At 61.3% G+C, this 211,933-nt stretch overlaps 4 protein-coding genes and 2 long non-coding RNA genes across 14 annotated transcripts; 2 read left to right on the plus strand and 4 right to left on the minus strand.

Annotated features, from left to right (window-relative positions):
* Positions 1-989: 989 nt before the first annotated feature.
* On the minus strand, positions 990-61,311 carry SKI (SKI proto-oncogene). 2 transcript variants are annotated; one of them, XM_074377664.1, is made up of 7 exons: positions 60,138-61,311; positions 6,847-6,969; positions 6,642-6,757; positions 6,017-6,279; positions 5,565-5,866; positions 4,576-4,806; positions 990-3,996 (listed from the first exon to the last, which is right to left on the minus strand). In XM_074377664.1, exons 1-7 carry the CDS (start codon positions 61,119-61,121, stop codon positions 3,808-3,810), a joined length of 2,208 nt encoding a protein of 735 aa, XP_074233765.1. In that variant the 5' UTR covers positions 61,122-61,311; the 3' UTR covers positions 990-3,807. The 2 variants fall into 2 exon arrangements, with proteins under 2 accessions (XP_074233765.1, XP_074233766.1); XM_074377665.1 differs by having other exon boundaries at positions 60,153-61,286.
* A 4,672-nt stretch (positions 61,312-65,983) lies between these two features.
* LOC123617572 (uncharacterized) lies at positions 65,984-73,797 on the minus strand. The gene is made up of 2 exons (XR_012511502.1): positions 71,915-73,797; positions 65,984-71,602 (listed from the first exon to the last, which is right to left on the minus strand). It is a non-coding gene; the product is annotated as an uncharacterized LOC123617572 (long non-coding RNA).
* A 9,794-nt stretch (positions 73,798-83,591) lies between these two features.
* FAAP20 (FA core complex associated protein 20) lies at positions 83,592-91,636 on the plus strand. 4 transcript variants are annotated; one of them, XM_074377668.1, is made up of 5 exons: positions 83,592-83,858; positions 84,567-84,702; positions 84,796-85,043; positions 86,784-86,912; positions 89,317-91,636. In XM_074377668.1, exons 1-5 carry the CDS (start codon positions 83,731-83,733, stop codon positions 89,387-89,389), a joined length of 714 nt encoding a protein of 237 aa, XP_074233769.1. In that variant the 5' UTR covers positions 83,592-83,730; the 3' UTR covers positions 89,390-91,636. The 4 variants fall into 4 exon arrangements, with proteins under 4 accessions (XP_074233769.1, XP_074233771.1, XP_074233770.1 ...); XM_074377669.1 differs by lacking the exon at positions 83,592-83,858 and adding an exon at positions 84,210-84,338; XM_074377670.1 differs by lacking the exon at positions 86,784-86,912 and having other exon boundaries at positions 83,629-83,858.
* Positions 91,637-92,012: 376 nt separating this feature from the next.
* PRKCZ (protein kinase C zeta) lies at positions 92,013-185,400 on the minus strand. 2 transcript variants are annotated; one of them, XM_074377666.1, is made up of 18 exons: positions 185,118-185,400; positions 181,691-181,812; positions 180,698-180,787; positions 179,282-179,332; positions 124,443-124,528; positions 118,378-118,509; positions 117,242-117,320; positions 116,397-116,449; positions 113,932-114,120; positions 111,000-111,097; positions 102,552-102,638; positions 100,895-101,030; positions 100,641-100,728; positions 99,547-99,666; positions 98,755-98,834; positions 98,237-98,326; positions 92,596-92,711; positions 92,013-92,463 (listed from the first exon to the last, which is right to left on the minus strand). In XM_074377666.1, the coding sequence occupies exons 1-18, from the start codon at positions 185,186-185,188 to the stop codon at positions 92,376-92,378; spliced, it is 1,776 nt and encodes a 591-aa protein (XP_074233767.1). In that variant the 5' UTR covers positions 185,189-185,400; the 3' UTR covers positions 92,013-92,375. The 2 variants fall into 2 exon arrangements, with proteins under 2 accessions (XP_074233767.1, XP_074233768.1); XM_074377667.1 differs by lacking the exon at positions 180,698-180,787.
* Positions 94,643-97,344, plus strand: LOC105071047 (uncharacterized). Of its 2 annotated transcripts, XR_835474.3 has the most exons (3): positions 94,643-95,371; positions 95,948-96,558; positions 96,868-97,344. It is a non-coding gene; the product is annotated as an uncharacterized LOC105071047 (long non-coding RNA). The 2 variants fall into 2 exon arrangements; XR_012511504.1 differs by having other exon boundaries at positions 94,643-96,558.
* Positions 185,401-199,039: 13,639 nt separating the features above from the next.
* Positions 199,040-209,713, minus strand: GABRD (gamma-aminobutyric acid type A receptor subunit delta). Of its 3 annotated transcripts, XM_074377674.1 has the most exons (9): positions 209,487-209,708; positions 203,584-203,696; positions 203,224-203,291; positions 202,914-203,134; positions 201,768-201,850; positions 201,186-201,323; positions 200,481-200,636; positions 200,064-200,275; positions 199,040-199,767 (listed from the first exon to the last, which is right to left on the minus strand). In XM_074377674.1, the coding sequence occupies exons 1-9, from the start codon at positions 209,552-209,554 to the stop codon at positions 199,477-199,479; spliced, it is 1,350 nt and encodes a 449-aa protein (XP_074233775.1). In that variant the 5' UTR covers positions 209,555-209,708; the 3' UTR covers positions 199,040-199,476. The 3 variants fall into 3 exon arrangements, with proteins under 3 accessions (XP_074233775.1, XP_074233774.1, XP_074233773.1); XM_074377673.1 differs by having other exon boundaries at positions 200,481-201,323; positions 203,233-203,291; positions 209,487-209,713; XM_074377672.1 differs by having other exon boundaries at positions 200,481-201,323; positions 209,487-209,711.
* Positions 209,714-211,933: the final 2,220 nt, after the last annotated feature.

Raw genomic sequence — 211,933 nt, forward strand, 5'->3', positions numbered from 1 at the left:
TGGGCCTGGGGCACGGCAGGAAGCGGTGGGGGTCCGGGGCTGCAGTTTAGGGCCCAGCCTCAAGTTCACACTGCCTGCCTCCCCTCCTCTGCCCCATCCCCCAACCCTAGGAGGGCAGCTAGCGGAGGGACCGGGTTCTGGGGCTTGGGGAGTCCCCATGAAAGACAGGCAGAGGCTGGGGGAGCAGGGCTCTTTCTCCTGGGCCCCACGGTCTCCCCTGCCCCAGCCTGGTGTGGGTAGAACCTAGGCTTCTCCGTCCACACCACAGCCCACCCTGCACCCCTCCCTGGGGCTCCTGGGGATCTATGTGCGGTGGTGGGGTTGGGAGACCTTCTAGGCTCAAGTTTCGAGGGGGCCTTCCAAGACTGGGGGGGAGACAGGGACACAGGGTCCCTCACAGGCCGGGTACACCTGGGCTCCCATCTGCCTCACAGATGACCTGGGAAGGGTCAGAGCCTGGGTTGGAAGGCCAGAAGTGGGTGGTGGCAGGAAGCCCAGAGAAGGGGCAGTCTGGCACTCCTGGGCCCAGCACAGTGGGGTGTGCAGTCTAGGGGAGCCCCTCTGTTTCTCCCTCAGGACACCCCCGGCCCCTCCCCAGTTAAGACGGGCGGTTCTGCAGGGAGCTGGCCACCTGTCCCCGGGAGGAGAGGGCAGGTCTCCAGGCCTCATGGAGGACAGGCGGGAAAGGCCCTTCCAGCCCGTCTCATGCCCCTGATCTGGCCAAGCAGGGCCTCCAGCTAATGTCCACGGTACAAGGAGTTGCCGGTTTGGCCAGACTGACAGGGACAGAGGACAGCCCAGTGGGGACCTGCCAGCTTGTGCTCATGTCCACTGGGGTCGGTGGACACTGAAGGCCCCATGGTCTGACTGGAAGGTGGACAAGGAGTCCAGGAGAGGGGTCCGGGTGGCCAAGCATGCGCTCAGTCCTGTACTGAACATTTTTCTGGGGGAGGGGCGCCAAAGGACTAATGGGTACACAGAGAAATAGATAAATATGCCAAGCTTTTTCTTTGTTTTCTTTTTAAATCAGGCATTTATAAACAAGAAAGCATACATTAATTACATAAAAATAGTTCTCGAGTAGTAGCGTTAAGTCCTCATGACGTCATTAGCAGCAGCGAAGGAGAGACCGGGCGAGATGCAGGCGCTCCTGGCGGGTTCGCAGGTGGAGCTGTGGGTTTTTCCTTAATTGAAAAAAAAGTGTCGTTTGTGACTCCTGACTTAAAGCGAGAACAAGACGGCCCCCCGGGCCCGACGGGTTGGGGGGGGGGGACGGAACCGGTGGGCTCGGTGCCCCGGGGCGTGTTCCTCCTAGGTTAAAAACAGCCCGGAAAACAGGACAGCTACCAGGTAAGAAGGGAGACCTGAAAAGGAACCACCATACACACGCATGACACACGAGTGTAAAAGGAAAGCTATTTACACGCCGGGCTTTATCACACCGGCTGCTTCTGCAGGAAAAGCAGAATGTTCTGAGTTAGCTGCTCCGTGGATGAGTGTTATTGCTGTGGTTTCTTTCCCTTCGTTAAAACCCTTTCAGCGTGGAAACAATGGGCGGTTACACCGAACCGATATGGTTACAACCATTCCGATAACGGGCGTCACGCACAGGGAGGGCCGGCAGCCTGCGAGACAGACCCCTCTCCTCCCTTTTCCTGAAGAGGGCTCCGACTGCAGCTGCACCAGCGGGGGCCTGGGGACCTGCACCCCCCCCCAGACCGGGGCCGGGGCCGGGCAGCGGGCGCCTGGGCCCGGTGGCCGGGGCGTGCAGGTGCCAGGAGGGGGCAGTTCCAGCGGAGGGAGAGCCAGTGCCCACCCTCCACCCCACAACCCCAGCTTAGAAAAATTACCTCCCTCTGGAGCCTAAAAACTCAAAGAGTTAAGCAGCGCAAACCACGTGGCCTCGGGCAGCGGGTCCCGGGGGCCTCCTGGTCTCACCATGATTTGCAGACTTGGCAACAGAGCACAGCCACACAGAAGCACACTGACACACTTAAAGCTTTGCTCCAACTGAATCATTTAGTTTCCCTTGAAGAAATGACTGAAAAAACACAACTCTGGAAAAACAAGGCTAAACACAGCATTCTGCGTGTTGCGGGACGCAGCTGACCCTACATAGGACACGGTAGTAATGCCCGTCGGTGGACGCACGTGTGGCAGAGGGTTAGAGTCCATGCATACAGACTGAGTAAAACTGCAAAGAAAAACAGAAGCAGAAAAATTAAAAAACAACAAAAAACAGAACCAAACGAACGCTGCATACACATGATGTCCCTTTTGCATTGCACTTGAGAAGGGGGTCCAGCAGCACCTGGCCCTACCCAGTAAACCAAGGGCAAAATCCCACAGACGGTGCCGTCACCCAGTCTCTGCTCGACTTGGCGACGGTGTCACCACCTCCCGCAGCCACCGTCCTGCACCAGCCACCTCCGCCTCCCGGCTCCGCTCGCGGCTGCCACGGTGTTGGATCAGCGGCAAGCAAAGAATTCTGGGAAGATCTTTCTGCACAAATAAATACCACAACTTTAGGACGGGCAGCCACCTCGTCTACTGGGAATCACTTTTTAAGCTTGGGCATGAGAAACCTTATACAATTCGCATACAGTTGAGTAAACGAGGTTATTTGGAATAAATGCAAGTTAACTCATTTCAATAGTGGCAGATTCAATTGCTACTGAAGACATACTTGGGGGTAAAAAGACGAGTCAGGGTTTGCTGTACAAGACGCTGGAAGGCACAGAACTACCCCCCGAAGTTCGGTTTTTGCATCTTCATCCTCATGTGATTCCCGTGTTCAACCAAGCACCAGAGGGGTTTCCAAACACTCGAGCACTTAGGATATGGATGCTCTAGAAATCAGTTTGCAATGTTGAAAGTAAAAACCTCAGTTAACTGGGGAATAAAAAGAGAAGGGAAGATTTTTGACAAAGTGCAGTTCTAAATATACGCTTAAATGAATGAACAAACAAAAAGAAAAAATGAAATAATGCTGTGTTTTGTTCCAATGCTGCAGCCTCAGTCCCCAGACAGAAGAGCGATGTTGCGGAACTGAGAGGGTGGCGTGGTCGAGGGCGTGTGTGCCGGCCAGCGTGGACCTGCCTCCCGGCATCCCTTGACGACGGCGCCCCTTGGACGGTGCTTGCAGACACACGTGCTGATGGCGCAGGGCCGGGGCGCGGGCGGCGTAAGGCGGCGGGTTCCAGCTCATCAGGCGTGCGTGACTCTCTCCGTGCCCTTCCTGGTGGCAGCACAGGAGACCTGGGTCCTTGTCGCTGAAAAAATAGACTCTGGAGAAAAACCCTTCGTGTCCTCACGCAGCTGCGGGCACAGATGAGCTGTGATGGCTTTGAGGGGCAGGGCAGCGGCCACCCCGGCTCCCTGGCGGGTCCTCAGGTGGTGTCACGTGTGGGTGGGGCTTTTAAAAGTTAGTCATTAAAAAACATGTTGAATTTTCTGAACATCAAGTCTCCTTATTGGTTTTAAATAGCTTATAACAAAAGTGTAAATGTTAGAATGTTCTGGCAAGCGCAGGGCCAGGCGCAGCCACCAGCTGGCCTCGTCTCCAGCTGCACCTGGGGGCCGGCTTGCTCACTTGAACTTGGCCAGTAGAAAATTTTGCAGTGGATTCCAAAAGTATGTGGTTCCAAACACTTGCTTGGTTATAGGCACAGTAAGACGTTGTGCTATATGGACTGGAGAGAGGGGCAGGCCCCCGCCAGGCACACAGGGCCCCGCCGCTGGCTTGCCGCCTGCCTGCCCGCCCCTCCCTGCGGCGTCCACACCCGCACAGCAGACAGCGGGCTCCAGCTAGGGCTCCAGCTCGGCTGTGCTCTCGCCGCCAGCAGCCTCGGAGCGGGGCCGTGGCCACAGCTGCTCCTGCAGCCCCTTCACCACCTTCTCCAGGTGCTCCCGGGCCTCCCGCTCCCGCAGCAGGTCGGCCCGCAGCTGCTCGCGATCGGCCTCCGCGTGCTGCAGCTTCACCTGCAGGTCCTCGATCTGCAAGGGACGTCCTGCGTTAGCAGTGCCCACCCCACCCGGACGCCGCCCCGGCCCGGCCCTCCCTCCCAGTGCACAGGCTCGCCCACCCACTGCCTGCTGGGAGCCAGGCCAAGCCCAGCAGGGCCTGGGGGGTGTCCTGGGTGGCACCAGGACAGAAGCCCGGGCAGCTCTGCCACCGACCTGCTCGGACTGCCCAAGAGCGCAGTGGCCTCAGCACACCCTCCCGAGGTCCTGGGGGACCTGCTGCCCAGCTTAGGCTCCTAGGCGGCTGTGAGGCCAGAGCAGGGGCTGTCGCACCCACAGCCCCATCTCTCAGACCCTGGCCGGACAGGATGGCCAATCAGGACATGCCAGTCATTTAAAAGTGCGTGAAGTGGGGGTGCAGCCCTCCCCCAGAGCAGGAGGCTGGAGAGCCTCAGGCCACGACACCTCCCGCAGAGGCCGGGTCTGAAGCCCTGCAGCGCCTGAGTCTGCTGTGGCTGGGGTGGGGTGAACAATGAGGTGAGAGGGTTCCTGAGGCGCCAGCAGTGCCCACGCCTGCCCGTTACCCCAGGCCTGCAGCCCAGCCCCGCATACCTGGGCCGAGTACTTGGCCCGCAGGCGGCCGGCCTCGCAGCCCTTGTCGCACACCCGCGCCTGCCGCGCCTGCTCCAGCTCCCGCTTCAGCCGGACCCGCGCCTCGCTGGCCTCCTTCATCTTCTTCTCGTTCTCTGCCCGCAGGCGCTCGATCTCCTTCCTCAGGCTGCGCTTCGCCTCCGTGGCCTCCCGCAGCTTCTCCTTCTTGGCCACACGCAGGAACTCCAGCTCCTGGGGGCGGCGGGACACCGGGCTGAGGCCCCCAGCCCCATGGGGTCCCAACAGAGTGTCCCCTCCCCTCCTGAGGGCCCTGGTGTGCTTGCCGGCACCTACTCGGGCCCGGGGTCTGACGAGGAGGTGGCTGCGCTTGGAAGTGTCCCCTCTGCGCCCCACTGTGCCTGGCCCCAGGGGAAGGGTTCACGCAGGCATCATGCTATCTGAGGGCCCTGGGGGCCCCACGCAACCTGACGGGGACAGCCGCCCTCCTCGGCCTCCGAGCCCTTCTTGGAGACTTGCCCCTGCAAAAATGCTTACAAACGTGTGTGTGGGAAAGTCGCACCTTCAACCAGAAGCAGGGAAATGGGGTGGAGGCTCTGAGCGAGTGCCTGAAACCCATTCGGGAGGACGGTGGCACCCGGGGTGACTGGGGCTGGGCTGTGCTCAGAGCCCACATGTGAAGCTGTCCCAGAGCTGCCAGACGCTGGTGGAAGTGTGAATGCAGCTGAGACCTGGTGGGCCAGGCCGCAAAGCCACCGTGCAGGGGCCCCGCCCTCCCCGAGGCGCTGAGAGCTCCGACAGCAGAGAAAGGCAGCAGGGGAAGCGGAGGACGCAGGCGGCCCCAACCTCGGTCTCCAGCCCCCTCTTCAAAAGCAAGCAGTCGACTGTGGAGTCACCCTGCTCCCGGGGCACGGGGCACGGCGGGGCCCAGGAGGCGGTGCCTGCAGAGCCGCCTGCGCGCTCCCTGCCGCGACACGGCCCCTGGGCCTCACCTGGTGGAGGCTGCGCTTGGCCTGCAGCGCGGCGCTCAGCTTCTCCTCCTGCTTCACCCGCATCTTCACCACCTCATGCAGGAACTTCTCTTTGGCTTCCTTGGTGTCCAGGCCGCCCTCCAGGGCCTGCCGCAGATGCTCCAGCTCTGCCTCCAGCCCGCTGCTTGGGGCGTCAGCAGGGGCCGTGGCATCGGGGGCGGCGGGGGCCGCGGGTGGGGCGTGCACGCCCGGGGAGCTCAGGTCCTTGGCAGAGCTGGATGAGGTAAAGGACGGAGAAGAGAGCGAGGACAGGGAGGAGGTGACTACGGAGACAGACAGAAAAGACACCAGGTTACCAGAGCGGTCTCTGCACACAGCGCCGCCCGAGGAAGGGCCGGGCCGGGACCAGGACCCTCCCTCGAGGACAGGACCCTCCCAACGGGGAGGGGAGCAGAGGAGCATCTGACACTCACACTCCTCCCTGCTCTCCACTTCCACTTCAGCCTCCGAGTCCTTGTCATCCTCCGGGGCGGCCACGGGGGCTGGCGTCCCTGGGGCTCCGGGGGTGTCCATGGTCAGCTTCCGTTTCCGAGGCTGGACGCAGGTGGCAAGAGGCCCGGGGGCCCGGGAGACAACGCAGGCACGTGGCGGGCTGCTTACCTCCTTGTGCTGGGCCGGTGGTGCCAGGGCCACGTTGGGGGCCACACCCGTCTCAAAGCTCTTGTAGGAGTAAAAGCTGCAGGGGACGGCGAGCGTTGATGCCTTGGTGTCCCCCCCGCCCCTGCACCCCCTTCTGACGGCCAGCATGCACCCTTTGTCTCGGGACCTGCTCCTGCAGACGTGTGAGGGAGGAGGACACTCCAGACGGGGGCCCAGAGAAGCCGGAACCGGCACCCAGTGTAGAGGAGGCTCTAGATTCCAATCACATGCAATTCTAATGCACTCTCCTGATGCTGTAAAAAGGACCAGCTGCCCTGACCGGAGAGCCAGGACCTGACAGGTAGCCTCCAGGCCATGCCAAGCACATACAGGCTCAGGGATGATCAAAGCAGGAACCTGCCTCGCCCGTTGGCTCTCATCCTGGGGCCTGGTACTCACCTGTCTCGAATCAGGGCCGGGAGGTGCGGGGAGAGCTCTTTGTCACTCGCAGAGACTGCAGGGGACCAGGGTCGGAAGGCGGAGAGGCGCTGGCGGGGGTGGACGCAGCCCAGGCTCTGTTGGGAGACATGGAGGCAGAGATGTGCGGTCAGAGGCTGAGGGCTGCCCACCTGCCTGCCCGCCCTGCCCGCCGGCCGCGCAGAACCTTGCTGGAGGAGCCGGCCAGAGTCCGCAGCCAGCCAGACGGCTTGTCCTTCTCAGAGGATGTGGGGTGCTGGGAGGGGGTGTCATCTGCTTTCCTTATGGAGGCCGGGGGTTCAGAGGTGACCTGTGAGGACAGGACAGTTCTGCTGGCAGGCTGGGTGGCACCTCCAGGCCTAGGGCAGGGTCTCCGGCCCCCAAACTCAATCCTGTACGAGGTGTGTTCTGTAAGTGACACGGAGGCCCTGCCACAAGCGGGGATAGCCGGAGCTGCTCTGGTGCCGCTCACGGTGGGACTGGTCCCACTGCAGCCCTGCACACGCCACGGGGACTGGTGCCAGGCAGCCAGCAGGAGCTGAGGGCCCTTTGGTTCAGAAGGGACCCTTGCCTCCACCCTCGCGTGTGGGAGGGGCAGCCCAGCAGGCAGGCTCACTGGCTGAGTGTAGGGCCCCCCTGGGGCCGCCCAGAGCTTTCGGGGAGCATCACACAGCACCTCCAGAGTTTCTGGATTTCACCAACTGGAACTAATATCAAAGACTCCCTGTGGGCCTGGGGCGGCTGAACACGCGGCAGTGGAGCAGTCCCTGCCCCACCCGCCCCAAAGAAACACTCCCCAGATGAAACAAGCGCACTAGGCCGGAGAGGAAGCCCCTCGGCCTTCCCAAGTCTCCCTGTCAACGCTGCTGCCCGGCCCCCAGCTCTGGGTCTGCGGGACGCTGCGGTCCGAGCAGACCCCAGGCTGGTGTCAGATTCCCTCCAACCTGCCGGCGCCAGAGTCCCGAGGACAGAGTCCCTGCCTGAGAAAACAGAACAGTGTCTGAAAAACCGATGTTCCCCGCCACGGGCTCGGGGCTGAGCAGACACTACGAGGCCATGGGTGCGCCCGAGAGGCCACAGCACGGGCCACACACCAGCACTCACCGACAGCAAGGGGCCAAGAGGACGACACCCGGTCAGTCCCCAGGCCTGACCTCGGAGCGGGTAGCGGATGTGGCACTCCCTCCGCATCAGGGAACACTTCCTGAACTGGCCCTTGGGGCATGTGCTTCCTGGGGGGTGGGGGGTGGTCAGCCAGGTGCCAGCTCACCAGGACATCACCACAAAACTCAAAGAGGTTTAAGGTTCCACCCAGACTCACAGAGCCAAGGAGCCAGCACGACGCCTCCCCTGACCCCACACAGCCTGGCTCCCTAATTCTGCCCCAAGAAACAGGGAAGACAGACAGTGACCTTGCACCTATGGGACCGGGCGGCAGATGCAAGGACGCACCAGCCTCCATCGCTGCCCAGGGGCAGCCTGCCCACCTTGCCCCGGGAAGACGGTTCGGAGCTGAACCCGCAGGCGGCCGTGGGTGGTCTGCTCAGACCCGCAAACAATCACTCAGGAAAGAAAAGCCCACCTGCTGTTGCTTTTTAGGGGAAGCGAGTCCAAGTCTGCCCGCCTCCCATGGTGAGTGCGTGTGGGGCTGGGCCGGGCGGGGCCGGGACGCCTGCCGGGGTGGGGCTTCCTGTCTGAGCCGAGTTCTCACGGACAGAGAAGCCGCAGCAGCTGAGCAGATTCTGAGAAACCCCAGAGACGCCGAGGGGATGTGTGGGACAGACGACTTGGGCCGCAGAGACCAGGCCACCCCCACGCAGCCTCGAGCCCCTGGCCTCCTGTTCACCCCCACCTCCGGCCCCACGCGAGCCCACTGTCAACCCCAGGATGTGGCCGGCAGAGGCCACTCAGGTGCCAACCGCTCAGACGCCCGTAAGAGGAGAAATCCCCGTGCCTCCCACGAAGCCCAGGGACGGCTGTGACAGTGAGGAGGCAGCACAGGGGCGCGTGGGGGACGGGCCCGCCGCCTCTCCCTCACCTGCAGCCCGGGGAGGTAGGAGCTGCTTCACGCCTGGACCAGTCCCAGCGGCCGCAGGCGGCCAGGGACAGGCTGCGCGCGGTGACAGCCGTGCGTCCCACTCTGCAAGGAGGTGAGGCCCACCTCCTGACCCCGCTGTGCGCCTCGCTGCCAGTCTGCGGGCCCAGGACACGCCCAGGCAGCGGCGCCAGAAGCCGCCAGCACAGTGCCGAGCCGTGGGTTGGCCCCAGGAGACCCCCACCCACAGAGTGCCCCTACCCAGGGACACGCAGAGCCACACGTGTCTGACACCGAGGTGAGGACACATGCGTCTGCCCACAGAGCACACCTCACACGGGGTCTGTGCGTGTCACCCAGGGGCCTGTGCAACCTGCAAAGATCCGGGAGAACAACCTGGGGGTGACTTCACCCCCACGACAGCCACGTCGACCCAGGCCAGCATGTCAGCCAGATCACAGGCACTAGCTGTGGGTGGGGAGGTCAGGAGGTGGCCATCCCCCAAGACCAGCACGGAGGACAGCAGGCAGATGGGGGGCCACTAGGAGCCAGGGCGGCTTCTGGCAACAGCCCCAGGCCCCAGGCTCACAAAGGCCCTACTTACTGCCTGAGTCCCAAGGCACTGCAGGCTGGCCCCGCAAGCAAAGTGGGGGCTCCCCTCTGCCCTGGACGGACCACGGGCACCTGCACCCTGTGCTAAGGCCCAGAGGTGGGGTAGGGTAGGGTAGGGAGGAGGAAGGTTTTGGGTCAAGGATGAAGTTTTCCTTGGATTTGAGTCCCCCAACCCCCAGTGCTGCACTGAGAGCCCCAGGTTCTGGCAGCTTGGACGCTGGCCCCTGACCTGGGCATCTAGGGCCCACAGGAGTGAGGGCCTAGGGGAACACCCCCAGGGCCTGCCCTGCAGCCTCCGACCATTCCTCACGCCCCACCCTGGATATGTTAAAACAGAGAAAACACGCGTGGGGAGAAAAGAAAGGGGAGAGCACGCCCCGGATGCCGGCTGGTGGCGCTGGGCTGAGGCCTGAGCGCACAGCGCGATTTCTTCACGTGCAGAGCTCCAGCTGCTCCACGGGTACTGACACCCCCAGCTGCCGGTTCTGGGGTGACCCTGGCAGTGCAGAGGGCGGCTCCCCCTGGCTGGCCGGGCACGGAGCTGCCCAGCACCGCCCTGGACGGAACAGGAAGGGAGTCTGCAGGGGTGGAAGCAGCCCGAGGGCACGGGGTCAGACCCAGCACCAACGGTGACACCCCAAGGCTGGGGCCCCGTGGGAGGGGCTGCCAGGTGGGAGGAAGTGGTGGCTCTGAGTCAGAGGGGAAGGTCACCTTCCCCACCCAGGTCCACAGTCTTACCCATGGGCCCTGGTGGGAGGCGGGGACCTCAGGCTACGGGCTCTGAAAGCGAGGTGTCAGGACCCTGCCCGTCCCAACTAGGGCCGCAGGTGCTCAGGGAAAAAGCAGCAGCGGCCTCGGTCTGCCCAGGTGGGGTCCGCTCTGCCCTGTGCACGGCCACCTGCGTGTCTCCACTGTGCCTGGAGGGGGATGCCTGTTCAGGGCAGACGTCAGCTTCAGCCCGAGCACGGCCTCACAGGTGGGGTCGCCAGGGGTGGGGCACAGCCCCGCTCACAACTACAAGGTTGTGCGCACACATGATCCGCCAGAGAGGAGCAGCACCCTCACCAGCACCGGACAGGGCTGCTCTGATTTTGTTTTCTTGCTCTGCGGGGCTGACGTCAGCCATCACCCCCAGATCCTCCGGTCTGCACCAGGCGATGTGGCTGGGGGACCAGGTGGGAGGAGCCACCCAGGGAGAGGCCACACGAGCAGCGCCAGTGTCCCTGGAGCTCTGGACCCTGCCCAGCACCGTCAGGTATGAGAGCTGTCCCCACAGAGAGGACACTCTGTGCTGCAGGGCCAGGCCCTGCGGGCAGGACAGGACTGGGATGGGAGTTCTGCCCCCCGGGGACCAGGCACGGGCGCCGTGCTCGGTGAGTAACCCGCCTCCGGCAGCGTGTGCACAGCAGGTGCCCTAAACCGCCCAGCTCCCAGACTCTGGTCTGAGATGGGAGGAAAACGGGGCCTGGAGTGCAGGCTGGGTCCCCCAGGTCTCCGGTTAGCCCGGGTCACCATGAGGAAGCTACAGACACTGGGCCGAAGGCAGGAGGAGGTGAGTGAAGCGACGAACCAGGAGTCACAGGCCTCCAGGCGCCAGGCAGAGAAGACAGTCAGGAAGTCTCTCTGAAGACCCTATTCTGCCCAACATGCAGAAGGCCTTGGATTGAATCCCAGCCAGTTCCCCAGGGGCCAGGAAAAGAAATCTGAAGTCACAGATGGGACGAACAGCGGACTCCTCACCCGTCCCTACCCTCAGCTCACTGGGGGCCTGAGGGACCCGAAAGGGACAGAAGGCTGATGTCCGGCAGGCTGAGTCCGGTCTGCACCCCATGGCCAGATCTACTCCAGCAAGAGGCCCATGGAGGGTGCCACCAGGCACCGGGGTCAGTGCGCTCAGCTGACTGGGCCGTCCACTCCCAATTCCCAACTGAAGCTGAGCACCCTCCAACTCGGTGCTGACCATCCCTGCTCAAACCTCTGGGCACAGGACTGGGGTCCAGGTCTGCAGAGAGACTAAGACACCCTGATCAAGACGCCACACTTACCGAGGGGTCAGAGGTCCCGCATCCTGCAGTGCCCACCGGGGGGCAGCTCCCGGCAGGCAGCCTGGTTCGGCAACAGAGGGGGGAGGTGCAACCGAGAGCTGGCCAGAACACTGCGGTCAACCTTTCCTCCCGTCCAAGAGAGCAAGCAGCTCCTTTGTCCAAGGGACCACCCAGGGACCGTGCAGAGAGCAAGTGCCCCATGGGGCTGGACCACGGAGCGAGGGCTGCACCTCAGAGGCACAGTATCCCTAATTCCACGCGGACACTTCTGGAGCACCGCTGGGAGGGCGCTGGGTTAACACCCTCCAAATAAGCTAGAAGTGGTGGTCTGGTCCCTGAACGGGCCCCAGACACGTGAGCACCCCGACAGAGGCCCACAGCGCCGGCGGGCAGGGCTCTGCAGGGACATGGCACATGGGGTCCCAGGACAAGACCTGGACACCGAGGTGGCTGCAGCTGGGTGGTGGAGACGGTGGGCCGGGGGCCTCGGCACACGCCCAGGGCCACGTGGGGCGACGCTTCTTACTTCTCGCTCATCAGCAAGCAGAGGGCCCCCGTTCAGTGAGCCGTCTACACAGTGACCAGAATTAGCGTGAGCCCATCTCCAAAGGTCTGCACATCACCTGAGACCCTCAGCGGTAACAAGGCACAGCAAAGGAGTCAAAGGACAGAGCGTGGGAAATGCAGGACCCAGCACCTGCAAGTGTCCCGCCTCTGCCCATCGGTAAGGTCTCCACCCCAGGTCGGGTGACACCTCTGCAGCCACGGCCCCGCCACCTCCTCCTCCAGCAACCGAGGAACCTGGAGAAATGCATTTCCTCTTAAATTATGGTTGGTGACAACTGGTTAGAAGGACACCATCAACCTGGCTTCAGGCCCGACATCTGCACGGGGCCGGGTGAACAGCACAGGTGCCCCCTCCGTCAGCTCCTGGAAGGTGGTCAGCCTCTCCCGGGAAGCAGCTTCACTTCTGGACACACACCACCGAGAAGGCAAAGGCTCCACAGATCAGCCCAGGGGCCGCGTCCCAGTCTCACGGGTATGAGCACACACCCTCCGGGTGAGCAGGGGCCCCCGTGTGACGCTCACACAGAGCTGCGTTTGCCCTCCCGATGCACGTGCTCTGCTGCGTCACACACCTGCCTGCACCCCTCCCTTAACCTCTTCCGCAACCCCTCCTGTATCTTCTCCATCACCCCCTCCCACACCTTCTGTCACCAGGTCGCAGCTAACGAGGAGGGAAGCCTCCCAAGGGCACACGGAGAGCCGCGCTGCCGGCTGGGGAGAGCAGCCAGTCTCAGATCTGAGCTGGAGGCAGCTGCTCACCCACACGGCGCCTGCACCACTCTGCCGGCGCGTGCACGGTCAGGCGACAGGGACAGCTGTGTACCAAGGGCACAGGCCGGCTGTGCTCACCCAACACCCAAGGAGCTTCTAATTTCAGGGAAGGTTTCTGGGAAGTGCGGGGTGGACGGGGGAGAGGGACAGCCGCTGTGTCTTGCCCAGGAGGCACAGCCTGGGAGTAAGATCTCGGGCCAGGTCGCAGCACCAACCTCCTCCAGGAAGCCATAAATGACAGCGCGCCCCTGGAGGCCAGCACGGTGGAAGCGGCAGGAGCACCCATACGCCCAGTTCTTAAACAGGAGATAGTGGCCCCGGCCAGGCCCCCGAGGGCCGCGAGCGAGGTGGCCGAGCTCAGTCCGACGCGCGGCTGCAGGGGCTGCTGTTGGAGCAGCACCGCCACGGCTACGTGAGCTTCATTTACGTGTGGTGGAGAACACAAGGCAAAACTCAGCTCTGGCTCCCACATGTCCCGCCTGCGCCGCGACCTGGGGACACCCCGTCACATCTCCCGAAGGGGAAGGCTGTCAGCGCAGCTCCCTACGACCAGCTGCTCCCTCACGCCGACCATCTTGGAGAAAACCGGGCTGCCCACGGCGGTTAAGGTTCGGGTGGTGAAGGCACTAGGAATGGTCCCGCGGCCCGAGCCCCCGCCCCACCAACGCCTGGACGACACCAGAGCACAAGAAACAAAAGATGAAACAGGAAAGGGGGGTTCGTCAAAATCAAAACTTCTGTGCTTCAAAGGACGCCACCAAGAAAGTGAAAAAACAGCCCACAGAATGGAAGAAAAAAGTTGCAAATCATGTCTGATAAGGGACCTGTATCCAGATAAAGAGCTGCCAAGCTGACAAAAAAACCACCAACAAGGCAAAGGATTTGAACAGGCACTTCTCCGAAGACACACCCACGGCCAACAGGCACAAGATGACGTCCCCGTCACTGACCGCCGGGGAAACGCACGTCACATCCGACTACACCCCACGGCGGCTACGAGCAGAAACCAGCAAACAAGTGCTGGTGAGGACGGAGGGGAACTGGGAGCTGTCGTGCCACTAGTGGGAAGGTAACGGGGGCAACTGCCAGGGAAGCAGCCTGACGCTTCCTCAAGAAGTCAAACGCAGAGCTACCACGTGATCTAGCAACCCCAGGCGTCCGTAAACACTGGAAGGGACTGAGAAGGGGACCCCCAGGCCTTGCCCTGTAACTTTCCAAGCTGTCACAACTGCAGGAACCCAGGCCGAGGAGCCGGGAGCACCCGAGACCCCTCACACCCGCGCGCTGAGTCCACAACCACCTCAGCGAAGAGCACGGTTCACAGAGCACGGCGAGGAGCCCCTCTGCCCCATGCGACGGCTGCAGCTGTGTCAAGCGGGACACGGAGTGCTGCTGGGGACGTGGAGAGCCTGGGGCCTGCTGCGCCACTGGTGAGGGCACGGCGCCACAGCAGCACTAACGTAACGGCCACAACATGGAAACGACCCACGTGTCCATCAGCAGGTGAACGGATACGCAAAACGGGATCCGGGCCATCCACACACTGGAGCATCACTTGGCCTGGACAAGGAGTGAGGTGCTGACACTCCGACACGGTGGCACCTTGAACACATGGCACTCGGGGGATGGAGCCAGACGCAGGCCGCCGCGTGGGGTTCCACTGACGTGAAGCATCCAGAACAAGCAAATCCATAGACAGACAGTGATCAGTGGGCGCTGGGCGTGGGGGTGCTGGCAATGTTCTAACATGAGGTTAATGGTGACGGTTGTGCACAGTAAAAACCACTGAGCTGTATATACTCTCTGAAGGGGTGAACTCCATGGTGTGTGATTACATCTCAATAAAGTTGTTATGGTGCCTATTAAAAAAAGGAAATGAATTGTTGGTTGAAAAACCAAAGCACTGAGGTCAATGGTTCCGACACACATTCCTCCCAGCAAAGGACGAAGCCCCGAGGAGCAGCTCCAGGCAGCCATGGGAGCAGCCACGAGAAACACCAGATGCGTGGCAGAGGTCATGGGAGGTGCAGTCCTCACAGCCAGGGGTCCCTCGGGGCCTGGCGTGGGCGTCTTGGCTGTGAGGGGACCGTGGTAAGGACTCTGCAGAGGGTGGGCAGCCCTCAGGGAGGGGGCACAAGCATGACCCAGAGGCCACTATGTGCTAGGTGGGGGACAGGCCCCTGCATCAGGCCTGGGTGGGACAGGCAGCCAGGGTACCTACCGGACGACAATGTGGCCCTAGCCAGGGTCCTGCAGGGGAGGCTGGGGCAGCTCACACGCAGGGGTTCAGGCCAGAGGGGTGTCCTCATGATCCCAGAGGCCCAGCCTGGCCCCCATGGGAGCCCGACCCCCAGCTCTCAAACCTGGTGCCAATTCACACGTTGGGGCAGATGACACCGCTCAGACAGCAGTTCACACAGCAGCGGACAGGGGGTGCTCTCAGGTCATCGGATGGCATCCACCTGCAGGTACCCACCGTACCCACCCCCTGACCCTTGGCACTTGAGGACCCACATACCCCTAGATGACATGGCCACCTCCCAGGCTGGACGCCCGGGGGCAGCGTATTCTGGAGAATCGACTCTGGCGTCATCTGTGGTGGCACCACCATCTCGTGAACCACTCAAGGACCTTACACCCCTGAGAACACGGCTGCGCCCCTCGGACAGAAGCCTCAGAGCCAGCAGGGCCTCGGAAAAGCGGTAAGAGACATTCTTACGAGCCTACAAATCGGCAAAAACGTGTCTGAGTGTCAACGGAGCATTTTTCTAAGTTACAGGTGTCCTCTGAAAACCCCGTTCAGGACTCCTGACGCAGTGCCATCTATTTCTAATTTACAGGCTACAATAAAAATACGTCTTTTTTCAACGGACAGATTTTAGCACGGAATTCCACTCCTAAGTGATATTCCCCAGTTAGAAATTCGCTGCACACTCAGAGCTGAGGCAGGAATAAGCGATTACATTACCCACGGATTCCAGGTGAGGAGTAACACAACACACTTGGAAGCGTTACTGAGATTTCCAAGCCCCCAGGGGCAGGGACCAGGGGGGTTTCGTCCCCAGAGCAAGGACAGGTGAGTGTAATGACCACAGCCCAGCGGGCTCGAGGCGGGGGCTCCAGGAAGGGCACGGGGAAGCCAGCAGCCAGGCCAGGGGGGCTGGGGGGTCTCTCCATGACACCAGGTTGTTCGTTTTGTAACTCTTCTGTCATTTAGCAGGTCAGCAGAAAAAGAGCCCGAACCACAAATAAAGAGATGGTAAGTTCCTGAGGGACAGCACCCTACCCAGGGGGGCTGTCACAACAGCCAACCCCAAGAAGCTGCCAGGCCACGACCTGGGAGCGGGCGCAGCAGCTTCCTCCGCACACTCTTGACCCCAGGGACGGCCCAGCAGCCCCTCACGTGGGGCCGAGCTCAGGAGGAGATGCCCCGGCCGCAGGCCCAGAGGAGGGGCAGAGTGAAAACCCCGGCACAAGACAGTCCCGCCAGCCCAGGGAGGCCCACTGCGCCCCCGTGGGCCCGTGCGGCCAGGGCCAGGGCGAGCACACGTCCTCACCCCGTCAGGAAGCAGGGAGGGCCCCCGATAACGGGTAACCGCAGACCAGCATGGACCCCAGAGATGGACAGGTGGGTGGGAGCCACCACGCAGACGCCCACAGACCCTACACACGAGGGGTGGGTGGCCCTTAGGGTAGGAACCCCAAAACAGGTCCAGCACAAGAGGAGCAAACGCAGAAGGAACCCATGCGTGTGGACGGGCCAGTGGCGCGGACCCTGCCAGCTCCCGGGCACGTCACCCCACCCAGAAATGCCCACTTCGCCAGAATCTCCTGCCACGGGGCAAGCTGGGTGCTGAGTGGGCCAGAGCAGCACCCTGGGGGGTGGGATGCGGGGGTCACCCCAGTTCCTGGAGGTGGGCCCATGGCCACATGCTGGGCCAGCCCTGCCGGGCCCAGAGCTCACTGGTCAGATGCTGCGGGCCCCCCACCCCAAGGCCTGCAGAGAAAGGCAGCCCCTCCCCCAGTGAGGGCAGGGCCTCCGGGGCCACAGCCCCTAACCTGTGCTCTGTGGCAGGGCCCGCGAGAGCCCCCGCCGCCCCCCAGGCCGACCCTGAGGCCCGGGCTCAGCACCCGGCGCCTGAGCCGGCCCAGGGCCTGCGCTGCGGGCCGCTCCTGGGGCCCCGGTCTGGGCACTGCAGGGCTGCTTCTGTAAGCGCCATTACTATTGTCTGCGTGATGGTTCACGCCGCATGTTATGCTTGAGTTAACCTATTTTCTGTTTATTGTGGAACAGAGGAAGCAGGTTAAATCTGCAAGACTACCCCAAACCCCAAAATGAAGCAAAAATAGCAATTTTGAAGATTCGCTTTGATTTTTTTTTAATTTAAGTAGGTCATTTCTGTTACTTCCACACTGTCGATAAGAGTGAGTTAAGACTTTTCTAAGGAAACAACCCTTGCAGGATGCTCGGTGCCACTTGGCACGTTTCCTCCCCAAGGAGTCGGGACACCACACAGGACAGACCCTCCGGGCTCCAGTTGCCAGAAGGAAGCTCCCGGGGTCAGGTGTGCCACCAAGTTCCCAAGCCCACCTGGAAATGCCCACCAGCCCATGTCTCTCAAAACACAAAGAAACCCACGCATGTGGAGAGAGATGCTGGGGAAGGAAGCGGTGGCTGGCCATCCCTCCTGCAGGGACTTCAGGAAAGAGGGGAGAGGGGGCTCACCCCATGGGGGCAGGGCGTCTGGGAAGCAGTTTCCAAGAAGGGATGTCAGGCGTGACCCCGTGGCTCTGGTGCGCCTAGTCCCCACTGTGCCATGGACCTGCCACCAGGCCTATGGCCACCAAGGCCTCCTACACCCGTAGCCCCACACCCCTGCAAAACCTGTTACAATTAGGAAATGAGTGGGAAGTCCCCCGATGGACCAGGCAGGGTGGAACAGAATCTTTCTTTTCCTTTGCAGTCACTGGAAAGTAACCGTTAAAAATATTCTTAAAAAAAAAAAAAAAAAAAAAAAAGAACCAGAACCTCAAGAACAATTAAGCTGTTTTGCAAATCCATGGGCTTTGTTCTGGGGCTTATTTCAATTCTTCAACAATGTTCTTATTTCTTGAGGGGTGGGGAGCAAACGGGGCTTTTCCCAGCACCCTGACTGGCCAGGAGAGGTGCCCACGGGCATGTGGCCAGGGCTCAGCAGAGGTGGCAGGGACACACACCACTCCATCCAGAACGAGGAAGCGCGGCAGCACAGGACGCTGCGGCCGTCCTTCCTGGAAGGCTGACTCAGAGCCGCCTTCATGTGGAGAGTGTTCCCTGCGGCGGCGCGTGGGGGGGCCCCACACCACCGGCCCACGGCCCTCACCCTCACCTGTGAAGGCCGCTCAGGAGGATCAGCCCCCCACCTCCAACAAGCCTCTGCCCCAGGAGCCACCAGGACACGTGGGCGTGGCCTGCAGACGCGTCCCCGCGGGAGCAGCTGGCACTGGGGGAGGGCAGGCCCAGCGTTCCACAGGGGACAGTCCAGGGGACGCCAGCAGCTGTGCAGCCATGCTGGCTGCGCTGGGCCGGGCCTCTCCCCCCAGCACTCGGAGCAGCGGCCCTGAGTTTCTGCTCACCTCACACAGCCACAGACACACCAGACACACAAAACACCAGGTGCCGTGGTGCGCCCACACAGTGGTCTCGGCTCCCCTCTCCTGACCACCCCCACCTGCCCTTCCCCCATCGGGGCAGCAGGGGCGAGCCCCCAGTCCCCTGCTCTCCTCACCACACCCGCGGCCCTGCAGGCCCCACACGGTCACCTGCCCTAACCTGCCCCCTCCTCCGAGCTGCACGCCTCCTAGGTGGGGCCCCAGGCTGCCCTCAGCTGTCTAAATCCACAGCACACCCCCACCGCCCTGCAACCCGACCCTGACAAAGACCTCATCCCTGACTCACGGGACACCTGTCAGGCTGAGACCAGGGGCATATGTGGGTGTGCATATATGTACTCACACGCGGGCACGGAGCATGCAAGCGTGGAGCGTGTGCACGTGTAACAACACACACTCGTGTGTAATCTGTCACCTGCACCGGGTGAACAGCTCAGGGAAGACCGGACAAGGGGGGCCTTGGGGATCAGCGGGGGCACAGTTGAGAGGAGGCCTTTCACAGGCCAGAGCAGGGAGAAGCCTTTCAGCCCCAGACGCAGGCAGGCTGCTGGGGCGGCTCCCGCGTGGCCGTGGGACAGGTACCAGCCGAAGAGACCCCACCCAGCACACATCAGACCAGAGCCCTGCCCCAGACGCGGCCGAGGGCTGGGTCTCAGGGCGCTAGAGGTGGAGGCCGCAGAGACCTCTGGGACCCAGCGGCCTCCCACCTCGTTCCAGCAAACAGCCTTCTTGGTCCACAGAACACCAGGTGTGCAGGAGAAGATGTTACTCTCTGTAGAAGAGACCAGCAGGTGGACAGTGGAGCACCTGGGGGCCCAGGTGAGTGGCCCCAGATTGCACGGAGGGCAGTGGGGGCTGCTGGCATCCCACCCCACAGGACACTGACTGGCGCCATCTCACCCATCCCCCGGCCCCGCGGGAGGAGCAGCTGGGCCTGGGGAGCCGGCGAGCCCGAGCCCGCCGGGTCTCTGGGCGAAGCAAGCCTGCTACCCGTTCCGTGCAATCCCCGCTTCCCAGCCTCCCTCACGGCTGCGCCCTGTGGTGAACCACGGGTAACCACCCTGGTCCGCGGAGGGCGGGCAGCGGGGAAGGGCCGGGAACCTGATGGCCAGGGTCCTTGGGAAGGTGACAGAGGAGCTGCCAGCCCGGCACAATGTGGCACCTCCGTGTGGGCATGAAACAGACACACGGGGCGGGCGGGCTGGTTTTGCGGGGGAGCTCCAAGCACCGAGCACTCCAGGCCGGGAAGAAAGGCCCGGATCCCAGCAGCCATCAGTCCCGAGGGCACTGCCACGGCCCCAGCGGGCCGGCCCTGCAAACCTCAGAGCTGGGCTCATGCGCCTCCCACGGTCAGCTTCCCAGCGCACAGACACACACCCTCCAGAGAAGCAGGTGTGCGGGCCCTGCTCGAGGGCAGCAGAGCCCCCGGGGGAGTGATGGCGCCTCCGGCTCTGCGCATCTGAGGCCCGCGGGAAATGGCAGTGCACCCACCCCCCCAACCCAAATTTCAACGCTGACCGTGCAGGCAAGTCACCAGGCAGGACCAGGAGTGGGGGTGTCCCTGCCCCTTCTGAAACAAGCCCGCACCCCACCTGGCCCCAGCCCCCCCGCTCCCCTGGGAGGCCCTCAGAGGATGGGGCCCACAGCCCACACACCCATCTCACGGAGGGTCCCCCCGCTGCCTGGCTCCAGGCTCTACCTCCTAACATGTCACGTCCGTGGGGAGCAGACGCTCCCAGCACCCACTGTGAGGCGGGCCCAGAGCTTGCCACCACTCCAGGGTTGGGGGGTGGCGGTGCCCGGGACCAGGTTCTCGGAGGCCAAACTGCCACGTCAAGAGATTTCCATCTCTCACCATGTAAGGATTTTTCCTGTCCAAGGCCAATGCTTTCTCTGTCTTTAAAATCTAAATAAAAATACCCCCAATGGTATCTACTTGGAAGAGGGCCTGCAGCCGGTGTCCGCTCAGGTCAGGGAACGTCCTCCAGGCCCTCCGAGCGGCACCCGCACGGTACAGCAAGGCCCCTAACCCAGGACATCAGACCCCGGGGCAGGGGAGGGCGGAGAGGCAGTCTGGGCACTCATGCACTGGGCCTCTACTCCTTTACCTCTCACCCTGAAGGTGAGATGCGCAGGGCTGGCTTCAGGCATGCATCGTTCACTGGCCTTCATCTCCACTGCGGTCATCCGGGACTCTGACAACCCCACCTTCCATCCAGTGTTACTATGCACGTAGAGTGCATCGGGGCGGGCGTGCCCGGAGCCAGGGTGAAGTGAGACCCCAAGGCCAGGGCTTCCCTCTGACAGGGAAAGGGCCATGCGTCCCCCACCCCACATAGCCCAGAAGGAGCTGGAGACAGAGACCTGGAGGGGAGAGACAGGTGCCAGGCTCCCAGTCCTCATGCAGAAGGCGGCGGGTGTTGGGGAGAGGGCCAAGTCAGCTTGTGGCTGCGTCTCCACCGTCCGGGTGGCAACAGAGCACACGTGCACGCGCGGGCACAGGAGAGAGCCATGCAGTCAGTGACCCAGCACCACGCTCAACATGCTCACATCTGCACTGAAAACTGGCACTGCACAGAGAAGGACAAACAGACCCAGGACAGTAATTTACATGTTTAATTTCTCTTCACTTGAAATGGCATTAAGTGTCGACAGCCCCCGCCCCCGTGCGTTGAGGGACCTCAGAGAGAGACCACGGGCAGGCACCTCAGGGGCTTGGGCTCTTCCTCCTGCTTCGGGGCGGGGGGGGCCTCCTCCGCTCACTCGGTCCTCGGACCCGGACCCGGGGCCACCCAGCCCAGGGCCTCGCGGCAGAACCTCAGCTCACACCGGACGAGGGGGCTTGGAAACCGCTTTCTAATCTCTCAAGAAAAATCCCTCCAAAGGAAGAGTCCAAGCGCAGCGAAGAGCTGGCATGGGGAGGGGGGGGCGTCCCTGGAAAGACGGCGGCTGGGTCACACCTCATCGCAAACGCTTCAGGCCGCCCCTGAGCAGAGCTCAGCACACCACGCAGACCCCGCCGGCGCCCGAGAGTGCCTGAGCAGGTCCAGGCACGGAGTGGTAAAGCACACCTCTGTGCTCCCAACTCAAGTCACGGTGGAGGTCACTTCTTACCTCTAAGCACCCAGGACCTAGCTGGAGGTCCCTGAACTCCCCTCCCCACAGGGCCACTGACGGAGCCACAGGACTGCAGGGGGAGCGCTGACCCCGAATGTCGCTGCCCCCTTCTCCAGACGCTGGTCTCCTGGGGCAGAAGGAAGGGGGCTCACACCAGGGAGCTTCCTCAGGGCATCGGGTGGCAGGAGACGCTGGGTTCACCAGAAGGGCTCTCGGCGGGGCCCAAGCAGTGGAACTGGTGCATGGAGAGAGGGGGAGATGGGGACGCAGCCTCGGCGGTTGCCTTCACAGTGGCCGTCATACCCACACCTGCAAACTGCCCCGGGAGAAAGGAGGACCAGTGTCCAGAACGAGCAGGGGGACGACCCTGAGCTGCTGTCACGCGGCAGCCCCAGCCAGACCCTCTCAGCCCAGCTGCGCTCCCCCCGCAGGGGCGGGCCCCAGGCGGCTGCCCCCACCTCCGCAGCTGCCAGAGGCAGCCCCCCCCCCCCCCGGGCCCAGGAGCCCACGTGGAGGAAAGGCGGTGCAGGCGGCTCAGCCACTGCCTCTGCGGAGACAAGGCCCAGCGGGCAGCTGAGGGACCACGCACGGCCACCGCCTCCCAGCCAGGAAGCAGCCGGGCGGCCCCGCCCACGCGGCCAGGTCTGTTTTGCTTCCTCGGCGCCTGCGCCACCCCCCCTCCCCCTCCTGGCAGACGTGGGCTGTTTTCTCTCCATAGAAACCGACACAACACTCAGCGGCTTGGCCAGCCCGAGACAGGGACGGGGCGCTGCCCAGCCGCGGGGCAGCTCAGAGCTCGCGTGATAGCCGCTTCCACTTCCGGCTGTGGCAATGAGGCCGCCGAGGGACCAGCAAAGTCATCGCTGGCGTGCCCCTGGCGTATCCCCAGAGCCCAGGCTGGAAGACGGTTCACGGGTCCCCGAAGGTATGACTGTGGAGACCCAGAACCGGAGCCCAGAATCCACCAGCCTGTCCCCAGCCCTGACCCTTCGACATCTCCGACCGGCATGCAGAAAGGCAGGGCCCCCAGGGTGAGTCCTCGTAAAGGGACAGAACACCACACCACACAGACGGCACCACATCACTTCACGCCTGGACGAGGGTCTCCAGGGGGACCGGGCCCCTCCTGCCCGACACTCATTACTGCTCAGTGGGGTGGGGAGGGGACGTGGGCCCTGGCCAGCCCCAGGGAAGTGGCTGTGGGGCCAGGCTGGGCCCAGGGGGACCCTGAAAGGACCCAGGATGTGTGCTACGGGCCTGAGCAGGGCCCCGACGGAGACCCACACACCCACTCTTCCATCTTGGAGACCAAGCGATAGAGGTTCTGGCATCTCAGAGCCACAGGCGGCGGAGCTCAGTGTCACAGGGTCGCTGACCCCGAGCACGCTCCCCCCCAGGATAACGATGTGACCCTCCCCTAGCTGCCCTGAGACCCTACTGCTACCCCTAGCAAAGCACCCCAGGACAGCCCCCAACCCGGGACCTGACCCCACCCCACCCCAGCCCTGGCCGGTGCCACCAGCCCGGTGTCGTCCCCTCACTACCACCCACCCCACTGGGCCCCTCCTCCCGCTGCATGAAGGCAAGGACCACCTCCCTGCAGGGGGGTGGAGGGCAGGGCCTCTCACACCAGGCGTGGACCTGCTCTGCTCACGGTGGCCTGGGTCACAGCAGAGACCCCCACCCCACTTCGTCTCTGACCCTCACTTACTCCTCAAATAATCAAATTAGGAAGGCTGGCGTCCACTGTTGTATTTCTAACACCCGCACTACAGTCGTCCTCTCAGCTGTCTCCTCCAGTGGGCTCACCTTTTAAAAACGTGCACATGCGAGACCGGGGAGCACAGCCTCCTGGACGTGGAGGCGGCTCTGTGGGCGCGACGCCAGGGAGCACGGGCTGCAGTGAGTCCCCCGGGCGGTCACCACGGGCCAGGCTCCCGCAGGGACAGCGAGGATGCTCAGCCCCTCCCTTGGCGACAGTGACTGCGACAGTGAAAGGGGCCGCAGTCAGCCCACGCAGGAGCGTGTCACGGGTGGAAGAGGGATCACCCCGACCACCAAACGTGTCTCCTGAACAGCGATGAACACAGATGGCTGGGGAGAAGTGCCCCCACTTCACCTGCTTTTTAAGAGACCCCACTTTAAGCAGCTAGAAGACAAACAACTCACTTCCCTCAGAGGAGACCGCCGACTCCAGCCTCGACTTCCCCGCTCGCGGGGTGTCCACGAGGGGCCAGAATGCGGGAGAAAGAGCCCTTCTGTCTGCAGCGCTGGGAGGAGCGGGTTTGCCTTGGCGGGGGGACGACTTTCCGCCGCCCGCGCCCCTCCCCAGCCCTGCACTTCCAGCTGGAGCTGTCCTCGGAGGGAAGGAGGCATTTCCTGCATCCCCCTCCCCCTAATTTCCCGACATTCTTGGCAGGCCAAGAGAGGAGCAGCAAAAACCGAGGATGGGGCCTGGGGCCGGGCGCCCCAGGCGCCAGGGCTGGGAAATGGGGGATGGAGGACACGGTGCCCAAAAAGCCTACAGGGCTCAAAGGGGTTCTTGTCCTGGTCCCCTCCCTCTGGGGGTGTCTGCCAGGCCAATGCCCATAAAGACCCAGCAGGAAGGGGCTGCAGGCCACTGGGGTCAGGGATGCCCAGAGGCTCGGAGGAGACCTGGACCAGCGAAGCTCCCACACCCCACAGGGTTTCAGGACGGCGGCTACGGGAGGCCCTCCTCCCAGACACGAAAGCGACTCTCCAGTCATTGGCCACTAAGCCCCAACTGTGCCCCACTGGCCCTACCCAGCACCTCAGCTGCCCTAGCTCGGCTGGGAGGCCCAGGGTAGCCCCACTCTGCTCACTGATGAACCCTGGGGCCACCAAGATACCAGGCCTATGACAATCACTCCAGAAACACCTGCAGTGTGTGCAGGGCCAAGAGTGACCGGAGCTCCAGGAGGTGGGGTGGCAGCTCCTCCCTAGGGCTGTAAAAATGCCCTCTCCTCCCGAGGACACAAGATCCCAATCTTCCTCTGAAGTCAGCGGGGGACAAGATTTCTACCTGGCTCGGAACTCAGTCGGGAAATTGACTTACAAGCTCGAGCAAGGAGGGACCCAGCTGGCGTAGCAATGCCCCTGGGGCCAAGTCATGAGAACCTGGGTGGTGTCACTCCTTGGACCTTGGGGTCCACACGGCCACGCAGCTCTGGGGGTGCAGCAAAGCCTGAAGGGGTATCTGTGGACGCATCCATCTGTCCCATGCCGCCCAGCTACAGCTGTCATACGACCCGGGTGTCTTGGGGACACCAGGGTTTTCCCTGGGTTCTGGCCTTCCCCAGTCCGAGCTTCCTGGGGGTTAAGGCGATGGCTGCCACGTGGTGACCATCTCCTGCTCCAAGGTCCGCAGCTCCGGGTGATGGGAACACAGCATTCCCAGGCCGCTCTCTGGAGTCCAGCCAGTGCTGGCCATCCAGCGGGCGCCTGAGCCCTAGGGAGGCCAGGATGGTCTCTTTCCCTGGGGGGGTGTTAGGGCATCCGGCTGTAACAAGGAAGCCGGACTCAAATCTCGGGGCCCACCCCCAAGGCCAAGGCTGATCTCGCAGATGCCCTGGGTCTCAGCGGGGCTCCTGCCCACCCCCTGGCAGTAGGCACAGGCAGCAGGTCTGCATGGGACCCCAGTGGGCACCTATGAAAAATCAAAACACCACACCGGTGGCTGACAGCCTGGACCTCTGGGCAGCATGACCATGTACAGCCCCTGCTGTTCAGCCCTAGGGCAGCTCTGTCTCTCCTCACCTTGCCAGGGCCACGCTGAGGCCTCTGTCTTCACAACAGGAAGGACAGGCCCGCTACCCCGAGGAGGGCGGTGCAAAGAGAGGAACTTGAGTGACCACGCAGGGACTTCTCCCTGGGAGTGGTCTTCAAATCAGGTTTAGGAATCTGCACATTGCTGGTCTGGCCCCAGGGCCCATCTCAGCTGCTGGACTGCAGGCCCTGCGGCAAGGACAGAGAAGGCAAGGCTGGGCCAGGCCTGAGCCTGCACACCCTGCTCAGCTTAGAAGATGCCTTGTAAAGAGCTGAGGCCAAAGAACTGCATCCTGTCCTAAGGCTGAAAGCAGGGTGCCAGCCTCTTTGGTGAGTGGGTGAGAAGGCTTTGCCTGAGCAGTCACCTTGGGCCAAGAGGCACGAAGCAAGAGTGATACAGAGATAGGACAGGACAGGAGCTCCAGGCTGCACTCACCAGCAAATGGAAGGGCCAGTGTGCTCGTTATCTGCACAGGCTGCCAAACCCCACCCTGGCTGGGAGCAACCTCAAAGCAGGGGATGTCTTCCAAGGACGGACATGCACCAAAATTCTAAGCTTAGAAAGTTTAAAATAGTCTTTCTTAGGCAACCTACAGAATGGGAAAAGATATTTGCAAAAGATGAGACTGACGAAGGCTTGATCTCCAGAATATATAAACAGCTCCTATAACTTACTAAGAAGAAAAACAAACAACGCAATCCAAAAATGGGCAGAAGAGCTAAACAAGCAGTCCTCCAATGAAAACGTACAAATGACCAACAAGCACATAAAAAAATGCTCAATATCGCTAATTATCAGAGAAATGCAAGTCAAAACTACAGTGAGGTATCACCTTACACCAGTCAGAATGGCCGTCATTCACAAGTCCACACATGACAGATGCTGGAGAGGCTGTGGAGAAAAGGGATTCCTCCTTCACTGTTGGTGGGAATGCAGTCTGGTGCAGCCATTATGGAAAACAGTACGGAGATCTCTTAAAGAACTAAAAATAGACTTACCATTTGATCCAGCAATTCCCCTCCTGGGCATATATCAGAGGGAACTTTAATTGAGAAAGACACCTGCACCCCAGTGTCCACAGCAGCACTATTTACAACAGCCAAGACATGGAAACAGCCTAAATGTCCATGGACAGATGACTGAATAAAGAAGTTGTGGTCTACTTACACAATGGAATACTATTCAGCCATTAACAAAATAAAATAATGCCACTTGCAGCAACATGGATGTACCTGGAGAGTGTCATTCTAAGTGAAGTAAGCCAGAAAAAGAACGAAAAATATCACACGATACCACTTATAAGTGGAATCCAAAAAGAAAAAAAGGCAAAAGAACTTATTTACAAAACAGGAACAGACTCACAGACATAAACAAACTTACGGTTACCACTGGAGGAAGAGGGGAAGGGATAAATTGGGAGCTCGAGATCTGCAGATACTAATATATGTAAAATAGATAAACAAGCTCATACTGTACAACACAGGGAACCATGTTCAGTATCTTGCAGTAACCTATGGTGAGGAATGAGAACGAATGTATGTATGTTCCCATGTGACGGAAGCACTGTGCTGTGCACCAGAAACTGACACAACACTGTAAACTGACTGTACTTCAATAAAAATACATTTTAAAAAACAGTCTCTCTTTTTAATCAAAGCAGTATTCTCCACAGTCAGCCTGAGACCCTTCCCTGCAGTGTGGCGCTTGGTGGTAAGTCTGGGGGCGTAAACACCCCCACCCCCACCCCATCCTCGCAGGGCGAGCAGCCAGAGGCCAAGAGACACAAACACGACGCCCACTCCAAATGCACACGCAGATACAGGGACCCAAGAATCCCTCAAATTTTGGAACAAAAGAGAAATGCCTCAAAGGCCAGGGATCCTGAAAGTGTCAGGACTGGAGCTACGGGAGAGGTCACACCTTTTCCGTGGAGAGCCAGCAGCACTCACAGACGAGCCAAGCACCCCCTTGGGCAGAGCTCGCCAACCAAGTAGGGGCATACCATGCTCTCCACACTTCTCACCATCCGCTGACCCCTGTGGGGTGGGCCTGGAGGACCCTGGGGCTGTGGGTGAGGGCAGGCACTCTGATCTCCCTCTGGGGCTCCAGCCGCCCAGGCAGCTCCTCTTTTAACTCTCTGGCCCTAGCCCCTTTTGGAGACAAACGCTGAGCACCAAGAAAACGATCTGATTGTAGCAGGTGACTGGAGAGAGCGGAGAAGGGGTCCTGGTACACCTGGGGCAGGCGGGGGGGGGGCCTGCCCTACCGCCCCCAGAGGGGAGGACCACCACCCTCCAGGAACCTGCACCATGTGCCCGGGCTGTGGGCACAGCCAGCGAAGGCCTGATCTGCACCAAAGCAGACAGCAGGTCCTGCAGCCAAGATGAAGGCCCCTCCACCCCGAGCGCAAAAGGCAGAGGACAACCCAAGCGTCCTGCAGGCCGGACACGCCTCCCCTCAGGGCCCAATCCCACTTCCAGCCCAGCCACGGGGGCCTGCAGGGGTCCCTGTACAGGCGTCACAGGTGTTGGGAGGAGGCGCGAGGAGGGGCTCTCCCTGGGTGAGCTGCTCTGCTGTCTGCTGGGCCAGGCCCCTCCCCAAGGCCCCTCCTCAGCTTCCAGCAAATATTTAAAGATGCAGAATGTTCCTGGAGAAACCCAAACCCCCAGAGCCGCCTCCTGCCCCAGGACTCCGGGGGGCTGAGACAGAGGGCAGGGCAGCAGGCAAACCCACCCCAGCCGCCTGCCCTGTTGCGCCGAGGTGCGGGGGCTCCTCCTCAGGGGAACCCAGCTGGGGCTCTGGACCTCTGGAAACACAACTCATGGGTGGGGACGTGGTCAGAGCCCGCTACCCAAGGCCAAACGAGCATCCTTCCTGCTGCAATGTGAACTAGGCAGGGCTGGACACCCAAACACTGGAGCCCCTCCTCCACTCCCCCATCACCTCTCCCATGGGGGGCCCCAAGGCAAGCCTGTCCAGCTGAAGCAGCCCCTGGATTCCCCTACACAGCTGCTCCTGCCCCAGGTGGGGCCACGGAACTGTGCTCCGAACAGCAAGGAGGCCACAAACATGGCCACGGGCTGACCAGAGGGCGTAATGACAGGTGGATGCGGGGCAGGGGGTGTCCACACTTCTAGCCTCCCTCCCGCAGTCCCTTCCAGGCCCACTGACTGATCAGTGACCAGCATGGGGCTGATGGTAATGTTCATCTCGCTGGCCCTCACACCATGCAGGCCCTGACCTGAATCCCCCATCAGGAAACACGTCACAGGGATGCACGTGGCCGGGTGTTGCCAGGCCCCCTGCTGTGGGGACATACGGCCACAGCATGGACCCAGAACCTTGGACACCGCGTGAGAGGAGGCCCCGTCTGCCTGATCACGGGCAAAGCACACACAGGCTCTGCTGCTGAGACGCCCTGGAACCCACAGAAGGGACCAGAACCAACGTCTGGGGGAGGTTTCCCCAAATACAGGAGCACTTCCAGCCTTGCTCACAGCAAACACAGAAAATGGAGGACAGAGCTGGGAGCTGGGCAGAGCAGCGGAAGCAAGAGGCTGCCCCTTGCCAGGCTAGGGGCAGCGGGGAGCTGTGCCCACTCAGCCTGTCCAGGCCGCCCACCCTGCCCCTCCTGGTCCTGCAGCTCTGTGCCCCACCCAGGCCACCCCCACCTTGGAGCCCAGCCTGCCTCACGCACTGTGGGCCACCAGGCTGCACACGGCGGGATGCCGTGACGACCCCTTCCAGAGACAAGGGCCCCCTGGGGTCACCCAGGGGCCCACCCAGAGCCAGTCCTCAGGCCGAGCTCAAGGTCCACCCGACACTCTCTTTTGAGGGGCAGGCAAGCAGCCTACTGCACACACCTCCCCGACACCCGACCTGCCTTTGCATGCAGGGCAGCACGTGGCGGACGAGGCGGCCGCTGTCCCAGGGTCGAGGGACCTGCTGGGAGTCCTGGTGCAGAACCAGAGCAGGCACAGCCATGGGGACACCAAGCCTGAAGGGCGGGGTCAGGAGGTCAGCACAGGCACAAACCAGCACAGACTGCTTCCCTGACCAGATCCCAGCCCAGCCTCCTCGCCCCTGGCCACTTCTTGCCACATCCTTTGTCCCTAAATTCGAAGCTCCATCCCACAGCATCTTGCCCAAGACGACAGCCCAGGTGGGCCAAACAGAAAACCACCGGGGTCAAGACTTCAGCCGGCTCGGCCAGCTGCCCCCAGCCCGGGGTGCGTGCAGACCCACCAGAAGTGATGTCCACCCCCGCGGAGACACAGACTCCCGGCCTCACGTCCCCAGCGCACCCGAGTGCAGTATGAGCAGCGGGATGGAAGCCAGTCCTCGCGGATCAAAGCGTGGGGGCCCCTCCAAGCTCAGGGAGCCGCCACAGGGCTGCTGGGCTTTCAGTGAGGGGCCAGCGTGCGAGGGGCCCCCAGCGGCCTGGGAGGAAGGGCCAGGGCGCTCCCCTGCGGAGGGAGAGCCTGGGGCGACGCAACACCAGGCAGCCCGTGCCCGACTCCCAGCACCACAAGGCAGTTCCCGATCTGAGACCCTGGGCTCCGTCCACCTGATCCGCCCCTGGGAAGGGGCACATCGAATGGAGGCGGTAGGCCAGAGCACCTCGGGTCATGTGGGCTCGCTGCAAGCACTGTCAGAGGTCATGGCGTGGCTGAACCATGGTCCTGGGAGCACAAACACCTCCCCTGCTCCAGGGTCCAGAGACGCCAGGCCGGCGCGGGCAGGAGCAGGGGCGGGGAGAGAAACGGGGCTCTTGAGAGGAGATGAAGCGCTGGCGTGGCGGCGGGGAAGCTCGGTCTCCACTAAACACGCAGGCATGTCGAGGAGAACGCCAAGGGCACAGCGCGGCACTTCAGTTTTCCAGGCGATCAGTCACCATGTGAAAACACGGACTTGCCCACTCTGATTTTTTTTTTTTTTTTAAGAAAAGTCCCAAAGGCCTTCCCGTGCCTGGGCCCACAGAAGCCCGCGTCCCTGCACAACCGAACGCGGCCCCCAGAGCCACCTTTCCCGTGGCTTCAGCAGGTGGTGCCGTCCCCACTGCTCTGGTGTCTCTTTGTCCTAAGCCCAGACATACATGTGTGTTTTTTCTCAGTTTAACACCGTTTTTCAGCTACTGAAACATTTCACCTCAGTGGCTTGCAATTCAGATCTTTCAGTGTGTTTTTCATCCCTGAAAGGCCATGTCAAGCCCCAGCCTGGACCGTCTGTGCGGAGGGCGAAGGGTCGTGAGAACACACGACTCGGCATAAAAATCAGGGCAGTGACCTTTCGACCCGGCCTCTCTGCGGGGCCCGGGCCTGCAGGGCCAGGGAGGGCTCAGCCCTGCACCTGCCCCGAGGGCCATGTCCCTGGGAAAAGAAACAAGCAAACGGGAGAGCACATCTTCATCCCAGCCCCTCGCTTTGGGGGCCGGGTCCCCTTTTCAAGAAGCCAGTTTCTGTGAACTTGGATGGGTGGCCGTCCCCCCACATCTGCCATCTGCACAAAGGTCATCAGCATCTCCGACCCAGACAGGAGGAGGGGCACCCCGGGTCCCCCAAGTCCCTGTGGGCCGGGTAGCCACCCAGGAACCCCCAGGGACCAGGGCTTCATCTCAGCCCTGGAGGATCCATGGGGGCGGAGCAGGGTCTGGGTGCTGGTGGGTTCGAAGGGACAAAGGGTCCGGCAGGCAGGAGCAGCTCGGCACAAAGGAGTCCAAGTCAGTGCAGGACAGCCGACGAGTACTAGGGCCTCTGCCTCTGTGCTCAGGGTCCCGCGGCTCCAAGGCCCCGACCTGGCCCTTCACCCAGCAGGCCCCCCGGAAGGACGGCTCCAAAGGCATGAGCGCCATGCAGCCTGCTAGGCCACTGGGCAGGGGCTGCGCACACCCCGACTCCGCCCCATGCAGAGTCTTCACCCACAGCACACCTCTTGGGGGCAGGTGCCCTCCACCTGGCACCGCAGGGAAGGCAGGCATGGAGGGACAGTGGCAGCTGAGGGCTGGCCTGACCGCAGGTGAGGTCATGTCCCAGGGGGCCCCATTCCAGCCACCCACAGTGGACAGAGTGCACCGCAGACTGTGACCGCAGGCCCCAGTCGTCTGACAGGCCTGGCCAGCTCGTGGGACCGTGTCTGTCTGCCCTGAGGCCCAGCCCCGCGGACGGATGGTCAAGCTGAGTCCTGCAAAGAACACCACCCCCAGGACCCATGGCCGAGGACAGGAAGCAGGCTGCTGCCCCGCCTCACCCCCAGTTCCCTCCAGAGACCAGCCTGAACTTTTCACCCTCGGCACAGACACCGGGAGAGGAGGGCACAGAGGTGTCTGCCCGCAGGCGCCGAGGAGGGCGGCCCCTGGGCCCTGACACCGTCTGCAGTTCGCTCCCCCACCATCCCCCCTCCAAAAATGTGTATTGCCCGTTTTACAATCGCCAGATGGCGGCCCAGGGCCTGCTGGCCTCATCACCCACTGTGACCGCCTGACCTCTCACAAACGGGGACAGAGCAGGGACCTGTGGCCACGCCCCCACACCTGGGAGGGGCCAGCGAAGGTCACCAGGGCTGCATCCAGCCCCCGGCCTGGGTGGTGGACAAGCGACTCCCAGACCCACTCACGTGAGCTGGGATGAGGGAGAAAGGGCAGGGTGGGCAGGGCGGCCGGGGCAGGAGGGCCCCTCGCACAGGGCGGCAGTAGGTGCCACTGGCGTCCACCCGACGGCACGTCCACAGTGAGACCACGTCTGCCAGGGCGTGGTCACCAAGGGAGGGGCGTGTGGGGACATCAGGGGTCTGTGCAGAGACCGAGAACACCCATCCAGTACACCCTCCATGGGGCTGCCCCTGCAGCCCCGTGCACACATCACAACAAGAGAGGCAGGAGGAGGCCAGGCTGGCCACCGCCACCCCAGCAGGTCCTCAGCAGCGGCATGAGCCTGTTCTCCGTGGGGGAGAGCCCACGTCGTTACAAGCCAAGACCAGACGTTGCCGGAGCCTCATCCATCCACAGGGGCAAGCCCAAGCCACCTCGCGACGCCAAGACACCAGCCGGGGGCGCGGCCCAGCCGCAGCCGCGGTGCCCTCCTGAGGCTCTGCAGCCGCCGGAGCACCTGCTGCGCAGCCCAGCTTCTGAGTCAACACTCGTGTCTCTGGGAAGCCATCGTCATCCTAACCGGTTCACTTGGGGCACAGGGAGTGCGAGCCTGAACCACACCCTCCCTCCCAGAGCTGAAGCAAGAGCGGCTGGGACACAAGCCCCCGCCCAGCCCCTGGCTCTGTGGCCTCCTCAGGGCTTGCTGGACGCTGCCCAGACACACACGACGGACATCACAGCAGGTCCCGAACGGCCCAGGGTGCCAGGCGCATGCGCTTCCGGATCCCCAACTGCCCGGCCACACTGGGGGCCTGTGCGGCCAGGACGCCTGAGCAGAGCTGGGCAGCCACCGTCACGAAGGGCAGCGGGACGCCAGCACGAGCATCCTGGGGCCTGGCCAGGCCCTCCTCAGCTTTCAGAGAGCAGCTCCGACCTGCTCCCCACTAAGGGCCACTGGGGCCCTGCTCTGCAGCCCTCCCCCAGCTAGTGAGGGAGAACGCCACACACGCCTGGGGAGAGGGCCTTGCTGTAGATCCAGGCCGGGGGACTCGCCCCGCCCCCACAAACCAAATCAAGTACGACTCAGGATGGTCTTGCTGAACGACTCAGGGCCCACGGCACCGGGCAGTGGTCTTCGCCAGCCCCACCTGCCTTCCTCGTCACGGCCAGCACGCGCAGCCTCCTGCCTCGGGGCTCCCTGCGGTCAGCGCGGCACTGTGGGGAGCTGGACGAGGCCCTGCGCCCCTGGACACCACTGCCCGGGTGGCCATGAGCCCCTGAGGGCCCTTTTCAACTTAGGAAGCAATCGGCCCGGCAGCCAGCGCTCCCCACCCCAGGTGCTGCGCTCCACCCCGACTCAGGTGCAGCCGTGGCCGGCCCATCCTAGCCCCCAACAGAAGCCCCTCACCCACACGCCAGCTGGGCCTGTGCAGAGCCTGGACGGAGGAGCGGAGTGGGGGGCGCACACGCAGCCGGGAGGCCGCCCAGAAGGGGCCAGGCACACCTGGGGTGGGTGTTTCCAGGGGTGAGCAACTTCCACTAGGGGGGCAGCAGCAGGGCCTCCCCTGGCGCCCAGACCAGCACAGTAGCCACCACGTCCCTGACCAGAGCCCAGGCCCAGGCCCGCACAGGCTGCTCAGGCCGGCCTGCAGCCTCCTAACACAGCAAGTGCTTGGGGGGCGCCTGCTCACAGGGGCAGCACTTGGATCTGGACGCCCAGGTCCCCCGTGTCCCTGGAGCAGGCTCAGGACAGGGGGGGCTGCGGCGTGCGCCCCCTCCTCAGAACGAGCCCTTCCTGCTGCTTTGGCCACAGCCCAGTGCCTCCTGGACGAGTGAGGACAGTGTTGACCTGCCTGGTCCCCGGCCCCTCCCCCAAGGCATCTTAGGAGAATGGGGCACAGCCCCTCACCTGGCCAACCCCACTGCTGCTGCCCGTGCCTCCAGACCTAGAGGGTTCTGGATGTGGTCCTCGCGTGAGGCTGTGCACAGAGGAACACAGGCCACCGTCCGTGCTCTCTCCATCTGCAACAGCATCACGAGTGCCGCTCCCTCGCTCTGAAAGGGACGGCACCGCCTGGAAACCTCCAAAAACCAAGAGATGCACTCCACCTCTGCTCAAGCTGAAATCTGAGGGCACGGGGTGACACCCTCCCCCAGAGCCAAGTCCCAGCTCTGAGTATGGTCCGTCCTCGCAGGTGCCATGAGCAGCTCGTGGACACCAAGCCTGTCACTGCACTGGCTGGGCGCTGGCTCCACGCAGCTGCTGGTCTGAATAGTCAAAATCACGGCACTTTGTTCGTAATCAATTCCGACTAAAATTGAAAAGGCAGTAATGAAGATGTTAACAAAGATGAATTTAATGCAACCAAAATTATTGCAAAAAGGAAAACATACCTGCTCACAATGGACGTGCCCGTCAGCACAATTCAGTGAGTCTTTAAAACCTTCTACCTCTAGTCTGATTTCCTCATCTTCCTTCCTAAAGTGGAGACTGCCCCCAGGACCTGTCCTTCAAAGTTATTTCTGCTGTGTGTGGAATTCAGACAGAGACTGGAGCAGCTCACACACCCGAAGCGACTCCTGTGCAGGGAAGGCCCCCAGGCTGCAGAGGTCTGCGTCCAGCGGGAAGACACTGACTCTTATTTATCTGTTGTTGTTGTTTTCTTCTGCTTTTTGGCGGGGAGAGGGGATTAGGTTTGTTTATTTTTTAACGGAAGTTCTAGGGACGGAACCCAGGACCTCGTGCATGCTAAACACATGCCCTACCACTGAGCTATACCCTCCCCAATTTTTATTTTTGATCTCACTTTTCTAATGTTATTTATGAAAAGAGAGCCTAACTAGGGAAGCTGGAAGTCAATTTTGGACAGGGCAACAACCACACTGTGGAGAGAGGGCCCACCTGCAGCCCAGGGGACCAACAAGCCCCTGCCTGGAGGAGCCAAAGCCCAGACGAGATCCAGGCGACCAGGGACGCGATGCCCACAACTTGGAGACAATCATGCTGAGAGCCCGGCTGCCCCCACTCACAGCCTTGTTTCCAGGCAGCGGCGCAGGGGCAGGGGGATGCAGGGGGGCCGGGGACCCCTGAGTTGAGGAGACAATGCAGCCGGAGTTCACAGGACGTGGTGTGCAGAGTGCAGGTCAGCACATGCGGGAGGACACCACCAAGAGGGTCAGAGGGAGCAAAGCCCAGGGCTCACATGGCACCGGGAGCAGCCCCTGTTCCAAACAGACAGGCTGGAAAACCTCTGAATCCATGGAGTGCTCACTACTCAGGAAGGCTTTGCCATAGCCCAAGGAATAATTAGCCCGAAAAGGAGCATTCCTCTGGACCCAACTGAAAAAAAATCATAAAAGCAAGACCTGTGAGGATCAAACTGTCTCCACATAAATAACCACACTCCAGGACAAAGCCTCTGAGAAGATGTGCAGGAACACAGACATTCAGCCTCAATACAGGGAAACTTCAAACCGTCTGCAGACAAGGACGCAGGAGAATAGGAACCACACTGCGGAGATTCACGCACCCGTTGAAACTGACCAGAACTGATAGAGACAGAGGAATTCAGAAAGGACACTAAAACTGCTACTGACCCTACACTCCACGCGTTCAGAACGTTAAACAGAGACAGAGAAGATCTGTGAGGCCCCAGGTGAAGCCTGTCCAGGGAGTCAGATGACACTGGACCTGCAGGGAGCCGGAGACGTGGTACCTGACTGTTCCCAGTGCAACACAGAGAATCCAAAGGGGTGAGCAGAGCATCTCTGAGCTGGGGCCTAACGTGGGTTTCCAAAGGAGGGCGGGGAGCAGAAAAAGTCTTCAGAAATAGAGGCCAAAAAGTTTCCAAACCTCACAAAAATGATGCACCCGAAAAGCTCAGTAAACCCCAAACACATGCAATTGAAAGGGAGCTACAGCAAAGTGCATCAAAATCAAGACACTCAAAGTATCAAAGACACCACAAGAAGAGGGGCAGAGGATGACAGCAGGGGTTCAAAGTGTCCAAGGGAAAGCACCGTCAACCTGGAACTCTATACCCACTGCAAGTATCTTTCAAAAACGAAGGGGAAATAAATACGTCTCAGACACAGAAAAACTCATCGCCAGCAGACCCACGCTAACAAGGAATGCTAACCGAAGAACAAAAAAACCAGAAGGAAGTCTGGACCCACACAGAAGAGTGGACAGCACTGGGAATGACTACTACACAGGAAAACACATCAAGTTCTTCCTCATCGTTTAAATACCTTTAAGAAGCCACTGTTTAATCACAAGCGGTAACAATGAACCACAGGGCTTATGACGTGTGTAACAGCGCTGTCCGGCAGCAAGAAGCCAGGAAGGGAAGGCGGGGAGGCGCTGCGGGGGCTTCTGTCACTGCACTTGGGCGGGGTGCTGTGCCATCGCCAGGGGTGGACGGCACAGGTCAGAGGGGATGAGGGTAAGGGCGTGTACAAAAACCCTCTGCAAATCAGTGAAGTGACAAAAACGACCACAGCAGATGAGCCAACAGGGAGATGTGATGGAATCACAAACCATCATTTTATTCATTCAAAACACAGCAGAAATCCCTTAAAAAGGAAGCAAACAGATAAAACAAACAGAAAACAAGGTGATCAGTAGCCTCACGGTAATTGCATTAAGTCTTAACAGTGTGAGCACCCCCCACTCAAAGGCGGAGCTGGTGAGTCTGGGTAAGAGAGCCATTTACAGCCTACAAGAAACCCACTTTAACTGTAAAGATAGTTAAAGAGATGGAAAAAGAGATGCCTACCCACAACAGCAAAAAGCAAGTAAGCAGCCGTATGAGCATCAAAGTGGACGTCAGAACCAAGAACATCACCCAGAGAGGAAGCCAGCTTCACACCTGACAAAAGGGTTAAGTAACTGAAAAACACCCATAGACACTGATGCCCCTAATGACAAAGCTGCAGTGCCTACGAAGCAGCAACCGATGCGACTGCAGAGACAGGTCCACAATTGCAGCCTAAGGCTTCAACTCTCTCCCGCCAGCGACTGAACAGTGCCGGCGCACCGGCTCTGACCCGCAACTTCCAGAGCCCCCGCCCGCAGGCTCTTCCCGGGCGCACAGAGAAGTTCTGAGATAGACTGTTCCCTGGGCTGGAGGCCAGCGCAGCTCCTGCACGGTCACGTGAGCTACCAAGGTGCAATCCAACCACCACAAAGGGACCTCTGCAAAACGCCCAAATATTTGGAAACTTAACACACTTCTAAATAACCCGTGTATCAAAGAGGAAATCAACAGGTAATGAGAAAGCGTTTTGAACTGAATGAAAATTTAAACAACACATCACAGTATGTGCAATACCGCTAAAACAGGACTCAGGAGAAAAACGACGTTTGTACCAGGAAAAAAGAAAGGTCTCAGATAAACGACTCAGCATCCAACTTACGCAATTAGGAAAGGACAAATGTAGCCCAAAGTGAGTCAAAGAAAGGAAAATACAAAGACCAAAACATAGTCAATGAAACAGAGAACAGAAAAATAAGAGGAAGATCAATGAAACCCAAACTGGTTCCCTGAGATCAACAAGACTGGTGACCCTCCAGCCAGACGGGCCGGGAAAAGAGAAAAGGAAGGTGATGGGCGGCAGGAAGGTGAGAGGCAGCTCTGCCACTGACTGCACAGCTACTAAGGGGAAGTAAGAGGGCGCTGTGCACAGCTGCTGACAGTGGGCTGGACGGCGCAGGCGTGGTGGGAGACTGCTCGCAGAGAGCCACCTCAGCCGAGAACCGATGACCTGAAAAGCCCTTGGGTAGTTAAAACCTTTCCCCAAAAACACCTCCAGACCCAGACAGGCCTCCATGGTAAGTGGTACCAAATGTTGTCTAAAGGAATCGTAATTCTTTCCATTTTTAAGGAGGAAATATTTCCCAAATAATTCTATAACTCCAACAACACTCTGATACCAAAACTAGACAAAGATATTACACAAACCAAAAAAACCAAAACAAGACCAAAAAACTGCAGACCAATATATCCTGCATGAATGTTAAATACAAAGATTACTAAAAATTTTATCCAAACTCAACAACATTCTAAAAGGATGAGACACTGTGACCAGGGGAGGTTTACGTTCAGTATCAGGCAATGTAACTCACCACATTAGTAAACTAAAAAGGATACTCACCGAATTAATAATCTCAATAAATGCAGAAGAAGCATTTGACAAAATCCAGCACCCATTCCTGATCAAACCAAACTCGGACAGAACGGGAGAGTCTTCTTCAGTCTAAGAAAGAGCACCTATGAAACCCCAAACAAGGCACCTGACGGCGCGTGCTCGCCCCGAGGTCGGGACTGAGGCCACAGCCCGCACTACGCTGAAGTTCCAGCCAGCCCCCAGGCAAGGCGCAGAAAAGGCGTCCAGATCAGCACGGAAGGAGTGAAACGGCCCTACTTCCCCAACTTTAAACTGATGGAACCTACAGAAGAGAGACCAGAGTGGGCCGCAGGGCTGCAGGTGCCATGTCTACCTACAAAAGTCAATTCTGCCAGCGACTCACAGTCCGCAACTGAAACTCAGGAAACAACGCTCCTGACAGTAACACCAGAAAGAAAATGGAGAGGAAAACTTGGAGATTAACGAATAAACCTGACAAACAGCCTCACAGACTGAAGACTATGGAACTATGAAACATGGCTGAGAAGAATAGGAAACAATGTGAGTAAACAGAGCAGTACACCTTAGCCGTGGGTGCAGAACCCAGCACTGTTAAAATGTCTGTTCTTCCCAAATTGATCTGTCAATCCAATTCGATCCCAACCAAAATTGCAACAAGATTTTTTTCACAGAAATTGACACTGATTCTAAAATTCCTATGGAAATGCAGATGACCTAGAGCAGCTGTGCCAGCTCCAAGAAGGAACAGAGCTGGAGAGCTAGCACTACCTGGCTTCAGGAGCCACACAGCTCTAACAGTCAAAACCAGCACAGCACTGACACCGGTGATTAGACCAACTGAACACGACGGAGCACAGACAACTGGCTTTTGACAAGAAGGCGAAGGTAATGCAGTGAAGAACGCACAGTCTTCACAACAAGCGGAACTGAAACTGGACGTCCCAGTGCAAAAACACGAACCCGGATGCAGACCCTGCAGCATACCCCAAAATCAACTCAAGACAGATCACGGACCCAAACGGAAACTTCAAAGCTGTAAAACTGCTAGAGGAAAACAGAAGAGAGAGAACCTCTGTGGCCCTGGGTTAGGGAAGGTTTCTCAGCTACAACGCCGGAAGCTCTTCAAACGGCACAGTGAAGATAGGAAAGTGACAGACTCGGAGAAGCTTCTGCAGAGCCTAACTGTGAAGAGGAACGCATATCCAGAGACATACAGAAGCCTCAACGCACCAGCAAGACGACTCCACTTAAACGACAGGCAGACACCCGAGCACACTTCTCCACGGGAGACACAGACGGCGAGTAACCACAGGGAAAGATGCCCAGCAGCCCCCGTATGCAGGAGGCGCTGGTGAGGGCCACGCCGCAGCCCCACACCAGTGAGGACGGCCGAGACTCCAGGGAACGACCACACTGCGCGCTGCTGAGGGCGGGGCAGCCGCACGCACCGCCGGGGGCGCGGTGCGGGCACCTGGGACGGTGTAATGTTTCTGAGCAGCCAGACGCACGCGGGGAAGCACGACGCAGCCGGTCCACACCCAGGCACCTACGCACAGGAGTGAAACCGTGTCCCTGCAAAACCTGCCAATGAGTGCTCGCCGCAGCTTTATGGCTGACAGCCAAGACCTGGAAGTGACCCGGGCCGTCTCAACAGGTGTGTGATAAACACTGGGGCAAATCCACACAACAGGCTGCAACCCAGAGTGAAAACAAAAGCCCCAGCTACTGACACAGCAACACAGAAGAGTCTCACAGTGAGTACGCCGCATGGAAGAAGCCAGACCAAAAACCCCCCCAAAACCTCATTTACAGAAAGCTCTCGAGAAGGCAAACCCGTCCACGCTGAAAGAGGCTGGCTGGCGGCCGCGGGGTCCGGGTGCAGAGGGGCAGCGGGGAGGGGCCGCTGCAGGCACAGGGACCCTTTGTGGGGGAGGGACAGTTTCCCCGTCTCGACTGCAGCCACGAACTCGGCCACGTTCTCACACTGTATGTTCTAAGCGTGCGCAGCTGTTACATTCATCGTGCCTTTAAAAGGCTGTCTTTAAAATGACTATACGGCAATGACCCCAACCGCAGCCTTCACAGTCCAGGATCTGTTTGTCCTCCGGCTTTAAACAGTCTCCACAGGGCGACAGCAAACGGAAACCAGCCACTGCAGTTGATCCCAAACATGCCCTCTTCCACCCCAAAAAGATGTCCCAGAACACCGCCGAGGTGCCTGGGAGTCACTTCCTTCTCCAGGGCAGGAGCCTGCAAGCCTCCCTTTAAAGGCCCAACTGTTCCTGTGGCTTTTCGGAGAGTCCTCACCACCACAGGCCCAGTGAACGCAGAGGAGAGTGGCCACCAGCCACCCCCAAAAATAAAGTCCCCGAGGGCGGGGGTGGGGGCGCAGCCCAGTGGTTCTGGAGGGTTGGAGGGGGCGGTGGGCATCACCCGGGAACTCCCTAGAATGCAAATTCCCAGGACCCACCTCAGACCCCAGAATCTGAAACGCCGGGGGTGGGACCCACAAGCCGGGCATTTAGGAGTCCTCAGCCTCCAGTTTCAGAGCCGAGAACGCCAGCAAGAACGGTGGCGTGGTCCAGAACCAGGCGCAAGCAGGCGGCAGCCAGCCCGCAGCAGGAAGCTGCAGCCCACGCCCCCAGGAGGCGACGGGCCTTTGATGAAGCAAGCCCGCCGCCTCCGAGGGCTCACGGGGAAGCTTTCAAAACAGAGAGAAAGGAAACGAGACTCCCGACAAACCTGTCACTAATGGCTCTTGCTGGCTCTTCTCGCTCTCGACAAAGAGTTTTCAACTCATTAAAAAAAAACAATTACAGAATCATCTTGGTTCACCTTCTTTCTTGACTCTGCACTCCTCTCAACAGAATCTGAAACTCAGTCATCTTCGGGGATGATTAAATCTTAGACTAAGGGGTCTGAGTCATCCCCCCAAATATCAATCAGGCCTGTACTCAGCCACAGGCACTGCGTGCAAGGCCTTCGAGGACACCGAGTCCTGTGTGGACACGCACACGCACGCACGCCCGGCATGAAACAAGACACTTGGAGAAAATAAACTCTGGGTATCTGAGGGTGACTTCTGGTTAGAGTCACAAATAACTGGCAATACCACATTTTCCTTTTGAAGCACTCTTTATGCCCTTCCTTCCTGAGTGCCTGAAATGTCAAAACCTTTTGCAAATCCAGAGAAACACATCAAAAAGAGCTAATAGTTAAAATGCATGACGAAGAGAGCCAGTTTCAAGATGGAGGAACAAAAACGCTTCAACCCCATCTCCTCAAAACCCTGCCAGAGCCCTGCTCTCCATGAAGGAAGAACCACGCTAACCCTGAGCAACCAGGGAGGGTGAGGGGCGGGGAGGACGCTGGGCAGCCACTGCAGAGACAGCCCCGGAGAGATGCCAGCCACCCCGGGGGCAGAGAGGAAGCCTCCTGGGAGCACAGTGTGTGAGCCCCGGAGAGGAGCCACGCAGTGGACCCCGGGAGCCCGCTGCACCACCACCACCCAGCACGTCAGGAATCATCACCATGGGGAGAGCCAGCCTGGCGAAGCCCAGGTCCAGAAAGAGACAGGATTTCCAAGGAAACCACTGTTAGTATCCCTGGGGATGGGAGACAAGACACCACATCCACGAGACAAGAACAGGTCTGCACGTCTGCAGAAGAAAAAACAACTGGTTGTGGAGCTGAGCTGTTGACTGACATTAAATGCCGTTTTGCAAAAAAAGAAAAAAACAAGATGTCTTCGAAATTAAACATGAAATCACAAAAAGCCGAAGTCGACAGTTTAAAAAGCAAATGTCAGATGATAAAGTGGAGGAAATCTTCAGAAAGTGACACCAAGAGATGGAGAGAGAGCAGAACATGGCTGTCAAAGGCCAACATCCAGCCAGAGGCCAAGACAGCGATGAACCGATGGCCAGGAAGCACCGCCAAGTGCCCACACCTAGAGCAGGGCCTCCAGGAACCAGGGCACACAGGTGCCCAGCACGGGGCAGACAGGACGCGCCAGGCCTGCTGTGGCCACCTTCCAGACGCTGGGCTCAGAAGGCAAGGTGGGCCAAGTGCCAAGGCCAGCACACCGGGCCCCCCAGGAGGGGACAGCAACACGCAGCGGGGCAGAAAACCACGACTGACCCAGGACCCAGGATGGACAGGAAGCGAGATCGGGACACATACGCCGGCTCAGGGTGAACACGCCCAACAGGAGGGCCGTCATAATCAGCACAAAGGGCGATTTACCCAAACCTGAGATGCAAGGCGGTGAGCAGGCCTGGAGGGGTAGCAGGCACAGGTAATGGGAAGCATGGGGTCCAGAGAAAGACAGGCAACCAGCAGGGAACCCCCGCCCAAAGCCGAGCGGGAAGACAGGCCGGGATGCCAGTCGCCCTTTAGCCACAGACCTCAGGCAAGCGTAAAATGCCAAGAGGACACTGCGTCAGAGCAAGAACAGGCGTCAAAGCCTCCAGCCCCATCAGATGGGGGGTGGCATCAGCGTGCCCGGGGTGCAGGCCCACAACTGCTGTCTCATGACACAGCAGGCCTGGCTGGGCAGCGTGGGGCTGAAAGGCACCTGTGCCCGCCCAGAATGTCCCCGGGTCTGCGTCGCCCATCCCGAGGCAGCGGTGGCAACCAGGAGTGCACGGAGGACAGTCTGGCAGCCAGGGGGCACATTTCGACGTGTCCAGGCGGAGCAGCAAGTAAATCAAAAGGGAAAGCAGCCAAAGACCTCACAGGGCCCCGAGTGTTCAGCCCGGCAGCTCCTGGGACGAGGCCGCTTCACGGAGGGCTACTCCAGGGACAGGGAGGTGACGAGACGGACCTGGGGGGTGGTGCACTCCAGGCGGGTGGGGCCAGTGCCTCCATCAGCACCACCGCGGGTAACAACTCCTCTCTGGGCTAATAGCCCGACGGTGTCTCATCTGAGGGAGGGGACAGGGCCAGTGCGCTGCAGACGGGGACACAGGCCCGCCCAGCCAGCACTCCAGGCAGGTGCATCCAGCTAAACTATGGCCCAATGTACATGGCGGAACTTCCAGACTCTCCAGAATCAACATCTAGAGACAAACAGGCAGCTCCCATGTGTGTCAGGAAGCCTGGGAGAAACAGCCACCCCCAAGCCCAAGAGCCACTTACCGGTGAGAATCTGGGACAGAGAGCACGCAGCACGCTCACCATGGCTCAGCCCCACAGAGGCGCTCAACACTACAGGACTGCAGCCCCGAAGGCTGCCCCCGCTGCCACAGTCCAGGTCCCCCAAGGCCCAGAGACGGTCAGGCTGTCTTTGCTCTTGGCCCCTCTGGCCCTCCTCCGACTGCAAAGTGGGCAGCAAAGGACAGCACCAGTGAGTGCAGTGCCCCTCCGTGGCCGGGGCAAGGGCACACCACTAAGACGGCAGAGCAGTGGGGATGCGTGGGCCTGAGATGGCCCCTCGGTCAGAGGAAGCCCTTGGAGTAACCAACACAGCAGGGGTGCAGCGTGGAGAACTGAGCCCCTTCCTCTCCAGCACTGGGCACTCCATCAGTGGCGTCCATGGACCACCAACACCAAGCCTGGCCCAGGCCTCTGCCAGCAGGTGTCTGCCCCCTACCCCCTGCACTACCGCCTGGCCACCATGAGGCTCCTCCCACAGGGGCAGCGCTCCCTGGGCCACATCCCCCAGCATCCAAGTGATGATCTCTGGGCTCTACACGCACCACACAGACCCTGACACCAGGTGGGCGGGGAAGGGGCAGCACATGGCCATAGCTTGTTCTGCCCACTCACCTGCAACACCCCCGGGTGGGCTTCGGCGGGTGGGCGGGCCGGGGCGCACACAGCACCCACCTGAAAGCACCCCAGTACCGCCGCCACCGCCTCCTCCTCCTCGGACCACTGGGCTGTGGAGCACGTGGCTAGTTTATTAACAAATGCACGCACATTGCGAACACGGCCCCGGGAACAAAGGCGAAGCCCCTGGTGGAGGCTGCAGCCTTGGGGACGAGGCATGTGTGCAGAAGACTTTGAGAGAACCTCGCACACCGTTCCCTCCAAGTGCCTGTCTGAGGACAGACCTGCGCTCACGTCCTTCCCCCTCGCGGAAGGCTGGCCCCCGGGACACACCACCCAAGGGCACGTGACAGACAGGAGGACGGACACTGATTGGGAGCCGCACCCAGGGAGGATGTGGCCCCCGGGCCCGGGGGCTCCCGGCCCGCGCCCCCACGCTGCAGGCTCGGACAGGGGAGGCTGGGCATTACGTGCCTGGCGCCCCACGGAGCAGCTGGAGCAGCTGGAGCCAAACCGGGCCGTGAAATGCTCGATTAGGCAACCCTTGTTTTCTTCCTCAGGCTCCACATTCACAGCCTCCTACTGACAAGCTGGACTCACTGGGAGGCTCTTCTGGAGACACTGCCAGACCCTGGCCTTGACCAAGGAACCCGCCCAGGGACCGTACAGACAGGTGGGGACCCACGGGGCTGTGCATGTCTTCACACTCTGTCTTCTCTTCGGGTACAAATCGCTGGGCTGCCTGGCCTCTGATGAAAGTTCTGGCATCACTCTGTGGTCAGCAGCTCAAACAGATAAAAGCCCTAAGCAGGTGCAAAGCAGGGAACCCTCAGGGACCCTGCATCCCACTTCCAGAAGGCCTGGAAGTGGGGGCAGCCTTCCTGGCTGCCCCGGGACCACCCTGCAAGGCCCAGAGGGCGTTCAGACGACCGGGCCCCCACCCTACAATAGCACCTACTGCTCTCAAAACACTCACCTTTCTCAGAGCAGCTAAAAACGAATCACCCTTTTATACCTCACATGGTTTTCAGAAATCTGAGGTAGAATAAAGGTTTATTTTTGAAATGAAACAAAAAAGGACAGTTTTCAATCCTCTCCATCCCACCTCGAAGTCAAGTGACAAGCACGTGCAGAGAGACACTCTGTCTTCAGCAGCCACCAAGGGTGGCCCCGTCATGACCCAACCCCGTGCTGAGATTGGCTCCCGCTCCCCAGGGGCTCCAGCTTGGGGGCGGACACGTCCACCGCAAGGGGCTGCGCTCAGTTGGCCCCGAGCACCCGGAAAGCAGCTCCCCGAAAGCGAGCGGTCAGGAGTGGATGGGCCGTGCGTGCCATGGGGTGTGGGGGCAGCGAGGGGCTCACAGAAAAGACACCCGGAGGAACCGGGTCCCAGTGCGCAGCCAAAACAGGGACAACTGCGGCATCAAGACAGCGATCAGAACAACCGCAACGCTGCAAGGGGCTGAGCTGAGTTTGGTGACACTGCCCAGCAGGATGGGGGGGAGCAGCGCTCCCGGAGGCGAGAGAGGTGGGCAGACTGACCAAGCCCAGAGGGAGGATGAACCCACCAGGAGGACGTTCAAGGGGCCGGGACGCTGACGGGGTCTAAAGTCTCCCCACAGATTACTTTTTAACCATGGAGGGCAAGGCGGATCCCACCCACGAGCATGATTCAGGATGCTTTCCCCGGGAGAGGTGACCATCCAAGCTGCCTGCACAGGGCTCCAGCCCCAAATGCCACCTCTGTCCCACCAGAAGACACGCCAGGCACAGGCTGGAGGGGGAGTCCACAGGACAGCCCCGCCCTCCAAACAAATATGGTCACGCGGACCAGAGCCAGGCAGGATCCCAGAGGACCAGGGGCCCAGGAACAGACAGCCTGACTACAGGCAGGTCCTGGGAGGAAGCAAACCACTGAAGGAGGACAGAAGGGCGACAGGAGGAGGACTGGGCCCTGGGCAGCCGCTGGACCACAGCCACACACCAAGGGCCACAGGGATGGACACTCATGCCAGTGTGGCAGGAAGCAGCGGCAGCGAGCCTGGTGAGCCCTGCTCTCCAAACTCCCCTGCAGGTCTGAAGACTTCTCAGAGTAAAAAGTCCTAAACCACAAAGAGGCACCAGGTCGACAGATGCTGCAGCAGCCAGGGCACAGGGCCACCTTGCAACCTGGGGACACGGGGACATGTGGGAACACGTGCCAAGAGCCAACACCAGCACTCGGGGATGCTCGCATGTGCAGGACGACGGCCTCCCTCAGTACGTAAGGCACATTGAGTGGTTTTTCTGAAACACGGACCCAAAAGCATCAGAAATTTAACAGCAGCTTGACAGCCAACTGAAAATTCCAAATCTCCTGAACAGTAACAAACGCTGGTAGTGACAACAGGTCTCAAATTCCAGTTCAGCTCTCTGCCACCAGAAACACAGCCCCCGAGGACCTGGACCAACAGAAGCAGGCGGACAGAGAGCCCCACCTGGGGTAGCCAGGACTGCAGGGCCGGGACCCCGACCCCTGTCCTGCGAAGGCTCTTGACCTGGGAAGTCAGCTCCGCGATCCTGCCCCGCTGGCCCTTCCCTCCAGAGCTTGCTGCCCGCCAGCGCCCAGGAACCTCGGGGCAGGGCTCTCCAAGCACTGGCTTGTTTGCACTCTCTGACAACCTCACTTTCCCCAGCAAGAGCCACCCTGGGGTCAGTTTCGCCCCATTCAGAAGGAGACTGCGGTGAGGGTGTGGGCTCATTTACCTAAATCATTGCTTGAAGGGTTATCCACCAACCTAGCTCTGAAACAGAATGCCGGTCTTCCCTTCCACCATGGGGTCGTCTGAAAGCTGAACTTGGCAGAGAAGGGACTCGCCACGCCCATCACCAGGCACGACCTACTGGCAGGGCAGGCCTAAACACAGAGCCCGGAGCCCAGAGCCTCAGCCGGTGCCCCTAGGGCCCCCAGGACAGTGGTGGCTCCCAGCATCCCAGCAGGACCACACGCAGAGGCCCAGGTCAAATGCACCGACACGCCCCACCTCGGACAGCTCCTCACAGAAGGCAGCTGAGCTCTGGGAAATCCACGGGGAGGCCGGCGGGGGGCACACTGACAACAGGTGGCACGGGCCCCAGTCCACTGATGAGCCCACCATGGCACAGGGAGGCTTCGTCGCCTGGCGCATACACGTGTGCCGTCGTCCTGCACCTGCTGGCAAGCATCCGACTGGCCCGGATGGACTCCTGGACGGCTTGTCAGCCCGCTGCCTCCTGTCAGACTTCTGGCCTCGGAAAGAGAGAGTGGGACAGCTGACAGCACGGCCACAGGGCTGAGGCACCCTCATCTCCCCGTTTTACAGACAGGACAAGGCTCCAGAAGTGCCACGGCCTTAGATCCAAAGAGGCAGCCGAGCCAGGATCTAGGCCCAGGGATCAGGTTTAGGAATCCATGCCCCTAGTCACATGGTTACGCTGCCTCACTGAACTTCCAGAAACGTCAACCTAACCAGAAGAACCGAAGAGTCATACTCCCTGCTATTTGCACAGAGAAGATGGGGGAAAGAAAACAGAGGTTAAAATCAGACCCAACCACAGAGATTTTTGATTCATTTGTGGAGGCAGGGATTTCCAACCCTCCTTTTCTACCCCAAACACCAGGAGCCACCCTCACTGCGGCCGGTGGTCACAGGAGGCCCTGCCCGGGTTCCCACTGCCAGGCCTGCCTTCTGACTCCAACCAGGGGGTCATCTCCACCCACCGGGTGGGCACCCAGCAGTATTTGCAAAACTAAACTCAAGGACTGCCCTTTTGAGAGCTACCCCAAGGAGCCACCCTCACACCCCAGACTCTCACCCACATTCAACAGGAGACAAAGCAGGACAAAAGAGCAGGGCGTCACCCTGGCCTGGGATCCACCCAGGGTCCAGCCTGCTCCCGACACAGGAGGCCAACAGCAAAGACAGCAGCTCAGTCAGTGCAGCCCAGGGCCCAGGACAGGGGCAGCGTGGATGCAGCCCATCCTTGCCAAGGCGACCATCCAGGCCCCAAGGGTCACCCCATGACCTCAAGGCCGCCAGGGGCTCCAGGGAAGGCGTGTAGCCCCCTCCTCGAGCCTCACGCCCATGGTCACTTACACATGCTAGCCTCCCCGCGAGGTGCCAGAGCTCGACTGTGTGTGGCCCGCCTGGAGGACCAGTATCTCCTGGGCCACTGGGCTCCACGGCCTCCTGAAACCAGCAGACGCAATGTGAAATCATGGCTGGGAGACGGCCTGGACCGAACAGCCCACAAGAGGGGCACAAGCTGTGCGGACAGGGCCAGCCGCGTGGGAACAGTGCTCAGAGGCGGGGGGAGGGGGTCAAGCAGCCAGCGGCCCTGGGCGCAGGCTCCCCAAGCCAAGCCGGATGGGACTGCAGGGCCACCACACCCGCTCCCAAGCACGGTGTCTCCCTCGTCCCGCCGGCACCTCTGGGCCCCTCTTCTACCCTCGGAGAAGTCAGCACCCGGCCACCGGGCTGCCCTGCCCCAAGCTGTCCCCACACTGCTGGGGGAGGGGGTGTCCCTTTGCTCTGGGTCCCCACGCCATCTACACTTGGTGACAAGATTAAGAGGAAAGGGACACAGGTGTGGTGAGCAGCATCCTTTCAGTGAGTCCCCCATTTCTTGCTAAAAGAACTTTCTCCAGGAACTGGCAGGACACAGACCTGAGAGAGAAGGAAGCTCGGGCCAGGCTCACCAGACCACCCTCAGAGCCTAGAGCCCGCCCCGCCCCTTGGCTGAGGCCAGCCGTCTGTCCAGAGCCCCACATCCAGGGCACAGGCACCCGTGTACCCACAGCTCTCCCACAGGCCTCCGGAGGCGCAGGCCGCTCCGCGCTCCCAGCCCCGGCCCTCTGCAGGCTCTGCCCTGGCCCTGGCCGCCACCTGCGAGGCACACAGCAGGCACCCCAGAGGAAACGACCTGGCCCACACCCAGGCCTGCCTGCTGCACCCCGCCGTCGGTAAGGACCCCCGCCCTGTGCCACTCTGGCCTCTGACGTCCCAGTGTCACACAGGGATGATTAAACCACGGCGAACACAGCAGACAAAGCATCAGTCACCCACCACAACGTGATGCGCACGGGGAACAAGCAGAACTCCCACAGCTGAACAAAACCAAACAGCCGGCACAATTCAAAAGGAAACAAGGACTTGAACAGACCCTCCCCGAAGACGACACACAGGACCCTTACGCACACGAGGTGCTCAGCACCACTGACCACCAGGGAAGCAAACCCGCAGCGCAGTGAGACTCCACTCTGCGCCCGTCGGGGTGGCCACTATCGAAAACCAGAACAGCAAGCGCTGGCGGGGACGCGGGGGCTGGGAGCTGGGGCGCAGCTGCCGTGGATGACGGTGTGGAGGCTCCTCAAGAAACTGACCACAGAATGACCACATGAGCCCCCAACTCTGCTCGAGTGTTTGCACCCAGCAGAACTGGAAGCAGGGCCTGGAAGAGAGCTCTGTGCGCCCACGGTTACAGTAGCATAAGTCACAGGAGCTAAAACACAGATTCAATCCAAGTGTCCACCTACAGAAGGTGGATAAACAAAACGTGGCCTCATCACACAATGGAGTATTATTCAGCCCTAAAAAGGAAGGAGATTCTGAACGGCTACCACGTGGATGAACCTTGAGGACACTGTGCTCAGTGAAATAAGCCATCACAAAAGGACACTGTGTGATCCCACTTCTGTGAGGTCCCTGGAGGAGTCAAAATTCTACAAACAAGTAGGAGGGTGGGGGCCTGGGGCTGGGGGGGTGAGGAGTGAGTGTTGAGTAGGGACAGAGCTTCAGTTTGGGAAGAGAAGGCTCTGGCAACAATGGTGGTGATGGCTGCACAACTGTGAATGTGCTGAATGCCACTGAGCTGTGCCCTTAAAGATGGTTAAGAAATTTTCTGATATGCATATTTCAACACACAAAAAAAGTAAGCAAATTACAGGAAAAAAATATTAAAAGTAACAAAACGGCCAACCCCACTAGAAAAAAATTAAACAATAAGATTTTCCCCTTTCAAATTGACAAGGGTATTCTGAACGGCAGTGAAGGTTGTGGGGAGGCAGGGAAATGGGCAGGTACCTGGCACGTGGTGAGAGAAAACGCTGGAAACAGAAAAACAAAGACCCTTAAAAAGGGGCCTACATCTGGCCGTCAGTCTACTGAGGAAATGACCAGAAACATACACAGATTTAGGAAGAAACAGCCGCCCCACGTGACTGCAGACAAAAAGGAAACACACGGACACATACTGCGCGTCTGAATGATTAAATGAAACAACAAAAAAAGGCATCTCAAACAGGCCACGGAGTGTCCCTCTGACCCACCAGATCTCGGACGAGAAACGCAGTGACACTGAGCTGAGCCACCTGGAGACACAGGCCCTGCCCTCCCTGCAGGGGACAGTCAGCCAGTGCAACCACTTCAGAGAACAGCTCAGAGTGGCGCGACCTGGCCCGGCCTGTGCTCCCAACACACGTGCACACACCTACGGAACACCCCCCCACTCCTGCTGGAGGGCACCCCCAGCGGCCCAGCGCCCACCGACACATGGACGGCACAGCCCAACGCACGCACACAGCACCCGGGCCAGCAGACCGGGCACCCAGGGGCCAGGTGAGGGTGGCAGGTGAGCACCGCTGATCACGCTGGACACAGGTCCGGGCACAGGGGCACGTTCGGGACGGCATCCCTGATGGGCAGAGGCACTGGTAACCAGGTGGCAGGAGGCAGGTGGCTGCGGTGGACGGGACCTCCCATGGACCACACGCTGCCGCACTGCGGTCTCTCTGCAGCATCTCCTGTCGTGGCAGAAATGCAGCCCAGGCCCGGGCCATTAAGTAAGTTCCAGAACCTCAACACCACGGATGACTCGAAAATGCTCTGTGGCTGTACGCATGCACACAGAGGCACGTGTGCAAGGCAGGCCCTTCAACCACACACCACAGTGGCCCGGGCTCCTGCAAAGCATCAGCAGAACAGCAGGGTGGGTACGGTGGCCCTGGCTCTCACAGTTCCGTATCTGTCAGATACTGAAACACTTCGATATAAAATAAGATGATGCCTGGGATTTGCTTTAAAAAAGTTACGGCGCCCTCACTAAAAGAGAAGGGAGAGGTTAGAGGGCACAAGGGAGTATGGCGCTGGTAACGGCGGAACTGGGCATGTGGGCTGCATCAAGCAACCTCTCTGCTCCAGGGCACTCGTGAAACTCCCCATCGGGGAACTGCACCTTTCTAGGTCCACAGACACGTAACCATGACACCGAAAGAAATGTGCTGTTCACGGGTCCTTTTGGTGGAGCAGAGGAACTTATGCCACTCTCACTCCTGGGCGGTGACAAGAGGGAACCTGGCCTGGCCCTGCCCCACAGCCGCACACCCCTCCCTGTGCAAGCAGCAAAGGCAGAGGCCCAGGCGGGCAGGGCGACCACCAAGCTCTACAATGCTCTGCTGAGCCCCCTCCTCACCTCTCCAGGCCACTCACCAGCCCAGGGGCCACCCCAGCCCAGGTCCCAGAAGGCTGGGGCCCCGAAGACAGCAGCCCACATTGTGGGACTGCCCTGCTGAGCCCTGGCCCCAGTCCTTAGCCACCAAGGGTCACAGGGTGAACCAAGACACGGGACCCTGTCACAGGGACTCCTGAGGACAGAACAGACCCATAAAAAGAATCACAAGAATCACAATTCAAATTTAAACACTTAAGAGAGAAAATTTAAAACCTTACTATGTGAGAGGCACCCAGCTCAGTCAGGTGATTAAATCTGAGAGGGGCAATGACCCCCACAGAAGACCCCCAGGGACACGAGGCCACCACAATAGCAGCGACAGGAAAATTAAAGCAAATTCTTCCCAGACGGGAGGAGATTCCAACACGAATCTAACAGAAAGAGCAACGTGCCCCAACCTCTGGCTCCCACCTAGGACTGTCCCGCAGAGACTGGGTGCCAGGCCAGCCACACCCGTCGGGGAGCCCACTCTGCTCCGAGGGAGGCTTCCTTCCACCCCTCCCAAAACCCATGTACACCGTCCAGCCCAGCTCCACTGCAGGTGGCCGGACCCAGCTGGGCGGAGGGTTCTCCGTGTCCTCCCACCAGACCCCCAAGACCACCGCCCGCCAGCCCTGGGACACGCAGAACACGGCCTGACTCCCAGAGCCACACGGAGCCAACCCACAGGCTTACCTTGCTTTCACAGCTTGAAGAGCTTTATAAACGGAGACAAAACCGACGAGGGTCAGGCAAGCCGGGCGACACTTATTACACACAGGATGTTAAAAAAAAATCACAGTTTTGATAGTTCTGCAAAAAAAAACTTAGCAAATTTACAACAAAACTGTCAAGTAATTAAGGCTAGGCAGTTCACACATGAACTTAAACTGCTAATTAAAATCCCCTCGCTTAATTGACTACATTTGCATATCATTCAACTTGGGAGTGTAATTTTTTTTAATGGTTTGGGCAACGTGGTTCTAACGCCGGAAGTGGGAGGCAGGTGAGGCGGAGCCAACGCCCCCCATCCCTGCCGCCACCCGCATCCAGGAGAGCAGGGCAGGGCAGGCTGAGGCTGAGACCCTGGGGACTTCACACCAGGCACGGGGTCCCCTCCTCGGGAGGGCCACCAGCCTTGGGGAGGGGACCTCGTCCGCCACACTCAGCCACCCAGCCCAACAGAGACCCCGCTGGACACCTGCCGGCTGCCCAGCACCTCTGCCTCGACCTCCTCGGTGGGTAGCCCCGCCGGCCCCACTGCCCCGGTTCCTCCACGGGCGCAGCTAGCACCAGCCCTGCCGTCAACACACGCTCGCCCCCCAGGTGGCGACAGGCCAGAATCAGACAACCACACTGGCCTTACACAAACAAGCAGGAGTCCAGCCTGACGCACGTGCCTCCCTCCACGCAGGGAGGGGGGGCAGAAGGCAGGACCCTACGGCTGGAACCGCGATGCCGCGGGTGCCACCCTCAGGAAGGGCCCCGGCCAGCGGGCGGGCTGGGGGTGGGGGCAGGCACCACCATCACCCAGGGCCCAAGCAAGCAGGAGGGCCGCGGACGCCTCAGGCTGAGCGGCTCCTGTGCCACTTTCAGCGCAGAGTCCGCGTCAAGCCAGCCCACGTGGCTGGCGTCTTCCCTGCGCCACACAGGCCAGGGGGGCTGCAGTGCAGCAGCAAGCTGACAGAGAGGACAATGCTGGGGACATAAACATGTCCATGGGGGCCGTAAGAGAACCACAGCCCGCACCACCAGCAGCAGGAGGACCACCAGGACCACACGCAGCAGCGCCGCCCCAGCCAACCCCAGCTCTGTGCGTGGACAGCCAGGGGGTCGGGTCTGAGGCAGCGCACATGGCGGGGAGGCCGCGGCTGGTGCCGGCCGGCCTGTCACTGCCACTTGCCACACGGATGCCTCACCCACCAGCCAGGCCTGAGTCACAAACCACAGCCATGGGGCTGGGGTCACGCAGGAACACTGAGGTGACAGCAAGCGGACGTGTGCTGTGCACAAGGAGCAGGCACTGCTCCCGGGGGAAGCGGGGCCTCGGCCCTGGACACTTGGTTCCGCAGGTGGTCCAGAATCCACCAGCCTCAGAGCCAGGTGGGCCACCAGCCTCCCTGAGGCTCAGGGCCCTCCCGGTCGTTGGTGTCGGGTGTGGCTGTGATGGCCGCGGGCATGGGGGGCTAGGGAATGGTCTCCTGCCCACAAAGCAGGACAGACCCCCCAGCTCCCAGAACACACTTCCTCCCCAACAAGCTACGTGTCCCAGGAGAGGCATGGGGGATGCCCCTGCCAGCTGGGAATGGTGGGGTGCAGCGGAGACAGTGCCTCCAGGCCCAGATTCCAGGAAGGCCCCCAGACACCAAGTCACAACCAGCTGGCTCCTGGGATGCCAGAGCCGACAGCTCCTCAGGCAGAGGGAGGCTAGCACGGGCACACAGGACCCTGATACCTGGTGAGTGACCCCAAAACATATCCACTTCCCCCACCTGCAGTCCTAACAGGCTTCTGGTGTGATCAGACCTGGGGTTGGGGCGCACAGCTAAGTCAGCACCCCAGTTGGCACCTCACACGTGGGCTCTGGGGCCGGGTGAGGAGGGGGAGGGCCACACCAGAGCCGCACTGGCATCCTGGGCCCTCATACCACCTGGGCTCCAACTGCCCTCAAGCCCACCAGCCTTACTTCCCTCCCCACCACCACCTAGGGCCACCCACCTGCGATGTTTTCTCTGCAACCAACAGCATAGCGGCAGGAAGCCCATTTCCAACCAGAGACGCTTCTTTCAAAGTAGCCAGCCAACATCCCAGCAGAGGCCAAGTGTGGGTAGATGCAGGGCCAGGCCCATCCAGGTAGAGCCAGAGTAGGGGGCACCCTCGCATCACCCCCCAGGCAGCGGCCCTCGCAGATCTGAGAGAGGACGAGGATGCCCAACACCCGAAGGGCCACTCCTCTCCGAGAAAGGCGCCGTCTCCTCTAGCCATCAAGAGCAGAGCCGCCAATAAACCCTGACACCTAGTGATTTCAGGCTTCCGTGAGTCATTCAGCAAGTATTTACTCTGGGCCCGGAACTGGGGACCCGGCCGTGACCGAACTCCCCCACCCCTACGAAGCCAATAACACAACCACAAACACACAACCCCCAGGGCCAGCCGCAGCCAGGGCTCCCCGGAGAACCCAGACCGCTGTGGGCTGGGCGGCCCACGGAGTCACGCCGAGACTTCCTGAACCATTATCTGTAGCTGCAAAATCAAGAAGTTGGAGCATTCTCTGAATCTTTCTAAGTCAAAAAGCAAAATCAGGAAGGGATAAATTGGGAGTTCAAGATCTGGAGATACTAATACGTACAAAACGGATAAACAAGTTCATGCTGTATTAACACTGGAAGCTCTACTCATTCTCTCGCAGTAATTTACAGTAAAAAAGAACATGAAAACGAGTACGTATGTTCACGTATGACTGAAGCACCATGCTGTACATCAGAAGTTGACACAACTGACTGTACTTCAATAAATACATACACGCACAAATAAATATACATACACAAAAAGTAATATCAGAAAAGACACGAATGCCAAATACCCAGACGGCACCTTGGCTGTTTCCAGGGTGCCCTCAGAGCTCTAAAAGCAGAGAGCTTCTACAACCCCAACCTCTAGTCACAGAAAAGCTGCATAAAGGCTGTAGTTTGCTCCCTCGCCCACCCTGGGGCACACTACGTGCTTCCTGAGTTCACCTGCACAAACTGCACCTGGTCGCTCTGGGGGCCTGGCCTCTGAGGTCAGGAAGGTCTGGGGGGACCTGGGCCATGCTGGGCGGGCCAAACGGCGGACACACGGCCCCGAGCCCCCCACCTGCCCCACACTGCTCTCACAGACACCGTCTGCAGCTCTAACCCACACCACCTGAAACCCACTTCAGACTACTCATGGCCCCGGCAGGGAGGAGCCACCCACCACAGGGGGCCCCCACTCCCAGGAAACGGCTTCCTGTTCCTTCTCTGCGACTCCAACCTGCCGGGCGCATCTCCACCACGTGTGCAGAGAAGCTCTCCGTGATCTCACGGCCCCCCACCCGGTGCGCCCACAGTGTCCCCGGCGACCAGCGGGGCAGGAGGAAGGGCCCTCGGGAGAAAGGAGCCCCATTTCTCCTCTAGCCTTCTCGGATCTGAAGGAAATAATTCGGCCTCTGTATTTTGACTCACAACAAAGAAACTTTTTAAAAACATTTCAGTTGAAACTTGCATAATTCTTCCAGTGAAGAAATCCTCCCCAACTTTCGCAATCCTTAGAAAGAGACACATTATTGCTGCTTGTGTAACAGTCTCTGGGCCACAGAAAGTCCGGCCGCCGGCTGCGGCCACCTCCCGCCAGACAGCCAGGGTACAGGGCCCGGAAGCACCGCCTCCCCCGGACCCTCCCACCGCCCAAGGGCCAGGGTGCGGGGCAGGGTTCAGTCATAGGGAGTCGCACACAGATAGACTGCGAGGAAGGTGGGGAGTCGATGGCCTTACCCTCAAAACCCTGCACTGACTGAGGGGCCACGGAGGGGCAGCAGGGACAGGGACGAGAGCCACTCAATGACCTGCTGCCCCAAGGCAAGACACCGGCCCCAGGGAAACCCCGAAGGCAAGGGCCCCTGCCCAGCTCCAAGAAGGAGTCCTGGAAACCAGCAGGACAGCTGAAGATGGCACATGGACAGATGAGCTGATGGCCCAGTCTTGGAGACCATGGCAAGGGCTCTGCTCACTGCACAGAAGGAGGGTGCCCAGCCCCCCACGCCCTCCCTCCCTCGCACACACCAACCACGGGTTAGAAACCAGAGGCCTCGCTCAAACTGCCTCCTCGTTTGAGAAGATCCCCCACCTTCACTCTGCAGCCTTCACCCTGGCGACCAGATGGACTCACAGACCCCATCCTTCAGGACATGGGGGTGGGGTCCATCTAGGAGCCCCGCCTCAGAGCGTCACCCAGGTTGGCACCCCAGCTTCTCACCCAAGCACCTGAAGCCAGGAAGTCACCATGGGACCCATGAAAACCTAGAGCAAAGCAAGTGCACCAAGGGACAGCGCAACCTCTCCATCTGTGCCCAGATCTGCCAGTACCCAGGCGAGCACAGCGCCTGGACAAAGAGCGGGTGTCGGAGACGCACGCTGGTCAGAGTCTGTCCCAGCCTTACGGACGGTCCTGATGCCGTTCCTTCTCGTGGTCACTTCAGCTCAGAAGTACGACTCGCACCCCCCTTAGGGAAAGTCCCTGGACCAGGATCCCCCACTCCCCAAGAGGGCCCGCGGGACTCGGTGCTCCTCCATTTGGATGGCCTGGCAAGGTCTCCTCTCAGAGAAAACACCGCTTTCAACACTAGAACATACACGGATCCCACAGCGGACGCCCGCGCTGCCCGCTACCAGCCCACGCCCCCGCCGTGCAGACCGGGCAGTTCCACGAAGACGACTCCTCCGAGAACCTGGTGTCCTGAGGACAGACATACAATAAACGGACACGATCCTGGTTCTCCAGTCCGAGGATCAGGCCGCTCAGGAGCAGCCGTTCCAAGGAGCCCAACACCCCACCGCACAGGGCCAACCCTGTGCCGGCCACCCCAGGAGGCAGCGCCCCCCCCCACACAGGAAAGCCACGTCCCGGCCAGCAGCCGCGCCGACAGCACGATCTATCCCGTTAAACATCAGTTCTGTTCAGTCCCAACGCCGTCAGACAAGCTCCGAAGGAAGGGACAGAGCCGACCGTGGGCGTGGGGAAGGCTCCAAGGTTCCTGTCTCTCACCACACGATCCCAGCGGAAAACAAGTCCTCGCCCTGCCCGTGACACTCAACCGCTAACACCCCACAAACAAACGCCGTCCACGGCCGCTAATTCCTGTGGTGCCCACTTCACACTTGTGGAAACTAAGGCACAAACAGGTCAAGCAACTCGCTCGAGGGCACGTGGCCCACAAGGGACAGAGTGAGGATGCAGGGCTCCAGAGCCAGACCGGCCACTGCAAGACCCCCAAGGAAAGCAGCCAGGGCGCCATGGCCCCGACAGCCATGGGACAGCCAAGAGCACTTCCTTGGGCCCCTGTGACATCAGGGTGGGGATCACTGAGGAGGGGCCCCAGCCTGCACACCTGAACTCGCCGTCTGCACAGCGTTTCCAGGCTCAAAGCTGGAGCCCCGCTGCAAACAGTTCCACGCTGGGACAACCACAGAACCGCCAGCCCTCTGTGGTCGGGCCGCAGGCACAGCAGGGCGCACAAGAGCAAGCAGGCACCAGGACAGCAATGAAGTCCCGAGCCAGCCACCAACCCCGCCCGTGCCGACGGCAGAGAAGTGCTGTAGGGGTACCAGGGCGCCACCTTGGCCCCCAACACCCCGAGCGCCCTTCGGCTCACTTCACGTCACCGAGCAAGACCCAGGGGAGGCGCATCCCCACAAAGGGCCGCCCCAGCACATCTTTTGTTTCCTCTGTCCTCATCCTCAGCAAATGAAAAGTATTAAAATAAACTATAAAACAAATAATTAAGTCAAAACACATCCCAAGAATAATCTGTCAAACTGCAGTGGGAGGATAGAACAGATAAGCAGGGTGCTGGAGAGGGGTCTTCCCTGGCAGCTTCGTCCACAAGTAGGGTCCGGCAGCCACCCTGAAATTGAGATCCCCCTCCTCACAGGGTGCCTCCAGCCTGTAACCAGACCAGCGTACAGCTGTGCCGGGGAGACCTGAAAGGGACCGTGCGCCACAGAATTCCCAAACGCATGAACCAAGGCAGTGGCAGAGCCCCGAGAAGAGGATAACCAGGCGAGGATGGTGGGCAGAGTGCCCCCCGAGGGGGAGGAGCCGGCAAGACAGCACCCAGGAGCTCTGAGCGACTGGCGGACGGCAGAGGCCAGCAGCAGGCCCACCAGCCCAGGCCACCACTGTGAGGACAGGGCAGGGCTGACAGTTAGGCCTGGAGACTCCAGCCTCTTACAACGATCACATCTTCACCATCACGGGGGAGGTTTCTCTAACCAAGAAATGATTCCTGAGCAGCACCGGGGAGAGCACTGAAGGAGTGCTGACCACCTGCTGACATCACCAGGGTGAAAGTACGCTCCGGCCTCTTCTCTGGGACTGTGGCTCAGGAGACCATCCTTGCCTTCTCCCTGGGCAGTGCCTCAGCCCACAAGCTCCAGACCAGGCCTTCCTTGAGCCTGTGAACACCCGTGTTCAGAACAGCAAGGGCTGCCACAAAAGAGCCTAGGCCCAGGTGTGCAGCTGAGACAAAAAGCCAACCCCAGGAAGACAGGGAGACCGCGGACACACACGATCCAGATTCAGAGAGAGACACAGACGGATGCACCCCACCAGGCAGACCCTCTGCTGTCCACTCTGGATGTAAGTGACTTGCCACAGCTTTACCTACCACAATCCTGCACACAGGGCTCCCCTTGGGCCATGCTAACCAGCAAGGGTGCAGGCACTCCCAAAAGAAAAGCCCCCCATTGACAGGGAGCAGCCATCAAGCCACACACAGCCAACCCCCAGTCTGAAATGAGGGTCCGGCCGGCCTGCTGGGTCTGCCGTCAGCATCCTCCCCACTGACACTGCCCACTCAGACCATCTCTCCCACCCCATCCCAGCCCCAGAGTCTGCAGACAGCTGCCACCTGGGCGCTGGTCTAGCCAAGGGCAGAAGCACCACCAGATCCACAAATGTACGCGGTGGCCCCCTCTGAGCGCAGGCAACAGGCCCTCACTTCCCCTCCCCTACTCCGCTCCCTGAGACTCTGACACTCTGCTGGAGGGGCGCCCAGAGAAAACCGGGCGGGAGCATCTATTCACAGATTTGGAAAAAAAAAGTTTGATGCAATAGCTGAATTAATTAGGCCTCCCAAGAATAGCTGAGCCGATGCAGCATTCTGTGTGTGCAATTTAATAAGCCTGGATATTTAAAAGAAAAGTTACAAATACTAAGGGATGGGGGGGGTGCCATGCAAAGTTGGTGAGGCCCCCAGTGAATGGTTCCGGCGTCTAGTGCCTGGAAGCTGCCAGGCTGGATCACACAGAACCTCCTCTTGGCAAACAACAGAGCCTCGGCCAGTGGCCTCCCTGCCGTACCCTTCAGTGTCTCAGAGAGGCGATAGGAAACGTGCACATCCAAAACAAATCACAGGCCAGCAGCTCCTCTGACACCCAGGGCCCCAGGTGCCCGCTGACCAGTCCCCGAGCCCAGTGCCAAGTGGCCCTCGCCCCCACACGGGTACTCTGGGACTCACTCCCTGGCAGGCCAAGGCAGACGCACAGAGCTGGAGTCACTGAGTCTCGGCCCCCTGCCACCACGGCCTGGACACCTGGCTTCAGTTTTGAGTCTGTCTCCCAAGACTTCAAGGCACAAACAGGGCCTGCCTGGCCAAGTTCTGCCTGCTGGGAAACGCAGACACCCGTGTGTGAGCCTGGGAGCCTTAGGGTGAGGGCCGAATCCTCCCCCACCCAGTCTGGACACCTCCTTGGGCCCCGAGGAAGGCCTGGGCTTGAGGCCCCAGGAAGGCCCGCCCAGATCAAACTTCCCGGGACTTAGGGCGGAAGAGTCCGAGGTCCGAAGCCTGCCCTTCCCAGCCCATCTGGACAACGGCTGTGGGCCTTGGGAAGGCTTCATCCACCAGGCCTGCTCCAGGCCCCCCGAGGACCCCCAACCAGGCAAACCTGGTCCCAGAGATCAGCCGGGAGGCCCTTCCTCCCGGGCTGTCTGTGGGGACACTGGCGCTACCCTGAATTTCCTTAGAGCGAAACAAAACTCTGAGACACGTGGGGGAGGCAGAAGAACAGAAGACAACCCCTGGCCCAGGAGGGCCCCGCCCCTCCCACGCCCCAGGCCCGGTGGGCGGCGGGACACTCACCCGCGGTACACTCACCCGCGGCACCCGCCGCTTGTACTTGTTGCCGTAGTCAAACTTCTCCTTGACGTCGTCCAGGCACCGGCCGAGGCGCGCCTGCTCCTCCTTGCCTGTGTAGTCCTGGCTCAGCAGGATGTAGGCCCGCCAGTTGGCCGAGTCGAAGCCCCAGTGGCAGGTCCGATTCTCCAGGGCCTTGTGCGAGTGCACCACGAACTTGTGCGGCGGGTACATGAGGCGGCAGTCGAGGCACTGGATGCAGGCGGCGCTCGGGCTGCTGTAGAGCTCGGGCACCAGCAGCCCCTTGCACTTCCCAAAGCACTCGTGGTACACGCGCACGCTGCGCTCGCTGAGCTCCAGGCCCAGCGCCAGGCTGGCGGCCAGCTCCTTCTTGCAGGGCGGCGGGTAGGCGCCGCCGTACAGCAGCGCGTTGCACAGGCGCTCGGCGTCCGTCTTGGTGATGAGCCCGCACGAGGGCGCCGAGAAGGGCAGGATGCCCATGACTTTGAGGATCTCCAGCTGGTCGGCCGTGCAGCGCGAGCAGTAGATGTGCAGCTCGTCGCACACCGAGTTGATCTGCTGCAGCGAGAAGTCGCGCAGCACCGAGTTGAGGATCTGCGGCAGACACAGGCGCTTCTCGCCGCCCACCACGAAGCACGAGATGGTCTCGCCCTCCAGCACGGTCTCGCAGCGCTCCGTGGAGCGGTCGGACGGCATGAAAAAAGGCCCGGGCAACACGGGCGGCGGCGGCTGGATGGCAGGCAGGTGCAGCACCGGCGGCGGCTCGGCGGCCGCGGGCACCGGCGCCGGCACCGCGGCCGCGCCCGCCTCCTTGGCGCTCTCCTTCTTGTAGGCCTCCTGCGCCCAGCGCGCCGAGAAGGCGGCCGGGCCGCCCAGCGAGCTCATAGAGCTCAGGTGGAACTGCTCCAGCGTCTTCTGCAGCCCCGGGTGCGGCTGAAAGCCGCCGCGACCGCCCGCCGCCGCCTCCATAGTGCGCTCCGGCTCCCCAGGCCGCTCCCGCTCCCGCGCGCCGGGGCCCCCGCGGCCCCCGCCGCCGCCCCGCGCGCCCCGGCGGCGGCCCCGGCCTCGGCCCCGGCCGCCCCCCGCCGTCGGCTCCCGGCCGATTACGGCCGCGGCCTCGGCCTCGCCCGGGGGCGCGAAAGGGAAGGCGGGCGGGGCGAAGGGGTCCCGCCGCTGGAGCCCGCCGGCGCCCGGGCCCGGCGCCACATCCACGCGCCCCGCGCCGCGCCCGCCGCCGCCGCCGCCCGGGCCCCCCGCGCGCCCCCCGCGCGCCCCCCGGGCCCTAGGCGCGGGGCATGCCCCAGCGCGCGCCGCCAACGCCAACGCCAACGCTCGCGGGCCCGGGGCTCGCGGGGGGCGCGCGGGCAGGTGCCGGCGCCGGGAGGCGCGAATCGCCGCGGCGGCCGAGGCCGAGGGGCCCGGGAGGAGCGGGGGCGCGGGCGCGGGGCCCGCCGGGCCGTCCTCGCGCGGCGCGCCGCCGCCGCCGCCGCCCCGCTCCTCCCACCGCGCGGCGCCCGCCCGGCTCGTCCCGGCGGCGCTGGCCGGCCGCGTCGCGCCCGCCGCCGGCCTCCCGGCCCGGCCCGCGCCCACCCCGCCGCCCGCGCCCCGCTCCGCGGCCTGCCCACCCGCCCGCCCGCCCGCGCGCGCGGCTTCCGGGGCGGCGGAGCGCCTGTGGCGGCGGCCTCAGACCCCGGCGGCGGCGGCGGCGGCGGCGGCGCGAGGCTCGGCGCACATCCTCCCGGCGGCTCGCTCCAGCTCGGACTGAGCGCCGGCCGCTGAGCTCACGCCGCCGCCCCGCCCCGCGCCCCGCCCCGCTCCGCGCAACCGCCCCGCCCCGTGCGTCGTCTGGGGCCGCGCGTCCGCCTCAGCCGAGCGCCGGCCAGGAATGCGCCCTCCCCCCGGCCGGCTCTTCCAGGAACGCGCGCTCCCCCCGCCCGCGCTGGGCACTCAGACCCACTCGGCCGTGCTCGGGCCCGACCGCCCCGGGCTCGGGCCCCCTCGGCTCCGCTCGGCACCGCCCGTCTGGGACTCGGCTCTGCTCGGCTCCTCTCGGGCCGGCCCGCCCAGGACTCGGGCCTGCTCGGCTCCGCTCGTCCCCGCCCGCCGGGGATTCAGCCCCGTTCGGCTCCGTTTAGCCCCGCCCGCCGGAAGGCGGCTCCGCGGGGGTGGCGGCGGCGTCCCGGACCCCCATCCGGCGGAGGCCGCTTCCTGCGCGGCTGCGACGGCGCGCGGCCCCGTCACCGCCGGAGCCCAGAAACCCACACGCAGACCCCACCACAACCGCAAACCAGCTGAGGGGCAGACCGGACGGGGCTGCGCACCCTCCACCGCACACCTCCCGGCCTCCGGGGTCCCCACGCACACGACGGGAACGCCACGCGACACACCCCGGGGGCCCCCGCACGCGACCGGGACGCCACGCAGTGTGATCCAACTCCCACGTAGGACAGGAACACCAACAACACAACGTGGGTCCCTACACACATTAGAATTGTGACGCCCCGGAGACCCCACGCAGGAGACAGACACCATGCAGCGTGTTCCGACAGCCCCCACGCGATGCAGGCACCGCACAGCACCCCTCCAAGGGATGACTGGTCCAAGAGCGACCCCCCTGTGACCCTGCATCCTGGTCCCTCCGCACGGCCAGCGACGTCATCTCCCACCAGCCCCGTGCAGAGCTGCGTCTCCACGGGCAGGGCTTGCATCCTCGGCGCTGTGGCCCGTGCTGTCCGGCCAGGTAGCCGCCAGGGGCAGGCCCGTGGTGAGTCCTCAGGGACCGGGCTCCGTTCCTCCCGCAGACTGGCGTGACCCTTCCCGTGCAGCCTCCTTGTCCAGAGACCCGTTCACACATCTGCGGGACACCCAGGGCATGGCCAGAGTGAGAACTCACTGTGCGTCCTTCCATACACTGGCTGTATCGTTGGGGAGAGACCAACCAGAAAGTGCTGGGTGGGACAAGCCTGGGGCCTGGAGTTGGACAGACTCTGCTGGGTGGCCCCCCGAGGAGGCAGCATCCAGCAGAGGCCTGGGGGCTGGGGACTCGAGGTGAGGAGGACAATTCTGGCTGCACTCAGCCCGAGGCAGAAGGACAGTCCAGTCGAGCTGGGCAGTGACCCCTTTTCCTCTACAGGACGAAGGCATCCAAGCTGGCCTGAACATGGGGGGAGTCGTGGGGGGTGCCCACAGTGGTGGGCAGGGGCCGGAGGGCCACACTCACTTCAGCCCTTGTGACCTCCAGCTCATCACCTGCTGCTGCCTCCCCATTGGGGGCTGGAGGTGGCCCCAAAGCAGCACTCCTCAGGGGCCGTGTCTGCCCCGGGAGCCACCCGGCTGTGTCTGCAGGCCTCAACTGCCCCTCAGGCACAGGCAGGCGTCTGGAGGGGCACTGAGGATGGCCAGGTGACCCCACACCTGTATGGCAGACACAGGCAGGTGCCTGGGCGCCTTGAGGTTCAGGGTTAGTGCTCCGCCTTCAAACACCAGGCCTTTATGTGAGGAAACCCTCGCCTGCCCTCGCCTGTGCCCTGGGGGGCTGTCCCTTCCACTCGTCAATCCAGTGCCCCCAGCACAAGGCTTTTCTAGGCAAACATGAGAAAACTAGGAAAGGGATATTTAAAAAACAAGAAAAAGGACTTCTTTGCTTTCAGAGGCTGTGTTCATGGTCCACATTTGGACCAAAAGCACGTCTGTGGCACCTGAGAGAGTTGATCCCTTCCACGTGGACTTGAGTCCCATGCAGACAGCCTATACGTGAGAGAAGGCGGTTGGAGCTCCAGAGGGCCGGTCTGGAGGGGCTCCCGGCCGAGCACACAACTTCTCCAGCTCCTCTGGCCAAGCGGGCGCTCCCAGGAGGGCTCTGAGCCCGAGGCCCCCCAGACGGGCAGGGCCCGGCTCCCTGTGCTTCCTCTCTCTGCCCTCTGGCTTTGCAGGGCTCCAGGAAGGTGTCTCGGGAAGGGCCCAGGTGGAGGAGCCAACACTCCCACAGCTTCAGAGCCCAGAAGGAAGCCGAGGTGGGTGTGCAGGAGGGGGCAGGGGATAGGTGAAGGGTGAAGGGCCCAGAGAAGTAAGGAGGGACTGCTCTGGTCTCTAAAATGTCTCTGCCTCCATGGGCTTTGAGGTCATCTTCCCCAAAAGATAATGGAGCTTCTGGAGCAGCCAAGCCCACCCTACCCACCAAAGGCCAGGGCAGCTGTGCCTGGAGTGAGTCAGGCAGGCCCTGTTTTCTCCACAAGCCCAGCTTGGGGGAGCTCCCACATGCTGGCCTTCCTGCCTCCAACCCATCCCAGCAGCTGCCCTGGCCAGTGGCCTGCTTCTCCCACTGTCCCCTGCCACAGGCCATGCACCACACTGGCAGGTGGGGGGTCCAGGCCACAGGCACTGCCATGTCAGGGGACAGGGACAGGAACCAGCGAGCAGCAGGCGCCAGGCCCGCCCGGCTCACTCTCCAGCCCTTGCCATGCTGACTGACAGGTGTGGGCAGCTGGTGGTGCGCGCGCTCACCCCTGCATGCGCACACGCTTGTGGAGATTATACCCCCATGTGCACGAGCCAGGCCTTGGGACCAGGAGGATGGAGATCAAGTTCTGCCCCATGTGGCCTCCATCTCCTCCAGCTGAGGAGGCGACGGATTGACAAACCTGCCTGTAGGGGACGCGGTTGCTCAGGTGCTGCGCAGGCCTCCAGGGGCTGGGGGCTGGCTTTGGAGCCAGCAGCGCTACAGGCCAGAGACGAGGGCGCTGGCAGTGATGGGGCGCCCCTGGCCTCGGGGCCAGCTCAGAGGCCCGGCTGGGGAAATGGGCGGAAGGCTCAGAAAAGCAGGCCCCGACAGAGACCCCCGAGAGACAGCTTCTGGGGGGAATGGCTCTGCCCTGCCTGACTTCCACCTGCCACCTGTGCCCTGCCCCATGGGAAGGAAACACCTGGTCTCAGACAAGCGCAGCTGCATTGTCAGGAACGTGCTAAGATACTGTTCTAAAACCTTAAATTCTAAACAAAAGTTACTCAGGTAACGTGAGCTTGGTAAAAATTTAGAAAAGACTTTTGTCTTAGTTTGGGTTCCACCAAAAGCAGACCCCAAGGCAAAGTTCTGAGTGCAGATCGTTTATTTGAGAGGTGTTTCTAGGACACACAGGTTAGGGATGGAGGAAGGGAGGGAGGGAAGGCAGGACACCAAGTGCGTTACAAGCTTGTCACCCGGGCTCTTGGAGCTGGATCTTGGGGTGCAGAGTCATCTCAGGGGGTGGGGGGCAGCCCTGAGCAAGATCAGAGCCCAAGGTGGGGAGGGGACATCTGCTGGAACGGGGAGATTGATTATATATGGGATTGGCCAAATAAAGAAACACATTCCTCATGATAAGAGTCAGGGTTGTCACTGTTAGAGATGGGAATTAAAAATATGGGAAGAGATAAACAAACATGTGACATTGGACTGGAGTCAGCAATCCCTGCGTGAACCCAAGAATTCCAATGTTTATAAACAAGTAGACAAACTGTAAATGTAAAAGTGTGTTTGTACAGACATCCAGGTAATCCCTAACTCTGCCCAGGGAGAGGCCCTGAAAGAGTGACAACCCAGCAGCCGCAAGCACCCCGAGAACCTGGGTCTTGGCTTCTAAATTCCATCCTCCGTGGAAGGGAAAGGGCTTGGACAGAGAGAGGACAGGACTAGTCTGGAACATCTTACCACAGTGTCAGGCAGTATGGAGAGCTCAAAGCGAAACAGGAACGTGTCGAAAGGACTTTTGGGCAGCTCAGAGGGGAGATCACTGCCACATCTGAGAGCATAACGGTGATCGCGGATTATAACTGTGGAATCAGAAAACCGTATCTGCATATTCAAGTATTTATTAAAATAAGCACATTCATAAGCTGAAAGTCTGATAAGAAAAGAGCTATTTGCATATTTTTTTTGTTTGTTTTGCTTTTCTATGGAAATGTATAGTTTTAAAGTTCTTCCCCACAAGGCTCCTGTCAATTGCAAAGGAAAGGGTGAGTTCCCAGGTGAGACACCGCCAGGCACCACCATAATCAAGCGATCAAAGTGGAAACCGTCAGGCACTGGATGCACCGCAACCCTGCACTGCCTGGCATGGTGGGACAGGCTGCTGTGGCTCTCCTGCCAAAAAGGCATGACCTGCATCTGACCATGACGAAACCTCAGACACCCATACAGAGGGACTTTGTACAGAAGGATGGGCCCGGAACCTTCAGAGGTGACAGCGAGGAAAAGGCTGAGGAATATTCCAGACCGATGGAGAAGAACAAGACGTCAGCTCTGTGAAACCTGGGGACCCTCGCTGGATCTCACTGTGATGTCAGTGGAACAACCAGAAAGCCCCAGATGTGACCTGAGGACCAGACGATAGCGACCCTGCCCAGGACATGGTGCCAGGGCTGCGGCAGAGCGCCATGTCAGCGGGGACCTCAAGCGCTTCGTGGGGCGCGACGGGGGTTCCTGCACTGTTCTCGCAGCTTCTCTGTAAGCTTGAGGTTGTTAGAACACACAGAATTTATTTTAAGTGTCATGGGGAGGAGGCATGCATTCTCAGTTCGGCCCAGGTGCGCCTAAGCTGCCCAGTGGGGCAGGGCTGCTGAAAGTCCTACCGTTGGGCAAGGTGGGGGTGAGGCCTGGGGGCACGAGCAGGACCCTGAGAGCATTGGCTGCAGCTCCAGCCCAGATGGCAGAGGAACTGGCCCCCCTTCCTGGTCCAACACGAAAGCAGGTCAGAGAACACAGGTCTGCTCTTTAAATGTTTGAAAACGCGGAAGGCAGGAAGCTCTGTGGAGCCGGGAACAAGGAAGGAAGGCAAGTCACAGTGGTGAGCAGGATCACGACTGAGTGGCCTGCGTGAGCTTGCAGCTGGCCTCACACCCACTGAGGACCGGGAATAGAGGTCCACAAAGGGGACATAGAGATTCTGCCTACCAGCCTGGAGGTGGAGCCCAGAGAGCAACCAGCCCAGACCAGGGCAAGAGGGTAGAGGGTGCCAGAAAAACCAGGAACCGACAGAATATAGGACACACTCAACGATCGAAAACTGTGTGGAGAGGCTGGTGGGTGATGTAGGTCTTTGCTGTAGGCACAGAGACAACCCAGTAGGCAAAACAGAAAGCAAGGCAACTGTTAACTTCAGGAAAAACAAAGGGAAAACCTAAGCGGGGCTCCCCAGTTGGCTTAGCAGTGCACAGTATCTACGTAGTCATAATAGTATACACAACAGCTGAGCTCATTCGGGAAGATCGAAGAGTGAGCAGCGGGCGGGCAGAGAGTGCTGGTCAGAGCTCCTCCAGGGACATCTCACAATGTCTAAAACTCGTAAATGAAGGGAACAGCAGCAAGAACACACAATGTGGAAAAATGGAGAAAAGTCAGACAAGAAACAGCTGGAAGACTTGAGAGAGGCCGATGCCCCGAGGTCGGGCAGGTCGGGCAGGGCGGCTCAGTGACCACTCCGGACAGGTCGGGAGAGTCCAGACCTTTGGGCTCCTTTTGTTCCTTTCATCTGTGTATCTGCCTTTCTTTGGCCAGACTTAAACCAAAAGATCAAAACTCTGAACTAAGTAACTCTGAACGAAACTAACAACCAAAAAAGCAAACTCACTTTGCCACCAAAAAATGCCACAGTTTGGGACATTAAAAAACATATTTTGAAAAAGCCATTGATTAAGGAAGGACTCATAATGGGAATCAAAAAGTTTTAAATCGGATGACGATGGAAACACTGTCAGTCACAATACCTGGGTGCAGCCAGCGTGGTCCTTGGTCATCTTCAGATTCTACACCAGAGACAAAAAAGTGAGGGAACTGCAGGTGTTTTTAATTCCTTCTTTGTGCTGACCTGCTTTCTCTGCCTTTCCGGAAAAGCCGCTTCCAGGTTTATTGAACTTCCCCGTTGTTCTTCCTGGACCATTCTGTCTGGGAGGGACTCCCCCTTCTCTCGTGGAACCTTTGGCGGGGTCAGCCTTGTGGCCCACACAAGGGCTACTCATCCCAGGTGGCCTCCCCTGGGGTAGTCAGGGGCCGGGGTGGGGACAGGGTCACACAGGGTCCCCGCGTCCAGCTCTCAGCTGAGACCTGCCCCACGGGGGTCCGCGAGGTGGTGTTCAGGGGGCTGAGCAGAGTGCCTGGCCCAGGTGTGTGAGAGCCGCCACTGGCAGTGAGGTGAGCCCAGTGTGCCGCCGCGCCCCAGGACCTGCCCATCTCCCGTGCAGGCAGCGCCCCCACAGGCCTGCCCCCTCCCCACCCCCCTCCCCCACCCAGGCGTTGCCCTTGTCCTCTGGGAGGTGGAGGAGAGGGAAGAGTGGGCGCCTTTCCCGCGCCAAGCAGAGCCACTCAGCTGCTCAAATGTCCACCCCACAGCCCCGAGGCACCACCAGCCGCCCCCCCACCAGAAGGACTGGCCTCAGCTGCCAGGTGAAGCTGATGGGGCAACATGGAGTCCGCCCAGCCTCCGGGGGCCTGGGCAGGGCAGGGCAGGGCAGTCGTGGGAGCCAGAGCATGGCTCAGCCCTGTGTCTAGTCTCACACCCAGGGTGGGAGCAGTGTGGCCTCAGGCCACTGGCTCTGGAACCCCGTGCCCTGGGGGAACCCCTGCCCGCCCCACTCAGCCAGCACAGGCCTCAGAGGAATGAGCAGGAATGAGGGAGGGGCGCACAGGCCTTGGCCCGCCCGGGGCTCCGAGCCCAGGGGCTCACTTCCTGGCCTGGCTCTGCGGACACATCCTCAGCCTGGAGGGTGCTCATGGAGGAGCAGAGAGAGCCCGTGTGGGCGTCCTGCCCTGCGGACCCGCCCCTGCCCGCAGGACCCAACTCCCTGAAGCATCCTGTTCCGGCCACCGCCACCCAGGCTCCAGCCACACCCCGCCGATCACAGGGTGGCCGCCTTCTGCCTGTGCCCTGCAGCCCTGGGCCGGCCAGGACCCAAGGCCTGGGCCCAGGTCCTGTGCATGAAGCAGGAGGCGCAGGAGTGCTGAGCTGCCGCAGAGGGGGAGCTGGGCCCCGGCCGGGGCCTTGGCGTTGGCAGCATCTTTCAAGGACCCTCTGCGGTCCCTTTGTCCAGCAATCATTGCTGAGTGCCACCAGCTGGGCACGGGGCACGACGAGGGCGGAAAGGCAGTTTTCCAACAGCACCCTCCAGAGATGGCCCTCCAGGGGCCCAAACTGCCTGCTGCCAGTAACGACCAAAGGGCCCAGTGGTCAAAACAATCTCCCTGGGTGCCAAGGCTTTTGTGACACGCTCATATACACATGAGGCACTGAGGGTCATGGTGTCACCATCCTGTGTCATAGCAGGGCCACCAAGCTTGGGTGGCCCAGGACCTGCCCAGGGCACCGTGTAGCAAGGGGGTGGGAGCCCAGGTGAGGCCCAGACGCCCATGGCAGGGTGTGGACAGGGGCCAGGGGTGCCCTGAGTGGCAGACCCACAACAAGGAGCCCCTCTGTGCAGGCCCTGCCTTCCAGACACACTCACTTTACCTCCCAGCAGTCAGGGGAAGCCTGAGATCCAGTGAGGGTCCCCCTCCTGGCCCCTCACCTCTGCCATGTCTGTCCCTTGCCCCCATATTTGCCCTCCTCCCCTCTCTTGGGCCCACAGCCCCCCAGCTGCCTCCTTCTCTCCATCTGTCCCAGCCACACTTGCTGGGATGAGGTCTGCCCCACCCTGGGCTCCCAGCCCTGTCCTGGCCCCTCTGTGCCCCAACCTCAGGTCCTGGGGTCACCTCCTTTTGAGCGTCCCGTGTCCCTTCCCTGTCAGGGACCCGAGGCAGCAAGTGGCGAGCAGACTCTCACTAACTCTTGGCGAATGGATGATGGCGGTCAGAGGAGGTGAGGCACATCTCCCGGCCCAGCCACTGGTGGGGTCAGCCGCCCCCAGCCGGGTGCTCCGGGAGTCGGCTCTTCCTGGCTGAGGGCGCTGCGCACTCCCTGAGCCCCTTACCCTCTCTGGGCCTGCGTGTGGCCGGGCTGGCTCCGGAGCTTGGGCCTGTTGCACATGAGGTGGGGGAATGCTCCACACCCAGAAAGGAGGGGGCACGCCAGGGCGGGGGATCAGGACCCCGGCAGGAGAAAGAAAGGGGAGGCCACCCTCAGAGCAGCATCCGCTGGGGCTGAGCATCCTGTCGTGGGGGGAGGAGCAAGAGGACAGAGGGCAGCTGGTGTCCAACCCTCTAAGTCTCTCCAAGCTGGTCCCTGAGGGTCTCGGGTGCCGTAAGAGGGCCCTTGCTCTGACCACACGCCTGCCAGCGCCTGGCAGTGGGGGAAGCAGCGTGAATCTCGGTCTGTAGGCTGCTGGGCCACACCAAGCGCTCAGGCCCCTCCAGCCCCAGGCTGGTACCCGCGGCCCTGTAGCCCAGGGCCAGCCGACAGCCCCCTCCTTGCACAGGCCCTGGGCCCCTCTCTCCTCGTAAATTGGTTCCCCGAGCCGGCCCCCTCCCGCCCTCCTGTCGTCATTCCTGGCAGGCTCTGCGGTGAGCTCACTCCTTACATAAGGCGTCTGAGCTATTTCTTGGGGGCAATGAGCTCCCCCCACAGGGGCTCCGTTTCCCCTTCTCCTTCTCCAGCCATCAGCCACCACAAGCCCAGGGCATGAGAGGCAAGGCCCTTGTGATCCCCGGGCCCCACCCACCCTGTGTGGAGAGAGGGGCTTCCCCTTACCCTGCAGAACAAAGGTGGAAGAGAAGAGACACCAGCTCATTCCAGATTCCCTGGGGCGCTGAGGGCAGAGACCCAGCCCCACTCCCAGCCTCAGGCAGGAAGGGAGGAAGGAAGGGATTTCCCTGGGGTACTGTGAGTTGCTGTAGCTGTCGCTGTCCCCTGTCGCTGTCCCCAGTGGGATGGGGATGGGCTTGCCTCTCACTCGGGCCTGAGAGTCGCCCCCATGGGCACCCCCACCTGGTGCCCTTGGTCCCGAGTCCAACCACATTTCAGCAGGGACCTGTGTTCTGGGAAGGAGTGGCGACCAGATTTCACTTTGGTTCGGATAGGTGTTCCTCGGTGAGGTGCCGCAGGAGCCCCCAGCAGGACGGCGCTGTTTCCCAGAGGTGGGCACTGGCCCAGGGAGCCCCCTGAGGCTGCAGAGGGTCCATCCTCACAGTCAGGGGAGAAGGGCCCCCGGCCTCCTAGCGCTGCCCCCTTTCTGTGGCCTGGAATAGAAGGCAGCCCGTGAGGACACAGCGGGCCCCCAGAGGACTCAGCTGAGGAGGCGTCCAGACAGCATGTGCTGGGCACTTCAGGGGCTCAGCCCAGTCTGGCCTGGGGAGGACCAAGACAGGTGCCTTCCTGGCCTGGAAGGCAACTCCCAGGGTGGAGGGGTAGCCGCCAGGCCCGCCGCGAGCTTCTCCCCCGAGATGCCCCTTCCCCATGCCTCTGGGCCCAGGCGGCGAAGCCTTGGGCTCCGAGCCGTCTGCCGTCGAAGCTGCTCTTGGCCTGGGCTCCGGGCTCCCACTTCCTCAGCTGCAGAAGGAAAAGGGGAGGAAAAGTGGCCCGGAGCAGCGGCTGCTCCCGCCCCGCCCAAAGGAAGGACTCCCAGACGCTCCTGCCGGGAGCCTGTCACTCGCCACGCCCTGCTTGGGGACAAAGCTCCCAGCAGCAGGGACGCTGGGGACCAGGGGCCAGCGGGTGCCGGCAGAGCCGGAAACTCCTCGGCCCCTCCTGCTCGACTCCCAGCCCCGGGCCTCTGTCTGCCTCGAGAAACGATGTTTTCCTTTCTTTTCAGAGACTCGTTCTTGGAACTTACACCCTCTTGGGTTTGCTATTTTTACCCACCCTGAGCCTTCCGGTCTCCATGGCGACGCCTCCAAACAGCAGATTCCAGGCGGCAATGACGTCACCTTTCCCTTTCCTGCCGCCCAGGCCTCCAGCCGCCGCTGCGCTGCCGGGCCAGGGGCTATGCGGCGGCCCTGGGTGCCTTCCCAGGCTCCGCAGGCCCCAGTCAAGCCCCGGGGCCTGTGGGCCATGGCCCGCCGTCCCTGCCCCCGACTGCCATCGGTCGAGGCCTTCAGCGGGCAGCGTCTGGCCTTCCCCGGGCCCCTCCGGGTGACTGTGCTGCAGCCCCGAGGCAGAGGCCCCAGGCCCAGGAGCAGTCTGGTCCCTCCTGCTCCGGGATTCCTGCCAGGCTGGCCGTCCTGTGGGAGCTGCCGGGCCCCAGTGGCTGGGGAGGCAGGGCAGGCTGGCGCCGGGCCTTGCTGGCTGCTGGGCCAGCAGTCTGTCTGGCCTAGGAAGCCCCTGTGGTCCCTGCATCAGAAACTGTTAAGTGCCTGCGGCCCATGGGCTTCCAGTCCCCTCTGTGAGGCTGTCACACCCCCTGGCCAGGGGCTGCTGCCCTCCTGTGTGGTCCCCAGGCCTCAGGCTCCACACCTTGGTCCTGGTCAGGCAGCTGCACTGGGGAGGCCACAGCCCCTCCACCTGGGCCTAGGTCTCCTGCCGCTGGTCACCAGGCATGTCTCTGTCCGGGCTTCACTTTACGCAGCACTGCCTGCAACGTCCAGCCTGAGGTCTGCCCTCAGCCCAGACCAATGACGTAGACACTCAGAGCTCGATGTCCACCTCTGACCAGGATAGGGTGGGAGAAGAGCCCTACTTGTGGGTACTTGCTTTGTTGTAGACGCAGACATTTGCTGAAACGTCTTGGTAATGAGAAGTCTTGGCAATGCCTCCTAGGACAGGAGAGTGCAGTTTGCAGAGCCCTGTGTTCCCTGCATCCCCATCATGGTCAGAAGTTTTTCCTTGCGCAAAGGACCCAGCCCACCCAGCTCCTGGCCCTGCACTGGCTACCTGGCCTGGTGGGATGCTGGGGTCCCATCCCTTAAGCAGGCCCTGCACTCCCCATCACCTCACGGAGCCCACAACAAAACAAACTCCAGCCCCACCCTCACAGCCTCAGCCAGAAAGCAGACGCTGGGTCTGGGGTCTAGGGGGAGGGGAGCAGGCAGGGCCGTGGGGGCACTGTGGGGGCCAGGCCAAGGGTCAGGGCCACACTCTGTCCCGCCAGCAACACGGAGGGCAAGAAAATGTGCAGCAGATACCTCATTAGCCGACTTCATTGCCCCCAGAAATGACACTGAAGGAAGGCGGTTTCAAGGCCCACGTTCCTGCCCTCCTGCTGGATTTCAGGTACGAAGTCCCAACTCGCCTGTCTGACACAGGCAGGTACGCTCACAGGTCTGGGCAGGAGGCACGCAGGTGGGCGGCCTTATCTCCAGAGCCCCACACAGACACATTCACAAAAAAGGTTTGCAGAGAACTCGGCTGGGAGGGGGGTACAGGTGGGCCTTTCAACTGGCCCCGCCCCCAGGAGGCTCCCTGTCCTTGGCTGCGGCCTCGAGCTCAGGCTGGGAGGAGGCCTCACGAGAGAGCCCACGGCAGGTCTGACCGACCAAACGAAGCCAGGGTGTGGGTGCTGGGGGCCGGCCCTGCTTCCTGAAGCCGAGTGGCTCTAGCAGCGGGGTGTCCACAGGGTCCCTAACCCAAGAAGCTCTGCCTGGACAAAGGCGCGGGGTCTAGGGGCCATGGGACAGCGAGGGCAGGAGGTGGGCTTCTAGTCTGGGGATGAACGGGCTGTGGCCCTGGAACCGGTCAGGGGGCAGCTGTGCTAGGCTCTGTGTGCCTCTGTCCTCTGCCCTCCTCGGTGTTTCTATGTAACAGCTCAGGCTTCTGGGATAGCCCTGGCCCCGCCTCTTCCTCTGGACCCTTGGGGCCCCAAAGGTGGCCCTGGTCTGAGCTCTGGTCAGCCAGACGTGTCCTGCCCGGGCTGGGATCCAGGTAGGGGCTAGGGGGCTCTGGCAGTGAGGGGCAGTGAGTGCGTCTGGGGGGGACCCCCGGCCAGGCGTGAGTGTGGAGTTGACTTCTCCCATCAAGAGTATTGAAGGCCTACCTGAGACAAGTGTGCAGACCAGCAGGAAAGACTTCCTGTTCTCAAGTGCTTACAGATCCATGGGAGACAACAAAAAATTAAATTTCCACATGTTCTATGTTAGATGGGAGTACGTAGTCTTAGGAAGGATCGACCAAAGTGAGGTGGGTCGGGTACCAAGTAGAGGTGGGCACTACTTGAGTAAGAGGTGAGCCTTCTGGGCCCAGCACAGTAGGTGCAAAGTCCCTGAGGCCAGGGCGCATTCAGGTCCCTGCAGGGTCCATGCAGAGTGGGGTGACAGGTGATGAAAAGAGGAAGGCCTGTTGTCTGCTCCCAGCTTTGCTGCCCCCGGGGGTGGGGGCTTGGGGGGTGCTGCTCTGAGCCAGGGAATCCCCAGAGCCACAGCCCCTCACTGATGGGCGGGGGTGGGGCGGGTGCTGGGTGAGTGGGTGGGCGCTCCCCCGGAGGAGGAAGGGAAGTTCAGTGGATAGCAGCCCTGTGCCTCCACTTCGCTGCTGGGAAAACTGAGGGCGAGATCAGAGGAATCGATTCGAAACAGACAGGCTATTTTTCTGAACATTTTGTTCCCCATCCTGCTCCCAGCCTGGCACAGGGCAGAAGCCACCAGCCGAGGGGAGGGTCCTTGCCCAGCCGGGCCCAAGCCCCTCTTCTGCCCCAGACGATTCCCCCCGCCACTCCACCCAGGGACCCACTACCCACCGTTCTGGCCGCAGCATGAAGGCTGAGTACACAGGCAACTTCAAAGGGTGGGGCAGAGGCCTGCGGGATCCCTTCCTGCACCCCCACCCCGCCCCCAGCACCCACAGACGCCACAGGGAGGGTCCCCGTGGCCGTGGGCCTGGCATTGGCCTCTGCCCAGCACCTTCCCCAGACCGGTCCATCTCCAGGCCAGTGGGCCTTCATCTCCGTGAGTAATATTTAACTTGGATGGGCTGGCGGACAACTGCAGGGGAGAAGTTAACAACAAGTTTGGATTGCAATCTGCTTGCCAGAAAGGAGGGGGGGAGGGCAAAGTTGAGAAGGAGAAAGGAAGGCGGGAGGGGGGCCTAAAAGGCCTGCATCCCAGGAGGCTGGAAGGACTGCCCTGCACGCTGGGCCTGTAGCTGAGCCCCTCCAGCCTCAGTGTCCCCTGCAGGACACACCCAGGTCGGGAGGAGCCTTGGGATTCAGCTCTGGGTCAGAGAACACAAGACATGCACACACACACATGCACACACACAGAGAACACGTGGTTGTGAACAGAAGGGCCCGCCTGCAGCTCTGAGGCTTCAACACAAGGATGGAAAAACCCTCAGGGCAGGAGCAGGGCTGAGTTCCTGCCAGGGGGCACAGAGGGCAGAACTGCAGCCAGGCCAGGCCCCCCTCCCGGAGGTCTGTGCCCGCAGGATTGACCACCCAGTGCCCAGCTGAGCAGGGCCCCGGCCAGCGCACCTTCCCCCTCTGTGGGAAGGACGGCCCTGCTGGGCGGCTGCTCTGGGGGGCTCAGGACACTGGGCTCTCCTGCTGTCGCCCAGCCTCTCCCAGCTCCAGGTGTCAACACCTGAGATGGTTGAGGGGACCCTGCGAGGGCCCCACTCCAGAGGACCACGGAGAGAGATCCTCAGCTCCACCCTGAGTTGGGGACGGGTCACTGGGTCCCCATGCTTCGTGGGGCCCTCTCGCATCTACAAGGACCCATCTCCGCCAGCAGCCTCCAGCCTGGGGCCCCGCCCCATCGTGCCAGGCAAAAGGCTGCACCTCCCTTCTGGAATGTAGCAAATCTAAGATGTCAAACAGTTGATTTTCCACAAGCGTGCATTTTCCCAGGGAAAAACACACCTCTCCAACCTTGTAGTTTGTCCTGATTTGCTCTTGGGAAGAAACATCTACCCCTAGTGGGGGCCCTGTCTCACCCGCCCTCAAGGAAGGGCCACCAAAGCTGCCCGGGTGGGCACCCTGGCTCCTGGCGGAGGGTGGCCTTGCCCAGGGGCCGGGCCCCTCACCGAGTCACATCATCTGGTGGAAGATGTGCAGAGCCCGCCCCTTCCCACTCTGGCACCCTTGCTCCCCTCTGCAACTGTTCTTTCCCTGGGTGAGACTTCCACTTTGAATATCCTCTTGAGAACCCGACTCCCAGCCTGGACTGCCACGTCTCTGCCAGAGCTTCTGGACAGCCCGGGCAGAGTAAAGACAGTCCCTCCAGAATGTGTGTTTAATTGCCACATGCGGGGCTGTGGGGGGACCCGGAGCTCCAGGATGGGGGTCTCCCATGGCTGACTCCTTCTTGGTGCTTTGCTTCTCTGGAGGCAAGTCAGCTGTAACCGATGTTCCACAGCCAGGCCGGAGAGTGGGGTCTGGGAGAAAATCTGCAGGGGCTGCCAGCGGGCGAGTGCTCTGCTCCGCCCCCACCCCAGATGGCACCTGGGGTGAAAGTTCTGGGAGCGTCGGCCGCAGAGCGCCCGGGAGCCACGCAGAGGCTGTGGCCCGAACGCTCACGGCCCCCAGATCCATCTGCTGAGCTCTAGCCCCCACTGGGGAGTGGGGCCTTTGGGAGGTGACTGGGGCCTGAGGGTGCGCCTTTACAGGTGGGATCCAGGCCCTCACGAAGGGACGCACAGAGCTCTTGCCACACCTCCTACCGCGTGAAAACAGAACCTGCCGGGGCCCGAACCCGAACCCGAACCCAGCCGCTCCGGCACCCTGATCGCAGATGTCCCACCTCCAGAACCAGGAGGAATAAACTTCCACTGTCTGTTCGCCACCACCTGTGAGATTTTGTTATCACATCCCCAGTGGACTGCGGCCATGGTGGTCTCGGCCCTTCCCGCCAGCATCCTCCCATGGCTACGAACTCGTCTGCCCGGCAGGAGGGTGTCCCCAGGGTGGGCGGCAGCTGGCCTCCAGGGGATTCCTGCTGCCTCTACAGTGGCCCCCTCATACTGATGTGGTATTTGGGGACCATCATGAGAGCCCCCTTGAAGCCTGCAGCCTTGATGCAGCAGAAGGAGTCTGGAGTGAGACCATGGGGGCCAGTGGGGACCCTGCTTCCAGGCCCTTCCCCAGCCCCTGGCCACTCACAGCCAGGCCGGCCCCCAGCTCCGCATCACGGCTGACCAGAGCTGGCTTCTGCGTGCAGAGGCCCAGTGTGGAGAGGAACGTGTGGAAACGTGCCGACATTTGTACACAATTCCACGCTGAGATGTAATATTTCAGAGATGTTGGGCTAAGATGGAACATGTTATTGCAATGAACTTCGCTGCCTCCTGTGACCTCGTCACAGGCGGCTCCTGCACATTCTGAATGACCCGAGAGGAGGGGCAGGCAGCTGGACAGAGGCGGGGCGCGTGAGGGCAGGTCGGAGGAGGGCGAGTCGGGGCCACCTGACCGCAGACCAACGGCAGCACCAGAGGTGAGAGCGCGGGAGGGGCCGTGTTCATGGGACCCCATGCTGCAGGCCCGCGGCTCCTGGAAGCCTGGGGCAGCGGGGATGAGGGCAGCCGTCACGCTGTGTGGTCAGCAGGCCCCTGGGGCTGAGGCCCTCAGAGAAGGCCACCAGGGCTGTGACAGGTGTCCGGTGTCCTTCTTTGTCCCCACAGGGTCCCAGTGGCCGCAGGGCCTGGCCTGAAGTGCTGGGCAGCTCCAAGCCCTCAGCAGTGTTCTGCCCCCCCCAGCCAGATGTGCTTGCCCCCCGGGGGGAAGAGAAGCTGCTCCCTGGGGGAGTGGCCATCCCGGCAGGGACGCCTCCCTCACAGGAGGCGCTGGCCTGGGAGCTTCAGGGCTGTCTTAACAAGCACAATTCTCTTCAGCGTCTTCCACAGTCATAGGCTGCAGCTGGAGCGAGGGGACACCAGGGGGTCACCGCCACAGTCACCAGCCACAAGTCAGCAGCCTGTGGACAGCTGGTGTGGCTGGGTGTGGGAGCAGAGTCTGGGGGCCCCTCCACAGCTCAGGAGCACCCTGTGGGGGCGCAAGGGCACCCAGGCTGAGAGCTGTTGGCCTCACGGTCTAGCCAGGCCTGGCCTGAGTCTCCCAGGCCAGATGTGCTGTCCGTCCTTCCCTGCAGGCCAAGCCCAGCACCCCTCACCCCCGGACCCCACTCCCCCTCTCAGGACACTCGGTGCCACTCGGTCAGCAAAGCCACCAGCCAGGGCAGCAGCACAGGAGACCTGGGTTTGAGTCTGTCATGTGGCTGATAACAAGGGGCTGGCAGGCCTGTCTCTAGGTGGGGTGGAGACAGGGCACCTCCGTGGCAGGGCTGGGTGCGGGACCAGCTGGTAGCCAGCCCCTCTCCAGCTGCCGTGCGGGGGGCTCATGGGGCAGGGGTGCCACTGTCCTGCAAGTTGGGCAGCAGCAGCTCGCGGATGTGTCCATTCCCCATAGTGGGCTGTCCTTCCAAGAACATCTCCCGCATGAGTCACGAATCCCTGACCCCCAGTCCCCTTCCCTCCACGCCCTGCTCCCCACCTCCCTCGCCCCCACGGGCTTTTCTAACTCCCTGCACCCTCCTCTTCCTCAGCCCGCTCCTTCCAAGTAGCCAGAAGGGCCTGAAGTTGCCTCAGAGACTCTGGGGTGCTCTCCCCCTGGGCTGCTGCCCAGCCAGGGCCCTCCTGCCTCCTGCCAGCATCCCAGCCCGAGGGAGTGGAGGCACAGCGGTGCAAGAGGCAGCAGGAGGGGCGAGCAGGCTGGCTGGTCTCAGTGGCCCAAGGGGGCTTGGCCTTGGGCTACTGCCTGTTTGGACACCTACCCACCATCAGTCCTGATTCCAGCTGCACCCTGGCCCCGCCTTGGGCTGCAGGCAGCAGTAGGGCCAGTTCGGAGAAGTGACTCCACAGGGCCTCGGGCCGCTGCCCCAGCTGGCCAGACAGCCCCCGGCAGGCCTCCGCGGGCCACGCAGGGCCCTGGGCTGCCCTCTGGCCTTGGGGGCTGTGTGGCCAGCAGCGCAGGAGCAGCTCGTCAAGGGTAGCCGGAGTGGGTGGGCGGGGGGGTCCCTGCTGCGCCTGCCTCCTGGATGGTGAGGCCACGGAGTCGGGTCAGAGAGCTGGCCAAGGCCCCTCCTGCCCCTCTGGGCCAGGCAACAGACAGTTATGCCCTGACCAGCTGCTGCCAAAACATGGAAACTGGAAAGCAAAGACACAGGCCCTCTGCCGAGGGCTGGCATCCCTCACCAGGCCTCTGGCTGATGACCTCATGACCCCTGGCTGCTCTGAGACCTGTGGTCAGTCAAGGCCCAGGTCCCCGTAAGACTCAGAGGCAGGTAGGATAACCCCAGGTGCGTGGTCCCTGGGGTGGGGGTGGGAGAGAGGAGGCAGCTTTCTGCCTGTGCCCACCACCCCTGCCCCACAGACCCCCACCAGTTATTGCCAGGGAGGTCGAATAACCATCTGCTGACCCCTGACCTAGCCTCTCCATCCACATTTGTGCCCTTGCGAAGACAGGTGGGGGCTGAAGGGGGAGGGAAAGGAAGGAGGAGAAGGGGGAGGGAGGAGAGAAGGAGGAGGGGGGAGGGGGGCAGACGGAGGGCACAGCTGAGGCCTGCAGCTCCGATGGGGGTGCCTGCCCCCGAGCCACGCCGGGCACACTTGGGCCAGCCTGAAGACGGCCCCTGCCCAGGGAGGCCCCCAGGGAGGGGGATCGGAGCTTTCCACATCGGAGCCCTTGACACAAGGTCAGAAATGGCTCACACGGAACTGGGGGTGACACAGCTGGGGCTCAGAAGGCCGGGGACCTGCCAGCATCTCAGGAAGTTGGGGCTCCAGCCTGCGGATCTGCCATAAGGAGGCGAGAAGCCACGGGAGTGGGAAGCCGGGCCAGGCCGGGCCGAACCTAGCGGCCACCCTCTCCACCAGAAGAGGTTCTCAGGGAGGGGACCCCGGCCCAGTGTCGTCCATCCTGGGTTCTTCCCAGGACATATGTGGGCTCGGAGTAGAGCTAGCTTTCCTTGAGGCCATGGCTCTGAGGGATGGTGACAGGGCCCAGGCCAGGAGAGTAGCCTCAGGATGCCTGGCTGCCTCCAACCAAATGGTGCCCGGGGGCTTCAAGCTGCACGTGGTGCGGACGGCGAGGAGACGTCCGAGTCCCACGTCAATGTCCTGTGGCCACGGCACAAATGACCAAGCTGGGGGCTTCAAACGACAGGGTCTACCCCTCACAGTTTGGGGGCCAGAAGTCCACACTCAAGGTGTGGAAGGGCTGCACTCCTTCCAGCAGGACGGATCCTTCCTGCTTCTTCCGGCTTCCGGTGGCTCCAGGTGTCTCCGGGCTCATGGCCTCCAGCCTCTGCCTTCACAGTCAGGGAGCTTCTCTCTGTGTCCAAACATCCCTCCTCTTTCAAGGACTCCAGTCACATGGGATTTAGGGCCCACCTAACCCACTGTGGTGGCCTCGTCTTAACTTGATTCCAGCCGCAAAGACCCTACTTCCAAATACGGTCACATTCCCCGTTTCCAGTGGACATAGATTCAGGGAACTCTTTTCAGCCACCCACTACCCCCAAAGCTTGGTCTCTGCTTGACTTACATGCCCTGCAGGAGGAAAGCCTGAGACGGTCCCTCCCAGCTCATCTTCGGGATTGGCTGACTGTCCCCTCTGGGCCAGGCAGCCCCTCAGGCTCTGGGGACACCCTGGGGCAGAGTGCAGAACCCCAGCCCTACACTTCCCACCGGAGGGGTAGGAAAACCCAGCAGGGCGACAGGGTGAGGGGAGGGCCAGGAAGGCTTCTCGGTGGAGAGGACGCCAGAGCAGAGCCTGGGCATCGCAGAAGTTGGGGCATCAGGACAGAGGGAGGGCCTATGTGGCTGCGGGAGAGGCAGCAGCAGAGGAGGGAGTCGGGGCCTGGGGGAGGTGGGGGCCAGCATTGGGACTTTGCAGTGGCCACTGCCCCTCCTTTGCCACCCTCGGCTATCCTGTGGTTTTCACGCTCTTACAGTGAAGGCTGAAGGTTGTGCCGGCTGGTCCCGGACATCGACGCCCGCCCCTCTGCAGCTGGGAGGAGGCGCCTCGATGAGGCCGAGGGTGTCCTTGTCCCCACACCAGTGAGGGGGCCCCGCGCCCGCTCTGCTGCCCAAGGGATCCTGCCATGGTTCCCAGGCAACTGTTTCAATTCAGCCTGTCTGCCTGGCACTCTGCACACCCACGAATGTCACCGCCTAGCTCCAGGAAGGCTTGCCTGCTCAGCACACGCAGGCTAGCAGGTGTGGCCAACACAACCAGGAGTCCGGGCTCCGAGGAGCAGGCAGCCCAGGCCTCGAGGCTGGCCGGCCAGTGAGTAGGCACTGGCCGGGCACTTGGAGTTGGGGCCGGCCTCACCGGGAGATTGGAGGCTGTGCTGCTCTCCGGGGCTGGTTGTGCTGGGTGGCCTCAGGCCCGAGACGTCTTGACCCCACTTGCTGGGTGCCCCGAAGGGAAAACCCGCCCCTGAGAAATCAAAGGAGGGTCTGGGGAATCCAAGCGGGCTTGGCCCAGGCCAGCAGGCTCCAGGCTGGGGTCCAGCTGACAGGGTTTGCCTTGCAGGGCCGCCTCGGAGGAGAGGCAGCAAACCAGCAGCAGCACCCGTCAGCGGGCAGGCTGGCTCTGCAGGGGGCGGGGGGGGGCGGCAGGCTGGCTCTGGGGAGAGGCGGCAAGCTCACACCACGGCTCTGAGGACCTTCCGTGGTGCTGGAAGGCGCTGGGAGGTGCAGGCCCCTGAGCAGCTGGCTGCAGATGTCACCCTGATTCTGGGATGGGCGCCTTGGAGGGGAGGGGGCATCTGGTCATCACCCACAAACGTATCACTTTCGGTGGCCAAAGCCAGAGAAAGCACAGGGGGAAGGGCCTCCCAGCTGGGCCAGTCCTGTGCTGCAGGGTGGGGCCGCGACACCCCCGCCCACCGGGCACTTTCCGCTTCACTGGAGGGGTGCCTTCTCCAAAATGCTGAAGGATTCTTTGTAAACATGCATTTTGGCTTGTAGAAAACCTATTTCCGCAGTACCAGTGTCAGTCTCCATCAGAAATTATTTTCCAGTAAAGCCCCACTGCCTGTCGCTGCTTCCGAGGGCTTGGGGAAATGTGAGTCTTTGAGTTAAGTTCAACTTTTAAATTTCCTCCAGCCCCACCACTGCCACTGTGTCTTGCTGATAATGCTGGGACAAGGTGGGTCTCTCGGGGTGCACAGTGCTCCCCTTCCACCTCCAGGTCCCTGTGCAGGCTGGGCCGGCGGGTGGGCAGCTGTCGGAAACGGCAGCTGAGGGGGTGCGGGCAGGGTGTCGGCACCTGCCGTGTGCTTGGCACAGGGGTCACCCAGCTCTGCTCTTGGTGGCAGTGTCCCAGGCTGTCGGTCCCGGTGGTCATGGAGGGAGTTAATCCCTAGCAGCAGCTGGATGAAACCAGAGAGGAAACATCCCCAGGAGACAGATTTTACATGGGGCTCTCCCCTGTTAGAAGTCAAGGGTAAGTGAAGCCCACAGGGGTGGCTAAGGCCAAAGGAGACTGGGTGCCCCCCACCTCCTGTGCCCTAAGCTGGAGTGAGACTCAGTCAGGCCCTGACAGCCCCCAGGGCCCGCACCCACTCCGGGTGTCTGCCCTCAGGCCACGCCATGGTCCTGCGTCCACCTGAGACCCTCCCTGCTCCTGCCTTGGGGTGAGGTCTGTAGAGAAAGGGGCTGCGACGATAAGACCCTGGTGCTCTGCTTCCGGGGTCTTCACAGAGCTGGGCACATGCTGGCCTTCCTCGGGGAGGCCTGGCCATTTCTCCTGGAAGTCCCCACAGCTGGCTCTCAGAAGTGTGGTGACCCTTCCAGAAAAGGCCAGCAGGACTGTGTCTGGGAACTGTAGTCACAAGCTATTTGGGAGTCGCATCCTCAGTCAGTCGGCACCTGCCATGTGCCAGGCCTGGAGCCCCCCCTCCTGGGCTTCTCTCACCTGGGAGCCGGCCCAGCTGCCCGTCACCCACTCCAGGACCCCGAGACCACCCACTTCTGCAGCTCCCGCTGCCCACACGTGCACTGTCTCCCAGCAGCTGGCAGCCTCCAGGGGTGAGGACCCCTGGGGGGCCCTCAGCATCTAGAACAGTCCCTGCCGCAGGAAGCCACTTAGGGACATTTGGGGGAATGCGTTCGCCCCGCCCTGGAGGTCGGAGTGGCCACGCACAGAGGATGAATGGTCACTTGCGTGGTCTCTCCTCGGGGACTGGGGTGCGCAGGCTGGAGTGTGCCACAGGGGCTGCCCAGGACCCGAGCTGGGGGGAGGCAGGACTGTGCCATGAAGTGGTGGGGAGGGGAGGAGGCTGGAGCAGCTAACCCTAACCCACAGAGGGCGGTGCAGAGAAAAGCCCCAGAGCTGCGGGGCTGGGGAGAGCCGAAGGGTCCGAGCGTCCCGGGCGGCATCTGTCTGTGGCCTGGAGAGGAACGGCCCAGCTCGCAGCCCCCTGCGCGCCGGCCAGCGCAGCCCAGCCCCGCCTCGGGGCGGGGGGAGGGGGGAGGCGCACAAGGAGCCAGCCCTGCGCTGGCAGGAGTGGCTGAGGGTCCCTGGGCGTCTGCTGCCACCATGTGGTAGATTGTATGGTCATCAGGGGGAAGCGCCGAGGGTATCAGGGAAGTTCCTCCCAGGCCGCCACCCCTGGCCCAGGATCCGGGGCCCTGGACTTGGTCTTCTCATTTCTTTATTTCTTAATTAAGGAAGCTAATCTCCCTTTTGTGTAAGGAGATGGCGACATCCTGGGAACAAAAGAGCTAGAAACCCAGGCTCACAGCCGTCCATGCGGGGGAAGGTGGCAGAGCAGGGACACGTCTGGACGCCGGCGGGTGGGGAGACGCCAGGACCCCCTAGCTGTCTTCCTGCCCAGCTCCTCCTCCTCGGAGGCCTCTGGGGACCCCGGCCTGAAGGGTGAGGGGGGATCCCCGCTCAGGTGGAAAATGGCTCCTCAGGGCAAGGCAGCCTCCCCCACCTCAGTCCCACCTCCGTGGTGCAGGGAGGAACCCCGGCCTCCAGCTCCCCAAAGGCTGATAGTGTCTCAGAGGGGAGGTCACCTCACGGCCTGAGGAGCAGGTCGCGGGGTCCCCCAGGCTCGGGTCCAGCTCCCAGGTCGGGGGCGGTCTGCGTCGGGGTGGCGGGGAGTTGGGGTCCACAGCGCACGTAGGGCTGTGGGGGGTTGGGGAGGGGGGCCGGGGCCGGGGCCGGTCCGGGCGGGGCAAGAGCAGGGAACGGGCAGGGGCGGGGCTTGTGCCCGGGGCGGGGTCTGCGCCGGGGGCGGGGTCCGGAGCGTGGGCCGCTCACTTCCGCCCGCCGCGTGGGCTCCGGGCGGATGGAGTCGGCGCGGAGACCGCGGCTGAGCCTGAGCCGCAGGAGACAGCCGTCGGGGGTCGGGTGAGGCCGGGGGCTGAGGGCGGCGCGGGCGCGGGGAGCGGCCGGGTGGGGCCCTAGTGTCCCCCGGCCGAGCAGTAGCTGGTGTCACGCCCCCACGTGCTTCCCGGAACCTGCCAGGGTCCCTCCCCTCCCGCTGAGTCTATCCCCGCTCCTCCCCCTGCCGCCGCCAACCCCCCTCCCCGCTCTTCCGGGCCTCCGGGGCTGAGTTCTCGCCCCCTGCCGTCCCAGGCCCCCGAGCGCCGCCCCTGGATCCCACCCGGACGGCGGCGAGTGTGCGCGGCTGTGGGATGAGCTGTTCCGCGTGGCGAGCGCAGATCTGAACGTGCACGGCGAGCTGCCGCCGCTCCCCGCGTTCCCCCGCCAGGTGTGCGGTGACCCAGCGCGCAGCCTCGGGTCTCGGGTTGGGGAGGGGCGGGGGCGGGCGTGGCCGGCGCGATCCGACGACTCGGTCTTGCAGGAGCCCATGCGCAGCCCCGAGCAGGCGCCCCCGGAGAGCTTCACGGTGGGAACCAAGACCTTCTCCTGGACGCCCTTCCCGCCCGTCCCGGAGCGAGGCAGGGGCCGGGTCCGCTCCTGCCCGGTGTCCCCCCAACACCACCCCGCGCGTGAGCCCCGCGGGACCCCCAGCGCCGAGGAGCAGCCGTCCTTGGAGGGGACGCCGACCCTGCGGAGCTGCCCCATGTGCCAAGCCGACTTCTCTCCCGGGTGAGTGGGCCTTCCCTCCTCTCTGCTTTTACCTGGTGGCCCTTGCCGTTTGGAAACCACAGCCAGGTTTAGAAGGCTAGGGAGCTTGAGCTCGACTTTGGCATTTTAAAGTAACATTTTGTGCTTAGAACGTTGGCAAAGGGCAGTGACTGCGTGAGGATCAGCCAGAGGACGCAGTGCTGCGGATCTGGGGGTCGACCTGCTGGCTGACAGGTCTGGGGTCTACTGACCTCCACCCCTCAGACTCTACAGCAGGAGGGTAGGGAGGCTCTACCGGGGTCCACCCTGACATCCGGGAACCTGGCGGTGACTGACTTCCCGGGGCTGAGACCACCTCCAGGTTCAGGTGGGCTGTAGGTCACTGAGCACCTTCCCGGGGATAGATTGCTGGTTTTAAAAGTGAAAATTGTCTCTGTCTAGAAATGTTTTTTTTCTTTTAAAAAATCAAATGTATACATTATACCCTTTCTAAGTAAGGATGATGGAATTCAATTTTGCTGAGAAGTCCCAGCTGCCCAGCTTTGGGCCACGTGTCACACAGCCGAGGACATAGGTGTGGGGGGGTCATGGGGGTCAGGGTGGAAGAAGCTTGGTCGGGCAAAGGGAGTGGGTGGCAGGTTTCGGTAGTCAGACCCGTTCTGCATTGGACATCCAGTGGCCTGGAGACATGTGTTGTTACGAGCGCTGCCCCTCGTCTTCCAGAAACAAAACAGCCCCGGAGGGTGAAGGGAGTGGCTTCTAGAGCTAGAAGCCGTCCAACCAGTTATCAAAACATGTGGCACAAAACCGCGGCACAGGAGAGAAGAAACCCCAATTGAAGTCAAACATCCAGGCTCCTCCAGGCAGTGACATTTATTTCATTGGAACCTGACATGGGGTGGGCACCGCCTCTCCACACTGCTCCCAGATGGCTCACGGGAGGGGGAGGGGCGGAGAGGGCGAGGTGGTGGCTGTTCTCAGGGCGCCTGTGCCCGGGCAAAGCCCCCAGCTGGCACAGGTCGGGCTGGGCGGGACAGGGGGTGCCGCAGCCGCGCTGAGGTGCCCGGTGCTCTGAGTAGCTCTGGAGAATCTGCAAACCATCGCCAGACTCAGCGTCTCGCCCAGCACGCCTCCTGCCTGCACTGATGCCTCAGGATGGTTGTGGCTGCAGGTACTGACTCCCCTGCCCTTCCTGAGGACTCAGTGAACACTTTTTAAAACACGAAGTCCCCTTGGATCACACCTGCCAAAAGACATCAAGGAACAGAAATACCTTTGGAAGCCCTGGAGGGAGGGCAGCTTTCTTGGCAGAGCCCTTGGGTTCCTGATGCCGTCGGGGCGCCCTGGCCCCTCCTCCTGTTCCAGGGGGAGCCTTTTGTCCTTGGATCGCTTACTTTCCTACCAAGAAAGGATTCCCAGAGACACCAGAGGGATGTCGGAAAGTTCCGGTTCTGAGCTGTTTCAGCAGTTAGATTGAGGATTGGCAGAGTGCCTTGGCTTTTCAGAGTAGAGGGAAGTGCCGTTGGGGCTGGGTCTCTGCGTGCCTGGAATGCTTCCAGCATGGCCTTCCTGTGATTAAAAAGGAGAGGCCACACTCCCTCAAGGCTGCAGGATAACCTGGAGACAACAGAAGTCCCCGTGCCGGATGCAGGGGCTCACACCCCTCAGGACCCTAGGGCAGGGAGTCTGGGCCCTGGGAGGGTCCAGGTTAGGGCTGGACACAGACATGCGACTGTTGTGTTGTCTCGTGATTGTCTCTAGAAAAACACTTGCTTTCAGTGATGCTCAGGAATTATTTGACCAGAGACAGATGCCATCGGAGCAGCGGGAGCGGTGGCGCTGGTCAGCAGGAGGCGCCAGCAGCCTGGACGCCTCTGGCGGAGCAGTGGGGTGAGCTCTCTTCTTTCTCGAAGTCTCGGTGTCTGCGGGTCACTCAGAACCACTTGTCCTCCAATGTGAGGGCAGCCACAAAGTGGACTCGATGGCCCCGTGTGAATGCTGTCCCCTCGCTGCACGCTCAGATACTGCTTTCTGCTGCCCGGGAGTCACAGAGGCAGTTGGGAGATTGGCTCCCCCAGGCCAAGTGATGTGAAGACGTGGAAACCCAAGTGTGAGCCGTGTCCCCGTGTCTGTGTCGACGCCCAGGCGGGGGTCTCTCCAGCTCCAAGGCCCCTTAAGCCCCTGGATACCCGCTCATGTTCAGAAGGTTCAGGAGGGTCGCGGGCTGAGCCCCGTCTCCCACAGCCATGCCGGCCTGCACACCTGGGTGCGCGCACGGGTGGGAGGCAAGGTTGCGGTGACGCCAGCTGAGGCGGAAGCACAGTGCGTGAGAGACCCGGCGACAGCTCTTTTGGGTGGGGGTCTGAAGGAATCCCGGAGGGTACCTCCCACCCGAGGGACACTGCCTGGAGATCCCTGGACAAGGTGACCTGGTCCGGGTCTTAGGGTGTCTGGCAGCCTCGGAGGAAGCACATGCAGGGGCGGGTTCCAGGATGGGCCAAGGGGCCCCCGGGGCCCCAGGGCGGCGCGGGCCGGCATCCGTGAGTGCTGCAGGGGCAGCGGAAGGCACCCACACCGGTGCGGCTCCGGCTCCGGCGAGCAGCGGTGCGGGGGGTTAGGTTGGGTGAACGGCCGGCGCCTCAGTCCTGGGGTGGCTGTGGAAGGACGTCATTCCCGACTTGGTGCCTGGATGCGGTGGCTCCAGGGAAGCGGCTCTCCATCCTGGCTGCTGAACTCTGGCTGGTTGACTAGGACAGCCCTGGAGGCGGCAGAGGAGAGGCCACGGCGGGAGGTCTCTGCAGGTGGAGAGAGGGGCACAGGCTGGCCGGCCAGCCGCCTCTGCGGAGGGCCCTGCAGCCTCGGAGGATCCTGGAAGAACACAGAGTGGATGTGATGACCACGTGTGAACGCCACGTGTGGATCCCGGTGTTTGGCCAGGACTCTGGCTAGGCCCCTAGGCAGCCTCTCAGCCTGGCTGCTGGAAGAGCCTGGTTGGGAGAGTGGTTGGCGTGAGACTTGGCGAGGTGGCTCTGCTCTGTGCAGTGCAGGGTCCCTGGCCACTCTGGTGTGGATGAGCCACAGGAGTGAGTGGCCTTGGGCTGCTGGAGTGGAGCAGAACCCGAGGGTCCGGGCACTCCCTGCACGTGCCAGGTCTGGGGGCGGGGGTCATGGGGGACAGTCTCAGAGTGGAGAGGGTCCTCACTGGGGCTGCTGGGCCTGTCTGGGGCATGAGAAGGGGCCTGGACCAATGCTGGCCAACAGCAGGAGGCCTGGGTGCTGAGGGGAGGCCGGCTCCAGGTGGAGCCCAGGTGGCAGGTGGACACAGGTCCCTTGGGTCTGGGCTTGAGTCTGGGTGAAGGCGCTCGCTCAGCTCCCCCAGTTCTGCTGGGAGTCACAGCCTCTAGCACAGGGGAGACTGTCAGTCATTCCTGAGCTTCCCTCCTCCATGGGGTCAGATGAGGTCAGGGATGGAAGACACCTGCTCTGTGACATGCGTCAGACCTCTCCCCACCCCCACCAGACACTGAGGGGGCTGACCCGCAGGCCTCGGGGCCCCCAGGACCGTGGTTGGCAGCCCACGTTGACTGAATCCTGTCCTCAGAGGAGCCGAGTCCCTCTGAGTAAAGAACAAATTCCCCGACCTGAGGTGCACACCCCTTTGTCCACTCTGTTCTGCTGCCTTGCAGTGCCTGCTGTCCTGGGACACCCGCCTTCCCGCCTTCTCTTTTCCAGTTGCCAAGCAGGGTGGTTTGTGTAGAAGGGAAGGGACACCCAGTCACATGCTGCAGACACACCTGATGGAGTTGTCTGCTGACGAGACAGCTCCTACCAGGGCGGGCTTGGGCGTTAGGAGGGACTCCGCCCTCTACCTGGAGGGGCCCTGGCCGGCCCCCGGCACTGCGGTCCGGCCGGCCTGTCTGTCGATGCCTGTACCGCAGGCGGGCTTTCAGGCCCTGCGAGCTGCGAGGTCCTCATGCTGGGAGGGTCCCGGAAGCCCTAGGGGCTCAACCAGACACAGGGTGTCCCCCGCCAGGCTCAAGGGTGAGCCTGGGCGTGTGTATCTGACAAGCCCTCTGGGCACCCTGCAGACCTGGAGGCTAGGGAACAGGATTTGGAAAGGCTTTCTGCTTGGTGGGGCCCCTCCTCCTGGACCCTCCCCTCGTTTCTCTCTGGCCGGCCTTTGGTGTGGCTGGCACACCCAGGAAGGGCATGAAAGTGTGAGACAGGTGCTCCAACCAGGTGCCCTTCCGCGTGGCCAGCTTCTTCTCTGTGAGCGACCCTCTCTTCCTTGCAGGCTGGCCCCGTTGGACATCGACAGCCATCTGGCTCAGTGCCTGGCGGACAGCACGGACGACGTGGTGTGGTGAGCCCTTCCTGGCCCCGCAGCTTCCCCTCCACCTGCCAGACCACGTCCTCCGCTCCCCGTGCTAAGAAGCTACACGTTAAAACGTGTCAGTGTGCAGTGCTCGTATCTCCATGTGTACAGACTGAAGCACTGGGTCCTTTTTCCTCTGTGGCTGTCGCTGAGCAGAATGATGGCCAAGGTCAGGAAACGGACAGGGCCGCCTGGCAGAGGACCCGCCCGGGCAGGTTAGCGGGGACAGCCTCACGGGCAGTATGGGTATTTGTGCCTGAGTTGGCCCGAGTGCGGACATGGTGCTCATTGTGCCGCTCAGTGAAAGACGCCCGTCTGAAAGGCTACGGACTGTGCGATTCCAGCCATAGGACACCCGAGAAAAGGCAGAACTGTGGAGACGATACAGAGATTGGCGGTTGCCAGAGGTCAGTGGGGAGGGAGGGTTAAACAGGCAGAGCACAGGATTTTGAGGGCAGTGGAAATACTCCGGATGGACCACAGCGGTGGATGCGTGAGACACACATCAAACGTGGGTCCAGACCCACACTCAGTGCCGGTTCAGCAGTTGTTGTTTTTTAATAGCTTTTTAAAGAAATTCTTTTTTGGTGGAAAATTAAGTTTATTTATTTTTAATGGAGGGACTGGGGACTGAAGCCAGGACCTCCTGCATGCTAAGCACACACTCCACCACTGAGCTCTGCCCTCTCCTGATTCATCGGCTGTAACAAATGCACCCTGTGTGGAGAGAGGATGTTGATGGTGGGGAGGCTGCGGGGGGGGGGGGCAGGGATACGAGACCTCTCTGTACCCACCCATCACTTTTGCTGTGAACCTAAAACTGCTCATAAAATGTTTTTATAAAAATGGCTTCAACAGCCTTGGCTTCCTGGAGACACTTTTAATGAAAAGAGTAACAGTCAGCATTGTCGTTAAAGTCTTTAATGAGCGTGCAAGACAGGAGCGGGCGTGGCCGTTGGGGACACTAACCCGCAGAGGGAGAGCTGCCGGCCACTCACTCATCGTACAAAACCACCAGGACGCGTCTGCCGCTTTACAGTCGTAGCGTCACCCGTTTCCAAAGACTGTTCCGAAAGGACACACACCTTGTTGTGACTGCAGCTGTTCAAAAATGTTAGGATTTGTTTCCAAACCCCACCTCGGTACACCCTTCACCTTTACGTTATGAAACAATTGACTGTGAGATCTCCCTCGACCATGAGCACAGGTTACGCACATGTTTTGTACACGAGCAACCACACTGGTAACCGGGAAGCTATTTGGCAACATGGCAACATTGGAATAAATGCTGAAGTTTGAGCAAATTCAGAGCCCCTGTACTGTTGGAGCAAAGATGTCACCAACGCAGCAAGTGACCCCTCTGGGGAGCAGGGGGCTCTGAGGCCACTTGTCACCACTCCATGGGCACACTGGGGTCTCCCTCCCCAGGTGACACCAGCAGGTCCCAGTGCTCCCTGGTCACGAGTGACTGCATAGCCCTCAGGCCCAGCTCTGTGACTGGCGTCCCTGCTGGGCCAACACCCATGAGACCCACAAGTCGGCTCACAGACTGCTCTGTGTCCCCAGGTTTTGTCTCTGGAGGCAGGTCTTCCTGGTACAACGGGGGGTTGGACGTATGCTGGAAACAAGTCTCCACGTCCCATAGACGCTGCTCTGCAACCCAGGGTGGCTCAGGGTGCGAGGGACCTGGGGTCTTGGGGACACCGACCTGGTGCTGCACCCCAAGGAGCTGCAGCCTGAGCGTGGGGAGGGGTGGGCTGCATTTGCAGAACGAGGCCCAGGGGCTGCATGGTGATGCAGGCCATGTGCGCACGGAGGATGTCAAGTACTTGTCCCTGGGACTTGGTCCCAATGGCGGACAAGAGCCCCGCCAGTGCTCTCGGGGACTTGCCTCACCTGACATGTTGGGGGCTTAAAAAAACCCTTAAAAACTCTTCCTGGAAAACCCTCGGTTTGGCTTTTCACCTAAGGAGGGTGACCAAGTGACAAGTGCCCCTGCGGAGAACACCGGAAGCAGGAGGGGAGGGGAGCCGTGTCAGGAAAATGCAGGATGGCTGAGAGCGTCCTGCACTTACTGCTGAGCTTTAAGGCTGGGGCCCGTCATACACACGTCTCCTTGAAACGTCTAGTTCTGAGTGTCAGCCTGACGGATAAAAATGTTTTCCAAAATTCCGATCGGTAACAAGACATCACGGAAGCACTGCTTCATGCTTCCAGAAATACATTTTGTACAGACTGAGTTTTCAATTTGTTTCTTTTTTCTTTTGGTCTCTGGGTGCTTTGGTGAGCTCCACGCTGCAGAACCTCTAAGATCCACTTTTCCTCACTGGGGTCTACTGCCCTGGTGGGGACCAGCGGGCCATCTGGTGAAGGTGTGACTGGGGCCTTAGGCCACATGGCTACTTACACGCCCTGTAGGAAAGTTCTGTTAAACGTTAACAACCGGAACTTACCGGGGCTTAGAAAATGTTCCAAATTTGTTAAAAGTTCTTCACTGCAGTGGATCCCTGCTGCAGGCACCTAAGCTCCCATCCCGCCCGCACACCAACCGCGCCTCCTCCGTGCCTGCGACGTGGGCAGGCGCCACGCGCGGAAAAAAGGCATGAGAGGGAAGCTTCGACAGCATCGGGACACTTTATTCCTCACGACATTACAGGCTAGCTCTCCCGGTGGAGCAGGTCAGTTCTGTTTCTGTGGGAAGTGTGCACCTTCGAAATCGGGGGACAGTTTCTCCCTCACACACGTCACCGCGGGTCCTCCGCGGCGCAGGCACGAGAAGCGAATTCCTCCAGCACGAGGCGGCGCGCGATCCGGACGAGGGGCTGCTCCGCCCCGCAGCCCCTCCGTGGTCCGGGCCCGGGGGCGAGTCCTCCTGGCCGCGCCCGGGCCTCGTGCCCAGCCTGGCATGCATACGCTGTGGTTAAGGACAGAGTCAGGGGCCATTCACGGACGTGTCCACGACGGAGAACACGGACGCCTCACACGGACTCCTCGGTGGACAGCAGCAGCGGGTTGATGTACTCAAACCCTTCGAACTCCGACTGGTCGATTCTCTTGATCACATCCCTGCAGGGGCCGGAGAGAGCAGGGTGGGCGCCACGTGAGACCCCGCCCCCGCGGCTCAGGATGCCCCGCCCCTGCCCCCACGGCCACGCGAGGCTCCCCGCAGCCCCGCACGCCCCACTCCAGCAGCCTTACTCGTCGTCGGGAGTCAGCTGCACCGGCTCGCTGGTGAACTGCGTGTCGAAGTTGTCCAGACCGTAGTCGTCGGTGATCTGTGGCTGGAAGGGCGGGAGCGCCTGCTTCTTCCCCAGCTGGGGAGAACAACACGGTGGTCAGACCAGTGCGCGCTCCGGCTCTAGCGCCGGGCTTAGATTCTGCACATACTCAACCAGAGTCGAACAGGAAGAGACGGCGTTTAAACACCCTCATGTTTGAATGCCGATTGCTTTATTCTAGGAGAAATCTTTTCCGAAGGCAGAAAAGTCCTGAAGAGTGCCGGCAGTGCAAGCCCGTGGGCCCGGTACCTGGGACGCAGCGCGAAGGCTGACCGCCTGCGCAGGAACCCGGCCCCCACCGCAGGTCTGCACCCCCAGCAGCCGGCCACTTACACCAAATGAAGCTGGTTTGGGGAGTTTTATCCTTTGTTAATCTTGGAACCCTGATCATAAAGGAGCTGGGTCTGGGCAGGTGGACTCCCACCCACGCTGGCGCTGGATGCGTCCCTGTCCTGCTGGGACCCCCTCCTCCCGAAGAGCAGCCATTTCTGACTACATCTCTAATTCCGGAGGGATACACAGCAGTGAACTACTGGTCAGGCAGGAAATAGGGCTTCTCAGGACCCAGACTCTGGCTTCCAACTCACTGTTCACAAGGCTGAGACAGGCTCTGCCCAGGAAGGCAGACTTGACAGCCCGGGTAAGACGCGACTCAGCGCCATGCCCTGCCGGGCCAGCATATTCAGTTACATTCCCCTCTCCCTCTCACCGGGTGTGCTGTGCACCTGTGCTGGGCCAGGTGTGCTCCTAAGAACTGAGACTGAGCCATGGGTGAGAGGCATGGTCCCTGCCCCAGGGGGCCCTCATGCCGAGTCTGTTCCTGCCCACAGTAGCCACGTGAGGCTGGGAGCAGAGGAAACGCAGGAGCCATGCCTCCCAGGCCGGACCTGAGCTCTCAGGACTCAGAGCAGCTTAATTCACAGGACAGATGACCCAGGCCTTTCCCTTGGGAGGTCTGAGTGAGCACTCAACCTGAAAACACCCGCCTTGGTGTGTCCTCCACGTCTTCCCATGCCAGGCCCCACCAGGTGGGAGAGCAGCAGCCAAGTGGAAACTACGAGGACCCCAGCCCACCTCCGCTCACACCACGACTTTGCACTGTGTGTGTCCAGAGCAATCCGGACAACAGTTCCAACGGAAACAGACGTAGCCTGGAATGTTGACAAACATTCCATAAGGTTTGGAATGCACACACAGGTTCTGCCAGTGAAGCTGGTGCAGGAAATGAGGATGTTGCAGAAAAGGACGAATCCTTCCCCTGTGACACCAGCACAGCCACCGGGCCCCCAGCAGTGTCCATGGCCAGGTGGCCACAGCCTGTCTCTGCCACCCAGAGGACGACAGGAGGGGAGTGCAGAGCAGAGGAATGGTGTCCTGCAGGCAGAGTGGGGCTAGCAGTGTTTATGCATGTGTGCACACACATGCATGCATGTGCACCCTGTGATCACAGGGCCCCGGGAGCTGGTGGGGACGGGCTACGTCCCAGGCACTGTTACGGGGACACGAGGCGTTCCCTTCCATCCTGAATTTCTGTTATGTGTAATTATCCATATTCTTTTGTCTATGTGAAACACATTCTAATACAAAGTGAAAAAAAGGGGCATTTCTTAAACTCTCCCTACCTTAGATCTCAGGCTGCTTTAAGAAGATCTAAACAGCAAGAGTCAGGACAGACCAGGAGGCAAGTGCAGCTGGGTGCTGGCCTGCGTCCCTCCCAGCCCACCCCACTCCCAAGCCTGGTCCCTGTTCCGAAGGCTGAGGCTGCCTCACACCCCGCTCAGGTGTCCCAGACACTAATGTCACCTCCTCTTCACTCAGTCAAAGCAGTGAACGAGAACAATGCTGCCCTGCAGTGACGTCCGGTGCAAGCCACTGCTGAGCCCCGCTCAGGGTGACAGGAAAGCGGATATGGGGAGAGGGCAGGGGAGGAGCTTGCTGTGGGGGTGGGGGGGTCCTGAAGTGATGGCCTGAAGGAGGTGAGGGATGGAACACCTGAGGCTGGGGAGGGGCACTGCTGTGCAAAGGCCCTGAGGCAGGAGGCAGGCATGGCCCTTGTGCAGCGGGGGCATCGAGGGGCTCTGTGAAACGCCAGTGAAGGAAGCCGCTGCTGGCAGGGGCTAGGCAGGAAGCAGGGGACCGGCCAGGATGTGGGTGTCATGGACCCAGGTGGCAGCAGTGAGGGTGGGAGAAGGCCCAGACCCTGGAAGTCGAGTCCCAGAGGGATGGGTGGGTCAGAGCCACTGCAGGTGGGAGGGACCACAGAATCCCAGTGTGACCCAGCACACTGGGTGTCCAGTTTGGACACAGAGCCGGCCAAGTGGAAACATCCAGGAGCTGGGCCAGCATCACCTGGAGGAGGCCACCATGTCTGATGTGAACATTCTGGTGAGAGCAGAACGCCCAACATGTGACGGTCCTGCAGCTGCATCCCCTGCAGATGGAGGACCAGGGGCTCCAGGCAGCCCCTCAAAAGGTCAAGCGGAGTCACCACCTGACCCACAGCTCCACTCCCAGGCACCTGCCCAAGAGCACAGGAAGCAGCGTCCACACGGAGACCCACACACACGTGTCCCTGCTCACAACAGCCCACAGAAGAGGGCCACCGACAGAAGAGGGCCAGGCAGAGTGGTGGGGACACAAAATGGAATATTACTCAGCCGAGAAAAGGGATGTGGTCTGGACACATGGTGAGCCTCGTAAGTATCACGCTAAGGGAAAGAGGCCAGTCAAAAGGCATGTGTTGTAGGAAACGCCCAGAGCAGGCAAACCCAGAGACAAAAAGCAGCTGAGTTGCTGCCAGGGGCTGGGGGAGGGGGTGGGGAGTGACTGCTGACGGGTCTAGGGTCTCCTCTTGGGGGGTGAGAATGTTCTACAGTTGACTGTGGTGATGAGTGCACAATTCTGTGAATGTTAAAATGCACTGAATTGTAGACTTTAAATGGGTGAAGTGTATGGGGTTGTAAATCAGGTCTCCACAAAGCTGTTAAAAAATATATAAAAATTTAAAACTGTTTAAAATGGAAACAAAGAGGGGCCTGAGGGGTGCCTGGGAGCAGAGCTGGGGCAGCTGCCACACAGCTGAAGCTGGACGTGGCCCTGGCCCTCCCTGGCCCCACAGCGCAGGATGGGTGCTGTCCCCATTCTGTCCCTGTTTCTGATGGTGGCAGTGCACATGCGCCAGACAGAAGCAGGCACCAGGTTCTGCCACCTTCCCAGAGCTGGGGGGGAGGGTGCGACGGGTATGTTTCTGTTTTCTTTTGTTCTGATTTGAGGCAACGCCGCCAGAGGCAATGGTCATCCAACTGTCCTGCAGAAAACTAGAGAAATCTGAACAAAACATGGAGACTTCTTCCTAAAATCCCCGAAGAGCTGAAAGGGTGGTGAGTAAACTGCAGACGCGGGGGCTGGAGGAGCTGGCAGGTGGCAGTGAGCCCTGACCGGGCCTTGCAGTCTGGGCACAAAGGTCAGACCTGAGGCTGGTCCCCAGGCAGGAGCCCCAGGCAGCAGCCAGCCCCCTGCAGCCTGGCCTGGAGGCAGGTGGGGCAGTTCCTGAGTGCCAGAGCCCAGGCGCGTGGAGGGGAGCGTGGCCTCAAGTGATTTATGTGCCAGTGTTTTGGGTACCACAACCACCTGAGAACGGACCCACGTGGACTCTGTAGAGACGGAGGAGGACCCCATGGGGGTGTCTGCCTGGAGCCGCCTGTGAAGTCAACCCTATCAGTTCTCTGTGCTCTCCGAGGGAACGCGGAACACTCCAGCAAAGAGCCAAGCACCGTACAAACGCTGCTGCTGACTGGCCCTCGAACTGAGAAGCGCGGTCACCAGTCTGACACCTCCAGTGCTCAGTCCAGTTGCCCCGGGTCTGGGAGAAGGCAGAACAAAGGTGCACCCCAGAGTCTGGGGCAACCCCGGGGCCTCATGATGAAATAGTGGGGTCGGTGGTGGCGGGCATAGGGAGGTAAAGCCACCACCAAGGCCTGGGCTGAGCCTGCCATCACCGGCAGGACTCTGAGGGCAGAGGGACCCCAGCCCCATTTTGTCAGAATGCCTCTTCCCCTCCTCTGTCCCCACATCCCCTCTTGTCCGCCCGGGAACCACCCATGTTCCCCGGCATGACTTCAGTGTAAACACTTTGTAAGGAATAAGCCGTCGGTCCGTACACAGCCCATCGACCACTGCCTTCTGTTCACAGGGAAACGTTTAGTGATGAGATGGGGGCAAGGCCAGCACCAGGCCACACCTGCGAACAGGCAGGGCCAGAAGTGACCAGGTGCCGCCTCAGGAGACGTGGCACCACACCCACTGCCGGCTCTCTCCGAGGCCCAAGATCTGGCCGGAGCCCTGCAGCCGCGGGTGAGGTTCCCACGAAGGTCCTTTCCAGCTTGGCGGGGTGAACGCCTGCGGAGCAGCACTGGGGCCGCACTTTGCAGAAGGTCCACCTACTGGGGCCGTGGGCTCTGCCGCAGACTCCACTGGTCAAGAGCTGGGCCGCGGGGGTGGCCTGTATGGGGCCCGTGTGGGCCCCAGCCCGCGGACAGCCTGGCGTCAGCACCCTCCCCCAGGCCAGGTGTGCCGAGCTGTACCCATAACGATTAGAAACCAACCAGAACCTGGATTTCTTCTACTTTGTGCTAGCAGAATGATAAAATTACAAGAAAAGAAATCCAAAGCTGGTGTCTTTCAAAGTGTCAATGCTCTGAATATCGTTTCTGAGTGTTCGCATCTAATAACTCCAAGCAAGAAGACGTCTGGTTCTGTTCTGAAACAACCCAGCTGGGCCCTGGATGGGCGTGTGGGTGGGGGCAGGTGCATGTTCTGACCCCTTGCCTCACCCCCCACTGGGGTCCTAGAAGTGAGGGGCATCGGGGCCTGGCTGCCTCCCCCCGCTTCCAGGGCCCCACAGAAGCACACCCAAAAGTCCCATGACTGCAAAGGGACAGTGGCGGGAGGGAGTGGACAGGAGCCGCTGTGCCCATGGGGCTGCAGAAGGAAGGGCTGGGGGAGGGAGCGCCCCAGGGCCCAGAGCTTCTGATCTAGTTCCAGCTGAAGTCCAGCATTTACTTCATTAGCCATCTGATCTTTTTTTCCTCAAAAAACGTATTTTAAGGGTTATATGTCAGTAACTCTGCAACTGTTTCTATGTTTGGAAACAAATTAGGTTCTGTTTTCGTTTAACACCAGGAGCCTTAGCACTAAGGTCTTAGGGGCTCCAGCTCTGAGCTCTCCGGCCGTGACCTGAGCAGTTTCTGGGATACAGAAAGGCGGGTGCTGGGAAACTAACCATGAAACCAAAGCACACACCCTTGTCTGGGCACTGACTCTGCACAGAACCAGCTGGGATCAAGCACGACCCCCAGGCCCCCGGAGCCGGCGTGGATGTCCAGGCAGGGCTTCCCCCCAGGATCTTCTGGAAGTGCCAGCCCAGGGGCTTGTCACAGCCCCCCACCCTCCCTGTTGTCCATCCAACATGAGTTCCCCCATCGCTCCCACACCCTCATTTCTGTCTGTCCATCCTGCCCCAGGCCCGCCCACCCCGGGGAGCAGATCCTGGGCTGCTTTACCAGGTCCCAGTCTATGCTGCGGAAGAAGGCGTGAGACTTGATGTCGGAAAATCCAGTCTGTGGCCGGCAGCCGAGCCTCTCCTTCGGGTCCTGGGGGTCAGAGTTCAAATAAGGACAAGTCAGCACAGAGCAAAGCAGCCCCTGCTTCACAGCCGGTGCCGGACAGGGAACTGGCCTGCCCTCCCGGTCACTTTAAGGCCTTAAACCATCACTCATCATAGAAATGCAGATCTCCGCAGCGCAGAACCTGGGGAGGGGGTGGCACCCGTCCTGAGCGGAGAGAGCCCGACAAGGGACCTGGACAGATGCTGAGCTGCTCTGCTAAATTCCTCTCTGGAGTAATTTCTCGTCATTATGTTTTGTCTGGGGTGAGTAAACATTCACGCCCACCCCCAAGATGTCCAGGAGCTGATACCGGAGATGACTTGGGGGTGGAGCCTGGGCCCGACGCACTGTGAGAAAGGGCTCCAGGCCGGCAGCCCCGGACGGCACGGCTGCCACGGTGGCTGAGAACGTACCTTGTTTAGAAATCCTTTCAAGACGTGGGATGCCTTGACCGAGAGGAAGCGGGGAATCCGGATGGGCTTCTCCAGGATGACTGCAATGATTGCGGGTGGCGGTGGGAGCCCGTTTCTCCTCTGTGCGCCCCGCCCCCTCCCCACCGGTCCCTCTGCCCAGCAGCCAAGGGGCCGGCCACCCGCAGGGCTCTTGGAATCCCCCCACCAGGCAGGAGGGTTGAGGCATTCCTGGTGCCCTGGAGCCCCCTTCCTTCACCCCGCAGGGCCTGCAGCCCTCAGAGGGCCCCCATGCACACGGTCACGTGTGCCCATGCTCACGTTTGAACCAAGAGAGGCTCTGCTCGCCCTGCACCCCTGTGTCTGTGGGCACCAGAGGCATTGTGGGGACAGCTGGGGTCCTGGGGCTCAGTCTCCCAGGGTGGTCAATTCTGGCTCAGGGGCCTAGATGGCAAGGAGCCGCAATGGTGGCTGGAAGGGGGCGGTGCCCTGGCTAAGCACAGCCCCCTGCCCAGGACTCTGGGGTGCACACCCGGTGCGGGTCGGCAGGGAGTTGAGCTACATCAGGACAGATTCTCTCTCCTGCTCGTGTGAAAAAGCAGCGCCCCCCACCCCATGGCTGTTTCCACTTCCACAACCTGGTCGTGAGAACAGGCAGCCCCCGCCAGTCTGTGGTAGCCGCGGGGATCAGCCTGGGGGCCCTTCCTCCTGCTCCTCTGCAGGGGGAGAACCCACAGGGCGTGGGAGGAACCGGACACGCAGCCCAAGGGCGGCAGCCCTGAGCGGCCCACGCACCTTGGAAAAGGTAGTCCTCAGTGTTCATGTCGGGGTTGTCGGTGATGATGTCGAAGGGGGAGCGGCCGGCCATCATCTCGAACATCAGGACACCCAGGGCCCACCAGTCCACGCTGAACCCTGGAGGGGAGTGCAGGCCATCACGCTGGGCACGGGCCACGTGCAGCGGCCGCAGGACGGGCGTCTCCTGTTGTCCTGCCGGTCACCGGGCGGCAGGAGCCACAGTTTCCGTTTCTTGGACCAGAGCTGTGGGTGGCTGTCCCCCAGGCAGCCTGGCCCTGCTGTGTCTGCTGTCCCGGGGACGCCTGTCTCTTAGCTAGCAGCAGGGCTGTTTCACGGCAAAGCCCCCGGTAGACCAGCTGCCCCAAGAGTGCCTGGACCTGTCCTTCATCACACACAGGATCCCCGCCCCTGGCAGGTTCTAGACTCTGCTCTGGTTCACGGGGATAATGGCAAAGGAAACGTCTGGAAATATCTGTTGGCATATTTGTGACATGCATCAACTGAAAACAAGAGAACCCAAAACTGCGTGGGGTGTGCACACGTGCACATGCGTGCGCACGCACGTGCACACACACGCACATTCTAATCTCACTCTCGTCTCCCTCCTGGAGAAAGAAAGGCAGACGTGCTCCAGGGTCGGCGGGGCTGCAGGTGGTGCTGGCTGACCCACCTCTGTGGACAGTCACCGCCTGGCTCCACCCACAGCCGCCAGGCACCGACCCTGGGTTCTGTCGTTGCTTCGTCCTCTCCTTCCCAAGCCCCTAGGGCTCCGTGATGAGAAGGATCCTGTCCAGTGACCTCCCCGGGGGACACTGAGGTGGACACACAAGACAACAGATGGGGACTGAGGCCAGATGGTGACATGGGGCTGGGAACGGAGTAAGGGCGTGTGTTTTAGTGTCACTTGGTCAATAAAAGCCTCTCCCTGGCTGCTGGCCCAGGATCCTAGAGCCCCTGGTTAGGACCCCAAGCAGGGCCGGCCCCAGGCATGCCCATCCCACCCCCCTGCTCCAGGCCGAGTCCCCCAGGACACAAAGCCCTGGGCTCGGGGTCGGCCTAGCCCACTCCTGCCCCCACACCCCCGAGCTCACCGTACTCCTCCCCCCGCAGGATCTCTGGGGCGATGTAATTCGGGGTGCCGCAGAAAGTGCTCGTCGTGTCTCCGGGGCCCAGGCCTTCCTGTGGGGACAGAGCCAGTTACCGGAGGGAGGGCACCTCCAGATGCGACCCTGTGGTGGGAAAACCACAGCGGCACACTAACGCAGAGGCGCCTGGGCCTGGCCTCCTGGGGCCCGGCAGCCAGCAGCCAGCGTCCCGGCGCCGCCAGGAGGGGTGTGGGCCTCACCTTGCACATGCCATAGTCCGTCAGCTTGATGTGGCCGTCAGCGTCGAGCAGGACGTTGTCCAGCTTCAGGTCCCGGTAGATAATCCCTCTCTCGTGTAAGAAGTTGAGCGCAATGCAGATCTCCGCGGCGTAGAACCTGGGGAGGGGGTGGCACCCGTCATGAGCAGAGAGAGCCCGACAAGGAACCCGGATGGGAGCCCCGCACAGAAGGACGTGCCCCGGGGCCGCTGAGCCCACCGCCCCTGCCCAGACGTCCTGTGTCCCCTCACTGACAGGCATGTGGACCAACAAGTCTGGGAAAAGACTCAGCGTCATAGAGGTCAGGGAACCACGAGACACTGCCTCCCACGCACCCGGGACGGCTACTGTCCCAACCCCCCCAGACAGAAAATAGCAAGTCTGGTGAGGATGTGGAGAAGCTGGAACCCGTGTGCACTGCTGGTGCGAAGGGAAAATGGTGCAGCTGCTGTGCTAAGCAGTCTGGAAGGGCCTCAAACAATTAAAAATAGAATCACAATCGGACCCAGCAATCCCACCTCTGAGAACACACACAAAAGAGTGAAAGTGGACTTGAGGGCGTCTGCACACCCACGTGCACAGCAGCACAACAGCTACCTCAGGGAGGTGGCTCCGGGTGTCCGTCAAGAGGTGAACGATAAAGTGTGGTCCGTTCACACAGTGCAATGATACTCAGCCTCAAAAAGGAAGGAGGCTCTGACACCTGCTACGACACGGATGAACTCTGGGGCCGTTGTGCTCAGTGAAATAAGCCGTCACAAAAGGACCAACTGTGTGATCCAGTGACAGGAGGTCCCTGGAGGAGTCAGATTCAGAGACAGAAAGTCGGAGGGTGGGGGCCAGGGGCTGAGGGGAGGGGTTGGGAGTGAGTGTTTCATGGGGACAGAGTTTGAGTTTGGGAAGATGAGAAGGTTCTGGAGGTGGCGGTGGGGCTGGTTGCACAGCACTGTGAAACGTGACCAATGCCCCTGAGCTGTGCCCTTAAAAACGGTGAGGGTGGTAAATTTTATGTTACATTGTGTTTTACCACAATTGAAAAAGAGCATGAGTGTGTGGGGGCTACTCTTGATTTATTACCGGCCTATCCCCCTGGAAAGATCTCTGGTGACTCACAACACTGCATGGAAGTATCTTCGAGTGAGGAAATGAGGAAAAGAGAAAAGTATGGAAAACAGGAAAGAGCGAGCCATGGAGTGGAAGTGAACGCCCCGCCTGCCTACGAGGCCCGAGGCTGCGGAGGGGTGAGGACAGGTCAGCTTCCTGAGAGCTCAAACAGTGGTTCTCATCCTCCCGCGACCAAGCAAACCCTGGCTGAGTGTCCCTGCGGGGCGGGGCGGGGCGGGGCGGGGCGGGGCGGGGCGGGGCGGAGCAGAGCAGAGCAGCCCCCCCCCCATGTCCATGCAGGTCAGTTTATAGTCGGAACTTCTCCCCATTTCGGAAACAGGGAAAAAACCAACGCGGGACAGCGCCTTCCTGCACGCACACCCCCGTCTCTCTCGAGGGGGTCTGAGACCTTCTGGGCTCTGGCGGGTCACCTGGTAGGAGACGGCCGCGCCGCTCCCCACCCCCAGCCACCTCCCCAGACCCATCTCCTTTCCGACTCACCGCTGGGGCCCAGGGAAGGCCCGCCCCCACGCACCTGGCATGCTCCTCAGGAAGCTTCCTCTGCCTCTGCATGTGGAACATGAGGTCGCCCCCGTTCACGTACTCGATGACCAGAAACAACCTGGTGGCAGAGAGGGCCGAGGGGGCGGGGATCGCACGCGGCCACTCCAGGGAGAACCATGGGCCTGTCCTCTCTCGCGGGCAGTCACTCCTCCCAGAGGCCAGAAAGGCAGGGACCCAAGGCCGCCCACCCTGCCCCAAGGTCGGAGGGTATGGCTTAGCTCTGACCCAGACAGGGTCAAATTCAGAAGAGAAACTTTCACTTGGGCGTTCATTTCATCCAGCACAGTAATTTGCTCTCCCAATGGTGCAAGGCCTACTTTTGGGTAAAAAAAGGTACAAATAAGGCAGAGCTAGTGGCTGGAGGCCCCCTGGGGGCGGGGAGGGCGCTGTGTGGCCAGGGGGCTGCAGAAGCCTCCTAGGGAGCAGAGGCCTGGATGGTGGCGGGGGTGGGGGGCTGTGAGACCACCTGGAGGCCCAGGGGACCGGTAGTCAGAAGCCAGAAAGGCAGGCCCACGAGCCAGGTGAGGGGGATGACACGTCTGGCAGTCAGATGACCACTCTGGCTGCTGTCTGGGTGGACCCCAGGGAGGGGAGGCAGTGCCCAGGTGAGAACACAGGTGGGGCGGCCGGGCGTCCAGGAGAAGAAAGGAGTGGGTGGGACCCCAGGTGGGACCTGGTGGCTGGAACCCTTCCCGAGCAGGGAGGACAGGGCGGGTCAGGAGCACTGACCAGCCACAGGAGGTCTGCGATGCCAGGCACCCCTCCTGGAGGAGGCTGGAGGGGCAGCAGGGGTCAGGGTGGGGCTGGCATGGGGTCGGTGACATCTCCTGGATGCACACAGGGCCCTTCAGGTCTCCAAATAGTTCATCACGTGGTTAATTTCCTGATAAGATCCTTCTCCCATTTAATAAGGTTTCGTTTTCAAAATTAAATTCACGCACAACTTTCCAGAAATACCCTGCTGAGGGCAGTTTGTGGATTTTAGGTCAACAGCTCCTCTGGGGCATCGTCAGCTCCGTGGTGCCCCAGGCTGGGAGGGAGGTGGTGGGGGCACCCTGTAGGCTCCCCGGCCCCTCCAGCCCCTCCGGGTGCCAGGCCGTCTGCGTGGAGAGCCATCGGTGACGCCCCGGATGGAGGGCAGAAGCCCCCTTTACACAGAGCAGGTGAACAAGCTGCAAAGCACTCCCAAGTCCCACTGTGCATTTAGACCAGAAACAAGCTCCTAAACATGTGAACAGCAGAGATGGAGACAGAAGCCTGAGTGCTGGGGGACAGCCAGAGACTCCTGGCCTGGAGGAACCCAGCTCGGCTGAGGAGGACGGCCCCTCTGCTTGGAGAGGCTGCAGGAGCCAACCCTTCCATGGGCCCGCCTCTCTGTGGGTGAGTTTACTCTCGTACATCGTGCCTGCGGCTGCCTTCACGCAACAGCAGAGGCGAGAGACGGAACTTCACAGGCCTGGTGCAAACAGTGAGGACCAACGACAGCTGGACACTGACTGCCAGGCACATTCTGACACGTGCGCACGTTCAATCCCGGCAGCCATCCTGGAGGAAGTGCCATGAAGGTCCTCAACCCCTGGGAAGAAGCCTCAGACCTCACAGTGAAAAAAAAAGCATTTATTCAAAACTCTGTGACTCCAAAGCCCGGGATGATATTGTCCACAATTACCAGGAACCACGCTCCCTTCAGGCGTCTGCCCGAGATGTTCACCCAGAAAGGGGTGGTGGCCGCCCACGCAGGGACAGAAGGGAACGTCACTCCAGAGAAAGGAGAGACACTGATGCTGGGGGACAACACCGACACAGCGTCCCGGGGGCAGAAAAGGCCCAAGGGGGCCACCTGTCAAGGGGATTTTAAGAGCCGCATCTCTGTGAGGCGACGCGGGGACCCGGGCTCCTAGGTCTCAGTAAGTCTCTGACCGGGGACCTCATTTAATGTGCACCACGGATGAGCTTCAAGAACAAGGCAGGGCATCTTTTCTTTTTAAAGCAGAAAGTCCTGTTTATCTAAGGGCTTTTTTTCTTCAGTTCTACAGGTCAGCGTTAGTACTACCGTCAACCTTTCTTCTGAGCAAAACCCCAGCAGGGCCATCAGGTGCTGACTGACTCTGAGGACGTTGCTTTGTGTGACTCAGACGACCTGGCTGCTGTGACCAAACACCCAGAGGCCCAGGGCTGAGCTCCTCCATCTCGGGCCCCCGTGTCCTGGCACGCCAGCTCCCGGGTGGCACGGCCACAGCCCGCCTCCCCCCTGGCTCCCCGCTGTTCCCTCCCGCCCCTGACACCCCCGGCCCCTCGAGGTGCGAGCCGACAGTTTGTCTGGAACGCTAGCGTGGTTGGGTTCGGCTTCCCCGACACCAGGGCGGCCTGCGGCAGCAGGCGCTGCACTCACCGTGCGGACACCAGAGGCACTCCCACGGGGTCGGGAAGGGGACAGGTGTGCCCACAACCCCCAGCCCCCAAACGCGGCAGGTCCCGGCCGAGGTCATTAGAGGAAGAAATGAACGCAGGCATCGGCTTGGGGGGCGACAGTGTCAGTGCTCATCCGGAAACCCAAGAAAACCCCTGAAAGTGACTGGAGGAAGAGCCGTGGGGCAACGGGCAGCACGCTGCTGCCCCGGAAGGAAAGGCCCCCCCACGCAGAGACAAAAGAGAGACACACGCAGGACAGAAGTTAAGCGAGGAAGTGAAAAATCTGCACGAAGGAAACTCTGAAATCTGAAGGAGCAGGAGAGACGGGTAACCACGTGCCTGAGGAGGACGCGCCTGCAGTGTCAGGACGTCTGTTTTCCTCAGGTGATTCGTAAACTTAACAAATCCCAACCAAAAGGCAGCTCCTTTCCCTTCTGGAGCTGGACAGGTCGAGCCTCAGGTCCACACGGAGAAGAAAAGCGCAAAAAGGAAATCAAGCAGCAGAGTGCGCCCCCATCGGAGGCTGGGTGTGCACCCGGCTCAGCTCCTCCCCCCTCCCTGCATTTTAAAACTGTGTCAAATCTTTTAAAAGAAGCCGTCCTTTCATGTGGTTTCTGACGTCCCGTAATGGGTGGCAAGAGCACAACTTCAGGTCTGGTCCTGACAGTCACTTCGACAACAGGAGCCCCCACGGCCGTCCCAAGAGAGACCCTGTCCTGGGGGGCGGCAGCCGGATGGGGCACGGCATTGGGGCGGGCAGCGGGAGTGTGGGGCCTCCAGGTCCTCATGGGACAGTCGAGGGACACTGGCTGCACAGAGCGTGGCCCCACCCGCGCACACACGGCAAGAACACGCCCCGCCCGACTCGCCCTGGTCCAGAAGCGGCCAGGTCCCTCCAGATTTAGAAGGAACAAGGACTGGCCCTCGTGGAGGGCCGTGTGCGGTCACAGCGGCAGGAGGATGCAGCGCCCGGCTGGGCGGACAGAGGCCGCGTCCCGAGGGTCTTCGTGGTCCAGGGCTTTGGGACGAGCTACCAACGTCTGCCCACAGCGTTTCTGGACAGCGCGGTCCACCCACAAGACCTTCAAAACGCACCAACCCCCTGGAGCCCCCTGGGTGCTCCGGGTGAGTCTCGACTGCTTTGAGTGCACGGGCCTTTCCCCCATGTGTGGGCGGGCCAGCCTGAGCCGCCCGCTCCGGAGCCCAGGGGTCAGGGCTGCATTCTGGCCACTTCCCTGCCGCAGGCGCGGCGTGGGCAGGAGAGCAGGGCTGCCGCGACTCCGCCCGCGCCCGCCCACTGTGTCATCCACTGCGTCACCCACTGCGTCACCCACTGTGGCTCTTCCTATTCTGGGTCCGAGTTATGACAGGAACGAAGTCACTGTCTCATGGAAGTACTGTGACTCACGTTCCCAAGTGAGGGGGCACCTGCCATCTCAAGGTCGCGGATGGTTCCCACCAGGTCACATGGCCCTCTGGGTGCGTCCTCGCACCACGTGTGTCCAGGTAGCACCCCCTCTATCACCAGGGCCCCGAGCCCGTCTCCCTGATCCCCCAGCAAGCAGTCTGTCCAGGGTCAGAGCTGGGCCCCGGCTCTGCTCCCCCAAGCTGCCCCTCACCACCTGCACGTGGCCTGAGCTCTCCCTGGCTCCTGGCTCCCTGGCCCCCACGTCCACAACTACCCGCTGGACACACGATCCCCTGCCGACCTCAGCATGCGGTTCTCCACGTCCAGACCTCCCCTTCCGCCCAGGGAGCTCCCTGCTTTGGTCAGTCCTGCCACACTGCCTGGCATCGGAGACACAGTGTCCTCACTTCTGCTCTGAGGCCTGATGCCCCTGGGAGACACGGCCTCGCAGGGAATCTGCGGTAGCCTGGGTTCCCCGGAGCCTCAATGGCATGGAGAGCCTCGGACGCCCTCCCTTCTTCAAACCCTTTCTCCTCCTTCCCCAAGCCCCCCGCCCCAGGGACACGTCTCCGCGCCCGTCCCTCTGGGAGGTTCTTGGCCTGCGGCTCTGCCCTCCCCGGCCGACCTCGCTCCTGCTTTCAGCGCACTCCCAGCCCAGCGCACACGTGTGCACACGTGTCTTCCCCCAGCCCAGGCTGAGGTCTCCCTGGAGCCGCAGACAAGTCTTCAGGTGCAACTTACAGCGACCGACACACTCAGCGAGAGTGGCAGTGAGTATCTAGAAGCCCTGGAGAACCCAGAAGAATTTACTTAAGCATCTAAGTGGCACAGAGCCCAGGAAGCTCCACCATAAACCAAACAAACGAGGCACAGGGAAGACCACGTCCACGTGCGCGGAGGAACGTAAAACAAGACTCTGAGAACGGTTTCACTTTGGAACAGCGCATTAACTGTAGGTATTTTAAGGGCAGTTTGTACCCCTGTGATCTGAGAGGTGCTGCGGTCAGGACACTTTCATGTTGGGGCGTGGGGAGAAAGCTTCAGCCACAGTCTCTCCCCTCCTGCAACAGCTTAAATGGAAACAGTTTCCCCTGTTCTGGTGGCTTTGCAGTTGACTGTGGCTCCTGTTTGGAAAGGATGGGTGGGCTGTGCAGATGTGAAGCGTGGCTTGTCCACGACATGGATGTTTGTTTTATGTTAGCCCCCACTGCACCACTTGTACTGCACATGTGTGGTGCTCTGCGCCCACTGTATACACGCAGTGATACAAATGACCATCTACACAGTGCACAGGGAACACGCCAACCTGGATGGGCACCACTGGATTTGGGGAGAAAAAAGAGAAATGCTTATTTTCTTCTGGTTCAGAGACCCCCTTCGGGCAGCCAACCTTCTGAGAAACTGCGTTTTATTCCCCAGGTTTTTGCCGGCAGCTGCCCGCAGGCACGGCCTAGAGTTTCATGGGTGCCCCCATGTCTGCTGGCGCCTCAAGGACCCAGGGAGCTCCTCTGGCTCCACAGCCGGCCCTCGGGGCCACATGCTCAGGGAGCAGCCCGGAGGGAGAGGGGCGGCTGCTGGCAGGTATCCCAGCCCCGGAGTGAGTGAGGCAGGTGGCCGTGCACCACCCTCGGGGGTCATCATCCGAGCCCTGAGTCCCCTGCTGCTGCCCTGACGTCCCACCTGGGGTGTGCCGCTGCCTCCCTGATTTCCCGACTCCGGTTCTGCACGGTGAACACTAATGATGGCAGGGAGGGCCTCGGAGGGCAGTGCTGACCCCAGGCCCTCAGGGGCTTGGGGGCCCCGGGGCCCGGACGCCAGGCGCTGGTCCACTGGTCCAGAGACCCGGCACCAGCAAGGAGAAAGGCCCTCGCGGCCACAGCTCCTGTTACGAACAGATCCCCAGGGCTGGGCCTTCCTGGCTGTAAACCCTCACATCTTAACTGACTCATCCCCGCCGGGAGCCCAGGAGGCGGCACCCCTGCTCGCCCTGCCCCAGGCCAGAGATGGGCACAGGGAGGTCGCGTGGGTCACAACGGGAGGGGCTGGAATTCGGACCCCAGCTGCTGGCTGTGAGGCTCTGCCTGTACCACTGGCAGGAGACACTGAGAGGCACTGGGAAGACCGAGACCAGGACCAGCCTCTCCGGGGGCACCGGGCTCTGCCGGCTCCCACCCTTCCAGGGCACCTGCTTCTGGGGTCCCCAGCCGTCTCCGAGCCACTTTCCAACTCAGTGAGTGACACGCACACAACGCCGTCCCCAGACACCCACCCCTCCCGACCCCCCAGCAGCTCCGCACCACCTGTCAGGCCCGACCGCCCAAGCGTGTGCGGGGTTTTGAGCTCTCCTCTGAGCTGGCCTTGACCTCTTACCAGTCCCTCGTTAACTAGCAAGTCACATAAACTCTGACACCTGCTCCCTTTATATTTGTACCAAGGATGCGACAGCACCTTAAAGAAATTATTTGAACGTGACTGCTGACGAGGTTCCAAGCACCAACCGCACACCTGGGGTGCAGAAAGGCCCCGCGCGGCCCCGTCTCAGGGAGCTCTCAGCCAGCGGGGAGACAGGTATGTACACACCGGGGTCGGAGCAGCACAGAAAAACAGTCTGGGGAGACACCGTGTCCTGACCGACCCAAGCTTCGGGTGCTCCTAGAGGTCACTGACAGATTCTGTGAAAGGAAGAGGCAAAGAAACCAGACGCGGACACGAATTCCTCCTGGGAGGCCTCCCGACTGCGGCCGTCGAAGGTTGTAAACAAGCCTTCTAAGCGTCAGTCTGCGAAGCCACTACAGCCGTGGGTGCGTCGCAGGGGTCGCGCGCACACGCCTACTGGGTGATTTCTTTTCAAGACCTAACTTAACACACCTGGGAAACGTGACCTGGAGAAGGTTTCCAGAGAGTGAGTGAGAAAGTGGAGAAGGAAGTGAGTTTGACACACCTCACCCCAGCACACTCACGCCTGGCCAGCTCCTACAAAAGTCAACCCCCCAACAAAGCAAACCTGTCTTGGAATCCGTTTGGAACGGGTAGGGTCGGGGATACCCTCCCCTGGGCCTGTTCCATGATTCCAAGAGACTGCTCGGTGCCAAAGGGAGGCATGGAAAGTGCACTGGGCACAGCTCGGGGCCCCTCTGACTGCCGGGCCCTCCCAGTGGGCTCTGGACAGGGCAGGGCAGGGCAGGGCAGGACAGGGCAGGGCCCGCTGGGCCACACGGCAAAGACAGATAGAGGGACCCAGGCTGGAGCCTGGTTGCAGGGCCTTGTCCACAGGCCTCGGAGCAAGTGGGCAAGTAGCCAGGGGGCTCTGAGGCAGGAGGCGGACACTTCAGATCTGTGCTTCCCAAATCCGGTTTAGTTCCAACATCGGGGACCTGATGGCCTGGGGACCCCCAGGAGGCTGTGGCTGCATTTAGGGGGAGAAAATGGGAGGAATCCGAGACCCATTTAGGAGGCAGAGGAAGGGAGATCCAGGGAGGGGACAAGCGCAGGTTTGGGGGAAAGGCCAGTGCGGGTGGGAACAGGGGACTGAAGATGAGGAGAGAGGTGAGGGGGATGTGGGGGGAGCTGCTGCCCTGATTTACAGCGAAGCACCAAGCAGATGAGCCAACACCGCAGAGCCCCGACTGCTGCGCAGAAAGGCCTCCTGCAAGGCTGGCCGGAGCCGGACCTCGCCGGGAAGCGGCTCCCTGCAGACGGGAAGCGTCCCCGAGGGAGGAGCGAGGCTCGCGTGCTCACTGCTTGTGCATGAACAACGTGGTTGGCGCCGAGCACCTGCTGCGCGCTGGGAGTCTGGAACACCGGCTCATGTTAGGCAGGGGTGCCTACAGGACCCACCCCGATAAAACCCCTGCATCTCCCAACCACTTCTGGAGGGATTCCAGGTGTCCCGCGGGACTCCACAGGGAGGGGCGTGGACAGCTCGGCTGGTTTCCTCCCGATTTTGCCACGTGCACCGTGTCCCTTTGCCAAATTCTAAATTCTACTTCACATTCTTTCACAGCAATAATCTCAGCCTTGAGTGCAATGTGCTGAGTCCTGGGAGCCCTCTGAGCGAGTCACTGAGCCCTGAGGCGGGCCTCGAGGGCCCTGACCCAGGACAGAATCAGTAATTTTTCAAGTAAACAAACCGAGTGAGTTCAAGACATCTGGTCCCCCCCGCCCCAAAAAATCCAAACCGCGTATACATTGAATATCCTAGACCAGTAGTCCTCAAACCTTTTAAAACAGAATTCTGGTGCATACAAGCTTGAGTGAAGCTATTAGTATTTATTAATTTATTCCACTAATCAGTATTGTCCCCAAGCACAGACAACCCCCCCCCCACCATGCACAGGGACATCCAGCCCCGGCCCCACGCCTGCAGCAGTGGGGATGCTGCTGCTAAACACTTTGTGAGCAGAATCACAGCACTTGGCTTCAGTTGCATGGGATGCACTTCATCTGACACCAGCCAGTGAGAACAGCAAAGCTGGTCTGATGACCCCCAAAGCCCCCAGATTTGCAAGAGGGCGAAGCCTACAGAAGCCTCACGCCAACTCAGCTTCCACAGAGTTTGGATCAGAAACCAGCAGGACCCAGAAACGCCCCTTCTCTTACCGGCTTGTGGTCTGGAAGCAGGAGTGCAGGCCGACCAGGAAAGGGCTGCTGGACGCCTGCTCGAACACGTGCTTCTCCGTCTGCACCCAGTCGATGTCCTGCAACAGAAGCCGGGGTGAGCGCCTCACAGGCATCCTGGGGAGGGGAGGCAGGAGAGGAATGCCTTTCAACTCTGCTCGAGGGAAGATAATGCAGAGAGGAGAAAACGCCCACTAAGAAACGCACCCCCGCAGCCATCACCGTCTCCAGCACTTCGTCCACTATCACCTTCACCACCAGCATCATCCCCACCATCCCCACCATCACACGCATCCCCACCACCATCTCCAGCACTTCGTCCATTATCACCCGCCACCTTCACCACCAGCATCATCACCACCATCCCCACCATCACACGCATCCCCGCCACCAACACCATCTCCAAGACCTTCCCACCATCACCCACCACCTTCACCAGCATCACTGTCCATCCTCTCATTATCCATCCTCTGTTACCATCTCTCCCACCATCACCAGCTCCCACGCCCTGCCCACAGCAGCCTCGGGAGATCTGTATTATCATCTCCACTTAAGATAGGAGGAAACATGGGGAAAAAAGATAGGGTTTGAGAGGGAGAGAAAAAAAATAAATATGGCAAAGTATTGATGCTTGTTGAACTTGATCGAAAAAAAAAAGGAGAATACAAAGTGTGGCGGGTTTCCCACGGCCCCATATGCATCTCCCCAGCACCAGCTCCTAAGACAGGGCTGCCTCCCTCCCAAGCCCCGCCGAAACTTGGGGAAAAATCAGCTTTAGAGTCATGATGACTCCATGGCTTTGGTGCCATTCCAACCCCAGGAGGCAGAGCTGGACGAGGCTCCCAGACGTCCCAGGTTAAGCCTCATACCCTAGTGGTTGGGAAAGTAAGAGGGGATGGGCTGTGTCCCAAGCAGGCTGCTTCCCCTGAAGGACGCTGGGGAAATCGGCGGACCCTCAGCGAGCGTCCCGCTGGTGGGTCAGAGGCCACCTGGCTCCTCCCGCGAGGGCTCACGCCGGAGCCCTGTCTTCTCCTCCCTCTCTCCGAGGAGATGCCTCAGGTGAGACGGCGCCATCCGTCCCTGAGACGGATTCCACCACCCCCTCAGCCCCACCTGCTCTGAGGTGGCCACTTGGGGTCTCAACTTGGGCATCTCACGTCCAAAGCGGGCCTCCAACAGAGCTCTGGACAGGCCCCTGCCATCTGCACTCCAAAGGCACCAGGTCACCAGGTGCTCAGAAAGGAAGCCCTGGAGGGTCACCAAGACTCCTCCCTGCTTCCCCACCCCTAACCTCATTGGAGACCAAGCCCCCAGGTCTCCCACTGCGCTCCCGATGCTGTCGGAACAAAGCACCCAGATGTGGGCCTTAAAACCTCACAGATGTGTGCTCTCTCTGCCTAAGCAGGTGTGGACGGGCCGGGTGCCCTCCAGGGCCACTCGGGGCCCTGCTCCTCCCACGCCAGCACCTCCAGCTCCTCAGCGCACCCCTCTGCCTCCCTCTTCACAGCAACTTCCCTGGGTGTCTGCTTCTTTCTGTCTCAAGTCTTTCTCTGCCTTTCTCTAAAAGGACACTTGTCCTGCATGTGGCCCCCCCAGATGATCCAGGATGATCTCCCCAAGACCCCACTTCCACGTATGCTCAAGTCACAGGTTCCAGGGGTCAGGATGCGGGGGCTCCCACCACTTGGTGTCCACGGGGCACAGGGTCCCCCATAAACGCACAGTTGGCTCCCGCTCACCAGCTCCTAGACGCACGCCCTTTCGAGACCACCTCCAAGTCCCAGCTCTGCCTCTCGGCCTGAGGGAGACCACGTGAAGGTGCCAAGAAGGAATCAGAGCAGCAACTCCCTTCTGAAAGTCCCTTCTCTAAGGGTTCTGCAAACCCGCCCTCACACATCCACTGACTCTCCAGTCGGGAAGGGGTTTGGAATCCCCTTGCTGGGCTGCTACCAGCAGTGAAGACACTGGCCAAGCACCTCTCAGAGCCTCAGCTTCTCCAGCTGTGAGGCACAGACACCCAAACTCACTTGTGTGCTCAGCACCCAGGGCTGAGGGGCCAGTTGGGCAGTCTGTGCACTGCACAAATGCACCCTGCCGAGAGGGCAAGTGAGCTCACAAGTGCAGCCCCAGCTCTGCCCTTCACAAGGCGGGCCGGGAGGCCTCCTGCGGCTCACGTGTCAGCAGCTCTGAAGAGTAGCAGCGTCACTGCTGCCTGGCCCAGTCATCCTTCTGCTGCTGAGAGGTGGGCCTGCAGTCAGGTGTCAAAGAAAAAGCACAAGTGTGGGAAGCGAAGAGGCCTGTGAAAAGGTGCCAACAGCGCTGTCACCTCGGGACGGCCAAGCGACCACAGTGAGGTGCCACCGGTGCACATCAGGACGGCGATGATCAGAAACCAGAAAACAGCACGTACGGACAGGAATGCGCCGAAACCGGGACCCTGGGCGCTGCTGGGGGGAGTGTAAAATGGCGCAGCTGCTGTTAAACACAGACTCACCCTGTGACTCACAGTCCTGCTCCTAGGAAAAAACCCAGAGGACCTGGGGACACTTGTGCCGGACGCTCACGGCAGCAGAGTCACACGAGCCAAAAGGTGGAAGCAGCCCCGTGCCCAAAAGTGGATGAACAGATAAGCCACACGGGGTGTGCCATGACACGGAGTGTTCTCGAGGCAGGAAAAACGGGGAAGGGCGCATGGATGCTCGCTGCCACGTGGATGAAACCCAAGCCGTGATGCTCAGTGCGAGGAGCAGACCGAGAGCACAGGGGTGAGTCCATCTACTCAGAGTCATGGGCGCAGAGTGGGTCAGCCCAGGGGCAGAGAGCAGCGTGGAGGCCGCGCACTGTGCAACGCAGACGGCGGTGCGTCTGGTGCCGCTGCCCCCCCAGTGAAGGCGGCACCACGTGGCGGCCTCACCTCGTCGTCGTGGACCAACTCCTTCTTGACCACCTTCATGGCGTACACCTGGTCGTTCTTCTTCAGCCGCACCAGCAGCACCTTGGCGTAGCTCCCGCGCCCGATGACCCGGATCAGGTCGAAGTCCTGCAGCCCGAGCCCCTGAGAGATTTTGATTCCATCCATGCCGTCGATAACCGGCTTGAGGTCCTGGGTGGCGACAGGCAAGAGGAAGTGGGCAGGGGACCCTCATCCGCCCACTCTAGGTCCCAAAGACTGCCGTCCGCACCCCACTCAGGAGTAAGGCCCCAGAACAAGTTGTGTGTGCGGCTCCTGAAGGGCACACACGACGTCCGAGAGCCGCCACCAGCCGCAGGAGGACCCTCTGCGAGCAAGCAGGGAGCCCGGGTCCAGCCCCACCAGGACGGGTGAGTTTTACAGTGGGAAAGGCGTGTCCTTCCCCGGGTGTTATTGCTCCCTGAGGCTTTGGGGATGGTGGCTGAGAACAGCAGCTGTGACCTGCTCTTCCCCAGGGGCACAGTGTCTCACCCCAGCCCACCCGGGACCTTGTGATTTATAGCATGAAATACACATTCATTCTAGGACCCCGTTCCGGGGGCACAGCCAGCATGGTGTCTTCTGTTATGTTAATGAGGCAACTTCGGGGAAGCCGCTAGGGCACATCCTGATGGAGCTGGCTGCCAGGGGAATGACCCCATGATTAGACGGTTGGAACCTTCAGTCCCACCCCGACCTCCAGGGAGGGAGAGGGGCTGGGGGTGAACCTGTCACCAGTGGCCGATGATCCAGTCATCATGCCAGTGTAAGGAAACCTCCACAAAAGGCCCAAAAGGACTGGTCGGAAGGCGCGGGGCCCGGGGACAGCGTGCTCACCCGGAGGGAGCGAGGAAGCTCCCAGCTGTTCCCCACACCGCGCCCTGGGCTTCTCTCTCAGCTGGCCGGCCCTGAGTTACATGCTTTTATAATAAACCAGTGATCTGGGAAGTAAACTGTTTCTCTGAATCCTGGGAGCTGCTGTAACCAATTAGGTGAAGCTACGGGAACCTCCAATCTACAGGCGGTAGGTCAGAAGCCCAGGTGACAACCTGGACTTGAGACTGGCATCTAGAGAGAGTGTGAGGAGGGGCAGGCTTGTGGGACCGAGCCCATAACCTGTGGGATCTGGTGCGATCCCCGGTAGCTCGTGTCAGAACTGGGTTAAGTTGTCGGACACCTGCTCAGTGTCGGCTGAGCACTGGAGAGTTGCTTAGGGGAGCTGAAAGCACTTGGAAATAAAGGAAGAATTTCTTGCCATGAAATTTGATACAAATTGCTGCTCCGGAGCCAGCCCTGCACCCTCTGCTGTCTGGGTGGGGTGGGAGCTGGGGAGACCACACCCACAGCAGAGGACGGTGCCAGGCCCCAGGCCCCAGAGAGCCTTTGGGACAGCAGCCCCTGGGGGTTCATGAAGGAGGTACCCCGGCCGGACCCAGCCATGGAGACAGCAGGCTGCCTCTGGAGCCAGTCTCGGGCTGGGCGCCCCCTCTCACCCCTCGACAGACTCTGCCATGCTGGACACCCCTCCCCCACAGCCAGAGGACTGTGCCCCAAGTGAGAGGTGCATGTGAGCACCAATGTCTCTGCCACAGGATGGGACCACCGTCACAGGGGACATACAGCGACTGGAGAAAACGTAAGAATCTGGAGGCTGGATGCAAGAGGAAGAACTCAGCCCTCTCGGGGGGGTGAGCACCCGGCAGCCTGCTCCGGCCCTGGGCCCACCCACCCGGGATCAAGGGCAGAGCCAATCAAGGGCCATCCCTGCGCGTGGACCCCTGTAGTAAGGCCAGCCATGCGGGAGGACCAAGATGACGAGTGATCCCATCCAGTCTTGTCTCAAAGCACAAGAGCACGGGGTTCCCTCTGTGGAGGTCGCCTGTGCCCCTTGTGGCCCCCGTGATGGCCTGAGCCACCTGGACTGGTGTGGAGACAACCACACGAACGGTCAGTGCTGTGGAGAGCATCCTGCGTGCTGGGCACGGCACCGAGCGTTTAGACAGATGCTCTCAGTTTACCCTCACAAAAGGTGCAATCATCACCAGAACCTGACAGAAGAGGATCCTCAGGTCAGAGAGGTCCCCTGACCCAGGCTGAGACCAGGGCTCACACAGACTCAGCCACGACCCCGCACCCCCAGTTCTGCATCGCTGTCAGGGTTGAGCACCACACCCTCGGCTCTGAGACTCCACAGCAGGTCACGTTTGATCACGTTCGCCTGCTCTCTGTTCATTTACCTGCTCAGAGAGCGCCTCTGTGCCAAACCTCTGACCCATCTGCCTCGGACGTCCACAGACCACACCCTTGTGTAAGATGGACGACAGTTCCCAGACGGCGAGCTCACATTTAAATTTCCACAACTGCCCCAGAAATGAGCTATGGGCCACAAAGGGCTCTGGAGGCACCAACGAGCCCGTTTCTATACTCACCTCAGAAGCATCTTTAATGCTGTCATGTTTCCGGGTTGAAGAAATATAAGCAACTAGAGAAGAGAGAAGGGAAATGGTGTTGCAGGCGTCGGGAGCACGGCCCGCGGCACGGGGACCCCTGGCCCTTCCCCCTCAGGCACTGCTCGGGGTGGCCACGTCTGACTCTGAACTTCTGGGGCTTGGGGACCTGCATGTGTGACAAGCTCCCCTGGTGATTCTCCCAGAAGCGACAGTCAAGAGACCCCAGCCTTCTAGTCTACTCTCATAGTGCACGGGGGACGGGTGGGCGGCTGGCGGGTGAGTGGGTGGGTGGACAGTTGCAGGCTAAGAGTCTCCTTTACGTGAGGTGCGGGCTGAGTGGACTATATTCTGGGGTCTCATTTTGTCCCAGGGGACGGGATTCACATTTCCGAGGGGCGGGCGAGGGCCCCCACACACTCGTTAACAGTGCGTAACTGTAGCTCAGAGCTGGGCCGTCGGTCCACCTGGCGTCAAAATCACCCTCGGAATGCTTCTTAGCATTAAAAAAGTCTCCCCCACCCTCCAAAAAGGACAAAAACCCCACTAAAACCCAAGAACTACACCACAGCATGCCGTGTGCGCACAGATGGCATCCAGCGTGTGGGCGGGGCGGCCGCGGTGGCCGCAGCACTAGTGTCCTCCAGAACCCCCAGGGCAGGCACAGGGGGAAAGCCCCCAGCCCAGGACCCCAGGCAGCGCGCTGGGAGGTGGGTGCCCGGGACGAGCCCGGCCCCGGCCCCCGCCCCCAGCACGCAGCCAAGCTCCAGACCCTGGCGCTTGGAGGAAGGGCTTCCCGGGGAGGACGGGCAGGCGGGCGGCCCTACTTCCATCGGTCTCCTCGGAAGGAAGGTCCACGCCGTCGTTCTTGTCCACTGCAGGCTCCTGGGAGGGCATGACAGAATCCTGCGGGGACACGGGCGATACAGAGTGACCGGGCGGCGTCACGGTGTCTCTTCTGGAGACACAGCGTGACTTTTCCGGGTGCCTGTGACACACACTGTAGCATACGTCGTGACAACTGCTACGTCACTGCGCTGAGCGAGGACAGAGGAACACGGACATCACCAGATCCCAACCCAGCCCGAGGCTGTGGCCTCGCCCACAGGGGTTGTATAAAACAGGTGCTTTTACATAATATTTAGCAACCCCCCAGCCCCCCATCCTGCGCAGTCAGGCACAGGCCCCAGCCCAGCTCAGCTCTGGGCTCCACAGCTGACCGCACAACGAGGCAGGTCCCTAGTGGACACCGAGCAGCAAGGACCACGTCCCTCAGCCTCCGACGGCCTGCATCTTTGGGGCTGGTCCCACCTCTTAGACTAACGTGGATCCAGGGGGTGGAAGGGTGCGTGTGCCTGTGTGGGTTCTGGCAGCCACGGTGAAAAGAACCTTTAGAAGGATGTGAGCCAGGTCACCCCGCAGGCTGGGTGGGGACCCTATGCCCCGGTGGTGTCGGGGGGAGACCAGACTGGGGCCCTCTCCCTGTCCTGGAGGAGGTGACAGCACACCAGCCCCAGGGCCGCCTTCCTCACCCCACTGTGCCCAGGACCGGCTGACTTTCAGCCCCTTCTCTCTCTCCAGGTCCAGCGGGCGTGACCAGCCGGCCAGGGCGTGGGGAGGCCTGGACGCCCCGGTCCACGATCGTGGGGCACACAGCACAGAGGGCCGGGTCCTCTGACACCAGAGCAGCATGGCTCTTGCCCCCGCAGCTCCCGAGAACTGCCTCCTGCCCGGGGTACAGAGCTAGTTTGCCCACCTTCAGCCCAGAATGGCAGAGAGCACTGGAGGCCCCCCGAGAGCACTGGGGGCTCACAGGGCTGGGGGAGAGGGGTCCGTCCCCGTCCCCTGGTCTGGTGGGTGGCAAGGACGGTGTCAGGTCCCCACAGGACAGAGGGGGACCGCAGCCCCAGGCTGGTGTGGACGGCCCCGCCCCGCCCCACCCCGCCCGCCCCGCTGCACTCACCATATGCCTTCTGCAGGGCAGCGGGACGAGCGCGTGGCAGCGCTTATGGACCAGCAGTCTGCAGCTGATGCACCTGTAGCCCTGCCTCGCGAGCCCCCATATCCTTTCGCTGCACTGGCCGCAGTACGCTCTCTGCACGGGACGGGAATGGCAGCTGTCACGCCGGGGCCGGGGTGTCCCTGCAGCCCCGGCCACACGGAGGGGACACAGCACCGTCATGGATCTCAAAAGATGACCCGCATCGGGGAAGGGACAGTCCTGTCCCCTCGTCACATCCCGGCCCTGGCCCCGCCCACCTCAGCAGCCCCTACTTGGGTCCAGCCCAAGGTTCACAGAGCCAAGGGCCCCACGGAGGGGGCTCTGCTCCTCTGAGGGAGAAGCGGGGTGAGGACCCCCCTCCACGGGCAGCCCCTCCTGCTTGCAGGGCCTTGGAGGGGAATAGCCGAGGGGCCCTGTCCACGGGCAGTGACCCAGGCTGAGGAGGGTGTGGGGAAAGCCACTGCCCGACCCTCGTCCAGACACCCCACCTACGCCGACCACGGGAAGAACTCCCCCTGGCGTCCTGGTACCCTGGGGCGCTGTGCAATTAACTGGGGGTTTTCCCTGCATCTTGAAAGATTTTAAATGGTCAATCTTTGGTCTTCTAGGCTCTAGACATCTGAAATTCGTGGTAATTATCAGCTTGTTTGGTGACTTTTCATGATTTTGGAATATCACAAAATGCACGGAGATGAGCGTGTCTGAAGTCTGGTCACACGCCGGCACTCGGAGCCACAGCTCCCAGTTGCGAGGTGTTTGCGTGTCACAGGTTTCCTGTTCAGTTTTTTCCAGTCACGACTCGTTTACACGTTTTAACCTTCTTTCGCCATTTTAACATACTTCCTTCTTTTGAGAGTCTCGAGTCACTCCTGAAGCCAGAGAGGACGCACTGCACTTGCTGTCTGAAAGCTCACCGCACCCACACGAGGCACGGGCCCAGGGGCCGCGAGCCCCGCAGACGGCCTGCTCGCTCCCGATTTCTCCCCAGGAAGGAGCCGAGCTGGGCGCCAGGGCCCGAGGGAGCCCCCTCCCCACACACAGCTCGCACACCTTGGTCATGGCCGCACGGCCAGCACCTGGGACAGTGCCCAGCACACAGGGGTGCCAGTGAATGTTAGCTGAGACAAGTCCACACACACACACACCCTACACTATCAACTTCAGTAACAGGAAAAAAGCAGTGTATTCCATGTCCGCCACATAGCCTGAACCATCCTCCCAAACATGGGCAAACATGGGCCATGGGGCACGCTCTGGGACAGCAGCGAGGGCCACACAAGGGGCCCTGCCTCCCCAGACCCCTGTCTCGGGCCAGCCCTGTGTAGCACCAGCGCTGGCAGCTCCACCCAGGAGGCAGCTGCTAAATGAGCAAACTCAGATCTCAGAGAAAGGCTGCACCTTGGAAGACTGGTTTTCATCCTGTTCTGCTTCTCCAGCCCCGTCCAACACCAGTCACCACTCACAAGTCCATTAAGAAAAATTCACTCTCCCTTATGTGACGTGCTAGACGTGTTTAGCTTTCTCTGCGCCACCATTTAACAACTTGGTGAGCAATGCTTGGATCACACCTGGGGGCAACTTCACAGCCACCTGGTTACTTTCCAAATTAACAAAGGTCCCTTTTCCTACAGAGCCCACCCTTACCAGGGGCCAGGCTGGGACAACAGTCACTGAGAGCAGTGTGAGTTTGCCAGGAGTCAGGACCTGTTGCATTGAGGGGTCCTGCCACCGTGTTGCCAAAAGGTCTTTATTTCAAACCTACATTTGAATTATCAGTATTTCAGGAAATGTGCCTCTAAAAAATAAAACACAACTTAAAAGCCAAGCTTCTATTCTCAGAAGTTCACATGAATTAACAGATTAATGGGGTGAAGAAATTTTCAAGTCTCTCTTACATGCTGCCAAAGCGGGTCCTTGCTCATATTTTTCATTATCGAGTTCAATTTTCTAACTGTACTGAACCCTAACTTTATGTGCAGGCAGGGCGAGCGTTCAGGCTGGGTCTCTGCAGGTGCTTGCCTGGGACACGGGTTCCCGCGGTGATTTGTGATCTTGGACTGTGAACTCAGATTTCTGCTCATTTATCTGTGGGAATTCTCTGAGGCTGGGCTGACGAGACCTGTGCCTCTGCCAGCCTCCTGGGGGCGCTGCTGGGCTGTGTGGACTCGGGGGGCAGCGGTGTGAGGTCCAGCAGGAGGCTTCAGACTCTCAGGAAGAGCGGTCCCCCGCCCCGCATGAGGTGTTAGGAGCCATCTTGCTGTTGCTGGGGAGGCAGCCACCCTCCTCCTCCCTCCCTGAGCCCCGTTTCATGCCGCTGTGGCGTGGGGAGGGGTCTCATCCTAGGCCCCAGGCCTGCCCCTCTCCTGGCCTTGGTCACGTGGCAAGTGGCACCTCCACCCTCCTAGCCTGGGGGCGGACAAACTACAGCCCGGGCAGGTAGGGCTGCCACCTGCTCTCATCAACAAAGTTTTATTGGAACACAGCTGTGCTCACTGTTCACCTCCTGCCGGGGGCCCGGCTGAGTAGCTGTGACAGGCCTGATGGCCCACAAAACCTAAAATAGTTACTCTCGGGCCCTTCCCAGGAAAGGCCTGTAACTCCTGTTCTAGTTGCTCAGATGGAAAAGCCAGGGGAATCCTTGACCGGCACAGCCACCCCCTGGCTCCCCAAGTCCCTTCCCGAGGGACCCAGGATCTTCTGCCTCCGTCTGCTCACAGAAAAGGCCAAAGTCCTCTGCCGGCCCCGCAGCAGCAGCAGCCCCGGAGGTGGGTGTGGAGCATAAAGTGCTGAGGGCCACACCCTGCGCGTGGGGCCAGGGTCACAGAGCAAAGTCCAGACACCGCCCCGCCGGGGAAAGTAACGGGGCACCGCTTCCTGAGTGCAAACCGCAGGACTGCAGGGCGGGGGCGACCGACCCACTGAGCATTCCCCCCAGAGCGTTCCCGAAAGTCTGGGTCCGGGTCTGCACCCCCAGGAGCGCGGGGACCCTGCCGCCATGCACACGGCAGACGGAGCTCTAATGCCTCTTGGTGTCTCTCGTTTCTCCGATGACCAGTGAGGGTCAGAGCGCCTGCATTCGTGAAAATTACCCTTCTCGCTTTAATTAACCATCCGCATCCTTGTCCAACCTCAGACTCCCGGGGTTCACCAAAACGCCGGAGCTCTTTACTACTAAACACACATGTCATCTGATCTCTCATTATAGGTTTGGCTACAAACATCTTTCCCGTGTATTTTTTGTGCTGACTTTGTGTGGAAACTACAGAAGCCCGAGATGTGTGTGCAGCCGAGTCTAAAGACCCACTTCCCTCCAGTCCGCCCTGCGCAGGCTTCCCTTAGAGGCCTGTGCTGCTTCTGGGCTTTTATGATGCATTGCACATCCATCCACCTGTGACTTACTTTGATGTGAACAAAGGACCTTGAACTGACCGACTGTCTCACTGGACTCACAGGGAGAGCCCTCTGCTCCTTTACAGGAAGCGCTCGCGCCCACACGGTCTCTGAACATCAGTTCTGACCCACGGGCTGGGGCTCCCGGTCAACTGTCCCCACTCCGTGCCGCCCGGGGCTCAGGACCTCAGGGTCTCCCTTCCTGGGGTGGGCGCCGCCCTCAGCTCCTGAGACACTCTCTGGCTCTCTCCCTTCCGGTCACCAGCTGAGTCTTCTCTCATCACTCAGGAGGAAAGCGCTGTCAAGGGCAGATACAGCCCTAGGCAGGGAGCCTCGGGCCAGTGAGACCGGCCACGCTCCCTTTCCGACCTTGGGTCACCGGCAGAGAACGTGAGAAGTGAGAAGTGGGCTTCTCCCTGTAAGTCCTGCCGACTCCCGCCGGAACAGGCGAGCGGCTCTCGGGACGCCACTTTCAAGGACACACAAGAGTGCCTGGCAGCCCCATAATTAACCCAAGAGAAATGGTGGGAAGGTGTGGCCTCCAGACTTAAACCCAACGACAACCAGGTGGGACGTCAGCCCAGTGACACACCCGCCTCCCCGTCTACAAAGGGCCTAACAGTCTAGGAGCTGGGGGTCTCGGTGGGCTCCCTTCTCGGCCTCCCGGCGTCTGTGAAAACCTGCTCGCTGGTGCTCTGGGGAGAGCTGGGCATCTGTAATGGGGTGGGGAGGGGGCAAGAGTGGGAACCCCCACCCAGTCCCCACTCCTCCAGGGGGAGGGAAAGCCTTTGCCCACTGATTTTGGGGCGGGGACGGTGGGAGACGCAGGACGAGTGCCTGCACCCTGCAATCAGACAAACGGGGGTTCCCCTCGAAACCCACAGGGCGGGAGGGGCCGGACCCCTCTGTGCTACCTGGCTCTGCCTGCCTCGCTGGGTGGGTGGGCTTCACCTTGGACCAGTCAGCCAGTCATGAGGGAAATGAGCATTTCTCTGATGTCCTGAAGGGTGGCCCATCCCATCTGCCTGAGACCCTCCTCTGGCCACAACTGAGCCGGTGCCCAGATGCACAGGAAGAGAAGTCACCTGCCCACAAGCTGGTCCGTTGTCTGTTTTTTAAACAAATGTAGGAGGGTGGGCAGTGGGTGCCCTGTGTCATGGGGGCTGGGGAGCCTCCATTCTTCAGGTTTCATCCTGTCCATCTGGATGGCTCATAGCAAACACTCAAGTCCATACCCGGTCGGCTGGCCCAGAAATTTGACAAGGGTCCATCACTCCTCCGTCCTCTGTTCGCACTCAGCGACGCCCGACCTCCCCATGGCATCTGATGTCCTGAGGACCCCGCATTCTCCCATCATCCGCCTCAGTTCCCGAGGCTCTTCTTGCCCCCCATGGATGGGCTCCTACCTTCCTGGTCCCCAGGACAGCGCCCCCAGTCTCCCACAGCCTCTCTGCTCCGATCACTAACTATGATGAATGATAAACCAGTGTGTAGCGTGCACCTACGAGGTGCGGGTCTGGGGACACAGCCTGCAGGGTGGAGCGCCACGCCCAGTGGAGAGACGTGCACACGGGCCATGAGGGGCCCAGAGGAGGGGCTGCCGGGATGGACACTGGAGCCACGACAGGAAGTAGGGGAGGGTGGGCTCTGGGGACGAGGACAGGGCGGCAGAGCACTCAGCACAGGTGAGGCCCCAGGGAGCGGCGCTCGGTTGCTGTGCTGGACGCATGGTGTCCCCCCAGATTCATGACCACCCAGGCCTCGTCTGGAAAAAGCATCTCATCAGTGCAGTTAGTCAAGTTGAAATGAGGTCGTCCTGGGTTCGGGTGGGTCCCCATCATGACTGGTGTCCTGGGAAGGGTAGAGGCAGACGGCGAGGAGGCGGCAAGGGCTGGAGAGCTGCCGCGACCAGCCGAGGAGCGCCCAGAACTGCCAGCAGCCCCGGGACAGAGCCCCTCTGGGGAGGGGCAGGGGAGGGAGCACGGCCTGGCAGGCGCACGGCTTGGACTTCAGACTCCAGAGCTGAGACAGAATGAGTTTCTGTCTGAAGCACCCAGTCTGTGGTGCTTCGCTCTGGCAGCCCCAGGACGCCTGGTCCTGGGCCACTGGGGCATCTGTGGGCACCTCGTCTCCCACGAGAAACGGAACGATGACAGAGCCACGTGAAGCACGTCGCCTCTACAGAACGTGAAAGCTTCACGAGGAGAAACGAGGACACTCAGCAAGGTGCCCTGTGGCACAGGCCGGGCAGGGCCCACCTGGGCCAGGGACCAGGGCGCTGTCCAGGGGTTCTGGGTTCATGGGAGACCCCTGCAACCAACGGGAAACACGTGAACCCTGGTTCCGTGTCAGATCAGCAGTCTTCTGAATGCGAGCGGGCGGGACCTCAGAGCCCCGGGGCCCTGATGAGGGTTACGTAACAGGGACACACAGGGTGCTTTCATCACGCAGCCGCTGTCTGAGAAAAGGCCGACTGGCACCCTCACGGGCTTGGGAAGCATGTAAAAGGCTCACAGCAGAGCTTTTGTGACACGGGCTCGGAGTGCCCAGCAGAGCCCAGCGCTCGGGGCAGAAAGCTCTTCCCGGGAAAGCAGCACGCGGCTTGCGGACGGCCAGGGGTGGGGGGCCGCACTCACCCTGTTAAAGCGCTTGGCTTGGAAGAGGTGGCCGTTGGCGCGGTACAGCTTCCTCCATCTTCTGGCTCCCCGGCGGTAGATGGATTCTGGACAGAACACGAGAAAGGTGTAAAGAAACAGCAGGGTGGCCCGCGAGCCCAGCTCCCCAACGCGGGGTGCCGCGGGGGACAGGATGCCCCATCCAAGTGGCCGGTGGAGCTGAAATGACAGTGTCCCCCGGGGACTGTCCCCTCTGCTTCCCCTCACCTGGTTCTCTAGTCACCACTGCGGCTGCTGGAGAAGGGGACCCGGGCAGGGAGGACGGAGGTGGGGGCAGCCCCGATGGCAGCCGGGACCACCCGCAGGGACGCTGCCCACCCGGGGTCAGGCTGTAAAGCCACTCGGGCCCTGTGCGCCCTCCCAGGTGTTTCCTTTTCCACCCTCTTTCCCTCCGGGCATGAAAACTGGGCCCCCTTTCCACACAGGTACGTGGCTCAGATGGGCCGAGAGCTCCCGCGACATTTACGTCGGCGGAGGGACCCTGGCTGCCGTGTCCACGGTCGGCCTGAAACGCAGCGCTCGGCCAGCACCACCCACCCCTGCCCCAGACACCGGAGGGAAGTAAAGTAAAACCAACGGACAGTTCGGTTCAATCGCAAGTCCCCCCAAAACGCTGCTTTCCCACCACGCGTTCAGCGACTCAGACTTCACGGAAGGGGGCCGCCAATTACACACGCCGGGATCAAGCGTGTGACCCGCATCCTTCCCCCCAGTGGTTCTAGCTTTGCTCCTTCAAGACGCTTGGAAACCAAAGTACGTGAAAACAAAATATTCAGGATACAAGGGGAAGCTTTGTGCTTTGACAAAGTCCTGCAGTAAAGGCGACTTTCATGGGAGCCATGGAAGTGCCAGGAAAATACTAATGTGGAAACTCTAACGGAATGTTTTTAAAACAAGCAATTACCAGCCCCGCCTGGAACCTGCCAGAATCGGGTCACAGTGATTGCAAAGTGGCTTCTCTCCCTTTAAATGGGAGAGTAAGTGAGAAACCAAGCAGCCCGGGTGCCCCTGGAAGCAGGAGCCCCCAGCTGCCCCAGGTGCCACCGGCGGCCCCTCAGATGCACCGGAGGCCGGGCTGGAGGCCGCTCCACCCTCGCCCGGAGGTCCCACCGTGGGACTCGGGCCAACTCCCACAGCCCACCTGACCCTCGGCTCTAAGGATGCCCTGCTGATGGCAGCATGTGGACGCCCACACCTGGTCCTCCCGCCCCGTCTGGCTTGACTTGGGAGAAGTCTGGCCCACGGGAGGCCTCTGCTCATGTCCCCAGGACTGACCACCCCATGAGAGGCGTTCACAACCCGCAGAAGGAGGGGGAGGCACCAGGTTCTGGCTCCTCCTTGTGCTCAGTGCACGAGCCACGTGAAGGTCTAAAACTGCACCCCACTGTGTAGCCTTCAGATGCGATGAAAGCCACTGGAAATAGGAAACTCAAAGACGCCCTAGCAGAGGCCAAGGGGTATCAGGGAGCCCACAGCAGGCTGGAGAGCTCACCAAGGGGACAGGACAGAGGACCCGCATGATGGACGGTGGGTGAGGCCCCTGTATCCCCAGCGAGAAAAACCCGGACCCTCGCTGTCAATGACCAAGTATGTGTGTCCCCCAAGTTCACATGCCGGAGCCCCAGCCCCCCGTGGGGCTGCATGTGGCAGTGGGGCCCCTAAGGAGGCAACGAGGGTTACTGGCCACAGGGTGGGGCCCCCATGCTGGAAGGACAGTCCTTCTAGACCCCAGAGCTCTCCCCACCACATGAGGACCCAGGGGGGTGGAGGAAGGTCCTCACCAGGAACCCGCCTTCAAACACCCAGACCTGATTCTAAACTCCAGACCCCTGAGAAACCAGTGCCTGTGCCTGGGCCCGGGTGAGGCCCTTGTGGCGAGGAGACCAGGACGCCTGCCCACCCACGCAAGCTGTGCCCTCAAAGACACGGGCTTAACCAGGAAAATGACAAATTCAGAAGGAAATATAGACGATCTTAACAATCCAAGGGAGAGAAAAATTCTGAAAACACAAAAGGCACTGGCCAATTGGAGGGAGAGGACACATCCGAGAACAGTCAGGTGAGGACGTGTGTCCATCCAGGGGCCTCCCCAAGAGCAGAAGACCACCACCCGTCTGCACTGCCAGCGCACACGCAGGAGGCGGGGTGAGCCATTCAGGACGCGGGAGTAGCGGCACAAATCAACAAGGAGAAAGCAATAAGCACACAGCAAGAGACAGGAGAGCCCCCACCCCAAAGACCCTCGAGGACCAGCACGCCCAACGTGGCCTGTGCTTGGGGGGGTCTGCTCGGCACCAGACACGCTCATGGAGAAGAGTGCCCGCTGCCCCGCGACCCGGCAGCCACGCTGCTCCGTCAGCGCCCAGGCAGTCGCACGTGCGCGCAGAGACACTGAAGGACGCTGGCAGATGCCCAGGTCCATCGGCAAGAGGACAAATAGCAAACTGCGCGCGCGGCCGCCCAGGAAGGCTGGTCCGGCGCACACCCGACGTCAGCCACACTCAGCAGCGCAGGCGCACCTTCCAAAACCGAATCCAATCACACACTGTCAGATGCCATACTGACGCACGTGAAATGGGCCCTGCGACAGGATGCCCTCGTGAGACTGAAAAACACGCAAACCCGACAATGTATTTGTTCAGGATACGCGGTCGTGCAATGAAAGCGTTCCAGCCAGTGAAAGGCCACGGGCGCTGGGCCCAGTGCGGGGGCAGGGGGACGTTAAGCTCCGTCCCCGGGTCGGCCGGTAAGGGCGCCGCGGCCGCCCCGCTGTGGGCGTCACAGCACATGAGCTGCATGTTCCCAGGCGCCTCTGGTGCTGCATTAAACCACGCGCTCTCAGCGCCTCAGAGACGCAGGGGGAGGGACCAGAGGTGTCCACAGCGATGTGGTTAAACTAACTTCAGATCCTTAGTCTTAAAAAGAGCCAGGGGACAGACAGCACAACAGGTGACAGGAGAGGGGCAGATGTGAAAGTGAAGGGAGAGGAGGGGGGAGGTCAGTGGAGGGCAGACTGGAGGAGGCTATGTCCTGCCAGGGCCCCCTCTGGACGACCCGCCCGGGGGACAGGGGAGCGCGTTTCCAGCACGCAGGACGCCGTGCCACATTAGGCAGAAGTGTGGCCTTGCTGTTGTCTCTAGCTGGAGACTGAGCATGGTTTCGGGGGATGGGCTCGGCGAGGGGCGGGATGTGGTGGGTGGTCTCGTGTGTCAGCTGGGCTGGGCCGTGGAGCCAGCTTTGACGGATGTTATTCCCGATGTTTCTGCGCAGGTGTTTCTGCGTGGGGCCCACGTTTGAATCTGGAGTCTGAGGGAGGCAGGCTGCCCTCCCTAGTGCAGTGAGCCTCGTCCGATCAGGTGAAGGCCAAGCAAGCCGGAGTCCTGCAGTGGACGGACATGGGACCTGAAACGTAGCGGCAGCTCTCCCGGCACCCAGCCTGCCAGCTGCCCTGCAGGTTCTGGACTCGCAGCCTCCGTAGCTGCGTGGGCCAGTCCCGTACGACAAGCCTCCTGTGTGTACACACACGCCCTGTTGGTTCTGCGTCTCTGGAGGGCCCAGACTTACACAGGGTCTCAGGTGGTACTTCCACCCACCACCCCCAGAAAGCAGTGCCCAGGTGACTCACAAGGAACCACCAGAGACCGCAGGGTAGCCCTCACTTGTAAAGAAATACACGCTTTCTGTTTTGAAGTAATTTCGAATGAACAGAAAGCTGCAAAGGTGGGCAAGAGAGCTCCCGTGTAACCTGCCTGCGTTTCCAGAGTGAGCGCCTGACTCCCTCCCACACGGTGGGAAGGAGAGAAGCACACGTGTCCTTGGAGAACGTGTGTGTGCAGCACTTCCGAGGGCGGGTACCCTGGGGAAGGCCGGGCTGGCCCCCAGCCCTGCTGCGGGCACCGTGCTTCCACCGCCCCAGAGACCTGCAGGTGGGCCGCACGGCCCTCCGGAGCAGCCTCGGGCCCCAGGGGTGGCTCGGCTGGTCCCTCACGCTGGTTCCCCGGCTTCCTGCTGGGCCATCGCCCGGTCAAGGCCAAGCTCGGAGCTGGAGCCCACTGGACACCCAGAGCCCACCCGGTCGCTTCCCGGTGCCCGAGCTCGGGACGCAGCGCTGGCGGCAGTCGATCCTCGGGGCCCTGCATACATTCTTGCAAACTCAATTCAACGCCCTCAGAGAAGCTCTCTGCTCGTCTCTGGGCTTCTATAATTAGGGCAACTGCAGGGACCTCAACCAGCCCAGTTTCTATGGCAATCGAGTGTCTTGAGAGCTCTGACGAGGCGAGGAAAACACATTTTAAGAAGGCGCTTAGAGCAACAGGCTGCGGAACAAACCAGCATCCCCCAGGCTGGTGGGCGGGCGTGGGGCGCGCCGGGTCAGCAGGTGGGCAGGGCGGAGCTGGGCCTCTCAGGCGCTTGCTGGACACAGCCCCACCGCCCGGGGTGACCCGCGGCCAGTGCCTTGGGACCACGACGGGGCGCAAGGGCCAGCCAGGCGCCTTCGCGGTGGTTCCAGGTCAGTGACCTAGCCCGAGACGAGGCCAGGGAGCTGGTGAGGGGCCCTTGGGCCGTAGGAGGAGGTGGGGGGGTCCTCGGGCAGAGTGGGATCTGCTGCCCCCAGACCCAGCTCGTCCCAGGGGAGTGGTGTCCACGGGGCCACCGTCCATGGGAGTCCACACCCAGGGGGCAGGGCCCACGTCAGGTTCTCACTCCACGGCGCCCTCACCAGCCACAGCTCCACCAGAAGGCTCCCACTACAAGCTGTATGTGGCCGTCTGAAAACGGGATCTGAGGTTTTGGGTGGGACGCCGGCGTGGCTCGGGGAACGCATCTGGTGCTGCTGCGAAGTCCAGGGGACCCCTGGCTGGGGCCCTGAGGGTCGACGGAGAGTGTGGACACAGTCAAGGCCCGTGGAGCTCACAGCTCGCCTGCCTCTCTCCCGGGACTGGAGTCACCCGATCGTGGGTCCGGCCGCCCACTGCGGGCACCCTGGGTGGTCACCGTGTCTCAGGACGGCCCGGCACTGTCCTCAGAGCCGTCTCAACCAGAACCCACGTCCTCCTCCAGCTCCGTGGGTCATTCTGATGGTGGGGACAGTGCCGAGCAGGTTGCAGCTGGGCCGGGTGGGCGGCCCTCTGTGGGCCTCGACGCCGGGCAGCCCCACCCGAGGCCCTTTCCCATGCGGCTTCCTGCCCCTTGTCCCCACTACTTCCAGGTTGAAGATGTGACTTAAAACTGCTGCCCCGAGAGGCAGGTGAAGGCTGACGCACTGCAGACGCAGAGCTTGGGAGGCCTCGGAGCCACCACAGCAGGAGGCTGGCTGCAAGGGGACGGTGGCAATCTGGTCCTGTCAGCAGGCCTGGCTCCCCTGTTCCTAGGCTGCAGGGGCCACTCCTCTCACAGGAATTGCAGCCACAACACACAGGAGCTGGGTGAGAATCTGGGAGGGTAGCGGCAGGTCCCCCGCTGGCCAGGGTGAGGTCACGTCCTGCCGACTCCGTCCTTGGGGGACCCACTCCTGCATCGGGGACACCAGCCAGTACCTCGTGGATTCCCGGGACACAAGGGGAGATGGACAGAGGGCCCTGCCCTTGGAGCAGACAACAGCAGGATAAATGTGGTGACCAGGGGACTCGGAGGCCCGGAGGGGCAGAGCCCAGGGAAGCAACATGGGGCCTGCAGTCCAAGCCGGGCGGCCCAGATCTCCTCGTCTGCGGGGCCTGAGTCACTTGTCACTCTAAGTCCCGGTTTCCTTGCCGGGAGGAGATGGGACAGGCCACTTCCCGGGTGGCTCCCTGCCTTCCTCACGTGGCCTGCACTGCTGACCTCATCAGCGTCCAGAGCAATCCCAGAAGGGCAACCCCAGTGATGTCATTGCTCCAGGGTGGTCACGTGACCGGAACGACCCAGTCAGACTGCCATGGGGGCAGGGACACAGGATCCAGCCATGGCTGGCTGCGTGGACGAGGCGGGGCCAGCAGAGTCCACACTCTTAAGGATGGTCGTGGGAAGATGGAGTGACCAGGGCCGGGCTCTGTGGGACCCACCCCAAGCCACCGCCTCTGGACACGTGCTGTGGGGGTGTCACGTGGGGGGCTGCCCGTCAGCTGTGGCCACAGTGGTCTGTGGAGCACCTGCCAGTGCCACAGCCCCAGAAGCAATGGGTGAGCGGGTCCAGGCTGAGCCGAGGCCACACCGCCGGGCACACAGCGGAGCCTCCCGCGGAGGGGGTGGGCCAGGACCAGCACCCAGCTTCCATCTCCCTGGGCCTCACGGGTGGCAGGGAGAAGAGGCATGAGGGACCCCCAACACGACGGCCCGCGTGCAGAGCAGCGGGACAGACATGCGTTCCCTGGGCTCAGCGACGCTCGAGGGCTTTTACCCGCTGGACTCCCTTCCTGGGGACCCAGAAGGACACCTGAGTCATGCCCTGTGAAGGTCGGGGACGGTAAGCTCTGTGGACAGGAGAGTGGCCACGTGGGGGGGACGTGAGGGAGACACACGGGAGGGGAGGAACGAGGCGTGCTCTTGAGGCAGGAAGGCTTCCTATCTCCCTCAGGAGAGGCTGGGAGAGGTGGACAGAAGAGGCTGCGGATGGAGGAGGCTGAGTCCAGACACTGTGCTGAGACCCCAAGCAAGCAGGTTAACTCACAAAGATGCAGGTGCAAGGGGGACAGGCTCACGCAAAGGACCAATCTGAGGACCAGGTTTCTGACTTTTAAAAAGAGAAATGCTTACGTAAAGAAAGGTCTCTGCTTCCTGGGGGCAGGACCGCATGGCATCCTCCAAGTGCAGCCCAGGGCCCCACGAGCACGAGCACGAGCACGGGCTTGGGGCGACTGCGTGGTCCAGACCCGAGGGCCGGTCTCCGTCACTGCAGGCTGCTGTCCCAGACCAGACGTGCGGTCTAAGAACAGACCTCAGCGGAGCCTGGGGCGCAGGACCAGGGTCGCAGCCTCTAGGTTCCCGGGGCGCAGGCCTTCCAGGCTCTCCGGGGCCGCCCCTCTGTCACCAGACACCGTGCGTGACCGTTAAGAGACCCAGCCCTAAGAGGTGTATTGAGAGGGGGGGCACACACCACAGCCTGACTTTCTAATGATTTTTATCACAAAGATACAAATTTGCTGTGACACGAGTTGAGTTCTGATGAAACAGCTGCCCGATATTGTCACAAAGATATATGTCACAAAGACGCTACAGGAAAACGTGTGCCGATGTCCAAGGAACCTGAAAAGTTCACGTGGACCCAGCTCATCTCTAGGCAGAGGTCTTCCTTCATAGGGGCACTTTTTATAAAAAGCACAAGTCCTGGGGCTGTTCCCCCCGCCGCGCTCGCCCCCCCCCCCCACCGCGCTGTCACAGACCCGCCATGCCTGCGGCTCGGAGCCCGGGGCACAGGGGGCTGCACGGGGCGCTGCTGGAGGAAGCACCCGGGCCAGGAAGGCGTGCACCCTGCCCGCAGAATGGGGAGGCGGTGAGGACGCAGCCCTCCACCCCGAGGACAGCCAACAACGAGAACCAGGCCTGGCGTCGCGGATGTCCAGTGGTCAGAACATGAGAGGACGCGGGGTCGGGGGGCCGAGCACACGGCAAGGCCCGGCGCCCATGGGTGCCTGACCGGAGTTCAGGGTGACGGAAACAGCCCAGACAGGACAAGCTGCCTCTGTCCACTTGGGACGCTGCAACAGACCCCACAGACGGGCTCCGACACAGGAATACACCTCCTCACAGGCTGGAGGCCCAAGACCAGGGCCCAGGAGGCCCGGGCTCTGGTGACGGTCTCCTCCCGGCTCAGAGACGGCTTCGCTGGCACCCATACGGCAGAGAGAGCTGATGTCCCCTCTTACGGGACACAAACCCCATTGTGGGGACCCCACTGTCAGACCCATAGGCCTCATCTCCAAATATGTCAGGGGTCAGGAATTTGACAGAGAAATTCAGTCCCTAGCAGTCTGTTCCTGGTCCCCCCAAATCCATGCCCTTCTCGCATGCAAAACAGTCACCCGATCCAACAGCCCCCAAATATTAACCCCAGCAGCAGCTCTGAAGCCCCAGGTCTCATCTAAACATCACCTAAACCAGGCAGGGGTGGGACTCGAGGTGCAGTTCGTCCTGAGGAAAATCTGTGCAGCTTGGACCTGTGAAACCAAGCTGTATGCTTCCAAAATGCAACATGGGGACAGGCAAGGGACGGCCACTCAGCTCGGAAAGGAGAATTGGGAAGGAGGAAGAAGCGACAGGCCCCAGCAAGCACCAGCCCCGCACGGCGAGTCCGTCAGATCTTGAAGGCGCAGGAAGAATCTCCTCGGTTTGACGCTCTGGCCTCCAGCCTCACCTGGAGAGGCAGCGTCACCCGCCTGCAAGGCTCTCTCAAGATCCAGAGGAGAGGGGGCTGTGGAGAGATGCACCTAAAACCCGGGTTCCCTTTGAGGCGTCTGCTGAGTCCTACGCTGCAGAAGTTCAGGGCAAAAGGCCAAGGGACCAAGAAGAAAGCAGATGCTAAAAAAAAAAAAAAAGCCAGGCAGGGATTTCTGGCTGATTCATGGGGCTGAGGAGACAAAAGCTGGAGATCGGGGTCCCGGTGACCCCCATACCTTTCCAGCTGTGATACAGAAAGACACGAAAGGAGACTGAAAACTGTAAGCCTCCAGTGAATCCAGGTGACGTGTCCACATTCCGGCTGCCAGGCTAAAATCAAATCCTCTCACGAGGAAAATAACACCATTCAGAGCTCCTGCCGCTTTTCAAACACAGTGTCTGATGTTCAGCAAAAAAGGAAAAAGTAAATACCAGGCAGGCCAAGAAGTAGAAGCATTTGACTAAACAGCCAATAGAAACGGACTCACGGGAGGCTCAGGTATCAAATTATACTTAGAAAGTCAGGTCAGGTCTCACCAGGGAGCTGGACCTATGAAAAGCAAGGAATCAAATTCTAAAAATCCTAGGACTTTGGAAATCCTAAAAGTGAAACTAGTCACTGATATTAACAATTCAGGAGACAGACTTAGGAGCAGGTGAGACAAAGTAAGAGGCGGCTGTAGAGAAGCCCAGAGGGGCCAGGATGGAGAGAAGCACCGAAGACAGCAGGGGGCACCCAGACGGCAGGCGGCACCCAGACGGCAGGGGGGCACCCAGATGAGGAGGGGGGCAGCCAGACGTCAGGGAGCAGCCAGACAACAGGGGGGCACCTAGACGTCAGGGGGGCACCTAGACGAGAAGGAGGGTACCCAGACAGCAGGGGGTACCCAGACGGCAGGGGGCACCCAGACAGCAGGGGGCACCCAGACGGCAGGGGGGCACCCAGATGAGGAGGGGGGCAGCCAGACGTCAGGGGGCAGCCAGACAACAGGGGGGCACCCAGACGTCAGGGGGGCACCTAGACGAGAAGGAGGGTACCCAGACAGCAGGGGGTACCCAGACGGCAGGGGGCACCCAGACGAGGGGAAAAGCCAGGGCAGGGGGAGGGGGCAGGGCAGCACCTGCGAGGACACTGCTGTATTTTAGAAAAGAGACAGAAGACATTGTGCCCAGATCCAGAAAGCTCTATGAACCTCAGTCGGGATAAATTCAGCATGTCCTCCTCTTCTGCAAGGCTGCTGAAATAGAAGGACAGAGGCCATTTTCAAGGCAGCCGAGGAGAAAGAGAAGCATCACCTCTGGGGGAAGGACAGGGCGGGGGCCAGAGAGGATGTGCCAGGGGTGCAGAGAGGTCACTGCCCACCGAGACCCCACCCGGACGAATGTCCTCAAAAATGAAGGCAAGAGGAAGACGCCTGCACAGAAACAAACCGGCCACTTGCCAGCAAGTCTGCGCCCGGGAACTGCCGCAGGGAGCCTTTTGGGGAGGGAGGTGGTCCCGGAGGGAAGCGCCCCCGGCATTGCGAGGGCGTCCGAACGAACGCCTGTGCAGAGCAAAGCGACCACGGTGACCGTGGGACGTGAAACGCGAACAGAAACCACACACGTGCCAACAGCAAAAAACCGACAAGGGGGTCACACAGCTGAAGGGGTCTAAGCTCCCTGCCTCACCTGGAAAACAGCGAAAGCAGTGACTCAAGGTCGTTCCAAGAATGTGCCGTGATTTCTAAGGCAGCCAGAGTGTGAAAAAGTCACATACTACTTAACAAAGTTAATAAAAGTTGGGGGGAGGGATGGAAAAATAACACCTGATTAAACCAAAAGAAGGCAAGAAAAGAAGGCGGGCCAGAAGAAAGAACGGTGTGGCCGATTATAAAGTAAATAGCAAGAAGACAGATGTAGCTGCAACTTGTCAGTATGACATTAAATGTAAACGAATTAAATGCTTTAGTTAAAAGACAGGGATTGTCAGACCAGGTGAAAAACAACTACCTTCTTGTTTATAAGAGCCATTTCCAAAGTACGATACAGAAAAATTGAAAGTAAAAGGATGGAAAAAACACACACGAACACTAAGCTCCCCTCACCCTGCATGTAGTCAGCCATGTGAATACCAGCAGAGGAGACTTCAACGTTAAAAACGCTTTTTATCTCGAAGAGCAACATTTCACGATGACAAAGTGCTGGTTCAAAAGGAAGACAGTGGTCCTAAATCTGTGCGCACTCAACACAGCACGAAATACACGAAGGAGAACAAAATTATAAGGAGAGCGGTAAATCCCCAAGAGCTTGGTACCTATAGATGTTAAAGTTCTTTTAAAAGGGAATAGAAGTGTGAACTATGTCAGTAAGTGTGATTTAGACCTTGAAGCAGCCTTAACATCACAACTTACTGAAGGTGACGAAAGAAATACACAGTCTGAGCAGCTGGATTTCTGTCTTAAAAATTAGCCCTTGGACCTGACACATTCCCATAAAGGAAACTCTAAGCTCACAGGGCTTTACTGGGGAAGTCTTCCAGATAATTAACGCAGAAACGGTATCAATCTTATGTAAACCTTCCCAAAAGAACTTAAAAAAGCTCAATTAATTTTATAAGGCCAACGTATACCCCCATGTTTAACTCTGAAAAATTACAAAAAAAGAACATTACAGTCAATCTCGCTCATAAACATAGCTGCAAAAATACCAAACAAATACCAGCAAATTGCATCCAGCAAAATACAGAAAGGAAAACACACTGCGACCAAGTACGTGCCCTAAGGGAATCCGGGGCCCGTGCTGCACGCAGAGCCAATCAGCACAGTTCGCCTCCCCGACGGGATAACAACGTGTGTTAAGAGGTGAGGGGAGAAAAGCGACTGATAAAATTCTGCACCGTGCAGGATAAAACCCTCATACAGGAGTAAAACAGAACCTCCTAAGTTTGACGATGAAACTGTGAAAACCTTCTACTGAGATCGAGAACCAGAGGGGGCCACGTCACCGCCTCTGCCCCACGATGGTTCAGGAAGATGAGCAGTGCCAGCGCTACAAGGCGACAGGTGAAGGTTTGGAAAAGTGACAGTAAAAGCCACTCACTGGCGAATCGGTGGTGTGTACAGGAAACCCAGCAGAACGTGCACACAGAGCACTGGGGTTAATACGTGAGTTTACCGAGGCCGCAGGACCAGAGTTCAGCATGAGCAATTCACTGCATCTCTCCACACATCTCTATAAACAAATAAATAGAAAATACGACCATAAAGTAATGCCACTTAAAGCAGCATAAAAACGTAAGTGCCAGTGAGGTGCTCGAACGAGGCCCGTGCAGGGCTGCTACACGCAGGGCTGCTCACTTGACAGAAAGAATTTACAGACACACTAAACGCACGTTCACGAATTAGAAGCCCCGATACTGTAAAGCCGCCAGTTTCCCTATGTTGATCTATGAACTCAATTGCAAGCCCAATAAAAAAAAAAATCTCACTGAGTTTTGGGAAATTTATAACCAACTGTAAAACGTGTTTAGAAATGGAAAAAGCAAAAAACAGCCAAGATAATCCTGAAGAAAAACAAAGCTGGGGGACCTACACACATGATATTAAAGTTCCTATAAAGCTGAGTTAAAACAGTGTGAAATTGGTGCCAAAGGCCAGTGGGCCAGAAGCCCAGGGAGGGGCCCCCCACAGACCACTTACGACAAAGCTGTCACTGAAACGTGGTGAGACGGGGCAGGTGACCTCGACCCGGGTCTCACCCCCCACCATGTCACTCCCAGGAGCTGCAGGACTGAGGGCAGCTTGTGACTTGGCGGGAGAGGGCGTGTTCGGGGCCAGAGGTCGACGGGAAACTTCAACAGGATACAAAAGGCACTGATCATAGAGCAAGGCTTCATTTTCCATCCGTCAAGAGACAGGCAAGCCTCTGGGTGAGGGAGGGTGCTGGCAGTGCCGCATCCACACACACAGAGCTCCTGCAAACCAACACGGCAGGCGCGCAAACGCTGTGATTGTCTCTAAACAACCAGACTTTGAAACAGAGCAGAAGACGTAGAGTGGGTCTTAATGTGTTAATAAAGTCCAACTGCAAAACAAGTTTCTTCTGTAGAGCACAGGGAACTGTATTCAGTATCTCGTAGTCACCTACAGTGAAAAAGAAAATGGAAAGGATTGTATGCATGTTCAGTGTATGACTGAACCACTGCACTGTACGCCGAAATTGACACAACAGTGTAAATGGACTAAACTTCAATTAAAAAAAAACTGACTGCACTAAAAAAAAAATAAAAATAGACACACTGGGGACCACCGGAGCAAGCTGGTGGGAAAACTGCTTATTCCACCGAGACCTTAAAGGCCAAGAAAATGAGAAGACGCTTAACCTCAGGGGTGAAGAGAAGCGTGAATCAGGGCCCCCATCCGATGCCACTGGCGTCTGCTCTGCTATCAAAAAGCTCTGACAACCCAGGGGCCAGGAAGGATGTGGGAGAGGCACGCCCCCACCCCCCACCCGGAGGACCTGGGAGGGATGGGCCGTCACAGCTGTGCTCCTGGCACGTGGCTCCCGGAAGCCTCGCAGTGTCCGCTGAATGCCGAGGGGACTGGCTTCAGGTTGGCGGCCGGGCGTCCAAGGCAGGATTAGAGGACTGGATCATTCAGCCCCACACCTGACACCGGGGGAGGCAAGACGGACCGCAGGTTGAGTTCATCAGCAGTGGTCAATGATTCCATCAATCACTCCATGAGACGTCCGTCAGAACTCCTACACAGCAGGGTTTGGAGGCTTCTGGGTCGGGAACACGGGGAGGTGCTGGGGTGCTCCCGGATCTCGCCCTGTGCACCTGGCCCACCTGGCTGCTCCCCAGTGCTGTTCTCACTAAGCCAGGAAGCCTACGGCAGGTGTCTGCCCGAGCTTCACGTGCTGCTCTAGCAAACGACCAAACCCGAGCAGGGTCCTGGGAACCCAATGCCCACTGGCTGGTCAGAAGCACACGTGGGGACTTGGGGCCTGGGACTGGAGGCTGAAGCGGCAGCTGTTCTGCGGGACCCAGTCCTTGACCCGTGGGGTTGGCGCTGACCCCGGGCAGACGGCATCAGAACTGAGCTCAGCCGCAGGACACCCAGCTGGTGCCAGGCCCGGTTGCTTGCAGGGAAAAAACGCACACAACTCATGTCAGAACACAGTGCGAAGTGTAAAACCGGTGCAACTACCTTACAGAAATGTTTGTCAGAATCAAATGAAGCTGAATGGACACGCACCCTGCCACCTGGGCGTACGGCCCTCGTCCCGGTGCCCCGCTGGACACCACGTACGAGCCACTTACACGACATGGCAACCAAGCCTCTTCCCCCGAAGTCTGGGGCCCTAGACCGGTGGCCCTGCTCGCGGGGCCGCAGGTGGTCAGTGGGCCGCCCTCCACACTTCAACACCATCCTCCCGACCTCAAAGATTTGGGGGGCGGGTCCCCGTCTCTCTACAACATCAACGACCTTGACTGTCCCCATCCTTGTCTACATCACAGACCCCCACTCCTCAGAACTGCCCACCTCTGAGGACGGGTCCGCGACCGCACCCAACCCTCCCCTCTGCCCTGATGACGACCCACCTCCGCGACGCTCCTTCTCGAATCTAAAAGGCCAACAGCTGTGAGAAACACCATTATTTTAGGCGCCACCAGGAAAGAAAAAAATGTTGCCAACTAACCTGGGACACACAGGACGCACCCAACGGCAGAGACGACGGGAAGTGAGAGGTCCGCCCCGGCACTGACGGAGTGGTGCGTGTCTGGGGGCTGCTCCCGGCTCTTCTGAAAGGAAACCATCCTGTCCCTCGCCCCACACGGATCTTTTCCACTTGGGTAGAGATCTGGGGACCTCGACGGGCAGATGGTTGGACAGGAGGCTGGACCCACACATGTGCCAAATTTGTGTAAATCCTGAGTGTGAGGAACAAATCCTAAGAAACAAGGTCTGGGAAAAGGATCTGGACCACCTGAAGCGGGAGCTCAGAGAGGGTCTGCAAAGGCGGGCTTGTCCCAGGCAGGGCTGGGCTCCAGTGGTGAGCTTGGGGGGCGGGGCTGCAGAGTCAGTGTCCCCGGTACCCAGGCCGGTGGCAGTGTAGTGACAGCAGCGAGGGGTGAGGAGGGCGGTTCTCCCAGATGAGCAGCCCTGGGAGGCAGATCCGAAACCAGATCAAGAGGCTGGGGGTCGCCCTAATTCCAGTGGACCCACAGGCTGTGCGGCCTCTCCCTCGCCTTTCCTTCCCCTTGGCTCCTCCCAGCCTTGACCCAGCGCCCGTCACACCTCATCTTCCCCAAGTCCCCAGCCCCTCCTCACTGCCTCCCTGGCCCGAGTCCAGCTTCTCCCCCAGACGCCTAGTGGCATGTGCCCCCTCCAGGGTGCACCCCACCCCTGTCACCCTCCCAGGCCCCACCTGGCCGCCCGTCTCACCTGTCCCCCTTCCCTGGCTCTCGTCCCCACCCCGGCTCCTTGGCCGATGTGTGGTCCCCTCTTGGCCCCCCAGGTGGTCCCCAAATACCTTCCCAATCTTTCCTCCCCCACCTCACCCACGGTTACAGACTGAATGCCTGTGTCCCCCCGAATTCCTGTGTTGGAGCCCTGACCCCAGCGTGATGATATCAGGGCTAGGTGAGGTCTGGAGGGAGGGGCCCCTATGATGGGATTAGTGTCCTAATAGGAGGAGGAAGGGGCCAGAGCAAGGGACCCAGCAGGAAGGAGGCCGTCTGCCACCAGCAAGAGGGCCCCCACCGGAGCCCGACAAACCGTGCTGGGATGGCAGGTGCGGCACCCGGGGGGACCCAGGTGGATACGTCTGAGCTCCTGAGCCACCAGCACTGCCCCCACCCCGCCAGGTCCCTCTCCTTACACCCCACCCTGCAGGGCTGCACTCCCAGCAGCCAGGCCAGGCCATGTGCAGGGAGATGGTTTGAGGGTGGGCAAGGGACCAAGGGCACAAGGAGCCGGTGGCCCCCGGACGCGGCGCTGAGTGTGAGCCGGTATCAGCCCCGCCCAGAGTCGCCGCCATGGTCGGCGCTCCCCCCCCCGTCCGGGCCCCTCCGCGGGCGTCCTGATGAGGGTGAGCCCGCGGGTTACAACTGGGCACGCTTTAGTGTCTGCTGCTGCATACGACCAGCAGGGCAACCCGGGGAGGAAGAAAGGCGGCTAGCGCGCACCCACTTACAGGTGAGCCAGCCGAGGCCACCCAAGGCCAGGCCAAGGGGCTCCGAGAGCTGGAGGTGGCTCCAGGCTCCCCCCACCCCAGGGCCCCGTCTGGCTCTCGTTCTCACCCCGGGAACCCTCCGGCGGGGCCCGAAGCCCCCAACACCAGCGTGCCTGGAAGCACCTGTGGTCAGCTGACGGCCGCCCCCAGACGTGCCCCCGCCCTTGTCCCCGGAGCCTATGGGTGTGCTGCCTTACATGGAAAGGGGACTTCGCCGGGGAGAGGAAGTTACGGACCCGGGGGCGGGATTATCCAGGATTATCCGGGTGGCCCAATGTCACCACAAGGTCCTTGTGAGAGAGAGGCAGGTGGTCAAAGATGGGATGACAGACGCCCACGGGTGCCCCCTCATCCCGGCCCCAGGGTCACGCAGGGCACCTCTAATCTCTGGACACCCCCATGGTCGTCCATGGTTGTCAAAGGCACCTCTCCTGCTGCCTCCCAGGACGAGGATCAGACCCTCTGTTCACACTGTCACTGTCACAGTGCCAGCCGTGCAGCAGGTGCTCTGACAGGACCCGACCCAGGGGCAAATGCACACAGTGAGGAGCTCGACTCTGGAGCACCCTCAGGACACGTTACAGGGGTGCGGGGGGATACAGCCCACCCCCTGACATCGCTCAGCCAGCAAGCAGGCAGACCCCACCCCGGGCACCAAGGGCAGGGCAGGCAGCCCGCTCTGCTCAGGTGCGTGGATGAGCCTCAGGGCCTCGCTGTGCAGAGGGCAACGGGCTGGTCCCAACAGCCACACGATGCATGGCTCCACCTGCAGGACATTCTCAAGATGCCACAGCGTGGAGGTGGACAGAGCTGGAAACCGGCCAGCGGCCAGCAGGGGTCAGCGATGGGGTCACAGTAGGGGGACCAGAAGGGCAGCCCAGGCTGGAACATCCTGCACCCTGACTGGTCACACACGTGATGAATGCAGCCGCCGTGGCGACGTGGCAAGCTGTTCCAGACCACACGGTGCAGCAAGTGCCACAACAGGGCCCTGAATTTCTGGCTTCCCAGTGCGTGTGAAGTGACGTTTACACTCTGCTGCCGTCTGAAGTAGGCAGCAGCTTTATGTCGGAAAAACCTATGCACTCACCTTAATTAAAAAATACTTTATTGCTAAAAGTGCTAACCACCACCTGACAATGCAGGGTGGCCACAAACCTTCAATTTGTAAAAAATACAGTATCTGTGAATTGCAAAAAGCAAAACACAGTAAGAGGAGGTGCGCCTGTAACAGAGCCATTAACTCGGCTGCAGCTGGCCGGTCTGCCGCTGCGTTAGCCACACGGATGTGACCGCTGCTCCTGTAATCTCCAACAACAAGGCCTTATTTTAACTGATTAAAAAGCAAACCTTAAAAAAACGAGGCAGTGGAGGAAACTGAAGCGCACACTACCTATTTGGAGGCACTAAAAATGACAGTAAATGTGCTGTGTTTGGTAACACAGCTGTCGCAGGATGCTTGTCTTTCAGAGGTCTCTGCCGAGGCGTTTATGGACCGTGTGATGTCTGGGGTTTGGGGCGGGGACAGAGGGGCGGAGGCCGGTCAGAAGAGGGGATGGGCCTCGGTGAGGCTTCGCCGTCAATACTTTGTGCTTCTGTAAATGCTCAGAATTTTTCGTAACAAAAAGTTTCTTAAAAAACCCAAGACACTCATTTCTACAGTCTGGTTTTCACTCCACCCCGAGCTGGAGCCCCGCTCCCCGCGCTGCCAGCCCTAGGGGGAGCGGGCTCTGTCTTCGTGAGCCGCGCTCGGGGGGGCCGCTCAGTCAGCTGGGGCTGTCGGCCTGTCTCCCCACAGTCGCACACGCGCGGGGGATGAGGAAGCAGTGACCCCCACGGACAAGCCAGGAAGAGACCAATGAGGAACTAGAGTGAGGCCTCAGAGAGACAGACACAGAGAGAGAGATGATGGACGTGGGGTCTCCCTTCTCTCATCCTGCTGCTGTCCTGGGACCTTGCTGGGGACCAGGGAGGGCCCTCGGCTGCAGACTCACCCCAGGCCACGTGGACAGTGCTGTCCACCCAGCACGAAGGACTCCCGTCCCCGCCTCAATGCCTCACAGCAGCCGGCCAGCTCCTCCTGGCGGCCGTCAGCCACGTGACCACCTTGCCCTAAATCCATTTAGCTTGGACGTGCATTTAGCGAGACCGACATCCACCAGAACAACCAACCGCCGCACTCCGTCCACTCGCAGACCGGCAGGGAAGAGCCCCGTTCTGTTAACAGTGAGCCCCGGGCCAGCTCAGGACCGCCTCCCCCCGGCCCAGCTCCTTTCCCTCCGTGTCTGCACGCAGCCTGCAGGCCCTTCTCCGCAGCCAGGGACAAACCAGGGACAAACCAGCTCCCGGTCATCCGCAGGCACAGAGAGCCGCCTCCTTTCTGAGTGTAAACAGCGCTGGGCCAGTGAGAAGGGGCAGCGTGACCACAACACCCAAGTGCACGTGCACCTCTGAAGCCACGTGGCAGGAAAGCCCTCGGTGTACAGGAGACTGGCACCGGGACGGCACCTTCCCACGAACGCGGGGTCTTCAGCGTCCTCGCCGAAATGGTGCCATGAGGTCGGCACACACACTGAGGCTGCTGCCGATTAACGGGAATAAACCAGAGCTCAGTCTGGGCGAGGCTGGCCATCCTCGACTGAGGAAGTAACTGGACGCGGCTCACCATGAACGGGGGCTGCGGGTGGAGCGTGAACACCTCTAACCCCGAAGGCTACTCCCCTACTCGGAAGATGGTGCCTGCGCACCTGCCCACGCCTGCCTGTCCACGAGAGATCCACCGTTCAGTTCTCCCTTTCCTGGTCCTCCCAGGTCCTGCCAATCTTTTCCCAGCACTGGACTCCTGCCCCTTTTCCCTGACCCTCTGCTGCCACTGTCTGGCCCTGTGGGCAGCAGTGGGCTCCCCAGGCCTGCTGACCCCACCCCAGCCCGTCCAGCACAGAAAGACCTCCGTCCATACTCACACCACATGGCTCCTACCTCACAACAGCTGCAGGACAGGCCCCAGCTTCCCTCTCCTCCGCCGCGTCTCCAGCCTCACCGGGACCCTCAGCGTCTTGAGCTCCGTCCACAGCAGGCCCAGGTGTGCCTCATCCCATCCCCGCCGGGACAGTCCCCTCCCTCCCCCTCCTCTCCACTTACATGGCTCGATGCGCCCGCAGGCTCACCTGTCTGCACCCTCTCCCCTCTGAAGCACAAACTCCATGCGGACAGGTGGTACCATCCTGGCCCTTCAACCAGACACAGTCACCACAGGGCCATGCACACAGGAGGCCCTGAGGAGCAGGCAGTCCGTGATCGTTAAGTCCACCATCTTCTCCTGCTGCTCCGCTAAGTGCCCAGCATCCCCAGGCCGCCGTGCCCAGCCTCACGGCTCTACGGGGCCCGGAGCCCAGGTTTCAGCCACAGAGAACGTACCCACGTGACCCCAGTTCTGCTGTTGGGCTGCTGACCGCATTCAAGCCCCTCCTTTCCCCCATATCTTGGGGAGCTGATGAGAAAGCCCAGATGCCACCACCTTTGGTGCCAAGGGAGGTTCACACCCTGACACCCGGCCCAGCTCACCGGCTTCACCCCAGCCCCACCACTAAAACCCAGGCTGCCTCCCTGAGTCCTCTGGGACCAGCTCGCGAGCCCACCCTGCTCTCCCCCAAGAGACTCACGACGTGAACAAGGAACAGCCCAGATTACGAGGTGGGGGAGATGCCAGGAGCGCAGACACCGGGAGGCACTGGGCACCCCTGGCCGGGAGCAGGCAGTGTCACCCCTGGTCCTTGTCCACACAGCCCCTAATTTACCCTCCTCCTAGACAATGCGTTCCTCGAGGGCAGGAGCTGTACCCATATCTGTCCTCACCGCGGTCTCGATGGACAAACAGCGCTGACTTTTAAGCACCAACACCTCCTCGTCTGAGGGCCCCAAGGGAGCAGTGGGTTCCCACAGAGGGGAAGGCTTCCCTGAGAAAACGACTCCTTCAGTTGTCGTGATGTTAAAGACTCGTCAGGGTGGCGTCAGTCGCCGTGAGGGCTGGGGCGGTGGGTTCACAGCGCACGGGGGAGGGGTGGGGCAGGCCTGCGGGCATCCCCTCTCCATCAGCCAGCAGCACGCACCCCCCTTCCTTTGAGAGAAGTGTTGCCCCCCCAGACAGAGAGGCCTCCTTAGAGGAAACCAGTAAAAGCAGCAGTGGGGCTGGGCCGGCTCGGCCGCGCCTTTGTTTCCCGACCCTTTGCGGGGAGGGGGCTGCGTTTTTAGATGTCTTCTCTGCAAAGTTGTAATAAAGAGGAAAAAAACACAGCAGTTTCTAGGAACCTAGAAGCAAACAAAAGCCCACTTCAGACCTTAAGGAAAAGAACATAAATTCAAACAAATCCTGGGGCAGAGCAGGGGGAGTGGGTGGGGAGGACCCACTTGGGGACCAACCACGCCCTGGCCCGTCGCCCTCCTGACCTGGGGGCCCCACCCAGAAGGACGCCCCTGCACCCCCAGGCGGCTAGGCTGTGTCAAGAGGAAAAGGGGAGAAGTGGGAGAAAGCTGGACTGGTGTTCCAAACCCCCGTCCACAATCTTCCCTCATGAAGAGGGTCCCACGGGTGGGACGTGAACCCTGTGCGGGACTTCCCTGAGTCCCGTCGGCAGGCGCTGACCCTGCTGCGTGCTGCGACGTGTCTGGGACACGCGCGTCTCTGCCTGTGTCAATGCTGTGTCTACTCTGTGTCTACTGCGTATCTATTAAGAATCGGCTCCGCGTCCCTTACTACCTGGGACGCGTCCGCCACGTGTCTGCTCTGTCCCCTCTGCCTCCGCCGGGTATCAGATGCTGGTCCAGACTGAGGATCCACTGGGAGGCAGGCTCTGACATCTCCACTTCCCAGGCCGGCCAGCGGGGCTCGTGAAACAGCGGCACGGTGAGGACTCCAGGTCTGTTCGGTATTTCCAAAGCCCGCCGGAGCCTTGAACTCCAGGTAACAGAGCAGCAGACACGGGGGGGACACAGTGGGTAGGGAAACATGGGCTCACGCAGAGGTCCCGGGGCCCGCTGGGGCCTGCGTCTGCGCACAGCTGCCTGCCAGGGCTGCTCGGGGCGCGGGGTTGGGGGGGACAAGCAATAGGGCAGCTGTGAGCCCTGCTAGGGGAGGACCGCGCAGAGCACGGAGCGGGCGGCGCCAGGCGCTGGGCCTCACACCGGCCCGGCAAGGCCGCCACTCCCAGGGTCAGGGAGCCCTGTCCTGGGTCCTGCAGCCACTGGTGACACAGGCCACGCTCGACCGAGGTCATCTGACTCGTGGTCTCAACAGCTGAGCTAGAAGGAATGAACGAATGAGGAACGAACAAATGAATGAAACACACAAGCTGAAGGGAGAACAAGGAAATAGGAAACGAGCCTCAGGCCCCCCCGCCCCCCTAGTGGTCCCCACGGCCTCACGGCCAGGGCAAAGGAGAGAAGGGGACCCAGGGCCACCCTGGGGGGGGCGCCCACTGGCCTCCCTCTGGTTACTGGACTCATCTGGTGCGTTTTTTTCAGATTTCTCAGATCATGTTTGAGAGTCAACAGAGCTCTAGTAATTAAACACACAAAAGGGGCCTGCTTCTCCTTGAGACGAAGGCTTTCGAGAGGTTTTAAGAATTTGCTGGAGGTGGGGAGGAAGCCCCGAGGTCTCACAGCTAAATTCTGACGCAGGGTTTATGTGCTGCTGTCAGAGCCCTCTAGGACGGAGAATCTTTTCATGTCTTTTTACCAAAGAAGTAACTATTTTCTCAGTGTCTTACTCTTTAGAAAGTCAGACCCAAGGAAGTCGGGGAAGTGCCGGGAGCCCCGGGCCTCCGGGAGGCAGCCAGCATCACGGGGCAGCCTCTTGCCACGCCCCCACCCCCACCGCCTAGGAGTGTTGCGAAGATTACCCACCAATAAGGCACATCTCGGGGACACTGTGGGTTTGGTTCTAGCAAGTATGAAGCAAATGTTGCCATGAAGTGAGTCACACACACGTCTGGATTCCCAGGGCCCATGAAAGGCACGTGCACACTCGCCTGCAGTCCACCCCCTGCGCCGCAGCTTGGTGTCCGGAGCCCGAGTGCACGCCTCGCTGGCGGGAAGCGCGGCCGGCAGCAGGCTGGCCCGTCTTGCCGCCGCAGGGCCTTCCCCGACGCGGGCCCTGCGCTGGTGGCTGCAGGCTGGGGCGGTTTCTTCACGCCAAGACCACAGCGATGCCCATCACGAACACTGGCTCTCCCTTTCCTGAGTCACTGCTCGAGCAGGCGATGCTGTTTGATTGCACTGTAGTCACAGCAGAACTTCCTTCAAAATCGGAGTCAATCCTCTCAAACCTGCCGCTATTTTATCAACTAAGTCTATGGAACATTCTACATCTTTGCTGTGATTCCAACACCTTTCACAGCACCTTCCCCAGGCGTGGCCTCCACCTCGAGAAACCGCTTCCCTTGCTCAACCAGAAGCACCTCCTCCCCCCCGCAAGTCCTACCTAGGCTGCAGCGACTCAGACCCACCTCCAGGCTCCAAGTCTCAATCTCGTCCCCTTGCCGTCCCCACCACGTCTGCAGCGACTTCCTCCTCCAAAGCCTTGAGTCCCTCAAAGTCATCCATGACGGCTGGAATCGACTTCCTCCAAACTCCTGGGGCTGTGGATGCTCTGAGCTTTCCCCATGAATCATGCCTGCTCCTTGTGGCACCTAGAGTGGAAAACTTTCCGGAAAGGACTCACCGACGACCTTGCCCAGGCCATCAGAGGAGTGTCCATGGCAGCTGCAGCCTCACGAAATGCATTTCTTGAACAATAAGGCCTGAAACTCCCTGATCCCTGGGCCGCAGAAGGGATGCTGTGCCAAGAGGCACGGGAACAACGTGAAACCCTGTCTGTCACCGAGAGCTCTGGGGGCCGGGTGCCTTGTCGACGGGCAGGAATATTTCAAAAGGGATCTTTTTTCTTTTTGGAGCAGGTGGTCTCGACAGTGGGCTAAGATGCTCAGTAAGCCACGTGGCAAACAGGCGCGGCCGTCCAGGCCTTGCTGTCCACGTGCGGAGCTCAGGTGGAGGAAACCTAGCGTCATCCAGAAGGGCCCGGGGTTTTCAGACGGTCAGTGATCACCGGCTTCCGCTCCAAGTCGCCAGCTGCTCGAGCCCCTAACAGAGAGCCAGCCTGTCCCGTGACGCTGTGAAGCCAGGCGTTGACTCCTCTCCAGCCGTGAGAGTCCGAGCGGGCATCTTCCTCCAACGTAAGGCTGTTTCGTCGACACTGAAAAACCGCTGTTCAGTGGGGCCACCCTCACGCACGACCCGAGCGGGATCTCCTGGGGAACCAGCTGCGGCTCCCACGTCGGCACCTGCTGCCCCACCCACACTGCGACACTGTGATGATGGCTTCTCTCTCTCGACCTCATGAACCAGCCTCCGCCGGCTGCAGGCTCTCCTTCTGCAGCTTCCTCGACCCTCTCAGCTCCTCAGAACCGAAGGGGCCAGGGTCTTGCTCTGCACGAGGTTTTGGCTTCAGGGAAGGTTGTGGCTCGTTTCACCCTCTGGCAGACCATGAAGTTTTCCTCCGTATCAGCAGTAATGCTGTTTTGCTTCCTCATCGTTTGAGGGTTCACCAGAGCAGTACTTTCAATTTCCTTCAAGAACTTTTCCTTCGCAGTCACAGCTCGGCGCAGCCTTCAGCCTGCCTCGACTTTCAGACCACCTCTAGCTTTTGATTTAAGGCGAGAGACATGTGACTCTTCCTTCCACCTGACCACCTAGCGGCGGCTGTAGGGATATTAACTGGCCCAATTTCAACCTTGTTGTGTCTGGGAAGAGGCAGGCCCGAGGAAGGGAGGGAGATGGGGAAGGGCTGGTTGGTGGAGCAGTCAGAACACAGAGTTATTAAGCCCACCATCCTAGACGGGCGTGGTGCATGTCGGCCTCGAAGAATTACAGCAGTAACATCCTAGATCACTGCTCGCACGATGCGGCATGATGAAGTCTGAAATGCTGGGAGAATCACCAAACGTGACAGAGACCCCCTGAGCCTCCCGGCAGCGTCGGACAAGGTCGTCCACAGAGGGGACGGACGTGGCGTTCAGACCTGTGGGCAGAGCCCTGGGTGTAGACCCCAGGCCTCGGAGACCAGGGAGGCGACCGGCCGGGAAAGCGCGGCTCGGGCGCCGGGCTGGGGACGGAGGGGAGGTCCTGACTGACAGCTGGTGACCTGGGCGAACGGGATGAGGGGGTGACGAGCGAGATGCACCAGCACGAGAGCTGCTGGCTCCGTGGGCCCCTTGGAAACTGCAGGCAGCCCCCCTGACAGACGTGTTTTCCATATGGCAGATTTTGAAGTAATTATAGCAAAACGGCCTCTACCGCTGCAAAATGAAATTAACCAAGGGGAGGACTGCCGTGGGAGCGGACGCCCAGCCCGGGGCTGCGCTCGGCGCCTCCGTGGCCCCTGGTCGGGATCGCCGGCGGGGAAGACCCTGGGGACACTGCTCCATGACAGGGGCTGGGGGCGGCTCGCTGCTTCCAGGTGCAGGTCCTGAGCTGTCTCTTCCCACATAAAACATCCCTGTGTCACGTTCGTCACTCTGAAAATGCGTTTCAAGGTTTTTCTGCTCCTTGGCAAGTAATCCGCTTCAGCTGGACGTGGACAACTGACGTTCAACTTAATCGGAACAGCAAATGGGTCAGACCCAGGGTTCAGTTCTGGGAACGAACGCCTCGCAGGCTCACAACATGCACGACAACTAACGGATGACCAGAGACGCGTTCGCGGCCCCTCACCTCCCCTTCGCCTCACCCCCACCAGAGGGACCCCTCCCTCCGCCCGCTCCTTCCACGGCCAGGCCCCCATGTCCTCTGAGCCTCCCCCGAGGGGACGCCCTCTGCAGGCCCCCTGGGCCCCGGCATGGGCCACGCCCTCCCCACATGGTGGTCCTGTCTTGGCGCCGCTTACATCAGGTACAACTTGGAACTTTGAATTATCCGTCTGTCTCTGCATGTCTGCTCCCTAACAAGGCGAGACTGGGAGTGTGTCCCCCAGGTCACAGGCTCTCCCCGCATCGGCCCGGCCCTGGCATCCAGGGCCCATGTCCATACTCGGGGAGGGAGGAGGGGGGGGTGGCAGGACCCAGGAAGGAAACCAGGAGGCCACGCTGAGGCCCATCATAGCGACACAGCAGCTCTGTCGCAGGCTACGTGTGCTACAATTCCACGACTTAGCGCCCTGGCTCCTGGGGTGGAGGTGTCACCGCCCGCCCTGTGATGAGAGGGTGGAGGAGCTTCCGGGGCGCGTGGAGCCGCGTGGCTCCAGGAGCAGACGTCCCAGGGGAGGCCGGAGGCACAACGGGTGGGTCACACAGAGGCAGAGTGGCACGAGGTTCAAAGCAGCAGGAGCCTGATTACTCGGGTGATGAGCGCGACCACGTGGCCTGTGGATACGCGGGCACAGCTGCGGGTTCCACCCCGGCTCAGGCTCCGGCTCCGCACAGACGGTGGAGACCAAGCCCTGACTCGGCGGGAGGCCAACCAGAAGCATCAAGGGCGCACGCGCAGGGGTTCTGCAGCTGAACGCGGGCTGCGGCCCCTGCGCCCACCCAGCAAGCCGACCAGGCCTCAAGCTCCTGCCTCCCGGGGCGCTCCCTTCACGAGAAACAAGAACGGTCTGAAGATGAGGCCCACAGGGCTGCGCTCCAGCGAGAAGCTGCGGGGCCCTCAGGCCCCTTCCTTGGGGGCCACCTCCGGGGGCGGGTGGCGCAGGCACCCGCCACGCCTCCCACATCCCACCCCCACCCCCACCTCAGTTTGTTCCAGGCTTCCCCTAAGTCCCCGAGGGAAGCCCAGAGAACCTGGGGCTCCTTGGAGCACAAGGTGACATAGCCTTTCACACGCAGGCGGTCGAGAGTCCCCACAAACCCGAGAGGCAGGAGCCTCAGCCCCTCCCAGGATGAATGAGAGCTGGAGCCCCTGCAGGTAGGTTCGCCCTCCAAGGCCACCAGCTCCTGAGAGGGCGGGGGCAGCCTGGACCTCCCCGGGACCCACCTGTCAGCCTCCCCCTAGGCAGCAGCCCCGGGGTGCCCGGGAGGGTCCCAGTCCACCCCAGGGCCAGGGGCCAAGGCTGGTCAGGGTGCCACACCCCTTCCACACTGAAGGGTGAAGGCGGGCCCAGGAGCTGGGTGGAGGAAGGGCCCGTCAGGGCAGAGCTCAGGACCTTGGGCAAAACGGAGGAGGAGGAAGCTGCTCTCTCCCTGGAGGAGAGCAGGACTGGGAACAGCAGGAGGGCGTCGCCCACAGACCCAGGTTGGCCCCTCCCTGCTCCACGGGGAGGAACAGGCTCCTCCCCTGGGGGGTCCACTGCTCCTTGTCTGGGCTCTAAAGCCCCCTGCCCTGCACACAGCGAGCCGGCTGAAGCTGGGAGTCAGCCTGCTGCCCCGAGCCCCCTCGGGGCGCACGGGTACCTGGCAGTGAGCGAGGATGCTGCCCAGCGACGTCAAAGGCTGGGCCCCGGGCCCCGGGCCACGCAGCTTGGACTAGAGCCAGGTTTCTCCCAGCTCTCTCCAAAGACAGCCTGGGGTGGGGCGGTGACAGCAAAGGAGAACTCCAACATCCTGTGTGCGACAGAGCGTCCCATGGAAGGTGGCTGCACCGATGTGACAAACTGGGAGGCCACCCAAGGGAATGGGGACAAAGGGGTGTCCGGTAGGAGATGTGGCCCTCCAAGCCACCCTGGTTGATGAGCACATGGACCTCGGCACCCGGCCCAGACACTGAGTGCCCTCGAACTGTCCCCACCCGGGATTACCTGGGGCAGGCACCCTCCCACCACGTCCAGTTGTGCCTGCTGCAGCTCTGAGCACACGCAGGTCTCCAGAATGGGGGCGGCTGCTGCAGGCGGCTCTGTGAGACGCTGGGGGTCCCCAGGGCCTCCCAGCACCGTTTTCACTGCCCACATGCCTGGAAGCCTGGCAAGGACCAGAGCCCTGGGGCCCTCAGAGGTGTGGGTTCTGGGTGCCCAACACTGACAGCCCCCCTGGACAGGACTCTCTTCTGAAGACAGAGGGGTTAGGACCCCAGGGTCAGGAGCTGTCCCACGACACTGGGCCACTTCCAGGGAAACCGGCTAGAGGCGGCCCCTCAACCCCCTCACATCAAACACCCAGACCGCACGGTCCTCCCAGAGAGCCAGGGGCTGGGGTCGCTGCCCAGGCCACGGGGTCCCATGACAGGCAGCGTTGAAAGTCACCACCGACTCACTTCTGCCAGGGCTGCACCTGGAAGCCCCACGCGGAGCGGGTGGGGTCCTACCCCGAGGCAGTCAGACCTGCCCGTGGGCACCAGAGGACCGAGGAGGGCACTGAGCTCCATACCCCAGAGCGAGGCCAGGTCTACAGGAGTGTCTGAGGGGAGGTCAGGAGGCAGCAGTGATCAAGTTGTTTGCACCACCCACACCCGTCTGCATAGCACCCCACTGTCTACACCTGTCTCCCCTAGTCCACATGGCTTCCACACCTGTCCACACTCGCTCACGCTGTCCACATCTGTCTCTGCAGCATCCACGCCCACCCACACCCGTCTGCATTGTGTCCACACCCAGGAGGGAGCAGCCACCATGAGCTCGGCCAAGGGCCGCCCACTCCTCCCCACTGGCCAGGGGTCGGGGCTCCAGCAGCAGCCCCTCGCAGGCGGGAGACCCCTGGCGGGCCCTGCAACTTCCCTTGTGCTTCTGTCACAAATGACCTGCCACGCAGCCCTCCCGCGCACCTGGGGCCGGGCCTCTGGAACAGCAGGGCTGCAGCTGGTTCTCACACTTGGAACTGAGTGTGGCCGGTGTTTCCCACACGTGTGGGAGGCAAATGAGCGTGAAGTCCGTTAGGTTTAAGATCTTGGAGCCCAGTTTTAATGTCTTGGCCGGGACGGGCCCTCAGAGCCGCCGCCCAGCCCGGTGTCTCTGCCTCCTGAGCTCAGGGGCCTGGGCGCTCAGCCCCGCCCGCCCTCCTCCCCGTGGCCCTCCCTGCCCTGCTCACCTCGAAAACCTAAAAATGATTAAATTTAAAAGCTCTCTTTGTACAAAGACAGATCAGCTACAACTCATGAATAATTCATGCTTGTTTTGCTCACGTCCAGGAACACCCACGCAAGGCTCACGTCCCAGACAAACCCTCAGCCTCCAAGTCCACTGGGCCGCGCTGTTTCATCAAAGACCCAGAGCTAAGAACACGAAGGTGGTTTTCATTCACCAGCAGATGCTCCCAGGAAGGACGGGAGCTGGGCCAGGAAGCGGCCACTCAGAGCGCCAGCGCCTATGCTCTGCTCCCAGCCGGGCACCCCTGAGGCGGGACCCCGGCTGCCGCCCCTTCTCCCAGGCTGAGCTGGTCTCCCCATGGGCCAGGCTGCCCTACGAGGCTGCCCTGTCACCCTGGCCACATCCTGCGGGAGCACGAGAGTCTGGGGGAAGCAGTGAGTCCTGCTCGCCCAGTGGTCACACTGCTGGCAGTGAGGACGGATTAACCCACTTCCTCCTGAGGACGGAGTAACTCTCACAAGCTGACAAGTACTTTCTGATACAACAGTTCCTCCTCTATACGAGTCTTTTTCCTCTTTAATGAATCATAATATAAAAAAAAGTCTGATTAAAGGTTTGGAAAACATCAAAAGAAAGTAAAAGAGAAGGAAACAGTCATCCCCTCTTCATGCCAACATCACAGACGCCTGTGGGTCCTCCCCCCGGGGGGACAAGGCCATCCAGTGCCCCTGCCTGCCGCAGTGTCCAGAGAGGGCTGAGCTCGAGTCGCGTGGCCTGGGGGCTGTCACTAACGACCGACCGGGACAACCCAGCAACACACAAACAACCCAGTTCCCAAACAGGCAAAGGTTTGAACTGACATTTCTCCAGAGAGGGTGGACTGCTGGCCGACAGACAGGAGAAGACATCTCAGCGTCACGGACTGTCAGGGATACGCGCCAGCACACAGCGAAGGCACCACCGCACACCCCGCAGAATGAGACCGAACACCACCAGCGTCGGTGAGGACGGGAGGACACGGCCCCCGTGCGCTGCCGGGGCATGTAAGACGGCGCCGCTCCGGAGGGCCCTCAAAAACTACAAGTAGAATTGTCATGCGAGCCAGCAATTTCACATGCCAGTGTGTTCCCAAAAGAGCCGAGAGCGGGGCCAGAAGAGATACTTGCACAGCCACGTTCACAGCAGCCTCACTCACGAGGGCCAAGCGTGGACGCCGCCCCGGGCCCGCCAGCGGTGATCGGGTGCGGGGAACGTGTTATGTCCGCGCTCCTTCAAAAGCGGGGAAATTCTGACACAGGCGCCACGCAGAAGAGCCATGAGGACATCGTGCCGAGCGAAGTAAGTCAGCCCCAAAGGACGCAGTGTGCGACCCCACCCCTGTGAGGACCCGGAGGATTCAAAGTCCTACCAAGGCAAAGCGGGAGGGTGGGGCCCGCGGCTGGCGGGCAGGCAGTGTGTTTCACGGGGACAGAGCCTGAGTCTGGGAAGATGAGAAGGCTCTGCAGACGGCGGGGGGTGGCTGCACGGCACCGTGAGCGTGCGCTAGCTGCGGAGCTGTGCGCTTAGAAACGGTTAAAACGGTAAGGTTCGCGTTACGTGTATTTTCCCAAGATTTAAAAAACCAGCAAAACCCACTGATGGGCTGGATTCGGCTCGTGGGCTAGTTCTGTCTCTCTTATTAATGTGCACCCGCAGGAGGGCACACTCGGCAGTCTTCAGAAACGGCATTCGCAAAGTGGATTCAACAATCTGCTTGGATCATAATGTCAAGGAAAAGCAGCCTCTGCAAGGTGTGCAGAAGCCAAGCCACTGAGGCGAGCACACCAGGCAGGCCCCGTCCCAGACACCTCGGCCGGGGGCCGGGGCCCGGGGCCCAGGGCCCGGTCATGCCACGCCCGGCAAGCGAGCCACACGCCGGGAACAGGCAACGGGGCGTGGAGCTTCCCTCCTGCACGTGCAAGGCCTCCTGGGAGAAGCATCGGGGTCTCTTCAAGGCTGTCTGAGCATGGGACTCTGCCCAGTGACCGGAGCCTCCTGCCTGGAAGGTTCCAGGATGGGGGAGTGGCTGCAGGTGAGGACGTCACAGCCAGACCGTGTCCCCTGGGCTGCACGATGGACCCTGTGGGGGGTGCTGGGCTCGGGGCCCCGCACATGGAGCTCAGACCACACCCAGGTCAGCGGGGCCCCTGTGCTCAGTCACGCGCCGCCAACCACAAATGTGCAGGCAGTTTCTGCTTCCTGACTCAGAGAGGACACCTGCCACGAAGCCTGCAGGCCTCCCGGGACATGAACCTGTGGGGACCCTGTGGTTGAACCTCTGGGGGTCCCGTTCAGGGCCAAACTGTGTCCCCCCAAGTCCACCTGTTGAAGTGCTGACCCCGCACCTCAGATCAGGCCCTATTTGGAGACAGGGTCGTTGTAGACGTTTTAGGTCACAGGGAATCAGGTCACAGGGTGGCCCCTGGTCCAAAATGACTGATGGTTTCATAAAAAGGTGGGGGGATTCAGGCCCAGACACGTGCAGGAGCACACGTGTGAGTGTGAAGACCCGTTCCAAGCCCAGGAGGGGCCGGGGACCGACCCTCCTCTGCCTCAGAAGGAGCCAGCCCTGCCCACACGGGAGTCTCTAGGCTCGTGCTGGTTCAGCCGCCCTGTCTGTGGACACGATGCAGACCCTGCCAGCGCAAGGGGCCGCAGGACCAGAGGCAGACAAGCCCCCGATCCCGGATGTCTACACCACCAGCCCACGTCCTCACATTCACGTCTTCATTCCAGCATCATACAGAGCGCAGCCCCCCGGGCGCCTGTCCTGGTCACCAGGTCACCTCGTGCCCTCTGAGGCCCATCCACCCGGTCCCTGCTCCTTGGAAACACACCACCTGGACCCTCTGCACCCTCCCAGCGCCTGCAGACTGGAGACTGCTAGGGCGGGGCCGTGTCCCCAAATCCACAAGTGGGGACACAGACCCCCAGGGTGACGGCACTTGGAGGCGGGGCCTTTGGGAGGCGGCTGCGGTGAGATGAGGTCATGAGATCAGCATCCCGATAACAAGTGAAGAGACCCCAAGGAGCCCCCTCGGCCCCTGGGGGACACTGCCGGGAGGCGGCGTCTGCGGCCCGCGGCACAGGGCCTCACCAGGCACTGGCCCCGGCCCCGGGCGCCCGGCCTCCCGAGCTGCGAGGACTCCTGCTGTCTGAGCCGCCCCACCTGAGGTGCTCGTTACCGCAGCCGAGCTGGCCAAGACAGGCCCCAGTATCCCGGACCTGGCCTCCCGGCCCTCAGCCTCCCGGTGACTCTCCCACAGGTGGAAACTGGGTCTCCCATGAGGAACTGGCTGTGTCAGGCCTCCTCCCACCTGCCCCTGCCCCTGCCCCCCAGACACCCGCACACCCGTGACTCCCAGGGCCCACCCGCAGTTTTCACCAAGAAACCACGTCTCAGGAAGGCCAGGTCCACGCTGCTCAATTCTCCCCCTGCTGGGGCCGAGCCGGAAGGAAAGGCGACCCTGGCCTCACCCGGCCAGTCCGCAGCCCAAAGGTCCCTCAACAGGATGGTCAAACGCTGAGGCGGGTCAGACCACGGACCACTGATGGAGACACAGAGACACCAGCCCAGCCCCTCACCCACTGGGAGGAACCCAGCGCGGGTGCCGGCTGGGGAGTCGGTACTTCGACACCCAGCGCTGCAACGTCCAAGTAAGGGGGTGAAAACCCCGAGACGGTAACTGGGGGGTGCCCAGGATTGAGGGGTGGGTTCTGGCGTTTGGGTAACCATCTGCACCCCAGCAGACAAGCGCACCAGACGTGGCAGCTCCACCACTTCACAAGGTTTGAATGAAAACGCGTGTCTACGTTCTTTGGTGGAGCGATCGCTCTTCTGGGATTCTGCACCAAGGAACAGAGCGGCCCGGGGCGTCCACAGACGGAGGCTTTCGCAGCACCGCTCGGGGAGGCCCCTCCCCGCCCCATGGGGTCCGTCAGGAGCGAGGCTCTCGGGAGTCCCGGGACCGGCCACTGGCCGCAGGGCCTCAGACCATTAGCTAAAACGGGGAGGAATTTTAATTAACCCGGTGCCTAAGTGATTCCTTAATACCAATAAGCGTGTGAGGCTAGAGTAAAATTTTAAACGGTCTGCTCTCCAAGGAGCACCATAAAGGGAAATTTAAATTTCTTCCCTTACGTTTATTTTACTGCCTGTTTCAAATTTTCCATAGTCAACGTGCGTTGCTTTTCAGCCAGAAACACTGTTTTGAACACAAAGTGGAAAGCCCCTTCCGTCTGGTGCGGACTCCAGGTCCACTCTCAGTCACACTGTCCCTCCCAAGACGCCGAGCGAAGATGCTGCAGCCACGAAGGCTTCCCGGCGGCCGAGTGGTGCACGTGACCCGGCCCCGGGCTGGCTCGGGGCTCCTGCGGCCTGACCCAGATAACAGAGGTGACGGTCCACCCGGGCAGCGCACTGGCAGCCCACCGCTGGCCACTCCCGGGACCGGGGGAGGGACCCTTGGAAGCACTCCCGGTGGAAGGAGAGGCCGATTCACTGAGCTCGTTGAGCAAATGCTCTGGAAGGATACGCCTGAAATCAAAGCAGGCGGCCCACACCCTGGTGGGGGGGGGACACTCTGGGGGGCCTGTGTGCTGGGGAAGAGGACAAGTGGGGGCTGAGTCTTCGTCGGGGGGGACAGGTTTTGAACAGAGAACCCCAGGGGAGGGAAGGGGGAAGCAAGGCAGGTGTGGGGACGTGGGAGGGAGGTGGGGGGAGGCCGGCAGACCTCCTAGCAGGAGTGGCCTTTGCAGGGCAGGTGGGGCTGGGCAGTGAGGGGGCCGGCTTGACCTGGGGAGGGAGTGTTGGGGGGGCAGGAGAGGAGGTGAAGGGGGGTCACGGCTGAGTGAGGCTGGAATTACAGGCACCCTCAGCCTGCAGGGGTGGGGCCGTCCAGTGGGGGCGGAGCCTGGGCCGGGTGGACGAGGAGCCGCAAGTGCCCACCCTAAGGCCACACGGAGGGAAGCGACGGAGCCAGCACCTGGGGCCGTGGCACCCCACACAGAGCCGCCGCCGCCGCCCGGGGCAGGCAGAGAGAGCCGCCATTCAGCGGGGCCCTGCCCCCGCAGAACAAAGGCCGCCTTCACCGCCTGTGTCCAGGCGGCCAGCACGTGCCAGTCACCAGGCCGCCGGCCCCTCACGCCCGGCCCCGCAGCCCCACCTCGAGGCCAGACCTCCCGCCACGGGCCAGCTCCCCTGTGGCCGCGACGGGGCGGGGCCGTGCCCGGTTTTAAGTCAGAAGCTCCTCCTTAGCAGGTCGCTTCCAGCAACTGCGCCGTCCCCACACACAGGGGCAGAGAAACGGTCCCCCCGGCCATGCTGCTCCAGAAGAAAAGCCACCTCCAGCTTACTCACGCACCCTCCCCATAATAAATCTTCCTCACGACAGGACACACGCTGCTCAGCTCTCCCCTGGTAATGGCGCCAACATTTTCTGGGTGATGAGCTAAGACCAAAATAACTGCTGCAAAGATAGGGGATCATTGAAATCCCTCTGAGCAAAGGTCTACTCGGTGACACTTGAGCCACAAGAACCACGTGGCGTCTCAGGGCCCCGCCCACGGGCGCCAGCATCACGGCTCTCTGTGCGGCAGGGCCCCTTCCCGGCTGTGAGCGCCTCGGCCCACGACAAAGCCTTCACCCTGTGAGCCGCGGTGTTCCAAATCCAGCGTTTATCTCCCATCTTTCACAGAATTCTTCCTTGTTTAAAAGTGGATAAGAAGGCGAAAAAGTTCCTGAGGTCTGTTGCATAACGTGGGGTGTGGTTCACACTTCTGAACTGTGCACTAAAAATAGTTAAGAAGCACCTGTCAGAATCCCCAAAATCCAGCACTGACACCGCCAGACACTGGCGAGGACGCGAAGCAACAGGAACTTCCGCCCGGTCATCGCTGGTGGGAATGCAGACAGTGCAGGCCCTGGGGAGACAGTCTGGTGATTTCTCACAAAATTAAACACAGTCTTACCACACAGTCCAGCCATCGTGCTCCCTGGTATTTATCCAAAGGCGCTGAAAACTGTCGTCCACACAAAAGCCTGCACGTGGGTGTTTAGAGCAGCTTTACTCATAACTGACAAAATTTGGGAGCAACCGAGACGCCCTTCAGTAGGTGACGTATGAACAAGCTGTGGTCCATCCAGGCAGTGGAATATTACTCAGCACCAAAGAGAAATGAGCTACCAAATCACGAAAGGGCAGGGAAGACCCTTAAACGCACGCCCCGACCACTGAAAGAAGCCAGTCTGAAAAGACTGCAGACTGAATGGCTCCAGCGATGCGGCGTTCTGGAAAAGGCAGAATTCCAGAGACAGGAGCGGAGCGGCGGCTGCCAGGGTCAGTGCTAGGGAGGGGTGGGCGGGAGGCGCACAGGGGGCTGGGGGGCGGCGAGCCTCGCCGTGTGATGCTGTAACGGGGGACACACACAGCGCACAACACCCAGAGTGGCCCCCAGGGGACGCGACAGGCTCTGGGTGACGACGCAGGGTCGCCCGCTGTGACAGACGTGCCCTCTGCTGGGAAGGGGGACAACGGGGAGCCTGGGGCGGGGCGTACGTGGGAAATCTCTGTATCTTCCTCTCGATTTTGCTGTGAGTCTAAAACTGCTCTAAAAAATACAGCCTTAATGGAAAGAATCATACAGGAGGGTTAGATGTTAACTTTTCTGCTGTGTTGCTTGGCTGCAGCCAACTGAGGAAGGTGTGCTGGGAGCGCAGTGGACGTGGGAGCCTCGCTGGCCTCAGACGCTCTGTAGGACGAGGGCCAGAACCTCAGCACAGCTTCAAAGCCTCACGTGGAGGGCACACGCCTTCAGCAGGGCCAGGGGCAGCTGCTACTTCGTGTGCCAGGCTGTATTTGTGATTTTACAAAAATCCTGGGTCGAGCCATACGCTGCGAGCATCTCCAAAAAACCACAACATGAAAGACAGTAACACAAGGTTTTTGCAACGTGTGACTGTAACAAGGACCCTGACAGCAGAATGGCCAGCGCACGATTATTGTCTCAGAGGACACCTAGGAGGAGTCACTGCACAAGGAAGGCTGAGATGCCCCGACGCCTCACAGATCCCAAGTGAGAAACCCACTGGGACCCCCCCGGACTTGAAAACAGTCCTAAAAACTGACGTTACCAATAATAACGGGGAAGTTAGGATGTTCTGAATGTGCAGGAAGTAAAGATTCGCCAACCACACCACCGGGAAGACTGAGGTAACTACCGGGGAGGTTTCTCAGCAGCGCCTGCCGCTTGAGGGAAAGGCGCTCAAAGTGCCCGCAGCCAGAAAACACGGACGGGACCAGAGTCCGCCGGGCAGTCTCACAGATGAGTCTCGTGACGTGGCTCTTCCGGATTCTGTGATACTGTCAGTACTTCAATTTTTTTTTTAATTTTTAAAACCTTTTGGGGGGCAGTTTTTTGTTTGTTTGTTTTGTGGGGAGGTAATTAGGCTTATTTATTTATTCTTAAAGGAGGCGCTGGGGACTGAGCCCAGGACCTCGTGCACGCTGGGCACACGCTCTGCCACGGAGCTGCACCCGCCCCGCTGTCGGTCACACTTACCACTTCTGTTATTTCCAGCCTCGTTGTGAGGCAGAACGGGGAAGGACACACTGACTGGGCGACTCTTCATGCAACAAGAGAGTCAGCAACACACACGCCTGTTTTCACAAAAAGCAGCACATGAAGGACCGGCCAAAACATGCCTGAAATTGGGTGCACGTGGTGAGAGCACGCGGACGGGAATCTCTGCACACAGCGCTCATTTTTCCATCATGTCAGTAAGTCATACAACCAACAGCAGAAGCAAATAAGGACGGGAAGTTCCCTGGAACAGCAGGAAGTGAACCTGACGGGCTCGCACGCTGACACGCAGCCAGGGCCGCCCTCCAACTGAACCCGCGCTGGGAGCGGCGACCGACCGAGGACCAAGACCACGGGGAAACTGGCCCGCACGTGGGCGCGGACCCCCGTCCTGATGCAGCCGCTCTGAGCTCGTCTGCGTCCGCGTGGTGGCCCCAGAAGCCCCGCATGGGGAGAGGGGGCCCGGATGCAAGGGGGGGGGCCGGGGCAGCTCCGAGTCCCGCCGGGAGCTCGGACCCCACTCCCGGGAGTGACAGGCACTCACAGCCCGAAAGCCCTTCTCCACCGAGAGGAAGCTGGGCCTTGGAGAAACGGCCGCTCCAGGCAGGAACCAGCAGCCCAAGCGTCCAAGAGGCGATGGGGCCAGGAAGTGGGGAGAAGCCCGGCGCTGGTGGGAGCCGCTTCTGCAGGTTCTGAGGCCAAATGCAGAGAACCTGAGCTTCAAAATAAATACTGACAGAAAAGGGTACAGCTCGGAGGCGGAGCACGTGCTTAGCATGCGTGAGGTCCTGGGTTCACGCCCCAGTAGCTCCCCTAAGAATAAATAAATAAACCTAATTACCTCCCCCCACCAAAAAAAAAATGACAGAAATGGATTTTAATAAACTCAAGGTTTAGAAACCCCCAGTCTGCACTGGTATGACTTTTGTTAAGGCTGGAGGGAGGGGCAGCTCTCTACAGCGTAAAATGCCAACTGACGTCGGTAAAGTGAGAGACAGAACGAGAAATGGCCACAGCTCCACAACAGCACAGCGCCCACGACCTCGGAAACCATGTGTGTGACAGGGACATGCCCTGCGTTCCGTGGGTCTGGGAGGTGTCCGGGGTTGAGGCAAAACCACTGGACAGCACTGGCTCGGAGAGGCACCCTCAGATAAGAAAGGACTTTTTTTTTAATGCAGTAAACAAGAGCCTGGTTTGGCAAGAGCTGGGCTGTTCATGTGGCTGTCGCTGGCCAGCCTGGGGTCCCAGGTGAGACCCAGCACAGTCTCCCTCGGAGCCCTAGCTCCCGCGTCAGCCAGCGTGCAGCGTGACTGACAGACCGGGAAGCTGGGAGCCTGCAGCCTGGGTCTCATCTTCCCAGCAAAAAGTACACAAGATGTTGAAGAAGCTACTGATAAATTTTTGTTGGAACAAAACACCATCCAAGAAAGTACAATTCATGACATAAAAGCTAAGGGTTGCAGCAGACCCCGGGTGCCTCTCCTGACACCATCCAGCCTTCACCCTCCCATGACTCTGAGCGCACCACTCCCTGTAAGTCTGTTCCTGCCGTCCTGCCACACTGTTCCCCACAGTGCCACAGTGCCCACCCTGAGCTGGTCCAGACACACCAAGGAGCCCCTGAACACTTGGCTCCCTCCCCGTACTCCTTGCTCAGCAACAGAGGACCCCCACCCACCTGTGGAATCACAGGGAGGGGGGAGACGGCCAGCAGGAGGCTCATGGGTGCAGATAGCCCACCCGTGAAATCCGTCCTGCCTGCGGGGTCTGCCCCGACATCCCACCTCCACTTGCGGACGGAGTCCCAGAGGCCCTCGCGGGGAACTGCACGTGCAGCTAGCTCCCGACAGCACCAGGGGAGCGTCCGCCCTCTCACCGCTCTCCGCACCTGCAGAGGCTGCACGGAATGCAGGGCACTGACCACTTCCCAGTGACGCACGAGCTCAGAGCAGCCAGGTGGGAGCGCTCACACCCGGGAGAGCAGCAACGGTGGCCACCAGAGCCTCCTGCCCCTCGAGGGCGCGTGCTGAGGCCACTTCCAACCCAGACACTGAGTTAACGAAGCAAACTCACAGGCTGCCAGGTCGGGCGCAGTCACAGCCTCTGCAAGGACGCACCCCCCTCACTGGCCACAGGGAATGAAGCGCCGGCAGACCTGCTCCCGGGAAGACGCGGCGGGCCGGCTCCATCCCGTGGCCGCTCAGGGCCCCTCCCTGGACATGGCGCCAGAGCAGGGGCACATGAGTGGGAGCTGGGGGCTGCCAGTCTGCCTGTTGGTGGGACCAGAACCACCGCCAGATGCTCTGGGTCAGGCTGGCCAGGGCAGCTCCGCGGCCTCTGAGCCAGAGATGGACAGGACCGGGAGGGCCGGGCCGAGCCTGTGTTAACACGGCCGCTTCAGGGATGATGGCCGTAGGGGAGGCGCCCGCAGAGACCTGACGCCCGAAGGCGGGTGCTGCACTGCTATAAAGGTGATGGAGGCTCTGGAATTCCGCGCTCCCGCCTCCACCGTCCTCTCTCCTCTGTGCAAAAGCACCCGTGTCCCCAGAGCTGCCAGGAGAAGGGACGGAGGGAGGGCCTGTGTCCAGGCCGGGCTTGTGGGGGTCCATGCCCCACCTCAAGCTCCCCCTCCTGCCTGGCTGGGTGGAGCACCTGGTGGGGGCAGAGACCCCCGCCTCACCCCAAACGGGGTCCCACCTCGACCGCCTAGCGCCGCCCCTGATGGCCGGGCTCTGGCCCCCACTCCCCCAGGCCCCCTGGAAGAGCCCCCAGCGGGCAGAGCCGGAGCCACAGGGGCAGCAACAGCCGTACAGGACGCTGACCCTGGTGCAGGTGGGACCAGCACCTGTGGATCCAGCCCGACACGGAGAGAAAGAGACAGAGGACAGCCGCCCTCGTGCAGAAAGTTCCCCTCGTGGTGGGCTGTGTGACGTCCTTCCCAAGAGGACAGGATGAAGGGAGGGGAGGGGGACTCTGCGGGAGGACGCCAGGGGAGCAAGGCTGCACCCCGTGAGAGCAGGTGATAGCAGGTGACAGCAGGAGCCCGGCCTGGCGTGATGGGAGGGGCTGCAGCTCCGGGCTTCCTCCCCAAACCCCTGCCCCGGTCCAGCCCCAAGAAGAACCTCAGACAAACCACGTCAGGGCACGTTCCACAGACACGTGGCCGGCACTCCTGCAAAACACCCAGGTCACAAAACAAGGGAAGTCAGAGGAACTTCTCAGCCAGAGGAGCCCGAGGACACGTGACGACGGAATGTCCCATGGGGTCCTGGGTGGGAAGAGGACATAACGGGAAAGAATGGAAATCTGAGGGAAGGGGACTGAGCTCACGGAACTGTGCCAGCGCGGGACCGTTAACGTAACGAACGTCCGGGAACTGCTGGGTCCCGTGCCGCCTTCTCCGTTTCCTGTGAAGCAGAACTGTTCTGAACACAGAGGCTGCTGAATCACACAGAGGCCAGGGCTGGGAAGCCCCTGCAGGTGCCCCAGCTCCGCCCCCCTCGGCCTCCACTCCGCCTGGGGCTCACCCACCCCTCGGCCTCCACCCCAGGTCACACGGGCCCGGCCGTCTAGGCTCACCCGCGTCACCTGGGAAGGCCTTTCCCAGCACCAGCTCTCCTGAGTCACTGGAGGGGGTGTCCAGGCAAACACAATCATTTACCTCCGTCCCCTCCAAGACCACAGTCAAAGGAAGAGAAACACTGATTAACCCACAACAGCACCAACAAGCAGGACCCTGGGAAGCGGGCGGCCACGGTCTGCAGGAGATAGGCCGGGCCGAGCCCCGCCAGGCCACGAGCTGGAGGGTCTGGGCGCAGGAGACGGGCGCCCACGGTCTCTAAGGAGGAGACCCCAGCCTCACCTGAGGCGGCGTGCAGGACAGGGGCTCGGCCAGGGGCACAGGGCACCCGGGACACTGCGCCGGGCCGTCCACGTGGGCACATGACCAAGGGCACACCTCCCAGCAAAACAAACCAAGAAAAAGACCCCGGGTGGAACCAAAGGAGGGCCCAAGGGATGCCTGAGAACAAGGACGTGAGGGCTCAAAGTGAGCGCCTCACTCCCCTGCCCACGGCCACCACCCTGCCTACCAGGGTCTGAGCGGGGCCGGTACTGCTGTGTGAGGGGGGAAACGACCTGCTCCCCCGTCCCTCGGGCGCCACTCTCTGCACGGAAGGAAGGTGACGATAGCGGGCACCCACCCGCGGTGCAACGGGCAACCGACATACGCGTGGACCTAAAGCCAAGCGCTCGGTGGCTCCCGCAACGCCTCTGGGCGACAGACAGGGCCTCGCACCACAGTTAATAACCTCGAAGAAGCGGCGTGAGCTCCCACCGCTGGCGCAAGAGCGGGACACTCTCTGACCCAGGACGGACCTTCAGGGTCACAAAGGAGCTCCTGGAAGCAGGAAAGTAAGGACAAGACAGCAACCCCAGGAGGCGGCTCGGACAAGAAAAGAAAGAGAAGGCGAGACAGAAGCAGTGGGGGACGGACAACCAGAGGGCCGGCCCACGAGGGGTCGGCGGGGGCCGCGGGGAAGGGCACGAGAAGCGAGGCGACGGGCAAAGGCGCAGCCGGGCGGGAGCCGCCGCACCGTAGCCCCGCTTCCCGCGGAGAGCTCCCAGCACGAGGGCCGGGGAGGTCCCCGTCCGGGCACGTCACCGAGGAGTTTGAGACCCTGAGACCTCCAGGGGAGCGAAAACACACAACAGTGAGGGGCCTCTGAGCAGCGACCAGGCGGGAAGCGCGTGGGCGACAGCCAGTCCCCAGGCACCGCGCGCTGTCCTAACGCGGGCTCCATACCCAGCCAGACCAGCCCGCGTGTCCCACTAGGTCTCAAAAGATGTGCCCCCCGCCCCCGTCTCACACCATCTCTGGAGGGGTCTCCACTGGACATTAAGCCAAGGGGACAGAGGGGCTGGGGATGGAGGAAGCCGGCCGAGCAGCGCGGAGGGGGAGCTCGCGGATGACGCATGCGAGGTTCCCGGACCCGCTGTGCAGGGCCTGAGGGCACCGGGAGGGCCGTGCCACCGGCGTCCAGGGAGGGCGGCCCCTGCTCCGGGAAGATTGTGGGCAAATTTGAGACAGGACTTAAGAAAACTATGGAGGAAAATCAAGACATGTACTAACCATAAGGGAAACCCGAAGTCACACAGGACAGGAAACGGACCGAGCGGCTCGCGAATACTTACGAAACCCATGAAACACAAACACTCAGTGATTACACAGCCCCCCTGGGCGCAGAGGGAGGCGAGCCGAGCAGACGCGCCCCGAGATGGAGCGGAACAAGCAACGCCCCGCGGGGAAGCACGGCTCGGGAATCTGGAAAAAAGTGCCCGGGAAGAGCCACGTTCCGCGCAGTTGAAAGCAAGCCGGTTGAAGGGTGGGAGGGAGCCTGGAGACACCTGTTCCCTCTCCTTAAACCACGTGGACTGTTCACATCTTAAAATAGAAACATAAGGAACCCATAATTCTGGACGTGAAAATGAGGAACAGGACAAAGTCCACACACCAGCATTTCCGGACCAGGACGAGCCTCACTCCATCTTCCCGACAAACCCATTTCACAGGGACGGAAACGGAGGCGCAGGCGGGGGGCATGGGGCCACGTGGACCGGGCAGCCCCAGGCCCTGGCCACAGCTCGCTCTCGGGGGCCCTTCCCACAGCCAACGTGGAGACGCTCCATTTTGCTGTAAATTAAATCTTTTTTTACTTGCCACATTTAAAAGAGGCATTTGAGAAAGCAGACTTTAGGGGGAGGATGCAGCTCAATGGTGGAGCGCGTGCCTAGCAAGCAGGAGGTCCTGGGTTCAGTCCCCAGCACCGCCATTAAATAAATAAGTAAACAAACAAACCTAATTACCCCCCAAAATAAATAAACAGAAAGATAAAACTTAAAAAAAAAGTCAACTTAAAGACAAACTGTGCTTAGAAAAAAAAAAAGGCAGACTTTAAAAAGACCAGACACACTCAAGCCACCAGATTAAACACTTAAGCACAAATTCAGGGTCCCCTCCAGCCACCAGCGTCGTGTGTACGAAGTCTTGTTCCCCCAGTCAGTGATCAGGGACTGAGATGAGCTGAGACAGCCCCCACGCCGCCAGCCATCACCACACCTTAGGAACAAGCACCCACAAAGGACGGCTCGCCAGCGAGCTGGCACCCGGGCCTCTCCCGACCTGGCCCCTCCCCTGGAGGGGGCGGGGCCCCGGCTCACGGTCTGACCCCCGGGGAGCAGAACGGGCTGGGCCCGGCGTTGGCCTCGAGACACGAACGAAAGGCAGAACGAAAAGTGAATGAGGTGGCCTGCTCTACATGCCAGGGTAACCCTAAAAATAAACCGTCACGCCCAGACACACCGGCGGGGACCTTGCGGGGCCCCTCCTGTGTGAGCGGTGATGTCCGCAGCTTCATCACAGGACAACTCAAACGCTCCGTGGGCAGTTGGTTCAGGCAGTTCATTGTGGACAATGGGGTTCCTGCCCCTCCCACAAAATAACAAGCTGTTACGGACGGACACCCTGCTCTGGGCTAGGAGCTGGGGACCCCAACGGAGCATGACACGCCACCCACCCCTGTGGAGCGGTGGCCCTAAGTGCCGCTCACCCTGCGGGAGCGGCGGGAACAGCGGGAACAGCACAAGCAAAGGCCCGGGGCAGCGGGGATTGACCAAGGTGGCCCAGCCCCTGGGCGCGAGGCGGGGAGGCGGGGAACGGGAAGGCTTTCCGCTCTCAGGATGCAGCCGAGAGGCGTGGGACCTGCAAAGAGGGTTTGTCCTCAGTGGGACTGACCGGGTGTCACCTCGGCCCTGGCTCTGCAGGGCGCGGTTCCAAGCCCTCCTCCTCTCTGCAGGACAGCCCCCAGCACAGGGTGCCAGCAAGGGAGCAACTGCTACCCATGGCTGTGGATCCTCAGTGGAGTTTGGAGCCGGATCCCAGCCGCCCGCCAACTGAGCTCCACGATGGCGAGAACTCCGTGGGCTTCGCTGTCCTGGGGAGTCAGAAGAGACCCAGCCCCCCGGCCACACTGATATCAGGGGTCTGGGGTGCTCCTGAAGCTCCTGAAGCAGGGAGTTCCCGCTGGGACCGCAGACAACCCTGACGGGGGGAGTCGGTGTCCAGGGGGTGGCCGAGGGTGGCCTCCACCTGGAGTGCCCAGTCTGGACTGACCAGGGCACTCGGCTGCTCCGTGAGACCGACTGGCAGCCGTGGAAGTAACGCTGGAAGGTTACCAGGCTCTGGGCTGGGTGAACGCACACACACTCCTTACGTAACCGCCGGGGCTGGGAACGCCGAGAAGGCGGCCGGTTGGCGGCTGGCGCGTGAAGGCAGGAAGGCGGTAAAGCCGCTCAGACCTGCCCGGACGTGGACGCAGGTGCACCCTGCCGCAGCCCCACCGGCAGCATCCACACAGGATGGGGGCACGCCTCAGCCCGCCCCACTCACGGCTTCCCCGGAGCCCAGCCGAGGCCCCGAGGCCGGAAAGCCGCGGTCCCAGAGCAGTGTCTGCCCTCCAAGGGTCCCCGCGGCCCTGCACTGGCGGCGCGTGATGGCGAGGAGGAAAGAGGCCAAGCAGTTCCGAAGAAACTATGACACAGCTGATTTCTGCTCCCCGGCCAGCACACGTGCAAGCCAACACCGCCCCTCTCCCACACACCCCACCAACGGACCGCTCGTCTCCCAGTTCCAGGGTCTAAACACAGACGGGTCGCCCTGCGACCCGGGCCGGCTACAGAGCAGCCAGTGTTTCAGCGGCCCTTCTGCTCCTGGGGGAGGGGTGCACTCTGTCTGGAAGGGCCTCCTCGCCACCCCAGCACCGTGCACACGAGGGGGAGCCTGCCACCCTGCAGCCCACCCGCCTGGCTCCCCGCCAGCCTGGGGGGTGCTGTCCGCTGTTGTTTTTGTTTTTTACAAAAACACCTTGCAAAATGGACGTCAGAAAAGCACCCACATTCCCACATCCCCACCAGTGACATGCAGCCCCGGGCGCATCTGACTCTACCTCCAACCATCTCAGAACGGAGAACCAGCCGCTGGGGCCACGCTCATCGCCGACCTCCGAGGCCAGGGCGGAGGAGCCGGCCTGTCAGCGCTGGCTGCGCCCCCAGACTCCGATGCAACCTGTCCACGCAAAGACCGAGCCAGGACGAGGGGCCTGCGGGAGCTGAGCCGCTCTGCGGACGGAGCTCAGTGTGGGGAAACAGGTGCGGGCCGCCGCCGCCGCCAGCCAGGGGCTCCAGGCTTCCCCATCGCGGTGCTGCCGACACTCCGCTGGCAGCAACGCACACGCACGCTTGCTTGGCAACGGCACTCAGACCCTCCACGGAGAAGGCAGCAGGCAGGCCCCCAGCCAGGGTGTCAGATGGAAATGAGGCTGCTTCCTGAGCCAGGCCTCGGCCACACACGCCCCGATCTAGGGGGTACGTCCCCTCCCCACCCCCGCGTCAGCACCTCGCTCACCGGGTGTGCTCCCCTGGGGCTTGTTTCTAAAACCTGCCCCCTCAGAAACAAGAGCCCCTCAGCACTGCCCCCCTCCCCCCGACTCGGCTGGAGCTGCTCCAGCCACAACCCTGCCTGGGGCCAGCGGCCCCCGCACGCCTGTGCTCGGAGCATCCCTGCAGAGGGGAGGCTGCGGGCCAGGCCGCCAGGCCAGCCGAGATGCGGACTCGCGGCCTCGGCCGCTGACCGCACACGGCCTGTGCAGAGAAGGCACGGGCGACGGGCATTACTCACAGGCTTTCTCCTGCCTCCTCAGCTCAGGCTCTTTATGCTCTACGGAGCGGCAGGCGTGGAAGGAGGCATTCTCCTTCCTCCAATGCGCCAACGCTGCCCCTTGCTCCCCGGACCCCGACAATAGGCAGGGTGGGCTCAGATATTTAAAGGAAGGCTGGCCGGCCCGTCCCCCGCCTCTCCCATCCCTGCCTCCTCATGTCTCCAGGCCCGGGTGGTACCCGGCTCCCCTGGGAAGCTGGAGCCAGCAGCTGAGGCACCAACTAAAACACGGCCTGGATATCGAGGAGCTGACGTCACAGGACAACAAGCATCTCTGTGCTGAGACAGTCCTGAAAGGGAACGCAGGGCCATGGCTCGGCCTCCCAGAGCCTTTCAAACCCAGCGTCCGTGGGGACAGAGCCCAGCTGGCCTGGGTTCGCCAGATCAGGCTCGCCGGCCAGGACACGGGGACACAGCGGCCACCAGAGTGCGGGCGACCTCCGACCCGTGTCCACAGAGGCCAACAACAGGTCCAGCCCAAATGCTCAGAGGCCCTGAGCCCTGGGCACTGTGGCTGGAGGGGTGGGATGGAGAGAAGCTGTGGGTCAGGTCCTCGAGCTGAGCCCTGGGTCATGCGGTGGTTCTGTGTGGCTGCTGCTTGGGGGGAGGGGGCAGAAATGGGGGAACAGAGCTCCCGGGGCCACCACACACAGGGAGGTGAGTATCGAGTGACTGGCCTGGAATCGCACCTGTCCCAGCCTAAGGCTCCCCGACACATGGCCTGTGTCCTGCCGACACTGGCCAGGGCAGACCCTCAACCCCTCAAAACTCAGCATCCAGGTCTCACCGGTGGAAGGTGAGCACTGAGCCATTTCCCTCCAATTCCAAGGTCACCGGCCTGGTCCAGCTTCCACGAGCCCTGGTGCTCGTGCCAACCCTACCTGGCTGGCTCCAGGCTGGGGGCCAGGAAGGATCAGGAACTTCTCCCCACCCTCCACACCACCCCCAGCTGGCGCACATGCTGGGAAAGGCAAGTGTCCCAGCTCAAACCTCCCGCCAGGTTATAAGCAGTGTCAGGCTCACACTCATTCGTGTCCACCACAGAGTCCGGGCCAGGGCTCTGGGTTCGAGCTCCAGCTCCTTCACTAGCTATGGACTGGAGTCACTCTGGAGCTTCTCTGACCCCTGGCTGACCATCTCGTAACACATGAAAACCATGAACACAGCACCAGACGCACCACTGGAGTGGAAGGTCCCCAAATCTCCTCCACCGGAAATAAGGCTGGCGAACGACAAGGTAGGGGTGGCTTTCCCACTGGGCTGACGAAAATCTAAATCCCAGGACTTCAAGACACGTGAACGTGGACGAGTCTGTACGAAACGTTTCTGTCTCAGCTGGTTTCCCACCATGGCAGCAGCTGAGCAGCTGCGGCCGAGCCCAGAGAGCCCAGACAGCCCAGGCATTCGCTGTCTGGTCTTCGCAGGAGAGGTGTGCCCACCCAGAGGCTGCGGACCTCTGACACCCCGGGGCCGCCGTGCCCACAGCGGGCTTCCGCGGGGAACGCAGAGTCAGCCCGAGTCAGAGAGAAGCTTCGTGTGCGAGCGGCTTTGCGTCACGGCTGTTGCCCACGGCCCATGTCTCTCCTGCAACCCGTCCCAAAACATCCAGCTCTTCAGGCCCCTAGAAAACTCAGGCTAAACTTGAAGACGGCTAATTTTTTTACTGGAAGCATATTTTAGGTGGAAAAGTAGCTTTTGTTGCAAATAATCTGAGACAAAACACAACGTGGCTGGATTTGTAAAAAAACAACACACACTTACGAGAACCAGGGAATGAGGGGCGCCAGGGACCTTGGTGGGACTCCGCAGTAATCAGCCCACGGTGCCTGCTCCATCACCCCGTCGACCACGGGCCCCCATCCACTCTGAGGACGCTGGGTGGCCTTCAGCACCTGCTGGGGCACCGACCTCCCACTTGATCGGCCAGCAGGGCCAGGGGAGGCGGCGAGCTGGGCTCCCTGGGCCCTCAGCCTGTTCCCGGGGCCCTTCTGAACTCTGTCAGTGCTCACCCGGGGCAAGCGCGGGAGACTGAGGCACAGGAAGCTGCACCCCCTGCCGGGAGCCCACCCTAGTTTCCCCAGGTGGGTGTCCACCAGAGGTGCAGCCCCGCCAAGGCCCCGCCCTGCCCAGCTCTGCCTCTGGGCAGTTGCCCAGCGTGTGTCCCGAAGCACACAGAGCTTCAGAGCCAGAGAACAGTCAGGGCAGCCGCTCTGGGCCCAACAGGTGGGCGGATGAGCGAGAGGTGGTGGGACGGAGGGGCCGCAGCCCAGGTCTGGGGGTGCTGCTAAGGCCCTGCGTGATCCCCTCCTCTCCCACAGCCCTGGCAGGGAGGCTCCTCCACTCACAACCCACCGTGGCCCCTGCAGCGCGTGGCTGTCCCTCAGCAGCCCTGACCCAGCCCGCTCCACCGTCACCACTCCTCTGAGCTTCTGGGGCTCCTGACAGGCGAGGAGCCCAGGCGGCCCACAGAGGCTGTGCAGGGGACAGAGCTACAGACAGAGCCAGTGGTCAAGCACCCTCCTGGCTACAACTCCAGACCCCACCAGACCAGAGGGGAAAGGCTGAAGAGGGTCCCAGCTTCTCACGGTCCTGGCCCAGGTACAATCTCCCACCCCTGGGGATGCTGTCCCGGACACCGTGCTTGGCCCCAGACCCCACACAAGGGCCAACCGGGCAACAAGCAGGGTCCTCTGCAGGGGAAGCCGTGCTGCCCGCCCCTCGGAATGTGGGCTGCCTTCCCCAGGGAGCAAGCTGGAGGGGGCCGGTCCTAAACCAGCCAGCCCACCAAACAACCCAGCAAACAGCCCACCAAACAGTCTAGGGACGCCCCTGTCACTCACGTGTGCAGGCAAATGACACACAGCGCACGGCTGCCGCACCTTCCAGGAAGGTGATGCCGCCCCCCGGCGGGGGACTCGCTCCAGCTGTCCGTCACCCCCCCGGGCCACAGCCCCCCAGGCTGGAGTCAGGTCCCCAGGAAAAGCGCCTACAGAGGAGGAGCCGGCAGGAGTGGCCGATGGGGGTCCGATCACATGGGTAGGAGGGTGGCCAGACATCAAGGACAGTGGCCTTTGAAGGGGCTGACAGGGCAGTGGGCCAGCAGCAACTGGGCAGCAGGGCCCCAGTGTCCGTGGGAAAATGGGCAAAGGTCTTGGCCACGCTCAGCCCTGCTGGGCCTGCCACTGCCGGAGGCCCTATGGACGTGCCTCCCAAACCCACAGCTGTCCACAAGCCCAGGTGGTGTTCCTGACCACCCGCACTGGCCGCACACGGACCACAGCCCCCAGGTGGCTCACAGGGACCCTGTGTCACGAGGGGGGCCCGCACCCCTGGCGGGCCTGGTGTGAATCTACCACCCACTGTCCGACGCGGGGCCCACCCACCTCTCAAAGCTCCGCACGGTACCCCGGCCCAAATGCTGCAAGGGCACTGGGCTCCCCGCAAATCCACACGGCCTCCGCCACAAGGCTTCATGCCAGAGGCCTGCAGAAACCCTGGGCAGAGGGCGTTTCCCGGGGACAGACCCCATCCACGCAGTGCGGGGGGGGGGGTCTCACCTGAATGCAGCCGACCGACGGTCCACATTCTCACCCCCGGAACCTGCAGGGGTTCACAGACGTGATGAAGTACGGGCCTGGAGGTCGTCCGGTTCACTGAATGACCCGAAATCCAGGGACACGTCCTCGTAAGAGGGGGAGGAAAGACAGGCAGACAGGAGGGGAGATGCCGCGGAGGATGGAGGGAGGCAGCGGCTGGAGTGGGGCGGCCGCCACCAGCAGTGACCAGAAGGGCTGGAACACGTTCTCCCCCAGAGCCTCCCACAGGCTCCACCTCCAGGCTGTTCTGAGCTCGTGGTTTTTGGTTGTGTGGCCCCAGGAACCTACCCCACCCCCAAACATGCCATGAGGCATCGGGGCGGGGTGAGGGGGTGGCCGCCTGTTGCCCAGTCCCTGCCGTCCCTCCCCAGGCCTGCCCCCTGCTGTCCGTCACAGTGACCACCCGCCCTCGGGGGCCACGGCCCAGGTCTGTGTGCCGAATGTCCCACAGGCTCCCCGAGTCCCTGGCTAGAGGGGTGGAGCACAGACCTGGAGCTTTGGCCACAGGAGACGGAGAGGAGACAGTCCAGCCAGACACCAGGCCAACCCTGGCATATGTCTTGGATGGACCTAAGACTGAAGCATAAGAGACAGCGTTTCTGCCGCTTGGGGCGGCCAGAAGGGAAGGTGTTACGAGATCTGAGCAGACAGAAATCCAACAGCAATACTTCCATGTGCGCAGAGGCTGGACGAGGTGCCTGGCGGCAGGCAGGGCAGGGAGAACCCATCCACACAAGGCGGACAACGCGGATGGAGCACGCGGGTGGCAGCGGGGCCCCAGGAGGTCACGGAGCCTCTCTGTGCTGCTGCCCGCCCTCCTCTCGGCCCTGGGCTGCCTATGCACCGGCCTGGAGCCAGCAGGTGGACCTCCCTCAGACCCCGGTGCTGCCGCAACACTCCTGTGCCCAACAAACCAGCCGGCCACCACTGGCTCACCAGCCCGCAGGTCCTGCCGTGCTGAGGACGTCACTGCCAGGCCCACCAAACCTACAGGACTCTGAGTCCTCACTGTGCCCCGCGCGCCACCCCGGATGCCCTGGAAATGCACTTCCAGCTGGTGGGAAGGACCCTCCCCGGTCCCTCAGCTCCCACCGGGCCTTTGGTGACGACAGCAGGGAGCCTGGCCTCCCGCCTGACCCGACGGCACGTCCACCTCCGCCGCCTGCACGTGACAAGCAGCGTGGGGCCCCTGAGCGCTCCTCACGCAGGACCCGGAACCAGACTGAAGCCACGCCCTCCGAAAGCGGGGTGCCTCACAGGGCCCTGCTGACACTTTACCCTGAACATGCTTCGACACGCACAGACTCGAAAAGTCCTCGAAAAGTCCTTGACATTGTGGCCAGAACAAAGCTGCCGACTCAGCACCGTAAAACCCTTCAACCTGCGCACGCACGGGTGTCCACAAGAGCCGAAGGGCAGAGACGACCCGAATGTGCATCGACAAGCGAATGGGGACACAGAACGGGACAGAAACACCTGAAGGGAGACTCTCCAGCCACGAGAAGCGATGATGGGACGGCCGGAGAGACGGCAGACAAGGACGGCGAGGCCTCAAGCGCGCGGTGGACCAAGGGGAGCCGCCGGGCACACGAGCGGCCCCAGCCCCCCCCCCGGTGCCCGTGGGACGCTCCCCAGGGCAGACGTCGTCCGAAGCGTCTCCTCCGACCACGGCAGGACAAGTGGGAGACCAACAGCAGAAGGAAAGCCGGGGGATTCATGAGTGTGTGGAAAGTAGGGGACACGCTCCTAGACGGCTGGCGGCCAGAGGAGAAAGCATGAGGGAAGTCAGGGCGCAGCATGCCAGGCCCCAGGGATGCAGAGGGGCGGAGGGAGGGAGACCCACTGCCTTGGAAAGCAAGGGGGGCTCAGACCGGCAGCCGGACTTCACAGCTTAAGGACCTAGAAGATCGCGGTTGATCAAGTCACCGGCAATTGGAGACCCTCACAGAACGGAAAAAATGCTCAACCTCCTACCCCTCACTCCTCCCCGGAGGCCACAGGGGCGAGCCTTCAAGTTCCAGCCCTCTAATCTCTCGGTCTTGTGGGCGACCAGCCTCATCCTGAGACCAGCAGGGGCCCCACCCTAATTCACCTCGTTAGCAGAAACTCACGGAACTCCTAATAAATGACAAAAGACGCTCCTATGTGTCACAGAAGGAAGCCCCCTCAGCACAATAAAAGCCAGACATGAAAGGCCACCGCAAACGCCACCTCAACGGCCGAGGACGGAAGACTCCCCTCCACGGGCTGGGACAAGACAGAGACGCCCACCGGCGCCCGTTCTCCTCGACACGGCGCTGGGAGTTCTACCCAGAGCAACTAGGCAAGAAAAGCGAAAGGCATATAAGCCGAAAAGGAGGAAGTAAAGTTCCCTCTGTTCACAGATGACATCGAAAACTCTCAACGATTCTGCAAACAAGTTGTCAGAATGAACGAATTCAGCAGAACAGCAGGATACGAAGTCAACACACAAAAATCAGTTGCATTTCTATCCACTAGCAATGAAACAACCCAAAAAGGAAAGTTAAGAAAATAGTTCCATTTACGTTAGCATCAAGAATAAAGTGCTTAAGGACACACCTAACAGGGTGACGGACTTGTACACTGAAAACTGTAGAAGTGCTGAGAGGAGTTACACACAAGTCAGTGCAAAGACACCCGTCCGTGGATTAGAGGACTTAATACTGCTAAGATGCTAACAGAACCCAAAGTGATCTAAAGAATCAGTGCAATCTCTATCAAAACCCAATGATTTTTTTTTTGGCAGGAATTTTTTTAAAATCCTAAAATTCACGTGGAATCTCAAGGGACTCAGAATAGCCAAAAAGATCTTCACAAAGAACAAAGCTGGAGAACTCACAATCCTTGATTTCAAAACTTACTGCAAAGCTTCAGTATCCAAAACAGTGTGGTATAAAGACAAATCTACGGAATAGAATACACGGCCCAGAAATGAACCCTCACACGTGTGGTTAAATGATTTCCAACAAGGGCGCCAAGACCATTCAGTGCGGAAAAGGTCAGTCTTCACAACACACGGTGCTGGGAAAACTGGGTGTCCACACACAGAAGAATTTCGCTGGACCTGTACATAACACCACACGCAGAAATGAACTCCAAATGCACCAAAGACCTAACTGCAAGATCTAAAACTATAAACCCCTTAGGAGAACACATAGGGCAGAGCTTCCAGACATGGGGTTTGGCATCGATTTCTTGGGTATGACACCAAAGGCCCAGGCAACAAAAGAAAAATAGACAAATTCATGGAAAAGTGCACTTTTTGTTCATCAAGTGACACTATAAACAAAGTAAAAAAGACCTCACAGAACAGGAAAGATACTTGCAAATCCTGTATCTGGTATGGGGTTCATGTCCAGAACACGCAAAGAACTCCTGCAGCTCCGCAACGACAGACAAACAGCCCACTTCACAACGGGCAAAGGACTGGAACAGGTATTTCTCCAAAGAAGACACACACGTGAAAAGATGTTCAGCATCACTGGCTGTCAAAGAAACGCAAATCCAAACTACGGGGCCCCACCTCACACCCGCTGGGACGGCTACTGCCAAAACGGAAACCAACCAGCGTGGGCGGGGACACGGAGAAACAGAAACCGCGTGCACCGCTGGTGGGGACGAAGAACGGTACAGCTGCCATGGAAAGCGGTGTCGACGCGCCTCGAAAACTTGAAGAAACAACTGCAAACAACCCAGCAATCCCACGTGCACGTCATGTGCCCTGAAGGACAGGGAGCAGCGTCCTAAGGAGAAGCTCCTGACCCACGTTCACGGCAGCAAGACTCACGGAAGCTAAAGACATGGAAGCAACCCAAGTGCCCATCAGCAGAAGACGGAGGAGCAGAGCGTGGTCCGTCCTCACAAGGGAACGTTATTCAGGCTTTAAAAGGAAGGAAACGCTGACGCCTGCTACAACCTGCATGAACCCTGAGGACGTTACGTGAGCCAATCGCGAAAGGACAAATCTGGTGTGACCCCTTTCTTGAGGTCCTTAGGGGAGTCAAAATCCTAGAAACAGGAAGGAGGAGATGGGTACAGGGACTGGGGCCAGGGAGTGAGTGTTTAACGGAGACTGAGTTCAGTCTGGGAAGATGGAAGAGTTCTGTGACCAGACGGTGGTGACGGTCGCACAAAAATGTGAATCCAGTTAGTATCGATGAAGTGTACACTGAAAAATGGTTAAGATGGTAAGTTTTATGTGTACTTCACCACAGTAAAAAAAAAACTGGGAGGAAAAAAGGAATGAAGTTCCGATACACATTACCACACGGGTGGACTGAGAACATCGCGCCAGTGTCAGAAGCCAGTGACAAAAGACCACACGTCACACGTTCCGTTGACACGAAATGTCTGGCGCAGGCAGACCCAGAGGCAGCGCGGAGCCTGGCGGGGGTCAGGCGCCAGCGGAGGAAGGAGAAGCAGCGACTGCAGGCGGGCGTGGGCTTTCCTTGCCCAGTGCAGTTTGCCGGCAGTGGGGGTGGCGGACGAACAGCATGGTGAATGCACCAAACGCCACTGACTTGTTCAGTGTGATGTAGTCGATTTTACGTTATGTGTACTTTAAACAATTTTTTAAAAACTCCATTGAACCAACTAAATGCAGACTGACAACCTGAACAGAAGGTGCCGGAAGGTGCTCTGCGGACATGAACACAGGCTCGGCTGGGGCGACGCGGCGCTTCCCGCGGGACATGCCCGCGCCACCGCGTGGCTGCCTCCTCCACTTGCCCGTCCCCGGCCACAGTGCGTCTGTCCCACCAGCCCTCCCCACGTGGTCCTGACCCAGATCCCACCAGCCTGACCCCTCTCACTCACCTGGCCAGGAACCCAGGAACCCGTGAACACGGCTCCCACGCAGGTGCCAGAATCCCACAGAGCACCCGGGCCGCCGGGACCAGAGCGGGGCAGTCCTACTGTCCAAGATCAGCAGCACAGCTGCGTCAGCGAGCAGAGCAGAGGAGGGCACCCAGCCCTCGCCGCCTGTCAGCCTCTCACCCCAGTGCCCGGCCTCGCCGCAGCGCCAGAGGAGCGTTCCAACAAAACAGAGCGGCTGGAGCCTCAGAGCCGCCCCTGGAGAGCATCTCAAGGACCTGCTCACCTGCAGGACGGAGCCACATTCCCCACATTCCCCCACAGTGACGCGGCCTTCATCTGCATGTCACCCCACGTCCACCTCACCCCGAGCCCTCGGACACCGTGACCCCCATGATCCCACACCAGCACTGCAGCAGCCGAGCCAACCCGATCACCAACCCCCACACGAGGTGGAGGGGAGAGCGAGCCCAGGGCGGAGCGGCGTCCACACGGGGATACACCAAGGAGGGCAGGGAGGCACAAGGAGGGCAGGGAGGTCGTGGCAGAAAGGGCAGACCCAGGACTCTCAGGCCAGCTCTGCCAGGGCCCTGGGCTCAGCTGACGGCCAGCTCCAGCTTCTGGGACACCGGACGGATGGGAGGCTGAGACGCAGAAATGCCTGGGTGTCCCCAGCGCCACGGGCAGCGTGGGCTGTTGGTAACATCTCTGGGCAGGTAAGCACAAGTCTGTCACCATGGTTCAAAGCCATCTGGGTCACAAATAAATCCAGCTGGGGGGCCTCTCCCACAGAGCACAGTTGAGGGGACCCCCACCTTTCCAGCAGGAACGCCTATTTTATTTTATTATTTGTGTGTCCAAAAAGACATATAAACTGTCAAAAGTATAACTTTGCTCCTTTAGGGTGCTCGTCCCTCTCCATGAGATGTGGGCACCCAGAGGGAGGGATGGGGGCAGCCTCGTGGGGGTGGAGGACCCCGAAATCCACCTGGCTCCGAGCCCCCCACCAACGGGCTCCTCTCCGGCCGCCTGGGCTCCTGCCAGCCAGCTTTGCCATGAAGTCCACTCCCGGCTGGCCCACCTGCCTCCCAGCACCATTGCAAGTCCTACCCACTAAATGTTCTCCCGGACCGACACCACTCACGGCAGAACCACAGGTGCACACCAGTACCTGCCATCCGGGACCAGGCGGCCTGGTGTCTTCCACCCAGGCTGGACTAGCTGCTGAGCGGTGCTTACCCATGGAACTGGCTCCCCACCCTGCTTCTCAGCGTGGCTTCCAGGCCTCAGAATCTCAAGGTCCCCGTTCCACCTCTTTATTACCACTGTCTGACACTGGCCCGTCATCTGCCTCCCAGACAGGACGCACTGGGGCTCCTCCACCCACCCGCCCTCCCCGAGAGGCCCCTCACGTCCACCACCATGTCCACCTGCCATGGCAGCACCTCCACCACCCCCTGGGCGGTTCTGGCCTCTTTAGACCCCCGTGCCAGGATGCCACGGTCGGACATCTCCACGGCCTAGCTGGCGCCCCTCCAGGGCCCCCCGTTCTCCTTGGGGGACCCCAGAGCCCGGTCCTGATCACTGGCTGCTCCCTCCAACAACCTCTGCAGAGCCAAGGGCCCCACACCCACCTCGAGCCCCACCTCCTCCCCGAGATCCAAGACTCACACGCTCACTGCCCACTGAACACGTTCACTGGGTCCGATGGACAACACAAGCTCGGCCCACCTCTGCTTGAATCTGCTCCTCCCCACACAGGGCGCTGCTCCACCCAGGACCTGAACTGGAGCCCACCCTGTGACGACGCCCTGCTGGGAAGGGGGCTGAGCCCAGTCCTGCGAACGAACTCAACACGCACCCACTGTGGCCCAGCCCCCTCCCACCCCAGGCCAGAGGCCGAGCAGGGTCTGCGTGGCTGGTGTGAAGTTTCTCTACGCCCCAGCCAGGGGTGCCCTGCCCCGAGGGACGGGGTGGGGCGGACTACTCGGGGGCCAGTATGGACTTGGAGGGGCCGATCACCAGGTTTGGGGTGGTCGTCGCTGGGGCAGGGGCACGGGGCCAGCGTCCAGCTGTCACAGCCGTCACAGCCAGGGCCCTTCCCACCAGGGGGAGATCAGGCCATGTTCTGGACTTTCCCTTGTGCCACCAACAGACCAAGCCAGTGCCCTCTCTGATGGCAGGCTTGTTGGCCAGAACACACACTCAGCCAAGCACAGAGAGGCACCAGTGAAAACCCCACATGCGGTCACATCAGCTGCCCACTCTGCCTTTAGATGCCCCACGAGGGGCACTGGAGCCGCGGGCCACCCATCACCCACCCTCCCCCTCCCGGCACACCGCACCAACACCTCCACTGTGGCCATGACCCGCGCCGTGGGAGAGAGGTGGTACTCACTGTCTTCTCCCGGACAGGGCATGCCTGGCTCCTCGGGGATGCTGGGGAAAACTGCACAGGGAGAGAGAGACAGTGCGTCAGTGCCACTGCGGCCTCGCGAGAAGCCCTGCTCTGGGGCAGGCTGACCGGACGCACCTGCCCACAAAGCCCACTCGTGGTGAGAGCCCACTCTCGGGAGATGCTCGTTAATGAGCCTTGGAACCCAGTACATCGACAGGTAACAAGGTGCCAAATGCCCTCTGATAAGACTTGGAGATGCCCTGAAAAATCCAGGGGAAAAAGCAGTCAGAGACCCGGCTGACAGCCGTCGGAGGAGAACTGGTCTGTATTGATAAATCAACGTGGAGACGGGCAAGAACTGATGCTCCTCTGAACACTGACTTTTGAAAGCACACTCATCCCACTGCTTCTCACTCAAGAAGGAGCTCAAAACTCAGCATGTTAAATACACCTGGAGCCTCCACGATGAGCCACTAAACAGAAGCTCGCGCGATACATCTTAGCTGAATGCCTTTCTCCTAACTAAAAGGTAAAGGGAACTTAAAAAGCACCAAACTTTGTAATGCTGAGAACCAACGCACAGATGTCACCACCCCAAAAACGAGGCCTGCGGTAGGCTTCACATTTAGCCACAGGCACAGAAAGGGCTACAAAAGCTGCGTATTCTAACCACCCACCCGCCTGGTTTTGCGCTCCAGCCCCCGCTCTTGGGCTCAGCTGCCGGCGCCCCGCGCACGAGGACGAGTTGCACCAGGGCGGCCACGCTGCCGGAGGCAAGTGTGCAGTCCCGCAGACACCGGGGGCACGGTCTGAAGCCCTCAGTGCAACGGCTACTCTGAATCGAGAAAGGTGCCCAGTGCTGAGGTTCACCGGCTGAGGGAGGCTGTGAGCCTAGGGGAAGCCAGAGGGAGGGCCTTGTCCAGCCCGGAGCAGGGCTGCAGCCCTGTCCCCTGCTCTGCCTGCAGGCACGTGGGTCCCAGACCCTCGGAGCTCCGGGAAGGGTGAGGGCAGATGAACGAGCCCAGGCTACTGACACCCCTGACAATACCGGCCCCCAGGAAACAAGGGTGGTGAGAGCCGCCGACAGCCGGAGCCCAGCTTCTGCAGCCACGATCTGACAGAAGAGGCGCAGCAGAGTTCCCGTCTTGCCCCCGGCACCCAGGCTAAGGCCAGGCGCACTCACCCGGAGAAGAGGGTTTCTGACTTTTTACCGGGAAGAGCAATTGTATCTGGAGTGATAAAACGTGAAAGAGAAAAAAGCAAAGCCAAACTGCACCCTATTCCACATCCGCACATTCTCTGGCACGCTAAGATCTTAAACTGTGACCTTCCATGTGGCGTCCGGCCCGACAAAGACGCCCATGGCCAAGGAGGTGCCCCCCCGCTCCCCAGACCGCCCCGCCGGCCAGCACTGACCGTGAATGATGAGACCTTCGTCCCTGTGCTGACAGGACAAGCGGAAGGCCTCCTCCAGCTCCATCTGGGAGGACACAGTGCAGGGGTCACCTGGGCGGGCAGGAGACATTGCTGAGGCCACCGCAGGCCCAAGCCAAGGGGCTCAGGATGGCGGGCATCAGACCCCAGTTCAGGAAGGCAAAGTCCTGCTGCTGGTGACTGGTGGCCCAGAGCAGAGCTGGCGGGTCCCAGAGCAACCAGACTAGCAAGTCATCTGTCCAAGCCCCGCCTCAGAGTCCCCCAACCCCCAGGGAAGCGAGTCCACGCAGAGCTGAGAAAGCCACTCGGAGCGAAGCTGGGCTAGCTTCCCGGCTTGGGTAAGTGAGAACACTCTTCTAGGCAGCCCCAGACTGGACGGAAGGGCTCCCTGCCCTGTGCTGCAGGACAGGAGCAGAGAGACGCAGACAGCCAGCACCCACGTGCCGGGCCCTGATGGAAGGGGCGCAGCTAGAGTGTCTGCCCTGTCCCCCGCGGCCAGGCTGACAGTGCCAGGCACAGTCATCCAGAGGAGGGGGTCTCTCCTGGACCGTCCCCCAAACCCAAACCCTTTGCTTTCTCACAAGCATGTCTGACTGTGAGAGAGGAGGAACGGAGCGGGACGAGGCGACACTAGGGCCACCAGAAAAGCCGAGGACACGAGAAAGGAAGATCACGTAAGGAGGGTAAGGGCCTGCCCATGGCGGGTAGGGGGCCCGCAGCCTCTCCCTGGGGCCCAAGACCAAGGCAGGCCTTGCAGGGGGACACTCACCTCCCACCCCTAAACCCAGGCCCTCCACGCGCCTGCTGCCAACCTCTTCCCAGGAAGCAGTTTCCAACGTCCCCTCTGGGGAAGCTGGCTAGTTAAACTTGACCAGTTCAGTCCCAGGGTTTTCACCTCCCCCTACCCCCGAGGGGCCACACCCACTCCCCTCCCCAGACTGAGGTTTACAGTCCGATGGACACATGCCAACCTACCTTCACTGTCCACCCACTTGAGGGTGAGCGGGTGGCCCTGGTGCAGACGGCACATCTCCCTCACCTCCTCACAGAGCTCGTCGAAGGTGGTGGCCGAGTCCAGGCTGGTGATCAGGATGTCCCTGGGGCAAAGAGGACGGACAGGTCTCACCACCGGGTGTGCTTAAATCACGGCCCCCTGCTGCCCACCCCTTCCTGCTGGAACTGGCCATATCTGCTCAAAGACCCTCAGCACGTGCTCCTCGGGGACCAGCACAGCCCACCTGCACCACAGCCCGTAGCATCCTTGCAGATGGGGAAACTGAGACACAGAGGGCTCACCCAGTCCATCAGTGGGGGCTCCAGAAACCAAGCCCCCACTCCCACCCACCCCAACACCCTGGGTCACCCACACCGGTACCAGGCACACTCGCCCCTGACCCAGCATCCACCGGTCCACCTGCGACAGGAGCCCTGGAAGTCTGTCTGCCATCCCTTCACCTTTTACCTCTCCCTGTGCCACGAACCCCTCCACCCCGCAGTTCCGCCCCTAAGTGGAAGCTAGCCTCCCCCCGGCCAGTGCTTCAGGGCCTAGAGGCCAGGCAGTGGCCCCCAGCAGTCTGGAAGCCCTGACACGAGGCTGGGCCCCTGGACACCAGGCCTATCACCAGCCACAGCAATTCAGCTCTTCCCCACCCAGGGCAGGACTTCAGCATGCACGGGCAGGGGCCGTCCCACCCCCACACCCAATGTCCTCCCGAACCTGAGTCAGGCAGCCCCTCTGAGCAAACAGGGCCCCCTGAGGCTGCCAGCTCAGGCCGGTCAGGCAACCGCCTGAGGGACTGTCGTTCCCTGGGTGCCTGGGAGGGGACCAGGCCCCAGCATCCAGCCCTGGGCCATGCACAGAGCAGGCCCTTGATAAGGATCTGGACAAGCGGGAGCTGGAGAGACTGCGGCGCTGCCTAGCTGTGTCTGTGATTTTTTTTCTCTCTCTCTTTTTTTAATGGAAGTATAGCCCGTTTACAGTGTTGTGTCAAAAGTTTCTGCGATCTCACAAAAGCGGTCTTCTGAGACTCAGCCTGGCAGAACAGGGTCTCCACACCCAACCGAGGGACCCTCTGAAGACACAGGAGCTGCTGGACCCCACTTCAGACTCCGGTGACTACACGCCCTGCAAAGGCCCAGCTGGTGGAGGGGGAGGCCCTGATCTCCAGCTTTTGGAGGGACTGTGGCAGAGGTGGGGGGACGGGAAAGGACAACCAGGAGAAGCCATCGCCAGTGGGAGCCGCTGAAGCCCCCCCCCACCTTTAAGAACAGTGTCTTCAACACATCTCAGCTCCTGACCCTGCTGCTTAAAAATAACCTCCCTCCCGGAGGCAGCAGCAGAGAATTCCACTTGGACCTGCGGGGTTTGGATCAGTGAGCACGGTTCTTGGTGGGTGCTCTCCAGTGCCAGCGTCAGTGCTGGGCTCTGAGGACTAAGTCTGCCAACTCAGACAGTCCCGGGGGAGAGGCACCAGCACGGAGCACTTTGGGAAGAGCACGGGGAGGAGTGAGCGAGCGCAAGCTGGACTGGGAAGGAATGGTGGAGCCTGGGGCAGAAGTGGGGGGGGGGTGACAGGGAGGAGGGAAAGAGGAGCGGGAGGGGAGGAGAGAGGAAGGAGCAGAGGTTGGGAATGGAAGGAAGAGGAAAAGTGTAGGGTGTGGCCCCATCAGCCTGGGGAAACCGGACTCAACAGGTCACATATCCCTCGGTAACCAAAGCACTCTCCAGGGGCCCTAGCCAGGGAGGGGAGGGAGGGGCGAGGGACAGGACCAGCAGCCGCCCAGCCAGAACTCCCAGGGGCTCCGGGGAACTCTGCCCAAGACTCCAGCCTCACCCACCTCCATCCCGGGCTCAGTGCTGGAGGGGCCTGGGGGAAGGCAGGGGGTCTGGTTCCCACCCACCCCCTGGCCTCTCCGGGCGTGGACTTCCTTTCATTAGGAATCAACTCTGATTTTTCCAAAAGCCGCTTGCTGCTCAATCCCATGGCTCCAGACAGGGAGGACGACCATGTCTGATACTGAGACCCCCGTTCCTTGCAGTGGGCAAGCAGGAAGGACCAGTATGAGGACCAGGACCTAGCTGGCATCTCGCCAGTTCAGCCCATCCTTCCAGGAGAGAAGACAAGATTCCCCAACCTCCTGAGGTGCGCTGGCCCAGCGTCCCTCAGAAATCCTTCGGTGGGGCTCTGCCACCAATTCTGCCCCCCCGCCGCCCCCCCCCCCGCTCCCAAGTGATCAGGCTGAGGACAGCAGAGGGCAGGAGGAGAGGCTTGACAGACACCCAGACAAGGTGTGGTCACCCGGTCAAGAGCCTGAAGCCCCACCTCGGGTGCACCACAGTGGGGACCACCAAGTTCAACTGCAGGCCAGTGTTCGGCTCCCTTCCCCTTCCCCCAGCAGAGGCGACCCTGGGAGCAGCCGGTCTGATCTCGGGCGTCTGGAGTCCAAGACAGATGGGAAGCAGCGGCAAAGGCGCCTAGCTCTCCGATGAGCGCCGTCTGCACTGCGCTAGAAGGGGCAGAGGGGTTCTGGTCTCCGGTGGCCAAGAACCCAGCGCTTCCTGGGCCAGGCCGGGCACTCCGGTCACTGACCCCCGTGAGGCCCCCTCGCCCCACTTCACAACGAGGCAGGTCGAATCCAGGGCGCAGTGCGCGGACGCAGGGCCCGGCTGTCCCAAAGGTCCAGTCACCAAAGGAACCGCGCCCCAGCCCTTCCAGGCGCCCTCCATTCGTCCAACCGCCGGGGACTCACCGCACCTGGCCTTCTCCGGTCAATAAACTTTTGTTAAACGGAGACCTCTGGCTCGGTAAATTGGGAAAAGTTCAGGAAAACCTCGATTTTTAAAACTGTTAGTTTTCACAGTTTGAGAGAAACTTTCGTCCTTACGGGTCTGTGGCTTAATGTTCTGACGAACTTTCCAGGGAGACACTCAACACAGTGGTGCCCGGGGCTGTGGACCGTGCCCGACGCCCGCCTCCGGCGCCACAGGGTCCTTCGGGCAAGTCCGGGCCCAGGAAAATCTCCTCCAGGCAGGGAGAGACCCTTGCGGCCGCCGCGCTCCGAGCCGGGCCCGGCGACCCCGCCCTGCCCGCGAGTTCTCCCGCCGGTGACGTCCAAGCGAGCCCGCTGGAGCGCCCACCTCGCCCGGCGCCGCCGCTAGGCGCTGGCGCGTCAGGACCTCCCGGGACGCCCCTCCGCCCAGAGTGGCCTCGCGGTCCCACCCCTCCTGCGCCACGGCCGGCTGCCCACAGCCTTCGGCCTCCCGAAGTAGCGGCGACACGGTCCCCGACGGCCGGCGCGATCGGGGGCCGCTCCCGGCGCCGGCTCGGCCCTCCGCCCCGCGGGCCTCGACGCACACGCCCCCGGCCCGGGCAGGGCTCCGCCGTCGGACGCTCGCGCTCACCCGTTGTAGTGCGCCTTCAGGCGGACGCGGCCGCCGCTCCCGTCCATCTTGGGGCCCGTCCTGCTGGGCATGGCGCGCTCCGCCGGCCGCCGTCAGCGCCGCGCCCCGGACGCTCGGGCCATGGCGCGGAGCCCCAGCGGCCGGGCCGCGGCGCAGGTGGGACCGACGGTGGAACGCGGAAGGGAGCGCGCGGCGCAGGGTCCGAGGGACGCGAGTCCCGCCAACTCCGCGGAACTTGGCGGCGGGCGGGGCGGGGCGGGGGCGCGGCCGACGGGCGCGCGCAGGGGGTTCGGGGGACGCGCACGGAGTCCGGCGTCAGGGCTCGCCGGCGGCGGGGGGGTCCGAACATGGCCGACCCGAGACCCAGCCGGCGGCCAATCGGCGGGGCGGGCGGACCCGGGGCGGGGGCGGTGGCACCTGCGGCCAATGAGGGCGAGGCGGGGCCGCCACCTGGGCCAATCCCCGGGGGACCCTGCGGCTTCGGCCCAATAGCGCGGCGCTGGGCGGACTACCTGTCGGGCGGGGCGCGGCCCCACCTGCGGCCAATGGGAGCGCGTGCGGCCCCGCTCTGCCCGGCAACGCGCGCCCCACGCCCGCCCCGCGCGCTGGCCCCTCGGTGAAGTGGGCTCTCGGGGCCGCGGTTCCCAGGTGGGGCCCCTGGGCTGCGCGCCCTGGGAACTTATTGGAAATACGGGCCCTCGGCCCAACCCAGACTGGTTGAGTCGAAACTCCAGCAGTCTTTGCTAACAAGCCCGGGGAATTCGGGGCGAGCGCTAGTCTGAGAGCCGCTGAGCTAGGGGACAGCGGGGAGGGGTCTCCCTAGAGGAGTGCGGCAGCCGCTCAGACCTTTGACTCCGAACGGCGCTCAGACTGCGGTGACCCGCGTCCGGCCAGCTTACAGACGCGGAGACTGCGAGGAGCAGAGAACCCGGCGAAGGTCACCGCAGGCAGGTGCGGGTTCAGCTGGTTCTCCCGGCCCCAGCCGCCCTCCTCCCGCTGCGGAAGGTTTGTCTACACTCGCTAGCCTTCCCCCTCTGCTCCAGTCCACTCCTCGGTCCAGGACAAGGAAACCGCGTTTGTGCAGGTCGCCCTTGACCTTCACTTCTGAATCCACAGCTTCTTTGGGTCTTACTAACACCGTGCATTTGTTCTGGACCGTCGCCTCGAACTCTACCCACACCCCCGCCCCCCAGGTGCCTGCATTCCCCTTAAACGCGGGATCCGGTTTTCCCTGAGGAACCCATCCCTTGCTGGTTGCATCCCAGGGAGCCCAAACCTGCAGTTTGCGGGGCCCAGGTGGGCACCCCAGACTCAAGAGGTCTGCAGCTGCCTCATCCCTGCCGCCCCTGCAGAACCCGTTGCCTCCCTCCCCTTCCCTACCCCACCCTGTTGGCAACCTCTGACCCTGGACTCCGGCCCTAGGTAAGCCACTCCTCACCTGGACAATTGTAAGGAATTCCCATTCACACACTTTCATTCCAGAGATGCTTCCTAGCGCCTCCTGGTACCAGGTGCTGGGGTGTCCCTGGAGAACCAAGTAGACACAGGTCACAGAACCCATGCTCTCCTCAGAGATGGCCGCCGAGACACCTGTTGACAGCCCACTGCTCACTAATTAAGCTGCTGTGAACGTTCCCGTCTTTGAAAACAAACAAACAAACAAACAAAAAAAGTCTGCACCCCACACCCGTCCACCCATCGGTCCATTTCTCAGTTCTTCACAACAAAACTCCTGCCTGGAGCTGTCTGCAGCCCTTGTCTCCACTTTATCTCTCCTGCACTTTCTCTGAGCCCCTCCCTTCCCCCCACCATCACCACCAACTCCTGTGTTTGAAATACAGTGGCCGATTCTCAGATTGTTTCTTAGTTGGCCCTTCACAGTGTGCTCACCCTAGGATTCTGCTCCCTCCCTCCTCTCCTCATCTCCCCCACTGCTGCTTCCTGCCACCCCACCCCACCCCTACCAACCCCACCTCTTCTTTGGTCCTCTGAGACCCCTGAGCGGCTCAAGCCCACCTCCAAGCACCACCCCAGGCTCAGATTCCCCCACCTCACCCCTCCCGTGCTTCCAAACCTCCCTCAGACATGCCCTTTTTCCATTCTCAGCTCAGAGCTACCTTTGCCTCCTCACACCCCCATCCCCCAGATTCCAGCCTCGTCTGGCCACTTCCGTTGCTACCACCTGGTCTGAGCCTCGCCCTCCGTGCTGGGATTCTTGCAGCAGCCTCCAATTTCCGTAAAACATAAGTCAGCCCATGTCCGTCTGTCGGGCATTCAAAACCTGCAGTGGTTTCCATCCTCAGGGACCCCAGGCCTTCTGCCCTCCCAAGTGGTCTCCTATTGCCCCAGCCCACCCAGCTGCATCGGCCTCGGCCTTCTCATGTGCCATCCCATCTCCTGGGAGCACCTGTGCCCAGACCCACACTTCTTTGGAGTCTTCTCGTCATCACTGATGCCCGTTTTCATCCACCCCCAACGCAGGCAGAGGGGTCCCTGGAGGTCAGTTGCATGTGAAGGGGGTGGAGCCCAGCATTTGCCCAGGGAGGGGAGCCGCAGGAATGAGCAGGACCCTGCAGCCCAGAAGCAAGCGTGTGGGATGCAGCCTCCTGGCCAGCACGGTGGCTGTGTCTCCTGGGCTGTCGTGAGTCCAGCCTGGCTCATGGCCATGGATGGGCACGTCCTGGCGATTGGGGAGGAGCAAGGATGCCCCACAGTATCCCCCAGCATTCTGCTGTCCTGTCTCAGCGTGGTGGGGGTCAGTGAGGTCAGCGAGGAGGGGTCAGTGAGTCCAGTTCTTCGTGCCCACTTCCCACTGCAGACAGGACCAGCCAGCAAGCGGCCCTGTCACTGGGCACATTTCTTGGACGTGCCCCATCCCAGGCCCCCCGACATGACAGCCCAAGTCTGGCCCAAGAGCTGTTTCTACCCAGGGAAGCCCTTGCCAGGGTGGGAGCCCCAGGTGTCCTGGGTGTCCTGGTGGTCACTGGCCCCCACCTGCAGACCTGAATGCCACATGGGAACCTCAGCCCCCAGTCCTGGTGAGAAAGGCTGGAGGGGAGGTACTGTCTGCTTGGGGTCAGCCAGCTTTGGAGGGTGGGGCCTCTGCTCTCCATGGGGTTGGGGAAGGGGAAAGGCCTATTCCAGGAGAGGGATCTCTGACCATGTCCAGCCCCAGGCCAGGGTGAGGGCACATGTGTCACCTGTGGTGTTCAGAATACTTCCTGAGGCCCCCAGAAGGTGGAGGCTCCTGCTTTGGGGTTCCCCTCACCAACAAGCTCTGGAAAATAACTGCCCCATGCAGCAGCTGGCGGACCCACCCCCAGAGGGCCTTGTGGGCAGAGGGCTTGGATCTGAGGGACAGGCACCGGTTGTTTGCGTATTTGGCAGGAGCTGTGACCCCACCACCTGGATCACATCCCCACCGCATCTCCAGGTATCTGGAACACCTGGAATGAATGAATGAATGGACGAATAGTTGAAGACCCCTCTAAAGCACTAGGAGTGGGTGGTCCTCCTAGGACCCCGGGCCTGTTCTGGGGGTCACCCCGGCATCAGTCTGCAGCGCAGTAACGTCACGCAAGGACTTGTCTGCGCCTGGGGCGGTGCGGGAGGTGGCCCCTGGGTGGAGGCGTGGGCAGGACAGACCCCCTGAAGGGCCCGGCAGCTGAGGTCCAGTCCTCTTCACCTCTGGACAGTTTCTGTATTTCCCAATTTTCCACCAAGATCTCATACTTTCATGGTCACAAACACCTATTGTTTCCAAAGTGAAAAGTACGAAGATGTTGTTTCTAACTGATTATAAAAGTGATGGAGGCTCCCTGTAGAACTCGGACAGCACGGCCGGTGTGGGGGAGGGGACCGCCCCCAACAAGCCCCCAGGCCCTGCACCTGTCACCTGTGACCCAGGACCCAGGGTGGGACGCACCGAGTGCCTCCTCCCAGCTGTGGGCGCGTGGGGAGGGCTCGGCCAGGGCACGGAAGAGCGGGGTCCTGGCCTCGGGCTCAGGCCCCTCCCTGAAGATGGTGCCAGGCTCACCCCACCCCTGGTTTTCTCTGATAAATGTTCTTTGTGAGATACTTTCAGAAACTTAGAGATCCTTCAGGTGAAAGGGGCAGGTCGGGTGGAGTTTATGCTCAGTGAGACCTCATCAGACAGAAACAGAGGCCTCCCAGGGGGTCAGTGGCCCCTCGCAAGGGGTCCTTCCTCATCCAAGTTCACAGGCTGCATTTGTGCCAAGTCCGCGCATGGGGCTGCCCTGGAAGAGGTGAGTGACGGGCTCTGGCATCTCCGTGAGCCGTGAGGTGGGGGTGTGGTCACCCCACCAGGTGTGACACCGCCCTGAGTGGGGCCTGGCGAGGACCACACAGGTCACAGGAGAGCCTGGGACACTCGCTGCCAGACGCTGGGCACACACAGCTGTGGGACGGACAGGCCACAGATGTTTCCTGTCTTTGTGTCGGGTCTCAGGATCTGGAGAGGCTGCTTCAGGTGACAACATTTGCTTCACTGGCTCCTTCGCTCATGCAGGGGCTGCTGACAGGGTGCCAGGAGTCGTGTGGGACTGGGGGCTGACTTGGCCCACACGCTGGCAGGGGGACAGGTCACAGCCGTGGCAGCTTTGTTGGGGCGACGGGGCCTGACCAGGTCCCCAGAAGGGAGGCTGCAGTGGGCCATGAGAAGGACAGTGGAGGAGGGAGGCAGGTGGGCGGCGGGGAGCAGACTCCCAGGGGCCTGCGTCCCTGTCCGTGCAGGTGTGTCAGTACACGTGTGTCTGCGTGCAACCGTGCGCCTCTCAGCCCCGGTTGCACCATTATAGATGGACTTCCTCCGAAGTGAGGGTGAGGGTTTCTCCCCCAGCACTGCTGGTTTGGGGGCCGGGCCGTTCACGGTGGTGGGACCTCCGAGCCTTGCAGGGTGTGGCGCGCCATACCCCCCCCACCCCGCCCCCAGGCTCCTTCCCGTGGGCGCAGTGCTGTGCGTTCCCAGTAGAGGGCGCTGCGGGACACGGCCGGCGGCCGCGGAACAGCTCGTGGGGTCCCGGGCGCGGGAAGGTGAGGACACATGGGGGCTCTGCCCAGCCACACGTCCAGAGCCCGGGCCCGGGGGCCAGCCTGGGGAGGGCCCTTTGCAAAGCCATCCCCCGTGGGCACCCTGGCTCAGCCTGCCTTCTGCCTGCAGTCTCGTCCGCGGTTTAAGCACCGCTTACATTAAATGGTCCCTGTTTAAAAGCACTGGGAGGCTCGTCTGCGGTGGGACCCAGACAGACCGTCTGCGTGTGTCTGTGTACCTGAGTGTGGTCTGTGTGCGTGCACTGGAGGAGGTGCCGCAGGGGCCGGAGAGCGCTGGGAGGGGGTGTTGCTGTGTCCAGGGCCTGGAGCGGGGAGGCTGCAGAGCAGCTTTGCTGGGCGCTGCTGGGCTTCCCATATACCCCTGCTGAGCCTCACCTTGTCTGCGTGTCCTGGGGCCGTCCACGTGTCCCAGGGCCGTCCGCGACACCAGGAACCCCAGGGTCATGCCCTGTACCAGGTATCACCTGCTCTGCCTTCCTCGGACGTGGGTATCAGGGCCCACTCTCTGGATGAAGACACTGAGGGTCAGGGCGGCCTAGTGCTTGGTCCAGGATCACAGGGCTGGGATGTGGCATCACCGCCAGCCCCACCCAGGCCTTTTGGGACACGCCGCGCATCTCTCTTCAGGCTGGGTGTGCCCACAGAATGGAGCCTACGACAGTCGGGGTCAGAGCACCGTGGCGGCATGGGTGCTTCCCATCCTGTGGCCGCTGGGAAGTGGAGTGTGTCCCGCTTTCACATCCCCTCGGCCGCCTGCAATTATATTTAAAACCCAAAGCAGCCTGATGGGCTGAGGAGGCAGCAGCCAAAGCTCGGTCACCATGGCGATGCTGGGGGAGCGCTGTTTCAGCAACACGAAGCACCACGGGCCGGAGGACGCAGCGGCAGAGCTGGGGCAGGTCTCCGACTGTCCACCCGAGCCCTGGTCCATCCTCGCCAAGCCGCACCCAGCCCCCTGCGCCACACCCACCTGGCTGTGGTGCCCCCGCCTCGCTGAGCTGGCCCGTCAAAGCCTGAGACCCCCGGTGGGCGTGGCCCACGTCCTGGCACTGCTTCCAGAAGGCTTGTCCAGGGAGGCCGAGTCCCAGCGAGAGGCGGGGCTGTGACTGCCTGGGAGCAAGCGGCATGGCCTCAGCGTTTGGTCTGTTCGCTGTGCTCTGGGTGCCCACTCTAAGGGGAGAACTGACAACGCAGACGGTCGCAGACAGGCGTCTGCTGCCCACACAGCTGCAGGGTCGAGGGTGGGAGGTGACGTGGATGACCGCAGGCTGCGCGTGGCCCTTGAGATGGAAAGTTGCACACACACGTGCCCGTGCATGCGCAAACACATACACACACACGCATCTGGGCTCGTGCAGGAGCCAGGCAGGTGTGGCCCCGCTGGGACAGAAGGAGGGGGTGCCCTGCCGGGTGCCCCAGCAAACCAGCAGATGGACAAGCAGGGCCTTGGCCAGCAGATGGACAGGCCTGAAGGCCGCCAGCCCGGCTGCAGAAAGTGCCCCAGCTTCCCCGTGCGGGGAGACAATCCCTGGGGGCCTTGTCACCGGGGTCAGGAGCCTCCTGTGGGCGGGGCCCAGGGACAGCCAGCTGCACCCAGAGGCAGCCCTCAGCCCTCGATGAGCCCTGACCACCCTCCCCGGGCAGAGCAGCTGGGGTGACAACTGCTTTCAGGACAGGGCTTCATTTAACCTCTGCAGCACCCACCTGGGTGGGTAGTTGGGGCTCTGCAAGTTTGAGAGGTGTGGCACCTTCCAGGGGTCCAGCACAGGTACCAGGGCAGGCACCTCAGGGCCCTGTCTGCCTCCTCACACGGCGCCTCAGGGGAGCCCCAAGAGCTGTGCCTTCAGGGTCGACCTGAGGAGGACAGCCTCCAGGTGAAGCCACCCAGCCTGACAGTTCCTGGGACAGCCGCTGCGGCTGGGCTGGGTGGCCCTTGGTTCCCAGGGAAGAGGGCGGGGCTGCGGGGCATCCCAGCCCAAGGAATGGAAACCCATGGCCACCCCGTCCAGGTGCTTGTGCCGCTGGGCCCACCTGGGGAGGGGCCAGCCCGAGGGAGGCATTCCATTCCAGGAGACAAACCGGAGGCCAGGGAACCCAGATAGTTTATACTGGGCAGAAAACAAAGAGCCTCGCTGCCTGAAGGGGGTAATTCCAAGCTGTGCATGCATCAGGCCTCCTTGGAGGGACGGCCCAGAACCAAAGGTGGTTAGCATCTTGCTTACAGGCTGTGCAGAAACAGAGGCTCATGGGGGACGGCCTCCCAGCTGGAAACGGGGGCCCTGCTTCCTAACGGCCGGGCCCAGCAGTCCTCCCTCAGGGTCCCCCTTGGTGTCCTGGTTGGCCTCCAGCTCCTTGGCCCCCCAGTGGAGCCCCAGCCTCCCTGGAAGCTCATCTCCCTCGGCCTCAGTGGACCGAGGGCAGGCACCCCAGAGGCTCAAGAGGGCAGGCTGGCCCCTTCCTGGTCTGGCCCCACGTCCAGCCCCTCCACTCCACCCCTAAGCTGTGCTGCGTCCGGAATGGGAGCAGGTGCCCCCGACGTGTGCCTTCTCCTGGGCGCCGCACCCCCGCCGTGCTGGGAAGCCAGCCCTCTGCAGCACCCCCGGTGTGGTGTCTGCTGCTGCGTCCATGGCGTGAAGGCACTGAACTTGGAGTCGTGGAGACGCAGGCACAGTCAGCTCCTGTGGGTCTGGAGGAGACCCCTTCCTCCCGCCCTGGTCTGCCTTCTCCTTCCTGCAGCCCCTCCCTGGGCGGGCTCTCCCATTCCTAGGGTCCACTCCGTCCCAGGGCCCTGCGCACTGAGGGTTGTCCACGTCTCCCGGAGTCGCCCTGGCTGTGCTCGGTGGAGGCTGAGAGTTCAGGGAATTCTCAAGACCCAGCCTGAATGGCAAGTCTATCGTCTTGCTGCAAATCCTATTTCGAATAGCTAAGCCCAAACACTGACCACCTCTCCTTCCTGCAACTCTCCTCTGCTGGCCGACTCCCAGCCCCGCAGAGGGTGTCCGGCCAGCCACGAACCTACTAACCTACTGGGTGCCACGAGGTGACAGGCGCTGTTCTAAGTGAGTTTTTCTAATCACACCAATTCATGCTGACCACGGCCGGGTACCATCATTACCCCAGTTTAGAGGTGGCGATACCCAGCTCAGGGGGGTTAGTCACTGGCTGTGTGCGGGAAACGGTAGAGCTGAGGCTAACCAGGCACCCAGCGCCAGCGCCCACACGCCAGCCACCGCGTCACAGGACTTCTCAACCAGGAGAGAACAGCGTGTTCGTCTCCCCCAGGCAGTCGCCCTACAACCCTGGAAATCCAGAACCTCTTGCTTGTAGGGGTTCTTGGTCCCCTCCGCTTGCCTCCAATTTCGCAGCAGTGGGGTGGACAGTCCCCAGGCACATGGGCAGCGTCCTACCCTAGCTGTCCCCCGCCCCCCAGGACTTTCCCTAACGTGCTCAGCCCGGGCAGGGCAGCCTGGAAGTGGGGGAGCTGACGTCCCTCAGGGCAGCCCTCAACCGACAGGGCTTGGACCCTGGTGGACCCTCCTTGGAGGACAATGCCGAGGGGCTCCAGTGGGGCTCCAGGGATGGACCCACGCCCCAACAGGGACAGCCCAGGACGCAGACTCCACCGCCTGCAGTGGAGCCCTTGCAGTGGTCTCTGTTCTCGGGTCCTGGAGGTGGCTGTGGAGTCGGGTCGTTCAACGGTGTGAAGGCGAGGGCCCCCCACCACCACCGGCTGGTGGGTTGTGGGGTGGGGATGACAGCCCGCACACCCTCACCACCGCGGAGTCCGGAGCCGACTGCGGCTGGAGGGCATGCGGAGAAAGCCGCAAAGTCCTCCAGGTCAGGGCTCAAAGAAACCCCGTCTCCTGTAGCCACAGGCAGATGGGGCTGAGAATCGGGCCCAAGGTCCAAGTCTAGATGAGACGACAGACCCGCCAAGAAGACTGGTCGTGTGGCCGTGCTGAGATCAGGACCCTGCGGGGGTCGCAGGGTCTGAGGCCTGGTCTGGGGTCCTGACGAGTGAACCCACCTGAGGCCCTTGTACCCCAGCATCTATCCTGCTTCTTTGTGGAAAGGAGGCTCCTCTGATCAGGACTCCCTAAAAATACACCAGAGATGGACGCCTTTGCCAGGTGCTTGCTGTGTGCATTTCCTGTGGCCACTGAAACACAGGACCACAAACTGGGAGGCTTAGAACAGCAGAAATCGACCGTCAGTCTGGAGACCAGAAGTCCGAGGTGCAGGTGCTGGCAGGGCTGGTCCCTTCTGGACCCAGGCCTCTCCCGGAGATGCCGCCGGGCTTACAGGCTCCTGGACGTCCCTTGGCTTGGAGACACATCACTGCCACCTCTGCCTCTGTCTTCGCCTGGCCACCCTCCGTCTCCCTGCATGTCCTCTTCTTGAGTAGGGACACTAGGAGTTGGATTTGGGTGCAAGGTCCTCCCTAATCCAATAGGGCTTCATCTTAACCTGCATCTTGATTGCCTCTTCAAAGACCCTGCTTCCTACATCACACTCACAGGCGCCAGGCGTGAGGACTTAGCACATCTTCAGGGGCACACGACCCCACCCTCTGCAGAGTCTGCCCCTGCCTTCCCTCACTGCTCCAGACACCAGCTGGCACCGAGTCTCAGCACGGCCTGAGCGGGGGTGTCCAGTACCTGGTACGGAAAGGGACAGCTTGCTCCCAGAGGAACTGCAGTTCCCAGCTAGTCTGTCCTGCGGGAACCTTGGTCGCGTGTGGCCCTGGAGAACGTCGGACGGGGGCACGGTCTATGAGGCTGGGCGGGGAAAGCTCATTGACGTGATGTGGGGCTCACTGACGGCCAACGGCTGGCCATCCGAGTGAGATGGAAGCAGCCCTCGTGCATGGGGCCTTGCTCCCTCAAGCTGGGACGCGATGCTGGAGACTCTGGAACGTCTTTGGAGGAGTGTGAAGAGGGGCCTGAAGTCTTGGGCTGGGGCTACTGGGGAGAGTGCACAGGAGCCACCACCTGACAGGGTCCCCAGGGACCTGGAAGACGTGCCTTTCCCTAGCACAGCAGGAAAGGTGCAAGCAAGAGGGTCCAGTGCGGCCGGGGAGCTCCAGGATGGCTGACCTGGAGTTGTGTGGCCAGCGTGACCAGGAGGGCCCACCGTGGGTCCGGAAATAGCAGAGGCGTGGCTGTGGGCACACAACTGTCAGAGGCACAGCCGTGGGCCCAGTTGTGGGAATGGGAGGGTCTGGAAGGAAACCAGAGTGCCTCGGAGAGGGGAGGGGTGCTGGCTCACACACCAAGCAGATTTGTCTCATGGCGGACGTGGTGTTAACTGGACCTGCTGGCCAGAGGGCAGACAAGTCCCACCCGGATTCAGGATTCAGCCTCATCAGGGAAGTTCTGGTCACGCCAGGACTCCTGACTCATTGCAAGTTCACAGTCCTTGGCGGGCTTCTTGGAATAGGGGAGGCCACAAACGTCACACCGGATGCAGGTCTGGAGGGGGCGCGGAGCAGGGTGCCCTGCAGCAGGTGCGGGCTGGGGTGAGGGCATCCGCCCAGTGACACCGCCGCCAGCTCAAGTCCACGGCCTTGCGTGGGGCTGGAGACCCTAAAATCAAGGGGCAGGGAAGGCAGGCCCGCTGGTTTGTGGCTGTGCCCACGGTGGACACAGATGTGTCCAAGGTGACAAGGGACCATGGTGCCACCCAGTCCTACTCCAGAGTCACATAAAAGAAGAGCAGTGAAGGTGTGCATGGGGAACCTCTGAAGGCCAAAGTCCAAGCAACACATTTGACGTTAAAGTTTGCAGGATTCGCCTCCTGGGCTCCCACGTCCGGGGACGCAGAATGTGCCATGGCAGCAACTGGCACCCAGCAAGGACGAGGTGACTGAGGCTCGTCCTTTGGGACCAGAGTCTGGTCACCGCAGCAGGAGGTAACTGAAGCGAACAGAAGCGCTGGTGGGACGAGGGGAGACGGGAGAGGAGGCCCCTTGGTTGCGGCCCACGGGCCACAGCCGTGGCACTGACTGGCTTGTTTCACTAAACCTCGCTGTCCTGGGTCCTGCTGCCGTGACAGCCACCACTGGGAAGAACCAGCACCGCCTGAGCAGACGTGCGCTGCACTGGCTGGAAGCAGCAGTCGCCTCTAGCGCCCCCCAGAGCTCAGTTTGTAGGCAGGCAGCCCTGGGTGGGGGGTAGTTGGTGGTAAGGCCCCAGCCCCTCCTTCTTCCCAAGACAAGCCGGGGCCCACTCTGCCGGGCTCGTAGTGTCCCCAGAGGGATGAGGACCTGGTCATCCCAGGCCAGCCAGGCACCCTGTAGCCTGTCCCTCCTTCCTCCGTTCTCCTCACTCCCTGCTCCCACGTCTGGGGTGTCACCCTCTGTCCTGGGATGAACGCTGCCCCCCAAATCCATGTCCACCCAGAACCTCAGAATATGAGCATGTTTCGAAATAGGGTCTTTGCAGCGACCATCAGTTAAGATGAAGTTGTCCTGGGTTACGAGGCCCTGATTCTGATGTCATCAGAAGGACACCCAGAGGGAAGGCCGCGTGACAACGGAGGCAGCGGTGGGGCCGTGTGTCTACCAGCCGAGCAGTGCCAGGAGCTGGGGAGACTGAGGCCTGGGACAGACTCGCCCTCAGAGCCTCCCGGAGGGGCCAGGCCTGCCCACACCCGGATCCCAGGCTCTGGTGTCCAGAACTGCGAGAGTGTGAGCTTCTATTGCTTTAAGGTCCCCAGTCTGTGGTACTTCGTTACAGCCACCCCAGGAAACCAGTCCCCCCCCCCCACCGAGTCCTTGTCTCCAGCTCTGATTTCGAGGGAACCCAAACATTGCCCCAGGTGTGGGCTCCAAGCCACAGGCAGGCCGGGTGCCTCACTGGGTCAGTGCCCCTCCTGCCCCTGCTGCAGGTGAGGGGGAGCTGAGGGGCCGCCCCCTGATGCGCCAGCACCTCCAGCCTGGGGAAGAGCTGCCCCGGCTCTCGGGGAGGCATCCAGGAGTCTACGTTGGCAGCACACGGCTCCCAGCCTCTGCCAGAAACCACAGCCCAGGAAGCCACCAGCCCTCTGAGACCGTCCCTGCTGGAAGGAGGTGCGTACAGAGCCCGGGCCGCCCCCACCCCACTGACCCGGCTCAGGTGCCCCTTCACGAGAGACGCTGACATCACCGCCCCGAGCCAGCTCTTCTCAACTGCAAGCCTCCATCACCCTGGCCTTCAGTCTGCGCGTGTCATCACCACGGAATAGAACTTGTGTTTCAAAAGCGCCAGCCCTGCCCGTCCCTCTTCCTGGCCCTGCAGACACGTGGGCAGGAGCAGCCCCTGCCCGTCCCTCTTCCCGGCCACGCAGATGTGTGGGCAGGAGCAGCAGCCTGCAGGCTAGAGGGAGTGGCTGCTGCTTGCAGAATCAGGCAAGGCTCCTGCCCGGGCGGCCTCGCTGCGTGGGTGCCTGAGGCAGTCACAAAGCCCGCTTTAAATAGCTCCTTGTGGGTACGCACAGCAGAAGGGCGGCCTCAAGCCGCAGGGATGGTGGAGAAAGGCGGGTGCCGGGGTGGGCAGGGTCCGGGCAGCAGGGGGGCCCAGGCGACCCAGCAGTTCCGTGAACCTTGAACCCACCCACGTGTCCCCCCCCAGGGGCCTTGGTGGAAGGCAGGCCTGGGGGCAGGACCCTGGGTGCCAGGGGTGGGGGGTGCTGTGGGCAGTCTCGGGCCCAGCCTGATAGCTTCGGAGTGCCTCCTGGGGCCTGGACATCCCAACCCTGGCAAATCGCCAGGTGCCAGGTAGGAGGGGAGCAGTGACCCTGCTGGGGTTGGGCAAGCCAGAAAGTGCCAAGCAAGAAGAGGAGAGAAGGCGTCACTGTCCTGGTTCTCGAAGCTGGCCGGGCTTAGCCTGCCACCCCCCGCTGACCAGAGCTGGCCCAGGGCCCCGGCCAACCCAGATCCAGGCTCTGCTGCTCCTAGGCCGCCTGCTCTCTGCTGCTCCCAGGTCGGTCACAGTGGAGCCCTACGCCCTGGCCAGACCCACCCCCTGGGACGACCCTGCCCAGCCCTGAAGCCTAGTCCAAAGGGCAGCCTGGTGCAAGGAGGGGTCTTAGGAGGCGAGGGGTCTTCGAGCTGGAGATGTGATCCTTGGGCATGGTGAAGGCAGCTGGGCCAACGCCCTGCTCCACCTGAGGGCACGGCTGGTCCTATGGGAGGCGGCTGGGTCTACACCTGCAGCTGGACCACCTGACCTCGGAGGTCACACTGCCAGCTAGGCCCTGCCCATGGGTGAGTGTCCCCCAGCACTGCCCTGTGGCCTGGGGACACTGCCGACCCTGGACAGGCGTGTGGGCAAAGGGCAGGGGGCCCAGCAGGGCACTTTCTGATTCACACAAAGTCAGCATCACGCTGGGGGTGGGGCCCAGTGGGATCGTGGCCTGGCTGCCACCTGGTCACAGCCGGGCACTGGGCTGGCACTCCTGACCCCGCAGCAGGCGGCTTGGCCACACTCATGCCCATCTAATCACAGGCTTCTGTCCCTTCCAGGTGTGATGACCTGTCCTGCTCTGGGGCAGGGAAACCTGGGCCCCTGATTGAGAGCTGTCTGTCAGATCACCAATGGCCCAGGGTTGGGGAGCCTGGGGTTGTTAGCGGGGACTCGGCGGGCTCTGACCCCAGTCATCACGTCCGGAAGGCATCGTCGTGGCCCCCACCGTGGCCCAAAGGGAGGGAGGGAGGGAGTCGAGGCCCCTACAGGCCCCCAAGCCCCTCTGTATTCGAGTCTCTGTCTCTAAGTCCCTCTGCCCCGAGCCCATCAGCCCTTCGAGCCAGCAGCCGGAGAGACTTCCAGGCTCTGGGAGCAGAGGTCACGGCCCAGGTGCGGTGACAGCAATCGTCAGCAGGGGCAAAGATTCCATTTTATTTCATGCTGGGACCAAAGGCCTGCGGACGCCCTTCCCCACCCTCTCATTCAGGTGATGAGCACCGTCCACACCTGGCCTCCTTCCGCTCCCCGGGCCAAGCCCACAGAGCCAAGTCCCAGAGCTGGACCATTTTGCAGCCAGATGCGTGGCTCCCCGGGGACCCTCGCCTGCCTGGCCCGACCTGGGTCAGGTGGCTCTGCTACTGGAGCAGGGAGCTGGGCCAGCGTCCGCGGAGCCCAGAGGTGACCGGGTGAGGGTGGGGACAGAGCCTGGGGACACTCAGGGAGGCCGAGCTTTCCTCTTGTTTTGTGTGGCTCATGGTCATGCCCCTCTGAAACACGCAGAGCCCCCTGGGGGGCCTTTCTCACGGGAGGTTCTGGGCAGCAGGACAAGCCTGTGGTGTGCGGCCTCACATGGTGTACGCGGCCCAGTAGATGACATTGACTGCGGCGAAGGCAGCAGGGAACACAGCGCGGGCGTAGATGTCAATGGTGTCCGCGTCGATGGGCTTGAAAAGTGCACGGAGGCCCCTTGAGCGGGCCCCCCCCTGCTTCTTCATCTCCCCTGTCTCCACCTCCACCGACCTGTAGGAGCCCATGAGGTTCCTGGGCACCCGGCGCTGCCGGCGGGACACAGCCAGCTCCTGGGTGACGCCGGCGGCTGAGAGTGAGAAGAGCACGACTGCATTCTTCACGTCCATCTGCACGGGGAAGAGGGTGCTGAGCAGCAGGCAATGAGGGGCTCCCAGGCAGACCCCGACCTGTGCCCGCAGCTCCCCCCCTCAGCGAGCAGATCGAGGGGTCTGGGTCTGCCCTCCTGGAGCCCGGGGGACGCAAGTGACCTCCTCCGAGCAGTGGGCAGAGGGTCCCAGGTTGAGAGCAGGAGAAGTGCCCTGCCTTCTGCCCCGGCAATGCTGCCCCCTCGCTGTGCTGGGGCGCAGGGTGGGGAGCTGTCCTTGGTCCTGAACACAAAAGACCCGGCCCGGCCTGGCCTCACCTCGGCCCTCTGCTCCTTGACCTTGACCTTGGCCTTTTGCTTCTTCCGGTAGTCGGCATTGAAGTGGGCAAAGGCGTACTCGACCAGGGCGGCAAACACAAAGACATAGCAGATCCAGAAGTACACGTCCAGCGCCTTGATGGCTGATGCCCGCGGGAGGGAGGAGCGAGCGCTGACCATCAGTGTGGTCATGGTCAGCACCGTGGTGATGCCTGATGGGAGTAGGTGTGGCCATCGCTGAAGCCCCTGCCACCCCTCCCCAACCTGGGCGCGGTCAGGCCCCTCTGAGCAGGCCTGGCCTGGCTGGCCTTTGCCCCAGGGGCTAGAAGGCAAGGCCTGTGCTCATGACCAGTGGGGTCAGGGTCCCACTCCCACCCTTCCACAAGCTCCCTTGGAGGAGAGGCCAGGGTCCTGTACCTAGGGACACCCTGGCGGGCACTGCCGCCTGGCTGATCCAGAAGGAGACCCAGGACATGGCGACCAGGAGGATGGAGGGCATGTAGGACTGGATGATGTAGACACCCCGGTTCCTCCTCAGGTGGAAGTGCAGGCTGAGCCGGGGGAATTGGCCGGCTGCCGGAGGGCCATCCGTTGTGAGCAGGCCCGCCGTGCACCACAGCACACGGACGGGAGGGCTGGGCGGGCAGGCAGGGCCACTGCCATCCTCAGAAGGAAGGAAGCCCCAGACCTCCCCTCCCACATCACAGGCCAAGGGGTCAGGAGCCTCCCGTGCACAGGGCCACCAGAAGAATGTCCCTCGCAGCAGGACCCTCGCAGAGCACCGTCCACTCACCTCCATTGACCTGTCCTCCTTGAGGACAGACCAGGCTGAGCCCACTGGCTCCAATGACGGGGCAGCAGGAGCAGCCAAGAGACAACACAGGCTCGGCCCCGGAGCCCCCACGCCCCTCAGATACCCCCAAACCTGGAGAGCTGCTGGCTCCAGGGAGCAGTGAAGGACCAGGGAACCTGCCCCGGCCTGCCCTGTCTCTCTTCTCGAGTGGCTTGGCCGGGTTCCAGCTGCACCCTCAGGGGCCCTCAGGGCAGCTGGCAGCTCAATTATAAGCACCAGGAAACCACAGGCGGGGCTCATGGGGAAGAGGCCACAAGAGGCTGTGTTACCCGATTTGAAGTTGGTCAGCTCCGTGGTGAAGCGGTAGCTGGTGATGGTGAACTGGGCCAGCTGCAGCCTGTCCAGCCCGTGGATCTGCTCCTGGTTTTCGGACCAGTAGTAGACGATGTCCTCAGACGAGTAGCCATCTACAGGAGAGCCACAGGTGGGCGGCAGAGCCTGGCGCCCCCAGCCCATGGCTGCCCCCTGCAGAACCATCCTGCCCACTCTGGGAGCCTGATATGAAGTCACAGGGGGCAGCACAGGAAGACCCGGCCCGGAGAAAGGAGGCCTGGGGCCACGCCTGGCACCATGGGCAGGTGGGCGAGGCCAGAAGAACTGGCAGAAGCAAGGGTCACCATTGCCAGGTGACCCCCAGGGGCTGCCAGGATGGCCAGTGACGCAGATTCATGCCTTGTCTGGGCTCTGGGGCCTGCTGTCCTGGGCAGGGCACTGACCCCTGGGAGGAAGGCCTTCTGGTCCCTTCTCTTCCTTCTGTTTCTGCTCTGACAGCTCATGCCAACCCCAGCCGCCTCCCTGACCCTGAACGTAACAGTCTGCATCCCTGCCCCCACGCCAGCCCAGGCACTCACAGCTCTCCAGATGCAGTGTGCACTCCTGCTCGTCCATGGGGTACTTGGCCAGGTCCATGTCGCAGGCCACCGTGGAGGTGATTCTGCCCAGACAACATGGCGGTGAGGTCCCCAGAGATGAGGCCAGGCTCCAGGCCCCAGCGGCTCCCTGGCCCCGGCTCCCTCCTCAAGCCACTCTCCCGCTTTGTTGGCAAGGTGCCAGCATCCAGGTGGATCCTGGAACCTGTGGCCACTTTACGGATATTTGTGGGTCTTTCTCGGGGAATCACGAACTGGATTTCATTCCCTTTCCTCATCCTTCAAAACACCCGACTGTTTGTCTAAGTCGGGGGCACCCTGTCTCCTGTGGGGCAGTGTCTGGGGGTCCCGCCGACCCCGCAGCCCAGGGAGCAGCTCGGGCTGCTGAGCGTTCTGACTTTCCACGAGAATTTAGATCTTCATGTAAACCTCCTGATCTTTAAAATGTTGGCAATTAACTCCCCTTTTAAAAGGCAAGTGTCAGAAAACACACATGCAAACAGATACACGCACACCTATGTTCAAAGCAGCATGCCTCACGACCGTCAAACGTGGAAACAGTGCAGGTGTCGATGGACGGAGGGCAGATACGCAAACCGCCGTGTCTGAGTAGTGGAATGTTACTCAGCCATAAAAAGGAAGGAAATTCTGATACATCTGAGGCTGAGCCTCAGAAACACTATACTTAGTAGGAAAAGGCAGACACAAAAGGTCACGGATTGCATGACTAACTTTGTGTGAAATTTGCAGGATAGGCAAATGTGTGAAGACAGAGCAGACGCGGTTTCCGGAGCTGCGGGAGGGGCACGGGTATGGGGTCTCCTTTTGGGGGTGAAACAAGTTGGAGCACGGTAGAGGTGATGTTTGCACAACATTGTGAATGCACTAAATGCCACAGAATTGTTCACTTTTAAATGGTTGATTTTCTGTGCTGTGAACCTCACCCCAATTTAAAAACAAAAGGGCACGTGTTAGCCAAAAAACGGCATCCGCTGGCTTCCTGCCAGCAGCCTCTGCGGTCCACGTTTCCTGAGCAGCTGCCGGCTGCCGGAGGTTATAAATAACGCCGCCCAGCTCCAAGCAGAGCCCGGGTTTTCTCCACGGGGGCGGGCCGGGCCCAGGGCTCACCGGATGCTGTACAGAATCACCCCGTCGGGCTGCAGCCGGATCAGCTTGTTCTCCACCGTCACGTCGTGGAACCAGGCGGACTTGGCATTCACGATGAAGGTGTCTGGGAGCCAGAGCTTGTCCACGAAGCGGCTGTCCAGGCCCAGAGTCTCGTTAGTGTGGTTGTAGGACAGCCTGCTGTCCCGCCAGCTCTGGTGCAGAAACACGGTCATGGTGTACTCCTGCAGAGGGGAATGGGAGGGCCCAGCCGTCAGCCCCTCCTCTCCTAGGGGCCCGCTGGAGGTGAGCGGGGAGACTGGCCGGCACCTACCATATTCACCTCCGAGATGTGGTCGATGCTGGCCACCTCGAGGGCGAGTGCCACGTTCACGGGGGGGCCTGCGAGGAAGGAGCAGGGCCCCAGATGGGGGTGCTGAAGCCAGGCCCCAGCATCCCCGGCCACTCCTCCAAGCCAGCGAATGCCCAGGCAGGCAGGACGGGGAACAGCCTGGGGTTTTGCAAGGGAGGCCATCTTGGTGCAAATCCACTGAGGCCTGAGGAGATCCACCCTCCTAGCTGTCCGCCGGGGGGCTGGCGCTGCAGTTCCACACACCCCTCAGGGGAGCCAGCCTCTGCACCAGCCAAGTGGGGCTCATACCCACAGCTGTCCCAGCCTCCACACCCCCCTCACCTCCAATACCAGGCCGGAAGTTGCGGGCGTAGCCTTCCATCAAGCCGTCCAGGTTGGGGAGCCAGGATATCTCCAGGTTGGAGCCGACATAGTCGCCAATGTCATTCATTGCTCTGGAAACAAGGCCCACTGGTCACAGAGGTGGGGCACCAGGGTCAGAGACTGTCCTGGGCACTTAGGCCAGCAGGGACAGGGAGGAGGCCCACCAGGCTGGACCCAGCCAGTCCTGGGAATTCACACCAGAGACCCAGGGAGGTCCAGGTCCCAGGGCTCCTCGACCTCTTCCCCCGGCCCCAACCACCAGCCTTGAGGGAGGCTGCTCGAGTCAGACAGAGGCCAGTCAAGGTTGAGTACCCAGGCTCTTTCCATAACCAGCCCAGCATTCCCACCTTACGGTCCCTCAACAAATAGGCCTCGGAGGACCCCAACAAGAGAGCATGGCCTGCCTTTTAGCTTCTGAGGACAAAGTGTCCTGTAGGAGATGACTTGGGAGAAAAGGCGTGTGACCAGGAGGCTGAGGGCTGGGGAGAGGGAGAGAGTGGGTGAGGTCCCAAATCTGGGACCCAGGGTCAGGCCAAGCGCCCACAGGGCAGCTGCAGTCCGGCCTCCTGCTCTCAGTGCCTTCCCAGGCGGGTCCCAGAGGCCCCCAAATCACCATGTGCTTAGCCTAAGTCCAGAGCAGCAGGGGGCCATGCACGCTGGTTGCAGGCTAATGCCACTGACAAACTGTGCTGGTCAGGTCTGTCACTGGCGGGGCTGTAGAAGGTGACCCCACACACACACACCGACTGCCAGACGCTTCCCAGTAGCTCTGCCGCCCTCCCCTCCTGCTGCTCACCCGTCCTGTGGTGAACAGTGTCATCCAAATTCATGTCCACCAAGAACCTCAGAACGGGACCTCATTGGGAAAGGGAGGCTCTGCAGACGTGATGAGGCAAGATGAGGGTTTGCTGGGCTAGGGTGGGCCCTGAGCCCAAGACTGATGTCCTTACAGGAAGAGAAATGGACACGCAGGGAGAAGTCATGGGACTACAGGGGAGGGGATGGGGGCCATGCGGCCACAGTCCCAGGAGCAGCAGGGACCGTGGCGAGACCAGACGCTGCAGCCAGGCCTGGACAGGTTCACTCACCCCTGCTGACACCTTTACGTCAGGTTTCTGGCCTCCAGGATCATGAGAGGATAATTGTCTGCTGTTCTAGGTCCCCTGGCTTGCAGCCCCATGTTACAGCAGCCCCGGGAAGCCCACACACCCTTTCTCCTCCAGCCCACAGTGGCGGGGGCGGGGGGAGGGTTTTCTCCTAAACCCGATGGCAGGGAACCAGAGGGACATTCAGAAGTAACCCTCTTGTTATTCTTCGAATCAATCTATTCCCAGTGGGCAAGGCCTCCAGTTCATGCTGCGCCCGAGCCTGGCCAGAGCTGATGGGGGGACCTAAGGGGCCAGGGTCTGCACGCGGGGGCTGCTGGGAAGCTGAGGCCATGGCTCGCACTGCCCGGAAACAGACTGGCCTGAAGGCAGCTGCGGCTTCGTGCCCAGGCGCCCTACTCTGGGCCCTTCTGGCCGCCATTAGAAGACCGCCACCCACTCTCGGCTCCCACTGCGCTGCTGGCTGCTCCTCCCCACCCAACAGTGGGACGGGCTCAGGGTCCAGCCCCTTCGCCAGGCCCCACTTGGGCCACTGCGGTCCAGGCCCCCCGCCCCATCTCCCCAGCCCACCAGCTCCCTCTCGGCAGCCCCCCTCCCCAGGCCTGCTGCACGTGCTTCCTGACCCCCGCCCTCTGATGTCTCCCCTCCAGACCCTCAGGCACCTGGCCCCTCCTCTTTCTCCAGCACTAACTCTGACCCCCCCGCGCTGTCATGCTGCATCGCCCACCCGCACTGAACACCGTCCTTCTCCTGTTCCTGCCCCAGGCCCCTGCAGGAAGCTGTCCTAATCACCCATCTATTCATCCACCCAGACCCCTTGGTGCCATCCCGTTCTAGGCACGTGACTGAGCCAGGACAAGGACAGTTGTGGCACAGGCCCACGTGGAGGTCGGCGTCTGTGATAAAGCAAGTGGCTCTAAGTGTGGTGAAGTTGCAGAAAGGGGACGCCAGGAGCCCTGTGGCTGGGGAGGACGGGACAGCCTCCCTGAGAAAGTGACATCAGAGCCAAAGGGGGAGAATATGAGTCTGGGGGAAGGTGGGCGGTGGGAGGCAGGTGAGGGTACCCGAGTGGGGCCCGAGGCAGCGGGAGGCAGCGGGGTGAGGAGGGAGGAAGAGCGGCCTGCGGAACCCACCCAGGGTCAAGGGGAACCAGCGCTCTCACCAGGATTAGACTCCCAGCTTTAAACCACGATTCTGGTGAGGGAAGGGTGAGAAGTGTCCTGGGGGCGGAGAGAGAATAAACGGGGGCTGTCATAGAGGCTGAGGGTGACGTGGGGCTGGACTGGACAGAGCAGCGGAGGGATGGAGGCTGACACCCCAAGACAGGAAGGGACCTGGCCTGGACTGAGGGAGGGACAGTGGGTGGGAGGGGCTGGGGGAGCAGGTTATGCTGCTGAGTTTGTGCAGCAGGGCATCCAAGTGTCCTCTCCAGCGGGCTCGAGGAGCACCAGCAAGAGGTCGCCCAGACCCCGTATCCCAGTCTGTCTCATACGCTGGCCTGTGAGGAAGGGGAAACTTGCAAACCCTGATCCATCCCGTAGACCCTCCAGGCGATGGCTGGGCTGAGAGTGTGGGCAGGGCAGGTGCTTTGGTAACAAAGTATAAGAAGGAATTAAATGGAACCCTAATCCCAAGTAAAGCACAATTTAAAATGCAAATGGAGGTCACCCTGAATGTTGGATGTAAAGGGACTCAAATCAGGCTTTATTTTTGGACTGGCCCAGCTGCCATCTTGAGGCTGTGGCTGACCTGCCTGGAACGATGCCATCAGGAGACATCGTCCCAGACCTCAGGCCGGCGGCCAAGGTGAGCACACCTGCCCTTGGCCCAGGCCCCGCGCCCGCGCGAGGGCTCAAAGTCACAATCAAGGGCAGCCCCCGCTGTGAAGCTTGCCTGGAAGTGTAGGACCCCAGTGGGTTCTCAGTCTCTGCCATCTCCAGGGCAAGAAGGGACAGGCTCCCCCAGGGTCACTTCTCACTAGGATGGGCTGGTCGTTCTGCAGCTGTGAAGGGATGTGGGGGTGGGGGCTGTGGAAGCTGGAGCACCCAGGAGGCTACGCCATATGCTGGTCTGGGTCCTGGGGGCCCCTCCTCTCTGCCTTCAGTTCAGGCAGTGTGGGGGGGGGTACACACTCCACCTGGGGGGAGCTCCCTGTGTGGTGAGAACCTGGGGACCCTGACCAGCATCTTGGGAGACTGTCCGACTGTCTGAAGGCCCTGGAAGCCGGTGGTGGCCTAGGGTTGGGGTTTCCTTAGAGGAACATAAGTTCAGAGACACACACCAGGCTCAGGCTCTCGGGCACAGCAGGCCGTGGAGCCACAGGTAGCCTCCCGCCCGGCCACTCCTGGGCGCCATCAGGCCTCTCCTGGCCCCACTGGGGAAACGCCCACTCCTGCCACTTGCCTGTGCCCCTGGGGGTGGAGAGGGAAGGTGGACATAGCGGGACAAGGCAGCAGGTACCCCCCCACCGCCCCTCCCACCGCCAAGGATCCTCCACCACGCACACACGAGCCCACGGATCCCTGACAGCTCTGCGGCGCTGGCGCCTCAGTTACCAGGGAAAAGAGGAACACCACCACGACCACGAGGTGTGCCTGCGAGGCGGGAGCTTCTCCAGGGAGACGGAGGTGCCAGCAGCCCGGGGAGGCCACCCACTCGGGTGCAGCTGGCAAGCTTGGGGGGCCGCCACGTGAGCGGCTCTTCAGACTCGGGGAAGCATGGCCTTGACCTGACCCACAAACGCTGTGGCTCGCTCACTTCTTGTCCCACCAGAACCCAGGGACCTGGCTGAGTAGCAGCAGCCAGTTGGGCACCTCCTGTCAGCCCCCTGTCCTCCCACACCGCCTGGGGGGCTGAGACGAGGAAAGGGCGGGCATGGTCCTCTGGGCTTCCGAGTGGAGGGACCCAGAGCAGATGGGAAAGGAATCCCCGAATGGACAGAGTCTTGTCCTGGCTGGGTCCTTGGCCTCCCAGCCTTCCTGCACAGGCAGACAGGCTCACCCTAACCCAACAGCCCAGGAGCCAGCTGAGGTTGGAGTTCAGAGGGCTTCAGATTTTAGAAAGGTAAAATGAGGCACTGAACCTGGGGAGGGATCTGGAGAATTTTCCAGCAGGAAATGTATAAATATACGCAGTGTTGAGGGGCAGGGTATAGCTCAGTGGTAGAGGCCTGCTTAGCATGCATGAGGTCCTGGGTTCAATCCCCAGTATCTCCATTAAACACACACACACACACACACACACACACACACACACACACACAATTAAATATGCCCTGTGAACAGCAGAAATAAAGACAAAACAAGCAAAGCATGGCAGGCTTTGTTGTCAAAAGAGTTTTGGTGTCAAAATTGGACTACGACTTCGGGGTTCAGAGTGACTTGGATTTCAGAACTGTGGCTGCATGGCCGTGGGCCTGAGCCAGCAGCTGCCCCCCAGCCTCTAGCACACACACCCTCGGCCACACCTCAACGCTCTTCCCTTCCTGGTGCCGTAAAGCAGGAGGAGAAGGGGAAGGGCCCACCAGGCTTGATGAAGAATGGAGCCCCGGGACAGGGGCCGCACGGGAACTGCGTGCGACCTCGGCGTGACAGTCACGTCTACGGCCGGACCCAGGCCTTCCTGGCTCTGCCTTTACACCGCCAGCAAGAAAACTCTGACCACACACACACAGAACCGTGCTATGGTGGCCTGCGTGCCTTCAGCCACAACGCAGGCTAGTAGTCGACCATTTCTGGCTCCTAAAGTCTTCGCCACCACTTGGCTGACCACAAAGTCCGGAACGCTGGCTGCCCTGTTTTTCCTACAGTCCTTGCACCAGGATGATTTTCAAAAAGGCCACTCACAACTCCCAGGGCAGGTGGTCAGGCTCGGTGCTCAGGACGCTGGGTGACCCAGAGCCTCGTCAAGTCCACAGAGAGAAGAGCCAGCGGGGACCGTGCTGGGCCTTAGGGGTCACAGGGGACCCTTCTCCTCAGCCGCTTCCTTCTCTGGGAAGACAGGGCACCTCATCCCATCTCCTGACAGTTATAAAGAACCCCGGAACCTCTTCCCTGCAGGGGCGCTGGGTCCCCTCCTACCTGTACACTTCGGCATCTGAAACGGCGCCTGAGAGGGAGACCCCACAGCACGCTGGGCCGACTGCTCCACAGCCGTGCACGGCCGTTAGAACGCCCCCTTGTCCACGCGGACCTGCTAGCTGGTCCTGCAGCTCTGCCCTCAGGGGAAGGGGCGCAGCCTCCTCCCCGCTGTTCTAAGGGTCTCTTTCTCCCTGCCCGCAGCTTGGGCCATGCTGAGCGCTCAGCCGGCGCCTGGAAGGGCACCAGCCAGCCAGGGACGGGCCAAGTGCGGCTGGGGTCGAGGAAGCGGAGCTCAGCAGGCCCACCCGGGCACGGGGAGAACGGAGAGCGGCTCCGATGCCCTCCACCGGCCCCGCAGCGCCGGTTCAGCACCGGGACGGCGGACAGCGCCGGGGCAGCAGGGCGGCTGGAACCCAACACCGCCCGGCCCGCGGCCAAGGACATCGTAGAGACGAGTCCGGAGATGAGCGCTCGCAGGGAAGACGGGCTGGGGGAGTCAAGGAGGGGAGAGAAGGGGGACAGACACGGTGGGAACGCGGGGGTAGGGGGAGACGAGGCGGATGAAGACCCGGGGTTCTCGCCGGGCTCCGTCCGACCAGCCGGGGCTGGGCTGGCCGGCGCCGGGCTCCCCACTGAGGGCGACCCCGGGGCAGTGCGGACCCCGGCGCCCGCTCACCTGGTGCCGCGGTGCTGCTGCGCGCAGAGCAGCAGGAGCGGGGGCAGCAGCCAGGCCGGCGCGTCCATGGCCTCGGCCGGCTGGGCGCTGGACCGGGGTCGGCGCGGGGTCCGGCCGGTCGCGGGCGCTCGCGAAGTTGCTTCGCCGGCGGCGGCACAGGCGGGCGGGAGCGGGAGGGCGCGCGGCGCGGGCGCGAGGGCGGACGGAGCGCGGAGCCCGGAGCCGCCCCGCCCCGCCCGCCCGCGCGGCGCAGCTCTGCCCCTCCAGCTCCCGCCGCCCCGCCTGCGGCGCCCCCTCCGGTCCTCGCGGGCCGCGCTCCCGGCCGGGGGTCTGGCGCTCCCCGTCCCATCGTCGCTGCCCTTGCCAGTCGCAAACGGACCTTCCGCGGGTCTGCCCGGGAGGCGACCCAGGCCCAGGCGCACGACCCGCTTGGACGGGGCCTCCCGCTGCCGGCCAGGCGCCTGCGGACCTGCGGGCAGGGCGGGACCTCGTCCCTAAGGCGAAGTGTGTGATGACTGTTTGTGGGGTCTCAGGTCCCAGAGAGCTGGTTCCAGCACAAGGAGGGTGCTGGTGTCCCTGCAGCCTTCACCTGCTACTGGGAGAGACCCCCCCCCCCCGCCCATGCAGCTCCTTTCCAAACCCTCACACTTGCTGCAGAGCCTGAGAGATGCCACTCACCCACCCAGCGGAGGGTGGGCGGTTAGGGGTGGTGGGGGTGGGCCTGCTGCTGCTCTGCTGGCCGCGATTCTGTGGTCAGAACCCTGCTCTGGTCACGGGATGCAGCGCCTTGTCTGGCTGGCAGGTCAGGCTCCATCACCCCCGTCCACACCCACCGAACTGCTGAGAAAGTCAAGGCCTCATGCATTCTCTGCTGTGGCTCTTTCAAAAGTACAATTCTGCACAGTTTCCGAGAAAAAGCTGATCACAAACTTTAATCGTTTGATCCTTCGTTCACTTCTGGACCTCATGTTAGCTGACAACCAAAAGTGAACGTCTCAGGAAAACACTTAAAAATGGGCAAACTGGTCCCAGAGGGGGTCGGGTCCTGGATGTCCATGGACACTGGCTGGAGCAGGGGCAGGGGGAGGGGCCAAATGGGCTTCACTGCTGGGAATTTCCAGCCTGGTCTTGAGTGCCAGAGATCAAAGGGTCTGGGTTTCAGCTTTCGTTCCTAAAGCCAGTAACAAGGTCTAAGAAAGTCACTCGGGTCCCAGCTAAACGCCTCTCTGCAGGCTCTTCCGGCCCCTCGGGGGGCCCTCTGGGTACCGGGAAGCACATGTTGCTGTCTGAGTGTGTGCTCTGAGCCGTCTCTGGGCCTCGGGGCCACATTCCCGTTTGTCCTTCTGCATGGGCTGGAGTTGAGGAGTTAATCCATGAAAAGGTGCTGAGAGTGTGGCCTGGCAGGAGCGAGAGCCCGGGGTGTGCCAAGGGTTGTTTCTGTGGTTCCTGCCCTAGAACAGGAGCTTGCCTATCTGCTTCTTCACAGTGTCCCTCATGTCGAATAGCCTCTGGCATAAGGTAGGTGCTTAATAAATGTAGGAAAATACGTAGGCTCAGAGTCACCAAAAGCCAGCACACTGGGCCTGGTCTGATGCCTGCACTGCACGGGACCACACCCAGCGCTGGCTCTCCTGTCTTTGAGGCCCGAGCGTTGGTCTCCATGCTGGTCCAGGCATCCCTCCCAGCTCTGTCTCTGGGTTCATGGTCATGGTGGTGTCCCGGATCTGAGAAGATGCAGGTGCTGAGAGCTTCTGGGGCACTTTGCTGAACTTGAATCACTTCATTCAGTTGGTTTGAGGTGAAGCGAATTATCACTGTTTCCTTCACTGTCCTCTATTATCTGAAGCACAGGATTGACCCTGAGCTCTCACTGGAAGAGGACCGTGCTGCGCGGGCATCACAGCCATAGCTCCTCTGTCCTCGGGAGGCATCGAATCGCCTCTTCTTCCTGGAGCCCTGGAGGCGAGCACGTCTCAGCCAGGAATAGGGAAAGCGGTAAAGCAGTGCCCTGTGCACATGGAGCCGGCAGTGCTGCCCAGCGCTCACAGCTCTCCCGGGATGCCGGGGTCTGCACTGACCTTGAAGCAAAGGCTCAGTGTCCTCCCCAGAGTCTGCAAGCTGTATCTTAGTTCGATATTGTCCTAACTGGCTTTCGTATGGATGGGAAGAGTGGGAGCTTTCATTTTTCCTTCCTCGAGTTTTTTTGAGAATCATTTTGTCACATTTCTGAACCTTGGTTCAGAAGAGTCCCACTGATATGTGGACCCAGTCGGTCTCCCCGTCCTCATCTTCAGCTCCACTCAGACAAGCTCCAGGTACCCCAGGATGGGGAAGCCAACTCGGGGCAGCCCCAGTAAAGGTCAGGAAATCAGGATCTGGGTCCCGTGTGGTCAGCCACACCCGGGAAGTGTCCACTTCTCCCTCCCTCTGACCGTTCAGGAAATGTT

This window comes from Camelus bactrianus, chromosome 13 (genome assembly GCF_048773025.1).
Source record: "Camelus bactrianus isolate YW-2024 breed Bactrian camel chromosome 13, ASM4877302v1, whole genome shotgun sequence".
In the NCBI taxonomy this organism is placed as follows: domain Eukaryota; kingdom Metazoa; phylum Chordata; class Mammalia; order Artiodactyla; family Camelidae; genus Camelus; species Camelus bactrianus.

Bases quoted from the DNA above. Each gene is read 5' to 3' on its own strand.
- SKI (XM_074377664.1), bottom strand. From the start codon at position 61,121: ATGGAGGCGGCGGCGGGCGGTCGCGGCGGCTTTCAGCCGCACCCGGGG. The intron at 6,970-60,137 runs GTGAGTGTCCCG...CTGTCCTCACAG, and splicing joins CGCGGGTGAGTGTACCGCGG to GTCACCTCTGAACCCCCGGC. The intron at 6,280-6,641 runs GTGAGTACCAGG...CGTCCCCTGCAG, and splicing joins CCGGCCCTGATTCGAGACAG to CTTTTACTCCTACAAGAGCT.
- FAAP20 (XM_074377668.1), top strand. From the start codon at position 83,731: ATGCGGGGGAAGGTGGCAGAGCAGGGACACGTCTGGACGCCGGCGGGT. The intron at 83,859-84,566 runs GTGAGGGGGGAT...CTGCCGTCCCAG, and splicing joins TGGGGACCCCGGCCTGAAGG to GCCCCCGAGCGCCGCCCCTG. The intron at 85,044-86,783 runs GTGAGTGGGCCT...GATTGTCTCTAG, and splicing joins CAAGCCGACTTCTCTCCCGG to AAAAACACTTGCTTTCAGTG.
- PRKCZ (XM_074377666.1), bottom strand. From the start codon at position 185,188: ATGCCCAGCAGGACGGGCCCCAAGATGGACGGGAGCGGCGGCCGCGTC. The intron at 179,333-180,697 runs GTCAGTGCTGGC...CTCCCTGTGCAG, and splicing joins CGAAGGTCTCATCATTCACG to TTTTCCCCAGCATCCCCGAG. The intron at 92,712-98,236 runs GTAAAGCAGCCC...TGTTCTCCCCAG, and splicing joins GCAGCATAGACTGGGACCTG to CTGGGGAAGAAGCAGGCGCT.
- GABRD (XM_074377672.1), bottom strand. From the start codon at position 209,554: ATGGACGCGCCGGCCTGGCTGCTGCCCCCGCTCCTGCTGCTCTGCGCG. The intron at 201,851-202,913 runs GTGAGCCCTGGG...TTGTCTGGGCAG, and splicing joins GTGATTCTGTACAGCATCCG to AATCACCTCCACGGTGGCCT. The intron at 201,324-201,767 runs GTGAGTGCCTGG...GCTCTCCTGTAG, and splicing joins CACACTGCATCTGGAGAGCT to ATGGCTACTCGTCTGAGGAC.